Below are 288,358 nucleotides of genomic sequence, written 5' to 3'. Positions count from 1 at the left end.
AAGCTTGACATTACTTTCTAGGCTTTAGAACCTTTTCCTAGTTCTAAAGTAATACAGTTTTTCGTCGATATCTTTAAGACACTGCTAATGAAGATTTTGCTGTATCAACTTATAAAGAGAGTATGGTGGTATCCGTAACCCAGAAAGATCAGTAAAACTTTTACTTGGGGCCTTATACTACATCAGATATAATTTTTTTTTTTGCATTTATCGGTTATCTCCGAACAGACCCTGGTTGATCCACTAAGTTGTACGAGAGATCACATTTGCAACATCACTTTAGATTACATGGTTGAAATGGCGATCTGATATGAGAGATTTATCTGGGAACTTGTCTAAAAGACCTTTTTTTGTGCTGGTTTTTAAAAGGTTTTAAATTTTTAGCATAAAAATCTAAAGAAGAAAGTAGCTCTAGTCTACGCTAGGTTATGCGGTTGATTCTCACTCAGTTCTTTTTATTTGAATCAATTTAACCAGGACGGGATAGGATGTTGTTTACGCTAAACTGTGTAATGGCTACCTCCAACTTTTATACGACCACCTTAGACCTACATTGCTGAATCACATTTACTGATGACTACTATGCATCTGATCACCGAACTCCTTGGGACAACGTTGAGATGTACTTTTTTTTAAACATTATCTTCCCAGGCGAGCGACGAGGAGAATTCGGTAGTAGCGGTCAAGGCGCTAACCTGTACTATGACTCACCCCTACACACCAAACCAACTGAGCTAACAACCACTAAGCTAACCATAGCCACCAAGTCTTAAAATACCCCTTAAAAGCAAGAGATAGTCAATCCCATTGGATACTTTTCTTAACCTTATTCCCACAGATTCAATGGATCGTTGAGACAGGGATCTTCTAATGATCAAATCTAAAATGATATTCAATTTTGGTTCTTTAAAACCATTCAACTTGCATTGAAGACGATTGTCTCTTGTTTCCCTGTAAAAATAATAGCGAGTACCAACATTGATACAATCAAGGTTGTAATATTTGAGAAAAAAGGGAAATCCGCCAGGAAGTTTTTAAAACCACAATCGATTTGTAAGTGCTTTAAAGTACGTTTGTTGAGTTTTAACGCTAGACTTAAGACTTAGGAGGACCTTAGGATCTGAGGATCCAAAAGCTCAAAAATAGTCCAATAAGGCTCAGAATATAGCCTGGAAGTCTGCCAACCCCTCCCTAATTGAAATATTCCATTAAATTAAAGAGATAGCCCAAAATCGACTTTCTCGCCTGAACTTTAAATCTTGAAAAACGTTAAAATAACCGGAATTCTCATTATATTTCAACCATGATTGTAGCGCAACATTATTCTTGGTAAGTTTAAACTTAAGATTGTATTTCTTAAGGCTAAAAGAGATAGCAGATGTTTTAGATGATTCACATGCACGGTAAAAATATTGACATAACGAGACAAGCACAAAGGATCGCCGTAGGTCTTTTGAATCGAAAAAAGGTAACTGAAAATTTACAAAATTGGGTGAATAATGATATTATTGGTCATATCTATCCTACAGTGTATCCGGAGGATAGTAGAATAATAAATCCTCGAGTTCCTCAGTTTTCTATTAGAAAAATCCGTTGAAGCAACAGATCCTAAGGATTTTTTTGTACCAATCTGTTCCCCTTTTTTCCGGATACACTCTACTGTTTGTTTTTTACATTATTTTTGGCATATTTTTTGTAACAGTGATAAACACCTCAAGGAATCAAGATTAAGATCCAGATAGCGATGTTTAGAAATGACGAGTGTTAGAGATAGCGAGCACTTTTAGCCTAAATTTGCTTGCCAAAAATATAAAGTGCTTTAGGTGACCAGCATCAACTGCTCGGGATATGTATTTTTGGTAAGCTTGATGAAGTCAAATGTATGCTTACGATTATCATTTCACTATTTAAAGTTTTATTGATGGAAAATGCCTTAGATTTTCTGGTCTGTAAATTATTACATTTTCCCAATTTCATCTAATTCAAAATAAGCAGAAACGCATTTTCAACACATGACAATTTTAAAAGCGTTTCAACTTTGATTTACATGACTTGATGACAAGTGAGATATTTCAAATTGAGTCAATTTTATTTAAATCAAAAGTAGCCAGAAAAGTGGTCTGTAAAATACCAAAGGCACTTAACAACTGTTAAGTCAGACTTCTAAACTAAGAATGTATATAAAGCTATAAATATTATCAACAAAAATGCTTCAATTGATTGAAAAAATTAGTCTCAGACAACGTTTGAGGTGTCAAAACTAAAGAGAGATCTTAATTTTTATGAAAAATTCGCAATATTCTGGTCTGTAAAATACACATTTTTCATCCCACCATCTCGAAACTTAACTTGAATGTTCCTGGCCTTAAAAACTAACATCTGTGAAATTTTAATGAGGTTTACGTGGCCTTTTGCTGAGCTATAAAGAAAAACGTCAAAATTTTTTCTTGTATTTTGGGGCAGTTTTGACAGAATTTTTCAAAATAAATCAAAAAATAGTCGTCTAAAATCCATAATACTTTCCACAATGCTACAACTATACTGACTACGAGCAATGAAGGCATTAACATCTATTCATGGAAGAATTTGGCCCTGTGTGAAATTGAAAAGTTTTTTTTTTTAATTAGATTTTTTCACAAAACTTTGATATTCGGGTCTGTAAAATACACATTATTCGTGTTACCATCTTGTAATTTTTCACACACAATCTTTGATGCTTTATCTAAAACCCTGCAAAGTTTTAATAGGTTTTGATATGTAGTTCATGAGATATCTTGAAATGCAGTACCCTACCCCAGGCTCTAAAAACGATTGCCACGTACCCTCGAAACACCCCCTCTGAAAAGTTATTGCCCCCTGGTTAGCCTGAAAACCATCGCGATTCTCAAAATATAGATGTGTTTGAACCCAAAAACAGTTTCAAACCTTTTTCGCCGTCAAGGTGGTACCTCATGCCCCATATTGCCTGGACTATATAAAACGCCCTTTTTATGGAGCGCCATTTTAATTTTTAAGTTTTCGGCACGAGACAGAAAGTTGACTTAAAATTCTGTAGAGATGGGGCCATTTTCCTCGGATGTTAGTTTTCAGCAATCTTTAGAGCTTCAGCGTATCGCGTTAAGAAAACTCCACAACTGCTATCAGGTTACCTTGTAGAGACCTGAGAAGAGCAACAAAATTAAACAAAAATCCAGTGGGGATATGGTTTTGGAGTGCAATCTTTTAAAATTGAATTATGAGTGGGGATGAAATTCCATGGTACTTTTCCTCCAGGGTACGCCTGTTATCGTGACGAAATTCAGTCTACGCATGCGCTATCATTTCTCAACGATATTTTCGACAAGAAGACAAAATGGCGATCGGTCACGAAAATTTGGTTGTGGTATTTTTCAAACTTATGGACATATATTGATGATTGGGATTTAAAATTTCACACACTTCTTCTTTTAGTCCATATAAACAAACTTATTGCTTCGAAAGCTGAAAATTTCGGTTTTTAGCTCGCTTTTTTGCAAACATAACATAAGTAAAATAATTTTGATGTGAATATCTTTTATGTCAAAGTTTTTTCAATATGAGCCTTTTAAAAGTTATCCAAGCAATAAGTTTCTAACATTTTTTTGGAGGGACTTTCAGCTTCAGTTTTCTTGAGTTAAAAATGCTTTCTAAATATCTGACTTTTCTTGTATTGGTTGATAAAATGATGTTTATTTCGGTGTTTTTGAACTCAATACTGGAATACAACTGATGGTGATGTTAAAGGTTGTTAAGTAAAAAAATAATTTCTCAAAAATTTGCATAAAATTTAATAATTTAAGAACAATTCAATTCATTTATACACAACAACTAAAGAAAATCTAAACAGTAAAATTATGACTGATAAATACTTAACTTTGAACATAACCATAAAATCTGAAAATTCTATCAACATTGCTCTGTGAGAACTATTTTTCAACCCACTGAAGTACCCAAATAGGAAAAAATAGAATAATTAGAAGTTTTATAAGGTAAAAAGGGTAGAAATAAATATTATTTATTTTCAAAATATTTTTACTCCTCAGGTTTATGCTTCCGTTTTCTTGATTTAGGTTTTGGAACCGTTATTCTTACTTCTTGAGCGACACGAAGAAGATGTTGCTCAACCATTGTCTTCAATAGATTGGTTGCCGGCTTATGTGACCCTCAGATTGTTAAACTCTGGATGAATGCTTTCTGCACCCTGTTCACCAACATCCCCATGCCGATTCGCCATTTTTTGATGAATTTGAGGACATGACACTCCAGCAAATGAAGCTTTATTGTTATTGACTGCTTGAAATTTTCTCGATAATGGTCAAAAAACGTCTTCATTGATGAATCTGAGGAAAAGAACATAAACACTATCCTGGTGAGTTATGGCGTTTAACCTTTAATGTTTATTTTTATGATGAAGAATTTTGCTGAAACAATTTTGACGAGCAGCAAATTTGGCGAGAAGTCTTTTATAATCCAGTATTTTAGCTGCAAAGGGGTTTTTTTCCTAAAAAACCTAGGTAGACCAAAGATTAAATTTGATAAGATATACCTAATTTGTGAATCTTTTCATCGTCAAAGTAATCTGATGAATTCATCAGGCGGTGACAAACGCCATAGTTGTCCATCAGTTCTTTGTATCGTTTCCTGATGTCCCATGCCTGTCTATGTGCGTGAGTATCTACCAAACCAAATTCTTCATATACTAACATGGGGATACTGTTACATAACTTCTTGATGTTTACTTCCTAAAGAAATGGAGAAGAGAACTATTTTTAAGAATTTTTTTTACTTCTTACAAAAACATATATTTTCATGAAAAGTTTTGAATTTTGAATGAATTTGTCAGTTATTTTAAATTTTGGAGAAAAAAACTTACTTTCAACATCTTATGAACATCATTCCCAATGAAATATCTCCCATGATATGCTTGCCTTTGAACCCCAACAGACTGTAAAATCTCATCAAGTCTTTTGAAGCAAGGACCACACTTAGCATTGATAGTCGATTCTTCCTCTAACTGATTAATTTCTTCGAGCTGAATTATGAAATAGAAAAATAGGTAATTTTATATGACTAAAGGAATATATAAATAGTTTTTACTCTTTATGAGACTCTTTTTTGTGAACCTAATTTTGTAAAGGTTATTTTTGAAATGATAAGGTATATATTTGTCATTGAAATATCATTTTAGACATTCAAAAGACGCAGTACTTGATTCAAATGTTCAATTCTATTGTTATTATATACTTCTGATGTTTTGCTCATTCTCAGGATTTTTAGCAATATTGATTCGAATTGCTTCTTGGACAAGGCAGATCTTATTGTGGCAGTCTTGTGCAATGTATTCAAGATTTTGAATTTTCTTTAGGATTTCCACATTCCGCTGTACATCCTCACGATCAATGTCTGTTGTTTCATCCCTTGCTGCTAGTTCACCCAGTATCTCCATATCCAAGAGTCTGCATTCATCTTCAAGCATGTTGAAGATCTTCAGATATGTACCAAGGCTGATGTGTAATGCTGGGATAGCAACCTTAAAGTAAGGATTTTTATAATTTTTAAAATACTTGACTTTTGAGGTCAATTAACTGATTTGAAACATCAAACTTATTGAAAGTGTGAATGTTAATAAGCTGATAATTAATTAGACCTTATACCTAATCAAGTGGAATGTTGACAATAGGCTCGTGAATAACATTGTCAAAAAATTTTGCATTTCCGATGATGCCACCTGCAGCTTGGAATTCATTCAACTTGGTTTTTAAGGTTTCCAGTGTTCTTTCTGTAATTTTATCGGATTGCTCAGAAGGACACTTTTGAATCTCAGAATATGTTGCATTGCACAATAGGCAACAATGACGTCCTAAAATATGAAAGAATGAGATTTTTACTAATTTGAAGTTTAGTGTGAACTCATTTTTGTGTCTTTTGATTTTCAAAGAAATTTCAGCTGAAATATGACTGTCAATCATTTACTTTTACTTTAATTTAGAGTTTGCAATAATGTTTAATACTTCACTAAAGGTTTTTTGGGATTACATTAAAAATCTTTTTAGACTCAACATATTACATCAGAGACTAATGTTAAAGCAGTAGAGATACGAGAAGAATGTATAAAAAATGAAAATAGATCATTCAGGAAGTCACCTCCAATCCATTGTCTGGATCTCGTCAATCGTGTCTTTGTACCGATCCATGGATAGTTTGACATTATCACGATAATCTTTAGCTTCAAAAGTATTGAAGACTATTGTGTTTTTTCTACTATTTGGGCAATCTGTATTGCAGCATTGATTAGAGAATTTAAACGAACCACCACCATGGTCACCGCCTATCTTCACACGCAACTCGGCTTTTTTCGTTTGCTTCTCAACAAACAACGATGTACTGGAAATAATTATTCGAAATTCTCATTTATGCAGGGAATCCACTATGTTTTTTTTCAAATTTCCAATTTACAAATTCTGACCTTTTGTTTGTAGTTGATTTCTAGTTTACTGTATTTATATTTTTTTAAATAATTTTTTACCTCTTCAGAGAATCCAAATAGCCAAACAAGTGCCCTATGAGATCATCAATGTAAGCCCAAGGAGCATCTAATTATTCATATTTCCCTTTCAGTATGTTTCAAGTCTTCTTACAATGTTTCGGGAATTGAAAAGGGGCATTCAAACAAATGACAACAGCACCAGTCAGAGTATTCATGAATGCTCTTTGCTTACGCTCATATTCAAAATTCACATTACTCTCTCTCATCCACCTCAAATTCAAATAAAAACATAAATCCTTTAAATATGTATGAAATCAACTTGCTATAATTTACAATTTTTTTTTTAATCTCAAAAGTGTTCACCATTGGGGGTATACTTAGCTAGGCCCATTCTAAGGCTAGTGGGTGCTTTATGTAGATACTTTCAAAACTATTGTAATAATAACTTTTGATATCTTCTATGTATCATTTAAAACTGATAAAGTGAAAGCTAAATTCATAGAATAACCTTGCTAATTTCCTCAGTGTTGCCCATCGTCAGCCTTCATAGCCACGGCAGAAAAAAGCTGTTTAGCGACTTAGGACAACTCCGGAAAAAGACAGTTTTACGGAGTTGTACGTAGATTTTTTTGAACCACCCAGTTCATGAAAAAGATTGAGAAAAAATCGGCCGAATCATTTTTGTTTTGTTTCCTATTTTCCAGTATGGTTGAATAACCATTCGAATCATTTCATTTAGAAAAACTTGACAAACTCTATGAAAGGCAAACAAAAATCATGGACGCAATTGTTTTGCTGAAAAATCACGTCGATGAACGTTTTGGAGCTCTTCCACTCCAAGAGTAACTTTTTGAGATATCAATGGTCACAACTCAAGAAGAAATGGTTGATCTTGAGCAAAATCTTGCCGACCAAGAACACCTTGACAAATGTGTAAGAAATTATTGCTTTTACATTAAAGGGGCACAGGAAAATTTTTTCCGAAATGGATTTTATGCACTCAGGGATCACGAAGCAAAAGGTTTTTTTTAGAATTTACTTCTACTTTTTTCACAATCGTGTTTCAAAAAATCTCTTATACTATGCTCTGACTCTTTTTTCAAACAAACTTTTTTTGCAGCGATAGTGCTACCTGGATGTTTTTCCTTTTAACCTCAAATCAAGATTAGAAATTATTAGTTAACAATTTTCCACCGGGACGATATTTTGGCCAATTTTTCCAGTGGGAAGGAGTCCTAGTGGGTCTGTGAGAAGGGGGTGTATTTCATATATCTGAAAAGGAAAAATATATTAAAGTTTCAATTTTCAGTGGAGTGCCCCTTTAAACTTACATCTAAATCTTTGATACAGAATAATGTTCGTCTTTTTGTTTAATAAGCATGCTTGTAAGTATCCCTGGCTCTAGAGTTGGGTTTTAAAACAATGGATGAATTCTAAAGTAAATGCTGGACCTCACCAATAGACAGACACTTAATGAAACAATTATTTTATTAGAAATCTCGCATTTTAAGAATCGGTGGCGAAGACTTTGGTTCAGCAATCATCGAAATTATGGATAGGTAAAGACAATTTTTCTCTGCATTTTTCCATGGTCTTTCAGTAAGTCGCGAGTCTTAAAAATCCTTTACTGAATATGTAAACACTGTTTCAGTGTTCTTATAAATTAATTGATACCAACGTAAAAATAGAAGAGCCGAGGGCGAGCGAAGTATATCATTAATAACCCTATACTAACTGTTTATGAATGCAATACCATGTAATACTACACCTCTGCCTTAGGGCCAATATGAAGTTCTACTAAAATATTTGCCCTTGATTCAAGCAGAACGTCAAAAATTGCTTTTTAATTCAAATTTTCACCTCGTCATTTCAATATTTTATCTTTCATTTAGATACAAAACATGCAACATGGAAGGTGCTAATGGCAAATGACTTCTCGTGCAATACTCGATATTTTACTCGTTCCGAGATATTTACCGATATTTTTCTTCGCCTGAAGGCTCGGAAAAATATTACGGAAAAATCTCGGAACTCGTAAAATATTTCTCGTATTGCACTCGAAGTCATGCGATAACTAGTACGTATTTGTGGTCTTAATTGATTAAGCCTTCATAGCAAGAATGATAGCACACTATTATGCTGGCTTAATCAAATCTTTACTTTTTCTTTTGCAAGAGTGCTACTGCAAACATTTTCTGCTAAATTGTGAATATGAAATTGTAGATATGTATTTATTTTCCAGATTTCATTTGTAAATAGAGATTAATTTATACTTAAATAACAATACCACTGTTTGTACTTCTTTGACTAAGTTTCACTTTGTTTACTGGAATGTTCTTGCTATTATATCTGGGATAGCCAGCTGAATATTGTAAAGAGTTTTTCTAGAGGTGGGAAAACAGCTTATACTTTGTTAAGAACAAATCTGGCTAACTTTTCGAAACTCATTTTTCAATTAGCTGGAGTCCTGGTCTTTTTCCGCTAGATAGTGGCAGTGGAATCTCAGTCCGGAATATTATTATATAATAAAAAAATACCATTAAAAATGGTTCGACAAAACATTGCTTTTTTCCTTAATTATTTTCCTCGTTCTCAAATGAAGGTTTTTGAGTTATTCTTAAGAAAATATATGAACCGGATCTCAGTGGCATCTTCCCTCAGACAAGACAGATTTGATAATAGTGACGGTTTTAAAGACGTCTCCACACTCTTAAGACATCTTCCTACGAGTCTTAACAAAGACGCGGTCAAGCGAGATGTCTTCCAGATGCTCTAAAGACATCTTCATACGCGTCTTAGTTAAGATGCATTCAAAGCGGAAATTTGAGACCTAAAGAAGCCATCTTTCAGACATCCGCGTCTTGGACAAGACATTTTTAAAACGGCAGCATAACATCTTCGTGCCGGCTGGGTTAGGTTCGACCATATAAACTAATCCTGAACATTTTTGACTTGAGCTAGTTAGCGTTAGTTTTGCAATATCATCTTCAACTTCTTGGATTGAGCAGTTCTCCGATACTTTGAGCACTTTCTTCTTATCAAACTTTGATACCACTACATTTGTAATTTTATATACTTTTCCTGAAACAGAAGAAGAATACATAGTTGAATAAAAGCATGATTCAATCTCATATTTTATTTGTTCAAAATTCTTAAATACTTGAAATCTAAAGGAAGCAGAAAAGTTAATGCCAAAATAAGCTACCCAAATTTAAGTTTTACAATGACTAACTCACACTTTTATGTAAAAAGAAACTTCTGACCCTGCCATTTGCCAAAATTAATCCTTGCCGAAATTAAAAGGATTGCTACCTCACAAAGATAAGTTCCCTGATGGTCAATTTGAGTTGAGAGTAAATTTGGGTTTTGTAAATTTGTAAAGTAGTTAAGACTTGTTATTCGTACCTTCATCGATTTTTTCGAAGTGGTCAAAGAAAGTTATCTGTCGAGAGATATTTGATTTGTCTATGATCTTGCCTTCTCTAAGTCATATCTTTTGAGGAGAAGATGTGAACGACTCTTGTAAGTCTTAGATTCTACCAAGCACAGTTACTCTGGCCCAAATGGGACTCTCCTGTAAAACTACAATCAACGAAGTAACTTCTGGTTGAAATGTTTTGTTTTCAAAAGCAACCTTTTTTTGTTCAACGATTTATCATCTAGTACAATGACATCTTCATCACATTTTTCTGCATTCAGCATGCAACAGGATGTGCTATCTTCATTAAATTTCTGCATCAACGGTCTGCGATCGATATCATAACATTCTGCACGAATGGTACTGTTTTGACAGTTGAGCGATACTTCAATGTATTCAATTTCTTTCTTTTCAGCCTTTTGCTTCTGCTTTGATTTCGTTGGGGAGCCCTCAAAGTTCACATAACCTTCCAAATTCACAAGTTCTAAAAATAAAAAGACTTTTATTACCTGATTGACAGTTTATCAGAATCAATAATTAAAGAATGCTGAGCTTGTAAGTTGATTGCAGTTATCACCTATTATCAAAACAAATGGGCATTTGCTTCATCAGTTGGTTGCCATTTAACAATGATTTTCTAAAATTGTATAGTGCAAACCATTATTTAGGACATTTGGATGTGTAAATATGTTAAGTAATTATTAATATGTTTAAATACCTCTCTTTTTCTTTGCTGGAGATGCCATGATTGATGTCTAACAAAAAGATAAAATTTGAAAAAAAATAAGCAAGAAAAAAAGTTGCTATATTTCAGAAATATTACTAATATCATGCTAAAAATCTATTTTAATAGCGTCACGATCAGAATAGTATGGAGAATAAATTTGTGTCTTAATGCATGAAAAACAACCAGACAGTTCTTTTCTGACATAAAAATGGTCGAGACAATTTCCTAGCCTGGATATCCAAGCTCAAAATTTTAGAAAAAATAAGTTTTACCTCAGCCAGACAAAGTTCTAAAATTATAGAGCTTGGTTCACCTAGAAATCAGGTGAACCCCTGTTGACAGATTTTCCTGCATGAATCCCATGGCTGCAAATAAATATATGCACATAATGACATGCATAATTTCAAGATGGTACCCCAGCAGTGATAAATCGATTTAGAATGGCAGCCTTGACCATAAAATATATATGTGTTGGAAAGTCTGTTTGACAAAAAGTGCAAAGTGAATTTTGGAGAAAATCTTTTTCAAAATCCAACCCAAAACAGCAATGCAAAATTGGCAAACAGAAAAGAAGAATTGAAGCAAAATAAAGATATACCTATTTAGTTCTTTACACGATGCAATAAAGTCATTAAGAAGATTAAAACAAGAATATCTACTAAGCAAGTAATTGAAAAGAAAACAACCAGAACATCTAAAAATTCCCATGTTGTGATCTTCCCACTTCTTCCCTACCATTATTGTTATTTTCATTTGGATGCGTGGTCAAACACCAAAGGGAGATAATTAGATATATTCTATTGTTATTTGCTTCGAAGAAGAAAAGTCAGGGAGATTTGCAAAGCAGCGTATGCGCCTTGCTGATCGCCCGCGCGGTCCGCCTAAATATTTAGGCGAACACTTCAAGTCGGCTCGCATAATTTCTTATACGCGCGCCACCATTCAGATCTCTGATTCGCTTGGACCAACCAATCAGAATATCCGCATAATCATCCTCAGATGAGAATGCAGACGATCTAGGTAAACCAGACCGTAAACATAAGAAATATCAAAATCAAAAAGAAGTTTACGGGCTGGATATCCAGGCTAGACAATTTCCCAGCAAATGTGTCGGCTCTGAAACAATTCGTAAAACGTCAGAGAAACGGGTGGATACGATATGGAAATGGGGGGAATCACCCTGGAAACGGGGAGAAACGATTGGAAACGGGTAAACGACCAACAGTGAACAAAGCTTCTGTTGTATCATTAGTCTATGAACAGCGGGTTGGAACAGAAGTTCCTCATAAACGATCAGCCACCAACCCTGAACGAGATCGAACTTTATCTTAAAAAGCTTAAATCCAATAAAGCATCTAATGACATTGATGCTGAACCACCCAATTATGTTAGAAGTACTGCATCGCATTACCTCAAACCTTTGGCAAAACCTGGACGTACCCCACGCTTGGGGTAACTCTCGACTCCGTACTCTTTGGAAAGGTAAAGAATCCAAAAACGACACTAGAAAGTACCGTGGACTTAGCATCGGATCAACTGTTTGTAAGTTGGTCATCGATCTCATTCTTGGTCGCCTCCGCCCTTGGTACGAAGCCCAGCTTTCAGAGGAGCAAAATGGTTTTCGCCAAGATAGGGGTACCACCGATGGTATCTATACCGTAAAACGAGTTCAACAGACCACTCACCGTAAGAAGCAACCTCTTTTTCTCCTCTCTGTGGATCTCACCGCGGCTTTTGACCACATCCCCAGTAAATAGTTATTTGACTCTATCAAACTACGGTTCTCTGATAATCGTTGACCCCAAATCCTCAACATCCTTGAAAAGTTGTACTCAGACAAGTCTAACATTTAAAAAAGAGACATTTCCGACTACATCAGGCGTAGGTCAGTCAGGGTGGTCCTGAAAGTCCATTTCTGTTCAACCTCTTCATCGCCTCGTCATGCGCGTCTTCCTCGAAAAGTCAAATAATATCCAATTCTTTCAGCAAAAATACCGTATCAGCCGATGAAGTATTTCCAGGGATGATCGTTACATATTGAGAGAACAAGAAATCGATCTCAATGGTTCATCTCCCTACCATGGTGCGGTTATGCGGACGATTTAGTTTTGTTTCTAACCAGTCTGGACAGTTTACAGAATGCTACCAATATTCTGAACACTGTATTTAAAAACTTTGGTCTCACAATCAACTCATTCAAGACCGAATCGATGATAATCAACAACGATGAATTTATTGAAACAGTGTTGATTTCCAAGGAATTTTGAATGGGGAGAGGTTAAACATTTGGTTTTATGGGTTAAGTCAAGTGAGTAGTTAAAAATCACAGGGGAGTAGTTCCGTGACTCCGTTAATGTCAGAAATTTCGCGGTAGGTCACAAAAGCCTTTGTCACAAAAAAGGCATAAGACAATGTCCCAATTCTCACTTTAAAACAGTGGCCTTGGATACAGCAAACTATTTAATAGAAACTCTATTTGGGAAACGGCCTTCTTAAGATTCAAAACATAAAAATATAAAACGGCACTCCAAAGGCTAGGGGAAAAGTAGACGATGCTTTCGTCCGTTTTAAATGCATGGATAGTAAACGCGGGAAATATATATGCACGGAGTTTACAGCCGTAATTGGTGGTATACATGGAAAAAATAGAGGCGGTAGTTTGGGACAAACGCACGACTGTTAACACCGCCGTCACTATTTACTCCACCCCCAAAAGTTTTCCACCCAGGCGGTTATTTCCTTTACAGAGTGACCTAGGTCTAGACTATCAGCTCGGGAAATTGCATAGAATCGCAATGTTGCGAAATTCCGCAGCCCTATGGCCTATGAACCAAAACCGGCATCGCAGAGCCTGGGCCGGGTCACAGAATAATGTGCATTTTGAAGAACAACTTAAAAGGAAACTTTTCACCCCGGCATTTTGATTTCCTACCTAGCGATTTTTCACAATCATTCTTTGAAGAAACACTACTTTGTTCAAATATGCCAGATTTTGCTTCTATTTGCGAAAATTGGTCGTCATTGTTGGTGTTCATTATCACACACTTCCATTGGGAACGTTGCGAAAAAAATTCAGCGCACGCCGAGGGGAAGTGTGTTTTTTATGCAAAGTCTGATTACGTAATGATATGACCCCTGTGACGTAATCTTTTAACCATATTTTAAAAAAAAAATTGATTTTGACTCCCGTGATGTTATCTTTTTACCATATATGGTGGAAATCATTACGTAATCAAACTTACGCATAGGAAGAATTCTATACCACAATACGACAACATCAATAAATCAAATGACAAACACAGTTGAGAGTTAATGTAAATATTATTTTTGTAATGTAATAAATAACACCAGAGTAAACAGATTCAGAAGATTTATAATAACTAATGTAAAAAAAATAAAATACAAAAGCATTGTATTAATACAAAGCATTGTATTAGGAATCTCGAATCTTCTGCCGGTTTATAAACAAGATCTTAGATCAATTTTCAAAGAAGTTTGATTGTATAGAAAAAAATACTTGTTTATCAGATCTGTTGAATCGAATAATTAAAATTGCTCAAAGAAAAATTCAATCCATTCATACTTTTAACTTTAGAGTTTGGTATCAGGTTATAATGAAAATACCAAATAATAAAACTATTAAACTTTTGACAAGAATCGTTTAAAACAGAATTAATTTAAAACACAATTCGAGGAAATATAACAAAATCTAGTTCAATGCTTCAATTTATCATTTTTATGAAAGAAAATGCACTCATGAGAATAAATCTTGCTCGCTATTTATCTACGATGAAAATGAAAAAACAAATAAAATGAAGACGGACCTCTTTGGATGTTGGGAAGCTGGCTTAAAATACGACGAAGTAAAAATTAAAGGGAAAAATTCTCTTCAAAGTTTGACTCTCTGGACTCTGTCCCTCCCAGGTCACGTATCTTTTAACCAAATTTTGAAAAAGATTTTTAAATTGTTGCAAAAGTGATCAGAAAGGGCGTTATTAAAACTATACCATACCGGCGACCTGCGACGTCCGAAACGGCTTTGCAATTAGATCTCGCTTCACTCGCTTTACATTTGCCGTAGTTGTTGAGGATTAGGAAAACTTTGATGTCAAGATTAGAGGAGTGAAATTATAGAAATCACACGAGATTCGTCGAAAAAAGGCAGCCTGTGGGTACTTAGGCAAGAGAAGGATACGGGCATGAGCCGTTCTTAACCCTATTAGCCCCAGGGGGGGGGGGGGGGGTAGAATCTACCACGCTGGAGTTCTTTTGTTTATATCTCAGAGAAAGATTTTTTAAACGACTTGAAACTTTCTGACTTTTAATAAAATCTTATTAAGAGTACTTGTGCAAAATTTTAGGGTCATAGGTTGTCCAGATCAGGTTTTATGACTTTATTGTGAAACATGACATAAAACCCAGCTAAAATCGCTTAAAACTCAAATTTTTAAAGTGCTTCTAAACTATTTATTCAATCATTTTCAAATTTTTACACGTGATAGGCATTGATAATACAAATTTAAAAAATGAAAAGAAAATTTTTGAAAATGATGACGTCATCATTTATGACGTCATCAAATTCTGAAAATTTTACTCATCTTCAGCATAGATTTAAAAAAAACGCTTTATGGAAATTGTAAAACCGGCAATTATGTTAAAGAACAGTCTTTTACCTTTCAGAATCTTTAAATAGAATTGAAATATCTTTATTGGTTCGACTGTAATAGACATATTTGTAAACCATATATTTGGGTTTTTTTCCAACAGGTGGAAATTTTGTGATGACGTCATAAGTTTTTGAATGACGTCATTGAATTTATTTTTCTTCCTGGAAAATTGTATCATGATGGAGAACATCTGTACCAAATTTCATGGCCATAGCTCTTCTAGATCGAAAATAATCGAGGGTGGTAGATTCTACCCCCCCCCCCTGGGGATACAAAAGTCAAAAAAGCTTGGGGCTAATAGGGTTAAGGATGCCTTTTTAAAAATGGCAGTCCCTGTAAGGGTTGGAAAAATCAGGAAATCAACTTCAGTCCCATTAAGAGTCGGTAAATATAGGGGGAAAAATTCAACTCTTTACCCCCAGAAAGATAGAAATTTAATCAAATTAGTCCCAATAAGGGAAGTAAACTTCACAAAATTTCGCTTGTTTCTTCTTCTCTTAAGTCTCGCTAAGGGTCGGAGGGCCGAAAGTCAGGCAGCTAGGGACACGCAGCTAGAAAAGCGTGATAGCGAAATTTTATGTTGCTTTTTATAAACCTTCGTCATAATTTTTGAATTCAACAATGAATGACTTAGATTTACAGCAATATAATTATCGACATAGATGTTTATAAGTCCCTTTTTACGAAGAAAGATCTCTTGTTTATACCGCCTTTCGAATGTATTGTTAATGTTGCTGTTTAATTGTTCCAACAAACTTGTCTTTTGATTCTTATGTTTTAAATGTTTTAAATTTATTCTTTTCTATAACAGATTTTGTTTGAAAGATTTTCTTTTGTTTTGTTTTCGAACGAATTCGAATGTCTCAAATCAAATAAGGTCGTTAATTACATTCGAAAACATAATACAAAAGAATAGAGAGAAAAAAAGAAAAAAACATAAGAGACGGCCTCGGGCACGTCTGGGCAGAAATTATAATCTATCAATCAAAACAAACTTATCAAACAACTCAAAGTCTTTATAAAACGGCGCGAAATTAGCCGCGTTCCGGGGAAAGAATCCGCAAAATGGGAGGGGTCACAAAGTGAGTAATTTTTGAGATTTTCCTATGAAAATAAAGGTTTTGATTGTCTATGACAATTTCGGGACAACATACTAGTAAAATGGTGGTCGTAATATAGTGATATTGAGGATGAAAAATCAAATTTCACTTTAACTCCTTGCCTACAATCAGACAAAAAAGACTCGGGTGGGTGGATCACGGAACTCGAAGGTTAGAAAAAAATATAACAACTCAAGATAAAATTCGAACAAATATGTTTGAAATACCAGAATAACTGTCCGTGTTAGCCATTTATCATTTAGTCTATTCTAACTTGCAACCTTTATCAGTAAGTCTTTTCAATTCCTTAGTTGTCAGCGGTTTATGATATGGATAATTTTTTATTGTAATAAACTAACAATGTCAAAGAAGACTTGTGTTTCAAGCAATTTCTTTGCAAGAAGTTTCCATGTTTTATGGAAATCTTTAATTCCTTAGTAAAGTTTGAGCATTAGCAATCTTAAATCAACAATTTTCGAGAATTTCCAATTGAAATGGATTCATTTTAACTGTTTAAATAAAAATAATGTTCTCTGTTTTCTTGATTTAGAATTTTTGGGTAGGTTAAATTTAACTACTTAACAACTAACTTTTGACTAGCTGAAAAAATTCTAAAAATGCTTTGTATACCAAAATTTAAATACAACGAAAATGAATCGATTAAAAATTCCCATTCTATATTGCCCATAAATATCTGGGAAGATTTGTATTTATTTTAGCGCACCAGTACATTGTATGGTTAATGGATGCTGAGTTAAAATTGAAACTGACTGACATTTTAAAACGTTGGCCATAAAATAACTCCATGAAACCCCCCTGCACTCTGGAATGAATAAAAATCAAATCAATTCAGGGGGCATGCATTTACTATATGACACTATGACACTTACTACGAAGAAGGAACTTCAATGTTTTATGAATTAGCATTTCGTGTTTTTTATTATCATCTTTAGCTTTTTTCATATTTTTACACTTACACAGAAACCCAAAAGCGTTCTGGTCACATGTCAGAGGCAAACTTAAATCAAAAAGTGGAGTTTCCCCTCTTCTTGAAACGCCCGATGACAAGACATCCCTAAAGCACGAGGACCAAGAAAAGGCCAACATCCTGCAGAAACAATTTTGCAGTGTCTTTACTAAAGAACCGGAAGGTGATCTACCTGATTTTGACAACAGAACAGATAAAATACTTCAACCACTAAACATTACGAAGGAAATGATAACAGAACAAATCAGGAAGCTCAATGCGAATAAATCAATTGGTCCAGATGAGATTCATGCCTCAATGCTTATTGAACTTCGTGACCATATTGCAGAACCACTATCAATCATAATGAATAAAACTTTCGAGGAAGGAAACTTACCTAGTGACTGGAAACTAGCATATGTGACACCAATCTATAAAAACAAAGGAGCACACAACCTTGCTATTAACTATCGCCCCGTAAGTCTAACTTCAGTAGTCTGTAAGTTGATGGAAACAATGATACGAAAACATATCATGGAACACCTTATCAGCGAAGAGCTTCTATCGAACAAGCAATACGGTTTCATCAACAAAAGGTCAACAGTCACACAGCTTATTATCTCCTTTATAGATATGTGTTGCGAATCAACTGCAAAAAGTGAAGTGGTCGACTGCATATACTTCGACTTTGCCAAGGCATTTGACACGGTACCCCATCGAAGACTTATGATGAAACTAGAACGCTACGGGATAAACGAATTAATTCTGAACTGGATCAAATCTTTTCTATCGAACCGCAAGCAATTAGTGAGTGTTAATGGTGCAAAATCATCTTTAGATCCAGTGATAAGTGGCATTCCTCAAGGAAGCGTGCTCGGTCCTCTGCTTTTTGTTATTTATATTAATGACTTACCAGAACATGTTCTATCAAGCATTTTCTTGTTTGCAGACGACACGAAGATTATAAAGGAAATCAATTCCATTCTTGACTCCTTAATCGTACAACATGACATTGAAGCACTTGAAAGATGGTCCCATGAGTGGCTGTTGAAATTCCACCCCGACAAATGCCACGTTTTAACGATAGGTAAATTCGAGAACATAAAGCATGCACACCCGTATCAACTAAATGGAGAGCAACTTGAACATGTCTTCACAGAAAAAGATCTCGGTGTTTTGATAGACTCAGATCTTTCATTTGAAGAACATATCGCTAAGCAAGTAAACAAAGCTAATTCTATGTTGGGATTGCTCAAAAGAGGATTTCAAGACCCTAGTCCTCACGTATTCCAGACACTTTATACCACCTTTGTACGACCACATTTAGAGTATGCTCAATCAGTATGGCAACCAAGATTACGTCGATCTATCAACCTGATCGAGAGTGTCCAAAGACGTGCGACAAAACTAGTAAAACCAATCTCACGGTTACCATATGCAGAAAGACTAAGACGCTTGGCGCTACCATCCCTTGAGTTTCGAAGACTTTTCTGTGACATGGTCCAGGTGTATAAGCATATCCACATCTATGATAGTAAAACAACACCAAAAAAGTTTATCAAAAGGACGCGACCATGTAGAAAGCATATACACGAGCTTCAGATGAATTTCCCGGACGATGGAGTACGTGGTGCACAAAGCAAGTCCTTCTTTTATAGAACTATCTCAACATGGAACGCGCTTCCAAAATACGTGGCAGAAGCATCATCGATAAAATCGTTCAAGAATAATTTAAACAAAGCATGGGCAAACCATGAACTACGCTATTTATTGTAAATAAACAAAGACCAGTTCTAGAGGCCCACGGCGTGCCTGAACTTTGTATTAATAATAATAGTTTATTCTTTAGAAATAACATAGCTTTTACGAGAGTAAATTTTTGACGGGAAGGTAAGGCTGCTTTGTAGGTTACTCCAGTAACAGAAAATTTAAATTTGGGTGATGAATCAAATATTGCGCTTTTTGTGACCTTGATGAGAACTTTGCTTGGTATTACGTGATAGTATCATCGGCACGGAAAGGGTTTTTAACGAATGTTTAATTATGGACCTATACCTACATAAATCTAAGGCCCCCAGCGGTTTGCGTAAATGCGTGAATGGGCTTTTTTACTTCCGTAGATGCGTGAATTCGTGAATTTTCCCCGATTTTGAGTTATTTACCAGATTTTCCCCGAAATTTTTCCCGATTTCTAGAAAAATTGGAATTGCGTGAATTTGGGAAAAAAAGTTGCCTGAATGCGTGAATTGTTGTACAGCTAGGGGGCCTCATCTAATGATCTCCAAATTTTGGAGTCAGCTTGAAGTATTTAGTTTTAAACTTTGTGCCTACTGGAGAAACTTGCTGCAGGCAAACATTAGACACTTTTAGTACTATTTAAGCGTGTATTATTCAGGAAATCATTCAACATTATGTTCATATCTAGCGTTTGTATTATAATCATAACACATTGAAACAAGAATTTCAAGACCTTTCAATTATATACGATGATTGTCTTATTTGTCAAATACTTAGTTTTTATGGGGGAATGGAGATGGGCACTTAGATCCAGATTTAAAGTCGACCAAAAATCAGTAAAAATAACATTTTTTTATCATCAAGCTTCAAAATTCGTAATTTTATTTTTAAATCTCTACAGGAAACAAAACTCTATACATATGCCCCTCCCTTAGCATTTGAGCCAGCCTAAATACTTTTTGTCAACTTCTGTCTCACTTAAAGACTATAGAATATTATGAGAGAAAATTACCATTCTAATAGTTTTAAACTAAAATTAGGCACAAAAAATAACTTAGCCACCATTTTAGAATTTTTGACCAACTTGGTTTAAACTTCATGAAAATTTAACTCGTCAATTTAAGTTAAGTTAATTAACTCGTAAGATTAAGGTGCACCATAAATTGACGAGTTAATTAACTCGTCAATTTAAGGTGTACCATAAATTGACAAGTTTAATTAACTCGTAAGATTAAGGTGCACCATAAATTGACGAGGTAAATCAGAGGAATGTAAAGAGATGGAAAAACAGCTTTTCTGATTACTCAAAGTTCAACGATCACTTCTATTGAAAGTTCTATTGTAAAAACGTTGATTAGGTCATTAAATGAAAGTCCAGAAAAGACGGCTCGCCATACAAATCGGACGGTTTCCACATGATTTGACGATAAAAATGAAAATTTGTTTTTCCTTTTTTGCCGATTACTAGTTCAACTTTTAAGAATAAGAAGAAATATTTTTACCAATTTATAGCAAAAGAAATTCTTAACGCAATGATATTAAATTGGTTCTTGTAAAACTGTCAGAAGTCGAGTAAAATCAAGATGAAGTTATAATTTTCTCGCGCTCTAGCTTTCCATATAATGATGCGGTCATAATGCGGTTATATCAATAGAATCGCTAGGAAATTCTGAGCAAGAAGATATAGGTACCTTTTCGTATAGGAGAGGTGTACCCAAAATATAAGCCCTAAAAGTTTGCGCATAATCAGGCTTGAAACAAAAGAATTTTGTCTCAACACGCTAATTATGCAGATTTTTTATAGCGACAACAAAAGAAACCTATTTACTCGACATAAACTCCCTTAAGGGCAAGAGACCTGGTATATGACGAGCCGTTTTTCCATTGTTTTCAAGAAGCTGTTTTTCCATCTCTTTACATTCCTCTGGGTAAATTATCTACTAGTGACGTCATAATTTCCCATTGATGACGTCACATTTTTTTCTCGTGTTTTTTTAACTCGTGTTTTCCGAGCCTCAATTTCATCCATATAAAACAATAGCGCTCCGTTATGCAAACGTCATAATTATTACTTTTCAAATTTGTCCGACATTCAATCCCATAATCCCTTTCACTTTGATTTCAAAATCGTGAGATTTGTTACATTTTCTTTGTTATAAGTGTAATTAATGTGCACAAGAAATTAACGCAATGAACGATGGGATTGAAACTCGGGCAAATAAAGAAAGTGATGTCTATTTTTAGATTCACCACGGTGTGCTATTTCAAACATCAAAATTTAACCATGTGCTTTTATCGATCTTTCGCAGTTTGCGCCGTGTATAACGCAGACCAGAAAATATTTGAAACCATATTATACGTATAACAGGTATATTACATATTGTAATGTTTGTAATGTTATATGATGGTTACATATAATAAAACAAATCACTCTAAAACTATCTTCTCAGAGAACTCACCAGCTTCTGATTGGTGTAATTTTATATCCAGCCATATTGTTATCATCACATTCGGCATGCTGAATATTTTTGGTGTTTTTCTCTTGTAAGACATGATATTTTGTAATTCTGTCAATATTTTTGTCAAAAATTGTCATTAAGTCATTAAAATGACAATTGAATAATTAATTAGTTTCATCCTTCTAAAACCACTCTCTTAAGGACCTCACAAGCTTCTGATTGGTGTCGTTTTATATCCATTCACACTATCTACATCACATTCTGTATTATAAATATTTTTCGTTTTTTTGTCTGTTCTTGCATCATATTTTATGATTTTGTCATTATTTTTGTAAGTAAGTGTCACTATGTCAAAATAGGTTGTTATTCTATTCAATTGTCATTTTATAATATCTAAATAGCATGTATTACTTTTTTGCAATTTAATGCGCTATGTATATGTTATGATTTTTTTTTTCCGGTCTGCACTTTGTTGACCTGTGACCTGTGACATGCGACCTGTACAGGGGCGGATGAATACTGTACGAAAGTTATGAATTCATATGGTCAGATTTTCTTGAATAACATATTTCTTTACATTACACGTTTTCAAAATAATCATTTTTAGAGCGCTAGACTTGGAGAGAATCTCATAATTCTTTGTCCAACAATCTCTCAAGGAATTCCGTCTCTCATGCATCCAGAAACAGAGCGAGAGAGATACTGAGCGCTCAAAATTTGCACGCGCAGTGGGCACGCACAATCATGCGCAATGTTAGCGTTCTCTCTGCTTTCAAAGATTTCGCTCTGCGGATATTTACAGTTCTCAGCTCTTCGCCGTTGGTGCTTTCTCTGGAAACTGTTTGTTTTTTGTTTACAAAATACAGAAGGAGGATTTTGCAGTCGTGATTTCTTAATTGATTTGCATACTTTTCACGAATTGTAATCTTTTCATGCATGAGGAATTCGTGTACTGGCATAATGTTTACAAAAATTGCTAGGAAGGCAGGCTTGAGAATGTTTACATGAAATCAAAACAGTAGAGTATCAAATCGCAAATAAAAACATGGCTTCCTCAGGCTCGGCAGCAGACACATTGAAGAAAGCCACTGCAACAAAAAAGAAAAAACATCAAAGACTGATTCCAAGTGACATTGATGTCAGAACTGATTTGCATCGTTTAGAACTATTGCTAGAAGACAAAAACACTAGTTGTTCATCGATACTTCGCTTCGAAGGAAAGGTACATACACTATCCTTGATTTTTTTATTTTTTTACTTTCGGGATTGAGCTGGGAATTGAGACTAACCATAGTCGCCATCAAACAAAAAGTAAACACAATAAGCAATGTCTTTTTAGAAGTTCGTTGTAATTCTTGTACGAGCAAGACCTGTTTAATTGTTTGGTTTACTTTTTTGAGTTGAGCAAAGAATAAATTTTCTTTTTCAAAATTTAAGTCACATTCACATTAAGTCTGGAATTTTAAGTCTGGAATCCTGGCAGCTAGACCGCCCGCCCGCCCACAGAGTTTTCCAAATCATCTTTAACCTATTTGCACTGGAGTTTGCAAATTCTTTTGACTCTACCAATTTATTTTTTAATATATCGCTTTTTCAAAAAATGTTATGATAATTATTATGACAACAGACAAAAGTGGCTGTCTGCAGTTAGTATCGGTCAAAACACATAAGATTTTAAAACACTGAAAATGCCATAAAAGTAAAAACACTTCAGTAAATCTCATGAAATTTAGGACAAGAATTCAGTTTTACAAATAAAATAAGACTACATTAAAAAAATTCCCATAATTCCTTTAGTTAAAAATTCCTTCCAGGGTGGGCCGCGTCATGATTTCACGTTTTTCTCGTAATTGGGCTAAATTTCTCAAAAAATACTGCTTTTAATAACAGTTTCCTCATTTAAACCTAAATACTACTTTGGTTCCAAATTTCATGTCAATACCATCGCTTTCATTGAGGAGCTAATAATCATTTTCCAGTCTGTCTGGTTAGTTGACATGGATTTAAGGGTTGTCAGCGTCAACTGTTCCTCAATTCTTAAGTTTCTTAAATTTTTAAGCTTTGAACAGATCATTTCTGTATATTCTACTTCCGAAACTTACAATGCTAATTTTGCTTTTTTTATTGATTGACAGATAAAACTGACAGTACTTGACTTTGACACGACATGCCAGGACATGACTGCTGGCAGCATCTAACTAGGTAGTGTATTTTAAGTACCGTAAGATTCCCATATACCGATCCCTCTGCTCTAAATCTGAATGCTGATAATTTCTTGTAAATCTTTACAAATAATATATAATATATATTTTGAAATTCGAAGCATGAAGTAGAAATTTCAAAATATGAGCAATTACAAAATAATAATAAGAAAATAATTATCAACAAGCTTTCATCCAACAGCATTAGAGCATCTTACAGTATTTCATTCAGCTCTATTTTAAGCTTTTATTTTCTATAAATTTATAACAAAAGGAAATTGTTATTTGAAAGATTTTCCTATTTTTAACCATATATTTACTAATTTTATTTTCTCTTAATTCAGGACAACTGCTGATGGTAATTGTTTATACAACGCAATTTCACTGAGCTTGCATGGAGATGAAGCCTTGAATCTTGTTTTGCGTCTTCTCACAGCAATTGAGATATTCTTTAACTTTGAGGAATACTTGAAAACCTTTCGTTCCTTGGCAAACAATTTCAAAGAAAGATTTAAGACCGATATTGATTTCATTGCCATGATGCTACACTTTTCTGTTGTTAAGGATGCAGACATTGATACCGAATTGATCAATTTATTTGCTGCAGAGGCAATAGTTATCACCAAACCTGGTGTCTTGTCTTCCATGCAGTAATGTGATAGGATGTCAAATAAAAACTGTATACACTCCAAGAAATTAAAATTTATTTTCGCTCTATACACGTGTTGTTGGCACTCATCATCCTAACAAAAACACTATACAACTATTGTGGTCTAACACAAACCCTGAATATACAAAACCAAACCATTTTGTCTTTTGTACTACTGATATCAATTACTTAACCTCACTGACATCAATCAGCGCTCTTAGTCAGTCAATTAAGATTGATACCATGGAATGTCGTAAAAGGAGAAAGCAATCAACAATTAGCTTTTCTGTTCCGGAGTAAAAGCAAAAGATGCTTCCAGTATCATCCAGCCATTTGACCAACTCTGCCACCAAACCAGTTCAGTCCACTCTTTTGCCAACCAGCTCTTCTACCAAACCAGTTCATTCCACCCTTTCGTCAACCAACACTCCAACCAGCTATGCTACCAAACCAGTCTTTTGACAACCCACCCTCCAACCAGCTCTGCTACCAAACCAGTTCAGTCCACACTTTCAACAACCCACACTCCTACCAGCTCTGATTCCAAACTATTTCAGTCCACCCTTTTGACAACCCACACTCCGATCTGCTCTGCTACAACACCAGTTCAATCCACCCTTTTGATAACCCACACTCCTACCAGCTCTGCTACCAAAAAGCTACTTCAGGGGTAAGTCAGCCTGTCAAATCAGCAATTGAATGCCACCCTAATGTGGTCTTATTATTTCCAGAATAGATCACATGAGTGACAGTGAAAGGTTAGCATTCTTTAATGATGTGTGGAAACCACCTTCCAACTTTACTTTCCCCTTTCGCTCGGAATTTGGAAGACGATGGCGATTTAGTAACAATTATTTTGAACAATTATCTTGATCAATTATCCAACTCATCAAAGTATTTCAATTGGCTTGCATATTCCGCTCATCATGACGGTGTTTACTGTTTACCGTCTGTTCTATTTGGAAGAAAGGACCAAACAAAAATGAAATTACTGCTTACTGAGCCACTTACTCGGTGGAATGCTATGGCTGCAAAGTTCCGAGATCATCAATCAAAAAGCCCAGTGCATAAAACGGCTATCTCTGTTATGCAGAACCTCTTGAACTAACAGTCAAAGCAACAGCAACCGATCGAATTCATCCTTAATCAGCAAGTTTCTAAGCAAGTCGCCGAAAACAGCGAAAAGTTAATTCCAATCGTATAACAGCATTGTTATGTGCTCGGCAAAATATACCATTTAGAGGACACAGAGATGATGGAAAACATCTAGACGTTAAAACTAACAATCCTGGTAACTTTCAAGAACTTCTTAAGTTCAGAATTGACAGTGGGGATAAAGTTCTTGAATCACATTTTCAAACCTGGCTTAAAAATGCAACTTATCGCTCGAAAACTATACAAAACCAAATTATTGTGGCTGCAGGCAATGCAGTGATGGCAGACGAAGCGTCTGACACGAGCAACACAGAACAAATGGCACTCGTAATTCGCTTCATTGATAAACAAAGTGAAGTGAGGGAAGAGTTCATAGATTTTCTTGATTGCACTTCCACTAAAGCAGAGTATCTTGCTGATCGAATTACAGAAGCGTTGAAAGGACTAAATGTCGACATGAACAGCTTACGTGGTCAAGGATATGATGATGCTGGCAACATGTCTGGTGCGAAGTCTGGCTTGAGTGCAAGAATTAAATCGCTCTATCCATTAGCGTTATACTTCCATTGCGCCTCTCACAGGCTCAATCTCGCTGTGGCTGCGTCAACTAATATTCGTGGAGTCAGGAATATGATGGATTCGATCAGAAAGTGTAGTGAGGTATTTCATTTCTCACCTATCTTCTTTCCTTGTCCAAGTGAAGTTTTTTAGGTTCAAATGATGATGCTTTTCTCTTCCATGCTTTTTCATTTCCAAAATAGTACCCAGGACCCTAATTTTACATTTTAAAGATTTTTCTTCGAAGCCTGGAATCTAAGTCCTAGAATATCTTTCAATCAGGTAAAATTTCGTAAACCTATTATTAAAATATATCTCTTTTATCACCAGGAAAATCAATGGTATATTATTCATATTCTTTCCATTTGGTAGTTGATAAATAACATTTTCGTTTGAAATTCCGGAAACATATTTTGCAAACTGTTTTTTGTTTGATGAAAAATGTTGAAAATTCTCGATTGCGTAATGGAAATCAGAAAAATAGAACTTTAACAAAGAGGTTACGATTCCTGAAAATAATTGCGCCCGTCAAGGGCGCCTTAATGAGAAGTAGCTAGGCAAGATCTCACGATTCTTTTTTACGGAATTACAGACTCGATTATTCATATAAAAACTCGATTGTTCATGCTTTTAATTTCAAATTCTTTTGCTACGGATAATGTTAACTGAGACATGCGGGAATCTCGATGATGTTATCTGGTTAACTAAGGTAAGTCCACTGGTTAATTGAGGCAAGTCGAACTCCATTTCCACAATTTGACCACAAAATTCTTCCTTTTTGGAAAGTAGATTGGAAAGTAGATTTGGTACTGTCAAGTTGGTTCTAGATGAATCTTGTCAATCTAAGTGGTAAGAAATATTTAATGACTTGAAATAATGTAAATGATGATTGCACTGTTTTTTCAAGGCTTCATTTCATGAACAATAATTCTCATTAAGGGTTTCAGCTTGCCTTGAAAATTTCCTGACTTCTCATTTCATAGGGTTTGAGCTTGCTTTACTAAAAACTTTTTGCAACACTTGTCACAAAGTCGTTTATAAAAGCCTGCTTTTACATCTAACTTCTGCTTTCTCATTAAGGGTCTGAGGTTGCCTCATAAATTTGCAAAAAAAATCGGTTTAAAGTAATGAAAGGCAAGATATGAATTGCTCTGTTACCTCATCAGTGAAATTTCACTTCTTGAATTCTATAAGGCATTTTACTGATGCATATTCCTGTGCTGTTGACTCTTTTCTGGAAGTTTGGATTGCTTGTATTGGTAATTTACGAGGTGTTCATAACACAAAATGTAATGAATTTTTTGAGCGAATGTCATGGGTTAATAATCATTATAAAGCAATTAAACATGATTTTGAAATTGATAGTTAATCTTTTGACACAGCCACGAGAAATCTTATTCGTTTCCGTGAACATATTTGGACTTACTTGAGGAGGAAGTGTGTGTCATTAGCTCGAATGAATTGTGATGCTGTGCTCTCTGAAATTTTTAGATTGGTAGTTTTTGGATCATTTCCATCAAATATGAAAGATATTTTTATATCTACTTTCACATATCGAGGTGAATGTTCCAATTCTAACTGCTTAAAACCTGGTGTTGAAACATGTGAGGTATTTGTACATTTTATTTCTTCTAGAATGCTTAAAGGGGAACTCAACAAATTTTGGATTTTTTTGTTTCTATCCTGAAATGGTTTGTTCCAACGATGAATTTCAAAATTTCAAGGTTGCAACTCTCCTTTCACTCTAAAAATTTGTTTAATAAGCTTTTAAAAAGAGGCTCCCCTCTACTAAAATGAAATTGTTTATCAAATAAAAAAGACGCACTCTCAGCTGTTTTATGACGTAGCCGTATTCAGAAAGAGGAAGATGCTTATCTTCTCAGGCTAAAAATCAGTGAAGACAGGCCCTTCAGTAGAGGGTTTGTGACTAAATTTTTGTGTTTCTTGCTGGATTTTTTATTGTTATTCAGCTAAATCACCCACAATTTAAGTCATAACTGAATTTGTTCTGTTTTCTGAATGCAGTGACGTCATAATCAAAAGAAAAGTCGATCTTTTTTTAAAAGAAAGGGGGTGATATTTTGAACATATTTTTAACTGAAGTTAAGAGAGATTTTTCATGATTTTTATTTGAGAGATCGGACTTATATACTTTCTTTCTCATTTTTATACTTAATATTACCAAAAATCAGTAAAAAAATAAAAATGTCAAATCTGTTGAGTTCCCCTTTAATCAGTTACCTGATTGGGAAACTATTTTGGTTCATCAAAATGACATTCATTCCTCTCAATGTGAATTTTGCAATAAAGGCCAATGCATTGTTTCAGACACATAAATCACTCCACCCTCTTGCCTTTTTTATTGAATTTAGTGCTAATGAAATGTCCATTGAAAGGTTAAAGGAAGATTTATTATTTGGTGATAACATTTACAAATTACGCGCTATGGTGAAGAGTCGCAATGCACACTTTTCATCTGCTGTTTCTGGAAATAATAAATGGGAACTCATTGACGACTTAAATGATGAATTTTTTTCATTCACATCATTATATGATCTTTATAATCTTTTTCCTGAGGGCTGTTTTTTTGTTTACATTAAATCAACAGCATGTTTTGTCAATACTGAATGTTTCAATGCGTCGTTAAGAAATGACCATAACTATACTGAATGTTTCAACGTGTCGTTAAGAAATGACCATAACTATTGTTCTCATGAATTTCTAAATAGTAATGAAAATGGCCATGAACAAAATTTTCACAACAGCACTAAAAATGATATCAGAATTGCTAAATCTCCAGTCAAAAAAAATGTTAAGTACTCAGATAATTTTATAACAGGTTGTCATTCAAGAAAAATGAAAGTAGCATACAATGAAAATTTTAAGCAGCAACAAAAAAAGTGAAAACATTCAAACAGATTCTGTGTCTTCGATTAATGAAAAATTTCAAACAGGTTCTGGATCTTCATCTGCTACAAAACATTCACAAAATCCAATTGTAATAGACAGTTTAGTAAACCATATATTTGGGCTTTTTTATTTTGGGACAAGTGGAAATTTTGTGATGACGTTATCGGTTTTTGAATGACGTCATCAATATTCTTTTTCTTCCTGGAAATTTGTTTCATGATGGAGAACATCTGTACCAAATTTCATGACCATAGCTCTTCTAGATAAAAAATAATCGAGGGGGGTAGTACATTTGAGTAAATTTTCAAGAGGAAATCCCCTGGGAATCAACTCGACGTTGGGTTAAATGAAAGTTAAGGGTAGAAACATGGCTTCAGCTCAAAAGGTTCCATGGCAACTGGTACCTAGAAATAGTTTTAGGGAAGGGGTCACTAAAATTTATTCAAACTGAAATGGGACTTAAATCTAAATTCTAATGTTAATTATAGCCCTGCAATACAACTGTCAATCAGTTTTGAGAAAACTGATTGGATAATTGATGTCACGTGGCCGGTCAATATTCCCCCGTAGTGACCAGTGATGAAATTGACATCTTTAGAATGTTAATTTTTACGATGTAGAACAATAGAATACACTTGTTTATTACTTTTGTTACTTTATTTATTTTGCATGGCTATAAATGGATTATTAACCTCAGTAAGCCTGTCTCTCTGGAAAATATAGACCTCGGGCACACATGCCCTCGGTCAATATTTCCTCAGAGAGACTGGCTTTTCGGTTAATAATCCATAAAAATTAACCGCAGCAAGTAGAAATGGCAAAAGAATTTGCCTTCGGCGGTAGGCTTTTTCTTATGAGATCCCAGGGACGTGACTCTTCAAATGGCATCAAAAGTTATTTCAAGGGCACTTTTTCAATGAAATCACTCCATACTACTATTATGGACTGATAGATATTTCGATTATCTTTTAGATCTTGCGATCTTGTTGGCTACATTACATACATCAATTCCAAATATCAAATGGACAGCACGCACGATTCTTTGACTTCTACCTTGGGTTAGTTGATAAAGAGATTAGAATTGTTTCATACGATTCTGATATTCACTCCATCTTAAAATCATACCTGCACAAGGGCATCATATTATCAAAATTAAAACAGTCTGGAGAAGACTTCATTTACACTGACAGTTCGAGCTTCATGGAAAAAACACCTCCTTTTGTGTTTGTCTCTTCGTACCCTGTCAATCCAACATCTTTACACAATGCTGTTGAAAGTAAACCGCTTTATTCGAGAATAACACTTGAAGTTAAAGTGTCAAAACTTGATGGTGCAGGAGTCTCAAAAGATGGTTTGTCCTTTCGTTCGATTCAAATTCATGACAACTCGGTGAATGAGCCACGAACGCTGACACTGTGTGGTAAACTGATCAATGAGGTGATTGTTCGTACACGATGAGTTACATAACTCCAAGTTTAATGGTCAACACGTTTTCAAGACAACCGAAAGATCTATTCTTACCAAAATCAAGAAAGATAAGGATGTTGTTAAATCTCTTGGTCAGGGTGCTGCTGAGGAGCTCACATGTATCATTGTTTTTTCTTATAAGTGAAAATGCGTGGCCAAGTAGTGTTTGATGTTTTTGTGTAAAAGTATGATCATTTCTAATGGGTAAAAAGGCGTAACCAAGTAGTGTTTGGTGTTTTGGTCCAAATTATGAACATTTCTTATGAGTGAAAAGGCGTGACCAAGTAGTGTTTGGTGTTTTGGTGCAAACTATGAGCATTTTTAAAGATAAAAAAATGTGACCAAGTAGTGTTTGGTGTTTTTGGTCCAAGTTATTAACATTTCTAGTGAATGAAAAAACGTGACCAAGTAGTGTTCAGAGGCGGATCTGGGATTTTTCTGAGGGGGTTCAAAAATCTCTTTTCAAAAAAAAATTTTCGGAACAAACGTTTTGGGCGTAAATTTTGCACCCGCCCTGTTTGGGCGGTGTCACCTTTTTTCCATTCAACATGGGGGACGTTAATGAGCGCCTGCACGTCTGCAGTTCCCATCACCTATGAACTCCAAACATAGGCCTCAGCGGGGGACCATTCAAAAAGTACGTTCGTAAAGTACGCTCGAAAATGGTAAATTTTTGACTCCCCCTCCCCCTTCTACGCTTTTGTACGCTTTATGTGTACCCCCTTCAGCGTACGTACGCTTTTAGTACACCCCCCTAACCAAAGTCGAAACTTGTAACTCTTGTAACAGTAGAATATGTAGGTATCCAATCGTATTTAAAACAAAGTCTCAAGAAATTAAAAGAATCTATAAGATAAACAAAAATACCAAAGGAGAAATGAAAAATACCAATCGCAAAAACCATTTTTTGATGTGAAAATATTGCGCTTTTCTCTCAAAAAAAAACAGTTTAGGAAAAATTACGAGCGTATGTACTTCTCCTCAAGGACCCCCCTCCCCCTCGTTCGTTTTTGGGAGTACCCCCCTCTCGAGCGTACGTACTTTTTGAATGGTCCCATGCGTTGAAAGGAGAGCGGTAGGCCAATTTTTTTTTTACCCTGCTTGAACAGCCAGATGCTGAACGTGTAATAATCGTTTGTGGTGATATTCATATATACATTGGGAAATTCCCTAACTGCAATTGCGCACATCTAGTTTCTTCTTTTCAATCTTATCACACAAAACGTTCATAAAACGCAAATATAGTTAGTATTATATTTCTTATATTTCTTTGGTTTAACCTTTTATTTTGATAAAACAGACACCCAGAGCATGCTCAGAACTGCTTGTTTGGTGTATATTCTTTTATATATTCATTGTTCTTGCAGAAAATGTTTTTGAGAAAGCCATAGATAAAAGAGCAAATAAATGGTTTTGAAGAAAAGTTTGAAGAAAAAATAAGACAATTTATAATATTAAATACTTTACACACTTCAGTTTCATTTCGTGAATATTTAATAACCATTTTTTTATGGAATTTTTTTGTAGCAAATTAATTGGCTGACAATCAAGCAAAAACTTTTCATGTTGAGTATGTTTACATTATAAAACCAGAAATGGATAATATTTTGAAAACAGTGATCAAGTTAAAAAATAAAGGAGATTATTTATATAATACATATATACAAGGGAATACAATATTCTTAAGATGGAAAAATAAAAGATGTACTCCACAAAAAGTGGAGTACACCATGAGTACTGATATAATGTGTTTTATGTGCAAATAGACTCAAGAAATTCTAGCTCTCAAATTAGATGAATAATTTCATAAAAAAGTACTATTTACATTCAAAGTAAAAAGTTTGATGTTTTTAAGCATTATTAAAGGTACTAACAGTAATCATCAACAATCTGTAGGAAAGCACTTTTTCAACTTTCACAATTGTATGGAGTGTTGTTTATAATTCTTTTGGTAGAGATTGTTGTTATACACGTTTTTTTTTAATAAGGAACACGTTTATAAGGAACTCGAGGCTGAAAATGGTCCGAAAAATAAGGAATTGTTAAGGAACTGCTCAGGCTGAGAATAAGAAAAACAGTTTTAAGGAATCCAATTTTTGCGAATCCAAACTTAGCAGCTATGTAAATAAGGAACTCGATAAAGAACTTTGAGCCTGAAATTCTCTGTAAAAATAAGGAACTCCAGGCTCAGAGCAAAGTTAAGGTTCCTTATAAAAAAAAAACGTGTACATCATTTCAGAAAATTCTGCATTCAATCGTACTCTTTTATGCTTACTTGTAGGGGGTGGAAGATGCAGGCGCAGTACTCTCAGAGAAAATTCATAAAATGAGGGGGTCATTATTAACTGATTTTGGGGTGATTTTCCCAACAAACTCAAGGAAAATGAAGGTTTGGCACATTATCAGGAAAATTTGATAATTTAGAGGTCATTACAAACTGCTAATTGGGTTATTTTTTCCAAAAAATTGCAAAACGTCCACCTACAATTACTCTTAGGTGCCAAATAAACGGTCCCCCCCGCTTGTTAATTTTTCGAAAATTTTCCAACCCCCCCGGACCTTATTAGGACCCCCCCGTTTATTAATTTTAAAGAATATTTTCAGTTGGCTAAAAGAAGTCCCCTTATTTTGCTCCAAAAAGCCTGATTTTAGCCTATATTTACCTTATTTTTGGGTTTTCATAAGTACAAATTCCAACCCCCCCGGCAATTAGGTCCCCCCCGTTTATTGAAATTTCAAAAATTTTCCAACCCCCCCGTTTTATTCGAACCCCCCCCCCCCGTTTATTTGGCACCTAAGAGTAAGCACAAGAGGGTAATTTTTTCAGAGGTCACCAATGTCTCTTTTTGTATAAAAGTACACCATATTTTCATATGATCACGTAAAAGTAATCTTAGTTTTGTTTTGCAAGTATAAAGTGGTATGAACTCTCTCTTCTTATGACATGACGAAACCAAAAATATTTCCTTGCATCACATTATCTTGAAGCATGCATGAAGAACACCTTTCCAGAAATTTCATTCTTCAACAGAATTCAATCAAATTGCTAAAATGTTGTTCCCTAACCGAACCTTTCTTCCAGTCTCTGTTATAAAACAAATTTTGTTTTGTTTTTCTATACCGTAATAGTTTTCAAAAATAAAGCCAGCTAGCTTTTTCTCCATGTGAAATTCATCAATTTCCAATGATGGGAGAAGAATCTCTCGAAACGTAGCCAATCGCAAATCTCGTGATCCATGTGTAGCTAGGTAGATTTTCCCCGTGATATTCCAGATGCCCGATGGATGGGAGAAGAGCCAAACGTAAATTCGTGATTATATTCAAGACACGATAAACTTCCACCAAATATTCACAAATAAGTCCTTTCCCATAAATAAATTCCAAACTTCATTTATCAAGCAAAATTGATTTAAGTTTTGTTTTTGTTGGTATGAATGCTTTTCTTCTAAAGATAAACCAAAACAAAAATGTTTCCTCAGAATGAAAGTCTTTTTCTTTTGTCACTCTTCACACATCAAACAAAAGCAGATGAAAATTCCATCACACAGAGTCTTTGTCAAAATCATCATACATTGATTCTCAAATTTACTGATTAAATTGAACCAAAAATGTCCTCAAAAAGATAAGTAATTGCCTGATTATTACCACTTTTCAGGACTTCAATTCCTTTCTTGAAAACACTGCATTGAACGCTTGCAAATAAGTGAGGTCGTTTGCCGTACGAATGGCTACCCTTCAAATCATTTCAATATTTTGCCGGCGACGACATGCGACTGAAAGTTAATTTTGTAGGAGAATCTTTTACGCTCAAAACGGTCGGTCTCGTATTTTCGAGAAATTTCCTTGAACCACCTCAAATTTGCCATTTCACTGGATGCATTTTCTGAACCAGGTTCAAAATCAAAGATTTTCCTAGCACAGAACACAGCTAGATATTAATCCCGCAAAAAAAGTCATAACAAAGATTTTTTACAGCGCGGGAAACCTAGCTACGCCGTACACACATAACCTAAAGACTTTTTAGCGCGGAGAAAGCTAAGTTTGTCGCGCACACCACGGAAACGCACGCCACATGCATACAACCCCTGGTAAAATAATATCGAGATATGACCAAAAAGAAAAATCAGTTCCGATCAGAAAACTAGATTTCACTTGAAGAAAGGGTCTTTGTTTTTTTTATGTACCCCCTCAGATCCGCCGCTGGTGTTTATTCTTTTGGTGAAAACTATGAGCATTGTTAAGGATGTAATCAATTAGTGTTTGGTCCAAATTAGGAATATTTCTTCCGAGTAAAATTGCGTGACCAAGTAGTGTTTGGTGTTTGGATGCAAGTATGATCATTTCTAATGAGTAAAAAGGCGTGACTGAGTAGTGTTTGTTAGTTAAAAATATGAACATTCTTAATGGGTAAAAAATTGACAGAAAAATGTTTTTTGTGCAATTTGTAAAGTTTCTTGACTTAAAATATGTGAAATACCATATACCTAAAACTCTAGGGTTAAAAATAAGACTATTCAATCAATATGTTTTCAAATATCTACAAATGGAAAAAACGATGTCTAACAAAATGAAAATATCAAAAGTTCTAAGGTTCTTTACCTCACCTTTAAATCAAAATTGGAGAGCTTAAGATTTACTTTCAGAAAAAAATACGAAAAATGGCGTCTTGATTTTAAGATTTTTCATTGTTTCTCATCAAATGTATAAATGCTAAAATCAGCGCCAAAATATATTGGCAATTTAGGTATTTTAACGTTTTTCAGAATTTAAAGGTCGCGGGCGAAAATTGCAGTTTCAGTACGTCCACTTTTCTTCATTGAATTTTTCGATTTTGAAGGGGTTAAGTGGCTTCCAGGCTATATTCTCTGCCATATTGGAACATTTTTGAGCTTTTATAGATCCTGAAATCCTAAGGTGCTAAGCCTTAAGTGTAATGTTAAGACTCAAAGTTAAAGAAGTTAAAACTCTACTTCCGAGCTGTACTTTAAAGCAGTTAAAAATAAATTGCACCTTTAAAGTTTTGAGGGAATTCCCCTTTTGTGCCAAATATTTCGGCGTCGATTGTAGAAGCTTTTTAAAAAAGTGTCATTTTTTATGTCCCTTTCCACAATAAAAATATTTTGCCCTTAGTTCTGCACGGATTTAAGTCGTTTTGTAGCATTTAAGACGAAAAACTGTTTCAAGAAATGATGATACAATTTTGGCCAATTACCTTTAAATTTACTTCCCTTGTCTGTTTGAACCTTTTTAGGCATACCAAAGATGTTGGATATTGACTCGATGTGTGGTGCAATTTCTTTTGCCTCCTTTTTAATCAAAGGTCGAAGGACCAAAAATCGCGAAAATACATCCAACATTGCTAAAATAAATGAATATGTCTTACCATTTGACTTTGATTTGAAATTTGTGAAATCTCACTTCCATCGGCATTTCAGCCTGGACAGGTTGTAGTAGATCTTTATTTGAGAAAAAAGGATTTTTGGAAGAGTGTTCCCGATCGTTGTTGATCCAATTTTGAATACGATGCCTTGAGATTCCAGTATACAATTTGCCAATCCTTTTTTCTAACTTCAATGCATTTTCACCCTTATACTTCTTCTGAAAGAATGATATGATCGTCTCCACATCGGATATTCTAGGTACTATAAGTGATCTACCATCACTGCGAAATACTTAAAAATTAAGATAAATTTTAAACAAATATCATCCCTTAAACGCACAGTCACATTCTGAGTGGACTTTTTAAGAATTTTCAACTGAAATATTTTAACAAAACGGTATCAAAAAATAAAAATTGATTTTCGAGTATATTCAACAAATCACGTGACCATGTAGTGAGAAAAAGAAACTTTTCTAAAATTAAAGAAAAATTACGTGGACCGTGTAGTGGGAATATAAGTTTTTGCAAAATTTTTAAAATACTCTGACGCAATGCATCGTGACCAAGTAAGGATAAAATTTTTTGCCTGATCTGCGAAATCTAACTTTCAAGTCATGTGACAAAGTAAGGATAATTTTTTTTGACTGATCTGCGAAATCTAACTTTCAAGTCATGTGACCAATTTAGGATAAATTTTTTTGACTGATCTGCAAAATCTAACTTTCAAATCACGTGGACCTTGTAGTGGGAATATAAATTTTTGCGAGATTTTTAAAGAACTCTTACGCAATGCATCGTGTCCAAGTAAGGACAAAATCTTTTTGCCTGATCTGCAAAATCTAACTTTCAAGTCATGTGCTCAAGTGAGGATAAATTTTTTTAACTGATCTACAAAATCTAACTTTCAAGTCATGTGACCAAGTAAGGATAATTTTTTGATTGATCTGCAAAATCTAACTTTCAAGTCATGTGATCAAGTAAGGATGAATGTTTTTGACTGATCTGCAAAATCTAACTTTCAAGTCATGTGACGAAGTAAGGATAATTTTTTTGACTGATCTGCAAAATCTAACTTTCAAGTCATGTGACCAAGTAAGGAATAAGGAAGCAAGTAAGCTTGTAATATCGCGTGGGTAGAGGAAGGAGTGGCAAAATGGCTGCTGAGACAAGTTTTGAAGAAAACTTAAACAATGTCATTTGTAGATTAACTCATGTAAATATATGTGAGGAGGAATTTGACTGTGATAGTGAGAATGTTCTCTCATTAATCAAGGAGAGAAAGAACAAGAAACAGGGTTGTGATTACGAAGTACTCCAAAAGGAATGTCTTAAGAAATTCGAACTTAATGAAGTGCGTTTCAAATCATCAATTACAAAACTGATCAACCTTGGATGCATAAGATAATAAAAAAGATCGGGTAGCGTAATTTTCACTTTATTACAATCTGAAATACCGACGCCTAGTTTGCATGATAATCAAGATGAAATGTTTTCTGACTTTTTGGATTTCAAACTTTATGTTACAGAGACACTCTCTTCCTTGAATGAAAGGGTTGAAACAGAATTCCAGCTTAGAAATGAAGGAAAATGAAGGATGTTGTGATAAAATTGCTGCAACAAGAACTCAATAAGACGCAAGAAAGTTTGAAAATTGCTCTTGTACACAACACAGAACTTATCAAAAATCTATCAAAAAATCTAACATCGAACGAGGAAACTGTTATTGAAAATCACAAAAACGATGATGCTATATACAATGAAATTCTTGATGACATCCTTGATGACATCCCATTAGACACTACAGTTGATAGTATTCCCAATTCGCGTGATGAGTACTATACAATTCAAAACCAATAAACAAGGTTTAGAGAGAAAATGAGACATGATTTTGCTTCTAAAAAACCGAAAGAAAAATCTGTCAATAAGGGAAAGGGAAAGTCTGAGAAAGTAGTTGAGAAAGTAATTGAGAAAACTGTGGATAAAAGTAACAAGAGTTACAGAGGAGAAGAGGTGATTATTTGCGGAGACAGCATGTTGAACAATATTGTTGGAAATGGACTCTCCAACAAAAATGAGTTACAGTGAGGAATTTCCCAGGAGCAAACAGTGACGACATGATCCACCATATTCGAGCGCTGGTGAAAAGGAAACCTAAACGTATCATACTTCATGTGGGGACAAACGACCTGACAAGTGGATGCAATACGAAAGAGAACCTTGACACCATTCGTAATTTGATAAATGATCATAGTCCGTCGACTGAACTGATTATGTCACAAGTCTTGGTGAGAGAAGATAAACCAGGGATGAAGAGTATGGTAAAAGGTATAAACACTGTTATTGATAAGTTTTGTGAGGAAAGTAACCTCTATATGATCACCCATAAAAACATTATTCCTAAGATGCTCTCCAAGAGAAAATTGCATCTCAATGGGTCAGGAATATCTTGCTTTGCGCAAAATTTAAAATGTTTTATCTTGGAAAATTGTTGATACGATAAAGCTGACGGTGATGACCAGTTTGTTGTTGTTAATGATGTTGTTGATGAAGATTTGAATGAATTGAATGGTTTGAACACTGTAGTTAATCTTAAGCTCAAAAACTCTAACAATATTCTTCTTGCCTATTTGAATATAAACTCGATAAGATATAAGTTCTCTGGTCTAAAAGTTTTTGTTGGGAATACTTTTGATGTTCTCACCATCGCAGAAACCAAACTATATGAGTCTTTTCCGAGTGCAGATTTTAAGTTTGAGGGTTATCACTTTCCTCCCCTTCGTATCGATTGTAGCTCAAACAGTGACGGCTTGTTAACTTATGTAAAAAACGACATCCCTGTGCGTCAATTAAACAAGTTTGAAATAGACCCTGCCCTACATATCTTGCCCTTGGAATTAAGGCTCAGATCTAAAAAAATTTTAGTCATCAATATTTACAGACCAGATAGAATAAATGTTGATTTATTTTTTACTACTTTATCTGAAGTTATTCATTATTATGAACCAAATTATAACAACATCTATATCTCTGGAGATTTCTTGAACCTACTGATTTGAAACTAAAAAACTTCCTTGAATTTTATGAATTAGCGAATGTAATAAAATCTAAAACATGCTTTAAATCGGTCAATGGCAGATGCATTGATTTGATTTTGATAAATAATTCAAAGTCTATCAAAAAATCAGGAACAGTAGAGACGGGGTTGAGTGATTTCCACCATTTGATTTATGCTATGCTTAAGACTAAGTATGTAAAATTACCACCTAGAATTATAAAATATCGAGATGATAAAAATTTTAACGAAGATCAATTTCTTTACACGTGTATTTTCAACAATGCTTTGAGTAGATATGATGAATTTGAAAATATTTTTACAAATATTATAAATAGACATGCACCTTTGAAAACCAAGTATCTTAGAGCCAATAGCAAACCCCATGTGACCAAGAACCTCAGAAGAGCTATCATGATGAGATCACATCTCAAAACTTTGGCTGATAGATCTAAAAAACCTGAGGACCGGGATCGCTATCGGCGTCAGAGAAATTTGGTTGTCAATAGATATGCCCTCCAATGCATCGGAATGGGTCCTACCCACGATGGAGTAGGAATCACAGCGCAAGCAGACATTGCAACCCTGCAGATGCGAGCTGCCGAGCCATGGTGTATACCACGACACTCGAACTACACGGGGGAACGGATGTCCTCGCAGGTGTAGAACCTCCTGAGTGTCACGGCACACCACAATGTCTGAATTATCTACCCATACTCTTTTATCAGAGTTATGGTACCCAATTCCCCTCACATGGCATGGGTTGACCCGGGCGAAGGAGCATTCACTTGCCAAGTGAATCGTAGTGCCACGGTGGGTATCGAACTCGAGCCTCCTGGACAGAAGTCAAACACTATAACCACTACACCACTACGCCTTTGGTTGTCAAAATGAATAAAAAAGCAAAGAAGTCTTACTTCTACGATTAACTACTGCTGCTGCTGGAACTTGGTTTTGGTTAACTAGTGCTGCTGCTGGAACTAGGTTTTGGTTAACTACTGCCGCTGCTGGAACTAGGTTAATAACTTCTGCTGCTGGGACCTGGTTAATAATAACCTCTACCTGGTTAATATCTTCTGCTGCATCTTCATCCAAACTGCCATCCAGCGACTGCATAAGGTCATCATCATCTGATGCGTTTTACGTATCCTGGACTATTATGATGTGTTCGGCGGTCACCCCGCCATCCTCGTCATCACCTAAGCCCTGATAAAAGATAAACTTTACAGTTAAGCTATTTTGCAGAAAAGTCGATGAAAAACAATTTATTATATTGAATTGCAAACAACCAGATAACAAAGAATATTCTAGCCCTGAAGTACAACTGTCAATTATTTTTAAGAAACTGATTCGATAATTAATTTTGTGTCACCTGTCAAACAATGTAGTACAATAGAATACACACAAGTTAATCATCTATTCTCATCTTAATCAAAGCAAATTAAAATAAACTCTTACATAAGCAACTGTTGACGCCGGGAAAGGTGGGGAGGGAACTTTTATGTCATTCAATCCCAATTGATCCATTTCTGATTTCTTATAGTTTTGCTAGAAGAAAAAAGTAGAAAAATATAAGAAAGAAGAATTTCAATGTTTTTAATTGAAACAATTCTTGTAAAGACATGTCAAAAAACTTATCTTGAATATTTTATTAGTTCAGCTGAAAAATAAAGATCGTGATATTTAAAGAATGGTTGTAACTATACCATGGCTTGAAATTGGATAGTTAAGTTGCAAGCTTGAGGAACTGCCCCACCTCGCAGCCCTCTAGTCCATCACTCCTTTTTTAAATTGATGGTCCTGTATTACGGATTAAATGTGGATTAAATTATGGATTAAATTACACAATGGATTAAGGGATCAGATTACAAAATTTAGGTGATTTATGAAAGCTTGTTAGCTTGTGTTGTATTCAAAATAATGTAAATTTTGAAAAAAGCTTTCTCAGTTTATGTAAGTCTTCTTCGTCTCCTTTGAACAGATCATTTGCTTTTACAAGGATAAGATTGATATATTCACAGTTTTTGCCTTAATTTTCCTCTAGTGGCCCACTACCTTTATTTAGATGACTTTGCTTTGCAAAATATTGCCTTCTCTAAAAGAGTGGGTTTTTTAAGTGAATCTATAGGCAAATTTCATGGTGAATATGATTCGAATCCTTTGATATTCTTTGAACGTTTAAGGAGTAAATTTGATGTAAAATCAGTCAGTCAGCAATTTCATTATTTAGTCCTACAACACATTCTAAAAACCTCACACCGCCATTTAAGTATAATTCTATTAAAGGCTCGAGGAAATATTTTTTTTCAACAATATCGTTTTCACTTTCCTGTAAATTCGTAATAATCATAAAAATTAGGATTATTTTTGTCTTTGCTATCTAAATCAATATCGGCAACTTCTGCCTCCCACCATCTCTCATAAAGCACTTAAATTTTAACATCAACAAAATCTGAACAAACAACATCTACTAGAGTCAATTCATTGTTTAAAAAATCCTCATACAAATTTGAAGTACAAGTGTCAACTCCATCCAAATCACTTTCCTAATATTGAATCAGAAATTTAGGGTTTTTTATTGCCCGCCCTACTTGTTGGATGATAACTCCCTTGTGCCACCCCATCTCATCATTTCTTTCGGTATGGTGCATCACGAGTTTGCCAACTAGATCAGTGGGTATAGAAATTATTGGCGATTGAGATCCTTCATTGGGGATAGCAAATTTTCTTTTCTTTGAGGAGTTCTTTTTGACATTTGTCCCAGCTCTCTTTTTACTGTTTGTTTTTTGTGGAGTTGTTTTTTGAGGGAGAGTTTTCTTTTTTTTAGATTATTTACTTTTTTCCCCAGCTAAAAAAATTTCTTCCTTCTTTTTTTGAATTACTTCATCAGACAAAATAACTGGTTCTGAAAAATTTGAATCAGTGGCTGTAGGTACTTCAACACTTTGAATTTCTTTTTCTTCAATAATCTTAACAAGATTATTCTTCAATTCTTCAATAGTTCTGTTTACCCCCTGTGAAGTGAGAAAAAAAAAGAGATCTGTCACACTTCATTTGTAAGACCTTATTTCTAAAGTCAAGTTGCATTTTCAATGCCTCTCTTTTACTTTTATCTGTCTCGTATTTATTCAACTCTTCCTCGATAGTATTTTTATCAACCCACAATCCATTGTACCTTTCTTGAATTTGAATAGTCAATTGCTCTTTTAATTTAATATAGCCAAGTTTTGAGCTTTCCTTTCTTTTTCATCTGCTGCCTGTTTAGTTTTTTCTACCTTTTCGTTGTGAATTTGTTGTTTTTTCTCTAAGTAAAGTTTTCCGAGCTCTCTCCATAACAACTTCTAGGTTTGATTTGGACAAATTATCCCTCCAAGCTTGGGTTTTATTCAATTTAAACATAATAACCCCCTCATGAACAATATCCAATGCTTTTGGTTTGGCACGTTTAAGCCAATGAAGCATTGCAAATGTTCTTTCATTCAAGACATTTTTTGTGTGTACTGCCCTAGCTTCATGACGTGTTTGTTCTGAGGCCTTGTCATACTTTCCACCAACTAGGTGATCTTGTAACATTCTTAAAGAGACCACTACAAAACTTGCAAAAATCATTTCAAGCAATGGTTTAACCCTAGTTTCAGAAGTTAAACTATCACAAATTTCATCTTTGTGAAGATGTTTTGGAAAGAGGGAATCAGAACCAGACAAGAATGCAGAGGAGTCCACGCTCCACTCTTTAAATTTTTCAAACATAACCTGATAGTGAGGAGTGATATTAAGGGCTGTTTTAGCTTCTACCATTTGTCGCCAAAAAGGCCCAGTAACTTTCTTGTGCAGTAGACCTAGAACTTTACAGCCAATTTTGTAGGCCAGTACTTTCAAATGATGATGAACGGCAGTCAAGAGTTTATTCTCATCAAAAAAATCTTCACAAATTTTTTCAAGTAGAGGGTACAAGTGATAAACCCCAGCCCCATTTAAGAACAGTATGTTAAATTTGTTTCCTAAGAAAGGATACAGTGGTATTTCAGATATGTTGTGCTCACCTTTCAAAAATGTTGCAAACTGAACCATTCGACCAGATTTATCTGATCCTCGCTCTTGAACAGATTTACACACTGTTCTAATAAGTCTTGTTGTCCCCGACTCTCCATTTGAAAAGCCACTATGGGCAAGTGACCCAACTTTTTTTATCTTTGTCATACAACAGGCCCTCCCAAATTTTGATGGTTGCTTCACATTGATCAGCAAGGCCAACCAAAAAGTGAAGACCACAGAAAAACTCGTTTACATTCCTCAGTTTCTTTTTCTCTTCTTCTGAGAGTGTCCCATTCCTTGATGATTGAAGTTAAAATGCTATCTCTTTATTCAATAAAAACCCTGTTAAATTTTTTTTGAGAGTTGCAACGATCACTCATGAGATTTTTTATTGACCCAAAAACCTTACCACTGAAGGACTGTTTTGACACGTCTTCAACAATGAGTTGTAAAACTTTTAATTGCATTTCGGCGTCCCCGGTACTGGTTTCCCTAAATCCAGCATTAAGAGTTTTACCTGTTTCCGTTGTTATATCATACGTCAAATAGGAACGTCCTTTTTTGGACGTTCCATCGGAGTGTAGAGTATTCAACTCAGAAAAGGCTGCAGGGCTTTCACTATCAGAGACACTTTCCCCAGAGAGTTCGTGCATTTGATGCTGGTGCGCCAAGCAACGTGCCTCAAGGAGCATCCCCTTTGCAAAAGTTGACCCAGGAAGTACTGGGGCATTTCTTTTAGCAATATTTTTCAAGACTGTTCTTACAACCTCTTTCACATTCCGAGTACTCACACACATGCAAAGTAAATCTTCATAAACGGCCCTTATGTCGCTGTTGTAGCAACCATTTTTAAACACCCTGATTTCATCATTGTTCATAATACTTTCAAGCTCTTCTTCAACCTGAAGTTTTTCATTCTCAAGATATTTAATGTATTCTTTCAAGTCCTTAATTTCAGCTGAAAGATTTTTAGAATGGGTTTGAATGATGGGTCATCACTTGTTTCATCTAATTTGTTTTGAAATGTTTTTGCCTTGTTTTTCCAATCATAACCTTTCCTTCTATATTTGGTAGATTTTTTCAATGTTTTTTGAATTTTTTTATTGAGTTTTGCAAGTGCTTTTTCATGCTCTAAAGATTGCATTTCAAGGAAAGATTCAAGGGCACTAACATGGCCTTTTGTTTGAGAAAGCTTCTCTTCAAACTTTTCTTCGTCTTTCTTTTGACGATTAACACGTTTATTGACATTCCTGGTAGACAAATGACCGAGTTTGGACAATGCTTTACTTAAATCTAAAGAGGTTTTATCACTTTCTTTTTTTAAAATGTTCATTTCAGTTAGTAATTGTAATTTATCTCTACTCTCTTCTCGAAGAGCTTCGCAGATATTAAAAACTTTTAACTCTAATTCATCAATCTTATCCAACAAAGTGGACATGGTAATATCGAGCTCTCGATATTCGGTTGTCTCTTTGTTAATGTGTTGTTTTGAACTAGAATAGGGAAAAATAAAGGGTTCGTTCAAAAAATTTTCCAAATTTTTCAGTCTCAACGGCTCTTTTTTACTGAGCAGTGACTTGATCGTATTTCTAAACTTTTCAAGAGAATTAGAATGAAATTGAACTTCACCAGCTTCGGGAAATAGTTGGGAAACACATTGATGAAATTTGGCCCAAGTAAATCCATGAATCAGACAGAAAGATTTCAGCTCTAACAGCATGCCATTGGTAATTAGATTTTCATTTTGATTAACAAATCCCTCAAAAGAATTTTTCAAGCAGTTCAAATTATTTGGCGTTATCTTTTCAGAAGTCAACCCGAATCTACTACATAAGGGACCAATGCTGAAAGAATTTTTGCTATCAGTATCATAGACATCCTTCACATAGTTGTCAAAACAGTGAATGTTTTTTCTCATGAAGGTCTTCTTCTTGAGAATAAAGTTTGAAGGTTTTTTTGTTACGGAGGATGTTTCCCCAAAATTGAAACTAAATTTCCACCACAATCAAGGTCATAATATTTGAGAAAAAAGGGAAATACACCGGGAAGTTTTTGAACCACAAGCGATTTGTAAGTGCTCTAAAGTAGGTTGGAAGGGTAGAGTTTTAACTCTGAGTTTTAACATGAGACTTAAGACTTAAGACCTTAGGATCTTAGCATTCAAAAGTTCAAAAATAGTCCAATAAGGCTCAGAATATAGCCTGTCAGTCTGCCAACCCCTCCCGAATTGAAATATTCGATGAAATTAAAGAGATAGCCCAAAATCGACTTTCTCGCCGGAACTTTAAATCTTGAAAAACGTTAAAATAACCAAAATTATCAAAATATTATGACCTTGATTGCAGATAAAGAATTTTCATCAAGAAAGAAAAAGATTTCAGAAAGCATCCTAAAAGTCACCCTTCTGTCTTGGCTCCAAAAGTCAGGAAGCTCTTGATCATACAAAAAATTTTTGATATGCTCTTTACAGAAAGTTTTGTTTACATCTGAGGCCAGGGGGGGTCGGTAGTAAAATCTCAGACATAATGACGTTTACTATGGTGGTGGTGTGACGAAAAATCGAAAAAATTTTTAACTACCTAGGGTAGTTAAATACTAAAATGGGTGGTATTTATGTGTTAAATGTTAAAAAAATTTACTACCTGGGTAGTTAAAACTGGTAAAATAAGTAAATTTTAGCTATTTTTGTAATTCTTTTAATTTTTTGGATGACTTTTCTGAAAAAATCTCAAAATAACTTGAAAAAATTCTCGAGATTTTTTGTCAATCTAAAAAAAGACTTTAATTCTAAGGGCAAACCATTAATTTTTGTACAAAGTGAAAAATGTGTCACAGAAATAATCATTTTTTAGCTTTTTTTGTAAAAATCAGTCCGAAAAGCAACCAAAAAATAGGTGGTCTTTATGACAAATTGTCCCAAAAACTTTTACTAGCAGGGTAGTAAAATACCACTTCCAAGAGTATGGGTATGGTGGTATGTAAACATTCGTAAAAATCCTTTTACTACTCATATATGTCTGAGATTTTACTACCGACCCCCCCCCCTGCTGAGGCCGCCATTTTAGATAAATCTCAACCAATGAAACGTCAGAAAAACTTAATTACTTACGGTGGAAAAAAGTCTCTTACCAACCAGTACAAATCTTCGATTTACGAATCAGCAGCTGGAAATGCACGAAAAATAACTTTACAGTGAGAAAGAAGAAGCTTTCAGCTTTCTTCAGATAGCTTACACCATATGAAAAATTCTCGGATTCCCAGAAAAATAATGGATTTAATTCTTTAATTTTTCCTGGAAGGATGACAAGCTGCAACCCCAAACAATGTGTGGTATCGAAAGGAAGCCCTATTGTTCTTCTTTCCATTACAGAAAACCGTTTGTTACGGGACCGAACAGCTGATTCGTAATTTAGATAACAGTGACCAAGGGTAACCTTAAAATCGGGTGCCGTCGAGTTTTTTGTCAACAAACATGGTAGCCGACTCAACAAACAAATAGATGACTGGCGAACGAAAGCAGCTAAAGACTTTTATTTTTTGCATTAGAACGTGAAGTAAATTCTCTTGCTTGTGTTTGAAAAAAAAAGTAAGTAGGCGTCTTTTTTTATCCTTGATATATTGCTTTCTGAACTTTTTTTCTCTTTTTTTCTCCTTTTTTTCTCGCGTGCGAATTTTGTCGCGCTATTGTGTGTCCAAGAGTTTCATCATCGATGCACGAGTGCTGATATGTTTCGGCATACCACTGGACTGACTCCCTTTGCTGTTCGTTCAAACTATCCAAAAAGCATCTAAATCGGAGTCTCTCCAGTGCCTCGTAAGTAACTTTATAGGTATAAATAGCTCCATTGTAAAACTTTCCAGAGAGAACCCCTTTGACTGATGACGGGCCAATACCAATATCAGGAGCAATCAATACATCCTAAAGGCAAAAGAAAAATTATATAACATCATGCATTTAACACTACACATTTTTTATAAGAAACCAGGTTGTCTTTACTATCTCGTAAAGTAAAAGCTTTTTAGATCATCTAACTATGGCAAACGATTATCCTTGACCCAATAAGCATATGTCAAAAGTGGTCAACACAATTTTTTTTTAATTTGCATCAACTAAATCATCAATTAATTAAAAGTTTAATGGTTTCTCTAAAATGAACAAAAAAAATAAATCATACCCTGAATCCGGAATCTTCAAATCGTTTCCCAATCGTGCCACAGAACGCCATAATTGTGTGGAATGATCCCATTCGTACAATGATATTTTTAAATTCAGGCTCTTTCCATCTAATTTGTTGGACCTATCAATGTAAGTTAAAAGCTCATTAATCTATCACAATTCAATGCTGGAATTTTGGTTACTAAGAAGAACTAAAAATCAAGAAAATTTGAATCAAGTCACCTTTGCATCTATTGCTTCATCTCAAACCATTGTAATATATGGTGTATTGATTTCGTCTTTCATTTTCAAAGCCTTTTTCATAGTTGTGTAGATAGTAGAGTACTCTGTTGGTGAAGCATCAACGATTGGGAGATAATGGATTTTTGTAGGCTTTCGTGGTGGACAGAATTGTGAATTGTAGCCAGTCCATTCGTAGGGTGGAATAGTGCTTTCACCATAAAAATATTTCGTCAAGATGTAGAGAAAATCTTTGGCTTGTACATCACCAAAGTTCGTAATGGATGTAGAAGATAAGCCATCTTTTACTAAAGAAGAAAAATCTGGTGACTTTTTCTTAGTTAAGGAATATTCCTGGATGTCAACCTCAGGAGCTTACATTGATTTTCTGTAATAACGTTTCATTGGCAAGTCTGGTACAACTTCAGGAACTTCATAACGAGGATTTTGTAGAAGAATCATATTCATTATATGAGTCTGATCTTTTGTTTCTTCTCCAAAATCAGCGTTGTCGATAACGAGGGTGGGCATTTCACCTTTGATCACGTCCTTCGGGAGCTCTTGATCTTTTTTGAGTGTTTAATCAGCAAGTGCGGTATCCAGGCGTAACACAGAGGAATGTGAATTGCGTGGCCAAAGCCATGCAGCAAATTAATCAACTGGCTACCACCATCGATTTGACGTACTGCCACACCTGATAGATATCAAAGGATAAATGAAAATAAGAAAAATGACTTTTACAAGAAGAATTGCTTAAAAAGAAAACACTCAAAGTCAGAGAACAACCTTTGAAACCATTAATAAACAAAACTGCCTTCTTATTTGATGAGTTTTTTCACTCATAAAGACCTTCAGCGTATAGTATTAAAAAAATGCCCATAATTAAATGATTTGTTCCTATAATTATTATTACAGAAACAAGAATAAATTCCTACCTAGGGCTAAATGTTTTTCAGTTTGGACTTGTTTGCATTATATATAAGATCTTCAGCCATGGACATGATACGTGGCTCCTTGTCTTCATCGATATCAACGAATTGGTCAAACAAAGCTTCAGTACTCTCTCCCATTGCCCAAGCAAAGAAATTGAAAAGACGGTGTGGTATGGTGTTTTTGATCTTATCTTTGACAAAATGTTGTTGAGTAGGCGGCCATGGGTAGATAGAGGGTGGATAAGTTTTTCACAATATCCCTGAGATAGAGTGCTGCTAAGTACAATTCCCTGTCCTTTGTAAATTCATCAGTATATCCTGAAATCATATAAAATCAAACTGTTATAATTTGTTCTTTATTGTGGTCATTCTTTACGTGGCTTCAACAGGACAGTGTGGAAAAGAAAGTGCAGTTTCAGAGTCAAATCACTCAAATTTGAAGGTAGACAAGTGTAAAGCCTGGGATAACATACTAATTTTCTTAAATATTTTTAAGGACTAAAAATGACTCAAACCTTCAAATTCATCTTCAGTGAATTCTGTTTCAGTGAGTTCTGTTTCTGTATAAGCATCTTCTGAACTCTCTTCATGTTTTTGTTCATCAAACAAGTTTCTTGTATAGGCTTTGTAGCAGCTTTTATGGTACTTGGCCTCAAGACAGACCATATCATTTTGACCAATCTTGAACAACATAGCACTAAATAAAAACATGATTCAATTGGATATGGTTACATCCACAAAGTGTAACTGCAATACAGTAATGTAAAAACGGATTTATTAAAAAAAAAAGAAATACTAAATTTAATACATACTCATCATTTTTCTTCACTGCTGCTTATTTTATAGTGTCAATCAATGTTTCAGAACTTGTCAAGCCCACAGCTGTTCGTTTTCTGTTAATAGTCTGATAAAAAGAGAAGAGATGAGTTAAAAATCATATGCTAACATAGCTTATGATTACCAAAACTTTTTTCGTAATAATTATAGTTTTCTCTCTCCTAGTAATTTCCAATTAGCAAATAGAAGTCACACTGAGAACTATTTAACATCATCCTGTAAAACCCTCTGTTTAGCTGAAGAAGAGCACATTAAAAGACAAGTATATAGATAGGTTTGCCTTATAACGATTTCTATCTTTCTCTCTCCCATCTTATATAATGGGCTCCACATAATTGAAAAAGGGTAGCCAATAATATACCAACCACAGTAAATTTGTCTAAATTTGAAATGCTGAAATGGATAAATAAATTTTCCTGGAACTTACATTAGTTTTATATATGGTGACCTTATCACAAATAACACACACAGGAGGAAGAACATCTGAAGACGCAGCAGGAACTTCTGGACATGGTATAGATGATCGTAAGCGTTTTGATGGGCCATCGGTTTTAAGAATTTCCTATCATTGGGTAATGTAATGCAATTGTAATGTTATGATTTTTACCTTTACCATTGATAGAAACTTTCCTATTTCAACGCCATACATAATATATTATTATTATTTTTATTATTATTATTATACAGTATACAAGTTGACAGGCCCGAGGTGGGCCTCTACGAACCGGTTTGATTACAATTCTAATTTGTTAAATATCTAAGTTTGTGTCTTTTCCACGTTTCATTAAGGTTTTGTTTAAACAAGTGAATGGAGGTCGACTCGACGACAAATCGTGGCAATGCATTCCATGTAGGGATTGTTCTATAGTAGAATGACTTTGTTTGCGCTCCTCGAAGACCGCAGCAAAGTTTGGGACGAATTCGTGATCGTGAAATCTGGCTGGACGAGTTCTTTTAACTAGCTTGTCCCGAGTTGTTTTTGGATCATAAAAATGGATATGCTTATACATTTGGACCATATCGCAGAAAAGTCTTCTAAACTCAAGAGATGGAAGCTTGAGTCTTTGTAAACACTCCTCATAGTGGAGATTACGATACTACCGTCTTTGGACCCCTTCAATCATACAATGTGCAAAATGCCGAAGGACTCAGGTCACTAAAGCTTCTTTGGATGACTCCTAAGATAGAATTCGCTTTGTTGACTTGTCTAGAGATATGTTCCTCAAAAGATAATTCAGAGTCAATCAAGATGCCTAGGTCTTTTTCTTCAAAAACATGTTCAAGTTCGTTACCTCCAAGTTGGTATCTGTGTGCATGCTTAATATTAGCAAATTTACCTATAGTCAAGACATGGCATTTGTCAGGATGAAACTTTAGTAACCAATCTCGGGACCACTTTTCCAATTCACAGATATCTTTTTGAACAGCTAGAGAGTCTCTAATAGAATTGATTATTTTTACTATCTTCGTATCGTCGGCAAAGAGAAATGCATCGGAGACAATATTTTCTGGCAAATCGTTTATGTGGATAACAAATAGCAGAGGCCCAAGTACGCTTCCTTGAGGAATTCCACTTATGACATGGTCAGTAGTTGATTTAGCTGAGTTAACCTTGACTAGTTGCTTGCGGTCTGATAAAAACGCTATAATCCATTTTAACAGGTTTCCGCTGATCCCGTAACATTCTAGTTTCTTTATCAACCTCCTGTGAGGAACTGTATCAAACGCTTTTGCAAAATCAAAGTAGACACAGTCAACTACTTTTCCTTCTGACATTGATTCGCAGCAAAGGTCGATATAATATAGTAGTTGCGTAACTGTTGATCTTTTGGCAATGAAGCCATATTGCCTGTCTGAGAAATGATTCTCTTGAACAAGGTGATCCATCATTACTTTACGTAATACTGACTCCATCATTTGGCATATTATCGATGTCAGGCTGACAGGTCGGTAGTTTATTGCCAGATTGTGTGCACCCTTGTTTTTGTATATTGGTGTGACATGTGCCATCTTCCAGTCTTCGGGCAGAACGCTCTCTTCTAATGTCTTGTTCATAATGATCTTCAATGGTTTTGCTACAAAGTCAATCAGTTCTTTCATTGACGGATGTAGCTCATCAGGTCCGAACGATTTATTTGCATCTAGCTGTTTGATCTGTTTTATTACTGTTTCTTGGGAAACTTCAAGAATATTAATCATCGATTCTGTTTTCTTCTCAAAAGGAGGTAGTTTTCCCTCAGGTTCATGTGTAAATACACTGCAAAATTGCTTCTGCAGAATATTGGCTTTCTCCACATCTTCATGCTTTAACGATTTCTTGTCATCTTCGGACTCCAGTAGAGATGCCACGATGGTTGAGTGTGCCAGTATGACGATTCCTCGACCTTTTTTGTTATCAACATTAGTGGAGCTAACGACTTTATATTCTTTCATTTCGTATTCGTGCATTGTCCATACTTTACCATGTTTTGGTTTAATTTCACAAATTGTAATTAAGTGCGGCTTTTCATCGATTTGTATTCTGTTCAACTCTCGTTTCTTTACTTGCGTAAATTGATCTGCATTGGTGTATAGGATTCTTAATTCAGGAAATGTTCTTATGGTGGGTTTTCCTTCGTTGATATTCGGTGCTTGTTTGTTTTGATTTGTTTTTATTGTTGTTTTGTGATTCTCAGCTTCTTTACTTCGAAACCGTTTTTTGAATCTCCTCTTACTCGAAATTTTCTGAGATTGCTTTTCGGAGTTTTCTTTCTTTCTTTTATCTGTATTTTCTCCTTAGTGTGGGTGTCAGAAGACAATGACACTGATTCCTTTGTAGTTTTGAAGTCCTTTAAGACTTGTCAAGTTTCCAATAACACTCCACTTTTCTGTTCCGTCTTTGAGTGAGATTAACAAGGGACGCTTCTTATTTTCTTTTGATACTCCCAACCTTCTAACAAGCTGTATGTCAGCTCGTGCATGAGTATCCTTGAGGAAGTCCGATGCCCAAGCTTTGTCCTCTTCATCGTTCTTTTCTGGTAGACCATGAACAATAACATTTGGTGCACGCTTTCTTTTATCATCTTCTTCTGCACCCTTCTCACGCCATGCATCTTTAATGACTTCCTTCAGTGATTCTTGATTTTGGGTGACAAGATTGGTGACGTTGGAAGAGGTCACAGATGCGTATGTTTTCTCTGTAATTAATTTGCATTCTGATTTGATTGTTTGTTGGATCATCTCTTTAATGGATGGTTTTAGTGATTCGAGTTTTTCTTCGAATTTTTGTTCAACATACTCGATAGTATGGAAACCAGGATCTTTGTTAAGTTTTTCTTTTAAAGTTGTAAGCTCTTTCTCTTGAGATACCATTGTAACTCTGTCAACCTCGTTCTGTTTCAGAATCCCCTTACATGCTTCTAGCTCTCTTCTTAGGCTCTCAACCTCTTGTTCAAGTTTGAGGGATGATTGGCGTCGTCTAGCTGGGATGAGGGTGCGGAGTGCTGGTTTAACTTCGACGCAGTTTTGGCAAGTGTAACGGTAGTGGGTACTTTTGGACTTATCAATAAATTGTTGAATTTGGTATGCTGGAAGCATTGTACATCTATAGTGAACGCTTCGCTTGCATTTAACACAAGTCAGCCGTTCTTTATCTTGATCAATAGAGCAAATATCAATAGTGCATTGTTGTGGTGTACAGACCAGAAGCAGATCAGCTCCGTCGTCTGGCTTGGATGACATTGTGGCACAGCTCCATATCGGGAAAAACCCGAAATATTAGTGAATTTTAATGAAAATTTGTTGATTTTCGTCGAGATTCTGCAGGAATATTTAGAGTTCCACAAAAGCGTCTGTCTCCAAAAAAAAATTGACGTCAAATAAATTCACCATATATGTTATGATAATATAAAAAAATTCACTCCATTAAGAATTAGTGAATAAGAATTAGTGAATAAGAATCAAAACCTAAAATAAAGGGTGTGGTGGTAAGCCTTCACTAAAGAGAGGTCCACCACACCCAAGAAGAACAAAAATCACATTCACAATGACGATGGAGTGTTGATCGTGTTGGAGTGGTTTGCCATCGGAGATCAATTGTCAGCATTGGACCGATCCTTTCCACAACTGATGATGGTGGACCTTGAAGCTCCGGATGTGGACGTGTCGCGAACGGCCACATTGACACACACACGAAAAGCGTTAAAAAGGAACATTGTGCAAATTCTATCTCAAAACGCTCTTGGTCTCAAATCGGATGATCGTATCAACGAGATTACTCTAATGCTACATAAAAGGAACATTTTTATTTGTTGTATACAAGAAACTTGGAGAACAGGACCAGAGAATCTTGACGGTAATTATGGATATAAACTTTTGTTATCTGGCAAAGAAATTCAAACAAACAATAGAGGTTCGCTAGGAGTCGGTATTATCCTCAGCCCAAATGCTCATAATGCCTGGAAAGCGGCAGGATGTGAGATTCATCGCTTTAGTGCTCGAATAATAGCAGTGCGTTTAACGATGGTCGACATTGATAATAGAGACATAGGACTGTTCGTAGTCTCTGCTTATGCACCAGTCGGAGTTGCTCCTGAAACCGAATGGGATAATTTCTTTAACGATCTAGATGCATGTATCTCAAAAAAGCTTCCAAATGATATTCTTATAATTGGAAGTGACACAAATTCGAGCATTGGTTGTCTCAACAAAACTATTGACTATTATAATAACTCTTGTGTGGGACAATTTGGGTTATCGTATGCTAACGATGCCGGACATCGTTTCGCCTCCCACTTATCATTAAACGAACTACTTGCAGTGACGACTTGTTTTCGAAAGAATAATTTACGCAACATGGATCCACCCTAGATCTAAATTCAAAACACCAAATCGATCATTTTATCGTAAAAAAGGAACATTTCAAATATGTGATGGACGCTGGAGTCTCTCAAAACGTGATCGACTCAGACCATTCAGCCATAGTATGTAAACTTAGAATGATTTCACGCCTCAAAAAGAAAACTTCTCTACGAGATCGCCTGATACGTCTTGATTATAGTGGACTGAAAAGTGATGTAAACAGTCAAAATTTCTGTGCTTCCGTTATGGAGAATTACAATATTCAACCCCCTTCAAACAGTCCATATACACGTTTATCCGACTCTGTCAAAGCGACATCTAGTACGCTTCCACAAAAGAAAAAGCCTTCACCAGGTTGGTTCACTGCAGCAGAGGATAGTTTAATTCCATTAATTGAAAGAAGAAACATTGCAATGTTGAAACATTTGTCAAGACCGCTTCGTTCTACCGCCGAGAAGCTGAAACAGGCTAGGAAAGCCCTAAAGCGTACAGTAGGGAAAGCTAAAAATGAATGGATTTTTTCGAAATGTAGTGAACTGAATAACGCCTCAAACACAGGGACTAAAGTGTTTTGGGAAAATATCAAACAACTCAGTGCTGGTCTGTGTAAAACAAAAGCTAGTGCTGTACCATCAATGAAAAAACCGGATGGTTCCATTTGTAAAACTCCGGAAGAAAACGCGCTCGTTTTTCAAGATCACTTCAAAGCTTTGTATGGTCGTCAACCTATCTATGATGACTCAGTTCTCTCCTTACTTCAACCCAAAGAAGCCGTTACCGGTCTTGATAACTTCCCCACTGATGAGGAGATAGTAAAGGCTACTTGTAAGCTAAAGGAGAAAGCTCCAGGTGATTCCGGAATTCCGCCACAAGTGTGGAAATCGATCATTCAAAATGAATCTACTTACGAAATTTTCAAATCCGTGATTTTAGACTTTTGGGAGAATGAAAAACCACCCCTAGAATGGGAGAAAGGATTGCTAAAGGTTCTTCCAAAGAAAGGAGACCTTAGTATGCCCGGGAACTATCGTGGCATTATGCTACTTGAAACGTGTTATAAAATTGTAGCTATAATATTGCATGACAGGCTCCGCCCTGTTGCCGAATCCCTAGACAACGAAGCGCAATGTGGTTTTCGATCAGGGAGAGGATGTGCGGATGGAGTTTTTACCGTCAAAATGGCTATAAAGAAGAGAAAAGAGCACGGCCTTGAATCTTGGGTCCTATTTTTGGATCTAGTTAAGGCATTCGATCGTGTCCCTCGTGAACTGTTGTGGCAGGTCTTAGAAATTTTTGGCATACCTGCTAAATTGATTCGCCTTTTAAAATCGCTACATGCTCGTGTCGAGGTGAAATTTGTTATTAATGATGTCACAAAGTCAATTGAAAGTATTATTGGAGTCAAACAGGGGGATATTTTGGGTCCTCTGTTGTTCATATTTTATCTTGCAGCCGTAATGATATCATGGCGTAATGCGTATGATAGACCGGTCTGTATTTTCCATACGAAGTTCGATGATGTATTAACTGGTCGTAGATACAACACAAAGAGAAATATCGAGGAATTCTCTTTACCAGATTCGGAATATGCTGATGACACAGCTGTTTTATTCACATCGCGTGAATCGACTGAAACGTACGTACCCCTCCTCTTCAATCATTTTAATAGATACGGTCTCGAAATACATGCTGGCACCGACGAAAAACCCTCCAAATCAGAAATCCTTTTCGTTGCAGCACCAAAACGCATCTATACAAATCCTTCTACATACGATGGCTGCAATCTGTCAAAATTGTTCTACCAGGTGGCGCACATTTACCAATAGTGGATCGCTTTTGTTACCTGGGCTCTTTTCTGACGAGAGATTGTAATGATAATGTTGATGTTGATGGCCCGAATCAATTCGGCAAGTCGGGCATTCGGTAAATTGAGAGAAATTGTTTATTTTCGTCAACCAGTATTTCATACAAAGCTAAGAAATTTGTATACGAATGCATTATCTTGGCTATTCTCTTACACGGTGCTGAACACTGGTGTTTAACCGAAAATCTTTTCCGAAAATTACGTTTATTCCATGCTAGATGTGTACGTGCAATGTGTCGTGTGAACCGGCTCCACACCCGTGTGTATAGAATCAGAACGTCTGATCTGTTAAATCGTTTTATCTCTGAAATCCGTTGATTCGTACGTGAATCGCCGTCAACTTCGTTGGCTGGGTCATGTCGCTCGTATGGAACAACAGCGACTACCCAGAAAAATGCTAACTTCGTGGGTGCCATCGAAACGCCCTCGTGGAGCACCAAACTTCACATATGGAAGAGGAATTTATAAGTGCTTGAAAAAGGTTGGTTTGTCAAAAAATGACTGGTATCAAAAAGCTTTGAATCGTCTGGATTGGCGTAAAATTATTAATTCCAAGTAGCATATTTTTTGATAGTTTTATCTAGTTACTTATTTGCATAATTTTTCCTTTTTTCGCTTTTTATTTTATCTACCTAGCGCTGTGATCTCTATCTTAGGATAGGGCCTATTCCCTGTGCTAAGGGAAGGTTTATCTCTCTCTCTAATCTTAACTTATATTTAAAAAAAAAGGAAAAATCACTGAAGTGAAGTTTTTATTCTATCAATTGTGATACTGCTTTCGAGGATCAAAGCTGAAAACAAACAAATTACAATGGCATTGTAAAAAAAACATGAAATGTGTGTAACTACAATAGACATAAAGAGATACACAGATATCCACAGGTATGATTTATACCAATTATTTTAAGCGTCTTTCTCTTTCCTCGTCCTCTTCTTCCTTTGATTCTTTCTCAACTGCTCGATCCAGTTTTCCTTGGTCGGTAAAACGCTGGTAGCATTCTCGCTCGAGTGTTATAAAAACAACAAAACCAAAGCCATATAAAGTACACCAGACAGCAACAATAATTTTCTGTCGTTCGGTCGCTAAAAGATTTTCACTTTCGCTTTCAAATGAAAACAAAAAAATCTAATTTGCCGAACACCTTTCCCCTACTGTTATATTTGATCAATATCGTTCGGTAAAATCTTAAGCCTAATTTTGTGTCTACAATCGCGTCCGAAATTAATCAAGATGGCGTCGAAGCTGTGAAAAGAGATAATGTTTTATTTCGTAAATTGCTCGAAAACTGCGGGGTTACACGTTTGGTAACATTCAAATTCCGAATCAGCACCCTCGAATTGACTAAGAAACATATCAAAAAGTTGGTCACGGATATTTTGAAAAAAAGTGAAACGTTTTTGGTTCATTGGCCACGGCCTAGACGGAAATGAAGACTTCAAACAAAAAACACACAAATTTATATCAATACGTGTGAACTTCTTTAACCAAATAGCGGCCCTTAACCGTCCTTAGAGGCCATTAGCGGCCCTTAGCTTTGTTTTTCAATTTAGTTACATTTTCAAGTACATTTGGAACAAAGAAATACTTTTTCCGAAATGAAAAAGGGCAAAACAAAAAAAAGATAAAAGGGAAGGCGCTCAAAATAAAGAAAGGACCTAAGAAGCCATCAAATGTTGTAAAATAAAATAAAATGATTGCTTCCCCAGTTAGAGGAGAGGGAAAGCTTCCAAAAGGGCATCTCGCAGGCTTTGTTTTCTTGTAAGCTCCTGATTTGTCACAAGCTCCTGATCTGTGACGTTTCGAATGTTCGATGCAACTTTTAGAATGCGAGAGAGAGAAAAAGTGAAAATCACGTGAAAAGAAAGAGAACACACTCAGTAGGAGTGTATTTCATTACTATTTTTGGTAAAAGTTCACGTGATAACACGAAGGAAAACACATAGAGGGAGCTCAATGTAAACAAACATTTAGTAAAAGTCTGCACTCTGCTTCGTTCGTTGTGGGTCATGCTGGGCTTGACTAACCTCATTCTAAAAAGTTAGGCCGCTTGAAATTTCACTTCGCCCGCTATGAGACCGGTCTTTTACCCGCTTTAGTCGATCAGACTTTTGTGTACTTCAAATCGCCTGGGGAGTCAAATTTGTTGAAACAAAAATACCCTTCAGTAAATTTATGGGGAAATGAGTATTTCTCGCGACTGGCTTGGTATTTTTTCTGATTTTTAGTTTGTCTGACTATAATTGTTGCCTTTTTTTCTATTATACAATAGCCTTTAGGTAGGTCCATTCAGCATGTAGCTTGTTTTAATTTTTGTTTTAATTTCCTTTTCTTTCACGTTCTAGTGTCTTTCTAGCCTGGATATCCAAGCTCAAAATTTTAGAAAAAATAAGTTTTACCCTAGCCAGATAAAGTTCTAAAATTATAGAGCGAACCCCTGTTGACAGATTTTCCTTTGGTGGAAAGTCTGTTAGACAGAAATTGCAAAGTGAATTTTCGAAAAAAAGAAATTTCAAAATCCAACCCAAAACAGCAATACAAAATTGGCAAACAGAAAAAGAAGAATTGAAGCAAAATAAAGATATACCTGTAGTTCTTTACACGATACAACCAAGTCATTAAGAAGATTAAAACAAGAATATCTAAGCAAGTAATTGAAAAGAAGACAACCAGAAAATTCCCATGTTTTGATCTTCCCACTTCTTCCCTACCATTATTATTATCAAACACTCGAGGGAGATAATTAGGTATTCTATTGTTATTTGCTTCGAAAAAGAAAAATCAGGGAGATTTGCAAAGCAGCATACGCGCGTTGCTGATCGCCTGCGCATTCCATCCAAATACTTAGGGGCGAACACTTCAAGTCGGCTCGCATAATTTCTTATACGCGCGCCACCATTCAGATCTCTGATTCGCTTGGACCAACCAATCAGAATATCCGCATAATCATCCTCAGATGAGAATGCAGACGATTTAGGTAAACCAGACTGTAAACATAAGAAATATCAAAATCAAAAAAAAGTTTCCGGGATGGATATCCAGGCTAGCTTTTCTGATGCTCAAGATATCTGGCTTCTAACTTTTTCTCACCAATCGCGTTGATCCTTTTTTGGTTGATGAAATCCGAGGTTGAAGGATTCATTGAAAACCTTTCTGTAACAAATGTTCTTCTACTAAATTCCCATTGTCTTTCGTAAATAGCTCATACATTCTGCGAATATTAAGGTTACTTGCAAGGTATTGGCGTTTCGATGATTCACGGCTATAGTGACTTTCCATGACAGGAAAGCTCTTGATGTGCAATTTTATCTTACTGATCATTTCAGGATTATAAATGATGTTATTCTGAGTCTTACCAAGCATATCTTCAGTTACTAAGGTGCCTTCTGATCGCTTTTTAATTGCCGTACGACAAACCTTCCTACTTCCTACATTTTTTGGCAAACTTTTTTGTCTCCAAGAAAAAAGGAAAGTGTTTGGGCTCGTTTCTTCGACTCGCCTCCTTTACTAAGTCTGTTTCGCTCTGGTTTGGTAGATTCTACAAAGTTTGAAATAAATTGTCTTTGCTTTTCGCTGTCTTGTAAATCCCAATAGTAATTGAATAGATTTCTTCTCTCGAGTTCTTTGATTCGACTATCATATTCAAGTCTGCAGCTGCCAAGGTTCCCTTTGAAGGATCTCGAAGAAGATCTTTCACGACCACGGTAACTTTTGTAAGAACTTTAGCTTAACTGCCCACTATCTTTTGCTCTCTTTTTGCGTCTCTGCTGCCAGTCACTTTCATTTCTTTTCCTTTAATATTTTTAATAGTCTTTTCTCTATATATTTGTTACGCAGTTTACATTAGGATATCAACCAAAATTATCATATTTGTTAATTATCATCAGTATTAGGCTTTTAAAAATAACAGAGATTAATACAGATTTAGGATTTTTTGTTACAAATATAGTGTTCGTTTTTTTCAAGAACTGTTAATGTCAGGTAAATCAACGTCAGATGTATTCATTTAACTTGGTAATAAAAATTAACACGTGATCATTGCGACATCTCAAAGCTGTCTGGAAAAAAGACTGGTGAGACTAGTACAAAGCTACTAGTACTACATAAATGATTAAACAAAATACACATACCATATATCTATCAGTATAGATAAAGAAAAAACAGGCGTAAAGTTGAATTTAAAAGAAACTAGCAAACAAAAGCAAAGCATCAATAAAAACTAATAAAAAAGAAAGAAATATACATAAAGTGTTATAAAAAGGAGACGGAATGTCAAAATCACAATTTATCTAAATACCTTTTATAGTGGTCATGAAGTATGAAGAACGACATAGTTAGTGACAATTATTGGGGTCACTAAATTATACTCATATAATGTGTGTCCAGAAAAAAAGCAGAACAGAATTTGTATAAATAAAAATCATTAATCTCAATGAGTTAAGAATATAATTACTTTCGGTTACTTAATAGCCAAGGGGTTTGGAATAAGCAGCGGGCTTGGAAAAAATCTCATAACTTAATAATTGAAATCAAATCATCCACAGCTATTCCAGTTAGATGATGTCTAGAAAAAGAAGCAGATTACTTTTAATAGGATAAATTTTCGCGGGGACTAGATTTTGCAGTTGAGATCATTCGCAAAATTTTGAGATTATGCAGGAAATTAATTTCACTGATGACAGAAACTATTGAAATCTGGACACTTATCGTCAACTGCTCTAAATTGGAACAATTGGTCGAAACATGGGACTGTTGCATATCTGGTCTGGATTTTCACTTACTGTAAAATCGAAAGAAAAATCGTGTAATTTTTAATACGCCGTTCGTTAACTCAAATCAAATGACTTTGGAGGTTTGGTGAGATGGTGGCCGAATTGCCGTCCCATGTTTTGTCAGATAGTCCCAAGTTAGAGCAGTTGACGGTAAAGGTTGATGGAATTCTAATTTTTCTAGTTTGTATTTCTTGTTATCTTATTTTTGAATGGTCCCGGAAAAGTGCCAATATTCTTATTCCAGGAATCAGATTCTTTCCCAAACTGACGGTACCATATAACTGTATTTGAATGTTTTACATATATTTAAGATTGCCACCTCTACCAAACTGATTAAAATGCTTTTGCAGGGTTTGGAGGAGATTCAAACACATTACCTCTTGAGTTACTTTGTTTGGATATGTTGCAGGAGTCGCATCTCAATTTGAACCTTTTCTCAGCCAAAGAAAAATGTGCAAATCTTAAGGACATTCAATCCCTACAAACCATTCGAAATGGCGGGGTTTTTGAGACATTTTCGCGAGTTGGTGCGAGTAACGATTACGTAAATAAAGCAAATAGATATGCTAGCTCGGAAAGCGGGAAAATAAAAACAATGTTGTGGCGCAACTGGGAAAAGAACAATGTCGGCCTTTTTAAACTTAAAAGATTTTTGTTCCAAGGTGAACTATGAGGATATTTCTGCAGAGGAACCATTGCCTACAGCCCCAATTTGTAAAGGATTACCAAAAGAAATTGAACAAGCAGAAAAGACAAAAGGAGAAGAAATTAAAGGATAAAGAAGACAAAAAGAAATAGAAAGTGGAACTGAAGAAGAAAGAGAAAGAAAGAAAACGTACAGAGCAAGAGAACCAAAAGAAGATGAATGCCAAGAAGACAACAAATAAAGGGAAAGCCTCAAATTTTTACGATAGTAAAAAGCAACATTAGAATAACAAGGAGATGACAACCATATAGAGATATTATAGAGATTTGTATCTGTTATCAAGTATAAAGTGATCATTTATTTGTATTCAGGATATTTATCCCCTGCTTTTTTTCTTTTTTTAGTGCGTTTAGTGCTAAAGAGATCCTCGAAAGTAGTGATAGCGATCCAGGGAGCGATTTAGTAGACTCTTCTCAAGGTTTGTTGAGTGATAATGGGCTCGAAGATTATACACTGCTGCCCACTGAAACTCAACCACAACCACACTCTCACTCATCCGCAACCGCACTCCAAATCCAAACAACATCGACATCCGAAACACAAAAGGTTGAAAATTTTGAGCACTCGACCGTTAAAACGTTCCATTGGGCTGGCAAAAGGGAACTTAATCTGCAACTTTTCAATATATACAGAGCACACCAGGATAAATTATATAACGCAGCCTATTCAGGAACAAAGGTATGGAGATACATCGCCAATGACATGAAGGAGCACATTCCAACTAGTGACCCAGCACTTACACCCCTTCAATGCAAGACCCGTTGGGCAACAATGGAGCATACCTATAAAATGTAATACAATTTTTAATCGCATTATCTGTTAGAACATTAACATATTCAATTTATTATAATTCAGCTGAAAATGATCTATTTCGTCCTGTTCAAACCAAATTAACGGAGAAGTGCTCTAATGATTTAGAATTATTACTTTCTCTCTTGAACTCTGTTTTATTTTAATCGTCAGGATCGACACGAATGAAATTCAAATAATACGACGAAATGGACGAAATAAAAAGGCCCGTTTGTGTTGCTTCTTCTTCAAACATTTCATCGTTAACATTCAACAAAGAATGAGAAGAAGGAACATCCAATACGCAAGTTGAAGATAGTGAAAGTGAAGATCAAGCCGTACCCACAGAGCCGGCTAGTAATCAGCAAAACGGAAATTCACAGTATCAGTTCAGGCACTAACTAACTGGCTAGATAATTGGAAGGAAGAAAGAGAACGAAGGAAAAAGAAAGAGAACGTAAGGCAGACAAGAGAATCGATCGATTAGAGCGGATAGTAGATGAGAGGAATCAAATTTTTAAAGATATGTTGGAGGAATTGAAAAAAAAGGGACTGAGGAGATACGTCAATGAAAGTTAATGTTAAATTATTTTGTATATATGCATTTGAATAACTCAAAATCGTATTGAAGATAATAATTTTGTAAATTATTGAAATTCAAACTTAATTTTATAGTATGTCTCAATTTACGAGAAAAATTCAATTAATGTAAAATTTTATCATATTTTCAATTTGAAATTTTTTAATGTAAAAAAAAATCTAGATACCTCAAAGGAAGAAATTTTGGCGGAAAGACATTTTAAAGGATAAATTGGGCCATTCCATTTTGTGTCCGTACATAGGGGTGGACGAACTTTTCCAGGGGGTATTTTGATTGAAATTTCCAGGATGTATTTGGAAAATTTCCAGGGGTTCCAGTAAAATTGAGACTATTTTCCAGGGGGTTAGACACGTAAGCATCGTCTTCCAGATATCTGATTTTCCAGGGGTTAAGTCGAAGTAACAAAAATTTCCAGAGACTTTTGCCTTTAGAAAATTTCCAGGGTATAGAAAATCTTTTCGGAAAATTTCCAGGGTATAGAAAAGCTTTGAAATATTTCCAGGGTATAGAACAACTTTCTGAAAATTGAAACCAAAGAGACTAGTTCCCATCCCTGACAGTAACATTTGCAGTCGTAATCTGTGAGAGTGAATGTTGATATTGTTCATGAAAAGTCTCCGGAATTTCTTTCTCGCATTTTTTCTTCTCTGCATAAACATGAGAAGCAACATCAACTTATTCCTCATTGTTGCTTCTTTGCTAGTCAATGATCAAAATGACGATAATATTTTGAAAGGATACGCGGTAACACCCCTAGAATCCAGACCTCTGCAATGGGATGAAACTATTGTAAAAAGTTCAACAATTGCCAATTATCAGGCTTTTTCGAGTCGAGAAAATTACGTCATAAATCTTCTTTTTTTAAAGGAAGAAGGCGTCAAAGGAAAATATCCCAAATTTTTGTTTTTCTATCTTTGTTTACTTTGTGAGTGGCTCATATTGATTTTTAATCTATTGTCTGAAAAATCTACTAAAACAGTTCAGCTCAAAACACTTTCGGCATACTTTGCAATATAAAATGAACAATAATTTAGAAGATTTTAATTTTCAAAGAGAGTTTTGCTGTGAAAGGTGACTAAGTGAAGTGATGCAAAATTTTAACTTTTACCCCGGAATGCCGGGATATCCTGGCTATTCGTATTATCCAGCAGCACCACAATTTCAACAAAGATTCCAACCACCTCCTGAAATACAGCACGCACGTCAAGAGATTGAAACTGAGGTTGAGAAACCGCCAATCAAGCCAAAAACCAAACGAGAGCATTGGAGCGCTGCGCAGACAAATGCTCTTGTATCCCAATGGCAAGAGAATTATGACGTTCTGAATTCTAAAGACGCAAATAAAGGATGGGCGCAGATCCTTAAAAAGGTGAATTTGCACGGAAAAGTGAGATCATTGGACCAGATCAAACGAAAATTTGCTAAAATTCAGGAAAAGTACATTAAATGTAAAGATGCAAATAGTAAGAAGACCGGTGAGGCTCTTAACACATGTCCATACTATGATGAGCTTGACAAACTTTTACATCAAAAGAAAAAAGTTAAGCTTCCTGAACTAACTGAAGTCGGTGCCGTAGGAATTTCTGGAGACATGACGATTGAAAATGAGGTTTTTGATGAAGAAAACGCGTGCGAAAAACCAATAGAAAACCTGGCTGAACCTGACAACCCAGCTGAACCCGTTGACAACCTAGCTGAACCCGTTGACAACCCAGCTGAACCCTTTGTTGACGAACCGAACGACCCTATTGTGGAAGAGCCCGGTCGTAAGAGAAAATACCAGAAAGATTATTTAGAATCCTCTTTTCAGTATTATGAGGAACTGAAAGAAGAAGTCCGGCAGAAAAAGCGTGCAAAATCAACAAATGAGAAAGGAAAGAAAATATCATTTCACGAAGAGTTGATCGAAATTCAAAAGCAGCAAATGCAAATTTTCAAAGAAAGTGAGAAACAGTTCCAAACCTTCCAAACGACCCTCTTTGAGAAACAGATTGCCGCTGACGCACTTGACAAAGAAAAAGAGCGAAATTTTTATCTCGAGTTTGCAAAGATTATGGCTGGAAACCAACAAGGCGAATTCAGTAAATCGGCTAGTAAATAACAGATAAACTCGTCATGTAAACACGGACTTCAAAACGGACATGCTTCAAAACGGACACAGACATACAGCTATTTTTGTTTTGTTAACATTTTTTCAAACCTTTTGCTATCAAGAAGTTATCTTACGCTAATGAATATCACATGTAAATTTCTTTTTGTTATCCCCTAGGCATTCCGAGGCTCTTTAAGAGATACCTAGTTGAAATATTTCGGCAAAACTTTCGGTATAAGTTCTCTATTTTGATGATATATCTAAAAAATCTTGTAATCTTGTCAGAGAGATGAAACGAAAAACTCCTTTCTTCCAATATACGATTTACTTTCGGCGATTGAAAATTCAGAAAATACATTTTAGGACGTACAGTTAAATATGAGTAGCCATTGGATAACCTGGGGGCACTGAAAAAATGGAAATGAGGAAAGTAATATTAATGAGGGAAATGGTTCATACTTTCCTACAGAAAGAAAAAATATCGTCAAAGTTTAAGATTTTTGACCCTTTGATCCAATCTCAAAAAATGAATCTTTCCTTTTTATGTATTGGCGTACAAATTCATTAATTATGCATATCGAAAGAGATTTTTTTTCTTCGTGTTTACTTATTTTGGTATCCTTTTAATTTCAATCCCATTGTTCAAAAAATAAGGTAGAATTACGAATTTTCTAGTGTGACCGCAACCTTTAACATCATTACACGTTTTTTATAAGAGTCAAAATTTTAAATTCAAATCAATAAAGAGATGTCAAACTCACTTGAAAACAAATTTTCATCTCCTCTTTTTTCTAAGAATTGTGTACAAATTCTTCTTTTGTTTATTTCATTTCTTTGATCTTACCGACGCCACTTTTACCAAATAGTTTAATGTTTTTCTTTTGTGTGCACAAATTCGCATGTAATGTAAACAAATCGATTTATAAAGGACTATTTATTTGCGAATAAAAGACATGCTCGTGAGAAAGAGGATTTCTCAAATTCCTTATTGTTTCTTTTAATGACTTAAATGGGGAAGTTATTTTTCGTTGTGACCGCACTCAACAAGAAAGCTTTATATGAGAAGTAACAAGGGAATTACCCCCATTTCAAATTTGAAACTTTAAGGTAGGGGGAGCCCAAAAAATAGAGTAAGTTTTCAAAAAAATGAAAAATTGATATTACAGGCTATTTTACGCAAAATTTACCGTAGAATTCGAATCTGAAAACCAAATTCAAAAAGAAAATCTATTTCTCAAGCTATTTAACCTTTTATACACATTGGTATAATAAATTTTTCATAAAAAATCCAAATTTGTGAGCTTTTTTTAGATTATATGGCACTTTTTCTTCTAAATGTGGAGTGGGCGTTAGCGGAAAATATCTAATTTGGACACGCGCATTCTAAATGAACTATATGACATATTTTGGAAGAACATCGGCCATTTTAATGTTTTGATAAAGTTTGGAGAAAGGAGAGGATAGACATCACAACCACTACACTATGGGAAAATTGAAATCAAGGACTGCAAGAAAGTATAAACCCAAACGAAAGTTTTATGGTAATAGATACACACTCAGTAGAGCTTTTGCAGATACAAATGAGGACACTTTTTGCTCAAGCCAAGAAGAATCTAGAAGTGTTGTGACTAGCTCTTCTGCAACTTTTCCTGTTACTGTTGAAGAACCTGGACCGTCCGCGCCGTCACAATCAACTTTGCCTTCTTCAACAACACCAACTGATACAACTACTGACTCTATCAACCCACCATTGGTATCAGCTTCTTCCAGTAAGATTAATCCTTTGCTGGAGGAAGATACAGCACCCAATAACAGTACTGATGATGATGGTCTTTCTGGCTTTCGGCTGATGGACACATCCATCTTGAATGATATTATCCGTAAACTTCCTTGCCCAGATTGTTTTGTGAATGATTTGAAACTTATTGAACAGAAATCTAAGAATGGGTTTGCATCTGAGTTTACATTGAAATGCTCAGCTTCCAATAAATGCGGTAAAGCATTTGAAGTAAATCGTAGAATTGTTTATAGCATGCGTCAAGTCGGAGTTGGTTATGCCGTCCTATCAAAATTCTCAAGCTACATGAACATGCCATCATCAATGTGTAAAACCACTTATAATAAAGTAAATTATGTGTTAAAAACTGCAGCTGAGACTGTGAAACCAATTTACAATGATCTCAGCCAACCCTCGCTTCTCTCAAAATTTCTCCACGGGAAGACACAAAATGCAAACGAGAGCTTTCACGGTATGATCTGGAACCGAATACCGAAAACGTGTTTTGTTGGGAGAAATGTTTTTGAATTGGGTGTTTATGATGCAATTTGTCATTTTAATGTAGGCACTAAAGCTGCCATAGAAATCTTTAAATAATTGAATATTGTACCCGGTTACTACACCATGAAAGGTTGTGATTGCGGGGCAACTTTCATGATGGCGGCATGCTCCATAGCAACCATTTTGGGCAAAAATTTTTAGTTCAAGGCATAGGGTTATCTTTTGTCTAAATACCATTAAAATTTCATAAGGAATAGATGAGAATTTGTACTAGAAATCTCATGGTTATGAGGGAAATTCGGGATAAATTTCCCGAGGTCAATTTTGAAATTTTTTGAAATTCCCGAGTGCAAAGAGGGAAATTTAAAACATTTCGAAATTTGACCGAGGGTAATTTATCCAGAATTTCACGAAAACAAGCATGGGATTCCTGGTTAATCTCATGGTTTGGATTGAAATTCTAACAATTCTGAAAGACATCAATTTAACACTGGAAATCAATCTGAAAATTTAGAAAGAGGTCTCAGAAAAATCATAGAAACGCGAATCGAGTTTTAATTGGATAGTATTCCATTTACTTAAGCCTTTGAAGTTAGTAAGAAAGTCAAAAATCGTGATGATATTCCAAACAAAGAAAATTTCACTTTTGCGGGAAATTACAAAAGCTAGGAGGGAAATTACAAGTTCGCGGGAAATTACAAATTAACGTAAGCAAAAACGTCAATCAAATTTCAATCAACCATGAGATTAAGTGAGAAATTTGATAAACAAGAACTCGTATGATTTTGACTTAATGCCGTTAATGGTTGCTAGGCGGTTGCTAGGGTAACTAAGTAGCCATGTTGTAAGGTCAAAAAGTTTTATTTTTTATTTAGAGTTGATATATGTGAAAATAATCAATCTAGTACAAAGATAATTTTTCTCCTAAGGTAAATGGGCTCCCCCTACCTTAAAGGACATTTAAAAAAAATTAAATTGACCCAATTTTGGGTTTTGAGCCAAATTCTGAGTCAAATTTAAAATTAAAAAAAAAATTATTTGCCGCATTATATGAGTACATATGTATGTTAAGTTTAGCACTGAATAGCATTTTTGAAGTCAATTGATTAATACTGTCTACACTCTTTTTTTTTATATGAACCAGTAACTTTGAGTTGAGGCTCAAACTGTTCTCATTTTTTTGAATTTTCAGCCTCAAATTGTTCTTATTCTGTTCGTACTTTTTGGTGGGAAAAAAGTTTTTGAGCAAGAAACTTTCTAGTCCATGGGTAGGGTCCTATAAGATATATTAGCTTAGTCACAAAGATATTCGGTTAAAACATATGCTGGAACGTTTAAAATTCAATGTCGGTCAAAAGGTCCATAGACTTTTAGAAATAATTTTTTTTCTTCAAAGTTGATGTAAATAAGGTCATCTCTTGCTACCATATGTAAACAAACCACTTTCAAAAGCAACGCGCAGGGTTAAAGGGGAAGTTATACTGTGTTACCGGTGATTTTCTAAAATTATTTTTGCAAAAGTCTACAACCTTTTGACTGAGGTTGTATGTATAAAATTTCGCTCGCGAAAGTTTGTTCACCTAAAGTAAATTAAATTGGTCTCTCCCAAAGGTAACGAAAATATTTTGGTATGTGGATTTTAGTTAAGTTGAAAATCAAAATAAAAGAATATTCGTTGGGCTAATAATATCTGGTAATGAAAAAATTATATTGGTAAAGAATAATTCGTGAAGACAGATTAACTGTACGTAGAAAAGAAACGATCCTTAAAACCATCAAAATTATATCTGGGCACAAACTAAAAACAGTCACAGTTTCATAAGGTTTCCAGGGGGGTTAAGCAAAATGATGACATTTCCAGGGGGGTTAAGCAAAATGATGACATTTCCAGGGGGGTTAAGCAAAATGATGAAATTTCCAAGGGGGTTAGGCAAAATGATGACATTTCCAGGGGGGTTAAGCAAAATGATGACATTTCCAGGGGGGTTAAGCAAAATGATGAAATTTCCAAGGGGGGTAGGCAAAATGATGAAATTTCCAGGGGTTAAGCGAAACGATGAAATTTCCAGGGGGTGGAGTAAGCGAAACGATGAAATTTCCAGGGGGGTTAAGCAAAATGATAAAATTTCCAGAGGGTTAAACGATGTCATAAGGCTTCCAGGTGTGTTAAACATAATGACGAAATTTCCAGGGGGCTAAACGATAATATGAATATTTCCAGGGGGTTGATACCAAATTTTACTTCGTCCACCCTACCAGCAGAACCATGAAAAAAATATTTTCCAGGGGGTGGTGGGAAAACTTTTTCCAGGGGCTTTTTCAAATTTTACCATTTTTCCAGGGGGTATAGACACATTTTCAGAGAAAAAAAATTCATCCTAAAAAGGTTCGTCCACACCCCTGTATGGTTTTTTTTGCAATGGCCCATTTTTCATCAAATGCCAAATTAAATTCCCACAAAATTAAATTCCTGCCAAAATTTCTTCCTTTAAGGTAACTAGAGAACGAGGTCAATTCAAAACTATAAATGATTTAACTAAAATTGGTTTTGACAAAAAATTATGTGATCGGTTATGAAAGTCTAAGTATAACTCCTCAGCGATTTCATCACGAAACTTTTTAACATCTACATATTTGGGCCTAATAGCTCTCAGAACATCTCGATCTCCTTCATGTAGTTCATTACCATTACTGTTAAACCCTTCATCTACCTCAAAGTCCTCATTCAGGTCAACTTCGTTTTCATCAATACAAAAATTATGAAGAGCTGTAATCGAGTGGATGAATTGTGTTATCTTAGCAATGTCGTCAAACTCTACCATTTTTAATCATTGAAATTTCCCTTTCATCAAACCAAAAGCACGCTCAATGACACTTCTTGCAGACGATAAACAATAGTTATAAAACCTTTCAGAGGGTGATAGTGCAACGTACTCTCTAAAAGGTGTCGAAAGGTACTGGCCAGCACGATGGAATGGAAACCTTTTTGATTAATGAATTTTTTTATTGATTTTGTTGATCTTGTGCATTGTTTTGGACCAGACCTGTGTCTTGGTCCCTCTATTTTGCTTCTGGTTTATTTTGTCCATCTTCTAAACCTAATTACACCACTTTTTCTATTACTTACTTCTTCTTACTATGTCTAATATTACAAAAAGAGGACCAACATCACCTCTTGAAGATGTAAGCGAGAGTATTGAAAATCTAAGAACTGACTTTACTACTCAGAAAAAACAAAAAGTGCACTTTGGTATCTCAAGAATTAAAAAACCACGTTCCACAGTGATCTTTCATTGGAACTTTTGTAAAATCGGGATTATTTTGGCTAATATCCCTTGTATCTCCTTAAGTAGTGCTCATAAAGAGATTAAATTTGGTATATAAGGTCTTCTTATAGTAATGTAAAAGTAGGAAAAACAGTTTTTTGATACATCAAACTGTTCACCAGTTATGGAGCACTTTCGTTTTCGAGAGATCCCTCTATCCCGTCCTCATCCCGGTTGAGATCCCTCTAAATCGGAATCAAGATAATTTTGGATAGGAAAATGCTAGAGACTTGAAATTTTCACATAATATACTTATATTTGTCCTCTAAAGGATAAAAGAAAAATAAAGCATTTCTTTTCAGTTAATTTCCTAAAATTTTGCTAAAACGAGGAAATTTGAATCCGATTAATCCAATCAGAGATCGCAGTGTTCGAATTCACAATCATCTTCTACTTCTGAAAAAAGTTCTTCTTCTAAAAACACCAAAGAAAAATCTTCTGCTATCTCTTCTGATGAAAATGTTGTTTTGGAATCTGGCTTTAAAACAAACAGACCTTCTTCTTCAGAACGTCTAATCCACTTATTCTTCAAGGACCACCTAAGAAGAAAAAGATCAAAGTCATTCTCCACGAACACACTTTTGAAATTAATTTTTGGAATTAAACTCCCACATCAACAATTTTTCTTTCCTTTCTGCTAATGAAGCTCACACAAAATCCGCTACTCTTATTTGTGAAATAGACATTAACGAATAAATAGAATTCCTTTTGGACAGAGACAACTGGAGCGAAAAAAATTAACTTTCACTCCAGTTTACTTCACTTTCTATTGACAAAAAATCAAATCTTCTGGATAGTTATTGCATAAATAAACTAGCAAAAGAACCAGAATCAGCATCCAACTTGTTTTTGACCACTTGGAATACTATGAAAATAAAGTCTACAATCTTAGAAGAAAAGGCAATCTTGTGTTTTTGAAGTGTTAAAAGGTGATATAGAAGATGACTTTCCTCTTACCATAAAAGTAAACACTTTGTTAGAAAGTATGATCCTATTGAAAACTACATTATCCAATGTAAAAAATGTTTGAAATTTGGCCATGTTCAATCCGTCTGTAAGACCAAGAATCCTCTGTGAAGTTGGTGTGGTAAAGAAAATTGTAGAATAAAATGTAATCAAAAATGTCGTGTGAACTGTGGAAAAAACCATTCGTCTTTTTGTAGAGGATGTAGTGTATATAAAGGTATAGTTGAAAAGGCTACTGTCACACGTAGTGACAGACTAAAGTCTTCCAAGATTTCTGCCATCAATAACTCTGTAAAAGAAGTAAAAAACTCATTAGGTCAACTTGAAAAAACATATGCACAAGTTGCGAACTTTAGTCAACAGACTAGTGTAAAAGCCTGTACTCAAGGAATGGACTCAATAAAATCACAAGTCACTGAAATTTCTACTCTGCTAGGAACAATCTCTGATAACACCAAAACCCTTTTTACAAATGTCAGCATTTTGGAGAAAACCGTTAGCGAAATGAATAGGCCTAATGCAGAAAAAAGACACTTTATGAAAAACTTTTTTCACATTTTAATATTTTCTTTACATTAAATTTTTGGTTTGATTATTAACAATTTTCTTTTCTATTTATATTTATAATAATACACCTATACATATCACTCAGAAATAATTTGTTTTTCTAGTTTATTTTTCATTCACACAATAAAATATTTATATATCTTTTTAATCAAAATACAGACAGGTCCCACTAGGATTCCATTATGTCAACTTTACTTCAAATAAAAACCTTCACTTTTATTACAATCACTATAGCCACAACAAATACTTTTTAATTAAAACAAACAGATCCATGTCAGTTAAAGAACGATCCATTTTCTTAGATTCTTTAAACAGTTGGGAGTGTACGGTGGCCCAGAAAGCTTAATAATAATAATATCTTTCTTTAATGTTGGGGTACCGTAATTACAAATCAAGTAAATTTATAACTAATAAAATCCAACAATATCAAAATCGACGAGATCCTTAGGGCCAATTACCTACAGATGTTACATGAGCATTTAGAGCCTTTCCAACGTTTTATCTCTGTTTTAAATTTGGCTAGAGTTTGAATGTCATGTAATTTCAACTTCTTAGGTAATTGGTTCCACAATAAAGATGCTCTAAAGGATAAACCGTAAATACCGAAGGTATAGCGAGTAGCTTCAGGGAGAGTTAAGAGTTTTGTGGATCTTAGTTTGTATACCACAGTTTTTATTTGAAAAATTTCTGCCATGAAGCTTGGACTCAAACCTTTGATTGATTTGAAAATTTCCACCATCAAATATTGTAAATTTTGAATGTGGATTTTTACAGTATTTGTACGGTTTAATAAAAACTCCATAGTCTAAAGAAAAGTTTGAATGTACCACACGTAAAGCCCGTTTGTGCACTCTGTTTATTTCATCGTTGGATGCTCTTGAGGAAAACATCCAAATGAGGGGGCAATATTTAAGATGACAAAGGATGTATGAGTTACAGCGTGTGAGGGCTTTTTCGGGATTCAAATATTTCCTTATCCTCTGAAGAGCTGTAGTATTCCTACTTACAGTAGAACATATTTTGTCTACATGTTGGTTAAAATTCAGTTTCTCATCAAAAATAATTCCTAGTAGCAAAACTGAATTTTTTGCTTTTATAGTAACATTCTTATACTTGATTGAAATATTAGAGTTATCAATATTTTTTCCTAATAGCATCATTTGGAATTTTCCTGGGTTTGCAACAAGATAGTTGGATTCGAACCAAGATATTAAAATAGTTAAATCGTTTTGCAATTTTTTCAAGACGATATTTTCAGTGGTTCCACAACTATCGATAGTGTTGTCATCAGCAAAATTGCAAATGTCGCATTGCTCTACAAATTTAATTATATCATTACACGGCGGGCCAGAATTGGACATAAAATGTTTAATTAAAGGCGAAACCGCCCGTGGAGCATTGTGAGTATTTATTATTAATTCTAAAATGGTAGACATTGCGCGTCTTAAATACTGAGATGGCGCATTGTTTTTTTTCCCATAGAAATTTGCCCGTTTTTCCGAAACTTCCGATTTTCCCGATAAATTTTGTTGTTTTACAAACCGATTAGTTAACCGAAATGCGCAATTTGCCAAGATTCACCTCTACAAAATTCTATCAAGGGACCCAGAAATTGTAACGTTGAGGCATTGAAAGGATAAAGTAAATATTGTTTAGAATAAAATAGTGAATTCAAGGATTTGTTATGAAATCTCCCCTAGTTTTTTATGAATACATGACCGTTTTAAAAATGCATAAACCAAAAGAAAGGCTTAAGAGATTGAGAACTATTTATTTTTGATATGCTTGCTTTTTCATGACTAGGGTCGAACCTACTCTGAGCATTTGTAAATCTTTATGATTTACCATGAAGGTAAGTATATGTACTCTGGCATTTATGGCTCAGAGGCCAGGGCATGATCAAGCAAGATTAAAAAAAGTAGTCAAAGAGCCAGGAGGGCAAAAAAGATAATAACACAATTTGAGGCACCTTTCTTGTGAGATGCCAAAATTGAAAATGTTTCTGAGTATGTACACATCATAAGATCTAAATATAAAGTAAAAAGTTCTAAAAAAATACCTAAGTAAATGTTATGTCTTAAAATTGACAAATCTAAGGTCACAGGGTAGCTACAAAATCTATTCTCACAACACTCTGCACACTGCCATACAGTACGGTTGGACAGGATACGACCTAACCTGTTTTTATGTAAACATTGAAAACACTGTATGGTGCCATCCATATAGTATGTACGCAGCTGCGTACGCTTTTGCTAGACCCCCTCTCCCCCCTTCACTGCGCAGTGAAGGGGGGAGAGGGGGTCTAGCAAAAGCGTGCGTCTATTGTTTTTAAATGACGTGTTTTCTATTGTTCTATGCGTACAAGGGGGAGGGGGTATCAAATATTAGGAAAATTGTTGCGTACGTACTATATGGACGACCCCTATACAATTTACCAGTCTGGACATTGAAAATCCCACGGTACTATTCCAGCCTCCAGTAAAAAATCTTGTGTTAAAGATGTTACAAGAAAATTGTTTTCCCGAATATCATAGAAAATTGAATCAAAATAAATCCAGAAAGAAAACCAGATTGCTCACAACGCAAGCATTCCTTCGGCCAATCACTCTCACGAAACGCGGAACGACTGGACAGGTGTTTTCAGTAAATTTCAATACCAAATTGATAAGGCTTTTCACTTTATCGGTACGTAGTGCGAAAACAAGAAATTTTTTAAGAACGACCATCAAAAATTAAATTGAAGAATTGAAAAATCATGTATAAACGATAAACTCTAAATATTAATCAAAATTACTTGTCTTAAATAATATGAAGTGTTGTTAAAACTCAAATATAATGTCCGGGATGGGAAATTGTATACGGTGCTTTCAATGTTTACACACCAGCATATAATATGGTGGTGATTTACTTAAAAGAAAACCAGATTGCTTACAATGCAAGCATTCATTTGGCCAATCACTCACACACAAAGCGCGGACAACTGGACGGGCGTTTTCACTGGTTTTCAAAATCTTAATAAGATAAACTATCTTGTGTTTAAAAGACGTTACGAGAAAATTGTTTTGTTGCTGAATATCATAGAAAAATGAATCAAAATAAATCCAAAAGGAAAACCAGATTGCTCACAACGCAAGCATTCCTTCGGCCAATCACTCTCACGAAACGCGGACGACTGGACAGGTGTTTTCAGTAATTTTCAATACCAAATTGATTAAGCTTTTCACTTTATCGGTACGTAGTGCGAAAACAAGAATTCTTTTAAGAACGACCATCAAAAATTAAATTGAAGAATTGAAAAATCATGCGTAAACGATAAACTCTAAATAAAATATTAATCAAAAATCAAAATTATATCCTACTTGTCTTTAAAAATATGAAGTGTTGTTAAAACTCAAATATAATATCTAAATAACCCTTATATAGTCTATGATAAAAACAAAATTTTGTTAAAAATTATGGTTAAGTATCTAATATACTCTAGAAATTTCTTAACTACATAATATATATTATGCTTACTAACAACATCTGACTCCTTCCGAGAAAAGAAATTTTTGTAAATGTTTTTAAATGTAGACGAAAAGCTGACTTGCATAAATTTATTCTTGCAAGAAAAGAACTCCTTACAGTAGTTAATTCTTCTGCGTATTAAAATTCATGTTGATGTTTAAATTTCTGGAAAAGACCTCACTTTTGTAAAATTTTGTAAAAAAAACTTTTATAAGTTTCCGGTTTCCACATTAAGATTCCTCAGCCAGTTTACAACGGAAAACGGCTAAGTCTGATGATGAAATAAAAAGAAAAAAGTGAACCAGGCTGACCGTTCATAAATTCACACTTTTAACTAATTTCATACTGATTTGCCAGCTTGGTGACTTTTATTTTTTAGCCAGTGAGGCCAGGGAAAATAAGTGGAAAGATTCCGAAACGGGGGCCAGGCATCTTAACACGGAAACCGGAAACTTATTAGATTTCACGGTATGTCATGAAAATTTTCTGAAAATATGAACAAAAAAACAAAATAGCTTCAGTAAAAACCCCCTTTTAAATATATTCATAGGGGTGCGAGAAATGTTTCAAATCCAACTTTAAAATCAAAAAAATGAATAAAACTATCAAAATTAAAAGACTTTCTTAAAAGTGAAAAGCCTTTTAGTAAATTTACGACAAAAGAAAAAAAAATTTCCTGGAAATATCAAAGAAAACTTTTGTAAAACAAAATTTTAGCCTACAGTAAAAACCACACTTTAAATATATATTTCATAACTTTGTGGTGAATAAATTCCTCTCAATCCTCAATGTAAATAGAAAATTTAATGAAATATAAACAATATCAAGAATGGGCAATCAGAAATTTGATAACTTGCTCAAAGAATTTAGTACACGGTATTTTTGAAATTTGAACAGAAAAGGTTTTCTGAATTAGCAATTTGCAAAAATTTGTAACCAGCTAAAATTTTCCGATAAAAGTAAACCGCTTCTTTATGTAGGATCTGAAAAGCACAACTGCAGAAAACAAGAATGACTAGTTTTTTTAAATAGTTCAACAGTTATAACAAAATATTTCCTTTTTCAATATAAACAATATAATAAAAACACTGTTGAGCATGATGGAAAGCATTATCAAATTAAACCTTCAATTTGTATTTTATCTCAAGGAAAATCTAAAAGGCCTTTATTAGATTTTCTCAATAACTGGAAGCTCTAAATAAATCTAATTAAATAATAATAAATATCAAAACACAGCCTAGAATTTTTCATCTTCGACCTCTTTCTGAATTTTCCTCATCAAACTACTGTCACACAAAAAGCACTTCTCATTTTTCAAATTGAAACCACAAATTTTACAATTTACACCATCCACAATTTCTGGAAGATATGTCTTATGCTTTTTTAAGTAATTAACTGTGTCAAACCCATTTTTTCGCAAATAAATTAGCTGAATGAATTCATGCCGGAAGATCATAGGCCATCGGTCTTGAAACGTTGTGTTCCGTGAATATCGATTAATGGATTGGTGCTTCTGCTCCCGGCCTTCCATTGTGTTAACACCTAGACCTAAATTATATTCCGTAAGAGTTTGTTGGGCATGATAAGGTGCTGCATTGCAGATCGTCCAAAAGCTAGGTGTGACCTTGTTTTCTGTTAAACAACAAGACTTAAACAAGATTTTACAACTATTTTCCATAATTTTCAATTGTTCTTGATCAAAATTATTAACACGAGCAGTATTTGAAATGACAATACGAAGATGAACAAACTGAAAATGGATGCGGTGTAGGGTGAGTTTTGTAGCCTCAGATGATACATTTCTTAAGATAAACTCAATAAGGCATGGAAAGTTTTTCAAAAATGCTGCGCTTTCTTTTCCTCTGAACCGATATCCGAACTGACTATCAAGCTTTCCCTTGGTATCATTAAACCATTCAGATACCTTTTTTGAAAGAAAATTACATCCTAATTTTTCCTTCACAAACATTAAAAATTTTCTGAAAAGCGTATTTTCAGGAACATCTTTGAAGGTGGTAAATTTGTATAAATTTTGTTTATCTGTTGATATGGCGATCAATTTTAAAAACATTTCTTTCAAAATATTATTCTTCAAATGAAGTGGTTCAGACTTTGCAAGATTTATGTACTCTCCGACTAAAGGAATTTCACACTGACGACTGCGTAAAGTTTTAGAAATATAGCTTGTTAAGTTGCTTCGCTGAGTCTCCTTTTTGGTGTTACCTTTAGTAAGTTCCTGTTCTTTCTTTTGAGCCTTTTTGGCATCCTTGATACGTTTTTCATAGGGAAAGGGGTTCCAATCTGTTCCCATCTTTTTAGAAAAATCATTTGAATTGCCTTTATTGACATCTGCAAAAGTGGAAAAGTAGTAAGAGTTATTGTTCAATTCACCGCCAAGAAAGCAGAGCATTTTCATATCGTTTGGCAGTTCTGAAAGTTTGAATTCAATCTTGTAATCTTTTTCATTGACATTCATAGAATGCACTTTACTTTCAAGGTATTTAACATCTTTTATCAGATCATATATGTATCGTCTGACAACAGTGGCTGTTTCGGAAACATTGGCACCAAAAAGTAAATAATTTTCCGCACTACTGGCAATTCGGTGGGCAACATTTAAAAACGATAATAAAATAGAAGTTCCAGTGCCGGGTGCACCATCCCCACCAAGTGCCATTGCAAACAAAATAGAATCTGGGTCCTTTTTCAAAATTTTAGGAAACTGGAGCATTTTATCTTTTCGACCTTCATTAACAATCAAATAAAACTCCGCAAGACGAAAAACATATTCTTTGAGAGGTCTACATACACCGTCAGCTGGGTCCTCATCCACGACTCCGTAGCCATATTTTTGCTGAACGTTTTCAACAAGACCAATGTCGATTTCCCTGATAAATTTTGACAATCGATCATAAGGTACAAAATTTGGTACGGCTTTGCTTCGGTTACATTTTCGGGCTTTTTTGTACTTAGCCTTGCCCATAACGCTATGGCTGTAGTACACATTTAGCGATCTCAATAAGTTTTCTCTTGAATTATAATATTGCCCTCTCCAATGACCCAATGCTTGTTGTTCAACTTCTGCAACAAGACTTGGTTTAGATGCCATGATATGTTTAGCAAGGTCTTTTGATTTCACCCTACTTGTTAGGGTATCCATCATACCGGTAACTAGAGGATGAATATTTTGGTTTACACCATGAATAGCAGAACACGCCTGGAATGTTTCAGCTCTACGTACTGTTAATGAGGAACGTGGCAGTTCTTTAGATGATGGTTTACGTCGCCTGTTTATTTTCACTCGTTTGGAAATTGAAAATGCAGTGTTAAAATGTGATTGAAGGGGTCGAAGTCTCTTTAATTTAACCTCTGCAAAATTGATACTTCCTGCCAATTTAGCAATGGTTTCGTCTTTGTGAGACAGCCTTCGCCTTAATTTTTTTATGCTTACTTGCTTATCACTAACACTTTCCTTTAAACCCTTTATTGACACATGCAAACCATCACTTTGCCTTTGTAAATCTGCTTTCAACCTTTCCTGCTCTTCTATCTTCAGTTTCATCTCCTCTAGATTTCGCGCATTCTTAGTAAACTGTCCTAGGTAACTATGCTTTGCTGCCAAGGCTTTAGATTTTCCTTTTGGAGGCATTTTATAAAAAGAAAGTCAAATATATAAAAACACTAGTAGCTTGTAACATTTCCATAAACGTTTTTTGTTTGAAAATGACATTTTACTGTCATAACATTGGTGGAACACTTAAAAGATATAGTTATGGGTTTTTCTTCAGTTGCCAAGACTTGACCACGACTTTTGCACGGAAAGATTTTCGATAAATGGTCTTTCACCTCCCGTTCAGACAATCCAGTTAATTTTCCAACATGGAAACGAAAATGTCCAAAATGGGAAAAAGTTATCATGCGCAAGGTTGGCTTCCCTTTCTTGTTTTTCTCTGTCTTTGTTTTGATACCGACTTGTGATCTAAAATCACGAATACAACGGAAGAGTTGGTAAAAAGTATCCGAATGAATGTCACGAATAACAACAGCTGTGAAGGGGTCGGAGTACTTTCTCTTTAAAGTTAATTTCCTTTTGATGCTCTTCAGAACTTCTGTAATGTGCCACTTGATCAAATCAAAAGATTTTTGCTTGTGATCAGATAATACACTATATGTGTCCAATGGCTTGAAATTCATTTCATAACTTTAATATATACTTTCTGAAATAGAATTTGACAAGTTCATTAAAGCAAGAGGGGCCAAACAAACATATTCTAATATAATTGAACACAACCGAACATAATCGATATTTTTTCAAAGAGACCACCCTGTTGAATAATTATGTAGTCCAGCAGAAAAACAATGATAAAACCATGCATAATTATTACAATAAACGTTATATTTTAAGAAATTTGTTAGTATTCGATTAAAGTTCGACAACTGAACTCAATCGAACATTAATCGTCCAACAAAAGTTCCTCGTACACTTTTGCACGCCGGTTTGTGTAATTTACGATGCGCGATCCAACGATTCACGATGCGCGATGCGCACCGTGGTAAACAAAAGCAAGAAAAGATTATACCATTGTTTTAGAATTATGTTAGATAATTTAAGTTTTATGATAATTATTGGAAATAATTAGCATATATTATGCGTGGATCGTGCATCGTGCATCGTGAATCGTTGGATCGCGCATCGTAAATTACGCAAACCGTTTGCACGTTTTATGTGAACGCCCCTTTCGGCGTACGTACGGTTTCAAGATACCCCCTTCAAAACTAGTAACTTTTTTAAACCATAGAATATGTATCTACCCAATCCAATTTAAAACAAAGGCTCCAGAAATATAATATAATACTATGCTATTTTTGTTTACGATACAGTTGCACGTAAACATTCAAATAAAAATTTGTTCGAATCAGAAAGAGATCAACCCCCTCCCCTCTCCCCCGTACATTTTTGTACCCTTTAAGGGGGAACCCCCTCCCTCTTTAGCGTACGTACTCTTTGAATGGTCCCCTGCCCTGCCTTTGGTCTGTACGTTTTAGGCAACAAGCCAAGAAAATCCATTTTTTTTGCTGACCGACTGACTCACTTTTGCAGACTGATCAAACGACTCATTTTTAAAGCATGAAACGACGCAAACACAAGTTATTTAGTGGTGTGGCTTATAAATACATATAGCCACAAAATCACAAATCAAATCTGAAATGTTTTTAATGTTGTGCATGCAATATCAGCATATTATAATATATAATGTTTTGCCAAAACAAATAGAAAACAGTGCAGAAAAAGCAAAATTTACCAATTTTCATTTCTGTTTTTCTCAGTGAAAAAAAGATTAATCAAAAACAAAAAAAAAAAAAACCAACAACAACAGAAAGTAACATAAAACTTCTCAAGAATAATAATCATGAATCTCTAACAGGACCTTAGGCAAAAAATAAGACTGGTATACAAGATTTACATGATGACGTATAGACAAAAAAGCCATATATGACATAAAAAACAACCAAAGTTAACTAAGGCTCACATGTATAGGAGACCCCAATCCATTCTTTTTGCTAAAGAAAGGTGTAGCTTTCAGAATATTGCTTTTAGTTTTCTGATCAGTATCCATTAGCAACAGAAACTAAAGTAGATATGACTACTAATTAAAGTACTCATGTTAATCAAAAACGCCCGGCAACAAAAATGTCCCGCCCGCTTTTATCGGAGCGCAGTAACTTAAGCAAAGGAGCGCCCGCCCTGGCCCGCCGTGAAAAAGTGATACCCTTAGAGAGACTTTATTACAATTTTTTCTCTGGAAATCAAAAAATTTCCTAAAAATCTTGAATTTTCCGACCCTTAGAGAGACTAATTTAAAACTTTCTGATTTTTCTCCTTAAAGAGACTTTGAAAGGTGAAAAAACCGACCCTTACCGTCCGCACATACCCATCATCCATTTTTGCCTAAGTACCCCCCCCCGGCCTATCGTCACTTGAAGGACTGCCAAATGCCTGAGCTAAGAGTGCTACATTTTCACCTCTTTTCAGCTGGAAATACAGTGCCGTTCCCATTAAATATTGTAATCATTCTAGGCAATTTTGGGACAGTTATTTTTGCATTTTTATTTCCAGCTGGAAATGAAGAGCCGTTCCCATAAAATATCTATATTGCTCTAACATTTTTCCTTTTTTATCTCCAGCTGGAAATAGAGAGCCGTTCCCATAAAATATCTATATTGCTCTGACGTTTGCTACATTTATTTTCCTTTTTGATCTCCAGCTGGAAATAAAGAGCCGTTCCTATACATTTGTATATCTCCTCCTGGCAAATGTGAACGGCTATTTTAAGGAAAAGGTCGAAACTTTTTTTTTGAGAGCTGTTCCCGTGCAATTTGTTCCATTTTTCTGGCATATTTTTCTTTTCCAGCTGGAAATTTGGAGCCGTTCCGGACAACCCGATTATGTTCATTTTATAGAAATTTTCTCCTGGCTGGCAAAAAGGAACGGCTTTTTCGTGTTTTGCCTCGGTGGCTGCTTCTGATCAGTGGAGGCTAAAATGCATAGCCCTCAGATGAATTACCTGATGCAAGTTACCCAACTTCACAGTACGATGGGTACTTCAAGGGTTTTGGGCTAAGCAAATATTATGTGAAAATATCTTCAGATAGAAAAAGAGAAAAAATAACAAACTTCTTTCTTGCTTATTGTTGACTCGAACGACTCTTACTACTCAAACAGAAAAACTTCCTATTATGCAGACCAAATTGCATAATAGTGCAGGAAAATGATCTACAAAATATGTAAGCCCCCCTTCTTAAACGACCCCCCCCCTCCTCCTTGCTATCGGCCCTTTTTAATGAAAATTTCTGATCTCACCCCCCTTCTTCACTTGTTTGGAAGGTGTCATCCCGAACTATGAATGGTGTTACCAACCTTCAATTAAAATTTTTGAAGACGAAAATGATCAAATACTGAAAGAGATTCTTATACCACAAACAAGATTAATTATACGAAAAGAATTGTTGTAAATATCATGAAAACTTAGAGAATATCTTAAAATGATAAATACCTGTAGTGATGGCTTTTTCTGAGCAACGTTTCAATAAATAAGCTGGAGCACCTTTTTCTTTGTGATGACTTTAGAAGGAAGAGGCCCAACCTTTTGTCGTCAAAGCATCAACCTAAACAAAAATAAAAAAAGAAGGCTGGCTCAGTCAGTAAGATTTTTGAGCACCAGGAAAATTTAAAAAGCCCAGAAACCCAACCCTGAAAAGATTTTGCAGTGAGAAATTGTTGTTTAATGAACTAAAAATTAAAGAAAATACTTTAGCGCACCTTGTATCTGCCGTTATTCTCTTTGATAGTTAGACAAACTACCTCCTGATGGTGATCTCGTCGCAGGGTGTAAATCTGAAAATAAAAGTAAACAAAAAGAATTTCAAGAACCTTAATACTTTACTTACTAAAAAAGGTTTTGTTACTTAATGCCAACAAAAACCATCTTTGCAAGTATTCCCAAGACCAATTAAAAATGTCTTTGTTTTTGAGTTTGCTTTTTTATTAAAACAATGAGATGAGAAATATTGATTTTACAAATTTTTATATCCTTAATCTTTATAGGGAGAACCACTGCACAGCTAGCTGTTACGAGTATGTTGCAATCAGGAATTCGCATAAAAGTAGAAAAAAATTCGTCGAACGGAGTGTACACATATCGGCTAGTTCGAAACACGGGTCACGGGGCACGGGTCCGGGGCACGGGGCATATGAAATTTGTCAAAGTTCATATGGAATTTTCATTTACCTGTAATAATAGCCATCAATATTTACTTTCTGATAAAAAATTATCAGTTTTGTTGAATAAAAAGATGATTTTCTATACTAACACAAATCTTCGAAGACAAACCATTTTCCCGCCATTTTTGCAAATAAAACGTGGACTCGCGGCTGCAATTTTACTGACTGGCTCGCATAAATAAATCAGTCGGGTTCAAACAAAGTAACTTTTGTATAGAGAAATCAACTTCACAAATCCAGCCTGATCCGACTGTAGGTTAGTAGTTGCACGAAGGAAGTTGACAAGTAAGTGTATCTTTTGAAAGTGTGTGTTTTGATTTCTTCAATACTGGAAATGGAATTCAAAGAACCTCACTAGACTTTCCCAAATCGTACACAAGTTAAATATAGGTAACTGCTTTGTTTTGAATATGTTCTTTACTTTGTGTGGAGTGGAACAAAATAAAACTACTACACTTGACACTCACAATTTTACATTCATTTATATATAACTGTTTGTTTTTCACAACTTTGTAAAGGGAAACTAGCCTTGGCTGGGAGACTTATATTGAAAGAATAGAGAATGTTTTAGAGCTTCTCTAATAGGGAATTAATGGGCTGTTCCATCTTTTTAGTCCATTACCTCCTAGTGGCTTGGCAGGCAGTGGAGGCTTCGTGCAAAATGTTTGGAAAAAGTTGGAAAAATTTAAATAGAAGGAACCAAAAAATCTTTTGAAAAATCACAGAATTCTGATATTTTGCCTCAAAATTTGGTGAAAATTATGAAATTCCAATACCTTTGGCTTACTCTTCTCAATTCTCAACTTCAGAATTTCTTTCCGTATTAACATCTGTGTGTATATGTCTGTCAACCCTCCTGTCCCCGTGTATCCCAGGCTTTATTTACGTTACTTTATGGACGCCAGAGAATACCCAGGGTGTTGGCTGATCCCCTGAGAGGGGCAACTTCTAAAAACGACGTTTTTTTTTAATTACGTAATCTTACGCGTTCAAAAACCAGCCAATGCCAGGGTATTATCTAGTGCTATCAGTAAGCATCAAAAAGCTGATAATACGCAGGGAACGAGGTTGTATGTCTGTATGTCTGTCTGAAAACTTAGGGCATTCTGGAGACTTCAAAAATGATCCAATTTGACTGAAATTTTGCACATTTGATTGATCCTTGGGTGAATATCTGGGGGTATTTTTGTTATTTTTTCAAAATTTTGATTTTTAGGGGGCATGGTCATGAGTTTTAGCCCAAAAACAAGGCTAAAAACTTAGGACAGGCTGGAAACTTAAAAAATGGTCCAATTTGACTGAAGTTTTGCACACTTGATCCTTGGTGAATTCCTGGGGGTGTAAAATATGGATAAACCAAAAAATTTCTCCATCATTATCTTGATCAGAAAATAGACGAAAAAGATAATTAGGACCGGGGGAGGAGGTTGTAATTTTCCATCTAGCAACATCCCCTCATAGCAGCCATTTGTTGATGATGATTATTAGGAGTTGTTGATTATTTTAAATGAGTTGTACAAAGATTGTATTTCAGCATGAAAATAAAATGTCAAATAGTGAAGATCATGAAATGGTAAAAGTTGAGGTCATCATAATCAATGATTCGTCTGGAGAAGATGAAGATTTTGTTATTCAAAAACAGCAACCAGTCAAGGAAGAAGAACTCACTATCACTTCAGTTCAAGGCAGCCAAACTTTGATAAAGATCTTAACTCTGACCAAGAAGAGTCATATGATGAAAGTTCTGAAAATGATGGATACGAAAGTCCAATTGATGATGAATTAATATATTACAAAAACAATCATTTAATTCCGGTCCTTAGACATGGAAAATGCAAATTTACACCTCAAGCTTTAATTGATCTTTTATTGAAAAAGAAATCACGGAGAATCGCTGTAAAAAAGCCTGTTGGGGTCCAGGACAATATGGTCTTCCTGATTGACACCAAAAAATTGAAAAACGCAAAGGATTGGGCTGCTGATGACAACGGCTCCTGGATAAACAATAGTACCAATGGCACTATTGTTTCTCTTGACGAAAACATGGAAATTGTCACCTCAAGAAGAATGCCTAGAACGAAAAAAGATCGTAAATTACAAGAATCTGAATTGCTCATATGCAAAGTATATTACAAAAATAAATCTTCTGATGACTTCCATCGAGATGCGACTGTGATTCAAACACACGATGAAAAACAACTTGGCCTCTTACTTTTGGAGTATTGGTAAGATATTTTTTGTTGTTGCCATTGTGTTTTTCCACTTTGTCAATGCATACTTTTTTGTGTGAAATCACATATGAGGTATTTATAAATTTGAGGCCCAATTCTCAATTTCTGATAATAATGTCTGTTTTCTAATTTTAATGGCAACCCCCCTCAGGAAATTTGGAAACTTCTTAATTTTTCGATTTTTCCCAACTTACCCAGACCTTATTTTTGAAAAAACGAGATTAAAAACTTTGGGGCAGGCTGGAGACTTTCTAAAATTGTCTGATTTGGCTGAAATTTTGCACACTTGATCCATTACTTTTACCTTATTTTGAACAATCTTAATTAATTTTAGGGTTTATTATGAATAAATGTAAATGAATATAACAGATTTTGTTTAAACTCTTTAAACTTGCTTAATTTAGTTCCTGTCAAGTGTTCAATTTGTTTTTTATATTTCTCAATCTAATCTATCAGGTATGAAAACGAAGTGCATCCCTTTGTAATAAAGGCGCATGGCTTAGCAAAAAAAGACAAAAGAGCTTTCATTCCAACAGCTGCCTCAACCCAACAGACGATACAAAAAGCAGTTGATGGCACTGTTCGTGGTCCATCAAGGATCTATGATGATGTATTCGAAATGGTTGGTGGAATGGATGATTTTGAATCCAGAAGTGAACTCCCCCGAAACACCCAACAAATTAAGCGTGCACGCAACTTGGTAAGAGATGTAGCACTATAAAAAAATTTCCTTTCAAATAATTTTTCCTTTAATTTGTGAAAGTGAATGTCACCATTTCACGCTTTTTGACCTTGTGAAACTTCCTGCTCGTAAAACTGTGTACGCCTAAATTAGATTTAACTTGCTAGATCACTTTTAGCTTGACTTGATTTTTAGCCAGTTTGTCACAAAGTATACAAAGGGAGAATGCATACCTTGGACACCCAATATGGACCCCCTTTGAAAATAGTCCATACAGGTCTATATTAGGGGTCCAAGCTATGTATTCTCCCATAAACAAAGAATTTTTTAATTTTGAAATCTGCTAATTCCTTGAATCTTTTTGACAGTTGTGTTCAAAAACGTAATTTCAGAACACATTTACAATGTTATTGTTATAGATTCGACAGCCAAAGGAAAACGATGAAATACAAGAGCTGATAACGTTTGCAGCAGCAAATCCCAAACTCGTTCATAATGTTCAATTTAATCCGCATATCAAATTTGTGGTTTGCTCTGGGGCCACCCTTGGTCACATTAAAGAGATGTGTACTGTCCCAGGTGATCTTTTAAGTGTTCTTCAGATTGATAAAACTTTCAACGTTGGAAAGTTTTACGTTACACCAACATGTTACCAATATGGTAAAGTGATTAGAAGAAAAGATCACAAAACACCATGGATACCTGGTCCTGCATTGTTTCATACCAAAGATGATCAATCAGTGCATCGTTACCTTGCCCAAACAATCATCCAAATAAACCCGGAAGTCAAGAAAATTCTTTTTATATATTATAATGGATCGGGAAAAGGCTATACAGAGAGGCCTCATGACAGAGCTACCTTACGCTAACTTTCTTTACTGTCGCAAGCACGTGGAAGATGATATCAACTTAAAAATGACAGATTTGAGGCTTGATGGTATGGCCAAAAAAATTATTCTGCAGGACATCTTTGGAAATGATCAAACAAAAGTAAGGTCTATTTTAAAACTATTATGTCCATTTAACGGGTCCATGTCTGTCCAAGTTTCTCTTTTCTAGCGCGCTTTGCTATTGGTAATGTCAGCTATAGTTTTCTCACTTCCCAAGAAAGATACATTTACCTGTCTTCCTATACCATACAAATTTAGGCTCATTATTTTGCTATGTTACCTTTTAGGTTAAAGGTCTTGTCGATTCTGAAGATCGTGATGATTTCTACCCCCGAATCCCGAAAGCCTATCATAAATGGTCAGAGCTCACAAGTAGTGATGAATTTGGTGATTACTTTCAAACATATATCATGCACGATATTGCTGACGGAATGTTGGCTGGTGTTCGTAGGACTGCTGGTCTAGGTGAAAACTTTCTATACACAAATGCGATCGAGTCAACCCACAGCAAATACAAGAGCAGAATCTGGCAGAATAAGATGGACCATCAAACGTCAGGAAAGCCCTCATCGTTGTCCTCTTGGACCGAGGCAGCTCGGGAATACATCGACATGACTGCAGAACATTTTCGCAACTTGGAACGTGTAATCATCAACCAAGGTAATACTTTTTTTCATTATTTGTTATTGAATGTTATATGTATTTAGAAACCCTATGTCAATGATAACAGAGCAGAACTGAGCAGGATGCCCATTAATTTTTGAAATAATCATACCAAAGCATTCATATTCACTTGCACCGAATTAATTCAAACAATTTTTAAACATTTTGGGATTTGAATTTAAGATAGATGTGGTTAATTTTATATGCGCCTTCGTCTTCTATATTTGCAAGGAATTGTTTTTGAATGCATGCATGCACTTCATTTTCAGGACCTTATCAACTTACTCCTGCATTCTCAAAGCGGCTCATCGATTACCCCACTTGGGATCAAATGACAAAAAAAGAAAAAGATTCCAAAAAGGCTCAGTTTTGTGGAAAATTCCCTGATTACAGCCCAAACAGCTCTAAAAGAGGTAACTGTACGATAGTTTTCCTTTGGCTTTAATTTTTGCATTCAGAGTAGGCTTTGCATTTTGTTATATATTTTGCCTGTTTTATCCAACTTCGAACATTTTGAGATAGTAAATCATCTTTAGCGTAGAGGCCATGAAACCCTAAGAATGAAATCAAAATTTTAGTCAAATGATAATCATGTAATCTGCTTATTTAAATTTGGCATTTTTGTTTATCTCATTTTGTTCATACACGTTTTAGCTCAACCGATATCAGACACGTCTATCACACGCAATTCTAAAAGTCAACCCAAAAACAAGGAAACGTCAAATGGTGGTAAATATTCTCCAATTATTATTTCGCAGTTTCAATTTAACTATATGTTTTGTCGAAACAAAAGAAGTGGGTTTCAGTTTCTAATCTCAGGGGTCTGAGATCTTTAAACAATTTCAGGGGTCTATCTGTTTCTTCTCTTATTTTCCTAAGGAAGTTTGCCAAGAATTTAAGAGGGGTCTTGTTTGATAAGGGGTTTCCATAGGGATCTTTAAAAATTTCTTTATTTTTTACTACATCTTGAGCCCTTTGAGATTTTAGGTTTTGGTTGAGTTTTCTGAAGAATCTATCAGAAATTTGATATACAAATGATTTAATCAACTTACTCATTTCTTTAGATTCTTGTCAACCTTCGACGTCAGGGTTGCAAAGATATCAGATATGGTCATCAGATGAAGATGAAACCACACTTCTGGATGAAACTCCACTTCGAAATAATGAAATCGTACTTGATGAAACCACACGTTCATTTCCACACGACGCAACTCTCAGCTTATTTCCGCACGAGTTTCCAGAGTTTGATGTCTCTGGTCTTCCCGGCCATCTCTCCATCGATTGGAATGGTGCAAAATACTACCTTGATAATTTTTTCACTTCTGTCGAGAAATCAAGCCTCCTTCAAAACTCCTTCTTCTTAAAGTCAAGAAGCATAGCAGATAACGTCCATCGGGTGTCAGTCCAACAAAATCGGAATATAATTTGTGATTGTGCACGATACAAGACTACACAAGGTATGACTACTATCCTTCCAAATTCATAGTTTCTTCTCCCCCTTTCGGCTGTGAGTTTTTTATAAGGAATTATATTTTCTCCATTTTCTGGTAGGGGTGAAGGGGCTAAAAAGTTTTTTACTAACCCTGGAGGAAACTGCACCCAGGTGCCTAATCAACAGCACTCCCCGTTCCTTAATTTTTCGATTTTTGAAGCTCACCCTCCACTCTATCAACCAACTCTGTATTTTATAAAAAACCACCCATTTCAATTTGTTATTAACACTAGCGTGTTTATGATTTACTCCACAGTTCGCTGTACAATGAATTGATTTTCGGGTATGTGTTGTATAAAATTTAATTTACTCTCTAGGAATCTGTGCACATTCCATTACCATCGCGTACCATTTGGGTATTCTTGAGCACCATCTAACCAAATGGATCCCTACTTTTGAGAATGTTTTGCAACAAGTCCAACCGGAGAATGCAGGAAAGAAGAAAAATCAAAAGCCAAGGAAACGCAAAAAAGCTATAGAAAGAAGTACCGAAGGTTACGAGGACAAGCGACCAGCCAGGCAAGTTATTGAAGACAACAACAAATTCCACTTGGTATACATTAACCAAACGCGTTCAACGACATGTCAGGGTTGTGTCACAAAAAGTATCGTGAAACCGAGCGCGGCAAATTACCCCGTCCACCAAATGACATGATTTTGGGCATTAAAATACATCGTGTGTACCAAATCAAAGGCACTAGTCAATTGAGAGTGTCTAAAGGTAAAGAAAATTGTTATTTTCACTTAAGAAAAAAATGCATCGAACAGGAATTCCCGGATAAAGTGCTTACACTGCAGAACGTTGTGATAGATTCAAAAGTCTCGCCACCAAAACTTGCTCACAAACTCAAGTTGAGAGAGGAGTTTGATTTGATTATAGAATAGTTTATTTTATATGTTTTATGAAGTTATTCTACGCTACACCATGTAGCCTTAAAACCTTTTTTAAACATCCTTAATCTTTATACTTCTTCAATGTTTGCAGCTTCCTAAGCTACCAGTGTTTTTCCCGTCCAAATCACCATTAATTTTATTATTTCTTGGGTTCCTAACATATTCAGTTTTTTTCGAATATTCTTGCCCGCAAGATAACTCTTTCGTTATTTTTTTCTTTAGTTTACTTTTTCGATTTATATTACTAAAGTAGGCTTTGCTGCAAGAGGCAATTGTTTTTATTGTATATATGTACTGGTACATAAAGAGTATCTAGTTAATTTTTCGAAAATTTTCCAGAATTTTATTCCAACCCCCCGCTTAAATTTTTGGGAAATTTTTTGAAAGCTCCTTTTTTGTCCTAATTCAGCTGTATTAGCTCCTTTTCAAAAAATTTCCACCCAGGACATTTTTATTCCAACCCCCCCCCCCCCCGCTTATTAAGTTTTGAGATTTTTTCAACCCCCCCGCTTATTCCAACCCCCCGGCTATTAGGTACCCGAGAGTACATAAAAGAGTATCTAGTTTTTAAAAGAGTATCTAGTTTTTATCTAAAAAAGATAATTTTTCCCTATCTTTTGTTATTTTTTTAGCTCACTTTTTGATTGACATTACTTTTTAAGTAGGCTTTGCTGCAAGAGGCAGGCAATTGTTTTTATTGTTTATATGGTACATAAAAGAGTATATCTAGTTTTTGATTAATAATTATTATATTATTAAAAAGGACAACTTATTTATTATAACCCATTACATTGTTTAAAGGGTAGTCGCCAAACATCCTCGATTGTGGCTTGTTTCTAAAAAATAAATAGAAGAGCTGTTCAGTTTTATGCAAAAATTTTGAAAAATTAGATCAATTTCATTAGTATAGGAAAAAGTCTGGCAGGCGAGAGCCTTGAGCGTTCATCGGTGGCCCTTAAATTTTCAATCTGGCGACACTTAAACATTTTTTCTTATCACATGATGTTATATCGTAACCTATTTCGCATAAAAAAGAAAAACATTTTCATCATTTTATTATTTATTTTTAACATGTTGTATTTTTTTAGAAAAAAGATTATTTGATAGGTTATAACTACCTTTTCTATTTTGTTATGCTTGAAAGAAAAATATTTTAACATACGATTGATGTCGTTTTTCCGTTTGATAGTTGTGTGGCTGAGTTTAAACTTTACAGGTATGCTTTTCATTTGTGAATACGCTTTACCGAGCTTAGATGAGCTCGTCCATTTTATTTAAAGTAACTAATTTAGAATAAATTTAAAATAAGCTTGTGTCGTACCCTTACGAAAGGACTTAATTAATTTAAGGTATTTTGGCTTTAATCGAAAGTTATTGCTTTGATTCTTATTAGGCCGGTGCTTGCAAGAAAAATAAATATGTACATCTTCTTCGCCATCCATTGTTTACTTTGTAAGAACTAATTACCGTAAAATTTTTTTCAGCATCTGGAAGGTTTACATTACATTACGGAATTTATCGAGACCGCGTCAAGAATTTTGCAGCGGGAAGTCTGGTAACCCAGTCCTCGTTTTCGGGGATTGACGGGTCCAACCGAAATATTTTTAGTGGGGTGCAGCACATCATAGGCTGACTATCATGCCTTTCCGGTGGGAAATTGGCCCGCTCTCCTTTAGAGTTTTAGCGTGGGCGGCCGCCAATCCGCCATCGGAATATCAGATAAGTAGTAGAGGAAAGGAGAATTTCGGGCGGCCATTGGATGAAAGCCGCGCGCATTTGGTTAGTCGTCGGTCTTTGAAATTGATATATCTTCGTTCGTTTTAATTTTTTCTGGTCTGCAGTTTACATGCCCCGCACCCCGTGCCCCGTAACCCGTGCCCCGTGCCCCGTGCCCCGTGACCCGGACCCGTGACCCGTGACCCGTGTTTCGAACTAGCCGGTACACATATCCTAACACTTAGGTTAAAACATAAAAGAAGTCAGTCTTACATCAGCTTGTGTTTGCTTTGTTTGAGTCGTTATGTTTGTCTTGTATTTTGGCATCATGTCTTCGACTGTTTTTGGCCTTTTGTCAAACGGTGTGGAGCAGTGCTTACACATTTTGCATCCAGGTGGGGAGCCTTTTTGACAGGACTTACATTTCTAAAAAATAAAATATAATTAATGAAATGTATGAATGTAATCAAAAGTACTCATAAAATAAATTCTGAACTACCGGCCCGGAACGCCACAAAAAAGTTTCTCTCTTTAAAAGTAATTTTCTCGAAATCTAAAAATTTTAAAAGAACCATTCCTATTTTATTGGAAAGAAGAAAGATAAACTTAAATTTTGAAGGGTCATTTATTGAATTCGATTCATTAGATCAAAAGTTATGCTCAATTGAATAAAAAAGTTACTTTCGGAAAGTGCTCAAAATTAAACAGAAGCATAATTACATGATATAATATCAGTATTTTCGGTTCAGTCATTAAAAATGATAATTAGCTGTCTAAATGAAGGTTGAATTTCAATGAAAGGAAGAAAATTCGTCGAAAAAGGCCAAAAAATCTAGTAGAATTCATAAAAATACATCAAATATGGGTTTCGAGGTAGATCCAGCCTTACATAGACTTTATCCAGTCTAGAACCAAAAATCTCAGGAAAATTTCGGTAAAACTATACTTAATTAATTTTGATGAGGATTTTAAACCTTTTCGACCCTTCAGTTTCAAAATTTATCTGTTTGGTTAATGAAAAATGCTCTTAATCATGTAAAAGCTATTGCGATTGCCAAATTTAGAGTAAAAATCTTCCCTACTCTTCGTTTACCTTCAGAACAGGACCACTGCTTAATTTTTTGCTCTTCCCGTCTTCTTTTTTTCTTTGTCTTTGCCAGGTGAAGTCTCGTGTGCCTCATTATCATCTAAAATTGAGAATAAAAATTTCAGATAATTAAGTCCATTAGTTTAAAGTTGATTTCTACTACTTTCCTGTATTATGTTATTCTACCTGTTTTTATTCTTCGGTGCTTTGGTCATATTCTTTTACATTAAAACTACTTACATAAGATTCATCTAATAGAACTCACCTATATTTTAATTTCAAATTACAACAATGTGATAAGATATACAGTCAGTCACATAGCGCCGTTGGTTTGTTCAATCAGTCGTAAGTAAATTTAGTCATAGTCAACCAATGTTATGTAAAGAGTTTGAGTGTGAAAGGATTATCACATTATAGTCTATCCGTTGTTGTCAGAGTAAAATCAAGCATCACATTAAGTGCTCCATTATTGTCTGTTGTGTTCTAAAATATCATAAATAATCATAAGAATCACGAAATTTAATTCAAAAGTATTAATTTTACAAGTGCTGATAAAGAAGAACTGTTTAAGAAATAGTTACCAAACGTTTGTCCATTTCTAAGTGATTCTGCCATTATTACTTTACTTTTCACGAGCCCCCTCGGGTAGATATGTTTTATTATGATAATTAATATGATATGATAATTAACTAAAAATAAAAGTGAGCGGTTAACACCTCAAAATACACGCTTTTTTTATAAGAATGGTCTTAACTTATTGGCGAAAGTCATTCTAGAACATTCTTACGGTATTCTTAAGTTAGGATCCAAATTCAACCTAGATTTAACATGTAGTACATACCTGAAGCGAACATTGGCATTTTTGTGAAAGTATCGAGCCTTACTGGGGTGGGGGATGGTTGGCAATTTACAGTTAAAATACTCTAAAAGTGATATTCCAAGGTTCAGTTTCCGAACTCCACGATGGTGATATTCTTAGCATATTCTTAATTTTTTGGCCAATTTCATCATAAATATTCTTAATAAGAATCTTATAGAGTATATTTTTATAAAGGAAAAAAGCGTGTAGACTTCAGATCTTTTCTCATGAAGGATGGTCATCTTTTTTGTCAAGGAATCTTTTTTGTCAAGGACTCTTCTTAATGGGGTCTCAAAGGTATTTTTAATAGGTGGGATACCTCTTAAGTAGTCTTTTCCCTTACAAAGTAGTAACAATATTTATCAGCATCTAACAGAATCTTGAATTTTTTCAAAGTCAGTCTTATAATTTGATTTTTAATAAAATATTAAAGCCGATTAGCACTAGCAGGGAAGCTAGTAAATCCTCGCAAAAAAGATTGCATGATGTTTAGGGATCATAAAAATCCCATTCATTTAAATGAGCTCGAATGCATCCAGAAAATCTTTTAATGTCAAGATTGAAATTAGTGATCTATTCTAATTAAAAGATTTTGTCAGTCCTGGCAGATAAGAAAAGATAACTCACAGAAATCAATCGCCTGGTAATTTGTACCTGTTCTGGAAGTTGTTTTTTTTACCTCGAAGGTGGAAAAAGGAACTGTTCTGAAGTCAAAATTTATTCTCTCAAAAACGAGGAACTGTTCTTCTAAATAATTATAAAAAAGTCCTGCCACCGACCAAATAAGAACATTTGCAAATTTAGGGTCAGTGGCTGCTTCTGGGAACTGACTAGGTAAATGAAGCCTTTTTATCATTTTAGCCAAAAATAGAGATTATTATATGGAGGACGGCCTGTAATGATAAAAAAATCGATGAATGTTTTCGTCAAATCGAAGCATTTTTTTTTCTTAATTTTAGCATTAACATAGCTACTGTTTAAGATGTTAATTGTTTAGAGTCCTCCACTGTTAAAAGAAGATATTTCTTATAATAAAGCAAAATTTAGAAAACTGTTAAAAGTCAAATGTTATTCTAAATATAGGAAATAAGAATTTTTTTATAAGGAACACGTTTATAAGGAATTCGAGGCTGAAAATGGTCCAAAAAATAAGGAATTGTTAAGGAACTGCTCAGGCTGAGAATAAGAAAACAAGTTTTAAGGAATCCAACTTTTGCGAATCAATAGCAGCTATGTAAATAAGGACCTTGATAAGGAACTTTGAGGCTGAAATTCTCTGTAAAAATGAGGAACTCCAGGCTCAGAGCAAAGTTAAGGTTCCTTATAAAAAAAAACGTGTATTCATTTTCTTGAAGTGGTAATGAATCCATCATATTTCATAAAAAGACTTCCCCCAGCCAATACTATAAATAGTGTTGAAATTAAGAAAGTTTTCAAACAAACTTTTATTCACCTATTTTGATCAAATCTTTTAATCAATATAATTCTAAGGTGGCGAAAAAGTAGTGAAAAAAACTTTGGGGGTGGGGTGTGTATTTCTCACTCTTCAAGCAAGTACAGGATACTATTTGGGTACTTTTACACAGAATTTTGATGTTTTATCTTTTATCCAAAACAATTCTGGGAGAATTTGATATAAGGTTATTTTTTCAGAGGAACACAATGCGAAAAGAGAAATTTAGCATTTGACCCAAATTTCCCAACTTTCCAAACAAGTTTCACCAAATTTTCCAGGACTTTTGACAAGAAGTTCTTTACACTTTTCTGGTCATTTCCCATGTATATCAGTTTCAAAAGTGAAAGAATCTCTCATTTCATAGTAAAAATTTTAAGTGGCTTTGGGTCAACCTGGATAGCTTTGATTTGTAAAATCGATACTTTATTTCAAAATATTTGTATACATCATAAAAGGTTCATTAAAAAGTAATCTTCATTTACTGTAATTAGAGTTTGCTTCTACTTTAGCTATTTGCACAAATTAAATGCCAATAAGAGGCAATCATTGCTATTCAAAAAATTAATAGGCTTTGCATATACACAAGCCAAGCAAAACATACCAACCACTTTGTCACTGGACTCAACCCCATCAAATCATCAGGGAGCAAAGCTCAGTAAGAAGTAGACTCTAGTGTACAGTAAAGTTTGCATTTAGAAAAATCTATTTTCTGCCAGACATACAGGTCTTTTCAGCAAGGTTTCAAACCACGCTGCTGCATTGGCAATGAATTCTGACTTGAAAAATGTGGGTACAGTTCCCTGGAAAGGGTCTTATTATTTTTACAATAACATTTGTTATCTCACAAGAGTTGCATTTTTACTTTCAAAATTAATTTGATCTAGTACAAAAAGTACAGGAAAACACAGACATTATTTTTTCTTTGAGAAATGTGGTGGAGCAAGTTTACTATGCCTGCCACAATAGGCTTTTTTATATTTAAATGTCTCAACCAGACACTACTAATCGAAAAATTCAATTATGGAAGTAATCCGAAAGCAGCCATCGAGGCCAAATGATGGAAAAGCCGTTCCGGAGACCCCCCTCAGCTGGAAATGGCCTAGGTAATTCATAATAAGCGAATGTAATTAAAAATATAAAAATTCAATAACCTTGGGAGTCTTTTACTATTGAGTAGCGAAAAAATGGACATTAAAATGGGTGAAAAATCTTTTTAGTCTGATTTTTTTTCTTACTCACTTTAGTCAGTAGTTTCAATTCTACGTGATTCTATGGTGAAAAAAAACATTTATTAAGTTTCAAAATCTCAAATTTTTTTTAAAATGTCCCATACAAAAAGCAAATTTGGCGAAAAATCCTGAATTACCCCAAAACGTTAACGTTTGTCTTTTAAAGCCATTTATCCCATATGCATAAACATATTAAAAAGTACTACTTATTTCTTTACACCACTTCACATAAAGTCATACAGTACAGAGGCACATTAAATATAATTGTTACGTACAGGAAACCAAACCTCAACCACGCAGTAAATTCTGCCCCAAAACTTATTCCTACCACTTATGAATGTAAATTATGAATAAAATTTTACTTCAACTTATGCCAGATTAGGTAATCAAAATAAAAAATGACACATATATATGGTTGTATAATGTTGCTGTAATAATAGCTTCAAAATTTAGATTTTCCCAAAATCGTCCCTTAGGTACTTAACGCAGAATGTCCTGTACGTAATGCAAAATGTCCCGTACGTAAATGCAAAATGTCCCGTACGTAACGCGATATCTCCTGAACCGCTTACAAAAACGTTCTGTTCTTCATAAACGACACCCTCTAGGAACAAAAAAACATTAGTTTAAAACCATCTTAGTAACCCCTGTGGTTCAAACCATGTTTTTATCCATTTTTTCGCTACTTTACATAATATTTGATGACTTTTTATTGACACTGTTTGATTATGTTTGATTACACATTGAGATTATTATTGATTTCCATTTATTTTTTGACAACCATTCAATAACAGAATAACAGTTTCATTATCATTATATTATTGATATCACTTTTTTATATTGATAACAAATCGACAACCAATATTCAGTTACCTTTGATTATATTTTTATTTCCTTCTTCTCTTATAAAAACCGCCTCTCAAATAAATGCTAGGGACGTCTGAACGATACCGTGAGTGGCCCTAAATCGGACAGCCCTGCCTAAATGCCGATGGGATCTTTCAAAGATACAAACTAAAATAAAAACAAATCTTTCAATGTGACGCAATGAAGGTACCAAAGTGGTAAGTAAACTGAGAGATTTGATACACTGAACCAATTGAACCAAATAACAATAATTGCTTGTTATACAAATCATAATTTTTTGTTACAAAATTGTTGACGTTTTGAACAAGAGCAACAGATTCAGAATAATAGAGGTAATGATTTTTCCAATTCACACCTTTTTGATAACATTAATTGACATCTTATTAGATGTTTTGTTTCGAGAGTTCGTGCAATAGTTTTTATTGTTCAACTTGGAGAGGGAATGTTAAACATAGAATTTCTTTCATAGCCGTTATTTGGGAGTTTGGTTTAGGCAGGGAATGTTGGATTTAGGACCACTCACGGTAGTAGGTCAAATTGAAAAGAGTTTTTGTACAATGAGGTAGCCCTTTCGATTTACTTTTTACTTCAAAACGTATATGATTGGATAAAAAGTCATCAGTCTCTTATTCTAGCATCAAAAAAGTCTATCGAAAGAAAGTTCTAAGTTATTAAACGGAAGTAATAACAATCAAATATGATTGACAATTTTGAAGAATTATATATATAAGACAGCGGTATGAATCAATAGTAGTCAGACACAATCTGAAAACAATTGAATGGGAGTCAAACCTTTTCCTAAATCACGATGTCATGTATGTTGCCAGGATGCATGGTTGATGGTCTCTTAAGCTGAAAAACCGGATAAGGAACGGTCCAGAAAGTGTATGTATGTTTCTTCATAAATTCACATTCAACTTTACAATACTGTACCCCATTTTCCAAGAATTATCAAGATCACAAGTCAAGGGCAGCGAAGTAAAGTACACACTAAAAACGAAGTAATACACATTTTAGGATAACCATTATAATCGATGAAAATAAACTTTTTCGGTATATAATAAAATACATAGTGCGTTTGTGTTGATATTTTAAGGCTGCTAATTGCAATGTTCTTATTTGGTGTAGGGATAAAAGTCAATCCTTTGTTTAATATGGAAAGTTCTCTTATTGATAGGTCTTTGATGTTAGAAAGATTGATGACAATGTTATTTCCAAAACGGGTCATTAGTTTCTTTATTTTGGTCTTAGGTAGGTTATTTGAAATTCCTATGGTGGGTGTGTATGTATTCTAGACTGATTTTGTATTGATGTTGAGATATATGGGTAAGCTTGTTCATAATATATTTTACTAGTATCAGGAAGATTGTATAAACTATTTTCAATTGTTTTATAATCTAGTCATTGTCTTTGTTTTTTGCAACCATTAAACCCGTTGTGATAACAATTGTGGTTGCTTTGTTGTTGTGGGCGTTTTGGTGTGCGTTGTTGGTATTGGTGGGTGGTATGGTGGTGTTGTTGGTTTGGGTACTGGTGGTTGGTGTGTTGAACCTGTTGGCGTGGGTGTTTTGGGGTAGTTTGTTTTCCTTGGTGGCTTTGTTGGTTTTTGGTTGATCTTTGTTGATTGATGATCTCTGTGTTCAGTTGTTTAATCTTGTCATCTGGCAAGACTTTTTTAAGTTCATTTATCTCATTTTGGGTTTTTAAGAGTTCTTCTCGGTGAAAGGTTTTACAAACGTTGATAAGAGCCCACGATGCCTCATTCTCCTTCTCTTTCCATAAATCTAGGAGATGGTTGGGTAAGGGCAGGTTCGATTTAACTTTGACCATGAGTCCGTTAGGGATGATATTTGTCTCTTCGGATTCTTTGAAAAGCTTCAACTGTTGGCCATGTTTTATCTTCTTGTTGTTTAGGTCGATATAGTTTTGTATGTTGGCCTCTTCGTTAAAACTGATTTGATTAATTAACATATCAATCTCGTCTATTTCGATTCTATTATCTATTTGGTTTGGTTGACTGGTTCGGGTAGGTTGCATGGGTTCGGGTAGGTTGCATTGGTTGGTTCGGTTGGTTTGGTTGGATCGGTCGAATGAGTTAGTTTGGTTGAGTTGGTTTAGTTGGATTGGTTGTTTGGTTTGGTTTTGATGGTTTTTTTTGGGTTGGTCCGGCTGTTTTGGTTCCTTTTGTTTGGTCGATTGATTTGGTTGGATTGGTTGTTTGGGCTGGTTTGGTTGTTTGGGTTGGTTTGATTGGCTTGTCTTTTTACCACCCAATGCACACGAAAAAAAGCATAATATATTCTCAAGCTATTAGATACAGAATGATTATCAGTGATAAAAATATCCTAAAAAGGCACCTGAATATAAATAATAAATAATAAAGCTTTACAGGTTTGCAGGCCACCGTGAAGACACATGGGCCTCTATAAACCGCTCGTACTTTTTACGATGATCTTTTTGAAATAGAGTTTTTTTCGCAGGCTCCCCCGGACTTTCCATTTTGTGTTGTCTTCCTTGATTTTAGCATTCATTTTTTCGGCTTCCTTACACCATTCTTTAATTATCTGTCTCTCATTTTTGGTCAAATCCTCTGTCACTCGGTAAGAAAAGCTTTTTTTCTTTTGTTATTGCTTGCAACACTGTGTTCTTGTCCTCTTCGTTCGTAAATGTGACTTTAATTGGTCGGTATCTCGCTTTATCTTCTCTTTCTTTCGTAAATTTCCCGATCCGCTGCGTCTCGGTAATCTTTATATTCCTCAGATGGAACCGCTTACCAATAATTTTGTCATGGATAAATTCTTCGTCCTCGACTTTTCTTTCTTCTTCAGTTTCATCTGAATGACCTTAAAAAACTTTTCAAAAACGAGGATACTCTCTAAATGTAATAAACACCGAAATTAACAAAGTTAAACAAATCACACAAAAAGAAATGCTCTGTGGAAATTATAAAAAAGCAAAATACCAAATAAATAAAACGAAAAAAACACAAACAAAAACTTTACCATTTATAGCCCCATACTCGGAACATTTCAAGTCAATAGATAAAGTCCTAACAAAACATTGGGAAAAGTGATCCACTACTTCGAGACACTTTTCCTAATAAACCATTTGTATCATATACATGAGGTACCATAGTTTGTTCATTAAATAAGTATACACAAGAAACAGCTCACGATTTACTTTGTCCCCTTTGTAAGGGACTTGTCCCCTTAGATGTCATATATTCATTTCTGTAATTAAATATTATATATTATATAAATGTCAAAGGAAATTTAAAAAAAAGATAGAAATTAGATATCTACCCTTCCAGTAGAAAAACAAGTAGGTCAACGAAAATAGTTTTTCAAACCTCCTAGGTCAAAGGAGTCTTACCCTAGGTCACTGAAAAAAAGAAATTTTCGTGACCTAGGTTTATAGCTATGGCATTCAAGCCATTTCGTAATTCCCATTATTTTCTAATATAATGAAAATATGCACAAAATATCTAATCTATTCAAAAATGTTCGAACATTTTCAGTAAACATAAAACAAAAGCAATTTTGGTCGCGACCTAGACCAAAATTCTAACAAAATTTGAAGATTACCCTACACAGAGCATTGCACTTTGCTCGAATATGTTTAATAATTGAAAAAAAAGGATTCGTTTTAATTTAATGCGCGCACAGAGATTTCAAATTTTTCGTTCAAACAAAGATCACATTTCAGGCTACTTCTATTGAACGGTTTGCACTTTTATACATTTCGCCACGTAACTTTAGGGTTCGTCTGGTTACGAGAATGCTGCCAAAATTCGTTCGAGAGCTCGGTTTCATTTAGCTATTCGGCGTGGTTGAACGATTTCTTGTGGTTAACATATCGCTTTTTGAATGTTGTTTCTGCTAGATCGTTGTAAGATTTTGGTGGTAAATTCTCGTCGTCTGTTGTCATTATTATTAAATATACATTTTTATCCCTATTTCTAAAAATGATAAAGTGTATTGGTCAAAAACAAAACCCAAATCCTCTGTGTCTTTTACACAGAATTCTTTGAAAACTGCTATGAAACATCTGATAAAAAATTGTTTATTCAATGCAGGTGATATTGTTATGTGTCAGGTGATCGCGATTCCCATGTGAATCGATCCGGCGCAATTTAGGGCTAATATTTTCCTCTACCAATACGAACAAAGGTATATGAGCAGGGTCATTAAGGAAAATTAGGTTAAGGCTCGCCATTTTCATTCAACTAAAAGATTCATTGATGATTTGTGTGCTCTATCAATGATGGTAACTTGTTTCAGTCTGTGTACAGTAGCATCCAACTAGCGATTTATAAGAATATCTGCTGTATTTTGCCAGTGTAAAATATAATTTTTGCATAATTAGCATATTTCGCATAATTATCTTTTATCTTTTCTTTCTTTGTATATTTTTATTATTTCTAGATCACGTGATTATCTCGTGGTCTTCCTTGTATTTAAACTTGTGAGCTCACGTTTTTGAATAGTTACTTATCATAATTATCTAAAGTGAACGGAAGAAGCATGTAAACTAATAAATCAAGATTCGACTATTATTGCTAAAGACCGACCAGCTAAAATACAACCCTCTGAAACCTAGGGACATCAGGTTTTTACACGGCGCACCGATTTGCTGATACAGAACCCATCTAAAGATCATTGGAACGGAAGAAGATCAAACTGGAAAAAACGTCAGGAGTTGAGGTATCGCGTTTCCTTCATCAGTTTTGATATTAATCTTTGAGTCTTAGCGGTATTGAAGGCCATAGGCTAAGGAAAGGTTATTGCTTTTGTTTTTATTGAGTCTTTCTTTTCAAATCTTTTACATTTTCTTCTTTGCGTGTTTTTTCGCTGTGATGGTCTTGGCTTAATAGTCGTTCTTTTAAATTAGTCGAAGGATTTTTAAAAGTATTTCTCATATAAAATTTCAACGTCTGTGGTACGGGAGAGTTCTTTTTGAATGATAGTGTTATTGCTGAAATTTGGTTTCTTCATGCATTTTTTGTGATTTACGGGATTTTTAAAGTTTTTATTTGTTGCCCTCGTGCACAAGTTAGTGTTGACATAGGAATTGTCATAGCGTGCTTTTTTTTGATGAATTGGTTCGGCAGCTGTCTTTTGAGTGAGAGAGATTTTGGTGAGTAATTTTTTTAATTGCTAAAAGCTTTGTGTGCTTATTTTATGAATTGAATTTTTCAGCCGTCTTTATTTGAGTGCTACATTTTGGTGTGAAAATTTTCCTTTTTCGGTAGCTTTGATTATAATTGATATCAAGCACAACTGTCCACTTGTTGTTTATTGTTTTTACGATTTTCATTCGTGTGTGAAATTTTTGCCGGTTGTTTTTGAGCCGGGTGGACATTTTGAGAAAATTTAATCACGTGATATTTTTGAGTCTTTTTGCATACTTTTAACTTTTGACACGTGTTTTACGAATTTGGTGATTTTTTGACAAAGTTTTGTTGCGTCTTTCTCTGATTGAGTAAAAGTTTGACGTTTTGATATTTGGGAGAATTTATAAGTTATTATGGCTGCTGCTCTTGCGAGAAAGAAAGCAAGGAGAGAGGCTTTCAGGACTAGTCTCAAAGAGATTATTGAAGAAGCGAATAAAGAGCTAGTAAATGAAGATTTGGGGCAAGCTAAAATGGTGAGTTTGAAACAGAGAATGGAGACTTCTATAGAAGAATTAAGTACCTTAGATGGCGAGATTGCCAACAGTTTAGACGCTGAGGAAGTTCAGCGGGATGTTCTTGACAGTATAGAAGCAGTCAAGCCGACGTACGAAATATTGGCTAACCTTCAGTTTCGACTTGAGAAACTTCACCTTGACACCATGAAAGTTTCTAATTCTGTACCTGAAAGAGCCAATAGTTCTGCTTCGTCAGTGACAAAGTCTTGTAGGTTGCCAAAGTTAGAATTGCCGACTTTCAAAGGAGATGTTTTGAAGTGGAGAGGCTTCATTGAACAGTTTAGCAAGACTGTAGATGATGACGAAAGTTTAAGTGATATTAACAAGTTTATTTATTTGAAGAGGTATTTGGGGGGGTCAAGCGTCGAATTTCGTTTCTGGTTTGTCCTTAACAGCTGCTAATTACAAGGAAGCACTGTCACTTTTGGAAGGTAGGTATGGGAATCACCAAGTTTTAATTTCAGCTTACATGGAGTCTCTTTTGAAATTAAGAAAGGTTGACAGTATGTTAGAGACAGAAAGTTTAAGGAAATTAGCTAGTGATGTGGAGAATTGTGTCAGAAATTTGAGGTCTATGAAAGTAGAAACTTCCACATATGATAGTCATTTGATTCCGATTTTGAAGGAGCGACTTCCAGATGAGTTAGTTTTCCACATTTCTAGACGTTTTGATGATGAAGTTTGGACTTTAGACAAGTTCATTGAGTATATGAACAAGGAGATCAGAACTAGTGAGAATTGTTCCTCATTCTTAGGTGGATCTTCATCGTCTCCTTCGTCCAAAGGTAAGTCTACCACATGGAATCTTTTCGGTGGTATGAGTGAGGATGTAGCTGATAAGTGTGTTTTCTGTAGTAAAGATCATGCATCTCACAAGTGTAGAAAGGTGACTAATGTCAAGTCCAGGACTGACATGTTGAGGAGAGATAGGAGATGTTTTCTCTGTTTGAAGAAAGGTCATCAGAAGCGAGAGTGTAGAGTAAAGTATATTTGCAGGAACTGCAATGGGAAGCATAACATTGCAATTTGTTTTGGAAATGGAGACAGGAACGAGAGAAATCGAGAAAGAGATAGAGATAGAAATCGTGGAGAAAGAGATCAAGAGAATAGAGTCAGAAATGGTGATCGAGGTGGAGAAGACAGAGAGAGAGATCAGGACGACGGAGAGTCACTAGAAGAAATTCAGCAAGGTCTTGTTATGTCAGCCAGAGCAGAACGCGAGTCTATTTTGTTGCAGACAGCTACAGTTTATATTCAGGATAAGTGTAAGAGACAGGGGAGTTCTTCTAAGATTTTGTTTGACAGTGGCAGTCAAAGGAGTTTCGTGACTCAAGCGTTGAGAGATAAGTTACAGTTGAAGTCTGAAAGAAAAGAGAAAGTAGTCATCAAGACTTTTGGTGAGGGAGACAACAACAAAAAAGTTTCCAAGTTTTTGGATGTTGTCACGATCAAGGTTAAACACAAAGGCCGCAACTCTTTCACAGCTGTTGAAGCACTTTTCGTCCCGAGGATTTGTGGCTCGATATCCAAGGTCTTTGATCGTTCGAAATACGATCATTTGAGGGATTCAGAGTTGGCGGATACCTTTAATGCGGTTTCAATCGATTACCCAGTTGGTGTTCTTGTCGGTATTGATTTTTACCATGACTTTTTCTCCGGTAAGACCAAAACAGGTAAGTCAGGTCCAGTTGCGTCGGAGACGGTCGTTGGTTGGGTTTTGAGTAGAAAGGTTAAGGCAAAGGTCAAAAGTGAAGAGGATAGTTATTGTTTTTTGAACTTTAGGTGTTCTGTTGAAAGTGACTCGGATCGACAGTTGAAGGAGTCTTTGGATCGTTTCTGGGAAGTTGAGAACATTGGTAGGAAAGATTGTGTGATACACCAGTTTGAGCAAGATATTGTCAATACTGGAGAGAGGTACCAAGTGAAGTTACCTTTTAAGCCGGATCATGATACTATTCCAGACAATTTTAAGATGAAAACTGGCTTCTTTATTTTTTTAATAATTGGAATAAAAAAGAGCTCTAAATGAAGACATTATATTGCAAAATAACTCTTTTGGCACAAATCGAATGTTTTTTGTTTACATTTCGGATCTTTGAGTTCACGAACATGAGAGAGAAGTTGTTTAATTGGAATCTTTTTTTGAAGTGGTTTTAACTTCAGTTCTTTGCAAAAGAATATACTCAGAGTATCTCTTCATGTTTTTATGTTCAAATTCAGTATTACTTTTACGGCATTCGATCTATGTAGAGTGGCTATAGTTTGTTTTCTTGGCATAACTTTTGTAATTAAAATGTTTGTATTTTTCTTTGGCGGACTACATGGAAAAATAGGGTAATTGGAAAATAATTTTCTGTTAGACAATGTTGAATATGTCTCGTTACTTTTCAGCTTTTAGTTTGGCTCAAAAACATTAAAAAAACAGCCAAACATGCTTAGAAAGTGACCCTCAATAGACCCCATCCCTTTGGTTACAATTGTTATACTTTGGCGGCCATTTTATTTCAAAATTATACTTCATCGTAGAGGTCTCCGTACGGAAAAACCTTTATCAAACAGACAATGCGCACAGAGTGAACTACGCTACGATAATCGTGAGATACACTCTGGTACAGCGTACGGTATCTGAAGACAGACGGTAATCTGGTTGAAACGACTTTCTTGGTTTGGAAATAATGATCTCTGAAGTATCTTTCACAATGATATCATTGTTGTTAATGTCAGATTGCAGATTTGTAATCTTTACATGTGGTTTGGATTCACAGACATCACTCATAAGCTTGTGCTTCTTCGGGGAGTAACATACTGCTTTGAGTGATGCCACTGGACTTTGCAAGATGCAGTTAAAATATTCCTTGTTCTTGGTTCCAAAGGAGGCTCCCCTCCAGGTTTTTCCTCTGCTGAATTTTAATTGCTTTGCCAGTTTTTTAAAAAATTTTTAGCTTCTCTCAACCTAGGCTTTTAGGGGCGATTCAGAACTAGGGTGAGGAGGCTTTTCCTTTACCACCCCTTAACTTTTGATATAGTGGATCTTTTTCGATGAAACTTGGCACACAATATCCTTGTCACATAAGGTAACTTTTATGTGGCATAAGTGGTGTGAATAAGCGAATAATGACGTAAGCAGGATTCTTGGAAGTAATTTTTTTGTTATTGTTAAAAGTTATTGTTGTTGTACACTTTTTTAATAGGTAACGCTAATAAACACACTTGGGAAAAAAATTAAGTATAATGCTAAGCACAGCTCTAAGCCAGACGGGAAAACCGTCCTGTATTTCTATAATCTGATGTATACAGGGCGGGTTTCTGCCTCAAAAGATTTACAGTGGGAAATTCGAATTTAGCGCTGTCTTCACTTACTGAAATAAATAACAAATTTCGGAACTTTCGCTTTCTCTAAGAAAGTGTCACCAGTAAAAGAATAACAAAATTTGATTGGCTATGTTTTCAACCGTTATTAGGATAATAATTTTGATTTTAATTTTATGATCTTAAAATCAGACAAATTCATTATGTCATGCCGACACAGTCTAGAGTGAGTGTGAAGGAAGGCTAAGAGAGCATCGCAGATGCGTCCTATGTGATGTGACTAAAATAACGTTAAACTGTATGTTTAGACGCCAAATGTGACGTATGTTTTATGTATTATCCTCACGATACTTAACTACAATAGAAAATGAATATAAAAATCATGCACGAGGCTTTACAACGATTAAAGTTCGAGGCGTTTGAGAACTGGCTCGAGGAGAACAAAGCAACCGTCAGGCTGACTGAGGTGTTTGAGTCAAGCGATTTTCACATGTTTTTGGAAAAGCAGAATGAAAAGTTGTTTCAGATATTCGAAGCTTCGATCAATCACGGTGATCTAGGACCAATGGCACAATTTTGGCAAAGCTTTATCGGTATGAGTCAAACTTTATTAACTTACATAAAGTCAATGCGCACGGTTCATTGGAATCTTCATCTATCATCATCAGAAAGTATGCTGAAGTGGTTTCATGCATATGATCACATCAACTATGCTCGCCATTTCACATATTGTTGGTCAAGTCAACAAAACCTCTCAAAAACACACCCGGAAATATTGAAGGAGTTCATGGAAGGAAATTTCGTGTGCAAACGTACTGCAGGCTCTTTCAATATGCTACCACCTGACCAAGTTATTGAGCAAACAATAAACAAGGATCAGAAAGGACCTGGTGGCATCATTAGTTTCAGTACTTCAGGGAATACAGTCCAACGATGGATCTTAACATGCCATATCGCCAAAGAGATTTCAGCTGACTTGAAGGAGAGTCTTGATATTGAAATTGCCACCTCAAAACCGAAAGATTTAAACAAAACGATGCAATCTCGTGACAATGAAGACATCATCAAGTGCATCGATATGATTTCTGCACGCAACAATCCTTTTGTAAAAAGCAAAAAGCTGATCGGTCTCTCGTCCGGCGTGGTAGCCTCAGACGATATTACAAACATTCTTCTCACTGTAGCAGATGTTGGTGAAAAACAGCTGAAAAGATTCGTTGCGGAAAGAATTCAATCGTCCAAAATCAAATTACACGACCTAATAAAACGAAACAACCTGAAGACCTTCAGCTCAATTTTCAAAACACGCAGCATAAAGTCAACGACCAAATCATCACTATCAAAGCAGACGGAAATACATTTTCCCGTTCAGTCGTCGTACATAGTAGCATATCCATCGACCTGAGAATGGTGCTCAATTTCGAGCTCTGCTCTGTCCCTCTCTCACTGTCCGAACCGAACGGAACTCTTGTCAAGAACAACAAGGCCAACTTATTTAATTCATTGATTGCTGATATCCCCACTGTTTCGTCTGTTCCTTCAGAGTATTCTGTGATATTCGATGGAATGGTCTTGCTGCAAAAGCTACCGAAAACTCTGAAGACATTTGGGCAAGTTTCTGACTATCTTCTGAAGAAAGTTTTATCCGGAACAGCTAAACAAGTATACTTTGTGACGGACCAGTATCTTCAAAATTCGATCAAATCAATGGAACTAACCAAGCGATCTTCAATCGGCACAATCCGCGTGACAGCTCAACGGCGAGATCAAAAGAAGCCCAAACAATTCAAGCAGTATTTACGGAGTGCAGAAAGCAAGATAAAGCTGATCAAGTTTCTGGTCAACGATTGGACGTCTAACAAACTTGCTATCATACTCCTTAAAAAAAAGCTTTTTGTCACGATTGAAGACCGTGCTTATTCAATCAACCTAACCAGCACCAATAAAATTGAAAGGAAAGCAGTCCCGGAGCTATCTAGTCAACACGAAGAAGCGGACACAAAAATGTTTTTGTGTGCTGGACATGCAGCTAGATGTGGGTTTCAAAACATCAAAATCGTTACTGTCGATTCAGATGTTGCTGTGCTGTCAATATACTACCAGAATTTGCTCCAATCGTCTCTATACTTGGAAATCGGAACATCAACGAAAACGAAATTGTTTGATCTGAAGAGGAACAGTATAGACAAAAATCTCCGAGAGATTCTACCAGCTCTTCATGAAATCAATAGATGTGATTCAACAAGTGTATTCAGCGGATTCGGAAAGGTACAACTACTTTATTATGCTATGAAATTTTTTAACAAAGAGCATGGAGCTTGAAGGCTATCTTTTTCAACTTAGAATTTAAATTTGAGGATTCCTTTCCGTATGCGATTCTTATCAAATTGACGGAAGCTTTTCTTATGTTATACTGTGGCATTCTTTGGCATTTTGAGAAATAAGGGTTTCATCTGTTTTGACCTTTTTTATATAATATATATTTTACATAAAGATTAAGAAACGTTGTATTTCTTTTCAATACTTAAAGTTTCTTGCTTACGCATTCAACAGTTGTTTAGAAATCAACTATATTTTATATATTTTAATATATTAGGATAATATTTTTGTATTGTTTTTTATTGATGAAACAAAAAGGAGGGTATTATATATAGTCACAGCCAGCAGGTCCCCAGGTCACAGATATTTTTTGAGAGACAGTTTATCTGAAGAAAATGTAGACACCTGTTAGGAAGGAGACAGGAATAGTTAATATAAAAGCTGTTGTTAGAAATGAGAATATTCAGTCAGTTTTGTAAAAGCCAGTGTGTGATGTGAAATGGCAGCTTACAATTTTGGAAATCAAATGATGGATCATCATGGAAAATGAAAGTGCTACACCAAGAAAGTTGTATGATATTGGTGAAAAGATTAATGGATGCAGACTATGTGGAGATGGAAAGCGGCAATTGCAACAAGTTTTATCAAAAAGTGGAAAATCAAAGCAACTATCTTCCAAGATTTTGTTGTTACTACAATCTGTCGAACATGTGAGTCCTTCTTAGAAAAAGTTCAGACATTTAAGGGAAAATGCCAACAAACACAGGAAAAGTTTACAAAGTCAAAACGATGCTTCAGAGACTCTCCATCATCTTCAAAGCAAACAAAGAAAAAATTAAAATTTGATGATCCTCCTGCTGCTAAAGAATCAAAAAGTGTTGACGAAAATCTGGTACCATTGGGCTTTTTCCTTGCTGCTCTTCAAAAACACGATAATTCCTCATCTGATCAAACATCCGAATTTATATTCAACTATTGTCCGAGCATCTTGCAACGCATCAAGGAGAAGATTGTATCCTCGATAAATCAGAAAGTGGGAACACTTTGCAAAAAAAACAGTGAGTCTGTTTTATTCAAGAAATCGTATGAAGATCTCACTCAATTGGACTTTGGAGCCATTTATAATGAAATGAAGACACATTTTCCATTTTTAACCACCATATTGCAAGTGATGGCTTCCAGTAAATCTGTGGATTTGAAAACATTGACACCAAAACTGTCCTTGATTTACAGCATAGTAATGAGCTCACGTTGGAATCAATTGACATACCTGAAACGCATCATGACTGTTCTTGTCATAGAAGGTGGATGTAGTAAGAAGGTAATTTCATTTTATTTTACCTGTTTTATAGTTTAATATTAATAATAACCAGTGCCCTCTACTGCTCCATTGACAACTAACAGTTTGTTGATGCTTGAATAACAAGTCAGTAAAATTAGCATTTCTCGTTACATCCAAAATAACTTAGGAGTCACAATTATTGGCCTGAAATTGAAGGTCTTCTATGGAGTTAATGATGACCATCTCAACATGGAAATTTTCACAGTTTGAGAAGAATTAAAACTTTCAGACCAAAACATTTTTTGACCTTGAGATCTGAAGCAGTAGATTTTGATCTAGATTCATCACCTCTAAATTAAACTGTCATATTTTTTTGTTGGGGAAAGCTATCTACTCTACTTTCTACAGCGCGTTTATATAAAAAGGAAATAGAAAATGATAGAAAATAAATCCTTGCAAATTAGCTTCACTTACTTGTACAGGGATGTAATTTGATATTTGATTCAATGATTTAAGAAAATTATCAAAATTAGCAAGTTTTGTATATAATATTGCAGAATATTGTAATTTACTCAACCTCTTTTTTCGCTTTTGATTGAAACGCGCTGTCAACCTAATTGTTGAGGCTTTTTTGTTTACCATTTTCTATTTCCTTTTTTATGTCTAGTTTTTCAGTCTTTATGAAAAGTGTGACTTAGAAAACTCTCAAATCATACTTATTTATCTTAGTTTCAAGGCCGCCTTGAGAAACTTGGTATATGCTTATCTTACTTAAGCCGCGACAAAATCTTTAAGCTTTTGGGGGACCACTTCATGGACCGTTGTGTGGCAGCACTTCTCAAAGAGGCCACTCTACGTGGTACTGGTGACAACTGGGACATGAAGATTCTCTTATCTCACATGAGGAAAAATGCTCAAATAAAGTTTACAACTGTTTGCATCAAATTTGATCGAAAGTCGTGTCTCCTTAACATCACCCAATGAGCCTATTGGTAAAATTGAGGATTTGGATATCAAGAAGTTATTGGTTAACAAGGACGAATATGACAGATACAATGAAACCAGTCAGATCCTGGTTCTTCGCATTCTCATTGAATTTCTTCCCAAGTTTTCAGTCTTCAAAAGTATATGCGATGAACACATCTCACACAAGTATTCAGAAGAAATGAGCAAAAAAGTCTATGATTTGCTTCACTTTCCCAAATTGATGGTGATGAAAGGAAGTACCAAGATTGTGTTAAAATCTTACGTACTTATGAGAAGTGGATTTGGGAGCTAAACCAAAAAGCTGGTCTCGTCGATGAAATTCCAGATATTGACACTCAAGAGCAGCTACATTCCAACAAAGCTGGCTCTGGTCAACCACATGCGCAAGTGGTCTTTTCAAAGGACGACCCAATGAAAGACCACAAGATTATTTTCTCTGGAGACCAACTTACAAGAGTGCGTTTTTCTGGGGCAAAAGATCTGCTGAAAGGTAGTCATACCCCAACCGACAGACTGGAACATTGCTCACCATTTAAACCTGTCATGTGGCATACCAAAGCGTCCCTCCTGCAATATTCATACAACCACCTTTATGACGCAGCATCAGTAAACGAATCTGGTACCTTGAAATATTTCAGGAAAAGCTCAACCGAAAAAACGTAACAGCAGCAAAGGTTGTGATAGACGAAGGATCTAAGAATTGTTTCATAAGGGTGGGAAAGTGTTACTTGGTTGTTGCAGCTCTGGAATTCTTTGGCATGAGACACCAATGACACTCCTGCTGATTTTCCTGAAAACCTTGACAAGGGCAACAGATGAAGAAACGAGCATATCTACTCCCCAAATTGGATGAGTTGTAAAAACCTTTGTTTACAGAGAAATTATGACAACGACCATGCAGATGATTTTGTTCAAAACTATGGGCTGATGACGATTTTTCTCACATACTTATCCTTCAGATGAAAGACTCTGTCAAGAAGGCAATGGTGATATGAATTTAATCAACCAAAAATGCTTCTTGTGTATTCCAGGCGTTCAATTCAAAATCGAAATATGCAATGGAGATGTTCACATCATCGCACAAATAGAGTGTACTCTAACACACGTTTGTCTGAAGAATTCAAATGGGGATTCACAGTGAATTGGCTAAGAAGGCAATGGTGATATGAATTTAATAACCAAAAAATGCTTCTTGTTGTATTCCAGGCGTTCAATTCAAAATCAAAATATGCAATGGAGATGTTCACATCAATCGCACAAATAGAGTGTACTCTAACACCCACGTTTGTCTGAAGAATTCAAATGGGGATTCACAGTTAATTGGCGTGGTGGAAAAGGAAATAACATTGAAGATGATCTCGCCCAAGAGATCTGCAATGGTTTGAGTAAAAAGATCGTCAAACGCATGGGAGCAAATAAGTCAATACACACGATTCAGAAAATTTCAAAAGCTACCAATGGTATCAGGGAAATGAAAGAGCATTATGATATTTCTATTGGCCTGAAACACGGTTCCTCATCGCACACAGTCAGAGATTCACTTGACGATGAAAAAGAAATCTTATCAGATTTAATCAAATTAACACCTTTTACCTATCGTAAACGACACTTCAACAGTTTTCCTGACATGAAAAGGATGCCTCATAAGTATTTGAACGTTTTACAGTTTCATTCATGGTTAGAAAGAAATAAACTGAATTGGTCGCATGCATATGATTCAGTAGATTTTGAGGAGTAAGTGTTTGTACTGATATTTTTGTTTCTCTGATGTTTGTAGCTAAGAATTGGTTTTTTGAAAATCTTATTGAGGTTTTTTTGATATTATCACTTCACTGTGTGTCCTTTTTTTCAATGTCAAAAGTTTTAAAAATTATTTTTGGACTACAGTTTTAACTGCATAGAAACTTTAATTCTTACTTGATTCAAATCTCTTCAATTTAATTTAGTTCAATTTAATTAAGTTCAATTTGTGTCCTTCATTGAGGGTTCAAACAGTGGTAGTAGTATATTTTATTGTATACATTGTGTTTTATCTGCTAAGTTGTACAATATGGTATATAATGTATTGTATAGTCCATTATTTTCATTATTACTCGTCAAAATGATATAAAAACAGTACAGATTTTATTGTTTTCCATATAGTGAAATTAGTCTGAAGTTCGATATTCAATCATTGCTCTTTATCCATTTTCCATTTCATTTTATTCACTTCAATTTCTTTTAGTTTGCAAATCTATTATCTCTTCATGTATGAATTTTTAACAAATTTGTATATGGATTGGTCAATAGAAATAAAAACTCTTTGGAATTGAAGATGGTAATAAACTAGCTACATAGTGTCAGCCTCCATCTTATGCTGGGGGAGCTAGAGATTTTTAAAAAGTTCCAAAAAGGGAGGAGCTGAATATTTTTGCCATTTTTGGCTGTTTGGAAGGATTTACCCCTCCCCAGCTAATTTTTTTGGATTTTTTTCTGGGGGGCTGTGACCTCTGAGGAGACAATGATATGTTCAATATTTCTGGAACAAACCTTCAATTTGAAAACATACACCTTATAACTATTTTCTTGTTGATCTTGGTGTAAAATGTTTAGATACTAAACCCCGTGTTAGGTATTTGCTTTGTGCAGGCAAACGTTGGTTTTTGCTGATTTAAATAGATTTACATGTTTAGTATTCAATGCCAGGGTTCATATCAAAATTTAGAATATTCAAATGCTTATTTTTTGTGCACTAACCAAGGGTATTTTCTTTTCAAGGTAAGTTACTTTTCCTTACAAAAATCCAGCTTTGGTCTGAAAATTTGAGTTTCAATGCACCAGTGGTATTAAATGTCGCCCAACATGGTTGGGCGACGAAGGAAATTTTTGCCCTCTCTAAACGTCCTAAGTAGGTGTTTTCATGCATCTTAATAGCCTAAAAATTTTAACTTGATTATGAAAAGACAACCTTTATTTTGAAATGTTTTGGAGGAGTTTGATGTGTATGTTCCATTGGTGTTAATCCTTACTTTTTTGATAAAAGCAATACTTTTATTCTGAACTAATAAATAAACTAAACTCATTTTCATACCGTGAAAGAAGATAAATTTGAAATTTTCGAAAACCTTCGAAAATTACTTGTTAGACTCATTGCAATAGATCGAGTTGATTTTCCTTCGAGTTTTTGTACCGTCATTTCTCTACTTTGATTATTTACCTTTCACATTATTTTCTTCACAAAATTGATTTTGAAAACTCAATTTGAAATTGAGTTTTTGCCACCAAATAACGGTGGTAAAAAAGTGCTTGAAAAATACCCTGAGACTACAGAGCTAAGATTATGGTAACTTATAAAATATTATATTACATAATTTCTAAAAGAAAAGGCTAAACCCTCCCTCCCCTCCCCTCCCCTCCACTGCAACTAGGGATGGTAGGATTGTAAAATGTAGAGTAGAATTGGTTGGATCTAACTTCTTGATTTCCATTGCTGAGGAAGTAAAGGGATTGATTAATAAAAGAATTGAACTTTCTCAAATTCTCCAAGTAGGAACATGTTCAACCAGACCCAGACCGAAGTTTGCATTTAAAAAATGATGAAACATTTACTATAAAATTAACTGAAGAGAGATATGGGTGTGAAACCATCCACGCAAGGCTGACCCAAGCATGTCTTCCAAAAAGCTCTCTGGTACCTTTAGTTAAAAATAAGCGAAATGTTTCACCGTGAATAAGAAATATTTCTATAACCACAAAAAAGCAGTCTGCAAATCAAAAAATTCCACTAGAATTATGTAATCAAACTTCATGACTTTTAACTTTTATAAATTAATGGGCCAATTCTGGTGGTGAAAACAGTTGCCTCTCATCTATGAAAGTAACAAAGAAAAAACAAAAGCATTTAGTACATAAAACACAATAATACGTATAGTAGGAAAAAATTAAATTCAGCAGTTACGTCATACTGAAACAAATTCAAGATCCAAATTTCTAAATTAAAGTTTTTACTAGCAAGTTTTCAAATGAAGAAAAATCTCGCAACTTTTGCAAGAAGAATTAAAGCTTCTACTGCATAGTCTACTGCAAAATTAATCGCAAACTGTTAAAAAACATTTTGTTAACTGTTGAAAGAATTCTATGTAATCCAAACTGTTAAAAAAATTTTGTCTAGACCTGTTGACTATAAAGGTTTTCTGACTTGTGATTTTAATATCAAAACATTTTGCTGCTGTTTCTGAAATTGAACAAAAATAGTCTCTCAATTCTGATAGACCGAATTTTTTTGTCATTTTTAGTCATTTTTAGCCTAAAGCTCAAAAAACTGATCAATAAAATGAGTTTTATAACATTCCTGAAATACTTTAAAAGTTCCAAAGTAAGAAAAGTTCGATTTCGACTAAAAAAAAAATCTCATATGATCGCAAAGTCTTTTTACACCAATATTATATACTAGAACAATCCATTTTCAAGGATTACAAAACTGTTTTTTAATCAAGAGATCAAAGTTTAGGTGCATATTCTTCCACTAGATTGTATATTTTAAATCTGCATTGTTTATCAGAAATGTGCAAATCCAAAAGGTCGTTAGGTTCACTGACGTTATCAATGTGTGCAATAACTTTGTCTGCATCAACTGTGATTTCGTCTTCGCCAAAGTCAGTACGATCAATTTTATCTAGCCATTCCTTAATCAAACTATTTACTTTTTTTTTGCTTGAACTCCTCTACCTGTGCAGAGTCGATCGATTTACGTTTTACCAAGGTTAGTTCAAAATTTGAGTCATTTTCAGGATGACAAAAGCAACAGCACCTGCTTTGGTTTGAAATATTTTCTGAAAAATAGTTCATAAGTCTAGTACGAAGACAACCCTTTTCAGTACAATAGGCCCTCATGTCATCATTTAAATGAGTATTGGCAGCGATGTCAGACTTGTTAAAGAAAAGGGTTGCCCATGAGTTGCCCTTCGAACGTCCTGCCCTACCAAATTCTTGAACATATGACTCAATTGATGAAGGTGGACCGATATGGATGACATGGACAATGTCACGAGCATCTACACCCATCCCTAACGCAGTCGTGGCAAACAAGACCCTGATTCGTGAAGAATTAGACTTTATCTCTTCCAAAATCCCCTCCTTCATAAGCCCTGTAGATGGAGAATGGAACTGATTGAACAAACGGCTTTCAGGTGATATGACTCCACCTACATATTGTTTCTCACCAATTACTTTTTCAAAATGGGAATATGCTTTTCCACAAAATTGAAGTTGCATGTAGATAACGGTGATTGGGTATTGTTCTTGTTTTTTCAAGAGCTCCTTAGCAATTGGGTCTAAGATTGCCACAAGTCCTTGAAATCCCTCCTTTGTTGGTCTCCTTGTTTTCAATGAAAGGTAAATGTTGCTTCTGTTTGGATTTTCATAGACCGTTTTTAAGTTAGGACTCATGCAAAGATCATTGCTGAGCTTTTTGACATTGGATTTTGTGCAAGTTGCTGTCACAGCCACAAATGGTATGTCAGGAATCAATGTCTTTATGACAGCTAATTCTGAAAATTCTGTTCTGAAATCTCTGCCCCTGATTTGTGTAAGAAGTTGATGGAACGTAATACAGAGACTGAGTGTTATCATGTTTTTTTTAAAACAATTATTTCATTACTATTATTATGTAAATAATGACATCTTATACAAAACGCTTCAACACTTCACAAAAAAACCTTTTCAAGCTCTACTCTTAGGTGCCAAATAAACGCCCCCCACCCCGCTTGTTAATTTTTCAATTTTTTCCAACCCCCCGGACCTTATTAGGACCCCCCAATTTATTAATTCTTGAAAAAATTCCCAGCTACAAAAATGAAAATTCTTTGTTTTACTCTAAAAAGCCTAAATTTATTTTAGTCTATTTTGACCCTTTTTAGGGTTTTTAAAGGTCCATTTTCCAACCCCCCCTCGGTAATTAGGTTCCCCCTGTTTATTTAATTTGAAAAATTTTTCCAACCCCCCTATTTATTCGAAACCCCCCCCCCCCGTTTATTTGGCACCTAAGAGTAAGTAAAAACTATACTTTGTAAAACCTATTCAAAGTTGTAGTCCTATTCTATTTATTGCCTTATATTATAAAAGAATTTCCCACCCGTAATTTGGTCTAATCTCGACATCCGTCTTCTAATCTCGACACCCTTCTTTAGAGATAGGAATAATTTAAAAGTCGGAATTGGTGATTGAAAAAAGATTTATCCTCCCTTACCACTAAGCAAATAAAATAGCTTTGACCTTTCTTAATTTTTCAGCTCTAGTAAAGGGTGTCAAATTTAGAGGAGGGATGTCGACATTAGACCAAGTTACGGTATAGACTTACCACATTTCCACAATGTGTGCCTCATCTATACAACAGGCAACTATTCTTTCTTGGTATGACTTTGACTTGAGAAGTTCTCTACCTTTTTGACTTAACAAAGGCTCAGGATGAGCAAAAAGGATTGAGAATGAGGGTTCAGTAAATTCAATGGATAGTTTGATGACTTGATTTTCACCTTCAACTGGAAACAGCTTAGGGGCATTGTCAACACCGAAGTTTGTATGAAGATTGTTTGGCAAAGCAGCAGCTTTGACTCCTTTCTCATTGAGGAAAGCTAATTGATCTTTGACAATTGATGACAAGGGGGTGATAACCAACACAATATTTTTTTTTCCAGGAGTCTTTTCAGATAGCACAAATGGCAACATTTGGAATATCAGGGATTTGCCATACCCTGTTGGCAAAACAGCAAATACATTGAAACCATTCAAAATGTACTCCAAACACTGCACTTGTTTTGGTTTAAAGCATACATTATGAAATAAAGGAAAATCTTCCAGTGCCCTACCAATATGTTTAAAAATTGCAATATGATCAGCTTTGCTATTCATAATTGTTTCTTATAGATTAATATGATATACGGTTTCAACTAAATAGAAATTATTATTCATAATTTTTGTCCTTTACAGCTTTATATATATTAAAATCAAGTAGCCCTTTTGTTTTTCCCGTTTTCTGACCAGCTCTGCCCAACTAGCAAGCCCTCAAATCAAGCAAAAATGGTTTAGCCTCCCTCCCCTAAGCTCAGGGGGTGCATAGACCTTTTTTCAAAGAGGACGTCCTGTTGAATAATTATGTAGTCCAGCCATAAAAACAATGATAGAGCCATGCATAATTACTGTATCATGCATATTGTAATAATTATGCATGGTTTTATCATTGTTTTTCTGCTGGACTACATAATTATTCAACAGGGTGGCCTCTTTGAAGAAAGGTCTATTCTATGTGAAAGGTTTGATAACAACCGGTACCCAATGAGGTGATGAGCCAAGCCTGCTCGAATGTGAGTTATGTGATTGGAGAGAAAAAAAGATGGGGAGATTTTCCAGTCTGGAAATAAGGGCAATGTTACGCCGGAGCTGCGCCAACATAACTGGACAAAGTTGAAGGCAGCAGATCTCAAATCTCAAATCTGCGCCGGAGCGAGATATCCGGTGCATAAGCCGCAATTTCCAGACTGGGAGATTTTATGGCACCGATTTTATCAAATTGGTCTGAACTGAATAACACTAAAACAAAAGCTTCAAAGAATTGCATCCACCTCTGTCTGAGCTAGATCTGAAAATAATCTGATCTGGCTGTAAAGGCAATGCTATAAAAGACAGAAAGAAAGGAAAGTTTCATCATAGTTTCGTACATACAGTCTAGGATTGTCAGTTCTGAGTCCTGATTTCCAGAAGTTGTAACCAGTTATTCTTAGATTTTTGCAAAAAAGACCTTTTTTTTAATATACATACCTTCCATTCCAATAGAAGAAACACATTATCTTTATCCAACACATAAACTCCCAAAATTATACCCTGTGTTTGTTGATATTTTGAAGGGTTTTTTAAAGTATGGCTAAAAGATCTTTCACTGATTTTTCCAACCACTTTCACGCTCATTCGAAAATAGTTGAAATTCAACTATTTTTCAACTGAGTGTTCCAGGGGTCTACGTATTTTTCCTCTGTACGGTCCTCGGCTCTCTTGCGTCGTAAATACGTGGCCCCTGGGTCGAGGGTGGAAATATCCTTTTGATGTGGCACTAGCATTGGTAAAGATCTGAAAATACAATCGTTCGTTTTATTTCTACTTTAAGACTTCCACCAACGAGAGACGCATCGTATCAACACATCAAACGAGCTAACTACCAAACCCGAGAGTGGAAATTGGCAATGGATCGGTTTTATCAATGGTAATCCCCTGTTGGGCATGGTACGTTCATATTTATTGCAAATTTTTGACCAAATTTATCAAATAAGCTAAAGGTAGTAAATTGAACTTAAAGATGTCGGTAGGGTTATGATTAACAAGGGTTGTTTTAGCCTATTTGAAATTTCTTCTTGTTTAAAGAGATGCATTTTAAATCTTTAGGATGGATGGATACAGGAGGCTTACTTAACTTCAACTGGATGGAAAACAAGCCCGCTCCTGACGCAGTTCTCGAGTTTGCATCTTGCAAGTGCAAGAAAACTAAATGCTGTAACAAGCAATGTAAATGTAAATCGCTTGGACTCCCTTTCACCGATTTATGTGAATGTGTGAACTGTGAGAACGAACCAATAGCCTCTGAAGAGCAGAATAACGACGACGAAGTCGTCGGTGATGACAAGGGAATGGACGATGACGTAATCGATTTTGACGCTATAGATGTATTGGATGAAGGCGATGAACAATTCTTTTTATAACTTTTTATAGCTTTTTTATTCCTTTTTTACTCAGAAAATGTGCCTTATTTGTTAAACTTTTCTTCTTTGTTGCTATTCATTGCTAAATCTTTAACTTCCATCCAAATACATTCAATGAAATGTTAGCGAGTATTTTATTGAAGATGTGCATCATAACCAGAGAAGTTTACTATGTTAATATTGGTTTTGAATGTAATATATCATTGTTTATTGTTTATAACAATATTGACATGCTAGTTTTAATCGTTAGGAATATTACTTCAGTCGTTGTAAGTTTTGTACTTTCTCATTAATTAATCTAATTCATGTTACAATTTTCCCTAGGATAAAGTAAAATTATTTAACATTGAAGCTCGTTTAGTTGGCTCAGTGTTCTGCAAGAGTGTCTTGGTTTTGATTCTGTGATACTTTACGTATTGCGTATCTTAATTTACTCTATTTGTGCGTAATTTGTTTCAATTTTATGCTTGAACATCTAAATCATCTTTGACGTTAAAATTATTCATATTTCTGGTCTGGTCCTTTTTTGACGTCAGTTTTATCATTTTGTTATGTTTTTGATTAAACATGGTTGTCTTTGAAATTGAATATCTTGAGTTTCACTTAAGCTTTTGAAACAAAATTTTCAACAGCGATTACTTATATACTAAGGATTTTCAATGTAAAAATACGTCAAAAAATTAAGTATAAAACATGTTTTTTTGAAAACGTTAGACATCGGTAGGAGTGGAACAAAAGGTGAAACTTTTGCATGATCACCAAGAAATGAAAAATACTGGAAGGGATACAGCAATGTTTTTGCTATTGAAAGTTAGCCCTACTTACCACAACAGATTGGCAAAGTTTCATTTGAATTCAATAAACCGTTTAAAACTTAGATATAACTGAGTAAACACAATTGACGTCAAAAAATATCGCCATTTTGGCATTCTGGTCCGTAAAATAAACATCTACAAGAAAATTTCGGAGGGCAAACAAGTAAATTCGGAAACTTCAGACATGCTACATGATGATATATATGTTTGCACGTGCCTCTACGACTGTCATAGTTGACCTCCCCCAGCTCCCAGACTAATATAATCTTTGCCTTGAAAGTATAGTTTATAATTTGATGGGAAAATTTTGTAATTTGACTGGAATTGTTTAAGTACCTCGTTGACCAATGACTTAAAGGGGCAATCCGCCACCACTTTGAACGGTTTGTTTTAGTTTTCATTTGTCTTGATAGCCCAAGATTAAATTTTGGCACTCGCTTAGCAAGGCGCGATATCGAGTCAAAAATCTCAGAATCAAAACATTGCAAATGGCAGACAAAATTCAGCTAGAGTGTCTTCAAGAAAGACTCCATTTCTTTTGGAAATTACATTCATTACCTTTCGATATGGGATTGGATATTTATGTGAATCGAATCAGCAATATATATTAGACTTTTTTACCAAGTTTGAGAGTATATTTCGATGGGATTGTCAAGATATTGCTGGATATACATTATAGAGTCAAATTTGATGTAATGAGCTAGAATGATGCAAAGTTGGAAATCTCAATTTTTGTGGCTCTTATCTTTATTTCCTTTTATGAATCGATGTATCTCTTATTAATGATTGGAAAAATGGTATTAACATTCTATTGAGATGTGAAACTGGTTCAAGTTGAAGAATTGATGAGAAAAATGGGCAGTACGAGAAATGTTTCCTTTGGAATACAAACTCTTATATAGAAAATACCTCTGGAACAAGTTATATGGGATTTGTTTACCGAGTGACCACAAAACAAAGTCTTTAATGCTTGGTTCTTACATTCATGAGGTCAGAGGTTTTGTGGATTTTCTGAACTTTTGAAAAGACACTTTTGAATATGTGATTGTTTTCCCTCTGACTAGAGATACTGTGAACGTGTATTTGATAAACATATTGCATCTTGGCTTGGAGTATGTTTCAATGGATTGTTGTAGTGTTGTTATCTTTTATCTTTTAGTGGTCAAATGTAGATAGGTTATTTCAATTTCATTTTTTATCCATTAATTCGTGTTTATTTCATAGAATTTCAGTAGTGTTTATGTGATAGGTTGTCCAAGAAAGCATTGTTTCGAGGTTTCCATGTTTTGTCAAAACGTGTCAAAGCCTGTCAAAGACATTCATAGACATTTTATAAGTAATTTCTTTCCTTGAACTTTATATAATTTAAAAGAAAATACAGGAGCCTTTGTTTTTGGTGCTATTATTACAAAGCTTTGAGAAACCTTTTTTGAACTAAAAATTCTAAATTTATGATCTAAAATTTTCATAGATTTTCTTGTGACATTTCAGACACTTGTATGTTTCAATAAAAAAATAACATCTTTATATATCTACTTATAACATCTTGGTTGGACAACCGTTAAAAAGTGCTCAATACTTCGTAGAGCGAATCATAAATTTTATTTTCGAAAATTCACAAGGTTAAAAATACATTACTTAAAGTTTCATGCTTATTGCAATCATCAGATGTGTAAAAACATTTAAAAAAACTGTCTTATGTACAGATTTGAAGTGTGGAAAAATCGTAAAAAAATCGTAAAAATTATTGAAAGCAATTACGACAAATTAGGCGATAAAAATGATTAAAAGCAATTAAGACAAATTAGGTGATAAAAAACTAAAACTTTAAAAAGATTTAAGTGTCCGCTGGAATGGTTTTTATGTTTTTCAACAAATGTTTATTAACGTGCCTACACGTGGAAATCAATTCGGATCTTTTATTTAAGAGTTTTTGTTTAGAATTGATGATGTGGAACTTTTCAGTTAAGCACAAATTACACGTTTTACCTCTGTTTGCAAATGGTCGAGTATAATCGATTATTTCCCATGATAATATGGGTTGAATGTCTTGTTTTTGGAGACTCAAGATGTGTTTCGCTAATTCAGTCGAATTTGCCTTATCTTCATGTCTGACTGTGAAATTTTGTTGGTTCCAACGTGTTTTAAAGCTGTTTTCGGTAAGCCCAATGTACTTAGCTTTTTCCTCGCTTTCGGATGAAGTAATGGTACATTGATAAATAACTTGTTCTTGTAAGCAGTTACCTTTCAACGGGCAGGAATCTTTGTTGCGACAATTCCACGTTTTGCTCTCTCTATATATCTACTTATAAAAAATTATCCTGTGCTCTTTGTTTTTCAACCCATTTCTTTTTTACCTATAAATAAAATAATAATTGCTACTGCCAAGGGAGATTCAGATAATTTGAGATAACTAGGAGTAATTATAAAAATCTTATATGAAGCCTTCAGCTGAAACAAAATGATAGCTCTTTTCTGAAAAAGGAAGATAATTTTTTGTGCCTTCTATCAGTTCTCATAAGTTTTTTTTGATTTTTCCCATCAAAAGTCACGTGATATTCTTATCTCGATCACACCGCCTCGTTTGGAAATTCCCCTATGCACCCTAAAAGTAATCGAGTTTTAGAAAAACAATAACAAACCGTGTTATGTGGTGGCTGATTGCCCCTTTAAGATTAGCATTCAGTTCGAGAGTGCCTTTTTCAACCGGGACTGCAACGTCGGAATCTAAAATCCAAAATTTACTAACAGGTACTAAAGACAATTTATTTAATCACTAACTACGTACTTTTTGTGAAACTTTTTTAGTTTTTATTGAATATTTATACAGGATTACGCAAACAGTTACAAGTATCTGATATTACCTTTGGTCCTGTTATAAATCTAAAATAATAAATAAATTATAAGTTAAATAAAAGGCATGCTGGCATAGTTTACGAACGTATTGAATTTGGCTATGAAAAAGCACTTGAAAATTAATTATTTGAATGAGGAGTTAAATTCGCTATGAAAGTAGAAATTACGATGTTAGATCTCGTTTTGATTGAGAGGTGTACGTACTTTCCAATGTTGGAAAGGCATGAGTAAATGATAGTAAGGAAAAACACGAGGCATAACACAGTATGAAAAAATAACTGAGGCAAACATAAAATAGAACTAATAGAGAATATATTAAACTAAATATGAAAGGTTATACCCGCAGAAAAACCACGCTGTGATCGATAGATACTTCAAAAGGTTATCTTAAAATTAATGTAAACAAGACTAAGAGTATACATGTATGTGAAGTCTATTAATACAGTATGTCGAGACTGAGAATATTAATACTGAAAAGTGTGACGCAATGTGTAAACTCTGAAAAGGAGAAAGTACCCAAAAACAGTGAAATTATCATATTCAAAATGTTAAAAAAAAAAAAAAATAAGACGGAAACAAATATTAGATAAAATATCCTAAACGCCTCTCTTTACTATCTCTGGTAAAAGATCATTACGTAGTGTTGTGGTGTTGTAAACAAATTGATACAGAATATTAGGGATATAGTTCAATGTAGCAACGATCTAGCCTCACTAGATCCAAAAATAAATTATCCAGAAAAGAGATAGTGTAGTGGCAAGTTAAAGGCTAAGCAGAGGCACTATACTTAAATAAAATTGAAAGTATGAGACTTTATTTTATTTTTAAAAATATTAAAGTCATTTACGGTTCTCAATTCCACTGGTAGCGTATTGTACAACCTTCCTCCCATAAAGAAGAATCCACGTCGGGCAACTTCTAAACGAATTTTGGGCAGACGAATAAAAGCATTTTGGTTTCGTGTATTGACACCGTGGTTATTTTGTTCGAAATGATTAGCCAGCAACACACTTGCTTTACCCAGCATACATTTCTTCACAAGGCAACATGCTTGACGCTTCATGACATTCGATGTCGGCTCGATAATCTGGCGATCTATTTGCCGTTTGTTAATGATCCTTCTAGCCCTGCGATCGATACTGTCAAGGCGGTCGATGCTAGATCTGTTGAGGTTTAGGTTGGTGGATGACCCGTAAAGGATGATAGTTTGTACCATAGCACGAAATATTTGGTAGGCTGCGAATGAAGTTACGTTCGATCGAATTAAAGTCAGTAGCTTTAAACGTGAAGTTGATATCTTAATTGTTTTTTCAAAATGTTCGAATAGTCGAAGCTCTGGGTCGATCAAAATTCCCAGATATTTGTAGCTGGTAGCGTTTGTTAATGGGTGTTTCACCGTAGAGTAAATTCAGTTTGGGAGAATCGTTGCAATTTCTTAGCAGTGGAAAAAACATCCCCTCAGTCTTTCCTTTTTTTTCAGGTTAATGATAAGTTCGTTCTCGGTCATGAAGCGTTGGACGTTGTTGAGTTCGGCGTCGTTAGGATGTCGTTGACTTTTTGGAGCTTTTCGCCGCAGTGTAGATGACTGTGTCGTCTGCAAACATGATCGTTTTGCAATTCTCAAGACAGTCAGGAAAGTCATTGAAAAATATAAGAAATAAAAGTGGGCCAAGAATGCTTCCCTGGGGGACGCCACAGGTGACCGGTTGCGGTTGGGACATGGCTTTATCATACGAAACAAATTGTTGGCGATTGAAAGGTAGTCTTGAACCAGTTCAGCTCAGTCGTCCTGATCCCGTAGGCCGGTAGTTTTTTCAGTAGCGAAACGTGGCTGATTGTGTCGAACGCCTTGGATAAATCGAGGAACAGGGCTACCGGTTGCGGTTGGGACATGGCTTTATCATACGAAACAAATTGTTGGCGATTGAAAAGGTAGTCTTGAAACCAGTTCAGCTCAGTCGTCCTGATCCCGTAGGCCGGTAGTTTTTTCAGTAGCGAACCGTGGCTAATTGTGTCGAACGCCTTGGATAAATCGAGGAACAGGGCGCCAGCAACATTTCCTTTGTCTACTTGCTTTCGAATATGAATATGTCGATGAAGAGGTTAGCAGCCATTTCCGTGGAGGAGTGCTTTCTATAACCGAATTGGAAATCAGTGAGTAGATTATTCTCTTCCAGGTATTCAGTAAGCTGCATCTGGACAATTTTCTCTGCTATTTTCGAAATGACTGGTAGTATCGAGATTGGACGATAATTTTCGACAGACGATATTTTTCCGGATTTGAATAAGGGTGTCACTTTGGCTTCCTTCCACTCGGTCGGAAATGCGTCAACGACAGAAAAAGTCTGACAAATTTACCGACTCACCGACTCAATTCTACTCAATTTTCGAGAGTCGGTCGGGCGACGCGAAACAAATATATTTGTGATTACCGCCTAACAACACTCATTAAAAAATTACGTTTGTGTCTTTTTACCGTTCTTTGCCAGTCAATAAATACCTTTAGCCAAATTAGTAACATTTTTCTTACTTTTACCAGGATTTCTAATTAGGAAGAAATATTTAAACGTTTAATATCTCTGAAACGAGCTACATTCGCAAATTCCAAGTATGACCAAGGCGCTGTCGACATTCGACTTTTGAAGGGGGGAGGGGATCGACCATGTGCCGTTAAGGGAAGGTCGAAAATCTCTTTAGGGGTCAACTCACCACATATCAATTCTTTTCACCAGAAAATATCGATTTTTGAGACGTTTATTCCATACAAATGTTACTTTCCATATTTTTTTTCCTCCTTTTTATCAACTAAGATCTGCTAAAGTCGCATACCTAAAGTATTCACTTCGCTATTTTTTAGAATAATTTTAACCAAAACAAACGACCCGATGTTTATGTCTCGTGTTCCTTTTGTTTAGACGGTCCGCGCGGCCCTTGAATTTCGCAGACGGTCGGTCTTTTTTCTTTGAAATGCCGCTATTCTTTTGAGTATGATTACGGAGATAATTAATTCGCCCAACTTTCGGAAAAAAGTTTAGAAAATATCTCTGTTATTTTTAAAATGTAAACTGAGCGAAGCCGTAGCGATATTAAGGATGGCTGACGAAACAACGATGAAAGTGAAGGAGAAAATTTAGAGTTTCATCGATTTTTGACAATTTTTTAACTTTAGAGAATTTGATGGCCGTTAACGTAGAGGGGGGGAGGGGGTCAGAACCATAACGGCCAAATGCCGTTAAAAAATTTGAAAGTCGAATGTCGACGGCCCNCCAATAGATTCGGTATACCAAATATGATAACTGTGCAAAAAATTGAAAAATTTCATTCGCGGATGGTGGAATTATTAACGCCCCAAAAAAATAATTCCAAATTAGGAATTAAACGACAAAAACGAACTGCCGTTTTTTAAAGTGAGTTTCCCGCGTTTTATAAATAAGATGTCAATTTTATACTGGGAGAAGTGACGTTTTTCTAGGAATTATAGCTCGGTCCCCCGAGCAGGTCAAGAGCTCAATCTTTCTTTCCCACCTAAATGAAATGGTAAGAATCTTATGAAATACTTTTTAACGTGCGATTTTTTCTATTTTTGGACAAAATCTAGGTATTTGCTTCATATTCCTAATTAGGAATTTTTTTCTTCCTAATTAGGAATACTAGTAAAAGTAAGAAAAATATTCATAATTTGGCTAAAGGTATTTACTGTTTGCCTAGAAGATATAGCAAACACAGTAAGTATAAGCACACTGTGCCTTTGATTGGCTGTAAAAAAATTCTGCATCGGCAGAATTTTCTCAAACTTTCAACAATGATAAAACAAACTTGTTAAATCAAAATTATTAACCAGACAGTACCGTGAAGTCGGTTAACTTGCATCAGTGGAGGCTAACATGCATAGCCCTCAAATGACTGACCAATCAAAGCAGCAAAATTTCAAAACAAATGAACTACGCAGCTTCGCTCGCAGCTCTACTCTACCATTTTTGTTTTGATTTAACTTTGTATTTTACGGACCAGACAGGTCATTCATTTGAGGGCTATGCATGTCAGCCTCCACTGATGGTTTTGATTTGTCAGAGAAAACGAAAGTGGTTTTCGCGCATGAATCGCATGTTTTAATTGGCCGAAATAAACTTGGTTTCAGATTATTTTGACGCGCTGCTACTGGAAACATATTTGATAAAATTGAAGGCTGGAAGGTACTCAATATAATCGAAGGTACTCAATATAATCGAAGGTACTCGATTTAATCGAAGGTATTCAATATGATCGAAGGTAATCGAAAAGTAATCGAAAAGTACTTGGAAATGATTGAACAAATCGAAAATGGTAGAAGAAAATGCCATAATCTGGAGTCGAGTGAGTATTCGTTCACCAATAAAATCAATAGGTGAATTATTATTGATCATTATTGATTACTTCAATCACAATTAAACGTTCGATTAATACCGTCTGGTATTAAAACCAGCTCATTTTTTATCTTTTTGTCTTAGCAACTCCAGAAGATTTTTCAAATTTTTAAATTTTTTTCTTCAAAACCTATCCTATCTTGTAGAGCTTTGAAAAGAAGGCAATCTATACTTTCCCAACCTCAACCTCAAACCCAACCTCAACCCTGACCCTTAAAAAAGGCCAACCCTCAACCCTTAAAAGGCCGACCCTCAACCATTGAAAAAAAGCTGACCCTTGACCGAACTATACAATAAAAGGCCGACCCTGAGTGAAAAAATGATTTAGCAACTTTTATAAAAAATTTTTTGGATGAATATTCCATAAACTGATCATTAGAAGACTCAAAGAATACTTTAAGAATAGTCGTCAGTGGGCAGTCTATGCTTAAACTCCTATATCAAGATTACGGGATTTGGAGTGCAGGCCGATTTTACTTTCATTTTCAGTGGTTTCAATTTCAATTTCAAGCCAGCATCTTAGCAACTGGGTGCTCGCCCATAGTTACAGGGGTTTGTGCAAAAAACCAAACATAGAAAGTTTTCCAAATCCCATATTCAATTGAATCAGGATAAAATGAAACTTTTCCATGTTTCACCAGCACCAATTCTGCACAAATGAAAATATTTAAAGTTCTACTTTTATTCAATGATTTTCTACGGCACTTTGTTGACAATCTAACTCTTGCATCAAATTCCTGCTTTCTTCATTAAATTGAAGATGATAAAAAACCCAAGCCTTAGGATCACAGATTGAAACCAATATATGAAGGGTGGGATTTTACAGCCGCCCATTGTGCAAGGCACTGAGAGGCCACAGGTGCCAAAAAGAAGAGCTGTGTGAAATCCTACAATCTCATTGGTAGAAATTTGATAAATGCTGAAAGTAGGAAAGAAGAATTTTGTGCAGTCTTGAGACAAAAAGCTCATTTTCTTTCAAAAAAGCAGTACATAATACGTCGTAGTTTTAACTTGTGTGTTTGAAATTACATTTTTCATACATAATTGAGTGAGAAAATTAGCACTACATTTCGATAAAACCCCCTTCCAAAAAGGGATTTGACATTTGAATCGAAGAAGCCCCTACAGTGACTTTCTAACGAAAATAATTCTGACGTCAATTATTCAAAATATATTGTGACGTTGCTGCAAATTATAATTCAAGAATGCGTGTCACTTTCTCTTTTTCTATTTGAAGTATGAAATCATCCACTAAACAATGTACTTCCGTAGGTGATGAAAAACTAATTCAAATTCAAATGTACCATCTTTATCATTTTATGGGCTTTTTATGCGCAAGCTGAACCGGCGTTTGCAACGATAGGAACCGTCTGGTATAATCTATTTGCTTTTTAGTTTTGCCATCTAGTAAGGTCCAAGTAGCTAGTCTGCATTTTTTGTGATTGAATACTGAATGCGATTCAGATATTCCAAGAAGATCAATATCAGATCGTTTCATTTCAAAAAGAAGGTTTGTCAACTTGATAGGAGTCTAATTTACACTCATCATTCAGTCCTTGCATTCCATTTGAGAAATGGTAAGACAGGAACTTTCTCGAGGTAGACTGTTGTCATCATTTTATATTCACTAGATCGGTTTGTGAGGACTGCTAAAGGATCTGATCTATCCTTGTTAGTTCTAAGTATTCCTTCGCCGGTATCATATTTTGTCTGAGCTCCACGTGATTAGTTTGAGGAATTGGACTTGGTATTGCTAAAGGATCCAATCATCTGCTAAATTGAAGTAGGACTGTTTTTTCTCATTGGAACTAAACATTCCATCTTGTATTTTCAGCCACGTTCAACAAATTTCCCAACGGTTGGATTTGCAAATACAACAAGCAAATAATTGGAAAGAATGGTTTGATCTTGAGAATCTACAGCTTAGGCAGAGGTATGTAAAATGCTTCCTATATTATTTTAAGGTTCAAATTGAGAAAAGTAATATATACTCTAGGGGCTGAGTTAGGTCCTGATGCGCATCGGCGTATAGTCATTTTTTCTTTTGATCATGAAAGTATAGTCCTTGAAGAGTCAGAAAACGTGTGTGGCGTTATTTGGATCAGACACAAATTTCCATAATGGCGGATTTTAGATTTTCAACCCTTTTTAGCTCTCTTGCTTGAAAAAACTTTTTAAACTTTAAACATAGACATATTATATACCAATCGATCACAAATTTTATGCTGATTAAGAAATATGTCAGAACTATGGTCTGAAAATTTCGTTAACTGGAGATATGAAGCACTTTCGATTTTGATTTTTTGAAATGACTACTTTTAGTTCCAAATTTGCGTGGCTGTAACATTTGATTGGGCTACTTGATTTACATGAAATTTCCGGAGGGTCTTGCCTACCATTCAAATAATAAAATTCAGGGAAAATTTATTTTTCTACATGAATTTTGAAATCCATAATGGCGGATTCAAAACTTTCTTTCGTCACATGGGCTCTTAGGCTCTGCTAGCTTAAGAAAAATATTTTTTGAGCTTTAAACCCTGCATATTATATACCAATCGATCAGAAGTTTTATGCTGATTAAGAAAAAGGTCAGAACCATGGTCTGAAAATTTTGCTATCTTGAGCTATGAAGTACTTTCGTTTTCAAAACTTAGAAAACGTAAGTACTTCGTATCTCTTGATAAAGAAATTTTTAGACCATTGTCTAAAGAGGGCTTAAAAGGGTTGAAAATCTAAAATCCGCCATTATGGAAATTTGTGCCTGATCCAAATGACGCCACACATGTTTTCTGACTCTTCAAGGACTATACTTTCATGATCAAAAGAAAAAATGACTATACGCCGATGTGCATACGAGACCTAACTCAGCCCCTAGAGTAAATAAATCTGTGCTTCTGAGATCTATATTTTTGGTGAAAGAAATAGTTAATTAAAAACGAAATAAATTTAAATAGACCTTGTTGATTATCAAAGAACAACTCAATAATTTTCTTATCCATTAGATCCTTCATTTGAAATACTCCATTCCAATTAAAGGGGTAATATCTGATGATTTGAGATGTTTGGCATTTTGTATTCCTTCTATTGTCCTGAGCAAATAATTAAATTATCAAGTTTGGAAATTGGTTATGCAAAAATACTTCAATGTTTTATTCAGGACCAAAGAAGGTTTCTGCAGGCCAAATATCTCAAACCGTTAACTATCCCTTTCATTTTTCTTTTAGGGTACGAGATGTTTGTGAACACATTTTACTATCAGGGGAATGTGATATTGCTAGAAAAACTGAAGAATATTTATGGAGGAAAGCATTCTACGACATCATTCACAAACTCAAAATGGATAAAAAGGTTTCATTTCAATTTTTTTCCTGAAAGTCTGTTAGCACGAGTAACTGTTTGAGCTCAATGTTTTATTTTCTCATGTATTTCCAGCTTCACTTGAGCTGTATTCTGAGAATGGGCTGTTTTCCATCCATCCTTAAACTTAAATGTAAACACCAGATCCGATCAAAGGATTTGCTTGAAAATGTAAGGATACACCCTGGTAAAAAACAAAACTTCCACACAAAAAAAAGAATTGAGAAGTTTATTGGGCTATCTAAAATTAGTACTTTACCCCTTGAAAATTAACTAAACAGAAAATAAATTACAATTGACCATTGCTCTAAAAAAACTTCCTTGAAGCTGCTTGAAGATCTGAAAAGTTCACTTTCCGAAAAATGAATCCTTAGTAATGCAACATTTATTAACACATGTAATGAATGTTATATCCATTTTCAGGGATTGGCAACAGACAGCATGCTTCTTTCAGTTTACACCTCTCACCTTCAAGGTGCGCTCGGCTTCTACCACAATCTCTTAGTACGTCTTCGTAACAGATATTGCATTGCGTTACAAGGTGTGATTGATTGGATTGGAATACCACCAGATTCAGGTAAAAAAGAAACCGTCATTTTTCTAATAGCTATCCTTGAACTCCCCAACAGTACTGTCTGAATGAAAGAAACATTTATTAACAAGCTGTTTATGTATAACGATATTTTTAACATTAAACCTTAAAGTAATTCAAAGTAATTTCTCAGTATGCGGCAGAAGGAAGAAGGGAAAAGAAGGAAAAAGGGGGACATTTTCATACAAATTCTGTCCTGATTCGCAAGACACAAATTTTTAAACTGTGCAAGGTTAAACTTCCTTAAGATTTTTAATATTCCTTTTTCATTTCATTTCTAGATATCCATCAAAAGGTCACCAAAGATCAAATGGAATGGGCCTTCAAAGCTTGCCAGCGGTGTCTCATTTATCTCGGTGATATTGGTAAGTATTTGTAACATTTCTTCTTGTGGGAGTGAATAATCAATTGTAAATAGCGCATTGGGGTATGCACTTTTTTATCTATAACCATACTGCTTTGGGATTTAAAAGGGAAGACCCATAGAATCTTAAACATGAATGCCCAGCTTTAGTTCCAAAATTATTCCATGCTTGGATAAGAAAAGTAATGTCCTTCTGGATATTTTGTAGAACTTTGAACTTAGAAAAGATTTGAACTTTTCCTTCTGACCTTTAGATGGAAATCTGTCCATTTTTTATATGTGCACAATTTCCATTTTTCTAACAAAATGATTATGGTCAAATGACTCTTCAGATTTTTAACGATTTATATAAAACCTGGTTGCAACCATCATAATGATCTAAAAGAAATTTTGTTTTAGCGCGTTACCAGTTGGATGTTTCCTCTGAACCAAATCCTCGACACGCTGAACGCTACTATCATCTCGCTATTCTATTGAACCCTGCAGTTGGGATGCCACATAATCAGATTGGAACTTTGAAACAAAGTCAATCAGAGTTGTGTGAGTCATGTTACCACTATATGAGATGGTAAGGGAATGATTTTGTCAACATTTTTCCATTTTCATTTGCCTTATGATTTATTGATTTATAGATTTCAGTACTTGTGTTTTTAAGAAAGATAATATTGTCATAGATAGAGGTTAAGATTGCCTATACAGGAATCCTTTTATAAATCAACTGCTTCAATAAACAAGAGATTCCGGCAAGTTTTTTTCTATATTTATTGCATGTCTAGAAAACTAATTTGTTATGGAATGCAGGAAAAAGTATTGGGTCCAAGTGTCAAAACTTTGGATCAAACCAGATCAAACCAATAGAAAAGACTAACCTAGGCTGCAGTAATCGCTGTTTAATAAGTCAGTTTAAACCTCGATATGGATGGCCAGCCTGGTCTGCTCCTTATTTATTAACTTATTTATCTAACTTTCAAGTATTGTAAATTTCTAGTCTAGCATAATAATGCAGGCAAATAAAATATCTTTGAATTGAATTGAATTGGAATGTTGGTATATAAGCTGAGAGTTACCATCAAACTGATTTTTTCTTTCTCCTATCAGCTTGATGGCTCCATCACCTTTTGAAGGTGCTGAAGAAAATGTGAAAAGAGTGTTGGAGAAACACAATGTGGTGATGACTGAACTGCAAGCAACATGCCTTAAAAATAACACACTGTAAGTATCATTCATTGTGGAATCTGTCGGAGTCCGAAATGAAATCATTTCAGATCAGATTTTCCATTAGAACGAATGGAAACCCTATTATTTATATGATATTTTTTGCATGATATGTTCAATTATAAGCCTTTGGAGTTAAGAAGAACTCATGTGTGATTCTCCTGTCTGGAAATTTTTACCAATACTCACAGCACGCAGAAATGCCTATTGCTAAGGAGTTTATAAAGGCATTGATATTCATTTACCTACTACATTCTGTAATCTATTATTAAAAGAACCCAAGGTCATTTTTATTTGAATTATTTTTTATAGAATCGACACAAAGACACAATTCACTGCTGCGTTTTTATCTCTACAAGAAGTCTTGTTTGGTTTAAGGAAGTAAGATTAATTTTTGCTATTTCTGTATATTTTCAATTGAGGCATTTTAAATAAAGCCTAGAAGCTTGCATATTAAAGTGTGGTAGTCATCACTCTTGAATCCGATCTTGTAGGTCTGAGATCAATTCCCACTGCAGTACTTTTACGGTTAACTTGGCAAATGAACAATGGACAATGAACTCAACTCACTGGCTCCACACCTTCTCTTTGAAGTTAAACCATACCATGTTAGGGGAATGGGGTACAAAATCTGATACAAGAATGTGTGCAATATGCCAGACATTGTGGTGTGTGGTGGTACTGACGCTCCCAACAAGTTGTGTCTGGATACCGCTATGAATTTATTTTTTTGAAAAAAGTTGAATTTCTACTTTGTAAGGAGTAGGACCCATTACCCAATGGGAAAGGCCAATATCAGGATCTTATCCTATTTAAGAATATTCAATACAATTTAAAAGGTTGATTTTTCTGAGAGGCTATTATTCATTAGACTTAGAACTGAAAAAAGGGAAATGTCAAAAATACCTGGGACTGCGCAGCTACTCTTTTTCCCTTTATCAGAGCAAAATTCTATCTTTCTTTTAGAATAACAAACGAGGAGCTAGGGCAGTGGTGCCAGTCTGTCATTTCATTATTTTCATTGATTCTGAATGAGAAACTTCAAATATCACATTCACCAACGCCGCCCATCACCAATGGCGTTGGCGGTGGACATCAATACCGCCAGCACCAAGAACATGAGAGTTTGCACGTCGTCCAGGAAGATTCCATTTCTTCAGGAATGCTTTTGAAAATGATGGGTATGACAATACTGGATATTGTCAAGCTCAAAAAGAAAGGTAAAGAAAACAAGTTTTCCCATCAAATGTTATTTTTTTACTACCACAAAGATAAAAATTTCAATGAGAAACGAATCACTAGATTTTTTTTTCTCTGAAAATTAGTAAGCCATTAAATGAAAGCCAATTTTAAGGTAAATTTAACAACGCTTTTAGCACAATGTCTTTTTCATTGTATCAACACAAAGGGTTTTTGTCATAAATAGCATATGTATTCGACTATCATTTAATATTTTAGGATCAGATATTGGTTCTGCTGCAGTGGCCTTTGCCAGTACCTTACTGTCTGAGTTACTCAGTTTCATCAGCAACTACATGAAGCAGGCCTATCCAGCATTAGATTCAGAAAAAGGGAAAGACCAATTCTCCAAGATGCGCAATAGAATCATCATGAGTCAACGTAAGAGAAGAAGACGTAGAAAGTTCAGCTCGCAAAGTTCTGATCATTCCAACAGTGATGATGAACATCTCATCTTTAAACAGGATGAAGATTTATCTGACCTCAGTGAAGGTAGGTCCTGGTTTTACACTGTTAAGACACTGTTTACACTGTTTCCAATTCAGAAAGATACCTGTTTTAGTGAAGTATTGTTCATATTGGTTTCGGAACGTTTCGGAGCAAGAAAACGGAGCAGTTCCGTTCCGATGAAAAAAATTGGGGCGAAACCCTTTCGATCTGTTTTGCTTTGTAACGTCTTCTTTTTTGACGTTTCGAATTTTGACGCTCACACTTGTTTCGGAACCGTTTCGGAACGGAACCGTAACGTATGAACATGGTCTATATCTTCAACCCATTTATCAAATTTTCTCTCCACTTTATGTTCGAACAGGTGAACTGGACCAGGACTTCTCAGACACTTTGAGCGAGGATAGTGATTCAGTGATCGAAGAAACATCAGATGCCGAAAACGACCTGGAAGTAGAGCGTATTGTTCTTGAGAGAGGCGCGCGGCCGCCTATCAATGGCAAGATATCTAAAAGCGAAAGAGAGAACCTATCAAGTTTATCAAAAGCCGGTCTTTTGTTGAATAAGCAGTTGAAAAAAGAGAATAACAAAATGCACTTGAATTCACTTTCCAACGGCATTGTACACGATTTCACACTTGAGCATGTGGACTTCATAAACCAAGCAGCCTGCTTGTTAGAAGACTTTGAGAAGATAAATAATGAAGCATTTTTACCTGTTGTCAAAGTTTTATTTGATTGGCTTCGTATTAACCCTGACATCTTGAAAACCAGTGGCAAGGTAGGTGTCATATAGAATTTTCAAGAACCTACTATTATGAAAACATTCGATTTTGATGAAGAGGCGATTTTTTTTTCTAATCGAATTCTATCTTCCATAACGGCGGATTTTGTGTAACTCAGCAAACACTGAAAATATCTACCTATACCTTTATCATTTCAAGTCCGGAACTAATTGATTTAATTTCACCTATATCTTTTTTCGACACTCTCAGGCTGCACCTGTCCTTTGGCAGAGAATAGCAGACGTTTTGAATATTTTGCCATCACAAAAAGTTGTACATACTACAGGTTTACTACACTTACTACCTACGTTTTTTTTAATAAGCAAGTGTCTACCCTCTATAGATAAACTCGATACTTACTACTCCAGTAGCGTAGATAAGAGGGGTGCAAAATCTTTGTAGAAAAGCGGATTTTTAGGACACGACAATTATCTTTTTATATTATATATAGATAATTACAGTGCCTTCCTCCGCAAATTTTGCGCCTCTCTTGTCTACGCTACTGTACTCCATGGGTTTTCCTTCATCTCTATCATTGAGTCTGGGTACTTTAAGTATTAGCCCTGTTTCTGGATCTTTCGATCTTTGCTCTGATTTATAACATATCACCTATCGAGATAAAGTACTTTTGTAAAAGACGTAACATGCCTTTAATGTTCGGTTATTGAAAAATTGATCTTTTTTGTAATTCGTGTCTTTTATACCTTCGGCTATCAAAGAATACCTCCTTGGACGTTTCCTGAGATTGTTATAATCTTGGAAAATCTATAATGCCCTTTTAAAAGCGCTTCTCAACTTTTTTCGTCTCAGTCATGTACTTCAGTCAGCGCAGACGCCTTCCACTCTGGCTCCGTGGTGACCTTGAAGACGGCGTTGAGAAGCCACAGAAGCGTGCTCTACCTGAAGACATCACATTCTATGGTGCCCCTGGTTTTGAAGATCTTCACAAAAGTCTAGACATCAAATGGTTCCGTGGTCTCACCAACTCTGAGCTGTACCAATTCGCTTTGAGGGTCACCTACTTGAGAAACTTCGGGCATTTCATCAGTAACAATACTGACGTGCCTTGTTTCTCTTGGGATGAGAAGACAGACAGGTTTATGGTGGATACAGAACAGTTGCCACAACCTCCTGCGGTCACTACTAACCACCAACATATGAACGGACATGCTGATCACACACATTCGAATGGCAACTCCATAACCACCACTCCTGCGGCACCACCACATCCTCGTAAAACCTTGGAACAGAGAAACGAAATGATGAAAGCACTTGCTAAACAAAAACTCAAGGTTTAAATTTATCTCCTGAAATATTTTACACATTTTCCAATGATTTTTAGAGGATATCTGTTGTTAACGATTCTAAGATTTGGGAAGAATCTTGATTTTGATGAGACATGATTTTCTTTGTGCTTCATTCAGTTGAAATGTCAATTTTCGGTACTGTCTCCAACGATACTCTTTTTTTTTTCAGAAAAAGTCAATACAGCTCCTTTCTACAATGCTTTTTAAATGTGTTTTACCTCCTAAATGGAATAATTTTCTCAAACTTAAAGCTGGACATTAAAGTACTGACGAAATTTGTAAACAAACCGTATGCAGTGGGATACAAAATCAAAACAAATGTCACATGTCATAATAAAAAATCAAAGCAAATATCGCTGATTTTGATTGTTTCGATTGTTTTACAAGTTTGTTTTGGACACATGATTTTAATTGTTCTCTTTAATGACACGTGGTTCGCGCAATGTTTACATTTGTTGACTTTTATGTCCCTTTAAGTGAATTCGCAAGCCTTTTGTGACTAATTTAAGAAAAGAACCTTCTTTGTATTTTGTTCATAAAGAGACTCTTTTACTTTACCAGACGATTAAAACACTCCTGTGTCACAGAACCGGTGGAACCCCCTCCCCAACTGGAAAATTTGGCCAAAATTGCGTCCCCTGTGGACAAAAATACTCACAATTTCAGTTCCATGGAGGCTATGAAACAGGCGTGTATTCATGAACTATTCTCTCTATATTTTTCAGCACGAAGTGAGTGAGATGCAGATGAAATTGAAAACCGAAGAACATTCAGTGTATCTCGTTCTCGACACTCCAGCTCTATGTCGTCATCTCTCCTTACTCAGAACGTTGGTCAAAAGCTCCAATTTCGTTGTCATTGTCCCTATTCAAGGTTTGTGTTATTGCTAGTGTCTTGTGATGTTCGAAGTCATACCTTCCTCAGCGTATGATTCATACATGCACCACTGCAATGACTTCACGAAATTATGCAACTTTTCTGTTTCTTGTTCCACCCAATACGTCACTTTTTCTATTGTTTAAGTAACGTATTGGGTGGAAAACTTCTCAGAAACTCTCCAGTGGTGCATATGAATAAATATTCATGATAAGCACCAATGTAATGTCTTCCACAGACCCAACAGCTGATTGGTGGAATAGGAATTTTATTATCAGGGTTCTTGTTCTCGGTGGGTCCATGATTCTTGAGTTGTATTTGCTAGTTTATAGTACTGAGTTATGTGTTGTGATGTCAATCTGTGAGTTATCTCAAATAAAAACTCATCACCTTAAATTAGCACGAGTTGATAACTCGTGAAACTATTCTGAGGAATAACAGCACGAGTTATTAACTTGCAAACTTATTCTGAAGAACAATTCTACGAGTTGATAACTCATGATTTGATTTCTCAAGATAATTTCTCAAGAGTTATCTCATTAAAACAACTCTCTGAATGACGTCACAACGCATAACTCATGGATATAACTCACAAATATAACTCACGAGTTACGGATCCCTTGTTCTCAGCTTGTGTTCGTTCTCTTCATGGGCCATTCCATTTTATATCCATACAGGGGGTGGACGAACATTTCCAGATAGTAATCCAAGAAAAAATTCCAGGGTGTGTTTTTTTTCCAAGGGGGTAAAAAGTTATTGTAAAATTTCCATGGGGTGAAAGACTGATTTCACTTTAAGGTATGAAAAGTATTTTTGCAAGGGTATTTTGGCTCCAGAGGTATTCACACCTTTTCAATATTTTTTTTTTGACTTTGACTTGAAGAGGTTCGCCCACCCCCCTGTATGGTTTTTTAATGGAACAGCCCATTCTCTTATATATTTTTCAGTGATCGCAGCATTGGATGAATTGAAGAAATACAACCCTGGTGCTCGTGATGCTATCAAATTCCTCGAAGATGAAATCAAACATGGAAATCGGTATGTTACAGGATGCCAAACTTTTCATTAGTTCTTTCGGCCCTCTAATGAGCTTTTTTGCAAAACTATTTCTTGCAAATTGCTTGAATTTCAGCACCTTCAAACAGGGCTAAGTTATAGCTTGAGAGTTGGACGAGAAATTTAAACTGTTATTTGAAGTGCTCTGTTTGGTTTATGGTAGGCCAGGGTAACGATATTTGAATTGAAGTCTGATTTGCTCTGAAAAAATGCTGGATTTGAAGAAAAAAACATTGTAGGTTTCGAGTGTTAAGTGGCATATGGCCTAGATGAGTAATAGTAGAATTTGTTCCTTACCCCTAAGTTTGTTGTCTCAGCCAACTCAAACTTCCTTTAGAAGAAAACCTCGCGTGCATTTCCTTCAAGGCAAGTTTGTGTAGAGCGATTGATTCTTTTCACATTGAGCCCCACAAAATTGAAGTTACTGCACGCTTGCTAGGCCTGTAGACTCAACCAACAGTAAAGTGAACGTTTTTGTGGGGCTCAATCTTTCTAAGTCGTTGTATTGATGTTAGTACAGTTGAGTCTCTTAAACTCGAACCTTTATAACTAGAATGTCTATAACTCGAATTAAAGTTTTATGGTCCCTTCAATTAATATAGCCTTATAAACCTTTACCCAATAAATTGAAATTTCCTCAACTTAATATAAATTCGTGCGTGTTTGAGTTATGAAGACTTGTACTACAAAATATACCACGGAGCAATTTTCTGTGACCTTTACCAAGCCCCATTCTAAGGCTTTTTCATATACACGTTCGTTTTTCAGTTGGTTGAAGACACAGAAAGAGCATGAGACGATTACAGACGCACTCAACAGCAAGAAGAAAAAGAACAGAGATGTCGAAGAATGGTAAAGACATTCATAATTTTACCTCCTAGATTTTTGCGGGCTTTTCCAAATCGCTTCTGTCACTCCGCCGTCCTCGAAAGTGCAAATACATAAACTCGCTAGACCAATGGTTATACTTTTGTTATCGACGCCTAGTTTCCGGGCTAATCTTTCACTGACATTAGGGACAACCTGCTAGCAATGATCAGGGTTCATGTTTAGGTAATTTAGCTGATAAACAATTTCCTATTGATTTTTCGAATCTAATTTTTATCCTTAAAAGCTAAAATAAATATGATCTCTCCAGGGTTTCATGAAGCTTATATATTCATGTTATACCCATGCATGATACAATCTCATCTCTAAAAGCTAAAACAAATATTATCTCAACGGGGATCCTAGTACCTTCCCACCAAACCAAATTTTTCATTTCATTAACGGCTTTCGTCTAACAGGCTACGGGGTTTCAGGAAGCCTATTCATGTTATGCCTATGTATGAAACAATTCAATCTCTAAAGTTTTTTTTCGCACACCCTTATTCCTTTTAGGAGATTCATTCAAGTGGTCAAATGTTGTATCTACTTCGCGGAGAAACATCAAGAGAACTCGTCCCCAACCCCCATCGATCACACCTCATCTAACATGGTTACCTTGCTGACGTCAGATAGTTCAATAATGACGTCGCCGCCAGGGAATTCTACAAAAATGGCCAACCTCGGTACCAGGGTGTCACAGTACGCGTTGGACATCTGCAAGACAAAGGGCATCAGGGTGGAACCAGTGGTCGACTTCTATAAGAGGTGAGATTCTGTTTTTCATTTTTTACAAGTTGACCCAAAAAAATTATTATTTTCACTAAGGGGGCACTGAAGAACATCAGGACTAATTATTTTATCTTTTTGCACCCTGTAATTTTATGGCTTACTCGAGAAATTAAAATATTTTTCATAATTTTTCGTGTATTAATCTATCGCCTGTTCCTCATAACGACCTCCGGTTTGTTCATCTTTATTTGTTGGTAAAAATCAGAAACTTTGAAAGTGTTGAAAGTTTAACTTGATGCCCATTTGCTTGTAGACAACTGACTCCATAATTAATGACCGTAGTGCAAAGATAGAGCATCCTACCCTTCTGGTAGACAGCTATTGAAAGAGGAGCGTGATCGAACAGTACAGTAGAGCGCTGTTCACTTCATGAGAGTTTCTTTTTGCTGTGGCTTTCAATATTATCGAATAATGGAACGCATCGAATAGACCTTGATCGGAATTTTTGATTTTTCTAAAAAAGCGATGCATTGTGGGATTGTTTCAAGTGTATTACAATATAATTCCCTCGAGGAATTCCTAAGAGATTTCTATTGTAACACACTCGAAACAATCCCACAATGCACAAAATCAAAAACTCCGATAAGGTCTATTAGCGAGCGTCAACTGTATCACAACTCCGACAAAATAGATACAGCGATCACCATACTCCAAATCGGAAAAGTTTTGAGAGCTTGTAGTTCTTTAATAGTACTGTAGATTAAAGTTAATGTTATCCTACTTACAAATCTCTTCATCAAACATAAATAACATGAAAAGAGTAAGGCTGCTAATCTATCTGTTTGTTAGTAAATGCACGGGGTAGTCGCTTTGTCTCCTCGTCTTACTTAAATCTGGTTGAATGGGCTTTAATGTTTAATATCCATTATCCATCCATAATAGCTGGACAATTTCAATGGTGATTTTTTTATTTGAATTGGATCACGTGCAGGTGATCTAGAAACAAATATGTTCCTTATTGTCAACTGAAACATTATTACGAGAGTCTTAGGTCCGACTCGTGACGTTTTGAACTTAAATCTTCATAGTTTATGATTTGTCGGGTGACGGGTGACGTTAGATGTATCTGTGAAAGTGAATGCAAAGGCTGGTATGTGACGTAATTCAAACCCTGACAAGCTCAGTCCAGTCTCTTTTTCTCACCTTTCCGCGCCAACTTTCCGCGCCAGACTTGATTGTTTTTTAGACCCACTTTGGAGGTTCCATGAATTAACCATGTTCGTCCGTTGGCTCCGTTTTCTGAATTTTTGTCTGGAAATGTCCCGAAATAAGCGGTTTTTATTTTCTCGAGATTTAATCGTCAGTTTTTTCCTGATTTGTTGTTTATTTCTAATTTAATGTTTTCTGTTGTTTAGCGAGGTAGGTTCAATAGACATATAACTTGTTGATAATGCATTGAAGCTAAAATGTAAATGGTGTAATTTTCAGGGAAGTTGGGATCATCTTAGTTGGTTGTTAAATATAGTAGATATGTGTTTTCGAATATAGAGTTTAGGCAGGAAATGAAACATAATTAACAATCTCTTTATGAACTGCTCGTTTAATTTGCTAATGACCTCATTTAACAAAACCTGGCAGCTCTTTTTATTCTGTAATTGCTGACGTCAGCAAGTGGATTTTTTCCAGATAAATGTTTTAAATTCTAATGTTGTTTTCCTGTTGTTAACGGCTTAAAGAATTCTACACGTTTTTGGACCTACCCCGGTGGGGTGGAGGTCCTATAAATTAACCTGTGTTCGTTAGTTAGTTAGTTAGTTAGTTAGTTAGTTAGTTAGTTAGTTAGTTAGTTAGTTAGTTAGTTAGTTAGTTACCAACTTTTCTCGAGATTGGCTCATTCAATTTTTCTGATTTTTTGCACAAAGGTGCATTACTATAAACCCTCGAATGTGACGGAGCCCGATTTTCGAAAAAAAAATTTTTCCGGCCGGTAGAACCGGAAATGTCCCGAAAAAAGCGGTTTTTTGAGATTTTCTCGAGATTTTATCATTAGTTTTTTGCGATTTTTTGCACATAGATGCACATTAGTACTGCCGAAAAGGTGTCGAAAACCGTTTGCCGAAAAACAATTTTTTCCGGTCTGTAGAACCGGAAATGTGCCGGAAATCGTCGTTTTTTCACATTTCCGTCACATTTTTTCAACTTATTTAATTGTTTCTTTACAGAAAAATGTTCTTTATGATGATGCCCAAAACTTAGCATCGTTTGATTTCCAAAAAAATCATCCTTTGAATCCGGAACTCCTTAAAAATCGCCGGAACAGAACACAAAAAACCGGCGTAAAAAAAACGGTTTTCCTTCATTTTTTCAACTTATACTCGACAGATTTTCATGATTTTTTGCACAATGATGTAAAATGGCAATGCCCAAAATGTGACAGAGCCCAATTTTCGAAAAAGAAATTTTTCCGGCCGCTAGAACCGGAAATGTCCCGAAAAAAGCGGTTTTTTTTTTGAGATTTTCTCAGTTTTAATTTTCTCTGAATGATTGATTAAAGTGTCGATATTATTTTTCTTTCACCGTTAAACATCGATGCGTTTCTTAATTGCTTTCTCCGTTCCAATAGATATATAAATCGAAATTTAAAATTATACATTACTTCCATTAAATTCTAATTATTCGTTTTATAAATAGGTAGGTCCATTAAAGTATTACTTGTTATATAAGAAGAAACTATTAGAATAAAGCTTCGATGGCTAAAATGTTAAGAACAAGTTAAGAACATTTTCAGGTTTTGTGGACTCAAAAACACCCGATTTCTTAGGAAAATGGTCAAAATAAGAAATGTTTTTAAGAACATTTTTAGGCTTAAAACTGAAAAAGTTAGGAATATCTGAAGGCTTCAAAAAATTTGAATGTTCTTACAAAAAAAAGTGTATTTTGTATCCCTCCATTTACATGACACTGGTCATATCTCTCCATTAAGCAGAGAATCCTGTAAATTGTTGACAGCCTTGTACACTTGATGAATATCAGAACCAGTAAATTTTCGTTGAGACGCGGCTTACATTTTTTAAATCCAAATTTTTAGCCTTAAATTCCTTAAATTGTTCTAATTTATAAATTGAGGTATTTATAGTCTTTATACCCCAAATTAAAATACTTTTCCCCTTCTTGGATTGTTCTTATTTTGGGTGAGCCTTGTTGTTCTCATAAAATGTTTAATATAAAAAAGTGTATTCATCTTTGTCTATCCTCTTCCATCCGTCGTCACTCCTTAGAAGTTTTTGCGACATTCTTTCGATTTTAAGTATGTGTTCGTTTTATAAACTACTGCACTAGTTTAAATCTTTATTTCTTTCAAACTGACAAATGAACCAATTCAGCAAAATACAAACATGATCACTATCACCAACAAAACAGTTGTTATGAGACAAAATAGAAAGTGTTTTTAAGTACAGTTGACTCTCTCTAATTCGATCTTGAAGGGGTCAAAAATGTTCTTCGAATTACAGAAAGTATTTTATACTAATTTCTAGCTGAGGGGACCAATATTTTAGTTCGAATTACAGAGAGATTTGAATAATAAAGCTTCGAATTAGAGAGAGTTGCAATGCTGGACAAAAGGTTGGTAGACTTCTGCAATATTTGCAAAATACTTCAATATTGATCAAAAACAAGTTCCCAAGAGGCTTTGGGTGCTTTCCAAACCCATTCAAAGCTGTTCAAAGTCTTTGAAAGTCACCCACTGCAGTCAAACCACAAGGGCTTGATTAACTGGCTTACACCAGTATCAAAACGCTGATTTTTTGCTTGTGTTTCCCTCAAAAGCAATTCAAAAGCAATGCAACGACTTCAAAAGTGTTTTTCTTAACTTCCATCCCCTTTCAGACACATAGAAGAGTCATTTTGCTCTATTTCTCATCATTTTTCACTGAAATTTCATTTGTCTACAACCTTTTGTCCGGCATTGTGACTGTATTAACAAAACTTCCAATGATCGAACCCAGCTGGCACACAACGTCGTTTTAACGTTTATTTAACGTTCACAACGTCCATATAACGTTAGATGAACGTCGAGACAACGTTGTGTGCCAGCCGGGAATGGATGAGAAATGAAAAATGAAATTAATTAAAACACAGACCGATCGTTTCGCTTACCAGTCTCACGGAGTGGTTTCATCTGTTATGTTTTTGTAATCATCATACCACTGCGGTAATCCTCTCCCAATTTGTTATAAGAACTCTCCTCATCTTAAGATCTCATCCTTTTCTATACTCCTTCCCTTTCTGTTTACTGTTTTGAAGTGTATGGGGGCATCAAAACATCAAAATTCTTGTTTAACATCAAACAGATGTGTTTTATGCATGATTGATAGAAGAACTAAAGCCTTGTTTTCCACGATTTTAAAATTCACGGCTGTCATGTTCTTACAAAAGATGTTATAAAACAGATTATATGGAAGTCGACATTCAATTAAAAAAGCACAATCGATTAACAAAAAAACACATAAATCACTTCAACTCACTTAATTGCCATGTGATCCCTTCTTGCTAATAACCTCTTCTCCTTTGAATTATCATACCAGGATCAATTCACTCTTTCAATGACCATATTTGGTCATATTGAGACATTTGCTCCATTTTCATTGGTTGTCAGGAGTTTATGCTTGCTGCCTCAAGAAACCCTCTCTTTCTTTCATCCCACCCTCACTTTCAGACTTTGTATTTATCTTGGATATTATTTTATTGGCCATCTTTAATTCTGATTACGTATTTGCTCGTCAACTTTTTTAGTTTTTCTTGTTGTTTAAAGTAAAAGGTCTGTCAGAAGGGTGGTTGATTTGTCACAGTTCACCAAGACGTTGTTTTACTTCAGACTTTTATTAATACATCCCATTCTTACAGACCTACTGGGACCCCTTCCCACTGGAAAAATTGGCTAAAATATCGTCCCCAGTGGAAAATTCTCCTCCAATTTTAGTACCCATTGAAAATAAACGAATAAACGAATCCTCACTGCAAAATGTTTTGCAATTTTTCCCATTCCCACTGAATTTTGTGACTTGAAAACAAAAAGAATTTAAATCCATAGCCATAAAATATGTGGGAATATAAATCCCCATCGAGTTTTAGTCCGTTATTTTTATCCTCACTGGCTGAAAAAATCCTACCGGGTCTTTGAGAAGGGGGAGTTATTAATGATAACTTTGTTTTGATGCCTTAGTTTTTTATAAGGATACATAACTTTGTCTTGAATTACTATTATAGAGCGTCGATCTTGTAGAAAGTGCCTAAAGAGAGTCTTAAGTTGACTGTGATCAGTTTGGTTTCAATTTGTCCTAGGTCAAAGATATATAAAATAACTTCTTGATCACCGAAGGAAGGTCCTATGCATCAATGCTGCTGTGGCGTCAGTGGCTTCTTAATGGAGATTAGAATCTCTTGAGCCGGTGTATTGATTAAATTCTCCCTTCACGCGACTCATTATATTTTATATTGCACAAAATTTGATTTAAAGGCATTTTATGAATGACTCGTCCCTCTTTTAATGGATTAAAATGCGCTGTTTGTTATAAGAACAATTTAAGAACAATTTGTACGAACGCAATGCTTAATTATGGCCAAGCCTAATAACAATTACAAAAACTACTTAATTAAATTCGGAAATAACATGGAATATGTTGATTAAATTTCTTCTTAGAATAGCGTCAAAAATATTATTTAAAAAAGTCTGAAAAGTTACGAGCTAATAGAAGCTGAGGCTTAGTGTAGGTAAGTCTAATGGTTCTTATAAAAGATAGTTCTAAGTTGGAGTAGACAATTTTTTTTTCTATTTACTGCCTGAAATGAGGATATTACCTCAATAAATTCTTGCTTAATTTGTTTGTAGTTTGAACAGGAACTAAGGAGGTTTATCAGATTAATGGCACCTTCGGATAAACACGTTATTTTTTCATAAGAACAAACTATATAAGAACATAAGGCTTCGATTGGCAAAATCTTAAGAACAAGTTAAGAACATTTTTTGGCTTTGCTGACTCAATTTCTAAGGAAAATGGACTAAAATACTTACAAAATGGTGAAATGTTAAGAACATTTTTAGGCTTAATAAAACTCAAAAAGTTAAGAACATCCGAGGGCTTCAAAAAAAATTTTGGATGTTCTTATAAAGAAAAAGGTGTAGTTGATCATCGTTTCTTTAATGTACCTGAAACTTGTCAAAATCACCATTATTTTATCTCGTGATATTATGATTTCATAATGTCGTTTTGTTAAACGTAAGAAACTAAGACGATATTCGTTTTGTTCAGGGGGCTAAATTAAATTATGTCGTTCTAAAATGTTAGTTTATTGCGGTGCAAATTTAATTGGATGATTAATAAGTACCAGAGACATCTTGTCTTCCCACTTTTTTGATTGTTTTTCCTTTCGCCACCTATTAAAATTGGTAAAGCATCAATTAGAATTACGAAGAAGATTTAACAAAGGATTTAGCAGTCAAATGTTTTACATTGATATACCTTATCGGGGAAAACTTCGTCGGGGAAAAATTCGTCACTTGCTGGTAGTTGGTAAACGCATTGGGGAAAATTTTCGTCGGAGAAAATATTCGTCACTTGTCCAAAATTTCGTCACTTTTCCCCGACGAAGTTTTCCCCGATAAGGTAATTAAATTCATCAAATAACAATTATAATCGTTGAGATTTATAGCACACATTGTCTGTTTTTGGTCTTCATGATCAATTACCTGTGGTCCCACTAACCAGTAGTAACACCCAGTTTAGATATAAATTGGAAAGCAATCCAACACCAACGAAACAACTTCCTCGGCGAATCGAGATATTGTTTTACACTGCTTTTGTTAGTATTAGAACATACTCGGGCGCTAGTTTCAACGATCCACTGGACTTTCCTTTCCATTCGACTTCCTTTTTACAATGATCCACTCAACTTCATATTTCCAACGATCTTCACGTCCTCCTCTTTCTAACGATCCATTCGACTTTCTCCTTCCAACGATCCAGTGAACGTCACCAATCTACTCGACTTCTCATTTCCAACGATCAACTTGTTTTCCTTTTTTCAACGAACCTCACGTCCTCCTCTTTCCAACGATCCACTCGACTTCTCCTTTCCAACGATCCACTCAATTTTATCTTTCTAACGATCCACTAGACTTCCTTTTTCCAAAGACCCATTCGACTTCATGTTTCTAACGACCCGCTTGACTACATCTTTTCAACAATCTACTTAAATTCACCTTTCAAACAATCCACTCGACTCCTTCTTTCCAACGACTCGACTTTCTCTTACCACGGTTCATCCGACTTCATGTGTCCAAAAAGGAAAGTAACATATACTTAAATTCACCTTCCAAACAATCCACTTGACTCCTTCTTTCCAACGAGTCAACTTTCTCTTACCACGGTTCATCCGACTTCATCTTTCCAAATTTAAGGAAATTAACATTTCGTTTTCTTATGTAATACACACAATAAAAATTCGGCATCAAGTGAAATAAAAGCCGTGTTTCTATATTCGGCCATTTCGGTGGTCATTCTCTAATGAGGGTACGAAAAAAAATAATAACCTCTTAATGATGTTTAGTTAATGGTACTAACTTAAGGGTAATTTGTAATTACTCCCTAAAAGAAATTGTTAACATTCTTTGATTTCGTCTTCGCATTGCATGAAATTATTCAGATCTTTTTGGGTGGGGGTTTGCTTATTGAGCTCTGAAATAAACCGGAATATACATGATTTTCAATTTTAATTAATAAATGAAACTGCTCTCAAAAGTTTTGGTTGGAAGGGGGATTGCTTTGTCTCAAAATTGTAGTTAAGGTGTTTAGCTACGGAATAATTTAAATGAGTAACTAGCTGTATTGTGTAAGGGGTTGCGAAGTGATCCAGACTTCATCTCCTTTCGCAAGTGGCTAACAAAACAGACGATCTCTAAAAAGAGACATGGTTTTAATTCCTAACGCCCAACACTACTGCTGTTACCATTCGAACCAAATTTCTTCCACTCAAAACAAACATTCAAAACCGAAGATCCACTGTTTAAATAATTCGATCAACTTCAGATTTTTGGTCCGTGTTTCGGCTTCCGTTAACTTTTCACCACTGCAAGAAGGGTCTACCATTTTTAAAACGGCATTCACAGTCCTATCTACGAGACCGAAAAAATTTCCGTGGATTTACGCTAAACCATACATAATCATATCACAAAATCGTCATTTTGGATATGTAATTTATATAGCAAATTTTCGCCGTGTAGAAGGTACGTGCGCGTAATGTAGCCATACTGCTTCACTCCTAAATTCGCTTTCGTAAAGATTCCTTTTAAAAAATCCTTTAATTAAAAGAACTGTCCACTTTTATCTGATGAACTTGGAATGATGTCGTTTCCTTTGATTCTTTAACAATTGAGATCTAGAAATCTAGGGAAAATATCCGTAATTTTCTAGACCTAGACCTAGATCCTCTACCCCGTTTTTGTGGTTGTGATTTATTTTTGAGTTCAGCCCATACCCATTTGTTCGAGTTCTCCCTTCCGACAAAATAAGATAAACGCAATATATAAACATCAGTCTTCTGAAGAAAGAAAAAGAAACCCCACCACAGTCTCAAAAAGCTTATCTTTAAAAAAAATTTACAGCAGTTTATCTTTTTTTTCAATACAATATTTTTATCTCTTTATTTTTAGGGGTTCTTTTCACCCTAGTTTTCTTCCTTTATCTTTAATTATAACATGCTTTTTTCCTTTTCAATCCAAAACATATGTTTTTATAGGATTCTCTGTTTTACAACTACACTTCTTTCACACCCAAATTTGGGCATTTCAATCCTGAAAAAATTCCTCCTCAAGCCTGTAATTCTTCCTTTTCTTTAATATTCCTCTCCTCTTCCTATCGTACAAACGCTAAAAACTTTTGTTCTGGCAAGGAAAGAAAAGAAAAATGAAGAATAGTTTTTGTGTTATAAAAGCTTAAGATTCTATACTGTGATATCAAAAAACCACAATAAGACTAAGACGAATTATCCAAAACTTTTTTTCGCTCGCTATAAGAAATTCAAGGTTTAATTTTCTTTCACAAATTGTGAAATCAGATCCCAAAAAAATTGATATCTCTTCGGACGTCCGATTTCTTCAACCAGGGGGAAGGGACTTTTTTTATGGAAAAGCCCAATCTCACATACTCTCACATAGGTATTCGTTTTACTTTATTAATGGTATTGATAAGGTTTTCGTTAAATTATTTTCGCTCCGATTCGTCTACTCTTTTTTATAAGAACTGGTAAATTTTCTCAATTTCTATAAAATTGTTTTTATAAAATGAATCCACATATCCACAGACTCGAGATTTCCATCTTTCTTGAATTCTAGAAAAAAGTGCCTTTTACGTTGTCAAAGCAGAATTTGTTAAAAAATTTCTCAAATCTATAAAAACAAACAATATAAGAATATGAGGCTTCGATGGCCAAAAAGCTAAGAACAAGTTAAGAACATTTTAAAGCTTTGTGGTCTCAAAAACGCCCTTTTTCTTAGGAAAATGGCCAAAAATACTCGCAAAATGGTCAAAATAAGAACATGTTAAGAACATTTTTAGACTTAAAATTCAAAAAGTTAAGAACAGCCGAAGGCTTCAAAAATTTTGGATGTTCTTATAAAAAAAAACGTGTAGGTCACAAATATATATAATTTACCAATTACTTTCTTTACTGTTTCAATTAGTACTTCGCTATCGAAAATCAATCCATCTTTTTATATTCCTTGTTTGTTTTTCATTTCTGATTTCCCTTCAGGGCAAACATTTGTATTTTAAGGAACGCTCGTTTGCATAGGTGACTCATAAAGGAACTTTTTTCTTATCGAGAAAACATTAAGTTTGTTGTTTGTGTTGCCGGTTTTCCCCAAAATCAGTTAAATTTGTAGAAAATGCCTTTTTTGGATCTTCAGGTTTTTTCAATGATTGATTGATTGATTGATTGATTGATTGATTGATTGATTGATTGATTGATTGATTGATTGATTGATTGATTGATTGATTGATTGATTGATTGATTGATTGATTGATTGATTGATTGATTGATTGATTGATTGATTGATTCATTGATTCATTGATTGATTGATTGATTTCGGGTCTTTTCTCGAATCTGATTGATACGAGTGAAGATGGGAATAATGTGATTAACTTAAATCGCAGGCAGAATTGACATTTTGATATCATTCGATCCTGGTAGCCTCGGACTCGATCATCTTGTTGGGTTAGGTTTATTGGGGTACATAAGTTTTAACAGGATTCATGAAACTTTTGGAAAAAATTCGAAATGACTCGGTATTTTACGTGGATAAGCTATTAATAATCTAAGACTTTGAGAAAGTCTTTCGAATGTTTTCACTTTGCCAAATGTTAGCTGGCTCGGCTAACTATGAACTGGATGGAACATTGTAAGAAGCGAGGATTTGAAGCGCGAACTCCTTCCAGCTGACACACAACGTTATTTCAACGTTAATCTAATGTTCACAACATCCATATAACGTTAGATGAACGTTGAAACAACGTTGTGTGCCAGCTGGGCTGCCTGGTTTCGTCCCTCAAACAAGAAAAACGCTATGAAACCACACGTGGTTGCATGTAAAATCATCGCACTCCTTTCTATCAAACAATATTTCCACATTTTTGTAATGTGTTAAAAGGTTGTCTTATTATGACCTTATCATTGACCAATCAATAACCGCTATCTCCTTTTATTGTTTGTTGTCGTTAAGCATGTGATAGTGATAACATTTGAACTGATTGTGATCAGTGTCCTTTTGTCGACCACACTGACTGGCAACACACCATAGTCTAAGTATATATAGAATTGTCGAACCAACCACAGTTAAATAATAAGAACAGCACTTTTAAGCGTTCTTTTTTTAAGAACATCCAACATTTTTGAAGCTTTCAGATGTATCCAACATTTTTGAAGCTTTCAGATGTTCTTAACTTTTTGAGTTTTAAGCCTAAGAATGTTCTTTAAGGTTTAGATTTTAAATAAGAGTGATATCGTTTGCTTACTCGTCATTTTTAATTTACAAGCTTTTTCGCATTGGATTGACACGGATGTGAAGCAAGATTGGTCGGAAAGAGGAAAAGAAAAACATTTTTTGCTTACTGTCCCGATATGAAATATGTGTCTGATATGAAACGGGAACACTTATGTAAAAACAAAACCTTTAATATGTTCTTCTATTTCACAGTTTTTACTGTGTAATTTCTGAAGAATCGGGTTTTTCAGAGTTCGCAAAGCCTTAAAATGTTCTTAACTTGTTCTCAATATTTTGGTCATCGAAGCCCTATGTTCTTATATAGTTTGTTTCTATAAAAACATGTAATAGATCACAGAACAACACTGGTTTAAGACATCGTCATACATCTTTGCCTAGCCTGTTATGTTTTTGTAATTTACTCATATTTTTCACCTTTGAGGTAGTAGTACCTTCTGATCTGATATGTTCTTACAACGTTAAGCTTGCAAGGTTTTGCGTGTTTTTTAACTTTGCGTGTGACCTCAGTTAAACGAGAAGGTGAAAATTTTCTGTTTTTCTTTCTTTATAACTTATTCGTCCGTTGTTTTCTAATAAATCATTTACACAAACACGTGAGTTAGGTTTGAAGATCACTATCTTGAGGAATTAACTTCCCCTCTTTTTTGAAACCTGATGACTTGTTATTTTTTGTTTTTTTTATGGTTAACGTGGCACCTCGTTTGTCGTGTCACGCTCCTGAGACGTACCGTGTTGCTTTCAAATCGGTGCGGGATCTTCATATGAAAAATCCTCGAGTATTTGAGAGTCCTATTTCTTAATCGTCTTTCTTTACCGTTTGAAATTATCTTTCCAACGATTGTCAATCCAATCTCAGGTTATGTTAACCACATGCTAGCTTTCCTTACTTTATTGCTGTCGTTGTCATAGTGACCCTTCACCACAACCACTCCTGACAGTGCCATCTCATCATATTACACGCAGTATTGTTTTGTTACTAATTACTCGAGTCTCTTCTCCATGAGCCTTTACTCGACATTGTCAGGATCACACTTTATGAGTCTTGTCATAATTTGTCCTTCAATATACAAGTTTTTACAACGGTATAGCAACCATCAGATCGTATGCAAATACGAGTTTATTGGTCTATCGAACTTAGATTTTGACTAAGTTCTTTCACTCCTGAAGTAAAAAAAGCTTTAGTGACGTCAGCCATTGAATGAAAGTCCAGATCTATGAGTACTGTTTCTCAATCTTACGATTAGTTGTGTTTCTTTGGTCTATAAGGAGAACAATGGCTCATCTCTGCACAAATCAAAAACTATCATGTATGAATTTCCGTCCTTTGAGCAGTACTCTAGCATACTAGACGACTAATAACAGATAAAGCGGGGCAAATTGTAGTTTTATACAGACTGATATTATCACGTTACAATTATCGTATTATCGTATAACAGTCATATTACTGTATTACACGGATTATAAACAACTCCTGACTACTCAAATTACAGTTTTATACAAACTTATATTATCCCGTTACAATTATCGTATTATCGTATAACAGTCATATTACTGTATTACACGGATTATAAACGACTCATGTTTACTCAAAATATAGTTTTATACAAACTGATATTATCCTGTTACGATTATCGTATTATCGTATAACAGTCATATTACTGTATTACACGGGTCATAAACGACTCCTATCTACTCAAGCAGTGACATTTCTCGATAGACTTTTACACTTTTCTCTAGTTGACTGATCCACTGACTGACTGACATATTTTGTTGTGGTTTTTGTGGTCTTTCAACATTCAATAAAATACAGGAAACTGAACTTCTCTTTCTCGTGGTTTTCTCTCTTCTTTTGATTGTTGAAAATATGTGAAAAAAAAACGTTCGTGTCATATGCGCTTAAGTGCTTACACTCTTACAATTTACGGACCTCGTGTCGTCTTTTTAACGGAAACACCAATCGGGGTTTAAGACGCCTGCGAAATAGGGCTGGGCTTAATCTGTTCGATTCGAAGAAGTTCCTTGTTCTGTTTTGGATGCTACCAGCCACTAACAGATTCGTTTTGCATATAGATACCTTATCGGCCCTTACTGGCGTTATTTTTGGGCTCGTGGCGTAATAAGGGCCGGTGTGAAAAGGACCAAAATTTTGACCTAAAAGCGGCGTTGATTTTTTAACATTTTTCCTCAATTTAAATGATTTTAGGCATGCTTAAAGGACGAAAATCGATGATTTCCAATGGAATTTTCGACAGTTTAATACTGAAAGATGAAATTTTATTGTAAATTTTAGTTAATACTTACTGTTTTGAAGCCTGAATAGTGATTTTTACAAGCTATTTACGGCCCTAATTGGCGTATGCCTAAAATTAGGCTGTGGCGGAATAAGGACCGGCGTAAAAGGGGCCGGCGTTAAAATAGGGCCGGCGTAAAAAGGGCCGATAAGGTATATCCTTTACTACCGGCGGCTTTTTGTTCCGTTTAGTTCGTAGGTAACTGAGTTGGTTAGATGTGACCCCCATAAAACAATTAAAAGAACGTCAGCTAAGACCATGTTCACACGTGACGGTTTCGTATCGCTCCGGTATGGTTTCCGTTACGGATCGAGAGTGCTCATATTGGTTTCGGAACGTTTCGGAGCAAGAAAACGGAGCAGTTCCGTTCCGATAAAAATAGTGGAGCGAAACCGTTTCGATCTGCTTTGTATTTGTAACGTCTTCTTTTTTGACTTTTCCAATTTTGACGTTCACACTTGTTTCGGAACCATTTCGGAACGGAACCGTAACGTCTGAACATGGTCTAAGTGTCACCCCCTCTCGATCGGTATCCACTTTCTAAACTTTAAATGTTCTCTGCAAAAAAAAATTATAAAAAGACCATATAGTTCATTTCAATATCGGTCATCTTGTTCCACGATTGAATAGCGGTCACTCATTTTAAAGTAGCGTGTTATTTTGTTCTCTTACATCTCATTCACGAATATGACATCCAACCAAAATTTGTCATTGTGAAACTATTTTATACAATCTCATTAAAATCATCGTTTTGTGTGGGAAGCTATTTCCTTTCTTCACCGTTATTTTGCTCCCTATCTCGTCTTTATTTTATCTTTTAGTGGTTTGTTTTCAATTTCGATAAGCAAAATAACTTTTTTATCTCATTTTAACTTCTTGTGGTTTTAGCGTTTATAGATTATGATTCCCTTCTGTGAGAATTTAATTTTCATTTAGCTTTGTCTAGCAGTGCTTATGACTTGCTACTAGCTAACGGGTCTGTCCGAACTCTAAGTCTTTAGGAATATTTTACACGTTTTTTATAAGAATATCCAAAAATTTTGAAGCCTTCGGATGTTCTTAACTTTTTGAGTTTTAAGCCTAAAAACGTTTTTAAGATGTTCTTATTTTCGCCACTTTTTGAACATTTTTGTCCATTTTCCTAAGAAATCGGGTGTTTTAAAGTCTACAAAGCCTTATAATGTTGTTAACTTGTTCTTAAAGTTTTGGCCACCGAAGCCTTATGTTCTATATTTTGTACTTATAAGAAAACGTGTACTTTCTTGTTGTGAACTTGTTGTGAAACCCCAATTGAATTAAACGAGAGCCTAAACAATGTCTAATTACGCTGACATTATCCACGTGAGCGAACAAAGAGTGCACACTTAAAGCGAACGGACTCTAAAAAGCTTCAATTGTCAAAAAAATGTACAGATTTGAGGTTATTCCAATGATTTTCAAGCCGAAGGCTAGAGGCGAACCTTTCCCAAGAAAGATTGAAGCCGTAAAATTTGTGCCGCTTTTCGTTTGACAGATTGGATCCTAGGCTGCTGGCATCCACTAACGGATTCGTGCTCCTTATAGTATCTAGGGTTTTGTAGAGGTCTGTGACTCAGACTAATTGGATCCTAGTACTTTCTTTGTTTCGCGTTTTACGTATTTTTTCAAATTCTGGTGGGAGTAAATGATACTTCCAAACCACGAGGGACGCGCAACTTATGCAGGAAATGAGTGGCTCCGAATCCTACATATCCGAATGCTTTATACCGTATTGGGTTATTCGAATCATTTTAAAAGTCAAATTCCCAAGCTATCCAATTTCACTGATATTATATGATATAGTCTAGGCTGCACGCATCCCCTCTGATATGATTTGATATATCAAAATAAATTCCGAGGATGTGCGCAGCCTAATGATACATAGTCGAACTTGCTACAGTATAACGAAATTATATTTTTCTAACAAGTATTTTTTATTTTATTTCTTTTAAAGGTGGACGACGAGAAATGGGCCACCGTGAGAAACCGGGAGAGGAGATAAGCGAAGAAAGCTTGAAGTATCATACATTTGAAGAAATCTCTTGTACGAGATGTTGTTGACAACTATTGTTGAAAGAAAATGGAATGTTGTAAAAAAAAAGATTGTGCTAAATTTGTTGAACACACAATTAATGATGAGAAGAATTAAAAAAAAATTGAAGAAGAAGAAGAAAGAATAAAGAAGGAGAAGTGAATAAGAAGAATTTTAAAATTAACGGAAATTTGGAAAATATTCAACAAAAAAAAAGAAATGCAAAAAAAAATCTGTTGAGGAGCTGTAGTAGTATTGGTGTATGTTGTACGCATGCGCTCATTGCCGACCAACCAATAGCATTGCATTAAAAAATATCTTATTACCATCCCTCAAATGGACAATCAGGTACTGGATTCTCTTCTGTTTGACAGCATGGTTTATCCTTATCAGGGATAGGATTGTGTGTTTCAAGACTGAATGAGAAAAAGGAGCAAGAATTACTCTTCATCTTGAACCTCATTCCAGTACTATTTTCCATCTACCACAACCTTTTTGGAATCGTTTGTCCTTTACACTATCAAAACCGTTTATTGTTATTTTTGACGCCCTTCCTTTAAAATGCGCCTCTGGGGCGTTGATTTCATACGGGTGTTTCAGTGGTGATTTTATCGAATCGAATTAGGATCGAGTTAATCGTATCGTCTCGTGTTCGTTTATTGGATCAATCTCGTCGTTCGTGGAGCAATCGAAGTTTTCTGTGATGTCAACATTGGGCACCTTAAAATGACTTTTTGTTCCAGGGAGATTTGATGTCGACTTTATTATCTCACGTTGCTCTATGTGAGTGAATTTTTCCCAACTTAGGGAATTTTTCCCAACTTAGGGAATTTTTCTGTCACATTATCTTAATTTAAAAACATGGACTTGTCGCTTTTAAAATACAGGATTTCTTTTTTTATTCAGTTTACGTCGTGGGAATTTATAAATCCCTATGTGGAAATTTATGTGGGTTTTTCGGAAATTCACACAGGGAAAATAATTTCCGCTAAGTGAATCTTCGATTTCCCTACCTTCGTAAAATTTCACCTTTTGGGGTTTTGTTTATAACCAAAAATTATTACCTTGTTATGGAAAAATAAATTTAGTCGGCAACTATTTTTTTTCTTTATTATATTTTTTTCTTAGGGAATATACTAACAACTTTTCCTGCTTTTGAAATTATAATTTGAGAAATGACCTTTTGACAAAAACATTAACGCCAAGCCAGAAGATTTCGTGAATTCAGTGAATTTTAAATACTTTAACCCATTAAGTGCCAATGACACCATATGAGATCGCTCGAGATTTTCGGTCCTGTACCGGTAGGTCTGGGTCTAAGGCGCCGCAACCCCTGCCGCCCTGTTTTTTGACCCCGCCCGAATAAAAACTAGAGATTGGCCTTTTTTCTTTGTAGGGGCAAGGGCATGCATTTGAAATAATAAAATAGTTGAATATTTGAAAATCTGAAAAGTTGCAGAGTAATGTCATTTTGATGGGTTAGAACATTCAAGGACTCATTAAGACCTTAAAAACCAAGGTTGTAAACAAAGTTGACATAAATTTGGAAATATAAAGGGCTTTACAATTTGATCATATTGACACTCTTACATTAATACTGGAGCACGTGAAAACCCTTTATTTCCTACTATGTTATTTTTGATGTTTTAATTTTTTTAGGGTTTAAAGATTTCATTGATTATGTTGTTGTTGTTTTTATGTTTAATCCAAACAAATTATGATTTTTAACAACGGGTTAGTTATTTTTGTGTAAACAAATGTAAACTAGTGGAATAGGACTTGAATGGTCAGTTCTGAAATCCTTATGGTGAATTTGCAGGTCGCCATTCACTTAACACCAAATATTTGAAGCCGTCAAAATATAATACACGTTTTTGTTTTTTTATAAGAACATACTATATTAGAGCATAAGGCTTTGATGACCTAAATTTAAGAACATTTTAAGGCTTTGAGGACTCTCAAAGACCTAATTACTTATAGAGTTGCACAAAAAAACTCACAAAAACAAATGTCACAAAATGTTTTAAGAATACTTTAGGCTTGTTGAAACTCAAAAGTTTAAGAAAATCCAAAAAGCTTTTCGAAAAGTTTTGACGTACTCATAAAAAACTGCGTGTAACCCATTAACCTAGCAGTCCTCTCAACCTTGTTTTTAATGTTTCTTAATGGAAACATCTGCACAGCAAAATTACCCTGGAAGTATCCAAAAGCCTTCGACATAATATAATTTCAATTGGGTATTTTCTTGCATCAGCCCCACAAACCCTGCATTTTCTAATTTTCAGAAAAACAGTTATTATAAAATCAAAATTGATCCTGCTTCTTCACTATTAAGGATTAAGAGTTCGACCATTCTCTCTGTAAGATCTTTTCAAATGAGTTTAGGGTTGTCAAAAGGTTGTAATTAATTCTCTCACTTTAATTTGTTATGTAGTAAGAAAGACTTATCAATGTTTTAAAAAACAACAACCTTCCTCGATAATTTTGTTCTGATAGACTTGTAGTATAGCTTCAAGTCTTAAATTGTATCCCGAATTAAATCACAACATGACTGATCTTAGGGTTAGGGAAGCCATTTCGTGTAAAATTAGTAAAAACAATTTCGACAGATTTTTAGTTCGTTAGGGACCGACCTTGAAGTTGGACCTGGTTATAAGACTACAGGAAATAAGGCCCCAAGTTTTCAGCCCTTTGAAGTAGGTCTAGAACGGCCAAAAATGATACAGCAAAAGTGAAAAACTTCAGTGCTGTAAATTTTTATCCAAGACAGATACGAAAAATCTGAATAAGCAAGGTTCAAATATTCTTAAAGATTCAATTTCATGATTTTCAAATCAGTAGGAAAAATCTTGATTTTTTTCATTTTCATTTTCAAGATAGGTGTCATAATTTCTAGGAATTTCCGGGTAATTTCTACATATGTACCCTGGGGGGATACTTTGGCAAGATGGGTGCTGGGTATGTGCGAGCCACAAAGGTCGCTTTTTACACCCTCGAAAGTCCCTCAAAGACTCAAAGGGGTACAAGAATCATTAAAAAGAAATTGAGTCTCTTGAAGGTTTCCAAAATCACGAAAACCTAAAAATCGACTACCTCAAATAAAATATTCTCTTTATGGGTGACAAAATCGTTTGCTCTCTCTAAGGATCGATTTTCGAACTTTGGCTCCGGATACACTTTTTTATAAGAACACTGCTGAGCCTCGAATTACTAAATATCAAGCAATTATAAGGGGCAAAGTAGTAAGAAATAGACAAAAGTCAATTAATTAAAGTGAGGGAAAGAATTTTTCGGCGCCCAAATTGGTTTTAAATGTGTTTGGAAAGTTTCACTTCAAAATTGTATAAGCAAGGAGGAGAAATCTCCTACTATTTTCTACTTTTTATTGCATTACGTCACTATGAGACGCGTTCATTCGAAATGTAGTCGGCCTTGCTCGGCGGGTCGTGGGTATTTTTCTTTGACAACTTTCAATAAAAAACACCAACTTATAAAAGGATCAAAGCATTATTCTTAGATCTTTTTATTCTAAATAAACTAATAAAAAATTCTTCTATAGCCCTACTATGAAAATTGACATATAGAAAGTATTTTGTTTAATATCGGCTTTGTTAATAAACATTTTTATTAAAATCTCTTTTCCAACGTGTGGTTCTCGGAATCTCATTGGCTTATTAAAATTTTCGATTTTTTTTTCACGTGGGGTAGAAAATATTTTCGCTTATACGATTTACGGATTGGTTCTAAAATAGTAATCTCCATAAACAATGACCATATTTGGTCAAAAACAAATATGAATTAGTTGAAAGTTCTACACGAACCGCGTGCCGACATTGAAAGTGGTTTGTGAATATAACTTTGCTTCATAATAGGTTTGATTCGAAAGGGAAGGCTGTGTGTGTGTTGTGTGTGTCGAAAGTTGTGAGAAGTAAAAATACTGTATAGTCCAAATATACAGCTTCTGTTTATGCTATAATTTTGTGATTTTCTTGAGTGAGAAGGTTTGTCAGTCTGTATTTATTTTGCTAAAATTTCAAAATGGTAAAGGGAGGAATCTCAAAAACATGGGATTTTTGCTTGTTGATGAACGTTTGGTTTAGAATTTTTAATCTGTAAATATGGACGACTCCTTCTTTCTTGGAGGAATTAAAACATTTTATACTTATTTGATGGCTTTGCACCCTTTCTTCCTAGTACGTTAGCAAAGTATCATTTCACTTTATCTTTTTGACATGAAGAAACATCAGGGGAAAGTTGGGATGCTCAAGTTCAGAACTTAACTTAAAAGCTTTTATTTTCTTACAGGGTTATATCTGGTGTTGTTTTTATTTTTTAGGATTTAAAAATATTTAATATAAAAATTATTTGATGTACCAGAACGGCCACACTATGTATCCTCAAGGAAGACATGCTGTAAGAAGCTTTAATTTTGCCAACATGCCAAAATATCTATTTTTTTAAGGTTGTTGACAACAGAAAAATCAAACTCTAGGATATTGTATCTAACAGAGAAAAATTACTCCTTGACTTAGGAAGCGCCTTAAGTTTTTTGAGATTTGTTTTATTTTTTCCATCGTCAGTTGTGCTTGTCGTCTTTAAAGCTTTCATGGATTTAGGACCTTTCACAGTAATCTACACATAAGGCTCACAAGGCTTCGATGGCCAAAATGTTAAGGACAACTTAAGAATACTTTAAGGCTTCACGGACTCTAAAATGGATAAAAATACTCACAAAATGGTGAAAATAAGAACATTTTTGAAAGCTTCAAAAAAAATTTCTACTTTGAATTTAACACTGATTAAAATGTAAGATTTGAGTATCTTATGGCAATTCTGAATATTTTGATATCCAATTTCCACAAAGTACGAAGCTCTAAGCTGCACTCTCAACCATACCAAATTTTAGCTCTCATCCGCACCATCGCACAACGCGCCAAAATTTGCCCATCAAGTAAAAATAGTGAAAAACAGCCCAAGTCATGCACCATGTTTAAAATCTTGACTTGATCAAATTGTTCAAAAAAATTGACAGAATCACGAATTGAAACTTCTTAGCTTAAGCAAGCAGAGAAAAAAGCCTGATTCAGTCTACTTTTCACTATTTTTGTACGATGAACAAATTTGGGCAATTTTCGTTATCCTGCCAAAAATCTTAATTAGGATGAAGTAGAGTTACCTCTCAAACTATTTTTTGAATTGAATTTTTATAGAACTTCGGAAAATGGAACATGGGAGACGAAAGACAAAAGGTGAGGATCTAATACATCTCCTAATTAATGGTGATGTCATGTTATATAACTAAAAAACACTAGCCCAACTCAAGCAATATTTATAATTTTGTTATTCTCGCTGTTTTAATGGGCCCCCAGCTGTCTGCGTGATTGCGTGAATGGGTTTTTCACTTGGGTGAATGCGTGAAAATTGAAAAAAAAATGCGTGAATTGGAAAAAAGTTGCGTGAACGTGAAAATTCATTTTTTGAATGTGTGAATGCATGAATTTGGGAAAATTTTTTCTTAATTGCGTGAATTGAAGGTCCACTGAGGGGCCTCTTTACTCCAAACGTGGAGTTTGCTTGATTTATGCTGGAAGTTTCGTGGAAGCGTGATTGCGTGAATTAAAGGTCCGCTAGCGGGGCCACTAATAACATTTTTTTGGAGCTATGATTATTATATTCAAGTCACAAAACGGTGTTGCATTATTTGTTCATTGATTATATACCTAAATATTTCAGAAAAATTTATGTTTGTTATGATGGTCTAAAGCGTGTTTCATTTCAGTCATATTATATTTGAGCTTTTGTTCTGTTTTTCAGACTCCAAGTCAACCCAGTGGTCAACCATATCCAAAATTCTCAGTTACAGAAGCTTGCGATCGCATAAAAGAAGAAGTCAGCTATCTTCAAGCCCAAACACACAGGTATATTCAAATCTTAAAATTATCATTATTTTTTGCAGCAAATGACACGATATGAAAATTTCTAGGTTTCAATTGATTTACAATATTGTTTTCAAATATGATTTTCATTAAGTTCAAAAATATTTAAGGAGCAAATTCTGTAAAAATTAAACATTTTTCTGTAAAAATTAAACATTTTTCTTTTTTCACTTGATCATTTTTCATAGGCTCTTCTATACGTAATGTATTTTAATTTCACATTGCCTTGTGGAAAAGAAAAGGCTTTTGAACTAGAGTTTTTTATGAGTTATTAGTATAGAAAGTTTACTTTAGTAGTTCTCTTTGTGTTGTGATGCTTTTCTCTTGGTGGTTGATAAGTTGTAAACCTAATATTGACATTGCTTCTCTTTTCAGAAGCTTTCAAAAAATCCTGTTTAAATTTATATGACAGGTAAATAGTGGCATAGGAATTGTGAAAACAAAGTTTGCTCATGCTAAATCAATATTGAAGTTAGGTTATAGAAAGTTGTAATTCCCTTTTCTCTTCCTGTCTGAGAAAGACTTCATTGCCTTCTTCTTTTCTCTTGAAAGTTTTTTAACTAAACAACAGTTGTGAATTTAAAATGTTTCCCTCTTTTTCCCATAATAATTACTTCATCAGATTCTTTAGAATATTCTCCATTCTCAATTCATGGACTAAAAAAACTTTATTTGCAATGCCACCATCATTAATTACAATATTTTCAAAACTTTACATTTTGTAGAGTATTGAGTTTATGATATAAGTTACATATCAAGTTGAGAAATATTAGAGAAATAATTTTAAATATTTGCACAATGTTAATATTATATTTTGTGCTTTTTTTGTAGCTTAAAGTTGGAAATTGAGAAGCTTGCATCAGACAAGACTGACATGCAGCGAGCCTATGTAATGGTTGGTAACAACCCAATTCCATTTGTTTGTTTTCTTATTTTTGTTTGTGCCTCATTATGTTAAGAATAAAAAAGGAAAGTAAAAAAACAAAGTGATTAAATTAAGGCTATTGCTGATTATAATATGATAAATGGTAATAAACTTGACATGACATTTTAATGTGAAAAGGAACTGAAGTGTAATAGAGGTTTCTCAGCCTTGTGTGACTTTTTTGTGATCATCCTATCATCAACAAATTAGCTATATTTTCATCCCTTTGATGATCTATCCCTTGCCAATCGACACGTGTTTTTTTGTAATCTCTTTCACTGAATTGTTAACACAGGAATGCTGGCATCCCCTTTAAATTACTTTTTCTCATCCATGATCCAATCACTTATGTCACATATTTCATTTCGTGTATTATTGCATTATTGAAACGAGTAGGGATTTGAAAGATTTGTATTGTCTCAAGCAATATTTGAAAACAATTTAGAAAAAAAAGGCTGACAACAAAATTGGCTTTGATAGTCATTCGAGATCTCTTTGACAAGAAACATCTCTTTTTTGTCACACTTTTATTACTTCAAACTCTCTTCCCACCCTCTCTTGAGAAGTGATGCCATTGTATAAACAAAGCAATATAATCAAGAAAAACAAGATTAATATTTACCCAATGACACCAAGTATCTTACACTTTATTAAAAAGTTCATCAAATGCACCATTATTTACATTATGATGCTGCACAAAGTAATTAAAATCAACTAAAAAACTCCCCCAAAGCTTAGTATGAGACAATAATATATATTTGACCTCAATCAATGAATGTTTATTTGGAAATTAGAAAAATCAACACGTTTAGGGCTGAATTTAACTATTTTTTGCTATGCAATAGCTTAGCATTTTAAGACCTTAACACCCACCCTAAAGTTCACAAATGTAAAAAGATTTCATGCATGCTCCTTGATTTCTGGATAGTTTTATTTAGAATCAATTTCAACAATTCTTTTTTCTAGTACTATGAAATGTCATATGGCCTCAATGTTGAGATGCATAAACAGGTATTACAACTTTCTTTCTCTGGATACAAATTGCCTTTTTTTATTCGTGGACACAAATTGCTGGAAATAAAAAGGTTTTAACCCTAACCCTAACCCTAACCCTAACCCTAACCCTAACCCTAATTCTACGTGATTTGTTGATTTGTTTATTGCTAAGTTGTAATGTATGATTTTTAAGTTGTGCTGGAATTTTGCAATGGTACACGATCTTGTCTGTGTCTGCATGTGTCAATGTGTCCTGTGCATGAAACAATATCAGATATCAAGCTATTGGTTTTGATTTGTGGCTTCTGTGTGTCTTTATATTTAGTAACATACACACACATTTCATAAAAATAGCTAAAGTTTAATGATTTTAAAGCTTTGGTGTTTTCTCAGTAGATCAAGTTTTTTTTCCATTTTTAATACTTTTCTGAGTTTTATGACTTATTTCAGCTTTGAAAGGTTATATTTATGATTTGTGTATTTTCTCTCTTGTGTTTGAATATGTTTTGCATAATATTTTATGGTTGGAGGATGGGAAAGTAGGTCAATGAATTTTCGACAAAAACCACAAGAGTAATGTCTATATGAGTATTGAATCTCGGGTTAACCAAATCAGCCTTTATGTCATCATACTATACAAACTATTATAATGCCCCATTCATTATAACACAAGTGACCGTAGTACAGTGGTAGAGCATCCGGCTACGGTTCGCAAGGTTGTGGGTTCAACCCTCAGCCGGGTCATACCAAAGATTCCCAAAATGGTACTTGATGCCTCTCTGCTTGATGCTCAGCAACTAAGAGAAGGATCAAGGGTAAGTGGAGAAATCCAGGGAGAAAGAGTGGCGCCCTCCCCTACCTTCAGGCAGATAGCTATCGAAAAAGGAGCCTTCGGGTCGCCTCACCACCATTCATCATGACAATTTTTGTATTATTCAATTATTTTTCTTCTTTTTTCTTTATGATTTTCAGACTGAAATTGCCAAACGGTTGAATGCAATTTGTAATCAATTACTGCCCTTCCTTTCACAAGAGGTAAGCTTATATTTATCTCTTAGATTGTTCGACCATACTCCTTTCAGAAATAGGTGCTGTTCTAAGGTCTCTGTTTTTTTGGAGTCAATGTGGTGGTGTTCTTTGCTTGGCCCGAAATGAAGATGCCTTCATAACCAATGATGTTGTTCTGTCTAACAAGATTTGTTTGGTTTGGATTGAACTATGAATAATAAGTTTGAGTATACCAGAGAACTCTTCAAAAAGGGTTCCACCTCTTTTTCACAATTTATCAATATATTGATAGATTGTAATATTGAAGTTTTTGAAATATTAACAAGTTGTCGTCCATTGTTTCGAACCATGAATCGAATATCATAAAGATCTTTTTGCTGATTTATGAAACCTTCAAAACAAGCTATTTTCCGTTTAACAGAAAACTTTCTTTTTCGATATTCAACTGTTGAAAAAACCACAATGATAAATCGAATTCACGATTCAATGAAACAAAATCCAAACAATAAAAACCCACGTAAAGTGAATAGAATATTGATTATGTAGCAGCATTTTGTGGTCTAAAGTGTGTAAAAAATGTTAAATAATACCTCTTTGACCTCAAACCTAGCCTATATCTCATTCAAGTTGGGAATTTCATATTAAAATGTTTTGAGTAAGACGACTCATAAATATTTCGCTATAACAGACATTTCTTTTAATCTCCTTCTTCTAGTTATTGTAATGGAGGCTTAAAAAATTCCAATTTAATTTATCTCTAATCATTAAATGTCACAATAAGACTTGCCAAATCAAAAAAATATAAATTCCACGCCTTAAAAATGCAAGTTTCGTGAAAAAAATCCAGTTTGTTTTGACTGAAAACACAGCAAATTATCTTTCTTTAAAAAAAAAAACATGTTGAACTTTGCAAAGTAAAAGGGCAATCTTTCGCCTAGCACCCTCTGTTCAAAAAGGAGTGAAAACAAAACTTTGACGTTTCATTTCAAGCCCTCAATGACCATAATTGGATATGTTGAAGAGACAGTTATTCGCTTAAATAACCTAATGTTTTGACACGTTTGAAAGGATATAAAAGCCTCCTATTTCAACTTTAAAATATAATACTCATCTTACAAGCCCTAATATCATTCTCTGTTATAACATAATACTCGTGTTACTTCTAAATAATATTCAAAATTGCATAATAGGGTTTGTTTATTACTTCGAGTTTAGTCCCCCCTCTTGATGTTTTTGTTATTGTTTCTTTCCTTGATTGCTATGCTTTGTAAGAGAATTTTTCAATGGCGTGATTTTTAATTTTTAACGAAGCATTCAATAGATAACTTTCTCAATTATTTCATCCCTCTAACACCCTAACACTCTAATAGCCAGGATTTCCCCCTTTTGGGGTCCTTTTAAGGATACGAAAACCTTAAGTGAAAAAAATCTCTAAGAAAGACTCTAAAACAAGCAGTTTCTTGGGTTGCCTTCAGTCAATAAAGGACACACTGGCATCATACACATTTTTTGTATAAAAACAAAGTACTGTGTACATAAATTATATGAGCACGCTTCAAGGCAAATAAACTTTATGAACATTTTATTAAGGCTTTGCAGACTTTGTTTGGCAATTGTACAAAAATACTTTCAGCAAAGGCTTCAAACATTTTGTTCTTATAAAAAATCTTATTCTTATTCTTATATATCATCTCATCAATCCACATGTTTTGTTGGTTACCTAAATCCAATTACAAGATTCTTCTGTTCTGTTACAATATCTTTTTCTCTTATCGAAGAAACATATTTTTCATAACACGTCTTTTTATAAGAACATCCAAAAATTTTAAAGTCTTCGGATATTCCTAACTTTTTTAGTTCTAATCCTAAAAATGTTCAAAACATGTTCATATTTTTCATAACACGTTTTTTTATAAGAACATCCAAAAATTTTAAAGTCTTCGGATATTCCTAACTTTTTTAGTTCTAATCCTAAAAATGTTCAAAACATGTTCTTATTTTTTTCCATTTTGTGAGTATTTTTATCCATTCTCCTAAGAAATTGGGTGTTTTAGATTCCCCAAAGCCTTAAAAAGAACATTTGTTCTTAGCATTTTGCCCATTGAAGCCTTATGTTCTTACAAAGTTTGTTCTTATAAAAACGTGCAGTTCTAATAGAAATCTGTTGATGAGGATGACGATTTATTGTTTTGATTTTAGGAAGATTATAAATTGATAAGGATATGATGAGATTATCTTCAAAAACGTCAGGTTAAAAGATTCAAAACCACACTTTGAAATTAATCAAATTCATTTTGCAGACCCTTCATCAATTATTTCATTTTGGCAATTAACATTGAGCATTGACATTAAGAATCAACATTTGTGTAATTTTGAGTCGGAAAACCTCGAACAAACTTTACAAAATCCAAACAAAATTTTTACTCCACTCTTGTCAGAGCACTCAGTCGATAAAACACCCGGTAATAAGAATAGAGTCAGTCGATGAGGATTGATGTTTTCAAGAACTACTTTAGTGCTTCTTTTAAAATTGTATATAACATATAGAAGCTTTTTGGTGATTTCCGCCAATATATCCGCAAATCGAACGTTCGCTTCCATAATGGCGGCATTAACGTGATTTAACAACACATGAAAAACATATTGGCTTTAGGGCTAGAATAAAATCTCTAACCTTTTCCAGGCAAGAAAAAGTAAAGCCACTTATTTCCCATCCAGGACGCGCCTAGAACGCGTCGCATTCATGACGACGGATTGTATCTAGCGGTTCCTTTGTTTTGGAGGACTGCATTTTTTTAAGTCTAACGATGGATTTTACTTTCAATCTGTCGTTTGTGTAAAAACCACGCGCGGGCTTCCTGGATGGGAAATTAAGTAGCTTATTTCCCATCCAAAAGTTTCTACCCTAGCCCCTTTGAGGCTTTTAAGCAATCAGTTTATATTGGCCTTATTCCAATGGAAGATAGTGAATTTCACTTTTATAAAAGCTAATACGATTTTTGTAAACATTAGAAAGGACGTCCATGTAAACTGACACCAAATTTCATTATCTATCACCGATAGCATTCTCTCTTTACGTCATCAAGGGGTTTCGAGAGGGCTACCACGAGCCTCGCTTGACTGTAGGAACTGCAGCGCAGACTTTTTCAAATAGGGGGAACCTTTCTTAACCAATTTAAAAGATCTCTTAATAAACAATCAACATTTATCAAATGTAATTTCAAGACATTACAATTCGAGGCTAAATATTGTCGCAACCACCGAAATATCCAAATATTAGTTTTTCAACTTCTCTCGTATTGACTAATTATTTGAAATCTAATTTCTATGGTAATTTTCTGAAATTCAAAAATCGTATTTGTTTTTCTCAATCTCTCTTTCGTTTAGTTGTTTATTTTCGCTTTATTTATTTTCTGGTGAAAGTTCCAAAACTAATGTTTGTTTTTGTCCTGATTGAATTTGGAAGATGATCTCCATGGAGTTTTTATTACCTTACCTTAGCTGCAATAATTTTAAGGGTGGGAAAGGGTGGTGGGGCGTTATTTCACCCTTCTAATGATATCATGTTATAAACTCATGGTCTGGAACTTGGAAGTTTTAGGATGCCTGGTCTTTATCTATCGCTTGTTCGTAAACAGAGGAGGCTTTAAATAATTTCAAAGGCACCGAGGGTTAATGAGGCATTGTTAGAAGAAGGGGCCAGAAAGTTTGCAAAGTTACAGATGTTCGAGTAATAAAGATTTTACTGTATTTGAAGACTCCACTGTATTTCATTTTTTAATAATTTCACTTTTTTTTATCCACAGCACCAACAACAAGTCATGCAAGCAATCGATCGTGCGAAACAAGTAACCATGTCTGAACTTAACGCTATCATCGGTGTAAGTTTTTGTTAGTTCAAAATTTGTTGAAAATCTTTCGTTTTATTTGAAAATAGACATCCCTGTTTCCGCCAATATCCTCTGGGTATCTGGGTATTTGGTTACATATTTCTTCGTCAAGTTAGTCATAAAGTTCAGACTATATTTTCGACGTTTTGATAGCGACTTGCGACGATGAGACTTTTGAATGCGAGAAAATCTTCAGTTCTCTCAGTCAAGAAAGGAAATCCAAAAGGCTTTCATATGTTTTAGTGTTAATAAGCTCGCCAGTCGTTTTATTTCATCAAATTTAAAATTTTCTTTTTCCTTATGTTTAGCAACAACTTCACTCACAAGGATTACCGCATACTCATCCGCCCGGTGTCAGTCTTCCACACCCTTCCGGTCTTCCACCGCCCCATCTCCCACCCAGCTCATCATCTGGTCTTTTAGCTCTATCAAACGCTCTTTCGTCTGCTCAACATCTACCAGTTAAGGATGAAAAAGATCGAGACAGAGAGCGGGAGCGAGAGGGTCTACGCGAATCCCCGCTTCCACCGCGCGGTCCGACTTCTCTGTACGCGCGTAACACAACGGACAGCCATTCCTCCCACGGTAGCGACGACGGACGTGGTGCGTCAGAAGATTACCATAACCGTAAAATGTTGGGTTATGAGAAACGCGATCTGAGCAATTCACAACCCAACTTACCGGGACTGAAACCCTCAAATAGTGGTAGCAACCCAGGTATGTTATTGTTTGAAGCCATTTCAAATTTAAACTTTAAAACAATCAATATATTTTGGTGTTATTACAATCTTCAATTCTTGTATTTCTTATATTACCTTGTATTTTCATAAGCTTGAAGATGGTGAACTATATCGCTTGAAAAAAAAAGACAAGAGTCATATATGGAAAGTGAGAGGTAGTCCTAGGACTAAACTCTATTTAAAGAAATTTACGACGGTAACAACATGATTGTAAGAAGAGTGGGTTAGAGGCCCAGTAGCTGTAAAACTCCATAATAGAATTGACAAACGAATGGAATGATAAGATCCATAAATTGTAAAGATGTAAGATTGTTTCATAGAGGTCAATAGACCTGAGAAATACACTTCTATAAATTGATTGTTTTTAAAATTTAAACCCAGGTTCGCGTTTCGCCAAATTTCTTCAGTCTCTTTTTGCTTACCTATTTCTATACTTTTCATACGGATGGCAAGAGCTCCGAAATCATCGAGCTCTATAATCGCATCGCTAACCAACTCTAGTAAGCCATAGTCTGAATCACATACCTAAATAGAAACTTTTTCTTTGATAGACGATAAGCAGAAGCTTAAGTAAGCTAAATCTAGTAAAATATTTCTTTTTGTATTTCTTTTCTTTCCCTATAAAGGGTTTAAATGTTTATCGCCTGAAATCATTTTCCCATTTCGATTCTTTACCCTTTTGATAGGTAGCAACAGCAGCGCAACAAACCCTCCTTCGGTTGCCGGTGGAACGGCAAATGCGACGGCACCGAAAAAGAAGAAAGAAGATAAAGAGGAGAGTGACCATGAGAAAAGCGATGGAGAACTTGTCGTAGATGATACCAACGAGGTTTGTTCCCTTATCCCTTCTAATAAATCATAACATTGGATTTTACTTTCAAGGGTAAAGAATCTGTGGTAGCGGTAGTTTCAAGGCAAACGATATAAGAAATAAACATCAAGTACGAGTTGCGCGTTCTCAGTAACGAACGCAATAAAACAAAACGTCTTCTCGAGTTATTCTTCTTCATGTATTTTGTGATTCTTCGTCGCAAATTGAATATGGTTTTAATTTTGATATTACCTTTTTAAGGATCGTTCATCTCCCGCCAACGCCGCCCGTAAACGCCTTGCCAACGGTGAAGCTTCTCCGCCCCGAAGTAGTTCCGTTGACAAGAAGATCAAAAAAGAACCAAGCGGCCGTGACAGTGTCGATCGCACGCAACACGAACGCGAACGTGAATCACGTGAGGCTCGTGACCGTGAACCAAGGGACGCGCGTGAAAGGGAAAGAGCGGAACTTGAGCGTGAACGCGGTAAATCTCCTGTACCGTATATCGGAAAACACAAAGTAAGATTTTCAGTTATTTTGAAAAAAATCATGATATTCATGACGTAATGTTTTATACGGAAACACCCAAAAAAGGCCGGGTCTTTGTCAATCATTTTGAAGTTAAACAATAAAACTAGTAGAAAACGCCTGGGCTATTTTGGGTACTTCCGTATGAAAAATTACGCCATGAGTATCATGAATAGCTCTCATTCTCTTAAAAAGAACACGCTAAAAAAGGCTTTATTTTTTACCAGTGTGTAATGATTTTCTGTTACAGTAGACCAATTCTGATCCTCAATGAAGCTTCGAATAATCAAGATTCTACTGTACATTAATTTGTGCGAATCTTTGAATTATGCGCTCCCTAATTACTGTTACCACTTATCTTTGTTTATACAGTGGACATTCTCTAATTCGACGTTCTACTATTCGATAAGCTCCCGTTTTCGATCAAATTGAAAGTCACCGTCAAATTTCCTTAAGAAACTCACATAAACTACGCTCTACTATTCGACATTCTATTATTCGATAAGCTCCCGTTTTCGATGAAAATTTAAAGTCCCTTGGACGTTTTTCGCTCTCTTATTCGATTTTTAGCGTGTAAAAAGGCCTTTAGGACGGAGTTCGAAATTCAAATTTTCGTTTTTTTGCGTTTGAATTATAATTTCGAAATTCGATTCCTCAAAACTTTTCAAAACAGGCAAATATCGAAAGTTTTCTTCCGAAGAAGTTAGGGTTTCAGCAAGAACTTAGACATTTGTCCTGATTCGCGTTCAAACCAATCGAGTCTCGCTTATATTTTTCTTTCTCAGCTCTATAATTCGATATTTACCTCGTGTTTATCGGATAAGGGAGACTTCCTACTATTCCATACGCTCCCGTATTCGATGAAAATCCGATCCCCTTGAAAATCGAATTAGAGAGCGTCAACTGTATTTAGTCATCAAATCGCAATGATACCATCACGTAGAGTAGCTCCATGTCATTTTGTTGCTAAAATTTGTGAATTTAATTTCATTTTTAGCCTCTAGATTCGAAAGCATCCAGCAGCCCAGGTCACCAATCACCCGTTGCTAAAGTTTCACCCATTCGCAATGGTCCAGGATCATCATATCTGCCTTTCATGCCGCCCCATAGCTCATCAGCCGCCAGCGAAGGGCGTGATAGTAAGTTTCTCTTTTTTCATCCTCATTCGGAGTACGGGCAAGATGTCTCTAATTCGAATATCAGTATTCAAACTCCAAGGAAAGGAGTATTGTCCACCCTACCTTCGGGTAGAAGCTAAAGATTGAATCGATCGGATCGACCTCTACTGCGGTCGGAAACTTGCTTTCTTTCTGTAATTTGAAAATCATATTTGATCGGGTTTTTTAGTCTCTGAATCCATTCATTAGTTAAGACGAATTCGAATTTTTGACTTTTGGCTTCCGCATTATTTACACCAACCTTTTAGATAATTAACAACTCTTATTTTAAAATCTTTCTCTTCTATTCTCAGGTTTACATTACAACTCAAGACCAGGCATGGTAAGCATATGTCATAAAACTCTTCAACTGATACTCAATAAAAGTCTTTAGGGATCGATATATTTGAAATTATTGATTTTGGACAGATTCATGCATTGCTCGTTTGGTTGTCGTGAGCACTGTCTGAAATATATGCATTCAAGTCATAATAATAGCTCGAAGGTCCGACTGTTCACCCCCTCTATTGATTTTTCCTTTGTACATAAGGGCATATAGTTTACCTCAACATGAAGATCCTTTTAGATCATTAAAGATACCGAATTTTCCGGTAAAAAAATTAGGTTCATTGTCGTCCCGTATTGTTTCTAAGATCTCTAGACTTTCTTACAGATTGAGATTCATCCTCTCTCTTCTGGAATTTTATAGAGCAGTCTCTAGGCACAAAAAACCTCTGTGGTTCTCTCAAATAAAATTGTCCGACGAGAATTGTTGACGAGAGTTAACTATAACATATTTTCCATTTTTAGCCTGTATTCGAAGGAACACGCGGAATGCTGCCTAGTTTCGGTATCCCAAGCGGTAAACCGGCCTACTCTTTTCACATGTCCGGTGACGGCCAACTACAACCGGTCCCTTTCCCGCCAGACGCACTTCTCGGCCCGTCTATCCCTCGACACGCTCGACAACTTAGTACGTTAAACCATGGAGAAGTGGTATGTGCAGTGACAGTGAGCAACCCTACTAGACATGTTTACACGGGCGGTAAAGGTTGTGTGAAAGTGTGGGACATCAATCAAGCGCTCAACCAATCAACAATCACCAAACCGGTATCTACCCTCGAATGCTTAGTAAGTAAAAAATGTTTCTTTTTCGTATTGTCAACTAAGCCTGTATTCACAAGGCTAGGGCACACGGTTTTTGGCAATATAGCGTTTTCGGTGCTTTAAAGATTTTTTATATTTACTGATTTTAAGTTTGCGCCTTTGCGCCGAATATTGGTGACTGAATCAAACTAGCTTAGATTTCTAGGCTATTGTTGACTGTACTCATTGTCAATAACTTTTCATTCTCAATTTAATATTTGTATTTCTTTAAAAAACATTACAGACAGCTTCACACCTTACAGACTATTACCAAATATGAATTAAAAAACTTATTTCATTCTCATTATAGATAGCATTCCGTATTCTTAAAAAGGCCAATATTGTGAACCTTTTATACGTTTACAGGACTGGTAGCCTCTATTTAGCAAAGTGTTTCATTAATCTCTTATACGGCTAAGGTCGGTGAGCCAAAGTTTCATTTTATCATGAATAGTTTTTAAACTTTCAATAGTCCGATATATTATCATGAAGTAAGCTGTACTAACTCCCAAACCTAATCTCTCAACTTTATTCTCTTCAATTTAGCGAGACATATACATCCGTTCTTGCAAACTTCTACCGGACGGCCGCACGCTGATCGTAGGCGGAGAAGCAAGCGTTGTTACGATATGGGATCTAGCAGCGTCTACGCCTCGCATCAAAGCCGAACTCAACTCGAACGCACCAGCCTGTTACGCTTTAGCCATTAGCCCGGATTCCAAAGTATGTTTCAGTTGTTGTAGTGATGGAAACATTGCAGTGTTGGATCTCCACAATCAAACAATCGTCCAACAGTTCCAAGGACATACGGACGGCGCCAGTTGCATCGATATTTCACCGGACGGGACCAAGCTATGGACGGGTAAGATTCAATCCTAATGATCAATCATTAAACCTTGCTCGCCTTACTTTCCAAGATCCTGCTCAACTTTTTTATCAATCAGAGCGCTGATTAGCTAATACGGTACACAGAATATAAGCAATCAATTTTGTTTTCAGTTACCATACGCTTTGTCTTCAGTTACTACGCCTTATCGAGTATATGTTACAGTTGACGCTCTTTAATTCGATACGATCCATTATTCGATAAAGATTGAAAGTCAAATCAAATTCTCCTAAACGACGCTCTACTATTCGATGCGCTCCTCCCTCATTGGAAGAAAATCCGATTCCAATTGAAAATCCGATTCCAGTTGAAAATCCGATTCTAATTGAAAATCCGATTCCAGTTGAAAATCCGATTCTAATTGAAAATCCGATTCCAATTAGAAATCCAACTCCAGTTGAAAATCGAATTAGAGAGCGTCAGCATACTCTTACGAGTGACCAGGCAGATTATTAAAATACCTCTTTCAAAATAATTTAATTTAATTATTTTCTTCCATTTCCAGGTGGGCTTGATAACACAGTTCGATCTTGGGATCTCCGTCAAGGTGTACAATTACAACAACACAACTTTCAATCACAAATCTTTTCACTCGGTTACTGTCCCACTGGTGATTGGCTGGCTGTCGGGTGAGTGACCCAGAATTTAAATTTTAGAAGGCGAAAATCAGATTCTACCTAAATATATTTTTTTTACATAAGTGTTTCCGTTTCATATCAGGCACATATTTCATATCAGGACAGTGTCTGCCTATTGTTATATTATGCTGATATAAACAAAAAGATTTCTTCCTTTCCTCTTTCTGACCAATCTTGCTCCACATCCGTGTAAATTCAATGCGAAAAAGCTTGTAAGTTAAAATTGATGAGTAAGCAAATGATATCAGTCTTAAAAACAAAATCTTTAACCCCGCAGTTGATTCTTAACCCACTGTCACCTTTCTTTCACGTAGAATGGAAAGCAGTCACGTTGAAGTACTTCACGTCAACAAACCAGACAAATATCAACTTCACCTTCACGATAGTTGTGTACTTTCTCTCAAATACGCCACCAGTGGTAAATGGTTTATCAGTACTGGAAAGGATAATTTATTGAACGCCTGGCGAACACCGTATGGAGCTAGTATCTTCCAGGTAAGCTTTTTAGATAATATATACTCAGCAATGGTTATTACTGAGGTTAAGCATACCAGGATAATCACGACAACGGACGAAAAATTTAATAGGCTAGTGAAAATACGAAATTTGTTTGGTTGAAACTCACTAGCCTGTTAAACTTTCGTTCGTCGTCGTTATTTTACCGATTTACTTAACCTCAGTATTGTTGCAGCTTTGTCAACTTAAAAACAGTAAGATGATTAAAGGTCACTAGCCTCTTGAGATTGTAACCTTGATTCGTAAGATTCAAATTGATTAAATGTTTTTATTCAAAGGAAGGCGCCTGATTTATTCACGTTGACTCGATTATTAGGTAACAAATGGTGTCCATCGTTGTGTAGCTTTTTTCAAAAATATTGAGAATTGAATGAATTAAAATACAATTATTTATAAACAGTGTTTTATGCTGGCGCAATTTTCAGGCAATTTCATTTCAATTAAGATAACGTCAGTGTGAAACGCCGTGTAGTAATTGCAAGTTAGTTGTTCATTTCTTCATTTCTTGATATTTCGCTCGAATTTTCTTGAGTACAGTTGACGCTCTCTTATTCGACGTTCTACTATTCGATACGCTCCGTTATTCGATGAAATTTAAAGTCCCCGTCAACAAGAAACTCTCATAAACGACATTCTACTATTCGATGCGCTCCCTATTCCCCTTGAAAATCGAATTAGAGAGCATCAACTGTACTTTGCGGTTCTATTTATCTCACTGTTATTCAATTACGTAATCTTTCGTCTCTTTTTCCTTCTTACAGTCTAAAGAATCGTCTTCAGTGCTAAGTTGTGATATTTCAGTGGACGATAAATACATTGTCACTGGATCTGGTGATAAAAAAGCAACACTTTATGAAGTCATTTATTGATGAGGTGGTGGTAGAGGGCGGAAGAGAAAAATGAGAAGAAGTTGGTCATACTTCGAAACTACCCCTTAACCCGTGTTGTGGAAGGGTGTTATTGGAGCTTGTTGTTTTGGTCTTTCCCAATTGCCGAAGTACGAAAGAAGTTGGAGTTTAACAGAAAGAAGATTCGAACTTTGGAGTTTCTTGTTATTAAACCTGAAATGGATTTTCGCATGTTACTGTTGAATATCCGGAAAGATAGCATAATGTTTACATATCCGAAGTATGAAAAATAATAATGACGGAATGCTGTGTGCGGTTGGGATTTTTAAATTGACCGTGATAGACGGAATGAACAGAGACAATGACACATGTTACACGAATACTGTTTTTTAGAAGAGTTGTTTTGATTGGGTGAAACTGGAGTACGTAGTTAAAAATCATTCAATCAGAGACTGAAAAACGTTTTTTATTGACCAATAGTTGGTCGCCATCATTTTTTTTCATCAGTTTGTTCGATTCGATATTTTTGTTGTTTTTTCACCATCATCATCTATCTTTGTGAATATTTTTTAACACTTTGCTATCTAATTCTTAAAAGCAATTTAATGCTTTGTAGTTTCTTGTTTGGGCTGGTCGCAAACTCAAGGCAAACTTTTCGAGACTGAGCTCTTGGCCCCATACAAGCAAATTTATATAAAATACTTCATGAAATAAATCTGATTAAAGCACCAAAATAAGCGACAGGCGTTTTTATAAATGAACTGGTGATGTAAGGTTTCCGCGATTTGTTGACAGTTGACTCTCTAATTCGATTTTTCAAGGGACAAAATCTTTTTCGAACTATAAAAATTTAAGAGTTACGGGAAGAATTTTATACCACTTTCCAGCTGAAGCGACAAAAGTTTGAGAGAGTAAACTGTATCTACCTGTCTATCCTATATAGATATTTAGTGACAGATAGAGGTATGGGTCCGAGAATGTTAGTAACTTCTTTTTCCTTGCTACACCTTTTATAACATTTTTCGACAAAACTTTAATGGACTAGAAGTGTCTTTTTACGGTATCGGATTTAAGATAAAAACGAATTAAGATTTGATAACTCGAATTTCTCAAGAACTCGATGAATATTTCTTGTCCCTGGTCGCTGACCCTAAAAAAGCTTAAGCTATAGTACTTATGACCTTGATGTTGCGAGTTGATATGTATTATGCATACATCTTATTCCGGAGACAATGCACAAACAAGTTGCTATATTATGCCCCTATTCTTGATATGCGTAAGTCATTTTTCTAGCGGAAACACCCGAAAAAAATCCGGGATTTGACCTCTCTCTGTTACTAAAAATAGAAACACGGAGGCCGAAAACCGGCTTTTTTCGAGTGCTTCCGTTAAAAAAATATGACGTCATCTTGATGCATATCAAGAATCGAACAATTTTGGTTTGATCTTTTGCATGTTGTCTTCACAGTCTAGAGTTTTGACTTATTTTTTGAATATGCGCATGCGCATGATAACATAGGTTTGTAAATATTAAGTTAGTTTTTTTCATTATTTTCTCCAGTTATTAGAAATTCTTGTTCTTTTTTTTGTTAGGAGACTGGGAACTAGAGATCTGTTACATCACACCACACGCACGCGGTGAATGATGGTTTTAATAAACATGACATGACATAACGAAAATTTGACGTCGTTTCTTTCTTCGTTGTCCTAGAACCATCAGAAAAAAACCGCAATCGAATCGAAAAGGTTTGGACACTTTGTGAAGCAAATTATGATGAAGTCAATTTTCAGTACAAAGCCCGTCAAAATAAATTTTTAAAAGGTTTTCAAATTTCGACATAAATTATCTGAAAGGATTTTAAAGATTTTGTTCATTAAATGCCCCCCCCCCCCCCGTCAAAAAAAAAGAAAAAAAAATTCTCTGATAACGTCATCAGTTACCCAGTAAGTTTTCAAACCAAATTCTAAGATAATTTTTAATGATGATGGCGAGATACTTAAAGCTTTGCTGACCTACTTAGCTAAAATCCTGCTAAAATGTGCTGAATCAGTAAAAGCTATACTAGATTTTAAAACCTAGCCTTTGAATATTCACCAAGTCCAAATTTGTAAATATTCTCTTATATGCACCTAGCCCAAAGATACGCGTTCGATTACTTCGATGAAGATAAAAGAATCATAAGTGTCAAGGGCTCTGACCATAGTGAATTTTTCATAATTGTCGTGTATAAATTGTGTTTTTCTGACTGATGTAACCAACAAAACTATGGCATGTTATACTTTTTCTGTTAGGCCAACTATTCCTGAATCTGAAAATTCAAAAAGCGCATTGAAAAAATTTGATGAAGAAGAAAATGAAGACATTTACGAAGACAACTATTTTAATTTTTAGGACCTTAGTTTCGGCGAAGAAAAAACATTTTGAAAAGATTTTTGCACTAGATGGTGTATCTTTAACCAAACTACCTATAGATTTTTGGAAAATTTTTGTAAAAGCTTATTTGTCTCAAAATATTAAAAATAGTGCTTTTTGACCAATTTTTCATCCCAATTTTTCATAGAAAAACAGCCATAACTTTTGATGCATTAATTTAGAAAATGTTTCCGAAAAAATTAAAACAGCTCAATTCTTTGAGGACAGTTTGAAAAAAATTTCGAAACTAAAACGTTAATTACCCATTAAAACTTAGCACGTTTTATAAAAGAAGGTGATGCAATATATTATTAACGTCTTTTTAAAGTTCATAACGTCATTTTTTCAATTAAATCCTTAATAACTCTTAAGGGATTTGATTAAAAAGCAATTTATAATGGCAATTCTTTGTTAAAAGTGTTAAAGAACCTAAAACAATATTTTTATGTTCAAATACTGAAATCAATTTTTCGACTATGATCAGAGCCAATGAAGTATAAGCCCGAAGGGCTAGAAGTCAATCTCTTTGGTAGGATTTGAAGCCAACAAATCCTACCAAAGTTGAGCGGCCTTGAGCGGCTCGCCTGGTTTTTACACAAATGACAGATTGAAACTAAAATTTACCGCTAAATTTCGAAAAAAATATCAATCGTAAACAAAGGAATTGCTAGATTCAATCTGTCGTCAAAAATACGGCGCATTTTTTAAGGCTTCACTTTCTCTTGCTTGAGAAAGGTTAGAGATTGAACTCTAGCCCTTCGGGCTTTAAACTCAATGGTCAGAGCCCTTAAGGAAAGGAATTTTTTGGCGGATTTAAGTTCCCGCCAAAATTTATTTTTGTTTAAGTTTTCTCATATTTTGTTGGATTTTTCACTATTTAGGCCTAAACGGGTGTATTTTCAACATTTTCACCCTGATTTTGAACCTTGAAACTCATAAACCACCAAAATTAATTTCATTGCCGATCCGCCAAAATTTCTTCGCTACAGGGTTTATTATTGCAATCCGGTTCTAAGTACTTTATTTGAGCAAATTTTAGGTCATTATATTGCGAGAAAATATAGATTAACACGTTCCCAAACTGCAGTAAAAACTGATGACAAAACACATGCTACACTAATCATCATTTTCAATTTTTTCGAAGAAATCTATAATTTTTTAGGTTTTCAAGTTAGGAGGGTCTATTTTCAAAATCTTCAAGGTCCCATAGTCATCCGACTAAAACAAATTTTAAAAAGTCCTTTTTTCACCAAAAATTGAGTCCTCAAAGTTGTAATAGTTCTCCTCTGATAGTATTAGTTTTTCGAATTTTGGATCCAGGAATTGTTGGCATTTTGTACATATCAAATGTAGAAAATTAACCAGGGTCAGAGTCCTTAAGATTGGCAATGGGACAAAATAGGAAAAACAACATAAATTTTCGTAATCTTTATAGTCGATTTTCTTTTTCCGTTGAAAAAACTTACGATAGAATATTTACATAGAAAATCTTCTTAATAATGCTATAAACGTGTTCATAGTCAAAAATGTGAACCGCGTTTGTATAAAATCTATATACAAAGTACTTTTTTCGATAAAGGTCAAAATGCTTCATTTTTTACCAAATAAAATTTTATGAATAAGATACGGTAAGAGAAAAATTAATTGAGATATAATTAGGTAAAAATTAAAATCGAATTTAACGAGGAAAGAATGATTGGTTACGTGTAATTATAGGGGAAGTTAACTTTATCGTCAAGATATACATTATTTTAATTACAGCACAAAGGATAGGTCTAACTACTAGTGGAGTGAAATGTAATTCCCCTAGATATTTGCAACGTTCTCATCGAGTTATAGCAATCGAATGTGTGAAAAAATGTCGGAACAAAATGAAATTGAAATAAAAAACTAATCAAAATAAATGATTTTCTAATCATATATAAAAACCATGCACCAAAACGAAAATTATCACTAACTTTAATCGATTAGGTAGTCAATCAACGATATCATTTTACAGCAATGTCCTAATGATTCTTCTTGTAAAATCTTTCTTTCCAAGTTTAGAAAGCGTTTCTTGGAGTTGGATCTCATCCAACACAATAACAAATTGTAAAGGCTTCTCACATTTATCGATAGAGAATGTCCGGTTGTTTAACTTTTTGGGCGCTTGAACATCAAAACGTGTGGTTCTGTAAGATTAAAGAAAGGAATAAATGGCTTCTTTCATTATGATAAACACTAATTCTTCTAATCGTAAAAGCTAACCAAGAGAAGAGGATCCCCTCATACTAAACACATACTAAACACAAACACAAACTCACCAATGAAGTTTAACAAATTTCCTTTCCCAGACAAAAACAAAATAAGACCTAAGACATGCTCCACATTAAAAAAAAAAACGGATTGATTTTAGTGCTTTCTTTGTTTTTGAGGTCAGGTACATATGGTGAATTTCTCCAAATCGGTCTAACTTAAAGGGAAGAAACTTTTGCAATTTGGGAAAACTTTGGGACAAATTTGGAAAAAAGTTAATGTTTGCAAAAAACCACATTCTTACCAGGTTTGTGAGCCATGTAATGTATCCATCCTGGTGATTGCTGGATTCCCAAAGCTCTCCATTCTTCCTCTGTCATGTAACGATCTTTTGGTAGTTTCTTAATCAGCTCTTTTGGAATGATCACATGTCTAAACAAAAAATAAAACAATCATTTCAAGATAGATAGATGGATAGATAGTCAATATTGTACGTGAATAGCCAAGAAAATAAGACTTTAAGACAGTCTTCCGATTTTTCTTTATAAAGTTAATGGCCAGCCGGCTTGGCTATTTGTGAACTGAAAGAAACATTTGAAGGAGCAAGGATTCAAACCAGGAACTCCTGGTTACAGGTGCTGGGGAATCTCCATCACTCCCTTGAGCAATATGAATTTACCCCCAACTTTATTCGTGAATAACCTTCGTGAAAGACCTTTTTGCTTTTTTATCTGCCATCTTGGATATATTATACAGAAATCGTTCATAACACAATATTTCTCTTTAGAAGATGCATTGTTACATAACTGTTGCATAATATTTTGAATTTTTTCCTACTAAATCAACAAGACACAGGTATGAATGGCAAAAACCAAAAAGATAAATATAGATGTTGAGAAGAATTCATGATATTCATGATGTAATCTTTGCGCCTAAACAATAGATGTGACGTAACAACACCACATCAGTGTCTCCGTCTTGTGTTTTCCATCTCTTTTCGATTGTTAACCAAGTGAGTTTATCTACGGCACTTTTCCTGTGATAGAGACAACTAGTTTCAAATTTGTCTTTAAGAAAACGATAAATCAGCATGTCCTCGAATTTGTTTAGATATTATCTCAATTATTTTTCAAATATAAACTGTTGCAGCGATAATCAAGATTGCTGACGAAACAGCGATGAAGGCTGATGAAGGCAATTTTAAGGCATCAGCGTTTTAGGGTGTGGATGGTTGGGTTTGCTTTTAAAACGTCAATTTCTAACCTAAAATCGATTTGTGAGTGACCCCTAAGGTAAACCGAGATAAAGACAAATAATTAGCTTTGTGGTTTCATTTGAGGGTCATTTTTATGCACTCTTTTAAACAGAGTACAGTCTAGGCTATCTTTCACTTTACCGATATTAGGCGCGCAGCAGTGTGTGCTATAATATTTTGGTTTCAAATTCAAGTAAAGGTCTTAGCAACAGGACACGGTAGAATAATCCAAACATAGAATTAAAAAAAAACAATCATCATATAGAGCACTAAAAATACCCCCTTTCTATGTTTAGTTTGCTCTACCTTGGATTATAACTGAAATATCATCAGCCTGGGCAGTTATCTTTGCCTGCTTCAATTCTTGAATTGACCTTAATTGTTTGCTTTCAGTCCCTGTAGTGTGACCCCTATATTTCTATTTTATTTCGCACAAGTTTTCAATTGAGATATCACGTGAATCAAATCCTGTCTTATTGGACTAAAGAAAGCAAAATTGCGCAATCTGATTGGATGAAAAAATTTCCATGTGAACTGGCAGGAAAAATAATTCTCATTCTAAAACAAGATGGTGGGGAGAAAAGTACGTCTTTTTGTTTGGACGAAAGGTTGTAAATTCTGGTTGATTTTGAGTTTTTATCTTATCTTCTCTCATTTACTTTAATTAGTAGAGGCTTCTTCAATGTTTGGGGAAGGTAAGTCTCTTAAAGTTATTTGTTTTAAAAAAAGCTTTTTTCATTGGCCAGCGCTGCCTTTTCCTTTAAAATGTTGCGACTTCATTAAGTCTTTTTAACTTTTGTTTTCGATTAACAATATCGATGCAAGTAAGAACAATCTCAGTGTTGGTGCAAATAGACAAAAATTCAACAATGACGGGTGGGAAGGCGAGACCAATGCAATGACAGACATGATTGGGAAAATTGCATTTTGAAAAATTTTGGCCGATAAGAGAAAGGAGGGGAGAGGGTCTGAAGCTTATCGACCCAATGGTCGATAAAAAATTAGTTCTTTTATCCTGAAATTTTGAAATATGAGCAAAAGAGAGTCAAATTTAATATTTGCTTCCTATCTACTGTCAACTGCTCTAACTTGGGACTATCTGACAAAACATGGGACGGCAATTCGGCCACCATTTCACCAAGCCTCCAACGTCATTTGATTTGAGTTAAAGAACGGCGTATTTAAAAATACACAATTTCTCTTTCGATTTTACAGTAAGTGAAAATACAGACCAGATATGCAAAAGTCCCATGTTTCGACCAATCGTCCAAGCAGTTGACGGTAGATTATATAGCGTCAGAACCCATAAATTTTCATGAAAATATTTTGCGATGACAGTACACCCATGGAAAATCGGGGAGACTGGTTGATAAAAAACGTACGAAAGAAAACCTGACAGAAGGTTTTCAACAAGGTTTATTCAGATAAAGCTATAAGAGGTTCATTATCCAGCCCTGGCAATTCAGCTTTTTTTGCCTCGTCTTTATCAAATTTGCCGAGGCAAAACAGCATTTTGCCGTGGCATTTTTTTGTTTATTGAATTTTGACTTGAGAAACTCCTATACAGCCTATGTCATCCAAAGTACTAGACGTCTCCTATATGATCAGAAAACAAAGAACTTAAACGATTTGGCACTTTTAAAGTTTCTTTGATTTTATTAACATTAGTCAAAAAATTTACTGCGGCAAAATTTTGCCGCGGCAACAAGGAATAATCAAATTTACGACAGCTTTTACCGCGGCATTTGCCTCGTGCCGGGGTCAATTGCCAGGACTGTTATCTGTCTGCCTGTGGATTTTAAATTCTTAAGCAAAAGCAAAAGTTGTCGAAAAGGAAAGAGTAAACGCAAGACAGAATGTTTGGTTGTGTTGATCAGTCAGGTATGTTTTTACAGTATAGACCTAACTCTTCACACAAAAATTACGGGAAACGCATGTTTGGACTTTGTACCCTATGCTGCACTTAAGCCAAAGTCCTGCAAAGGCGGGACAAAAAGTTTTTTGAAGTTTGCAAAAAAACGCCACATAGAAGATCTTTCAAATTCAGTATGTGAATAGAGCAGTAAAAAATACAACTTTTCTATTTTTAATCAAATTGGTTAATCCTCAATTCTATTTTTCCTTTTTTTTGGCAAAAGTTCTAGGAATGAAAATAAAGGGATAATGATAATTGAATACTATCCATTGATATGACCTGCAGCACTATTGTAAAGCTGGAATCGCTTCGCGTACTCTTCGCTTGAGAAAATGATTGACAGATTGAAGTTTTTCACCCGCGCGGGCGTTCTGCAAGTGTTCTCGGTTCAATCTTCGGACCGCGCTAAAAATAGTAGACTGAGCTGTGATAGATCATTTCGATGGAAATTGTTGGAATGTTTACAAGGCTCTTGACAGAAAATCGTTTGTTAATGACATGTCATCCAAAGTACTAGACGTCTCCTATATGATCAGAAAACAAAGAACTTAAACGATTTGGCACTTTTAAAGTTTCTTTGATTTTATTAACATTAGTCAAAAAATTTACTGCGGCAAAATTTTGCCGTGATCGTGATAAACCCAAACAAGGAAGATACAGTGGTGGTGTTGCCTTCTATCTGAGGGATGACATCTCTCCATTGTTCAAACCCCTACTCGAATTCTCAAATGGTGTAAATGAAGGACTTCTACTTTACTCTGAAGATCTTAACATTATCATTGGAATTCTATACAGACAGCCAACAAACCCAAATCACAAATCAGATGCACCAGAATTCGCAGAGCTTATATCATCAATAGTATCAAAGATTGAAACTCTCTATGGTTGCTGTCCTGATCTTTACATTTGCGGTGATTTTAACATTCCACATACACTCTCAAACCAACAATGTGTACCTACAGTGAACTGTGACAGATCACTCTTAAAAATTTTAGATGAATTCGCACTACAGTTCAACCTTTCTCAAATTGTGAATAAATCCACACACACCAACGGAAATATTTTAGACTTTCTTTTAACAAACAATACAGACATGATCTTTAACTACCAAACAACACCAACCATATACTCCGATCACTACAACATTGAGGTTGTTACACATTTATCTTTTAACAAAACTAGAATTACTGATACAGAAAAAATTTTTAACAATGACTTCGGCAAATTCAACTTTTACAATAACAAAATAGACTGGGAAATCGTCAATAAAACTTTGGATGATATTGATTGGGAAAATATTTTAAAAACTTATGATTCTAACCCTGATGAACAATACAATGTATTCCTTGAGAAATGCATTGATGTTATCACCAAAAGCAACATTCCTTTACGAAAACCGATAAAGAAAACAATTATTCCACGCGATCGTCGAATTCTTATGCGAAAAAGAAAGAAACTGAAGAAAAGACAGCTCAACAAGAACACAAAGTCAAGATTGATTGATATCGAACTAAAATTACAAAGCAGCTATGCCAACGAAAGGTACAACCAAGAGCTAGATGCAATCTCCAAAATCAAAGTGAACCCCAAATTCTTCTACTCTTACGCAAAAAGATTTTCTAAAACCAAACCTAAAGTGGGACCATTATTAGATCCCATCACAAATAAGCTAACAGACAATAACCTTCAGATGGCCAATATACTTCAAGATCAATATAAATCTGTATTCACACCACCAAAATCACAATATGAAAATCCTGATCTCAATCCTTCGCAAGTTACGGAGAAACTTGATTATTTTGACCTCACAGAGGACGACTTTATTAGAGAGATACAAACCCTCTCTTCAAACTCAGCTGCTGGCCCAGATGGCTTTCCAGCTATATTTCTACTCAAAAACAAATCACAGCTTGCAAAACCACTCAGACTGATATGGCAGAACATTCTTGACAAAGGATTCACTCCGAAGATACTGAAAACAAGTTACATCACCCCTATTTTCAAAAAAGGAAATCAAGGATTGGCTGAAAACTATCGCCCTGTCGCTCTTACATCACACGTCACTAAAGTTTTTGAAAAGATTGTAAGAAAAAATTTGCAAGATCATCTGGAAAGAAACAACCTCTACAACAGCAACCAACATGGATTTAGGTCAGGAAGATCCTGCTTAAGCCAACTGCTTGCTCACACTGAACGTCTAATCCACTATATTGAAAATGGCTACAATGTAGATGTCATCTATCTTGATTTCAGTAAAGCATTTGACCGTGTTGATCACTCGATACTGCTACAGAAACTTGAAAGAAATGGCATTTGTGGAAAACTTCTATCCTGGATAAAGTCATTTCTTACAGGGAGAACACAGAGAGTCTCTGTCAACACAACGCTATCCAAAAATGCAGATATCATATCCGGGGTGCCTCAGGGTTCTGTGCTAGGTCCCCTTCTGTTTCTTGTAATGATACAGGATATTGATGAAGATATATACAACGCTGTCCTGTCTTCATTTGCGGATGACACCAGGCTGATGAAAGCACTGACCAGTCAAAATGATGTCCAACTTCTCCAAAACGATCTCAACTCAGTATACAAATGGTCAGAGATCAATAATATGCAACTGAATGGACTCAAATTCGAACATATGCAATATGGAAAAAATGAAGAGCTGAAACCCTATTCAGTTTATTATTCTGATACTCGAGATCAAATTGAAACAAAAAGCCAAGTCAAAGACCTTGGAGTTACTCTAGATGTAGATATGAGCTACAATCAACACATCAAAAACCAAATCAACAAGGTGAAATCTATCAGCTCTTGGATATTTCGTACTTTCAAGACAAGGGACAAAGATGTCATGTTAACCCTTTGGAAGTCACTTGCCATTCCACACCTTGACTACTGCTCTCAACTATGGTCTCCATCAAAGAGATGTCTCATTCAAGAACTAGAGCTGCTACAAAAATCATTCCTGAACGGTATCCCCTCGTTGAGCCACTTAAACTATTGGGAAAAATTGAACCAACTGAAAATCTACAGTCTTGAAAGAAGAAGAGACAGGTACAGAATCATTTACATGTGGTGCATACTAGAAGACATTGCCCCCAATTTCAACTACAATGACGAGGCAGGCGGCGTGCATTCTTACACAAATCAGAGACTGGGTAGAAAATGCAATTTGAAAGCTATAAATGTCAAACATAAAAATATCTGGAGAGGTTGTCTCTCACAAGAAGGACCAAGGCTCTTCAATGCTCTGCCAAAATCCCTTAGAAACCTCACAAACTGTACCAAACAAACTTTTAAACAGCATCTTGACCAATTCCTCAGTACACTGCCAGACGAACCGCTGCTTCCTAATTATTTCAACTTCAGGAGAGCTGACTCTAACAGTACAACAGTAATGGTCAATCATCGGATTCAACGAATTGGATGAGTACCATAAAGTACATAATCAATAACGAAGTATCACGAAGTAAGTACAGTGCGGTTATTAATTTTGTTAATCTGACAAATTGATGTTTGAAAGTCAGTTACATCAAAATGCCTCGAAAATGATAATATGAAAATTGCGTAATCAGAGAATGTATGTCTCGCTCATTATAAAAAGGCCGACACAAACTTTCAATAATTGGATTGTAACATCGAGTTAAGTCTCTTTTGTTAAGTCACCAGGGGGTAAATAAAACAGACCTTGATACATTTATCGTTCGTTTCAACTTGACGATTCGTTTAAAACTCAGCCTCCTAAATATTTGGGGTAGGTAAAATATGTACAAAGAAATTCATACTTTTCCAACCCGGCGAATCTTTAAAAAAAGAAGCGAACAATAAAATATAATTACCCTTTCCAAATAAACCTCTTCGGTGACGAGCGTAGTCTACTCTGACATAATTCATGATATTCATAACGTAATCTTTTATACGGAAGCACCCGAGATAACCCGGAAATAGTGGCAAAATAACAAAAGACTAGTTTGCCAATAGTTCCGGATTATTTTGTGTGCTTCCGTATAAAAGATTACATCATGAATATCATGAATTGTAAAATTTATGTGATGGGAGTTTGACATAGTAATGTAATGTTGTTTGGGGAATAATGAAGTTCTCTGGAATTTCGATTGCGTTTATTCAGGTTGATTTTTTATGACTTCTAATGGTACTTTTTCTAACGAGTTTGATTACTCTGTTCTCACACTTATGTCTTTTTTTTTCGCGTCCTTTTCCGTGATTACTAATATTTATATTTTTAAAGACAGAGGTAAGAAGGCATATTGATGTAACTGTAAGTGCACTTTATAGTTTTGATTCCCATTGAAGAATCATATTCTGGTTTTCATGTTACTAGATGCTGTTCTAGAGCTTTAGGTCTACACTGTTTTATTCAATCCGAACTAATGTTAAAAAAGACCAAGGAAGCCCTGACTGCAGTGGAACTAAAACATTATGTTTTTACCAGTCTTAAAAACCTTTTGATCAGATGGCCAATGGAGCATTGTCTTTTCTGAGCAAAACTTATATTAAAAATGTCCTAAAAAAGGGTTGGGTAGAAAAAACAAACATAGTCTATACACTATAGAGTCTATAGGCAAAACAATGAGAAATTACTTTACCTGTACTCATTTTCATCGTCCGAATATCTTTCTGAATAGTAGATGTTCTTGAAAGTCGTCATTGTGTTAAAATGCGAGTAAAAAAGGTTAAAAACAAGTTAATAAAATGATAAAATAGGTTTGGTTTTTTGAAATCCAAAAAGCAGAAAAAGTTGTGGCTGGAGAAGTTCGAATGTTTTGATTTTGACTTGCTGCGCAAATTTTGCCTTTACGCGCCGTGCCCTCTGATTGGCTAATGCACTTCCTTCTGATTGGCCACGAAGAATGATTACGTCATTTTAGAACATTCTCGGAACATTTTTCCGGGAATTTTTTCACGATTAAAAATCCTAAAAATATTTGGTTTTTTGTGTGAATTTATGACAAAACTGGAGCTAGGAAATCTGTGGAAATGTATATTTTCCAATGATATTCATGCATAAAAGAGAAATGACTTAAATGAATCTAAATTGTTATTCTATGTTCTATTTTTGCAAACCGAGTCTTCGAAAAAGTGTAGCAAGGGCTTTCGGAAATAAGCACCCTATCTACACGTCGTTAAAATTTATATACCACATCCGGTTCGCTGTCAGTGATAAAAATCGAAATTTTCTTTTTTTTCAAGACAACATTCCATCATCATCATCGTCAATCTTTGAACTCGAAAAAGTAATTTATATTTTAATCAAAGATGACGAGTAAGTATTTATTTGAGATGTATTTTATTTATGCTCAATGATCCAGCTCAAACACCTCAAACACGTTCATTTTTGCTGATCTTTGCTTTCTGTTGATTTTGTTTTCATATGTTTGTTTGAAAAGTTTCAAAATTTCCATGCAGCAAATTACCCAAAAAAGTGTATTAACATAGCTAAATTTGAAAAGAATTGTAGTTTAAGACACATAATCTTAGTGCATTGCTACATCAAGCTTTGTGGTGTTTTTCAATAAATATGACAAGTAAGCAAACAGTTCCTTTTTTCTTTCTTGTAAACTGAGGTTTATAGAGATATTCGTTAAAGTTACGAAAAAAGCAGGTGGATAAACTTTTAGGTTTAGAGACGTTTGTTAACTTAAAGTAACGTAAAAAGCGAGTAAATAAGCTGAGGTTTAGAGATGATTTTCGACAAAAAAGCAAGTGGATAAACTGAGGTTTAGAGATATTTGTTATAGTGACATTAAAGTTACAAGAAAAGAGTCTGTAAGAGGCAGGGGTGTAAAAGTCTTGTCCCCCACACAGTGTGGCCAGGTGAAGCAGTCAGGCACATCCTGGCAAATGAACGGGGTGAGCATTTGCATGGGGTATTCGTCACCCAGTGTAAATGAGATAGGACGTCTCAGGCTAAAAGCGTGAAAATGAATAAAAATGAACTTCAAACTGAAAAAGGGAAAAAAGGAAGAAAACTGGGAACTTTATTTTTTCATTAAAAGTTTCTTCAATCTTCGAAGACAAAATTGACCCATGGAAAAAAAATTTCATCTATGCAGTTCTTTGAAATGAAGCAAAATATTTCCAACCCGGTTCAATTAAACTGGGTATTCGGCGCTATTACGTCACTTTCGTTTTCGACCCCATTCATTTGCCAATGGTCGCAAGTGAAAAATACCGTTCATTTGCCAGGATGTGCCTGACTGTGAAGGCTTCTTTGTAAAAGCGAAAGACATGTATCTATTTTTCGGATCCGGCATCATGTGGAAATAGTGTCAGGACCTGCAGGCGACCTGGTAGGGTTGGGTATGGGTGTGGTTTGGGTGTGGTTACGTATCAGATTGGCTAGGAATTTGGTTATTATCAGTTAGGGTTAGGGTTGGAGCTCGAAACAAGCACTCTTTTGTGATTTTCTCTAAATATAGTCTGGTCTGCAGTTTGTACAATATAAATAGCCGTCAGAAACACTCTCTCGGCATGAATCCGTGGCGCAGTGGATAAGGCATTGGGTTTCAAATTAGCCTGGGTATCCAGACTCAACATTTCAGAAAAAAACACTCTTACCTCAACATACAAAGTTTCTAAAATTTTAGAGTCTGGTGCAACTAAAAAAGTCTGATGCAGTTTTGAATGACACAGTCTGTGAGTGAACCCTTGTTGACAGAATCTCAAAACTTTGGAAACCCAGGCAGACACACATAATTACTTACCATAAAACCTCCTTTACAAACTCTATAAACTTTCAAAACTACTTTAAACTACATCCAAACGTCAGCCACATTCATAAAGGCTCCTTTCCATCAGCCATTTTGTTTAGAAATGAACCTGTGTTTTCATTTTCATTTGTTTATCTTTTTTTGCAATGTCAGCTTTTTCCATTAATTATGCGCGCGCATCGAAAAATATCGAAAACCCCGCGAAAATTCTGCTCAGTGACTGGGCGCGTACTGACCAATTAGAGACACTCACATATGCAGGGACAGATATCCCTGCAGACGAGTTACTTCGACCAGACCGTAAACCCAGAGACAAGATTATAAAAAACTAGACGGTGAAATAGTTTACGGTCTGGACATCCAGGCTAGTTTCAAATCATCGGAACTTTGCATTTAGTGGGTTCGAATCCCACCGGTGGCGATCTGTCGGTAAGTCATTCAGTTAGAAAACATAGAAAATAACTTACATAGAACCAGAAAGTCAGAAAAACTACGAACAAGAGACTGGAAAGTACAAAATAAGTCCAGATCAGTCTTTCGTCTTTACGAAGAAGCCACGACCGTGTGGCCAGTCAGCTTCAACGGTTTTTGAAGGATAAGTACAAATTTTTCCAAGACTAATCCACTAAACGCTAAAGAAAAAAACTAACTGATGTCATTTATCTATGACATAAACAAAAGTCAAAATCAAAAAATTGAGAAAAAAAATCCAATGTCTAAACGAAAGTTCAACGTGACAAAGCTCATCGTGAACCAAATGACAATGTACAAAAAAATTGTGGCTGGATGGAGACAAAAGGAATTTTCACAGTTTCATCATTTTCGGCCGGTGAACTGGAAACAAAAATATTTTTAGGGTCAACCTTAAAATATCTTCTTCTTTTCCTTGATAAATATTCTTTAGACAAGTACTTTAATCGTAGAAATTTTAGCGAGACTAATTTTAGCGTTTTAGCGAGTTTTCCCTATTTTCGCTAAAATTAATCTCGCTAAAACACGCCGGATTGACAGATCGCTAAAATTTATCCGCGCTAAATTTTTCAAAAACGCAATTCGCTAAAATAAATCGCTGTAAGAAAATGTAGGCTTAAAAACACACACTTATCTCGAACCTCCGTTATATCTCAAACTTTCACCAAAATACATCTCAAAAAGTTATTTGGAAATGGCGATTCGCTAAAATTAATCCACGCGAAATTTTCTCAGACAAGTATTCGCTAAAATTTATCCAAGCGAAATTTCTTGAAATTGTGATTCGCTAAAATAAATCCAGAAAAAATCAAGATTTTCCTGACTCGCTAATATACGCTAAAATTACTCTCGCTAAAATTTCTACGATTAAAGTAATCAATATCAGCCTAGACTAATGTTAATTCTTCTTTCAGAAAAAAGACTATAATTTGTTTACCTTTATCCTTGCAGCTTCCCAACATCCAAGCTCTCAAACATCACAAGCCAAATGAAATTACTTTCGATTTCCCGTAGAAATTAGGCAATGAAAAATCTGGGGGTCAATAAATGAAGACTTTCTTTTCTGCACAAGTTATCTTTCCTTATAACGAATTATTACTTTTCAATATAATTGTTAAATATAATTTTTGATTACAAAAATATTTTACATTGTATTTTAAGTTTGAAAAAGTCGATTCTACTTAGTTCTTTGTTTTCATGTCTAACCCCCGTCTCAAAAGAAGTCCCAGAATCCCGAGATTTTGGCAGTCGGGCGTTCAAGACAAAGGCGTTTTTATTTTCCGCCCACTTACCAAATTTTCTTTAGGCATTTAAAATATCAAAGTTAAAAGTAATAGTATAAAACCTTATTTTCTACCATATAGTCCTTCTCCCAAAACGAAAAAACGAAATAAACTAGAGAAATAAAGAAATTACGAGTGTTATCAAGCCACCCAAAATGAACTTTCATTCGTCGTGCATCATTGGATTCTTTACGTCACGATCTATTGTCAACCATTGTCCAATCCCGTAAGCGATTGAAATGCTGTCAGTAATAATCTGAGAAATAGAACAATAACATTATGACATCACACAAATAAATACGCGGTCTTAACTTTTTTCCCTCGTAAGTTTGGGGGAAAACGAAAGTACTCTATATTTTACGTATGGGGAAGTGTTAGAAAGATTTACAAAATAGAAAAGTTTTGTTTTGGGGTAAAGAATCAGTATTGTGAATTTAAGCGAGTTTCTATTTTGCAATTTTTCTACAGAGCCAAATAAAGATTTTTTCTATTGTTCTTGCTCGATTGCTTCTAAGGATAAGTTCCGTAGTTTTATGAGGTTATCGAGACAAAATGTGACAAATATGTGAAGAAACGAAATTTAACATTAGTCTAGGCTGAATATACCGTCAACTGCTCTAACTTGCGATGATTGGTCGAAGCATGGGACTGGTTGATATCTGGCCTGTATTTTCACTTACTGTTAAAAATCTCGTTGACAACAAATTTGTTTTGATAACTCCACCAAGTTTATCAATCATACTTCTTCGTTCCTCTTAGAGTGCACAGACACGCGTGTGTTCTACTACAGATTTTTTTCATATTTTGATTTAAAAGCCTACTCAGTGCGAAAGAGAAATCATGTATTTTTTAATACGCTGTTCATTAACTCAAATCAAATGACTTTGGAGGTTCGGTGAAATGGTGGCCGAATCGCCTCCCCATGTTTTGTCAGATAGTCTCAAGTTAGAGCAGTTGACAGTATGAAATATATAAGATTTTAGTGATCTGATTCCTTGAAAAATAAAAGATCTTCCACAAAATTTGGCTATAATGGGGCAAAAAAAAAATAAAATTAATGAAAAATGATTAATTGAAAATAAGCATCTGCAAATGTTATTTCCTTTTTAAGGTAGTTACACAAAATAAAGGCAAAACTTACCTCAAAAGGGAAGGCTGTTGGTTCATGTCTTCATTTGGGGGAAAGCATCCAAGAAATTACCTAAATACATGTGCCAACTGCTGCCATCCCATATCAACTAAGCTTAAAACTAAGAACTTGAATTCTTACCATCTTCCATTCCATGAGCACGAGCAAGCTGGAGAGTTTTTACGAAACCAATCAAACAGCGCTCAATGTTTTAGCCCAAAAATCACACCTATACATCCCTTCTCATAACGTTATGAAGTGTCATAATTATAAACCTCTTTAATTGAAGAAAAATGTTTTCATCCCTAAAAATTTCTTTTGACATGATACAGAGAATTCCCAAAAGTCATTTTGCATGAAATAATTGCTTTCTCAAGATTTTTAAGCCAAACCAAAGACAAACACAGACCAAATCCCTTGATTAAGAAAAAAAAATAGGCGGGCAAGTCAAGGCAGGAATTATAATCTCTGTCAATCAAAACAAAAGTGATCTTTTAAAAGAACAAAACATTGCTTGCGAAAACGAAAGTAACACACGGTCAAACAAACAAACAAAGTGACATACAGACTCTGACTATTACTGACTATTAATATATAGACAATCAGAAATGAAAAATTGTCGTTTTGATTGACAGGCAAATACTTACAAGTAGATTCGTTTGTGATTAGGCGTCATAAGTGTAGTGAAAACTTTTTGAACGCCTGACTAGAAAATCTGGCTAGGAAGATATGTATTCAGATTTTATCATGATGTTATCTTAATGTCAGCCTCCATTTCTTTTCTTCTTTTTTTTCTGTTCACTAATGATGATTTAATAAAATCTATTTTCTCTTTTTTCATTTAGGAGGTAATCAGAGAGAACTTGCTCGTGCCAAAAATGCCAAAAAACTAGAAAAAGCAAAGAAGGCTGAAGGGAATAGCGATTTTCAAAAACGAAAAGAATCGTAAGTACCTTTGAACTTCTTATTGATTAATTTTTAGCTGAAAAAGAACCTTTTACCCTATTATATACCCTATACCCTAATTCTAGGTTTTTAGGGGCGGTTCGGAATTAGAAAGGGGGCTTTTCCTTTACCACTCCCTCAATTTTTTATCTAATTGTTTTTTTTGAATGAAAATTGGTACACAAGATCCTTGTAATACATATAAGGTAACTTCTGGTAATAATCTTTTGACAACGTCACTCAATATACCTAAAGTTCCCTGAGTTTTTAAAAAGTTTATAAAATAAGTTCATAAACGCCCAATTTAGGACGTTGTGCGGACCTGCCTGAATGATAGAAAGGTGCCCAGTAGTAAAACTTCAAATTAATTCGCTAGAGGACAGAATCAAGTAAAGCAGGGCCAATTTTGGAGGTTCTTGAATCACTCGTGACAAAAAAATGGTCAAAAAACGGTCAAGATCTTAAAAAAGTGGATTTTTATCAAATTTTTGCATTTTTGTGAACTTTTTATCTAAATTTTCATAACTCTAACTAATAATCAGCCCAAAGTATTATTTTCTTTTTTACGGCCAGATTTGAACATTCCCGGCTTTAAAATTCTATTCTACAATATACCAAACATTCCATTCTACTAATAAACCCTGCTTTTTTGAATTGCACCTTTTATGAAAAAGTATAAACCCAGGTATGAAATCTTTCGTTCGTGATAGTTTATACTAACAGTTCTTACAGAGACCTATTAAATTCAAGGTCATGGTGCAAGTCTTTATTTGCCTAATTAGCGGCCATTCATATAGTAGTTACGCAGTGAAGGGGGAGAGAAATGGGTTGAGCAAAAGCATAGTCTATTGTTTGAATCACGTCATTTCTACAGAAGCAGCCACCGAGGCAAAACACGAAAAAGCCGTTCCTTTTTGCCAGCCAGGAGAAAATTTCTATAAAATGAACATAATCGGGTTGTCCGGAACGGCTCCAAATTTCCAGCTGGAAAAGAAAAATATGCCAGGAAAATGGAACAAATTGCACGGGAACAGCTCTCAAAAAAAAAGTTTCGACCTTTTCCTTAAAATAGCCGTTCACATTTGCCAGGAGGAGATATACAAATGTATAGGAACGGCTCTTTATTTCCAGCTGGAGATCAAAAAGGAAAATAAAGGTAGCAAACGTCAGAGCAATATAGATATTTTATGGGAACGGCTCTCTATTTCCAGCTGGAGATAAAAAAGGAAAAATGTTAGAGCAATATAGATATTTTATGGGAACGGCTCTCTATTTCCAGCTGGAAATAAAAAATGCAAAAATAACTGTCCCAAAATTGCCTAGAATGATTACAATATTTAATGGGAACGGCACTGTATTTCCAGCTGAAAAGAGGTGAAAATGTAGCACTCTTAGCTCAGGCATTTGGCAGTCCTTCAAGTGACGATAGGCCGGGGGGGGGGTACTTAGGCAAAAATGGATGATGGGTAATGTGCGGACGGTAAGGGTCGGTTTTTTCACCTTTCAAAGTCTCTTTAAGGGGAAAAATCAGAAAGTTTTAAATTAGTCTCTCTAAGGGTCGGAAAATTCAAGATTTTTAGGAAATTTTTGGATTTCCAGAGAAAAAATTGTAATAAAGTCTCTCTAAGGGTATCACTTTTTTCAAAAATCTAAATAAAAAAATTCAAAAAGTCTCTCTACTCTAAGGGTCACCTTTTCAGCAAAAATCAGTCTCTCTAAGGGTCGGTTTTTCGGAGGTCCCGTCCGCACATACCCCTCATTCACCAACCCTATTACCCTACCCCCCCCCCCCCCCCCCCCGGGACGATAGTTGCAGAGTATAACGCCATGAGAATCTATCACAGGCGTATACTTATTCAAAGGTCAAAAATCAAGTAGAAAGTTCGCTAAAGGCCCTTCTGCGGAGTAAAAGTCTATTTAAATTCTCCAAATCCGAATGTTCTGGATATTGGGAATTTTGAAGGCACTATTCGAACATTTTGATAGTATAGCAAAAGAGCCCACCGGGTGCACTTGATCAAAACAGGACGGGTATGTGCGAGCCATAAGGATACCTTTTTCACGCCTCAAAAGTCTCTCGAATGGGGTGTAGATTTATAAGTTAGTCTCTGAAGGAGAAGTTCCAAAATCACGAAAATCGAGAGTTTCCCTCAGAAAGGGTCAAAATTCCCAGAAATTTCGAACAAAACTTGGTGAAAATCAACCAAAATTTGGAGAAAATCTACCAAAATTTAGGAAGTCTTTCCAAGGGTTCCCAAAAAAAGAAAATTTTACCTCTCTAAGGGTTTATTTTCGGTTGGACTAATAATTAAGGTTTATCTTTTCCATGTATTGGGTTCTTCCAGAAAAACATTGTACATGAGGGTTGGAGGATATGACAATTTTTAGTGATTTATCCCCCGAACAGGGTAACTTTTAGCCCCCCCCCCGGACAATAGGTTTACCCCCCCCGGACAAGCATCTGCTGACCCCCGGACACCCCAAATTACCCCCGGACAGAGCAAATTTACCCCCGGACAAGGCAAATCTTGATGATTTTTTGCTACCCCCGGACAAAATATTCTCCACCCCCCCCCATGTACAATTTTTTTTCTGGGAGAGCCCATTTTTACAAAATAATCATAGAATTATATTGATCTAATAAGAGTACAATAAATTGAAAAATATCTAGTATCTAAAAATCTAAATTATCTAAAAATAATCATAGAATTATATTGATCTAATAAGAGTACAATAAATTGAAAAATATCTAGGCGTCGAGAGTTTATGATGCATTACTTCCTTCATGAAATAGTCTGCGTTGAATTGTCAATTGTCAATCAGTCTTTAATAACCAAGTTAAAGTTTCAGTGAAAGCAGAATACATGTTTTTTTTATAAGCATTGCACTTATAAGCATATCTAGGCTCAGATATAGGGAAAAATTTAGCATATGGCAAGTATTGCTTGAGCCTACAAAATATTTTTTTCCTGATTTTGGCTTTTTTGGCTGGAATTTCAAGGATTTTCAGCATTTCCTAAATTTATGCTTTAGATTTAAGCATCCCCTCAAGCATTTTTCAGCCTTATCAAGCTTTCGACCTAAGCATCTCTGAGCCTGTTTTCGGATTTTTGTATGCTTCTAAAAAAAATCATGTAATATATAACCATTACAAGTTGGATTGTCTCTTTCGATCGTTTACCATAATTTGTTCTCCGTCAATCAATCGAAATAGCACGATACTCTTTCTCCGATGGCAGTCTTTTGTATGATCACGTTGTTATCATTTCAAATTTCGTTCAAGAACTTCAACGTATGGCAGCATAAATGTCCAGCATCCAGTTAACAGCTAAAATGGAAAGGGAATTGCTTCAATCATAAGCCATGATCTGCATGGTTAGAAGCAGGCGTCATGATGGATAGTTTTAATTTTCTACCAAGAAGGCCACATAGGATATCAATGGAATCGATCGTATCGGATGATATGGTATGATGCGATAGAAAGGAAATAACAAAAGCTCTCCAATACTGTATGCTTTCCTTAATGGCACCCTTAACACAAGTTAACTACTACAAAACTTTCGTTGTTTTCTGGTATCTCAAAACACATTTCTTTTATTTTCTCAACCATTAATTCAAGTTTGAAAAAAAAAACAATTTAATTTTAATTTTTTTCCATCATCCGGTCTAAAGGTTCCTTTCCAATGTCTGTAAACCAAAAAATTACCTTCCAAACCAGAAAATCGAAACATCTTTTGCCCCTCCCTCTGAGACGTTTAGCCCATTATTCTTAAATTTTGCCAAAAATATGCATACTTTTTAGAAAGTGATTCAGCCCTTTGTAAGTTAACCAATAATGCACGATTTTTCAACTGCTAAGTAATAAATTTGCTGCAAATGGTATGAGCTTTGTCAGAACTTTTTTCCCATGCTCTCCTTCTTTCTCCTTTTCAGAATCTCCCTGAAATGAAACATTTGCCACCTCCTTTTGAGACCCCCAGCAGAATGTAATATTCCATTAAACCCAAGAAACAATAATTTTACCATTTCTTCAATTTGGACATCTTTTGAATGCTGATTATCCATCAAAATAAATCACTTGATCACTAGAGTGAAAAAAAAATTAATCAGATTAAAAATATTTGATTCAAACTTTTTCTTCAATTTGAAAATATTGTATCAACAAAACGTAGATAAAAATGCTATAGTAGCTCATTCAAAGGAACACAAATTTAACAAATCACAATTATTAAAAGTAGGCAAGACAATCAAATTAAAACCAAACTAGTAAGCAGAAGCAGTTACAATAAGTCATATTTTTCACTTTCTCATTTACCATAAGTGCAAGAAGAATTTTCAACTAATATTCCAGGTCCTCTCACATATTGAAAGCACGGCTCCTCTGAAATGTTGTCTAAGTAAGAAATTAAATAAGCTAAATAGAGGAAATTCAATTTCAAAGTATGAAAATCTGACAAGTTGGATAACAGTGATAGGAATAGTGCCTCATATTTGGTTATCAATTATTCGAATAGTTTTCTTTTAGCAAATGATTTCTTTTTAAAACTCAATTATTAATTTCAGTCCATCTTAAATTTGGCATGACAAATAATGCAGCAAAAGCAGTTATTTTGGTAATTTGTTAAAACTAATAATAGAACGTGTAGATTGAGAACATTTCCAAGACCTCATGAGTAAACAAAAAAATCAAAACAAAAACAACAAGAACTTGAATCATCTTTCCAGAATAATAATACTAGATTTCCTGTCTGTCTGAAGGTTTGAATTTTTGGGAAAAGGTTCAGATTTACATCTCCTCAAAAACACCCATAAAAACTTCCTTAAATTTTTTGTTCAGTCCCCTGAAGCCTTGAATGACAAGCTTATTGTTAAAAAGGTTAGACAATATCATTATCAAGGGGAAATAATTCAATAGCACTGGTTGAGAAATACTATTTTCAAGTATTATCATGAGAACAGATATTTATGGGAATCCCCCCTGTTAAGTGGTAACCCCCTTTAGGAAATTGAAAATAAAAGACTCCCCTTTAAGTCTTTGGAAGTCAATAGGCTTCTGCTCGTCGTTTAACGAAAAAGTTTCTTATAAAGGCTGCTTAATAGTCAGCAAATCCTCTTTCCCACTAAATGTTGCCATTCTCTGAAATCCACGAGACATTTTGATTTAAACATTTTCAAACCAAGATGACGCCCTTAGCGAGAGGAAGGATTTTTGTGTTTCCAAGCTTGCTTTGGCTTTTGGAGGATTTTATTTTAGTGTTTAGAGTTTTTTAAAGATAAATTTATGTTCTGTTGTATCTATGGTATGTATAAAGAAAAACTTGGGTCGCAGTTGTTTGAATTAACGATTCACACACACCTAAAATTCTTGAGGAGTGCGATCAAACAGAGGCCATAAATTTGGATTTTACTACTAAAGTTATTCATAGCACTCCTCATCACATGCCTAAAGTACTTTTTAGGAGTGCAATTTTGGAATGATTCTGGAATTTTGAAATGACAGCCTGAGAAACTGTAAACCTACTGGTTAAAACAAAAACTACCCCAGGTTTCACCCAAAAAAACCGAACATCTTTGAAGTTACAGACAGACAGACATGCAGATGAAGAGAAAAGCAAAGACAAACATTCTCAAATTATTTCTCATCATAAGTTATCTAACTTCATGTCTTTGGTATATAAATAAACTGTAGCTTGGTAATGATTTGGTTACAATCTTTTTTGCTTATTTATGCCTTAGCATAAATCACCTCAAAGGGAAAGTATTGTAGTTCGCAAACGCCTTGGAAGAAGGAGCGCGTCGCTCCATATCAATCCCGAGAGACAATTTTGTTTTTGAAAAACTCACAAGATACAGGCAAGTCGCAAACAACTCTGGAATCCCTAATTTCTAATAAAAATGGAAAAAATATTCCTGACTAAATTTAAAAATATATAAATTGTTAAGAAAATTTGAAAAAATATAAGGAAAAAATAAGCTAGTTCGAGGAGCGCGTCGTCACCATGTATCTCGTCTCCCAGCCCAAATTTTTTAGGATATGAAATTAGATTTTTCAAATCACAAGTAAACTAAGACTGACTCCACTAAGCTGACCAGATCTAACAAAATAATATTTCATTAAACGCTGACTAACTGTATTGGTTATGAACACACTGTGATGCTTTGTCATGGTTTTTCTTATGATCGTTTTGCTTATTAATGCCATTTAGCATGAATCATCTCAAAGGGAAAGTATTGTAGTTCGCAAACGCCTTGGAAGAAGGAGCGCGTCGCTCCATATCAATCCCGAGAGACAATTTTGTTTTTGAAAAACTCACAAGATACAGGCAAGTCGCAAACAACTCTGGAATCCCTAATTTCTAATAAAAATGGAAAAAAATATTCCTGACTAAATTTAAAAATATATAAATTGTTAAGAAAATTTGAAAAAATATAAGGAAAAAATAAGCTAGTTCGAGGGGCGCGTCGTCACCATGTATCTTGTCTCCCAACCCAAATTTTTTAGGATATGAAATTAGATTTTTCAAATCACAAGTAAACCAAGACTGACTCCACTAAGCTGACCAGATCTAACAAAATAATATTTCATTAAACGCTGACTAACTGTATTGGTTATGAGCTCACTGTGATGCTTTGTCGTGGTTTTTCTTATGATCGTTTTGCTTATTAATGCCATTTAGCATGAATCATCTGAAAGGGAAAGTATTGTAGTTCGCAAACGCCTTGGAAGAAGGAGCGCGTCGCTTCATATCAATCCCGAGAGACAATTTTGTTTTTGAAAAACTCACAAGATACAGGCAAGTCGCAAACAACTCTGGAATCCCTAATTTCTAATAAAAATGGAAAAAAATATTCCTGACTAAATTTAAAAATATATATATTGTTAAGAAAATTTGAAAAAATATAAGGAAAAAATAAGCTAGTTCGAGGGGCGCGTCGTCACCATGTATCTCGTCTCCCAGTCCAAATTTTTTAGGATATGAAATTAGATTTTTCAAATCACAAGTAAACCAAGACTGACTCCACTAAGCTGACCAGATCGAACAAAATAATATTTCATTAAACGCTGACTAACTGTATTGGTTATGAACTCACTGTGATGCTTTGTCGTGGTTTTTCTTATGATCGTTTTGCTTATTAATGCCATTTAGCATGAATCATCTCAAAGGGAAAGTATTGTAGTTCGCAAACGCCTTGGAAGAAGGAGCGCGTCGCTCCATATCAATCCCGAGAGACAATTTTGTTTTTGAAAAAATCACAAGATACAGGCAAGTCGCAAACAACTCTGGAATCTATGAAAATATGAAAAAATAAATAGAAAAAATAAGCTAGTTCGAGGGGCGCGTCGTCACCATGTATCTTGTCTCCCAACCCAAATTTTTTAGATATGAAATATATCGATCATTGAGTGTACAATAAACCAAGTCACAAAGCACTATGCACTCATACTACAAAATATTAGTTTTTGTATCTCAATTTTCTTGACTTTGTCTGCCTGATCATAAAAATATCTGACAAATGAAAATGTAAGTGGAAGTTTAGGTATATGTCCATGAATTAAAGGCAAGTGTTGATAATAAATAGAAACAACAAATGAAGTCAAACATTTTCATAAACTTTAATCAATTTCTTATGTTATTTTCTTATTCTTTGTGTATTATTTAAAGAGTTAAACCATTCAAATGAGACAGAAATCCAGACAGTAGGATATATAAACATAATCATCTTATGTTTAGCAAGAATATTCCTTTGGCTAGTAAAACTTTGACGCAAAGCCAAATTTTGAGGATGAATCTCTCCCTGTCACCTGTATGTAGGACACATGGCTGTTCATGTTTCAAAAGTATTTACCTATATAGCTATAAGCAAAAAGCTTGTACCCATGTCTTTTTTTAACTATTAAAACATAATAATTTAAGTTAAGTTGTTTATAGGAGATCTCCTTCTCTACAAAATCTAGGGAGCCACATGCTATATCCATAACATGTGTATCAAATCAAATCAGAAAGGAAATCATTTTGCTAATTGAAAGATAACCATCTTATAATCATTGGCACACTTCAACCGAGCTAACCACATAATTTTGTCACATATCCAAACAAAGAAAGAAAAAAGTAAGGCCATTGTGTTGTTGCGTACAAAATTGTAAATTTTCAAAAACATCCCCAGATATTCACACAAGGAACAAGTGAGCAAAATTTAAGCCAAATCTGACCATTTTTGAAGTCTCCAGTCTGTCCAAATGTTTTATTGAGGTTACATACTGACTGACTAACAGACATACATTCTCAGATTCTAGCTCAATTGAAGTTGAGAACCAGTGGAAAAACAGATTGGATATCATGATCAAGTAAAAAGTAAGCAAAACATACCCAATATATTCAATTTGATCCGTATCAGATTCTTCTTCATCACTTGAACTATCCGATTCTGTTTCAGTATCTGTGTATGTATCAATATCCTTGTCATATTCATTATCAGTCACTTATTTGTCCACCATCAAGGATGCTACATTTAGTGCAGATTTTTCTTCATCACTTGATTCTGATTCCCTCTATCTGTCTGAATAAATTTCCTTGACACGTTCATTGCCATTTCTGTAAAAACCCACTCATTTTTCCTTCATCATGTATTGACAAGTTTAATGCTGGCAATGTTCTTTCACTCTCAGTCAATGTTTTTTCACTATCAGCAGTTCTAAAAAATGTTTAAAAATGTCAGTCTTAAAATTAAGGCAATGATTGATTTTACTACTAGGGACATTTTAAATTTTGATTTCACAGCTTCAAAGATTTTCAAATTAAAAAAAAATTTGAATGTGAGAATACAAGCATAAACTCTTGCAATTTGTTAAGAATTCTTAATATAATAAAGAGGCATTCACCTTTACGAAAAAGCCTTTTAAAAGTATTTGGGCCAGAATTCATACTTTTTAATGAAAATAGCTAGAAAATTTTTTTAATTCATTTAGCTCTGAGAAGTGACGTTGTTTACAGCAGTTCCATTAAAATGTGTAGTAATAGAATTTCAGTTTAAAAAGGTTATACTCACAGATGACTGTGCTCAATGCTGTAGAGTACATTTGATCATCAAACATTCCTATGAAAAATTAGTCATTCATTCTTTCATTTTATCCGCATTATATTTACATTGAGGGTTACATTGAGGGTTACATTGAGTGATCTGAAAGCAAAAATTTGAAATAGCTTTTAAAAAAGCTACTCTTGAACATAAGTTCCTTTCAAAAAGCCATCAAACATACAATCAGACAAAAATGTGAACTCAAGTTTTGTTTACATAAAAATGCACCAACAATGAGTGTTGTGATGATATATAAAAGCAGGACCTATAATTTGCTTCAATTTAAAAAAAGAATCGATATAGATCTAGCTGGGGCTGGGTTTAAATAATTGTTGGTTTGCCATCACCTGACCCTAGATTGTGGGGGTGGGTTGGTCGGTCAGAATTTTTATTTTATTTTGGCAATTTATGAAATTTTCGTCCATGGAAGGGTTATCAGTTTGTTTACATTTAGGTAATTTTGAATAAAAAACAGAAGTGCTAGCAGGGAATTTACGATTCTTATGCTTGAGACAAACAAGATACAAATTTTCTATTTTTTATTTTTTATATTTATTCAAAACAAACCTTCAATGAAATTCTTGGTATCATTCTTATCAAACAAGTTCATCCATCAAACTAGAAGTTCAGTAAACATTACAATCCTTTCAATCAAAAAAGAAGCCAAATTATATACAATTTTACACAACATACCGTGAAAAAGGGTAACTTGCATCAGTGGAGGCTAACATGCATAGCCCTCAAATGAAAGGCCCGGCTGGTCATTAAAATACAAAAATAAATCGAAACAAAAATGGTAGTAGAGTAGAGCTGCGAGCGGAGCTGCGTATGTGTATTTTAATGACCAGCCAGCAGTGCTGCAAATAACGGCCGGTGACCGGTAAATACCGGTCATTTTGTAGTTTCTACCGGTCATTCTGAAGCTCATTTTTTCATTTTGTCCGGTTAAAATTTTAGATTAGAGGCTTCTTAATAGCGCTTCTAATTAAAAGAGGAGCAGTTTTTAAATCAAAATAGGTGTTTAGCCAATCTAAAGGTCATTACAGACTACAAAGTTTTCTAAGATGGTTCCGCCAGACCCCCTGCTCGTTACACTCGAAAAATTACCGACCAACTGAAATTTCCCTATTTGCAGCACTGAGCCAGGTCATTCATTTGAGGGCTATGCATGTTAGCCTCCACTGATGCAAGTTACCCTTCTCACGATATGAAGCGCATGCAAACTTTCTCTTCACTTTCTCATATCCATCATTAAAATTTTACAACTTTATTACGCTTCAAGTCACGTGATAAAAATAATTTGCGCACTTAGTCTGGTTTCCCCTTCCTTATTTATCAAAAACACACGCTCTAGGCGCTAAGAGACTGCACGCCGTGACGGCCAGTATGGCGGTCACATTAGATTCAAAAGGAAACTGGGTTCTTTTTATTATTTTCAGTTCTCGGTAAAAAGGTCTACTAAAAAATTCTTTGCGTGTAAAATGTTGTTTTGATTTGGGTCCCGTCGACTACTCTAACTTGGGACGATTGGTCGAAACATGGGACTGTTGCATATCTGGTCTGTATTTTCACTTACTGTAAAATTGAAAGTGAAATCATGTATTTTTAAATACGCCGTTCCTTAACTCAAATCAAATGACTTTGGAGGTTCGGTGAAATGGTGGCCGAATTGCCGTTTTAAATTTTTAGATTTCAAGAGAAGGAAATTTTTTATCTTTCTTCAACAAGATTACTTTAATATAATGCAAATTATGCATGTAAGTTTTATATCAATACTTTCTTTTTGCATATGTTTCGCATACTTTCTATCTAAGGGAATTTCACCACGGCCAGACAATCTGAATCGAACGGAATTGACGATGGAACCAGTCGAACCAAATCGAGAACGCAATCGACCGATTGACAGTGAGGCTGGAACTGCGATTTTTGAGGATTACGATTTTACCAGCTTTTTAGCGATTTTTGCCTCGCTAACCCAAATCTCGCAACCTCTTTACCTTAAAGGATGATCGAAATTAGAGTTTTTCAGCGTTCCGAAAAAAACGCAAAGCAGAAATTTTTTCATCTTCACAGGATCGATTGTCAACAACAAAATACATCTTTTGGTCTTTGGGTTTGTTTCTGACGTTTTTCCTTCAAAGAATATCTATCACTTTCCTTTTCCCCTTGAGCGCGCGAGAAAAAATGATTAGCTCGCATTCTCGCGCGGGCGAATAAAGATGAGGCGGCAATCTTGCACTGAGGGTGCTACTTAGTTTCCGCCCTTTTTGCGCCCACGATAGAATGGTCCAAATACGGGGGTATTTCCAAATGATAAACGATGTCGTTCTGTAAGTGTTTATTTTCTGATAGATACAAATAGTATATTGAATATTATCAACTTATTTATTTAAATATTTTTGAGCCCAAATTTAAATATCTGGTTAAATAAAAAGCAAATGACAGCAGTTCTGTTTTTCTTCAAACCCCCGGGAAAAGTTTTTTTGCCGACTTAGCTATTTTACAAATTTTGGAAAAGAACTCCCATAGGAATTCCGATTCATAACCGGATTGGTTCATTTCGGAACGGCTTCAAGAAAGTCATAATGGCAGATAATTTTTAAAGTTTCTCTGAGTAAATGTGTGTAATTTATCGATGTTGATGGCTTGTTGATTCTTTAAAGAAAAAAGATAACAGGTATAGTTTTTTCTAATCCTGGAATATCGAGGTTCCAGCTACACTGATTGAAATTCGATTGTCGAACGTTAATCCAAACTCCCTAAAATCTGATAAATATAATCGATCACGAATAGATAGTTGATCGATTAACTATTTGATTGATGATTAATCAATTTTTGATCGATATGTAATCGATCAAAAGCTGTGATCGATAGCTGATCGATTTTTAATCAATACTTAATTTAATCGAAGTATAATCGATCTATAATCGATAAACAATCGATGACAAAATTGACAGTTACATCAATATGCCTTCTTACCTGTCTTTAAAAATATAAATAAAAGTAATCACGGAAAAGGACGCGAAAAAAAAGACATAAGTGTGAGAACAGAGTAATCAAACTCGTTAGAAAAAGTACCATTAGAAGTCATAAAAAATAGACCTGAATAAATGCAATCGAAATCCCAGAGAACTTCATAATTCCCCAAACAACATTATATTACTATGTCAAACTCCCATTACATAAATTTTACAATTACGTCAGAGTAGACTACGCTCGTCACCGAAGAGGTTTATTTATTGGAAAGGGTAATTACATTTTATTGTACGCTTCTTTTTTAAAGATTGGCCGGGTTGGAAAAGTATGAATTTCTTTGTACATATTTTACCTACCCCAAATATTTAGGAGGCTGAGTTTTAAACAAATGGTCAAGTTGAAACGAACGATAAATGTATCAAGGTCTGTTTTATTTACCCCCTGGTGACTTAACAAAAGAGACTTAACTCGATGTTACAATCCAATTATTGAAAGTTTGTCTCGGCCTTTTTATAATGAGCGAGACATACGTTCTCTGATTCCGCAATTTTCATATTGATATTTTCGAGGTATTTTGATGTAACTGATTGATCGATAAATAATCGAGCTTTGAAAAAATCTTGAGTATCGATTACCTATCGATTCTATCGGTTAATCGATATCTAATCCATCGATTACTTATCAATTATTTATCGATTAACTCAAGATTATCGATTATATCGATTAACTACGCCTGGTTTTTATACCTTAATTGAAGTAAAAATTGCTACTGCAATTTAGGGATTTATAAGAATCACTCACTCTGTATCTTGCTGAAGAAGAGCATTGCCATCATCATGTTCAGGTTCTAGACCACCAGTGACATCAACAGTCTGTTGTTCGTCATCACTTTCAATAACATCAGCAACAATTATTTCTTCATCTGTTTCACTTTGTTGGCTGTTTGAGGAATCAGTTTCTGGTTCACTTTCACTCTCACCAGCAGTCAGATGTGTTACCAGAAAATGTGCAAATGCACTGTGTGTTTTCTGTGTATATCCAAGCTCTTTTTTCTTTTGCATCCAAATTTTAAAGGTAGTTTGATTGAGACTTATAACAGGCATGATTCTATACTTCTAAAATTTCAAAATACAGAGATGTTATTGCATTTTGTAATCCATATTGGCAGTTGGTAACCATTTGCTAGACACTTTAAATTTCACCCTTAAAAATTATATCTAACTGTATCTCCATCATCACTGAAAAATACACCTAAAAACTTTATACACGTATAGTTGAATGATGTCAACAACTAATTCAGTTAATATTAACACTGCTAAAGGATAAATAGATCCCTTTACAATACGAGAATCAGTGAAAAATTTCAAAAAACATTTCTGTTTCGCCATTACAGTACTCTCCAAGATCGAGTTTTGAGCAAGACTAGTAACCGATCTTTTTTTCTCGCCTTGTAAACGGTGAACTCGCGATTGAGTTTTTTAATATTTTGTCGGAAAAAAGTAAACGGGTATATTTTGCTAGAAAATTCAACTGTATTATAAATTAATCGTTCCTGGTTTCTGGAAAAGTACCCTACTGCAGTGGAACGGGTCAATTTTTAATAAATCAGCTGAATCAAAACATCAAAATGAGCCGTTCCCCTCCAGTAGGGTGCTTTTCCAGGAAACATCTTGATCCGAGCTGGTTTTAAAGCTCTGAAAAAACCTACCGGAACGCCTCCAAATTTCCAGCTGGCTAACTCAAGGAACGGCTCAGAAAAAAAGAAAAAGAAGCTAGAAATCGTCCCGGGAATGGCTCCAGATTTCCAGCTAGTTGGTTAAAGGAACAGCTTTAAAATTCTACCAGCTGTGAACAAGTTCCGTAAAATCAGCCTGGAACACGTGTGAATTTCCAGCTGGAGAATTGTTAGAGAACTTTCAAAATTTTTCCAGGGAACGGCTATACATTTCCAGGAGCAAACTTTTTGAAATTTTCCCGGAACGCCTAGGCCATTTCCAGCTGAGGGGGGTCTCCGGAACGGCTTTTCCATCATTTGGCCTCGATGGCTGCTTTCGTTTCTATTCTTCTTTGTGTAAGGGAGAGGGGTGTCAGAAATTTCTACGTATATACTAGGGGTCATGTGTTACAGTATACCCATAAAATGTTTTTTTCGGTCAAACTATTTGCGTGTCTCAGACAATCAAACCTTTCTTCGACGTTTTCTCGTGACTTTTTTATATGAATCTGCTAATAAGAAATTTGTGTATTGATATGTGTGATTGTTATATTCTTTCAGTGATGCGGACAAGATGAGAGAGAAACAGAAGAAAGCGGAAGAACGGAAACAAATGGAAGCATCCGGAATAACACCTCCAGAGGAAGAAGCAAAAGGCAAGAAGAAGGACGGCAAGAAGAAGTGAAAACATCTCAACCATAATCTTTCATGTGAACGTCTCTTAAGAGTAATCACAACCATTATAAAATATAAAAATAACAACAATGGGAATTTCCTTCAGAAGAAATTTGCTTTCATCTGAAAAATATTTGATACACACTTTTTTGTACATAACAAAATTTTATAAATAGATAAATGAATAACTGTCTGAAAGATCGAAACAGCCGGATGGTTCTTGCCAGAACCGGTAAAATCCATTATTAGGCTCGGTTATTAAGCAGATATTCAATAGGTAAAAGTTGGTTAATAAATCCAATACCCAACGAAAACATATTGAATATATGTTTTATTATATACCTAAGGCAAAAACAAGACATTAATTATGTTAATAGTCGAACGTTTCACTTAAAACACTCCCATAATCGAACGTTCAAATGTTATTTTATTTTTAATGATTTTCTTAAATACTTTGAATCATAAAATTTGTTCATGAAATTGACAATAGATTTATTTTAATGAATTTCTTTGATACAACAAGAGCGACAAAAAAAATCAAACTTTGAAAGCAAAATTTGAAAAAAAAATTCTACCGTGGTATAATAGCCATGGTATATCAGGAATTATTCAATGGCTGTTTTTGCCTACAAGTATATAATAAATTTACTTATTCAACACTTAAAGCCTCAAATTGTTCTTATCTTGCTCTTATTGGGCCATTCCATTAAATTTCCATGGGCGGAAGAACCTTTTCAAGTAAAAAAATAATTTTTGAAAATGTGTGGATTTACAAAAAGACCCTTGGAAAATTTCTTTTCATACCTTAAAGTGATAAAGTGATGGTGGACGAACTGAAATCAGTCCGGACCGGAAAAATGAAAAACACTCTTTTACACCCCTAGAATTTCTGCTCGAATTATCCCCTGGAAATGTTCGTCCACCCCCTGTATGGATATAAAATGGAATGACCCATTGTCATCAAAAAAAAATTTGTGTGAAATTTAGCTAGGAGACTTGGCTGGTGGTGGGAGCTTTAGAGCTTTTTAAAAAGGTTTTTGCCACGGTATGTACTCTCAGGTGCCTAATAAACGTGCTGCCACGCTTATTAATTTTTCGAAAATTTTCCAACCCCCACGGACCTTATTAGGATCACTACGTTTATTAAAATTCAGAAATTTCTTATCAAGTATTTCGTGACAAAACATGACTTATTGTTGTGTTATACTCAAAATATGGTTTCTTCTTGCTTCCAATAATTAGGGGTATTTTCGAAAAATTATTAAATTTCCGACCCCCCTCGGTTATTAAAATTCAAAAAAAAAAAATCAAACCCCCACGTTTATTTGCACCTTAGGGTTACCCATTTGAAAAATTATTTTGAGTCCGTCGACTGTCTCGTTTCGAATTTATTACCAAGATGATTAAACCCCTTGAGCATTCGAGCGTATTCTTTTCTTATAAACTCCTCTCGGAATCTATTACTAAATAGCAGTATTTTGAAAACGAGGTAGGTAAGCGTTGCTTGGAGCTAATTTTTTATTGTTTCGGTCGTCTTTGAGGTTCTATCAAGTCCCAACGAGTTTAAAACGTCAAAAACAGCCAATATTGAATAAGATTTAATAAAATATTTCTCGAAGAAAATTATGTCCAAAATATTGCTCGATTAGTCTGGTAGAAAAATAGCTAAAGATCCATAAATACCCAAGGATTGCATGTAACTAAAATCAGGCACACTAGGCTCCTTTCCAAGTCCTGTAATCGTTGCCAATATATTATGACACATTCCCGGTGGTCAAATTTAGACACCGAACAATGTTGCTGGGAAAGAAATAAACGATTGTTGTAAAAGATTCGCAAGTGTGTAACCGGGAATTCGAAATTACATAGATGTTTCAAAGTCACATTTCGCGGTATCTCATTCCGAACTCCAAATTTCGAAAAACGAAGAAATACAAATAGCTTAATTCTCAATAGATTTCGACCATGATTGTAGTACCCCCAATCAGTGTACTTTTGCGGCCAAATCAAATTCTCAACTTCGCTTCTCTGCTTCTCAAAATCTCAGACACTCTCCTTCGTAGATGCTTTGGCAATTTTTGATTTTGCACAATTACTTTCATTTTTAGACATTTTTGGGCATGATTTTTCTTTGAATCATAGCCGTTTTGATACAATTTTGTTAGTTTTAAGCCCTATTAACATATTTCTGGCTCTGAGTTTAAAATTTGAGCTCTGAGAAGGATATATAAATGAAGCTAAGGTAAGAAGCCCCGGGGGGGGGGTACTAGGGTTGGTGAATGAGGGGTATGTGGTATGTGCGGCCGGGACCTCCGAAAACCGACCCTTAGAGAGACCAAATTTTAGTGAAAAGTGACCCTTAGAGAGACTTTTTCGAAAATTTTTTTCTGATTTTCAAAAATTTCCTACCCTTAGTGTTAGTGAGACTTTTTTGTAATTTTTTCTCTCAAAATAAATTTTTTTTTCTAAAAATCGTGATTTTTCCCACCCTTAGAGAGACTACTTTGAAATTTCCTGATTTTTGTAACCCTTTAGAGAGACTTTGAAAGGTGAAAGACCCGACCCTTACCATCCGTTCAATACCCGGCACCTATTTTTGCCTAAGTACCCCCCCCCCCCCGGTAAGAAGCAGAGATACAGATCTGGGAAGCAGAGTTTCAAGTCTTTGAGGCAGTGAGATTCATATTTGAGAAGCAGAGTTTTAGATCTGGGAATGTGAGAAGCAAATCTCAAAAGCTGAGATGCAGGGGTGAAACTCTAAAAAGCCATTTGGCCGTAAAGGTACACTGATCCTGGAGGTTGGTCACTTGGCAAGTGAATGTACCTTAGTCCGGGTCAAGTTATACCATGTGGGGGAATAGGGTACCATGGGGAGAGTATGAGGAGATATGCTGGACATTGAATGTGGTTTGGTGGTACAGTACTCGTATGTTCAGTACCTACAAGAACAGAACGGGTACCTGCAAGAACGGAACGGGTTTCCTCGTACTGTGCGAGTATCATCATCGATACAGACAGCACGGCTCTGTGTGTCCAGTATAAAGGGCCCGGTCGGATGATATCAGAGGGTCCGTTTCTCTCTCTTTTTTCTCATCATGGTCAAAATTTATTGAGAATTTAACTTATTTCCTCGTTTTTCGAAATTTGGAGTTCGGCCGAGAACCGGAAGTTGGGTTGCGACCGCTGAAGGAAAAAAAATACGCATCGCTGTCAGTAGTGGTAGGGGTAGACTTTCAGGGGGGGGGCTCATACCTCGATTTAGGGACGGTTTTTGTATTTCTATATCACATTCCTGAAATCACGACAACCTTCTTATTTTTTACCTTTAGTAAATTTACCTTGTAGGGGGGGGGGCGTACGGGATATCGGTACATCGTTATTGGCCTTTTTTTAGATCAGTAAATCGGTATTAGAGGAAAAGAATGATCGGTACTCGGTATTTTAAGATCATCTCGGTATCGGTAAAAGACCCTTTTTATGTCAGTTTTTCGGTATTTTTGGTCAACTATCGGTATCAAAGATTATGAGCCATTGCGCCCCAAGACCAATTTTGGTGAGATAAATTTTAAAATCTTGCATTTTTGTTTGCTCGCTTCGCTCGCAATAGAGTTTTTTCACAAGCTACCAATACACTCTTCTCGAGATGCATAAAAGCATTGCAGACCTCGTTTTCAAATAATCTTGCCTAAGTAACTCAACATTATTTCACATGTAATTATCTTTTTGTGAGTGTGCGTGCTTTTGTTTTAAAACTGATAAACTTCCTTCCTTGGGAATGCATTTACGTCTACGTAAATTTGATGTTGAATAATTATTCTACTTGCGAACGAGGCCTGAAATGCTTTTCATACATCTCGAGAAGAGTGTATTTGTCGAACAAAATATTTAAAACAAAAAATCTAAATTTTTTGCTTGCTTCGCTCGCACTAGCTTCTTCGAAATCTTATTGATAAGTATCAAATTCAAGAGTTTATGTTATTTGGTTGACTTTCAAAAATTTTCTATTTGGCCAAAGCCTCCTTTTATATTCGAATATATGAACGATATGTTCTAAGCGCTGATCTACTAAATAATCGCTCCCTCATACGTAAATTAGTACAAATTAAGGAACACTCAGTGGCGCCAATTTGAAAAATCATTGCTGCAATTTTGATAAGGCAAGAGGCTCAGCCAGAGGTCTGTCGTGAATACAGTTGACGCTCTCTAAATTGACGTTCTACTCTTTGATAAGCTCCCATTTTCGATCCATTGGCGTTGTGACAGGGGACCACGCCTCCCCAAGTTGAGCTTTTTTGAACGCCCAAATCTTAAAATTACCCTAAATTCGCTTTAAATTGCGCCCCACGACCAGAAATAACTTTAAAAATCATGAATTTTTTTTCGCTCGCTTCCCTCGCAGCAGTTTCTTTCAATTTTTTTGATCTACAATCAGTGCCATAACATATTGGCAATTTTGTTATTTATTATAGTTCGAGCGAGAATGTCAATTTCGGGCGTTCAACTTCATTTCATCGAATATTTCGATTTGGGAGGGATTTATTGGCTTCCAGGCTATATTTCAAGCCTTATCAGACAATTTTTGAACTTTTTGATCCTCAGATCCTAAGCTCCTAAGTCTTAAGTCTAGCATTAAAACTCAGAGTTAAAACTCTTCTAACCTACTTTAAAGCACTTACAAATCGTTTGTGTTTCGTGGGGAATTTCCCTTTCGTGCCAAGTTTTATGTCACCGATTGTAGAGATAGTATCAAATTTATATCTTTATCCGTTACTTTCTACTATTCGACATTCTATCACTCGATAAGCTCCCATTTTCGATGAAAGTTTTAGGTCCCTTGATGGTTTTCTTATTCAATTTCTAGCATCTTACTAAAGTTTTGGTCAAATTTAAGCTCTATTCTGGGAAAATTTTTCGATCGCTTCGCTCGCGTCAAACAGAGTCAACCTTTTTGCACTGACTATAGAGAAGCATGACCAATTAAAGTTCTTCAAGGATTGTATGTGGAATAATTGATATTTTAGATAAGATTTGTCATATATTATAAACCTGATTTTAAAGTTTTTATGATTTCATAATTTAACATGGTTGTTCCTTTTCTTCTCAAAAATTTTGTGCTCGCTTCTCTCCCATTTCAATATCATTGTATTACTGTACTAGCAGCGGCGTAGCCACCAGGGGGCAGAGTGGGTGGTCGCCCCCCCCCTAAAAAAAAAAAATTGACCAAAAAGGTCAAAGTTTTTCCAACAGAATGTGAAGGGGTTTGTAGTTTTTGTGACCTTTTTCTGGCTACCTTTGACCTTTTTAAGGCCTCATTTAAGCTGTTTGACATTTCTTAGACCAAAATTTTCGCTGGCGGCGCCAAGATTACAAAGGAAGCTCTCTGCGACATGAAATTTTATGCTTTCTGCACTTTTTGTGACCTTATTCTCGCTAACTTTGAGCTTGCTTAGAGCAAAAATTTACGCCTGCGGCGCATAAGTTACGAAAAAATTTTTCTGAAATTTTCGCCTGAAAAGGTCAAAATTTTTCCAATCTCGTCCCCCGATACGAAAACTCGTGGCTACGCCTCTGCTAGGCTTTACTCAATCCATCTCGATGAAAAATTTCGCAAATTTCTATTACTCGCTTCGCTCGCATTTCCTAAATGTTTCTAAAATGACCTAAATTTTAAGTTTAAGTTTCGGTATACCACTGCGACCAAAAGGGGCGCCAGAATGAGCCTACAAGGGGGTAGTCTGGAGATCCATACTCTCTATTCAAACTTACACCACATAAGCAAAAGTCCCATCAGAAGCTACTCATTGAGAGTATGGTATTTTTGACCCAGTTTGAATTTGTTTACATTTGCTTTGAATTTCGTGCCAAAAAAGCCGTTGATAAGGTTGGCCAATCAGGTTCACGCACTTCCAATCAAAACAATAATATCACGTGATTTAAACAATTGTTTGACAGCCAATAGAATTCTGCGACCAGATTTGGCATCTACAAAAATACCCGGCTACTCTGTTATTTCTATGTTTTTATTCGTTTTAACTAAATGTTATACTCCAAAATCACACGAACAGAGTAGACGGGTCTCCCAGCTAACAAGGGGGCACCGTAAGCCAAAATTCTACTTTTGCTTCCCTAGCCTGTACCTACCCACCACGCTACAGTTTGGTAGTTGTTATAGAGACTTTGGGTGATGAAAAACCCGACCTTTATCGTCCACACATACCAAGCAGCCATTTTTGCCTAAGTATCCCCTCCAGGGGGGACGAGTCCCGGGGGGGGTACTAGGATTGATGGGTGTCGGGTATGTGCGTGCCAGACCTCTGGACCCTTACCCTTAGAGAGACTGAATTTTGGTGAAAAGGTGACCCTTAGAGAGACTCAGTGTAGAAAAACCCAACCCTTAGAGAGACTTTTTCACAAAACATTTCTATAATGGGCCAAAGAAATTCGATTTTTAAAAGAATTTCTCCAATTTTCGAAAAATTTCTCTAATTTTTGAAAAATTTTCTCACTTTTTTTAAAAATGTTCTCACTTTTTTGACTTTTCACTTTTCTTTGACCCGAGTTTGTGAAAAAACCGACCCTTAGAGAGACTGATTTTGACTTTTGTTGTTTTGGTAACCCTTAGAGAGACTTTGGGAGGGTGAAAAACCCTACCCTTAAGGCACGCACATACCCAGCACCCATTTTTGCCTAAGTACCCCCCCCCCGGGGGACGAGTACCTGAAAAATGGGGAAAAATTGATCGGTATCGGTATTTGAGCGAAAAATTTATCGGTATATCGGTAATTGAGAGAAAAAGTGATCGGTATATCGGTATTACGAAGTCCCGTACGCCCCCCACTTGTAGCTCGTAATTTTGAGTAATTTCCTTCCAAGGGCCGGAGAGAACGTGTTCGAATTCGAAGGACGTCTTCTCGTCGTGGCGGAGACGTCCTATAAAGCTGCCCCGCTGACATTCTTATCAAAATGGTAGCCCGAGTAGTGATGTCCATAAAGTTAGGTAAGTTTGCTCAACTAGTCGCGCGGCTGAGGTCGAAAAACGTTTCATTTCGTGATACATCTTTTAGATTCCAAAAAAAACAACGGAAACTCGCGAATTAGTATGTGTAGATTACAAATCAAAAAAGTTTCCACAATATTATCGTGCAAGTAACGAGTAATTGGCGATTTTTTGCGTTTCCAGGCAAAATTGTAAGGCCTGGAAATTCATGATTTTTGGGGGGGGTCTTCAAATTAAAAAAAAACCTATACCACATGATAGAGCTCTTCAAACTGAGCAAAAAAGTGTATTATACCAAAGTCCCAACTTCTCTAGATCAAAATTTATTGGCCTATTTGTGGTCAAAAACTGATGGAAAACAGGGAATTTCCCCACAATCTGCATTAATTTATGCAAAATTAAACACCTTTTTGACCACAAATAGGCCCATAACTTTTGATCTAGAGAAGTTGGGACTTTGGTGTAATACACTTTTTTGCTCAGTTTGAAGAGCTCTATCATGTGATATAGGTTTTTTTTTAATTTGAAGACCCCCCAAAAATCATGAATTTCCAGGCCTTGCAATTTTGCAAACATGTTCGGGCCTCTTGAGTAATACTTTTTAAAAATGGCCCGCACGGGCCCGCGCAGTTTCGGACCATGTTCGGGCCAGATTTTCGAAAACTTGCTACGTTACGATCGCGCGTGTAATTTCAGGACCCAATATTTATATTTTTAAATTTGTTATTTTAGCAAACAAATTTAAAAATCTTCATCTTTATTCAAATATATATTGTTCAAATATAAAAGTTAATCATCTATCTTCCAAAGTTAAGAAAATTATTAAAAAGAATGATTTGAATCTTACATAATATGGTCTTCTTTTTATTTTTTATCCCGTTCCCTTTTCTCGGGGTTGGTCTAAAAAGCAGGGTAGCCAATTGGGGTAGCCAATTGGGCTAGGTTGTGGGGTACCTAAATATTTTACAGACCAGAATAGAAATACCGAAAATGAATGCATAGAACCACATTTTAATGACCAGGGAGCACGAATCTGATTGATACTTAGATTGATCATGTATGATTACAAAGATAAACAAAGATATAAATTACCACGTGTTAATGCACGAGGAGTAAGAAATAGAGCTTCATTATAAAAGCTATTTCAAAAGACTTTTTGTATCTATTATAAGCTGCCATATTAAAAAATTTTGAAAGGAATTAATTGTTTGAAACATCTAAACATGATATAAATCGTTGTTACTAAAAGTGGTAACGGTAGGTAACGATAGGTAACGACAAGTAACGGTAAGTAACGGTAAGTAACGACAGGTAACGATGAAGTAACGGTCGGTAACGATGAAGTAACGCAAGTAACGAGGGGTAACGAAAAAGTAACGAAGTAACGATGGGGAAAAAGCTGAAAATGGTGGCCCTGAGGTGTCGAACTATCAAAATTTGTAAATTTATGTGCCAGAGCTAATGGTTCCGGTGAATTCGGGAGAACCTAACGACTTTGGTTAATCTATTCAAGAATTTTGGAAATCTGATGATTGTACAGCAGGATCTGATCGTTCTGGTGAATATGACTGTGGAGATGATAAATCCAATCGTTTTTATTGTAAATTGGCGTTTGTGAATAAACTGAAAATTTTGACGGCTTTGGTGAATCAATGGTGCTGGTCAATATAACGATGGAATCAATGGTGCTGGTCAATGCAATGATGGAATCAATGGTGCTGGTCAATGCAATGATGAAATCAATGGTGTTGGTCAACACAATGCTGGAATCAATGATGCTGGTCAATGCAATGATGGAATCAATGGTGCTGGTCAATGCAATGATGGAATCAATGGTGCTGGTCAATGTAATGATGGAATCAATGGTGCTGGTCAATGCAATGATGGAATCAATGGTTCTGGTGAATTCAATGGTGGAATCGATGTTGGTGTACTGGTGGATGCAATGCTGCACTCACCAATGGTTCTGTTGTGCAAGCTAGGGATTGTGCATTTTTTGTAAGCATCATCTTTAAAAGAATTGCATCGATAGTTTTCTATTCAAGGGGTATTGACTTTCGGCGATGGGTTCTTTCAAAGCAAGTTAGTGATTATGCAAAATGTGCGCATTTTTATTTTTCTTATAAGCATCATCTTTATAAGAATACAATCCATAACTTTTAATTCAAGGGGTATTGACTTTCGGCGATGGGTTCTTTCAAAGCAAGTTAGTGATTGTGCAAAATGTGAGCATTTTTATTTTTCTTATAAGCATCATCTTTATAAGAATACAATCCATAACTTTTTATTCAAGGGGTATTGACTTTCGGCGATGGGTTCTTTCAAAGCACGTTAGTGATTGTGCAAAATATGAGCATTTTTATTTTTCTTATAAGCATCATCTTTATAAGAATACAATCCATAACTTTTAAGTCAAGGGGTATTGACTTTTGGCGATGGGTTCTTTCAAAGCAAGTTAGTGATTGTGCAAAATGTGAGCATTTTTATTTTTCTTATAAGCATCATCTTTATAAGAATACAATCCATAACTTTTTATTCAAGGGGTATTGACTTTCGGCGATGGGTTCTTTCAAAGCAAGTTAGTGATTGTGCAAAATATGAGCATTTTTATTTTTCTTATAAGCATCATCTTTATAAGAATACAATCCATAACTTTTAATTCAAGGGGTATTGACTTTCGGCGATGGGTTCTTTCAAAGCAAGTTAGTGATTGTGCAAAATGTGAGCATTTTTATTTTTCTTATAAGCATCATCTTTATAAGAATACAATCCGTAACTTTTAATTCAAGGGGTATTGACTTTCGGCGATGGGTTCTTTCAAAGCAAGTTAGGGATCGTGCAAAATGTGAGCATATTTATTTTTCTTATAAGCATAATCTTTATAAGAATACAATCCATAACTTTTAATTCAAGGGGTATTGACTTTCGGCGATGGGTTCTTTCAAAGCAAGTTAGGGATTGTGCAAAATGTGAGCATATTTATTTTTCTTATAAGCAGCATCTTTATAAGCATCATCTTTATAAGAATACAATCCATAACTTTTAATTCAAGGGGTATTGACTTTGAAGATTGTTTCATTAAAAGCAAGTTAGGGATTGTGCAAAATATGAGCATATTTATTTTTTTTATAAGCATCCTCTTCATAAAATTACAATCCATAACTTTTGAATGTTTTGAATTTTGGTGATTGGTTCATTTAAAGAAAGTCAACGATTTCACATAAGAAGAGCATTTTAATTTTAGTTTTATTCGGTTTCGTTTTTTTACGAATTGAAATATTTAATCAGCTTATGATTAAGCTCTTAGCAATTTGATTGCCATTCACTGATTGCTTGTTTCTTAATTGATTCTTGTGCAATTGACATTGTAGCAAAATTTTAGCATTCCATTCTGCAAATCAATTTAACAAAACAATATTACATTGAGGATAAGATGCGTTGTAAAATGAAAAGTACTTCTTCTCTTAATGTTCATAAATTCATTGAAAGTCAACCAAAACATGCCAGTATTTACCTTTTCCTTCGAGTTAAAAAAATGTGTTTTTATTAAAAACGTCAGATTTCAAAAAACGGCTCTTTTAACTTTTAAGAAAATAAGTGAATAAACTAAGGAAATTAAGGACATTTTAAGATTTTAAAAACATTCGAGCCTGAAAATCACGCCGTGAAATCACGAAAATTTACTGGTTCTTATAAAAAAGCGATGATGATTCAAGAAAAACGCGTCGGTATTTTGGTTTTCGCGACCCCCGTGAGACAATCATGATTCATGGGAAAAAGCATGAAGAAAAAATAATACAGCTTGGCTAGGTCAAAAGAAGAAGTCTACCCTTAGTGTTATGTAACTTTCTTGATAATATACACGATTGTAGAGCTCCACCTGCAGTATGATACAAAATATGCTTACAAGTTGTAAAAAATCCTGTTTAATCCTGTTTGGAAAGATTAAAGATCACATGTTTATGTAAAATGTTTTCCCAAGAAACGTACTTCCACACCTTTTAAACACGAGGTAGCAGCTGTATCTTTTTATTTTACATCGTATTGAGTATCAAAGAAAGAGATTTGTGTAAATTTGTAAATATACTCTAAATAAAGCAAAATTTCCCAAACGGAAGAGAGAGTTGATGTCACTAGATCGTCACTCAGTTCTCACGTTCTTTATTTTCATATTCTTTAGTATTATATCTAGGATAGTAATGGCTATTGATGAGAAAAGATCTCTGCTATATTCTAAAATCAGACATTCAATTTCCTACTTCCTTATAAACAATTTATATGTTAGCAAAAGACCGAAAAAAACTACGTTAAGGGAACTATTTTTCACGGGAACTAATTTTTGCGGTTTTGCCCATTTTTGGACAAATTTCTTTCATTTTTCTAGGGATTATTCAAATCTTTGATAAAGTTTGGCAAAATTTGAATTTCGCGGGCTCTACTTTTCGCGGTTTTGCTGAAAAACCATGAAAAAACGAAAATTAGTTTCCGCAAAAATTAGTTCCCTTAAGGTAAACTAAATACTTTAATCGGATTAGTTTTGCTATATTTAAACTCCGGTGACAGAATATTTTCGACATGCTGCACATATCCGTGACTTACTCACCGAAAGTCAATACCCCCTTGAATCAAAAGTTATTGATCATTTTCTTATAAAGATGATGCTTATAAGAAAAATAAACATGCTCACATTTTGCACAATCCCTAACTTGCTTTGAATGAACCAATCGCCGAAAGTCAATACCCCTTGAATTAAAAGATATGTATTGTATTCTTATAAAGATGATGCTTATAAGAAAAATAAATATGCTTACATTTTGCACAATCCTCAACTTGCTTTGAAAGAACCCATTGCCGAAAGTCAATAACCCTTGAATCGAAAATTATCGATGGATTTTTTATAAAGATGATGCTTACAAAAAATGCACAATCCCTAACTTGCATTCACCTGCACAAGAGTACCATTGGTGAGTGCAGCATTGCATCCATCATTGCATTGACCAGCACCATTGATTCTATCATTGCATTGACCAGCATCATTGATTCCAGCATTGTATTGAACAGCACCATTGATTCCATCATTGCATTGACCAGCACCATTGATTCCATCATTGCATTGACCAGCACCATTGATTCCATCATTGCATTGACCAGCACCATTGATTCCATCATTGCATTGGCCAGCACCATTGATTCCATCATTGCATTAACCAGCACCATTGATTCCATCATTGCATTGACCAGCACCATTGATTCCATCATTGCATTGACCAGCATCATTGATTCCAGCATTGTATTGAACAGCACCATTGATTCCATCATTGCATTGACCAGCACCATTGATTCCATCATTGCATTGACCAGCACCATTGATTCCATCATTGCATTGACCAGCACCATTGATTCCATCATTGCATTGGCCAGCACCATTGATTCCATCATTGCATTAACCAGCACCATTGATTCTATCATTGCATTGACCAGCATTATTGATTCCAGCATTGTATTGAACAGCACCATTGATTCCATCATTGCATTGACCAGCACCATTGATTCCATCATTGCATTGACCAGCAACATTGATTCCATCATTGTGTCGACCAACACCATTGATTCAAACATTGCATTGACCAGCACCATTGATTCCATCATTGCATTGACCAGCATCATTGATTCCATCATTGCATTGACCAGCATCATTGATTCAATCATTGCATTGACCAGCATCATTGATTCAAGCATTGTGTCGACCAACACCATTGATTCCATCATTGCATTGACCAGCACCATTGATTCCATCATTGTGTCGACCAACACCATTGATTCAAACATTGCATTGACCAGCACCATTGATTCCATCATTGCATTGACCAGCACCATCGATTCCATCATTGCATTGACCAGCATCATTGATTCAAGCATTGTGGCGACCAATACCATTGATTCCATCATTGCCTTGACAAACACCATTGATTCCATCATTGCATTGACAAGCACCATTGATTCCATCATTGTATTGACCAGCACCATTGATTCCATCATTGCATTAACCAGCACCATTTATTCCATCATTGCATTGACCAGCACCATTGATTCCATCATTGCATTGACCAGCGCCATCGATTCCATCATTGCATTGACCAGCATCATTGATTCAAGCATTGTGTCGACCAACACCATTGATTCCATCATTGCATTGACAAGCACCATTGATTCCATCATTGTATTGACCAACACCATTGATTCCATCATTGCATTGACAAACACCATTGATTCCATCATTGCATTGACAAGCACCATTGATTCCATCATTGCATTGACCAGCACCATTGATTCCATCATTGCATTGACCAGCACCATTGATTCCATCATTGCATTGACCAGCACCATTGTTTCCAGTATTGTATTAACCAGCACCATTGATTCCATCATTGCATTGACCAGCACCATTGATTCCATCATTGCATTGACCAGCACCATTGATTCATCATCGCATTGACCAGCACCATTGATTCCATCATTGCATTAACCAGTACCATTGATTCCATCATTGCATTAACCAGCACCATTGATTCCATCATTGCATTGACCAGCAACATTGATTCCATCATTGTGTCGACCAACACCATTGATTCAAACATTGCATTGACCAGCACCATTGATTCCATCATTGCATTGACCAGCACCATTGATTCCATCATTGCATTGACAAGCACCATTGATTCTATCATTGCATTGACCAGTACCATTGATTCCATCATTGCATTGACCAGCACTATTGATTCCAGTTTTGTATTGACCAGCACCATTGATTCCATCATTGCATTGACCAGCACCATTGATTCCATCATTGCATTGACCAGCACCATTGATTCCATCATTGCATTGACTAGCACCATTGATTCACCAAAGCCGTCAAATCTTTCAGTTTATTCACAAACACCAATTTACAATTTACAAAAACGATTGGATTTATCATCTCCAGAGTCATATTCACCAGAACGATCAGATCCTGCTGTACAATCATCAGATTTCCAAAATTCTTGAATAGATTAACCAGAGTCGTTAGGTTCTCCCAAAATCACCGGAACCATTAGCAGAAGCATTAGCAGAAATTTACAAATTTTGATAGTTCGACACCTCAGGGCCACCATTTTCTGCTTACCCCTCGTTACTTGCGTTACTTCATCGTTACCGACCGTTACTTCATCGTTACCTGTCGTTACTTACCGTTACTTGTCGTTACCTATCGTTACCTACCGTTACCACTTTTAGTAACAACGGATATAAATTAAACAATAGATTCAATAACAAAGGATTGTTAAGATATGACAAGATTAGAGATCATATGGCCCAAAGGCGATTTCAAAGCTATTATCATCGAATTACAGCTTCACGGAAATAACAATTAAAAACATAAATAAAATCTAAATCTAAAATATTAAAAACTGTTTTGTATATATTTTTTATTCGGGTCTGTAAATTTTCAAACGAAGCCAAGCAGGAAGACAAAATGGCGCCAGGTCTCTTGAGAAGTAACAAAGTTTAGTACCTTTGGAAAAAAGGCTATTGCGGCTGAAGTTCGAAAGGAATCTTAAATTTTATTACATGGAATCATTAACAAGATGTTGTATAGTTATTTCCACATGAAAACAGGTTTCAGATTTCAAAAGTTTAGGCAAAAAGAGGTACCCCATAACCTAGCCCAATTGGCTACCCCATTGGCTACCCTGCTTTTTAGACCAACCCCTTTTCTCGTGGTCTTCTCCTATTCGAAGCAGAATTTTTCTGGATCGTCTTTTGTACTGTTTTACAACTTTGTGAATCAAACTGGTATTTGGAACTTTGAATTTGTCTAATGAAAATATTTAACAATGGATGATGATAAACCAGGAAAGGTAAATAAAATTAAATTCTACTACGGACAGAAATGATATCAATGATCACTACCAATCTGAATGTACGAAATATTCAGCAACCATCTCAAACTGTACATCAGAAATACCCACACCAATTTCACCCCCGTCTTCAGGACTATCCACTCAACCAAAGCAATTTTCACCACAACAAACAAGGGATACCATAATGAATACTTTTTCTTTTATGAATATTCAGGGTTTATGTCCCCAGACCACTCAATCATCAGTTCCTCTACTAGAATCAATTCTTCATTCTGAGAACCACATTTTTATGGGCCTAACCGAGACATGGCTATCATCTTCGCACAAGAAAGCAGAGCTTGAAATTGAGGGATACGAGCTTTTTCGTAAGGATAGAAATCACATCAAATCCAAATATGGAAGACATAGCGGAGGTGTCGCATTTTATCTTTGAAGCGACGTATCTCCAATGTTTGAGCCAATACTTGAATTTTCAAATGGTGTCAATGAAGCTCTACTACTTCATTCAAAAAACCTTAACCTTATTCTTGGTGTCATTTATAGACAGCCAACAAATATTCTGCACAAATCAACGGCTCCGGAATTCTTGGACCTTATCTCAGCAATGCAGGACATCATCGAATCAATCGAAGGAAATACCCCCGATATATATCTATGTGGTGATTTCAATATACCCCACACCATAAAAAATGACTCTTACATACCATCAATTAGTTGCAACAAACAACTTCTAGATGTTTTAAACAATTTTACTTCAATTTTAAACTTGAACCAGATGATCCATAAGCCTACTCATTCTAATGGCAATATATTAGACTTCTTACTGACTAATAACTCTGATTCAATCTTCAACTACCTATGCACACCAACTGCTCTCTCAGATCACTTCATCATTGATGTTACAAGCCATCTGAACTTTTCTATGACTGAAAACAACTATAGTAATAACAATAATAAAAATTTAATCAGTGCTTTTGATAGTTTTAACTTCTATTATGATCAAATTAATTGGGCTATCATCAATAAAAATTTCAAAGACACTGACTGGCACAAAATTTTGAACCCACTTGATTCAGACCCTGACGCCCAATATGATGCTTTTATCAAACAATGCATATTCATTATATCTTCAAATAATGTACCTCCAAAAATATTTTCATCCAAGAAGAAACAATTTTACTTCAATTTTAAACTTGAACCAGATGATCCATAAGCCTACTCATTCTAATGGCAATATATTAGACTTCTTACTGACTAATAACTCTGCCCAATATGACAGGCGGATTTTAATGCGAAAAAGAAAGAAACTGAGAAAAAGATTTCAAAATCTTAAAACTACAGAAAAACTTGTTGAAATTGAAGTGCTACTTCAAAAATCCTTTGCTCAAGAGAGGAAACAGAAAGAAGCTCAAGCAACCTCTAAAATCAAATCCAATCCAAAATTCTTTTACTCGTACGCTAATCGCTTCTCAAAATCTAAACCAAAAGTTGGACCCTTAATCGATCCAGACACTAACAAATTGACTAATGATCCCCTGTTGATGGCCAATATCCTACAAAACCAATACAAGTCTGTCTTCACCCAACCTCTTCAAAACTACGACCTTCATCCGCTTGAGTCCCAAATACCAACACTCGAAGATATCAATCTGACTATCGAGGAATTTGTCAAAGAAATCGGTACACTGTCACCAACTTAAGCACCTGGACCTGATGGTTTTCCAGCTATTCTTCTGCTAAAAACTAAAGATAACATTGCTCTACCACTTTCAATCATCTGGAGAAACATACTTAACAAAGGAATCACTCCAAAACTTTTAAAAACTGGACATATATCACCAGTTTACAAGAAAGGGAATCAGGGACTTGCTGAAAACTATAGACCCGTTGCCCTCACATCCCACGTTTCAAAAGTCTTTGAAAAGATTGTACGAGCCAAGATACAGAATCATCTAGAAGAAAACAATCTGTATAATAATAATCAACATGGCTTTAGGAAAGGCCGCTCATGTCTTAGTCAATTGCTTCAACACACCGAAAGACTGATCCATTACCTAGAGAATGGAAACAACATTGACGTTATCTATTTAGACTTCAGTAAAGCTTTTGATAGAGTAGACCATACCATTTTGTTACACAAGCTTCAGAAAAATGGCATAAACGGTAAACTCCTTGAAAATCAGATCCTTTTTGACTCATCGAACACAGAGAGTTTCAGTAAACTCAACCTTGTCCTCAGAAACAGATGTTATTTCAGGTGTGCCGCAAGGATCTGTGCTGGGACCGCTATTGTTCCTGATCATGATTCAAGATATCGATAACAACATCCTTCATTCTATTTTGGCATCGTTTGCTGACGACACTCGTTTGATGAAAGAAATATCCAAACTGGAGGATGTTTATCATCTACAAAATGATCTAGACACTGTCTATAAGTGGACAGAAGACAACAACATGCAGCTGAATGGTCTTAAATTTGAGCACCTTGCCTACGGGAAAAACAACGCTCTGAAGCAAAGTTCTCGCTATTTTACTGACACAGCAACGTTGATCGAAAATAAAGACAAAGTTAAAGACCTTGGAGTCACCCTAGACACTCAGTTGACTTATGAGAAACATATCCAAGAACAAATCAAAAAAGTGAAAAATATAAGTGCATGGATATACCGCACATTCAAATCAAGGGAAATTGAAACCATGTTAACTTTATGGAACGCACTAGCCATCCCTCATTTGGACTACTGCTCTCAACTCTGGTCTCCCTGGAAGCGTGGTCTTGTCCAGCAACTGGAAGAAGTTCAGAAATCATTTTTACATGGAATTCCATCCCTCAGACATCTCAATTATTGGGAAAAACTCAAATCATTAAAACTGTATAGCCTTGAAAGACGGAGAGAGAGGTATCAAATAATTTATACCTGGAACGTCATTGAAGGCAACGTCCCGAATTTTGATTATGACGAAAGTAAAGGAGGCATTTCCTGCCATATAAATCAGAGATTGGGGAGAATTTGCAATCTAAAAGCTGTCAATATCAAACACAAAAATATCTGGAGGGGAAGTCTTTCCCAAGAAGGCCCTCGATTATTCAACACCCTTCCCAGACCAATAAGAGATTTGACAAACTGCCCCAAAGAAGTATTCAAAAAACACTTAGACACCTTCCTCACAACTGTTCCGGACGAACCTCTGCTTGCCCACTATTTTAACCTTAGGCAAGCTGACTCCAACAGTCTCAAGGAAATGTCGAAGCATCAGACTCAACAAGTTGGATGAGCTGTTCAAGCAAAAGCCAAAAAGAGGTACAAAAAAAAAAAAAAAAAAAAAATCATTCAATAATACTTTTTTGTGGCCCGAGCATGGTCCGAACAGGCCCGAACAAATAATTATGTAGTCCAGCCATAAAAACAATGATAGAGCCATGCATAATTACTGTATCATGCATATTGTAATAATTATGCATGGTTTTATCATTGTTTTTCTTCTGGACTACATAATTATTCAACAGGGTGGCCTCTTTGAAAAAATGTCTATCCATTTTGTGCATCTCTAACGCCAATAAATCATCACCCGATACAGGATCAACAGTCGAACAACAATCAAACCAATCGAATATTACCCAGAATTTTGACGTTCGATTGAGATTCGATTGCGTTCTTCAATTGAATTTCAATCAGTCGATTGCGTTTTTTAAGTGAAGTACTAGCCGTATTGTATAAGGGTTGCAAAGCACAAAGCAATCCAGACTCCACCTCAATTCGCAATTTGCCATCAAAATAAGAGACACTCTGATAAAACCCCAAAATAGAGACAGGGTTACGTAAGCCTTATAATTCCCCAAACCGCCGCCCCGCGCAACGCACTTTCTTTCCTTCTAGTTCTTCTAATGTAAATGGTGCCTTAGAAAAATCGAATGATATTTATATCAAATGTTTTCCAGTCAGAAATGAAAACATTCTAAATTTTGAATGAGATCTCTCTTTTTTGTTATTGTGGTTTGTTTTTGAACAACTTTTCAAACTTTATTTAGTATCAGGTGGGTTTGAAAGTTGTAGTAATCTTTAGCTTTAGTTTTCACTTTTCACTTTTCACTGTAGCTTTTTGACTCATGATGGTTTAATCTAATCTTTCATGTTCATAAATAATAATGGTACTCTGAAATGAGAAGAAGAAAAATAAAAAATTGACTCTGTAGTTTCCCCAGATGTCTGTTTTTTGTGATGGCTGTGCTTGAGATTTTCCAAACAACACAGCTTTGGGAACCATTTTTAAATCAAATGTACGCGCCAAAAATTTACCTTTGACTGCCTTTTGAAACATATTACTTATTTCGGTATCCGGTAAATTAGCAATTCCCAAACTCCTAACTAGTAACTCCCCAACTCACAAATAGCAACTCCCCAACTCACGACTATAATCCTTCCCTAACTCGATTCTAGATAAATCTGTTTATTAAAATGAAAAATCATGGTGCATTTTTATCAAAAAGCAATAGCAAAGTTCCCTTTATTGTCTCGTCTTTGGCCTGACTTGTTTACAGTGTTTTCTTAATTTATTTTACAGTTTAATAGAAAATAAAAATAATGAGCTTAATTGCACGATCATTTTCCTCATCAAAGAGTCTTCTCTTTAGGTAAGTAAAGACTTTTCATCCCTTTTTGTGGAGTATTTCTTACAGCTTCAGTAAGTAAGTCTCCAAGCACAGTAAGAGCCAACCCAAAGGCTCTTCTTTCAATATCTATCTGCCCAAAGGTAGGGGAGAAAGCAACTTGATCCTTCTCTTTAATAACTCAGCACCAAAGAGAGAGGCCTCAAGAACCATTTTATGCTAAGTACAAAATTTATGGTATGACCCGGCCAGGGATTGAACCAACAACCATGCTGGAGAAGCCAAGATGCATTTAGTCAATACCCAATATGAAATATTTTTTTGATAGAAATGCCAGAAAAATTTTTTAGATTGAGTTTTTATCCTTGCTTTTCCCTATTTTTCATATAAAAACCTTCACAGAAGGTGTGGTTTAATTTTCATAGACTGATTTTTTTTGTGGACTTTTGATAAAAATCAGTGTATTATACATTAGTTTATTTGTACATTAGTTTCTTTGCTGATTAGCTTATTCATTTGAGCATTTTTGTCCATTTGTCTTTTTGACAGTCCAATCAGCATCCAGATTATTACTACTAGGACTAGCTCTTGGAAAAGTAATAACCATATACTTTTGCAATTTTTCAATCTTAGAAATATCACTGGGACTACACGAGTTGCTTGTGTTCATACTCTGTCAAACAACAAAAAAGATGAATCTTTAGATGCCAAAAATGTCACAAGGTTTTTATTGTTTCTTTATATATCATGTGGTCTTTGACATTTTTTCACTAAGTCCAAGATAGGAGAGCTTGGAAACCTTCAGCAAAGGATTTGGTCGCCAGGAGTAATTTGGCTCTCAGAAAAGAGTCGGAACCAAATATTTTGGCTAGAGATGGGAAACAATTTATTTCGTTCAATAGAGTTTCAGTATGTTGAAGCCTGTGTTGAACGGTGAAAAAGAATACAGCTATTATAATTTAAATTTTCCCGACATGTCTCGGACTTGTTCTGTTCGTAAGGAAATTTAAGTATATTTAAGCATAAAATTTTTGACTCACCAATTTATTAATTTTGTTGAATCTATAATCTCTTGTTTTCTCTCATTAGCCTGGTACCGTACAGAGAACAGAGTACAGTTGCTCCTGCCCAGCAACAAGGGGGCCTCGTCAGTAATGCTGCAGGTAATATTTTGTCAGTATCAGTACACAATCATAGCCTTATCTCAGACCTGCTATAAAAACAGATCCCCTTCGAAGAAAAAATAAAACTGTCTGTTATTCAATGTATCTAAAAATCATTTTTAATCTTTGTTGCTTTTTACAATGAGGCTTCAGTATACGTTTTAGTACATTTGAATTAAAGCTGGTAAAAGATGTCATTGCACCATTACTTCAACATTATTTTTTTAGAGTTTGCTGTTGCAAAAGTCGATGATTTAGTCAACTGGGCAAGAAGGGTAATGCATAGAATTTTATTCATAAAGAATTATGCTATGTATAAACAGCTTTTAACACCTGGAAAAATCAAATCAAATCTCAGTGACAAGTGACAAGATTTCTACGTTTTGCCCTGCTATCCCTATGATGCTATCTATAATGCTAACTATCTATTCCTCCAAATGAATTATATTAAAAAAATAAAACTTTTGTTTAAGCATTTAGTTTCTAACAATAGTTTTCAATCTTTGACAGGGTTCACTTGGTGTGGAGAGTTTGTTTGGTTACCTAATGTGCTTAAGGGCAAAAACGCCTTTCGTTTTATAATTTTTCTTCAAAATCTGAAATTATTAAAATTATTTTTACAATTTAGTCATCTATCTGGCCCATGACTTTTGGACTTGCATGCTGTGCTGTCGAAATGATGCAGTTTGCTGCTCCCAGGTATCTCCTTGGATCCTCCATTTGAATGTTGTGTCTCAAAAGAGATAACTTAAAGGTTTTATTTTTACATAAGTATTTCTGTTTCAAATCAGACACATATTTCATCTCAGGACAGTGTCTGCCTTTTGTTATTTTATGCTGATATAAGCAAATAAACGCTTTTCTTTTCCTCTTTCTGACCAATCTTGCTCCACATCCGTGCCAATCCAATGTGAAAAAGCTTGTAAATTAAAATTGATGAGTAAGCAAACGATATCACTCTTATTTAAAAACAAAACCTTTAACTTGTTCTCTCTGTAGCTTAATCCTTTTCAGGTCCTAGGCAGAAAAGTAGGTATGCTGTTAGATTTTAGTTTGAGAAATAAACCAAGGCCAATACCTATCAACCCTTAACAGTTTTTGAGGGGACTGGTAATCAATTTACAAGGAACGTTTTCTCTCAGCATATACCGGGTGCGCCACAAAAAAGTTTCTCTCTTTGAAACTAATTTTCTCGAAAGCTAAAAATTTTAAAAGAACCATTCCTCTTTCATTGGAAAGAAGAAAGATAAACTTAAATTCTGATGGGTCATTTATCAAATTCGATTCATTAGATCAAAAGTTATGCTCAATTGAATAAAAAAGTTACTTTTGGAAAGTGCTCAAAAACGTTAAAAATCGACCTATCAAATTAAACAGAAGCATAATTACATGATACATCAGTATTTTCGCTTCAGTCATTAAAAATCATAATCAGCTGTCTAAATGACCTTTTGTTATATAAAGGAAGATTGAATTTCAATGAAAAGAAGAAAATTCGTCGAAAAAGCCCAAAAATCTGGTAAAATTCATAAAAATACATCAAATATGGGTTTCGAGGTAGATCCAGTCTTACATAGTCTTTATCCAGTCAAGCACCATAAACCTGAGGAAAATTTCGGTAAAAGTAAATTAAATTGATTTTGATGAAGATTTTAAACCCTTTTGACCCTTCAGTTTCCAAATTTATGTGTTTAGTTACTGAAAAACGCTCTTAATCATGTAAAGGCTAATGCGATTGCCAGATTTAAAATAACAATTTGATAGGTCGATTTTTAACGTTTTCGAGCACTTTCTGAAAATAACTTTTTTATTCAATTGAGCATAACTTTTGATCTAATGAATCGAATTTAATAAATGACCCATCAAAATTTAAGTTTATCTTTCTTCTTTCCAATGGAAAAGAAATGGTTCTTTTAAAATTTTTAGATTTCGAGAAAATTAGTTTCAAAGAGAGAAACTTTTTTGTGGCGCACCCGGTAGCTTTTTTAGACTGTCTCTAAGACTGACCAATTGTATTCCCTCCAAAACTATAGGAGAGACATTTCCCTTGAATGGGCTTTTCCAGAATTATAGGGGGTGGAGGATATATAACATTTTTTGGTAATTTATCCCCCGGACATTGTGACTTTCGATCCCCCGGACAGCAGATCTAACCCCTCGGACAGCAGGTCTAACCCCTCAAAAGCATCAGTCGACCCCCTAGATATTAAAAGATACCCTCAAACAGAGCAAGTTTACCCTCAGGACAAGGCAAATTTTGGAGATTTTCACTACCCCCCCCCCCCCGGGCACTATATCCTCCACCTCCCATGTACGAACATTTTCTGGAAGAGCCCAATTTCTGCAGTGAAGCGCAAACTATTTTTAGTATTTGAAAAGGTTAACTAAACGTCACCTCCATGCAGCAATAGCGTTCTACATTTTTTACAAGAGCACCAGTGTTTTCATTTGTTGTCAATGTTTTCAAAACCCTTGGCTGAAAGCCTTTTCGTTACTAGTCTCCTCAAATGCTTAGCTTAAAGTAAAATCAAGTAGGCAAACATAAAACATAACTTCTCCACACTCAGTGATGACATTTTATCTCACCTAAGCATGCTTTTACTGTCAAAAGTATTTGGAAATTTTAAGCAACTTTATATAAGAAACTTTATTCCTCAATCTCAAAAAACCTTGGCAATTCCAGCCTTGAGCTCATAATCCCACCCCGACACGCCAGTGTCAGCCAGAACTTCATCCTCTACAATCAAACTAGTTGTCAAGGAAAGGGTCAACCAAAATTGATTGACTCGTTTCGGAGGCCACCAATGTTCAAATATTTTTGTAAGAAAATTAGTCTTTAACCCTATAGAGTTTACAAATTATACCAAACATCATTTTCACCACAAAGGGCACACAGCAGATCATAGTCAAAAATAGTGTGACATTTCTATTTTCGAAAAAAATCTTTTTTTTTCGAAAAATACAATAATTACCTCATCGGCGTAAAGGAAACATTGAAATTCAGATATGTTGTTTCCATGAGGTTACTATTGCGTTTTCTGTTTTTAAATGTTTGAAAAATGTTGGAAAATTGAGGTTACCAACATTTCTACACCCCTTCCTTTTATTCATGATAGTTTTCTTAGGGATTGTTGTAGAAACTTAGAATTTTGTAACACAACTCTCAAAACCTCAATCAACAACATATCAAAAAATGTGGGCGAAATATTCAGCAGAATGTTGGATATTTGAGGTTACTTTTTAAACAAATTTGCCAGCTATTCATTCATAAAACCAACTTTATCTGTGAAAAATTAATCAAATTTGTTAGCTTTTTGAATAAATATAAGCCCAAAATGTGTTATGCATTATTATTCAATAGTTAGAATCATTATCTTGTTGGAATTTTGAGGTTACCTTGTGAAAAATCAAATAAACCTTTGCATTATCATCATACACCTATTAGAATTTTGTTATGATTGCATATGGGAACAATATAGTACCTTTCCTAATTATTGATCAAAATATAACATAACGATTATAAGACAAAATGTTGCCAAATCGAGGTTACTCTGGGTTACTCTAAAATAGTTGGGTGCTAGAAACATGATGTAAAACCAAAAAAAAGAAGAAACATTCCCTGTGCACCCCTGTTTGTCTTATACTCCTCCTAACCACACATCTTAAGTGCTTAAAAAACAGTAACCTCAAAAACCCTACAACAATACAAAAATCAGGTCTATATACTTCATTTAGAATCTCGATGTTCAATGTTTCAATGATATAAAAAGGTTTACTTTCTTCGCCAAATGTAAATAGTAAAGTCTTTTACTTTCAATTGGAAGTGCAGTAACCTCATAACACCTACATTTTTCAAAGTCTCAGACTATTCCTTTGAGAAGAGACAGCTTTGCCAATAACTAGCAAAGGATATGACACTAATCTAGATACTATTGTTTTACGTCATGAACATCATAGCAAGATGGAGTTCATCTTGCTACAACATACAACATAAATAGCGTCAAAGTAACCTCAAAAACTCAACATAATTGACTTATAACTTTATCTTTTCATGTGAGGAAAGATGTTAACAGGTCACATTATTTTATTTCCAGTCAAAATGATAGAAAATAATATCTCACCTGACTTAACAAGTCATTCACCTGACTTTACAAGTCATCTCATTTTGGTAACCTCATTTTCACAACATTCCTAGGAAGGTAACCTCATTGAACAAACAAAAAATGAAAATTTGACCTTTTGGCTATCTAGATATGAAATTTTATCATAATCTGCCCTGTAATAGTAAAGATATTGAGTTTAGAAAAGGTAACCTCGATTTTGGAACCTCAAAAATCCAACATTGAGTTTTTGACTATAGCCTTAGTTTGGAGCAACCTCAAAATTCCGTGTTTTCTTTAAAAGATTGTTTGGCCTTAGCGGGTGGCTCTTAAATCAATCACCTAAGGGTAACCTCAAAAACCCAACCTACACAGCCACAAATGGATACTAGTTCGAAATGTCACATTTACCCCTTTTATTTTTGACTACGATCAGCAGCACACAGTAACAATAAAGAGCAAACCCGCGTTACATTTCATTAATCATATTCTTATCATCATTATAGGTATGATATGGACAGATTTGGTGTTGTCTTCCGTGCCAGTCCTGTAAGTTTCAATTTTCAAGGATTTTAAAAATAATTCAAATGTAATAGGGTTGTTTCACTTTACTGTCAGACCTTTTTTGTAATATTTCCTTTGGAAATGCTGACCTCCTTTATTCAGGCACGGTTGAAGTTTTTTGAATCCATTTTTTAAATGTAACCAATTTCACAAAGGAATTTATTGTTTATTGTTAATTTATTGTTTTGTTTTGGTAAATCATGATGTTTTTGGGATGTGCAACTGCCAATATTTTTTTAATAAGTTTTCTTTTTGTAGCGTCAAGCGGATGTGATGATCGTGGCTGGAACTCTAACCAATAAAATGGCACCTGCTTTGAGAAGAGTAAGTTCAATAAGAAGTTTTTACTTTTTACACTCTAGTTGTTTTCAAACGTAGGGTTAATAGGGTCTTTTAATTTATTTAAAAGATGTCTAATTTTTACAAATTTTAGTAAATTATTTTAAAATTTTGGAATTGTTAATATACAACGATATCACTACCAAGGACTTACCATGCTGTACCAAATAGGATTGATAGCGAATTACTAAACTGAGAGCTGAAGTGAGATTCAAACTCACGACTTTTGCACGACTAGTCCACCTCACTTCTATTCGGACAAGTTTTGCAAAAATATCGAAAAATCTTGGCTAAATTCAAGTGTGAAAACAAATCACAGGGTTTCAGCTCCCTCAGATTTCTAAAGGGAACCTAGACCCATTCGTGCTGAGATATTTAGCAGTTAGTGGGGAGCTGAAATTTAGCAATTTGACGGGGTTACCAATTTGTTGGAGGTACTTAGCTAATCTGGGGGGAGGGGTGTTTTTCCAGTACTTTTCAAATTGAATTCGGTTGCCAATTCTTCATTCCAGTTGTCAATTTTCAACCTTGTTCAAATCCATCTATCTTTATTTTATAATATCTTGTGTCTTATTTTGATTTGTGACTGCCATCTTTATAGCACAGCAACATCTCTTTACAATGTCTACAATGTTTACAAGCCACCCCCCCCCAAATTAATAAGATTTTTTGGAATGACAAGAGAAGAAAAATTGTCAATTCAATAAAATTATTTTGCTAATCAGGGCGCCTACCAAACTAAAGCAGATTTTCAGGTTAATGGGGGTACCTAACTGGATGTTATCATGCATTTGGGGTACCTGAGAAGTAGGCTTGAACCATGCATTATGTTTTTCTTTATGTAGGTATACGATCAAATGCCGGAACCAAGATGGGTCATCTCCATGGGAAGGTATGCGTTTTTATTTTACTTAGTGTCGTGAATTTTTGGATTTATCTTTTAATTTAACCTTTTAACTTATGTTTATCTTTTTTCAATACTTTCAATCTCTTTAAGCAAAGATTTTCACGTCATTTTCACGTTTTGAGGTCAACACTTTCATTTTCACGTTTTGAGGTCAACACTTTCATTTTCACGTCAACACTTTCATTTTCACGTCGTTTTCACGTTTTAACGTCAATACTTTCAATCTCTTTAAGCAAAGATTTTCACGTCATTTTCACTTTTTGACGTCAATACTTTCAATCTCTTTAAGCAAGTATATTCACGTCATTTTCACGTTTTGACGTCAATACGTTCAATCTCTTTACTCTTAGGTGCCAAATAAACGGGGGGGTTCGAATAAAGGGGGGGGGGGGTGGAAAAAATTTTTAAATTAAATAAACGGGGGGACCTAATTACTGGGGGGTTGGAAAATGGACCTTTAAAAACCCTAACAAGGGTCCAAATTGACTAAATTTAGGCTTTTTAGAGTAAAACGAGGAATTTTCCTTTTTGTAGCTGGGAATTTTTTCAATCATTTTCACTTTTTGACATCAAAACTTCCTATTTCTTTTAAGCAAGGATTTTCTTTTGGTACTTGGTTCTTCGTTGATGTATGGAACACACTGTCACCACAATTTACTGACATAATTAAGAACGGATTTAAGATCGCAGATTGGCGTGGAAGGCGCCATGAAATTCAAAATTTGAAATAATAATGTTGCCCAACTCTCATTATAAGCGAGGATTTGAAAATGTTAATTTTTTGTTCATCTTCTGCCGTCTCTTATATTGAAAAAAAGACAACAAGTTAAAATTAGATTTAATTTCACTATTCCATACTGAGATCACTCTCGTCTATCTTGAACATTAGACTCAGTAGCGTGGTGGATCGACTAAAATTAGTGCAAACTGGGGAGACAACTTTCCAAAGTTTGGATTTTGCTGCCTCCTATTAAAGTAAAATATGTTTTTAAAAATTATGCGAGTTAAGCTAGCACGAAAGTATTGGGGTATTTTTTCTATTTTTGGCTTTTGAAATTTGTAATCAGCAACGCCTTTTTGCTCCCCCCGCCCAAAAACAAAGAATCGGTCGCTTGGGGGCACTGTACCTTGCCACCTGCAACAGGTTTTGGCAACCTCTTTAATACTTCATAAGTCTATTTCTTTACTCTGCCAGTCTTCTTTTCTTAAATAGTCCACAAAGAGCGCTATGTTTCTCCAATCACCATTTTCTCCCACCACTAGTTGAGTTTGAATGCAGTAGCACCCTAATCGGGTGACGAATAGAATTTTTTAAGCACTCTAAAAGACTGTTTTGTGTACATTTTCATTCCTTAAAAACCTCTCCAATACGATACGAAAGTTATGATATTAGCGCTCATCATCATATCCAGGGTTAGATTATATTAAGGGAAAATTTCTTGTCAGTTTTCACTGGTTTTCACTGCTAGCTTCTGCTTTTGCCAATTCTTACAAAAGTGATTTTAACAAACTGAATTTAAATAAGTTTAAGTAAGAGATTTTCTTTCACCGTAGGGTAAAAAAATTGTCTGGCACCCAGATGGTGAATTTTTCATCCGACACGGTAAAGCTCTGAAGGTCGGGAAAACTTTCAACATCTGGAAAGTTTAGATTACGGAATTTTGCAAGACCGCGTCAAGGATTTTGCAGCGAGAAGTCTGGTAACCCAGCCCTCGTTTTCGGGGATTGGCAGGTCCAACCGAGATATTTTTAGCTTTACTCGTAAGGGTAGTTGAACCCGACTAGGGATGCGGCCCACTCTGATTCCTCTCCGATGGTATATTGGCCCGCTCCTTTAGAGCTTTGGCGTGGGTGGCCGCCAATCCGCCATCGGAATATCAGATAAGTAAAAAGGTGGCGAGGAAAAATTAAAGCGTATTATATTGCTCATTAATAAGACTTGACAACTTTCCCACAGTTTGATGACATCCTTTTTTAAGTGAAAAACGCCTCTTCTCTGTTCTCTGTACGTCGGAAACGAATTCGTGTAGGCCGTATTTACTTCCTGGAAATGTCACTCGAATATTCTCACATGTAATTTATGAGCTACCTACTTACCTGTTTACTCAATAAGTTATGTTGATTCATGTTGAAAAGAGAATTGTGTTTCCTTTTCCGGAAAATAATTTCAGATGAGATTAATTTTTTATAAGATACTTAAATAATTGGTCATTTGAAGTAATAGAAATGACGCGTTCTTTTAGAAAAAGTATACAAAATTGTTTTATTTACTGGTTAACGACCAACCAAATCAAATAAGAGCTTGTAAAAACTCCATCTCGTTGCAATAAATTTATTGCTTTTTGCATTTTTTGATATACAAAACTCTAAAAATTGCATTGAAAATGAAAATCATATGTTTGGCGAATATCTTTCCTAAAGGCAAATAGAATTCAGAAAATCTAAAATCTTGAGAGAAATTTTTGTAGAAAATGGGGCTTCGAACTGTTGAAAGAACGGTTAATAATTAATCGAATGATGTTGTCTTAAGGTTAATCTCAGGACTAAATCTTAACGCAATACTTTTGGGTAGGGAAATTAAATTTAATGAGGACTTTTTTTAAGAATCGAAAATTAAAGTTCGCGTAGTCTACACAATAGACAGCTCCAGGCTTTTAGGTCTTGGTCTATAGGCACGGGAATTGCTTATTGATAGATTTAAACATAATAGACAACTTTCACAAAAGATGTTTATCAATAGAGATTTCAAAAAAAAAGAATTTTTAAACACAGCTGATTGACTTCGAAACTCTCTATTGTTTCATTAAAACCTCAGTGTGCATGCGATTTATCCGGAGAATTTCAATATTCAAAACAAGAGCAGTGCTCATAGCCCGAAAAGTAGGAGTTTTACGCTCGAAACGAAGGGAGTTAAACAATGGTTTTGGTACCATTAGAAAGATATTTTTCTTCGGGGGAGGGGGCACTTATGCAAAATTGGGTATCGGGACGTGCCGTTGTAGGCTGCACACATCCCCTCTGATAAGTTTTGATATATCAAAACTAATTTGGGGATGCATGCAGCCTAGTGCCGTTGATCAGGGCCCATTTTTTAGGCTCTGAAGATATCTGACAGGGTCCCAAATTTACCAAAAATATTCACATCTAACAGGGTCCATTTTTCAAACTCCAGCGGCACGTCCCCGTCGGCCGTCAAGGTCGGTGCCCCTGGTGGGTATGGCCTTTCTAAAGACCCTGTTTATTTCTTTAAAATGAAGTGATTATGAGTCATGGCCTTAAGTTTGGGACTTGATATTTGGCAAATTTAGAACGTTTGTACTCGTCATTCGGGTTTGAAGGGTTAATTTTGAATTGTGATCGAATTTTCTTGTCATGTGTAATGTCTCGTGTGAAGCTTTAACCAGCTTAAAAAGGGGTCGAGTCTTCCATCAACGGTTAATTTGATATTTCTAAAAATGATTTGCCAAAACACGAAGATTCCCTTTTGATTGCAAAAAAAACAGTGATACTTCCCAGCTGGCACACAAGGTTTTTTCGACGTTTATCTAGCGTTCACAACGTCCATATAATGTTAGATGAACGTTGAAACAACGGTTACAATGAATGATCATCTTTGCTAATGCTAGGATCAAAAGCCCCTAAGTTTAAAGATAGCATTATACTCCCCATTTCGTGACCTTTAAGGGGGTTTTTCTTCTATTTTGTTTTTTTAGAAGTTTTTCAGCCTCCAATTGTTTTTATAGAAAGTGGTTTAAAAAAAAAAGTACCTACGAAAATAAAATTCATTGCCGTATTTAGTAAAAGAGGAACTAAAGTTTCTGGATTGAAAAAAAACTATGAAAAAATGATTATATAAAATGTACACGTTTTTTTATTAGGACATCCAAAAAATTCTGAAGCTTGTTCGAATGTTCTTAACTTTTTGAGTTTTAAGCCTAAAATGTTCTTAGAAGGTTCTTATTTTCACCATTTTGTGAGTATTTTTGTGCAATTTCCTAAGAAATTGGGTGTTTTCGAGCCCATGAAGCCTTAAAATGTTTTTAACTTGTTCGTAACATTTTGGTCATCGAAGCCTTATGTTCTTATATAGTTTGTTCTTATGAAAAATGCGTGTAGGACGCATGACAAAGTAAGGACACCTGCAACATTTATTTCAATGCATTGCAATGCAATTCCTGCAATTCGCTGCGTGGGTGGTTTTAAGATATCACGGAAATAAGAGCTCGTTATGCTGCGGAATATCTTGGATTGAGTATTTTTTTATAGATTTATTTTTTCTTAGTTTTCTTAGCCTGGATATCCAGACTAAACTTTTTTTATATTTTCGTTGTTTCTATGGTGCAGCGCCTGGCCTTCCTTAAGCGATTTGCATTCCAATATTAGAAGGCAACAGCGCATGCGTACTTTTGTTAATTCAAATATCGCGCGCGACGCTAAAATCTTACAACCATGGGTTTACAAGCATATAGATCTAAGAGGTTAGCAACAATACTACGATTGAAAAGGTGTGCGCGACGCTAAAATCTTACAACCTTGGGTTTACAAGCATAAAAGTAGACCAAGCTGTAAATAGCAGAAACATCAAAATAAAAAAAATAATTTACAGCTTAGATATTCAAGCTATTCTTTACCAGGTACAATGAAGTATAAACCCGAAGGGCTGCAATCGAAATATATTGAGATTTTAGTGTACTTTAACGTTTTTCAGAATTTAAAGTTCGGGCGAGAATTGCTATTTTAGCACTTCCACTTTCTTCCATTGAATATTTCGATTTTAGAGAGGTTCGGTGGCTTCTACGCTATATTCCAAGCCTCATTCGAGCAAATTTGAGCTTTTAAATCCTGAGATTCTAAGGTCCTAAGTCTTAACTTAAGTCTCATGTTAAAACTCAGAGTTAAAACTCTACTTTCCAACTGTAGCTTAAGGCGCTTAAAGATCAATTGTGGTGTTCAAATTTACACCGGGAACTCCCTTTTGCCTCAAATATTTAGTGAACGATTGTAGAAGCGAATCTTTATTTAACCTTTCTCATGTAAGAAAAAGTGAAGCCCTAAAATATGTGCCGTATTTAGAATGACGGATTGAATTTAGTCGTTTCTTTCTCTTCGATTGGTATATCAGGGGCCGCGGCTCCACTTTGAAAGTGATGGGGCCATGATAAACTGACGAAGGAGGCACCGCCATGGTTGGCGCCGACGGGCCAAGTTTTTTGAATTTTAACCCTTTTAGATCGCCTAAAACAGATCTGCTTTAAGGTTATTAAACAAAATTTGGCTTGATTCGTAAATTTTCTTTTTACTTTGAAAAAATGTGGTCGGACCAAGGCCCGGTTGGCCCCCGGGTGCCGCGGCCCCTGTATATTTTTTGGAATCTAGTGGAAAATTTTACTTTCAATCCGGAATTTGTATAAAAACCACACGGGCCGCTCAAGGCCGCGCAACTTTGGTAGGATTTAAGTGGCTTCAAATTTTACTAAGGATATTCGCCTCTAACCCTTCGGGTTTATACTTCATTGACTAGGTATGACGGAGCCTGGGGACTAACGGAACTTTTTGACCCAATCTTAACACAATACAAAACTACCTTTACCTTAGTCTTTTATCAGGAGCAAAAAATCACTTATTGTTTTGACAAAAACCTTCTAATATTTGTTTGGGAGTGGTTTCGATAAACTTCCATAGATTAATAAGAATTGTGGTCGATTTGGCACGTCATACAGGAGAGAGTTGATCTATTTTTTTTTTTTTTGCGTGTTTTCTTTAAATAACAACACGTCACTATTTTTAGCCGGGATTTTTTTTTCTCCTCACACAATTTTTTTCTAAATAAAAACCCAGTCTGTTTCTATGTATAGCACTGTGTAGGTGTGTGTGATTTAAAATGGATTAAGAAATGAAACGTGATACCTCTTGACTTGACTTGAATGACTCGTTTTGTTTCAGATTAGTCTCTCTATCAGTTTTAATAACTGTACCATTAGATTTTGTATTTGATACTGTCATCTAGAAACAGGGACAAATTTTTTTGGGATTGGGTCATGCAATACAGTGCTCTAGCTACGCGGGAAGGGGAGCTTAGCCCCCATAAATTTTTCAAGGATAAGTTTTTCCTTATGTTATCATATAGAGACTCTTTTTGTGCAGTTTTTTAGTCAATTGTTGCTTTTTGAGTGCCTTTAAGGCATTCTAGAGGTACCAAACTCGCTAAAGCTAAACCATGCTTGCCCCTCGTGGTGTCACTAAACTTTAGCCCCCTCCTAATATCAAAATGCTTCCCACGACACTGTATTATCAATGTTTTTTCATTATCAAGTATTTAAGCGGGGTTGTCGATCTTAGACCAACCTATGCTAGTTTCCGTCTTTTGATTTCTGTTGGTTCTGCAGAGGCCGCCATTTGTTCTTATTTTCCATCTGGAAGAATTTTTCAAGTTTTAGAACGGATCCCCTAGGGGTTAGCAAATTTTTAGAATTGGTGCTTTTATCCCCATCCCAAAAGGTTGTCAGTTTGCTCAAAAAAGCGTGTACTATATGTTAGTTTAAAACTTCGAGCGTCACGTAGGATTTCTACGAACAACAGTGCCCATTGTCAATTTCTTTGTCGTCATAGATTGTGTAATTCAATAACATGCTAAAGTTTGTTTCATTTCACTTTTTTTTATGACTTGTGTGTTCAGATTTTGTCACATCATCATTTTAATGACCGATATATGTTATCTAAGAAAAGTTTTTCTTGGATAATCAGTTACAGTTTTAAAAAGCTGCTGTTTTTTTAGGTGGTTAAAATTTTATTAAAAGTCATTCAAACGCATTCAACATTAATCTAATGTTTAAGTCTAACTGCAGTAATGGTAGTAATGGTATCACCTTAACACTAGGTTCCATTCATTTTACCGACTAAATGAGAATAGATAATAATGATAATATTTCACGAACTAAAATATTCATAATTCGGGTAGATTTGATCCCAAAAATATTCTTTCTGTTTTCGTTCCAGTTCTTTGTGAACCTCAAATCTAAAATCGAGGTTGAAACTTCCCTGATTAAAGTCGACTTTACTAAACGTTAAAAGATAATAGTATTATGTCTGTAAATTACCAAAAAATGACAATTTCACAAGTACGCAACAAGCTCAAGTTATGGTAACACCAGGTCTTCTTCTCTATACATTTAATTCATCGATGTCCCATATTACTACAGTTGACGCTCTCTAATTCGACGTTCTACTATTCGATAGGCTCCCTTATTCGATGAAATTTAAAGTCCCCGTCAACAAGAAACTCTCATAAACGACGCTCCCTTACTCGATAAACTCCCTTATTCGATGAAAATCCTATTCCCCTCGAAGATCGAATTAGAGAGCGTCAACTGTATATGAATTTTTAAACAATTAAGTGCCATCACTTCACTAACTTCAATTTTTCAAATATTCTTCTGATTTCAAACACCCGTACATGCTTCGACTACGACTAAGAAAAAAGGCCAATCTCTCGTTTTTATTTGCGCTGGGTCAAAAGCACGACTTCATGGTTTTCTACGCTAGGTCTAGGTCTTCCTGTATAAGGCTGAACATTTGTTGCCAGTGATACTTAATTGGTTAAGTAAGAAGATAAGGTGTTAGTTGAGCTTGCACAGTACTTCTTTTACGTATGTTTAAGTGAAACTTTTGCCTTTTCACCACATAGTTAGTTTACTCACTCCAATAATACACATGGTCAATAAACTTTTGTGTGGTTTTCTCTTCAACCTTTTAAGTTTTATCTGTATAACTCAAACACGCACGGGAACACAATTTGTTTGAGTTAAGGAGATTTCAGGTAATGGAGATTGGTTTATAAGGCATTGTTAACTGAAGGGGACGAGTAGACTTGTTCAAGTTATGGAGGCATTCGAGTTATGCAGTAAGCTTTATAAGGCATTGTTAACTGAAGGGGACGAGTAGACTTGTTCAAGTTGAAAAGCCTCCACTGTGCTTGATACAAACCACCAAAAATTTCTCATTTGAAGGTACGAAAACACAGAAAAGAAAAGTAAAATTCATGACCTTCTCACCGTCAAAAGGCAACTCACTCCCTGCTTAAAAGAGATAAATTCTAGATATCCAATTTTAGTTTCGGTCGGAAGGTAGTATGAACATAAAGATTGAGAATTTGTCTTACTCTACGACAAAGATCTGCAAAGTCTTGACTGTGATTTAGGTAATACTCTACCTGCTTGAAATCGTTAAGCCGTGCGCTCATCAACTTTTAAAAGGTCTTAAAGGCTATTTAAATGCGGTTTTAAAATTACTATTTAAAGCTTCAAACTTTTCTATATTCAGAAGCAGATTAATTTTCGATGGAGGGCTGTTTGGGTGTATATTATTCCAATATTTTGCTTATTCTTTGGAGAAAAATTCTCTTATTTAGTACGGTTAACAACGCGTACTTAGGCTGCGCACTTCCCCGAAATTATCATAGTTTCTACCCCCTCTACATTTAGGGGGGGGGGTCTTGGATTTTGATGAACCAAAAGCAAGGGGGGTGTTAAAAGTTTGACTTTTCTAAGGGGGGGTTGCCAGTCAAGGGGGGGGGTCTTCTTACCTAAGGGGGATAATCCTTGAATTATGACTCTTGTACAATTGTTTCATTTATACTTATTTTCTAAGGGGGTGTGAAGTTTTAAATGAATTTCCTAAGGGGGGGGGGTTAGCACTTAAGGGGGGGGGGTCCTCTTACCTAAGGGGGTCTTGACCCCTCTAGAAACTATGATTATTTGATATAGGGGATGAGTATCGTGTATAAAATTCCCGTCCGAGAGTTACCCCAATTTTGAGATAGTATGTGTTAACTTTCTTTAAGGATTGTATTAATCTCTAGCCATTCAAATTTAAATTTGGGGTAACTCTCGGACAGGAATTTTATACACGATGCGCATCCCCTATATCAAAACATATGAGAGGGGATGTGTGTAGTCTAACGCGTACTTTGAACGTTATTTTCTAACCTTTCACACGAGTGAGTCCAATGTAATTACCTTATTAAATTTTGGCTTGGTGACTATATTAGGGCCGACTAAAAATTAGGGCCGACTAAAATTTGGGCCGACTAAAATTTGGGCCGACTAAAAATTAAAAAACGGCCAAAACTTAATTATTAGTCTATATTAAATTTTGGTCGATAAGGTAGTAATTAAATGTAATTACCTATCGTTGCGCGCTAATTAAAAGAATCACGCTAGCTTACAATACATAAGAATTATCAAAGCCTAAGATATAAGGAGTACAGTGGTGTCTCCATTACTCGAACCTTTATAACTCGAATGTCTCTTTTTAACTCGAACAAATTTTATGGTCTGAACTGAAGCATAACACCTTTTAAACCAAACAGATTTGCGAAGCCTTAAAAAGTTCTTAACTTGTTCTTAACATTTGGGCCATCAGAGCCTTATGTTCTTATATAGTTTCTTTTATAAAAAAAACGTGTATTGAGATTTGAGATTTACTTTTTATGCAATTCAGTCGTTTGTTTATGATTTGGAAGCTGATCTGTGCTTTGTTGGTGAGCTCTGCACGTTTATATGTTAAATAGGAAGAAGAGGATCTCATCTGTATCCTATATGTGATTATAACATGAAGTCTAATCCTTTGGTAGCTTCCTTAACTTGAAAGATTGAGATAATGGAAGGATCTTGATGACAGATGTATAATACACCTTTGTCTATAAGAACGTCAAACATGTTTGAAGCCTTTAAAGGTTTTCAATTTTTTAAGTTTTAAGACTAAAAATTTTCTTGTTTTTAGCATTTTGTGTGTTATTTGGTCTAAATTCCTAAGAAATTGCATGTTTTAAATTCTTCTAGAGCCTTATAAAATGTTCTTAGAATGTTCTTAAATTTTTGACTTTGAAGTCTATGTTCTTATATACTTGCACAAAATGATGAAGAGTAGTTTTTTCCCTATAAGGAGTTTGGTTGAATTAGGAACTGTTCTCCTCCATGAATTTCCAGCATCCTCTGTACTTGCCACTGGATTTCTGTTGGATTAGTTCTTATGTATAGTAGTAAGTTTTTCTGATTTTGACAATTTTTCTTTTTATATTCTAGCTGTGTTTATTTTTGTTGTGGAAAATGTTGGATTAGCATGAATGGCTTGAATGTTGTTTTTATGTGGTCAGGACCAATGAGTGCTGAAAATGTAAATCATATCCAACCTTTTATTGGCACATAACTGTTTGATTAAAACTACTGTGTACTTTTCAACTTTCGAGTCTGATTTCTTGTAATTTAATTTTTGTCTTGTGTTTCTGGAAATCTGAAGAAAACATCTAAATAGAATTCTAGAAAGACAGTATTTAAGGCCATTTTATGGGCGTGAAAGTGAGCGTGAAAACATGCTAATACAGTAGGCTCTCCATAGCTAAAAATCGAGATCTGAAACAATTCTAGTTATTATGGTCATAGATTTTAACATTCCCCTATTTGTTCTCATAAGCTTAGGGTTGTACCCGAGTGGAAAAGAGGAACTTGGGCGAATAATACCGGATATTCTATATCGGTAAAAGTGCAATATTTACACCTAAAAAATATCCCTAAGGGAAACAAAAACCTCTCTCTCTGAAAGGGTCCCAAAATCAGGAAAACGTAAATTTTGTACGATATGTTGGATGTTTTAATCGATATTGGAAATCGCTTAAGATGAAAAGGTGAAAACGAATCTCTCGGAGGGTCAACTTTCAGATCGGATCGGATCGGATCGGATCTGTAACTTCACAAACACAGTAACCCTCTGAACTAGGGTTTGGCACGAAATCAGGTGTGAGACTAACCAAGACTAATGGTAAGAGAAATAGTAAACCAATAGTAAGCCGATGACATCATAACGACTTTTGCAATATCACCTATCATTACTTGGAATCAAAGTTATTTTGAAATCCGTAAACAGGGGAACGCCTCCAAAGCAAACATTACTTTATTATTTCATGATGCTATCCGTGCTCTCAAAGAATATTTGCTTCTTTCTACGGAAATCATTAAGTTGAGCGTGCGGATAACCGGCCATTTTTACCGCTGATTATCTGCGCGAATGACATTCTTTCCAGGAAAGCACGTTTCAATCACATTTTAATCTACCAAATTCTATTGTGTTTGTATCGTGAAGTTGACGCTCTCTAATTCGGTTTTCAAGACACAAAGGGGATTGTATTTTAATCGAATAAGGGAACGTATGGAATAGTCAAGCGTCGTTTATGAGAGTTTCTTGTTGACGGTGACTTTCAATATCATCAAATAATGGTGATTTCGTTTCTATCAATTGTATCCATCTATCTATGATCGGTCTTTGTAATGACGGCCGTAATCCAACACCGGTCTCTTTCATGGCGGCCGTTATTCCGCTGTTGCTTGATTTTTAGCTTACGCCAATTTAGGGTGTGAATTACGCCAACGCCTTTACCAGTGATATAAGCTCTTCCGCGTCAGTCCATCGCTAAGTTTAAATGAGGATTTTTACCCCTTGGAAAATGAAATGAATTAGATGAAGATTCGCGAAATTCTGACTTTAAAGGGCCAATTTCACGCAGTTGGCATGCTACCAGGTGTTTGTGCTTTTCATGCACCACTGCAATTTTTCTGTTTTTGTTTCACCCAATACGTCACTTTTTCTATTGTTTAAGTCACGTATTTGGTGGAAAATTTTAAAAGTTCCCAGAAGACTCTGCAGTAGTGCATATCATGAATTGCTGATATTATCACGGACCCAACAGCTGATTAGATGGCTTGAAGTGACGTAAAATCAGTCAATACCAATCAGCTGTTTGGTCCGTAGAAGACATTGCAATGGTGCATATCATGAATACCAATAGGGCCAAGCTTTTTCCTGTAAACGATCGGTGATTTCGCTAACTTTTTACTATCTTTAAATTTCACGTCGATGCAAAGAACTCTCCAAATTGTGAAAATTCCTCGTTGGTTTTTTTTCAATGAAGTAAAAGCCCGAAGGACTAGAAGTGAATCTTCTACGTAGGATTTGGAGCCGGTAAATCCTACCTAACTTGAGTGGCCTTGAGCGCCCCGCGTGGTTTTAATATAAATACCAGATTGAAAGTAAAATTTGCTGCTAGATTCCAAAAATATACCAATCGAAAACAAAGCCACTAAATTCAATCCGTCGTCAAAAATAACGGCGTATATCCTAAGGCTTTTTCTTGTCTGAGAAAGGTTAAAGATTCGCTTCTAGCCCTTCGGGATTTTTCTTCATTGTTTTTTTTTTGTTGGTTTTTTGCGTATTATTACTCTATTATTAAAAGACAGGCTGATTCATTTAACCGTTTAATGACCTATTACCGTATTTTAATTAGTGATACTCATTAAACAGCATTATTAATTGATGGATACTACTCATTATTATTGTGGTTAATCTACAAGAGATTCTTGTTTATGACGTCTTTGAGCCTGGTTTTTTCCCTAAAATTTGACCTTTTTTAAAAGGACAAAATCGTTATGAATTTTCTTCCGGACACTCACAGCGCAGAGAAAAACTTATCCGAATTTGTGTAAATTTGGGTGAAAAAATCGACCCTTACGGTGTTTTTGAGGAGGTTTTGAGGCAACAAAATTGGTCTGATTTTTACAAAATTTTGTCTAAAAATTCGTTTCTTACATTTTTCTGTGCATAGGGTGCACTTTCCCTCATTTTGACCTTTACAGTGCACCATGAAATGGAAAGCTAGACTAGTAAACTAGTCGTTGAAAACAGACCCATATACAAAAAATCAAGCTCCAGATAAAAAGAATCAAAGTGGTGAAGTTGCGTTTCTTTTCTGAATTTCAATAACGACTAGAAGCTACTTCCCTCAAAAAACGTTGTTTAATTTTACAACTTTTTTAGTTTTTTGAGAATCCATCCAACTTTTTTGACTAAATGATATTTCATAGTAACATTGAACATGGGAACATATAAATAAATGAGCATTTCTAAAAATGCAATAAACAGAAAGAAAAATAAATGCAATTCCGCACGGGTCAGACATACAGAAATCCGTATGTCTCTCCTTACGATTTTAGGTGAAGAAAAAAAGGCGTTCGAAGTAGCTTCTAGTCGGTTATTTTCCTTTTCTCTAACGCGCGCTGAATATTTAATTAGTGTTTACATTATTTGATTGACAGTTTTATTATAAGGTTATAAGTAATAACCGACTAGTTTACTAGTCTAATGGAAAACCTGTAAATGCACACTTTAGGGTCGCACCTACGGCCGGTCGCTTACCTTCAGTATTTTTGTGTGAAAAAATATGCATCTTATTAACCTTTCAGCGAAAACAAGGTCACGGATTTCTGCTGAAGTGGCTAATAAAAGAGATCTCTGTCAAACATTTTTTGAAGTGTGCGTTGTCACAAAACTCTCCCCTCTGCTTAATCGCGTTATACGCACTGTTTTAACGTCATCTGTCAGTGGTCTGCAAACAAATATTGAGTCGCCCCTTCTGGGAGGCCTTCTTTGTGCCATTGATTTTAAAATGTGAAGATTAACTTTAAGATCAATTCTTTGAATTATGGAGTGGCTAAAATTCCTTTGATTATATGAAGCACCTTTGTACGCATACAGTATTATACAATCTATGACAAGGCTGGACAAGGTTAACTCTCGGCCTCTTTTTCTGTATTCGCTATCTGCCTCTGCATAGCTATCAACTTTCCCCCCGCACCAAAATGAAGAAGACAAAATCATTTCTGCCTGGGGGGGCAGTGGGTTTACCAACTGACGGTATGTGCGGCGAAAAAATTGGCTTTTAGAATCGCACCCTTACAGTGCAGAAAAAAATCGGTGAAATTCATACCCTTACAGTGCATTTTTTCAAATTTTAAACTCTTTTAGAGCAAAAAAAATCAACATTTTCGAGCAAAAATTTGCAATTTTTCCCAGATTTGCTGAAATTTCCACCCTTACAGTGCATTTATCAAAAGTCCACCCTTACAGTGCATTTCTGATATTTTGAAAAACATACCCTTAACCGCCGCACATACCCGTCGGTCAATTTGCCTGACTGCCCCCCCCGGGCATTTCTGTTTAGTCCGAGGGATCAAGGGATTATACATATCCTTTTAAGATAGCAGTAGGAGAAAATCCTGGTTGTGACCGTTTTCCACTAGGCTTCTGCTCATCATTTAGCAAAAAAGTTTCTTATATAGGAAGTATATCTATACATAGAGGTCTGCGATTCAGACTAGTTTTCCACACATCAAGCTTTTGCTGCCTATGTTAAAGTAGTAGTTTGTATTTTAAGCATATGAAAATATGCATCCTTACTTAGTAAAGTCTGTATAACTTCTTTAGAATCTCTTAATCCTTCCTTCCGGCAACAAAATCTGCTTAAATTACTTTTAAGATCAAAAAGTTTTTGTGAAATTTCAGAATCCATTTAGAGGATTTGAAGTCTGAAGCTGTGAACCGGGAATCAAAGAATTTGCTCTGAGGCCATATTTCACCTTTTAATCAAAGCAATTTTTAGATCGAATCCGAAACACAAATCTAAAATTGACTAGGCACTACCATGATTGCATTTGATTAAGAATGTTCTAAGTTTATTCATCAGATGCATATATTTGATCTTATGATGTGCTTATTATAGTTCTCCCCTCACTCCACTGTCAACAAAAACACGCTGCTATTGTCAATAGACTCATTAACGCGCATTTCCGTTGTCAATAACAACCACAACATTCCAATCCCACAATTTTTTTCTCGACCGCCAATCATGTAGTGAAGTTCCTTTCATCAAGTGCTATGTAGTCTAACTTATGTCATTGGTTACCATAGCAACTTGATAAGTACACTACTGTGAGGCCTTACGTATTAGATTGGAGCCTTTTTAATAGTATTGTATGTCAACTCCCCAAAGAATTCAGGTACAGTCTACACTTATTGTTTTATCAAAAGTATCCGCCAAAAGTTCTTTCTACAGTTGACTATTCGGTACCATTATTCGATATATTGAAAATCACCGTCAACAAGAAACTCTCATAAGCGGCGCTCTACTATTCAATACGCTCCCTACTTATTCGATGAAAATTAATCTCGAATTAGAGAGAAAGTTAACTTATAGTTAAGTTGGAGAAGGTGTTTTAGGGGAATAAGTGAAGTTCGTTTACTTCGTAAAAATTATTCATTTGTATAATCTATATAATGACCCTGGAAGTTTTCCACATCTCCTCATTACAAGCTGCTCAAACATTTTCATTCTAGTTTGCGAGTCAAACTTGTAAAAACTCCAGCAACTGAAGCTACACGTTTTTTTATAAGAGCAATGAGGCATGGACAAAAACACTAACAAAATAGTGAAAATAAGAACACGTTAAGAATATTTTTAGGCTTGAAACTCAAAAAGTTATCAACATCCGAAGGCTTCAAAAATTTTGGTTGTTCTTATTATAAAAACGTTTAATGAGGATTATGGTTTCGAAATACTTTTGATACTTTATTTCCTTATGTTGGAATACCCACGTTCCACTGTTTCGCTTATGGCCTCCTCCTATTCGTGAAACCTTGAATAATCTGGAATAATATATGTTTTATTATGGTTCTCAAATACAGTTAAGCTAAAATTGAATAAAAAATTCTTTCTACAGTATCCATCTATCTGTGTCTGCCCGTGTACATAAAAAATCTAAAAATAACACTCTAAACGCTCAATCTGCAATCACAATCTGACTTAATTCTCCTGAAATTTGAGGTGTTTTAGTCTGATACTCAATTCAATATGGTGTAAACACTAAGTGTGTTATTTACGATTTCACATCTGTGTGAAAAACGAACCGAATCCCACCCTGGGAAATCATTTTTCACACAAGTGTGATTTAACGATTTTTTCCTGTGACTTGGCCCGGTGGAACAACCGTAAAAGTGGAGAGGCTGAAGGCTCAAATGAAATGAAATTCGCTTGGAATTTGAGAAAAGAAATCTCATTCGCTCAAAAGTAGGGAAGCTGAAGTCTCCCAGTCTTTCCGCTTCCGCCGGACCTAAAAAAGAACAGCCTATTTTAAAGAGCCTATTTTATTATTCGTGGCAGAGGGAGTGAAGAAGGGAACGGGCTCATGGACCTTATATTTTGGTGCAATTGTATTTTTTAAGCCTCGTTAATTGCATGCTTAGCAGTGTTGAAGTGAAGTGCTTAGAAAATTAATAGATGTTCTTGTCGTGTGCAACACACTCTCGGGTACTTAATAAGCGTCCCCCGGCTAATTAATTTTTCGAAAATCTTCCACCCAGGACATTCTTATTCCACCCCCCCCCCCGCTTTTTGATTTTGGGGGAAATGTTTTTGAAAACTCCCTCTTTTTGCCCTAATTCTGCTGTATAAGCCTCCTTTTCAAAGATTTTCCATGCAGGACATTTTTATCCCCCCCCGCTTGTCAAGTTTTGAGATGAGATTTTTCCAAACCCCTCGCTAATAGGTACCCGAGAGTACGTTTTGTTATATTTTCATTACAGTAATCTACTTGCAATTTTGCTTAGCTTTTTCTGCCTGGTCTGCTCACTCGCGCCTTTCACGATCTACATCAGAAATTATTAATCACAAAATGATGGTATATTAAAACAGGTCTTCCTTTTCCAATGTGAAAAGATAGAATGGCGTGAATACCTTGCGAATTAAGCTAGCTTTTCTAGGTCTTGTTATAATAATGGCGTACATTAGTATACGCAAGAGTTAGGTTAAACAGTAGTTCTTTTAGTCTGAATCGCAGACCTCTACAAAACCCCAGGGAGCGCAAATTCGTTAGTGGATGCAAGCATCCTATATGTTTTTTGTAAAGTCTTTTTGAACGATAAAGAATGTTCTGGAAAAAATGCGCAAAAAAATATTTCATAGAAACATTTCTTTGATTAACATCAGGGAAGGGAGAGGGAGGTATCGTGCTGCGCTTTGTTTATGCTTTCTTGCGATCATTTGTATTCAACTCGGTGAGTGAAAAAAAAGAATTTTTGATTAATTTTGATCGGATAGATAACTCTAAAAAACTCTTTGGGCTTTGGTCTACTTTTCAAATTGTGCGCTGCTATCCGATTTTCCTTACCTTTGAAAACATTGAATGTACATTACACACCCGGCATAGTGTAAAACGTGATGCTTAGGCTAAACGATGCTATCGTCCGTTAAATCAGCAATAGTCTGTAAAGGCTGGAAAATATGTATACGTTACGTAGATATACGCGGATTTTACAGCCGTAGTGGCCTCCTGGAGAAAAAAGTCAGCTGTAGAGTTTCTGTCTCTGTCTTTTTAGCGAGAAATTCCTGTTTCTAAAAAATTTCTTCTTTTTCCAGTTGCGCAAACGGAGGTGGATATTACCATTACTCGTATGCTGTCGTCCGCGGATGTGATCGTGTTGTTCCGGTCGATATCTACGTTCCCGGATGTCCACCAACTGCGGAAGCCCTCTTATATGGCGTTCTACAATTACAAAAGAAAATTCGACGAACTCGAAATATTCGTATGTGGTATAGAAAGTAAAAGGTAATGATCAATAAATTTAGACTCAAATTATTTGCTAATATCATGTAGTGTTGGTCCGACCCACGGCATGTGCCGCCCTTAAGGGTAGGTTTTTCGAGGTCCTCGAAATGCACTTTAAGGGTGTACTTTTGATGGAGAACACTAGACTCAAGGGTATGTTTGGGACTGCTGAATTGCAAGCCTGACAGTAAAAATCTGATGTATCTTTATAGTTTTGACTCGAACCCATTTTAATTTGTTTTGCGCATTGTGTCGACATATCAGGCTCATTTTCAGATGGCTTCAGAAAAATTAGGTATGAAGTAACTACACTGTAAAGGTCGGAAACGTTTAGTAAAATGCACTGTAAGGGTCCGATTTTGAAAGCCATTTTTATGGTGGCAATCGAGTGCCCCCCCTCCCCTAGTACTCTCGTATCGATGACTATATTAAAAAAAGAGAAGATTTTGAAGAAGAAAGCAGCACACGCTGAATTTTTCTCCGTGTTAAAAGGATTAGATTTTAGTATTAGTGTAAATTTTCCCTCACTCAAACAATGGAAATATGTGACAGAATTATCTGACTATCTATCCTCTTCATGAATTATTGAACTCCTTCAGAATGATTTTTCCTGGATCCAGTCAGGATCAACATGAATGAATATCCACGTCCCATGCAGATTCACCACTGAGAAAGGAAATCTTCTTTTCGTGGCGTAAAGTGATACGAAAAAATAGCCTTTTTTCTCTCGAGCTTTAAAGGGAATAAATTATCAGGCGGGCATTGTTTCTTACTCTCATAGAATCCGTTCTCGGTACATTAACACTATGTGCGAACATACCAGACATTTACGAAAATTTCAAAATTCATTGCCGTAATGCTTTTTTCACATGTACGTAAAATCTTACTTTAGACCTTACGAAAAATTGTTCGTAAGGCTGTCTTTTGGGAATTTCTCCAACATTACGTAGAGTTTTTGTTGATTAAGAGGGTCGTACGTGACTTTTCCTTCCGTTCAAAACTTTTTGAACGTAAGCAAACTCTACATAAGGCCTTAAAACAATACGTAAGCTTAGGGAAATTCCCACCCTTCAAGGTCTTAAGTAAAATTTTACGTACATGTGAAAAAAGCTTAAAACGTTAGATTACTGTCTGGTGCAGAATAATTTAGACTTTTAAAGTACCCCATTTCTATCCTCTTTGCGCAACTCTGCTTTGTTTTTAGTGACTGTTTATGGCCCGAACTTTTAACGAGTTGCTTTTAGGCAAGGTTACATAATTCGGCCATTAGATGAATTCCTTTTTTTTTGGTTTGGGAGAATTTTTATGTCACATGGAATTATTTTATGAGGATTTAACTCTTTAACAATATTAGAGTAACCTAACCGTTATTGCGCTTGTATCGCTTTTCGGCAATCCCTTAGAGCTCATAAAATGCTTTTGAAGATGATGAACGTCATAGGCCACTGAAAGTTATATCTACTAGGGTTTTCTCGTTCATGTAATAAATTTCTTTCTTTTTTTCACTTTTCAGGTTGTTCCTTTCACAGGTTGAATGTGTATAAAATTTGAGAGGAAGTTTGTATTTTTAATTTCTACCAATTATAACTTTGGTGTGTTATTTTTACGCTGAAAAATAAACTGTATTATAACTTTATCTAAAAACCAATTTACTGTAACCCTTCATCTTTTGATTTTTTGTTTGGTCACTCACTCCCTGCTGTAAAAAGATGGAAAGATTACTGTTTTAGTGGATTATGAGAAGTTTTGTTGTTGCCAGTTTCCATTATATAGTCCAGGTAGATTTTAGTAACTTTGAATTTTTAATAAAATATTTCTTCATTCAATCTTAAATTAATCTCTCTGTGAAGCACAAAAAAGACTGGTTCACAATTCTTCAATATAAATCATTGCAAGCCTACGTTTAAAAGCAATTTGTTTTTTGGTAATGTAAATTATTTTATCTCATATTTCTTTTTTATTACAACTTTGATTTATTCGTGCTAAAAAACGAATCGCTATCTCTTCCTACTCCGTTTTGTAATAGGGAAATAAAATAGACTAAAAGCTGATAAATTGTCTGTGTCTCCCACTAAAATCTCCTGTTTAGTTTGAGAAGCTTGAAAAGAATTTTTTAGTTTGTAATATATCATGACTGTTGTCCAATTTAACCACTGTTACTTTACTATCTGATAACCATGAATTTTATAACTGCACACTATAATTCCGAAAACATGTGTTTTATGATCCGCCATATTTGTTTACGTCTTGAATTCGATTGTTTTAGTTAGAACCCAGGCTCTCATTAATAAGCCGCTGACCATTACGTAATCGATCTCGACATGGTTAAGAGAAGTTCGGGTTTTAATCAATACATTTTTCCAAATAAAACATTGTGTTAAAATAAATTCTTTTAATTTTTGTATCAAAACGAAGGAATTTTAGTTTTTGAGACCATATTTTTGATTTTTAGCAGACAACCTTTCTTTGAAAAAGAAATATTCGTATTTATATCTCTGATCATTATCATTTTCTCCCAACTTTTTCTTTTCAGAAAGACATGAAAATAATCTAGAAATAAAACAGTGAGTGCCAGAAATAGCTTCAAAACAACTTGCGAATTGAGAGCAACTTTGGGCGTACATGACTGGTTAGTATTTTTAGAAAGTTTATTCTTTCTCTCTTTTATTACCGAATCGCCGTGAACTGCTATTTTTACATTTTAATCAATGTACTAATGTATTAAAATAACTTTTGTTTATAATGGCGAAACATACATATTAAGGTATGCTGCAGAAAATTGTCAGCTACCTGATATGCAGTTGTAATTTTTTTCTGTTGTTTACAGCAAAATGATTATTTTTTGCAAACAGTATGTTTCTGAGAATAAAATATATAAAGTGTGTCACTTACTTAATAAAGAATATTGAATTCTAGGTTAACAAAGAAGAGGTTGATTTGGATTTCTGTTCCGAGAATTCACCAAAATTTTCTTTAATATTTTCTCACTTTTCAAGAGAAGAAGCTTTTTTACACTCGCGAAACAAAATAATAAGTTAAGAATCTGTTTTAAATATATTTAGTAGCTACAGTACAAAAATAAAAATAGAAGTTGGAGGACAAAACACGAATAGATCTCTCTTTCTTATCAGTTCAAATTTTTGCAGTACTAAACTTTATGAGAGATATATTTTGGCAGCATATGCAATTTATGCAAAGAAAAAGTTCTCGAAAAAAATGCAACTAATACTGATGAATAATTTAGTACATCTGCATCTTCGGTTTTGTCTTGCTTATCAATCACCCTCGAAATTTTTCAATTGACACGAGAAAGAAGAGAAGGTGAAATCTTCAGAAAAGAAAAATACACTAGGTCCAAAGTATGTTTCGCCATTATTGCAATTATATTCGTTTCCTATATATCTGTCTACGGAGGTATTTTTACTGCCTTTCTACACAAAAAAAAACCACATACCAACGTTGCATACCAATAAAAACTAGTGTATCATTTGAATGAAATTTTCCTATTCGTGCTTCAGCTCACTTTCTGTACAATGCTTAATGAGGCATTAATTCAGTTAAAACATGTAAATAAAAATCAAACAACGCTAATTTGATTTTTTCCGCAAAAAATCTGATGGTTTATGGTTGTCAATTTTCAAACATTGTTGAACAAATTATACTGTCTGTTTTGTTTAAAAATTTTTTCCAAATGTTATAAGCCTCACTTTGCATAAAGAATCACGCAAACTATAAGACCAGCTTTTGAGAGAGAGAGAGCTCGTACAACTTTCACAAATTAGTGTGTTTGGGGTCAGGGTACCCGATCTTTGACTTATATATTGATCGGGTATGCAAAGCTTTTGTTACTTTTCTTTACTTATTATGAAAGTATTACAATGTTCTAATAAGCTTCTCTTTGAGAAAAAAATTCTTTCAAAACTTGTTCATTATAGCGTGCACCGTTTATTATAAAAGTTCAACTTCGGCTTTATAGTTTCTTCCTATTAAATTGAGGTGAAAGTTATAACACAAAAATGCGTGTCTTTTTTATAGAAGAGAGAGCTATTTTGTCATATCTATCTTTTTTTGTTGAATGTAGTGATTTTTAAATAGAGCTTTCAAGGCTTTTTGTGGAAGGGAGATTTTTAAAACATTTTTTGATGTTTTTACAATCAATAGTTTTGTTTACACTGACAACTCAAACTCCTTTGCTCTCATAACTGTTATCTTTCCTTGAAAATAATAAAATAAAGAAAAGGCCTTGCTTTCTATTCATTCCTTACTATGGCTACCCTCTATTTTTCTTTTGTTATTATAACGTATACCATTTATTTTCATTTCTGTAGTGCGCCTCTTTATCGAGGACTAGTGACGTCAAACTGGCTTCTGTGGCGAGCTTCGAACACACGCCAACGGCTCCGCGAGTCCCAAACACGTTGAATTTGCCAAAAACACAACAGAAAAAGAACGGTTTAGGAGGCCATCCAACTAAAATGGGTCGAAAGAAAATCCAAATCTCTCGAATCAACGATGAAAGGAACCGTCAGGTATAATAAAACCTTTTAAATTTTTTGTTGTAATTTTTTCTTCTCCCTCTCCTGATGACCTCCTACCCATCAAAGTGAAATGTATTTATTTATTTTTGCAATCAAAATAGTGAAATTCTATTTGAAGGGCCACAGTGAGACTAAAAGTGGCCTTGACTAGAGGATGTGTTATTGCTTTTGTAAACATTTAGAAATATTTTAAATGTTGAACTCTGAAAAGTCAATGAGTAAATGATTTTCAAGGTCAATATTGAAAATATAGATTAAACAAAAATTTGTGTCTTTCATATTCAAAGGAGGATGCTTTTTACTGACCATATCCCTGAAATCACTTATTTGTTTTACCAATTATCAATTTTTGACAGAGGATATTTTACACCAAAATTTTTGTGGTCATATATTTATATGTCTGTAACAAGATACTTCTTATGCTACTCAATGAAAAAGGGTGACTCAAGCCTATTCATTTTCTCCTATGATTGGTTACAACTTGTAATAAATGGGTTTTAATATATAATTATTAGGCCACAGGATAAGAGATCTAGAATTTTTTGCTTCTATTCACAAACATCAATAAGATTTGATTATTTGAATCACTGTTTCATGTAAAGTTATAGCATCTCAATCAGTATTGTTTTTTTCTCAAAATTCATGAATAAAACAATGTATCGTATTCATAAGTGAAAATAATCAATTTCAGCATGAAATCTGATCAAGAAACTATCTGATACAAAAGTTCACTGTGTTATATTGCCTTTGATTGCCTTCAACTGCTTTCAATATAAAAATTGCGCAAAAAAAGTTGTAAGAGAATTTTTTACAGGAAGTTGTTAACATTAATTTCTTCTTGAAAAAGAAATAGCATTCCTTTTACTTCCCTTGTCAACATCCTTCCCTTAAAAGTTACATCATTGATCATTTTCATTTTGGTGTTGCTCATTTTTCTTACAAAAGGGAAATTCAAGGCTTTACATATTATGAACTGTATCATTTCATTAAGTATCATCATATTTCAAAATCATTGACCTCGATATTGATACTGAAAATTTTTATACATAATGTTTTAAACCCATGCAGTGATAATGCACCGTTGTTGTGTCTACTACCTATTGCAATTTGTCTACCGTCCTTTTTCTGCAGTCACCATTGTTGAGTGATAAATCTCATCTATTAATTCATAAGATTCAATGTCACGTAGATCTGTTTTATAGTGATTAAAAAGGGCTGATAATGGGGATGAATTCATTTTAGTTTTATGAGAGAAATCTACATTAATTACAAATTTTAATGATAAATTTTAGCAGAATGCATTGTCATTTGGCATAAATTGATTGAGCGAAAAAGAAATCAATTGATTTACAACTTGTTTTTGTCATTTATTTGTAAAAGGATGTCATTTAGGAGAAAGCTTTTTTTAATTCCCTATAATTGCCCTCAATTATTGCTAGGATGCAAAAGTCAAAAGGTTCAAACTGTCATATACTTGACTTGTATAATCAGTGACGTTATTCTGTCAAAACAAAAAAAACATTTTTTCAAAACTCTTAAAAAACTTAAAGTTTAACATTTTTATACTTTCCTTAGATATTTTTCTGTCTCTACTTCTAAAAGAACATTTTAACAAAAAAGTAGAATGGAGTAATTACACAATCATTTCAAATTAATTGAAACATAATTACACTTTAATGTTGTACCATTAGTGGATAATTTCATCCCTTTCATATTTATATTAAACATCTAATTATTGTTTCATATTTTATAAATATTGTTCTTCTTCATTAACCCTATTATGCAATCTTTTACCACACAGAGAATTATTTCAGAGACACAAAGAAATTATGAAATTCCATATGAAAATTACAAGAATGGAAAGTTGAAATTATGTTTTGGCTTGCCTCACTGATAACTTGTGCCAAAAGCCTGATACGTCCCAATATTGTCTACATTCTCTCTACTTTTATGACACATGTTTCTTAATAAGAACAAACTATATCAGAACATAGGGCTCAAGATATTAAGAACAAGTTAAGAAAATGTTTTGGCTTTAAGGAATTTCTTAGTAAATGCATAAGAATACTCATAAAATGGTGAAAATAAAAAACATTTTACAGTAAGAACATTTTTAGGCTTATGACTCAAAAAATTATAATATAATATAAAAGTAAAATCAAACGCAATTACTTTTACTTTCTCCTTAATTGATATTAGTAGGGATGGAGGTTATGTTTAATTTCTGCTAGGAACTGAAAGTTACAAATTTTTAAATCTATTCAACTTGATTTTGCCAAACCTTCAATTTTCTCCTTAAATTCTGTCAAACAGCATAGTGCGGAAAGGGGTCTGACCCCCCTTCTTAAATGATCCCCCCTTCTCGGCATCCCCCCAACCTTTAAAAATGCCTATCCCCCAAGGGTTTCGGGCTAAATTTTTTATGGTAAAAAGGGAAGGGAAACAGTAAAGAAAAATTAAGTCTGGCAAATATAATACCACTTTTTAGTGAAAATAAAGAACTTCCTTTCATGCAGACCAAATTTCATAACAGTGCTGGAAAATAATCTACAATATATGTAAGCCCCCCTTAAACGATCCCCCCCTCCTTGCTATCCCCCCCCCCCCTTTTTAGTGAAAATTTCTGACCCCCCCCCCCTTCTTCACTTTTTTGGAAGGTGTCATCCCCCCGGGTTCGAACTATGAACAGTCTAAACAAGCACAACAATACCACGGTAAGTGTAAACCACAGGTTGCAGGTTTCAGGTCACAGGTTACAGGTTACAGGTCACAGGTCAGTGTTGGTCAGCTTTAATTACTGTAAAACACAAAAAAAATGTTTGAAAAACAGTTGTTAATGTCAAAAATATAATTCCAAAGGTATTTTATTGATCTAGAACTATTTTAAAGCTAAATATCTACCCACGTGCTGACCATGTGATTTCGCGTTTTATTCCGTGTATAACACGGACCTGTAATAGTTGTATTATATATTACATCTATATCACACATGTAAAAAAAATAACTTTTCAATGTTATACGCATGTTACGTATGTTATATACAAAGAATAAAGAAATATTCGAATATCGATCTCAACCTTTGCTTAACATAACATAACAGGAAAATAGCTATTTCACAATCACTATGTCATATCTCATTTTATCTCCTGCATCACCTTGGGTATGATAACAAGAATTGATGAAAATAGCGTCAATGGGATTATATTTTATAAATGTTTCAATATTTTTATCCCCTGCTTTGTATTTTTGATAAAATGACCACACCTTTTTCATCTCTCTAAAACAGCTCTCTTGGAGTATTTATTGTTTTCAAAACCTGTCAATCTATATCCACTTGCAGCGTCAGCATCCTATTATGCATGAAGAATATTTTATTGTTAATTGGCGTACAAAAGCTCATACTTTCAGATAACATAATTATTTACATAATTTAAGTGTCATTTGTTGTCAATATTTGGGGATGATGATTTGTCGTTTAAGTCTTCTAAATAACATTATTAACATATTTTGATATTAGATTTCCATTAGTTATAATATTTTCAGGAACTTATGTTATGAGTTGTATGTTATGAATTGTATGTTACGAGTGCGTTACAGTTTTCCGGTCTGTGTTTTGTTAACCTGTAACCTGTGACCTGTAACCTGTAACCTGTGACCTGTAACCTGCAACCTGTAACCTGCGGTTTACACTTACCGACAATACCAGCACCAAAAATCCCTTTGAAATTCCCAATTTCCATCAACAATTCAGGAATAGAATATTTTTCCAAATTCTGAAACTCCGATAATATTTTGTTTTTCTGGACTGAAATAGACCTATTTTCTGTCTTAGACATAGGACCTAATTTCCGAAATTACGTCCAAATATTCATAAAATTTTGCCACTCCGCCCCAAAAATTGCATGATTCTGCTCCTCGGACAACCATGAAACTATTCAAAACCGTATATGTATAACAGTTGCGAAGCCCTCAAAAGTACCCTACTAATGTTAACAAATGATGACTAATGTAAAAATGTCTCTAAAACGCAATGGATCAAAACGCGTATCCAAACACTTTCATACAAATGCTTAAAAAAGTTGGTATTGTGAAGTATGATTATGAAAGATCTACATAATGTTAGAAATAAGGTTTTTCTAAGTTTATCATTTCTTCAATTTCAGGTCACCTTCACTAAAAGGAAATTTGGTCTGATGAAGAAGGCTTATGAACTAAGCATCCTGTGTGATTGTGAAATTGCCTTGATTATCTTCAACTCCAGTAACAAGTTATTCCAATATGCAAGCACAGACATGGATAAGATTTTGCTGAAATATACAGAATACAATGAACCACACGAAAGTAGAACAAATGCAGATATTCACGAGGTATCTTACTCTCTTCATAATTATAAAGTTTGTCAGCAGCTTTCTACAACACTAGCTTAGATACTGCCTTTGACTGAACCAAACCTAAAGTAGCCCAACAACATCAATGATAGCAGGGACCTAGATCTAGCTGGAGCCTTAATTCATTCTTAAAATACAAGAGGAGATTGGATGAGAGTGTCCTGAAACCAAATGCCTAAAAAATGATAGATGGTGTGACATCAGCTGAATCAGAGGGCTGTGAAGTAAGTAAGTTCGCAGTCAAGGGCAATCTGAAGGCTCCCTTTTTTCTAGCTGTCTTCCCTGAGGGGCACCATTCCTTTCCCTGGATTTCTGCACTTGCCCTTGATCAATTGCTGAGCATCAAGCAGAAAGGCATCAAGTACCATTTTGGGAATATTTGTTATGACCAGACAGGGGGTTGAACCTACAACCTTGTGCATCATAGCTGGATGCTCTACCTCTATACTACTGCTAGAGAGCTGAGGAGAACTGTTTATGCTTTAAATTAAAATGATGTTGAACCTTTGTATTTAGAATTAGCACTTTCAAATTCTCTCTATTTTTGTAGACAATTTCAAGAAAAGAAAACAAGAATTGTGGATCTCCAGATGATGACTCTGTAAGGGAAATTTATCTTGACCCACCCCTGCTTCTCCACACAATTCACATAGATCTGTAAATAAAAGCAGTGGAACTATCATGTCATGGGAACTATTTTCTATTTCTCAATTTCTTAGTGTGATTGCAACAAACAAAGAAATTTTTTATTGACCTATCATTTATCAATAATTATCTTTGATTGTTTGCTCCCCTCTCTGGCTTTTTCTTTCTTCTTCCCTATTGAGATACCATATGCTTCCTTTTGGATTGTCATGGTTTCTCAAATTTGAAGAAAGACCCTCCTTCTTTTTATATTGCAAACTGATACCTGCAACTTATAATAAATAATGTCTATACTAATGCAAAAAAAATTACTTAATTTGAAAGCTTTCTTTAATATTGATTTTGTGCTGCTCTTTCTCTCTCCCTCTCTTCATAAGGCCATGTTAGACGCAACATTTTCTGCCAACATTTTAGAAAATTTTCTTAAGATAGGTAAAATTTTACCATATGTGAGCTTTTAAAAATTTTATTTTTTTTTCTCACACTTTACCTTTTAGTTTGTCCTTACTCCAAGAACTGAAATGAAATACCAAAAGATTAACGAAGAATTTGAAATTATGATGAAAAAGTCCTCAAATGGGGTAAGAAGTTTTTTATGAATTACCCAAAGTAAAGTAGAAGTAAGATTTCAGTTTGAAACTGATATCGAGAATTTTCAGCACATCTCAGATTTGATTAGCCATTAAACACACCGAAAAACTTTCTCCAATTTCTTCAGACTTGACAACTTTTAAAAACTCAAGCTTTGTACCTTATTTGACTAGGAAAAATCTTTTGTGTAAAAAGAGGACATAGAAGGTAGAAATGATGATTCTTATATCCAGGAAAATACCTGAAGACCTGGAAATGTGTTCGGTCACAAATTGAGATTATACTAGCCAAATAAATAGTAGGTCTACTTAAGTTATTAACACGCTTTACAACACGTCTATTGTTGTCTATTTTCTTAGGTAACTTCAAGTTACCCACAGATGGGATCCTTACCACACAATATGCCCTCTCCCCATGACGATACTGGAAAAGATATGAGATCAACAACTCCTTTACAAAGAGATGGTAGATTGTCTGCTAGCCCACACCCTCATGCACGTAAGTTGATGGTTTTACGTTAAAATAAACAAAATGAATAAAAACCACGTTGACCCAGCCAAAAATATACTGGTTTTTAAGCAAGTTGTTTATTTGTTCTTTAAAAGACATACTTCCCAGTTACAAGTTTCATATAAATTTTTTTAGCGCTTCATCATGGATTAACATCACCGCCACCACAAAACTTATCTTTACCAAGTCGCAGTCCACACCCAATGAACCCACCACCTCTAGGAAACACGAATAACAATATCAGTCGAAGTGGAACACCAAACATGAAACAAGGAGGAATGCAAAATTCACGAGCTCAACAAAATCACACACCGAATCAACAACTGATGCATGGAAACATGGGAAACTCTGAGTCAATGCCAAACAATATGCCTAGTCAGACCTTTGGAGGTGGAGGAGGAGGTGGCTCAATGCAACCGCCAAGCTTGCCATCAAATTTCCCAACGAGTTATTCAAGTTATGATGTAGATACTGGTCAAATGTCTTATGGAGTTACCTCAATGAACAACAGCATACATTCTAGTCAAGCAATATCCCACAATCCAACACTGCAAAGGTATTTGCTTTCTTTATAGTTTAAAACAATTTTTGCTACGAATTTAATCATTTGGAACCAATACCTGTGTCCCATCCCATGCAAGTAAATATTGCATTTAGTACTCGCACGGTCAGTTTTAACATTCTCTTTTTCTAACATTTTTACCTTCAGGTCACACAGTTTGAACAACAACAAACCAAACATGAACATCAAAGTTGAGCCACCAGACCACATGAGGGGGCCGTCCCCTTCTATTCACAACTTTCAATCTCCTAATCCATTTCATCATACTGCGCCACCATCGCACCATAAAGACTTTAGTGACCAGAATAATATGATGTCACTTGGTGGTGGTGGGCCTATGTCTAAGAGACAGCGTATAGAAGGCCATAATGATGGATGGCAGTAGCCCAGTTTAGACACTGTGTCAATGATAACGCAACATAATGCGGGTAAACCCACCATGCTAGCCTGACAGATAGGCTATAATCACCATAATTGGGTGTAGTAGCGCCATAATGAGTTAAATTATGCTTTTCACACCTCGTTCAGAAAGATTGGATGGTTTCTTTTTTGAGTAATAGTTGGTTGGTGTTTATTTTTGCTGCTGGAACGAAAGTGTATTATTTTCCCTTGTTCCTGTATAAACTTTCTTAAGAAGGCATTCAGTTAGTCTTTTTCATCATTTATAAACTCAACCTTGTTCATATACTAAAGACAGTTAATTGACTCATTTAAGGAAAAAAAAACTAAAATTTTCTTTCAATTTTTTAAAAATACTTTTCATTTCTTTTTCCAATATATTTTTTTGTTGTTTTGTTCACTCGTATAATTATGTAAATAGTTTTTCTTAAAAAAGCCAAAATTTAAGACAATGACAGTTTTTATTATTGAAATAAGGCGCTTTTTTAATATTTGCAAGAAATTTTATTACGGATTACTAGTCAACTTTATCCAAATTATTTTTGGGGGTATTTCAACAAGTTAGGTGTAACATAATCTTCCAAACTTTTTGTTTCTGACAGTGACGAGCTACTCTCATGTACCTAATACTTCAATCGTAGAAATTTTAGCGAGACTAATTTTAGCGTATATTAGCGAGTCAGTAAAATCTTGATTTTTTTTGGATTTATTTTAGCGAATCACGATTTCGATTCGGCGTGTTTTAGCGAGATTTATTTTAGCGAAAATAGGGAAAACTCGCTAAAACGCTAAAATTAGTCTCGCTAAAATTTCTACGATTACAGTAGCCGTCTCCCTCCCGCTAATTAATCTTTCGAAAATTTTCCACCCAGGACATTTTTATTGGAACCCCCTCCCCCCGCTTATTAAGTTTTGAGGTTTTTTCCAACTTCCCCTCCCCCGGCTATTAGGTACCCGAGAGTAACCCAATTCATGCAATCTTTAACTCACTCCTCGGGCGAATGTCTTACTCCAAAAAATCTCACTTAAATTAAACAAAAAATGCTTGGTTACGTCAATTTCGCATTCCCTGAGTTTAGCAGCTTGAGAAGATTTGTTTATTTTATAATTTTTTCGTATATGGTTCAGAGATTTGCTGCAGTTTGTTTTCTACTTTCAATGTATTTTTCTTAGCATGATGTAGTTTTGTTTAGTCTTATTTTCAATTGCTTCATCTGATCTGAGTGCTTGAAATATGGATTGAAGTCTTGCCTTTCATGAAAATCAGATCTTTCCTAGTTTAAGCCCACCTTATATTTTATAAATTTTTTCTTTTGAATGGTAGTAGAATTTGTTTTGAAAATGGAGTATGAAAGCTTGTATTCATGTAAATAGAACACACCCTCTCTCTGAAACATACGGTTTGGAAAAAGACAAAAAGAAGAAATGACAAAATATGACACTTTCTTTTTCATTTTCATTTTTTTTCAGGATTTTGTGTCTAAATAACTATACAAACCTATCCGGACCATCAATCTTGAAAAAAAGGCGTAACTCGAAAGAGTTTTTGTAATTTCAAATGTGTAGGAAAACATCATGCACCTTTATAAATATGTATTTTCCAAAAAAAAATCAAAATGTTAAAAACATAACTTAAAGTTTCACGCACTTGCGTTCATCCATCAGGTGATTCGAAAGAGCTTTTCAAAACAAAAAACATTTCTGCCAGTTCTGGTACCAATGCTGTCTGGTTCTGACTTGTTTCTTTCTGAGGTCTTGGTCTTTGGGGCTAAGATTTCCATAATTCTAATCAGTACAATAGGAGGTGGGGTCAATGAAGTATAAGCCTGAAGGGCTAGAATCGAATCTCCTTCGTAGGATTTGAAGCCAACAAAAATTTACCGCTTAATTTCGAAAAAGATATCACTCGAAAACAAAGGAATTGCTAGATTCAATCCGTCATCGAAAATGTGGCGTATATTTTAAGGCTTCACTTTTACTTGCCTGAGAAAGGTTAGAGATTCGATTCTAGCCCTTCGGGCTTATACTTCATTGAGGTGGGGTCACGAGGATTACCGGCACCTAAATGCTATCAGGTTTTTTTATAAGAACATCCAAAATGTTTGAAGCCTCTGGATGTTCTTAACTTTTTGAAGCCTTAAATTGTTCTTAGCTTATTCTTAGTATTTTGGCCATCGAAGCCATATGTTCTTATTGTATGGTTTGTTCTTATAAAAAAAACGTGTATTAGGTTTTATTTACCGACAAGACCGATAAAAATGTCCTTCGGGAGATTTTTCTCCAAAGTTTTGGCAATTGTAACTCTTTGAGAGAAAAGATTTGGAAGAGAAATCTGAAACTTCAACTAATAATAGTCTACCGCTGACCCAAATAAATTATCCCTTAAAATTTAATCGAAACTTTGGTCTGTCCAAAAATTTAGGACAGTATTTACACACACTTATAGTTTTTGTGGCCTCTCCCATATCCGGATTAGCTAGGAAAATACTGAAAGTAATCTGTGTGCTGTGTGTTAATCAATAACCTTCAAATAGGTCTCGATTGCTTTCACGCATGCGCTTTTTAAAGGGAATAGTCCCGCAATATGGCAATGGTGATCTTCTAAATCTTGGTGATCTTATCTGATATTCCGATGGCGGATTGACGGTCGCCCACGCTAAAGCTCTAAAGGAGCTGGCCAATTTTCCGACCTTCAGAGCTTTAGCGTGTCGGATGATAATCTGAGTGCCAGATAATCGGTGATGAGTGTGATTAATTACGTGCGTCCTGTGCCCTCGTGCCCTCGTGGGTTGTGCCTTCGTGCCTCGTGCGTCCCGTGCCCTCGTGGTTCGTGCCTCGTGCGTCCCGTGCCCTCGTGCCTTCGTGCCCTCGTGGGTCCCGAAAAAAATTACGTGGGTAGTTCGTGGGTCCCAATAAAAAATTACGTGGGTCCAAAAAAAAAATACGTGGGTCCCGAAAAAAATACGTGGGTAGTTCGTGGGTCCCAAAAAAAATTACGTGGGTAGTTTGTGGGTCCCGAAAAAACTACGTGGGTAGTTCGTGGGTCCAAAATAAATCTCGTGGGTAGTTCGTGGGTCCGAAAGAAAATCTCGTGGGTACAGTTCGTGGGTCCGAAAAACATATACTTGGCATCCCAGAATTATTATAGAAAATTTGGTTAAGTTGAGGTGCGAAAAGTCGATGGTTCGATGCCACGAAGGGGGAGGCTTTGTATAAATTTGTCGAAAGCTTTTTACAAAATCTAGTAAACACAAACGATTAGGCTCGCTATGGTCAGAGCCCTTAAATTTTTTTCAGGACCCGCGTAATTTTTTCAGGACCCACGTAATTTTTTTCAGGACCCACATAATTATTTTCGGGACCCACGTAATTTTTTTCAGGACCCACGAACTACCCACGAAGGCACGAGGGCACGTGACGCACGAGGCACGAAGGCACGACCCACGAGGGCACGAGGGCACTGGACGCACGTAATTAATCACACTCATCGGTGATCGTGTATATTGCGCCTCCGCAGGAATTATTTTCCCGCCAATTCTCCCTTGCCGTTGTTATATTTGACCAATGAAGTAAAGATTTAGTCCCGCTCGAAAGTTTTTGACCGCTAGTGAATGTTAAATGAAACGAAATAAATTGGATATGGGTGTATGAAATTACGCGCCAAGCACAAAGATGTCAGCCAAAAAAACACGACAATCCAGGCAAGAAAGGAATTTTTGACAAAGAAACAAAGCATGGTAATGTATAGTCCTTCCTTGACGGTGTCGGGTAGAATGTAGGTAGAGTCTCAGAATTGAAGTCTAACCTCCGTTCAATAAGTTTTCACTTATACAAACGCCTGATTGCAAACAACTATTGTTGTCTATTGGGGCGGGTCAAGCTGAACATTTCATTTACAAGATTTTCTCTAGCAAGCTCTAAAAGCAAGGAGGGTATAAATAGGTAATAGATATGACTAGAATAAAGTAGAAGCATAGTTATAAGACAAATCTCTTATAACTATGGTAGAAGGTTGTTCCTTTAGTTAGGGTCCTGCACTTAAACTCCAACAACCGAAAATTGCAAGGAAAATGTTTTGTGCAGGAAGATTGGGCCGATGTAAGTTACATGTGAGTTTACCGTCGTCAACTTACCAGAAAATAGATGCGGCATGATTTCATTATTTATTATTCATTATTTTCCCAACAGCACCTTATCCACCATTTCTGCTAACCATTCTCTCTCAAAATAAAAAATTTTGCTTCGCTTAAACCCTACGCATGTTTTGCGAACGAAAAATAAAGATCGATTGCTACAGTGGCGCTAGATTTGGCAAAAAACTAAAATGGCCGCCAGGGCGGTTAGGCAGATAGATGGGCGTGACGCCCGCTGTAGTTGTAGGATTGAGGGCGGTCACATTTTCTGTAAAAAATCTTCTTTGCTTACCCGTGTTTACTCTGGGAAAAAGGTCATGCGTAGAGGGAATCCTGCGTAGAGACGATTTTAACAACGATGGAGGTTGTAGTTGTAAGGAAATATAGAAATAATGAAATTTTGAGCAGTTTATCGAAATAATGAAATTTTCATGCGGGTGCTTTTTAGAGATGCGGGCGGCCGACGGTAAACTCACATGTGACTTTCATCGGCCTTGTCCAATAATTTAATTTTGACTGGTCAACCCGATTTATAACAAAGAACATGTGAATAAAGAAAGAAAGAGTTTTTCAAGATAAAATTTCTTTTTTTGATCTAATTATTTAACGTTTCGAGCGTTTCAAGCGCTTCAAACATGGTTCCAGCTAGGTCCAAGAAAAATTTTTTTTTTCATCCAATTTAACGTTTCGAGCGTTTCAAGCGTTTCAAGCGTTTCAAGTGTTCCAACTACCGTCAACTGCTCCAACTTGGGACAAGTGTACGCAACATGGGACTTGTTGATATCTGGCCTGTATTTTCACTTGCTGTTAAATCTCTTTGACAACAAATTTGTTTTGATAGCTTCACCAAGTTTATCAATCATACTTTCTGTCATAACATGTCACGATAACTTTCACTGATAGTGAGCCCTTTTTAACTTTTGTTTTCATTTTAAATGACTGGACGCTGAATGGAGAAGAGAACGCCCGCCGCCTAACCGCCTATCGCCCGATGAGATTAACAAATAGCGAGTGTGTAACTTGCCGTGCGAGTGAGGTAAAACGCTCACATTCGCGTGTGTTTTCCACTACGGATTTTTCATATTTCGAGTTTAAAAGCGCACTCGTGTAAAGAGAATCGTGTTTTTAATACGCAGTTCATTTGAACTCAAATCAAAGGATTTGGGGTTCGGGGTGAAAGGTGGTGGAATGGCCGTCCCATGTTGGGTAAGATAGTCCCAAGTTAGAGCAGTTGACGGTAGCTAGCTAGTTTTGTGGTTTTTCGACGATTGAAAACAAATAAAAAGGTGAAACATCATCATATTTTCATAATGTGCAAATAGCTAGTTAACCTTAAAGATAATCAGTCAAATGTGCCGAATTCTCCTAGCTTAGGTATGGTTCTCTTTTCTATTTCTATTTCTATTCAATAATTCAGAGGGTACATACGTACAATTTCCTGAATGTAAAATAAAATGGTAATAAAATCAAATCTATCTAAATATAATAAAATCTAGAATTTAATAAAAAGGCAACCACTTTGGATTAAGAGGTAATTGAATATTGCAGAAAAAAGAACTTAGATTACTGAGGAATTTATTGGTTACCAAAAAGAGCTACATGGCTGTATTGACATTGAAAACAAACTAAAAGGCTAAAAATGTGAACGATAAAAATATGTGAAGGATAAAAACAATTCTGAGTAAAAGCATTTTATTAACTAATATTATAAAACATAAGATAAATTGAAATAAATTAGATTGCAAGGTTGAATTGAGGAGAAAAACTACAGAAGAAGTTATATGACCTCACGCATCACTGAAAGAATTTTGAAAACTTGATAAGACAAGACAAGATTAATTAACACTGAGATTTGAAGCAAACTTAAGAAAATAATCTATTTGAGGAAGGCCACTAATTTATCATTAAGTATATCTAACGACTCAGCATTAACCAGACCAGCTGAAAGCATATTCCATTCTTTGATTGTGTATGAGTAGAAGGAGTAGGTATACCGTTGAATTGCACCTTGGATTGGCTGAAATCGAAGATCATTGCATCTCTGAGGTTTAATGGTATTAGGAGGCATGAACTTGATTCCATGGTGAAACTGGTAGAGAGATGTTAAGCGCTTGACTGTACGCCTCTGCTCCAATGTTTGCAGGTCAAGGTTCTTAATCATACTAGTTGGAGAGGCTTCTCGTTGCCATTGATTAGAAATCCATCTAGCTGATTTTCGTTGTACAGACTCTATGTGTCGATTGAGTTTTAGATTTCCTACTGGGTACCATACTATTGATGCATATTCGATTATGGGTCGTACAAAGGTTTTGTAGCATTGGAGTTTAACTTCCTTGTCACACATTCGAAGATTTCGCTGCAAAAAATGTCGACAGTTATGAGCCTTTGCAGACGTTGTTGTGATATTTTGTTGAATGTTAATTTGCTATCCAAGATCACCCTAGATATTTAGCTGATTTTACCAATTCGAGATTGTAACCATGGATGAATATGTTTCTTCTTCAGTTTTTTTTGTTTATTTGTAAATCGCAGGACTTTACATTTGTCAGCATTAAACTCCATGGACCAGTCCTTTTCCCATTGGGTAAGGTGGTTCAAGTCATTTTGCAGATCTCTGGCATCTTTGATTGATTTGATGGATTTGTAAAGTAGAGCGTCATCAGCAAAAAGACTTATCTCCGAGGATGTGACTGCTAATGATATGTCATTTATATATACTAAAAACAGCAGGGGTCCCAGTACCGATCCTTGTGGGACTCCGGATGTTACTTTTCCCTCTGGTGATTCTACGCCTCTAACAAGTACTTTTTGGGTTCGGTTACTGAGAAAATCCTCTATCCAAGTCAACAAGTTGTTTTTGATTCCATAGAAGCTTATCTTTAAAAGTAACTTGCGGTGACAAACTTTGTCGAAGGCTTTACTGAAGTCCAAAAGTATAGCATCAGTTTGATCTTTTTCATTCAATGTCTTGACTAGATCATTAACAGTTTTTACTAATTGTGTCTCACAGGATCGTTTCTTTCTAAATCCATGTTGTCGGTCAGTGAGGATGTTTTACTGCTCTAAATGGTTGATTATGTGACTGAAAATTATGTGTTCGAGTGTTTTACATAGTACAGATGTTAGGCTCACAGGGCGGTAGCTTTCAGGGTTTGATCTGCTTTTGTTGTTGCCTTTATATAGCGGAGTAATGGTTGCTTTGCGCCAGTCATCTGGAATTTTTGATTGCTTCAGCGAAGCTTGAAAGATGAGAGTAAGGGGTTTACTTATTATATCAGCACACTCCTTCAAAATTCTGGTGGAAATTTGATCTGGTCCATTAGCTTTTCTGGGGTTGAGCTCTGAAAGTAATTTTTGAACACCATTTTGTGTTATTTCTAATTCACTGATGGGTGGACAGGTATTTCCTTTTATATCTGGTGTTCGGCCGTCATCTTCTGAAAAAACACTCAGAAATTGATTATTGAGGATTTTTGCAATTTGAGTGTCATCAGTAAAAGTATTTCCATTTGAGAGCAAAGAAGTGATTCCGATATTATCCTGTTTTTTCGATTTGATGTAACTGTAGAATTTTTTTGGATTTGATTTGTGTTCTGATTTGGTGCCTTAGTTTGGTTTAGCCACCAGAACAAAATAAAGAGATTATGTGACTATTTTCGAACAAAAAAAGCAGTCAGAGTGGACATACTTCCGGGTTGATTCCATTTTGTCTGGATTTGGCCTGTTTTGTTGTCGGACTAGAAAGTGTTGGGTGATGTGCGCTTGGGGCACAGAAGATATTCTGGTAGGATTGGTATTGATTGCTGTGGAGCCATGGGTATGTAGGTTCTGACAGATGTCTGTTGACTCGTTGATAGCTGGTTAATCATAAGAGAAAACTTTGAGTCCATTACAGCTCCATTATCTCTTCTTTCAGAAGGTAGAATGACTCTAAAAAAGTTGGATCCTTGTTGATCCTTGTTCAGATTTAGGCATTTCTTTTTTTGTTCCTCTGACATGCTTTTAAGGTTACAGTCCTCTTGTTAACAGTAGCCTTTAGTAATTGAGATTGAGCGCATTTTAGGGTGGAAGTTTTGACATTGTTTTCCTTTATTGCATCCTCTTGGGACACGAGTTCTATTGTGATAACAGTTTCTTGCACATCATTGGGTGATTAAAAGAGCAATTCTTTCCTTTCAGATGTTTGCAATTCTCTTTTTTGTAGAAACGACTCTTTGGTGTGATGCTTGGATGTCAATACCTTGGGGTGTAGGAATTTGAGGTTGATTGTCTTTTGAGTGATTTGGAGGTGCTTTTTTCTTTAGATTATTATCAGGAGGATCCTGCTCAAGATTTGATCTGATTAAATCTTCATTGAGAAGATTAATTTGTTTAAATTTCCAAAATCAGGGTAAATCATTTCTATCTGTACATTTACAGTCAATGATCTGTAATGTTATCTGAATTGGTTTTGGGTTGATTCTGGTTGGGTAGAGTGTATTGGGTCTTATTTTGGTAAACGTTTTCTTTTTTGTCATAGTCATCTTGTGGGATTTTGGTTAGTTGCATGGTTGACAAACATAGTGAAGCCCAGGTAGTTTGAGAGGGTTGAATGCTTTTCTAAAAGAAGTTGAGTCAAATTCCATTCGTGTTGCACCAAGTATTTGGTGGTAGCATTTTTGATGGATATCTTGACCACAGAAGACACATGATGAAAGGAGTTGTGTGTCCTCCATATTGAAGCAATATTTCCTATTGCATAAATTACAATCATCAGGAAGGAGATTAGAGATTAGAGCATTATTGTTAGCTGGTTTTACATAATGTTATTAAGATTTTTGATTTTAAGGTAGGCTAGAGTAGATTCCAAAAGAGCTTTGTTGCACTTTCAAAAATTATTTTCAAGCGGTCCATTATTCATACCATTTTTTATTGGAAAGTGCTATGAACTTTAAATTTTGACCAGATAATTCAAATTCAAATTCAAACTTTAAATGTTTTGATCTGGTAACCTGCTATATTGGTATTTTATAGATCAGAACCTATTAATGTGTTGTAAATTCAATAATGAAAAATGGGCTTATTTTCAAATGATATCTCTCAATTTGAATGTGCTTTGAACTTGAAAATTTTATTGTTTTGATCTAGTTTTCTGACTTATTTAGTTTAGTATTCAATAACAAAATCAACCTATTTTAAACGTTATAACTTGATGGGAAAGTTTTAGTCTGCACTTTCATACTATTGTTGTCATCTTTCTGTATTTCTTATTACATCAGTCTTCAAGAAGACTCATTCAGCATGTAGCTTGTCTTTCTTATGTTTTTAGAATTCAAATATAAACATCAAAATAATGCTTGGGGAGGATGATCACAACGACCTTGATAATGAACCAATAAATGCAGAAGATTTATTTGGAGATGATTTAGGACTGGATGGGAATGAAAATGAACCGGCTGCAGATACCGGGGATCCTGATGGCGCACCTGCTGCAGGAAGTGAAGACCCTTCAACAGGAGCTGCAAAACCAGCAACAAAAAAGCGTGTAATCAATAGGTTACCAAATTTGAATGATCAATGGCTGATTGATTCAAAACGTGAAAACATACGCCGAGTTAATGGTTATTTTGAAAAAATAAAATTCAAAAAAGGAAAAGGTCAAGAGCGTGAAAATTTAAAAATGATTTTACAACGTTATGAGTATTTTGGTCAAAATTGTTATCCTAAGTTATGTTTTAAAGATTTTGTTGAAAAAGTTGAATTTGTGAGTGGAAAGTCCAGAATCAAGCATGTTCTACAAGATATACGACTTGACCGGAATATGAATCCAGGGGGCTCAGATGATGATGATGATAATGGAGAGGAGCAAGCAATGAACATTGAAGATCCTGTTCCAAATACAATGCCAATGAATGATGACCACCAGTCAACAACATCTCCAGCACGAGAGTCAAGTCCTCCAAACTCTCCTCCCCCTCCACCTCCTAAACCAATGACAGATGAAATGAGAGAAATGATACGCAAAAAGAGGGAAGAAGCTTTAGCAAAACGTAAACAAAAAATGGATGAATCGATGAATAAATCGATCACTAATGAAAATGATGAGGAAAGTACTGACAATGAACAACTTATTGAACAAAGCCAAACAAATGAAAACAGCAAAAGTGAAAATAGAAAAAATGAAGTCGACGCAAACTCCACTCTGAAAGAAAATGAAGAAAACCTAGTAAATGAGGAGAAAAACCTTGAATCCAATGGATCTAGTGAGACAAAGGAGCAAGAAAACAAAAAAAATGAAAATGAGAATGAAACTGACTTTGAAATTGATTTAGAAAAAGCTTCAACACAAGAAAGTGTAATTACAAAAACAATGAACAAGAAGAGATGAACAAAATCGCTGAAGAAAGTAAAATGGATATTGATTGATTGATGCATTTTTGATGCCATTATTGAAGTTTTATTGTTTTTATTTTTATTAACTAACAAAAAGAAAAATTTCTTCAGTTTTTAATGTTTTAGCTAAAAGAGGTCTAAATATTTGTAGCTTCAAATGGACTACAGTTGCTGTTGGTGGTGGTCCATTTTTAAAATTGGCAAAATACTGTTAGTACACCCAAAAACAGGTGGTATGCTTGGCGATTAACAGCAAATTTTGTGTACTAACTGTCAAGAATCAAGCTTTTTTGGCTAAAAAAATTTTGATTTTGAGGAAAAAGTTTTAATTTTTTTCTTTCAAAATTCTGAAAAATTTTTCAATCTTAGGCGAGGCCAATTTAATTTGTTGTTCTACGGGCCCGACCGACTCTATTTTTGCTAAAATCAAAAAAATAATAAAATATCGAATTTCTACTATACTATATTTTACACACTAGTTATTTGTAAGAATTAAACTTGAATAAAGCTGAAAATTAATTCAAGAAATTGAAAAATCATAAAAAAGCATTCCATACACTAAAATTTTATTATGATCTTCATCGAAGATAAAAAATAAAGTGAATTTTTGATCCAGATACTTTTTGGAAAATTTTCTCGGTACCTTTACCAACCCTGATAAATGAAAAAAATTTTATTTTGCCGACCAACCGACCGACCCATATTTTTCTAACGATCTGTCCGTAGAACAACAAATTTAATTGGACTCGCCTTAATGAAAATAATTTCCAAATTTGAAAATAAAAAGACTTTCACATTTTAAACTATTTTTTTCTAGAATATGTTTAATTTGTATATGTAATTACATGATAATGAGTGCAATTTTCGAATTGTATGAGTTATCATGTGATTACGAGCTAATCGCACAATCGGTTTCACTGCTTTTTCTCGTCAAGAAAGTAAATTACACTGAAAGTTTTATATTTTTCTCTTCTCTTTATGTTTTTCTTTTATTGTTGCTCATAGATTTTCTTTCTCACAAAATTAATTTCGAATGCAATTAAACCGTTCGATAATAAAAATGTAAGAAAAAACATTAAAATCAATTTTGTAAACATTGGCCTGCCATTGAAGAGTGTGATTAACGATTACTTGCTCTCTACACGATGCAATTAACGATTAATTGCTCTCTTTGAAGGGGTGCCAAATGAGAAAAAATAACTCATCGTGCGATTACTAACATAATTTCAACATCAAAGATGTGGGACTTTCTCAAAACAGGAAAATTTGAAAAAGTGCATTGGCTAAAATGCGATTTTGGTGTGGTGTATTGAAATTTTGTCCTCAAAATCAGTTAGTACAATGTCTACTAAGTGAAAAGGGGTAGTGGTCCTTTTCAAAATTATCAAAAATCAGTTAGTACTCATAGTGTTGTGGAGTAACTGCTTGACCCCCCCCTGGAAAAACTCTGATTAAGTGTTCAGAAATATGTGATATTTGAAATTTCTAAAAGAAGTTTTCTTTTTTTTATTTGGAAATTTTCTGTTCTCAATTGAGGTCTTTATATGAAGGTTTTGAAATTTGTCTCACTGAATAGAATATTTAAAGTTAAAGCAGTCATTGTCTTTAAAAAACAAAACCTTCCTTTTTGATATTTTATAATAACTTACTTAAGAATACATTCTTATTCAGAACTGGGTTACAAAACTATCCCTCCAAAGTCCCCTCTCCCGTCATAAAAACGCCTCTTAAATGCTTTGTGTACCTTAAGGGAAGAAAATTTTTGCAGGAAATAATTTTTGTGGAATTTAATTTCGTGGTTTTTCAACGAATCTGCGAAATTAAATTCCAGGAAACACAAATATTCTCAGAATTAAAAAAGTCACCCCTAAAATTGGTCTTTTTAGCGCAAAAAATGCAATATCTTATACAAAAAAAATCTCTCAACTGCAAAATTAAATCCTGCGAAAATGTCTTCCCGCAAAAATTCCTTCCCATAAGGTAAACTATATTTTTCTCCGCAACAACTCTACCTGCAAATCAATTTATTATCTGATATTCCGATGGCGAATTCGCGGCCGCCCACGCTAAAGCTCTAAAGGGAGCGGGCCAAAAATTTTCCCGACCTACAGAGCTTTAGCGTGTCGGATGAAAATTTCACCATCTGGGTACCAGATAAATCAATTTAGTAAATCTAAAAAGTACCCAGACTCAAATTTACATTTTATATCTGTTATTGTCATTTTAGAAAAGAATAACTAGAAAATAAAAGAAAGTGTTTGATATTTTGGTGAAAGAACCACTTGCTTGAAGTAACTTTTGGATTTGTTTATGAAGTTTTCAGTATGGCCATTCCTGCTTGTAATAGGGTAATGTATTTTATTTTTTTCCTGTACACGTTTTCTTTTCAAGTAAGAACATCCAAAAGTTTTGGAAGCCTTCAGTTGTTCGTAATGTTTTAGTCTAAGTCTAATAATGTTCTTAACATGTTCTTATTTACACCCTATGTTGAGTAATTTTGTCCTTTTTCTTAAGAAATCGGGTGTTTTAGAGTTTTAAAGCCTTAAAATGTTCTCTGCTTGTTCTTTAATATTTTGGCCATCAAAGACTTGTGTTCTATCTAGTTTGTTGGACCTACCCCGGTGGAGGTCCTATAAATTAACCTGTGTTCGTTTGTCCGTTCGTCTGTTACCAACTTTTCTCAGGATTGAATCATAGGAATCTTTTGATTTTTGGTACAAAGGTGCAAAATGGTGGTGGCCAAAATGTGACGGAGTCCGATTTTCGAAAAAAAATTTTTGGGCAAATTTGGGCCAAAAAACGGCTAAAAACGGGTTTGAAAAATTGGATCATTAGTCTTTTCTGATTTTTTTGCGTAAAAGTAGGGTAACATCATAGGTAAAAGATGGCTCAAGTAGATTTTTGCATAAAAAATTTCTTGGCTCAAAAAACGCATGTTTATCTATAAGAATCACTATTAATAAGCATACATCAATGTTCTTAGCCATATTATTATTTTTATTAGTTTTTTTTAGATAAAAATGTCACGGTGGAGGGCAATGGTTTGAGTTTTCTAGAAACACTTATAATTTTTTTGGCTGAAAAACGAATCTTTATCTATAAGAATCACTATTTATAAGCATAGATCAATGTTCTTAGCCAAATTATTATTTTTATTATTATTTTTGTAAAAGAAGAAAATGTCACCGTAGAGCGCGATGGTTTGAGTTTTCTGGAAACCTTATAGGAGCATGGCTATGTGACTGACTATTATTTATTAAGCTGTGCATTTTTTTGATAGTGGATTGTTTTTATAAAGAAAAACGTTTAATAGCTTTTTTATTTCTTTTTCTAAAATCTTTTTCAATAGTATTGATAGTTTCTTCCAATAGTTATTCTTTCGTTTTTCTTTATTTATTTGTATTTTGACCAGTTATGTCTTATATGTTTCATTGTTTCAATGTTCATTGATTAGTTTGATAACCAGGTAGGTCCATAAAATTATCACTTGTTATTATAAAAAGAACGTATAGAACAAATTATCTGTGATGAAAAAAGAATAACCAGAAGCGTCATGTTTTTATTTAAAAACAGTATATTCGACCTTCACTACAAGAGGTCCATCATCAGATTGGAAAAATCTATCAACAAGAAAAAAATTTTAAAACATTTTAAGAACAAATCTATAATTGGCTAATAAAATTACAGTAAAGACAGTTTTGAAAAAAAACAAAACGAAAAGCTAAAAACAGTTAAAAATAAATACCTAGAGACCATTATGTATGAGCTGTAAAATCGTAACAATGGCATAATATGGGACTAAAGGTGCAAATGACTGATTAATAAAAAGACTACGTCGTGAAAAGTTGTATTGTTTTAAATAGCTTTTGTATATTTAATGTATTGTTTTTTTGCTAATAGCCAAAAACTTGTAACTTGAATATCTCGATTTTGGAAAATGGTTAGGCAAAAAGATCTGAAGGTTTAGCTCAGGGACATAGAAGGAATCTGTAGGGTAAATCTGATTATTTTATTCTGGTTATAGAATTCTTAATTTACGATCTTCTTAGATTCAAATTTCAAACGCGTAAAATTTGACCAAAATAGCCACCCAGCATTTATTTTAGGTATCCCCAAAACAATAGCGTCGTTATTATCATCATAAAACTCCAGATTAACGTTTTTAACTTGCCAACGTTCATAATCATGGCCATTAAAATTGCGGTTGAATTTTAGGTGTTTAGTATCAATTTTCGGGTGGAGTAGAAAAAGATCAACACCATCATTTGTATACAGTTCCTTAGTTAAACCTTCAGTGTTGAACTCGTCACTACAGTCTTTATAAGCGCTATATTTTCTTTTCGACACAAAATGCAAAACTTTATGATGTTTATCAAACTTTTTTCTAATGAACAAGAATTCGGTTGCGACATACAACTTTTTATTCTCCATTAACAATGAAATCCTTTCGTACCACTTCTCGTATGATTCGTACAGCTTTGGACCATGTGAAATCCCTTGGATGAAATAATTGGCACCCCATACCATACGATCAATGTCGGTTAATGCTTTCACAGGAGTATCCAGCCGGGCACTTTCTTTTTTGACTGCCTGCTCATTAACAGTTTTCATTTCAGCTCTCATTTTCTGTATGGTTTCTTCATTTTCTTTCATTACTTTCTCCATCTCGGCTATTTTTACCTCCTTTTGTAACATTTTAATTTTGTGTTCGTTTTCCAAATCTTTCATTTTCATTTTCCATTCATTTTCTTGTTCTTTCTTGTACAGAACCATTTCGTGCTCTTTGGCTACTAATTGTTTCTCCTTTTCAACTAACTTATTTTGGAGCTCGTCTTTCTGTTTTTGCAGTTGTTGATCAGCTTGAGCTTGACTTGATTGAGAATCATAAGAATTCTTTAATTTGAACATCTCAAATTGATGAGATAAAGTTTGATTTTCTTTTTCTAACTGCATGGTTTTCATTTGTGATTCCATCATCTCTATCTTTGATTCATAGGTCAGTTTTTGAATTTCTTTTTGATGTTCTTTTTTCAGTTTCACAATCTCTCCACTATCCATTTCCACCATTGGATTTCTACCGACAGCACTGTGAGCTAAATTTCTTTCATCTCCAGGATTCATTTTTTCTTAAACAGCATCAACAAACATAAAGAGACACAGACACAAACAAGAACGAATAAAAAACTCAATGCTTCAAAAATGCAACAAGTAGTTGATTTATTTAAATCATCTCAAATGCCCGAACTGTTTTTAAAAATAACATCAAATTATGCTCCCCCCTCTGTCTTTCTATTGATTTAGTTTCATATGTCATTCTTGCTCAAACAAAACAAATTTTAGATGTAATGACAACTTCAGTTGGATATAAACTTGCGGCTTATATTTCATAACGCTGGCCTCCACTTGCACGCGCTGCAATCGCACCTTTTGGCTTTTCAATCCTTTTTGCTCAGGGGGCGGGGTCAACATTTATAATACCAACCCATAGCCCAAAAAACTGACTTTTGACCTTTTGAGCTAAGTTAACACTACCACCCCAAAATTGGTATCGATACCAACTTGAAAATCATAATTTTCAGAAAAAGGGGGGACCCACCCCCTTATTTTGGTATCGATACCAGCTTGAAAATCATAATTTTCAGAAAAAGGGGGGATCAAAAATAAAACTTGAAAATATCGAAAAAGTCCAAAATAAACAAACTTCAAAGTCATTTATTCTTATTACTCATTTACAGTCATTATACTCAAAAGCTAAAACAAATCCAATTGAAACCTGTTTAGACTGATATGTACCCCGGGGTATTTTCTAGCTATAAGAGCAAAAATTAGGAAAGTTTTGCTGTCATTTTGATATGGATACCAACTTTCTGAATCATATTATTTAAAAAAAGGGGTACCCATCCCCTATTTTAGTATCAATACCAACTGAGGATAACTCTTTTTTTCTAAAAAATGGGGACCCACCCCCATCAATACCAACTTGATTTTTCAGACTTTTAAAGAAAAAAAAGACACCACCACCCGGCTATGGGTCAGGTATCTGGATGTTGACCCCCCCTGTTTTGCTTGATAAAAAAATTACGACATAAAAATGTAGCACGCGCTCGAAAAAAAAGTTGAGCACATTTCAACTTATAGGTTTCAAGCCTAAAAAAATTCTTAAAACGTTCTTAATTTCGCCATTTTGTGGGTATTTTTGTCCATTTTTAAAGAAAATCGCTAGTTCAAACTTTAAAGGCTTATATCTCCGGATCTAGAAGGAGTGAGAAGCTCGTTTATGGTCCGTTGGATAGCTTAGAGTCTCCTCTTTCTTTAAGGCGTCTTCGGCGCCACCCGATTTAGGAAGGGCGGGGTGGGCGGCGGCTAAGGGGGTGGGTAGGTAAGGGAAATTAAAGCAGCCAGGCCCCACTGCGCGGACCTGACTGAATGATAGAAAGGCGCCGAGTGGTAAAACATCAAACTAATTCGCTGGAGGACAGAATCAAGTTAAGCAGGGCCAAATTTGGAGGTTGTTGGATCACTCGTTGACCAAAAATGGTCAAAAGACGGTCAAAATCTTAAAAAAGTGGATTTTTGTCAAATTTTTGTATTTTTTTTTTACTTTTTAGCTTAAAATCTCGCTGAAAAGACTCACTTTTGATTTTTTTTTTGCTTGACCATGAAGCACAATCCGATTTCTACGAGTTAGACCAAAAATGATGATTTCTAACTCAAACTGGGTATTTTAGGGAGGGCTTCGCCCTCCCATATAGCCCATGTCTGATATATACGATATTGGTACTTAAAGGGTTAAAAAGGGCTCCTTTTCGTTATTTTTTGATGGTATTTGTAGTCAATCAGTGATAAACTTTAGATATAGATTTTTCGATTGAATAATTTTTTTTGAAAAGTTTTTCACATTAATGATGTTCTAAGATCTAAGAATCACTCGTGTGAAAATGATAATCATAGCACAATTATTGAAGAAGTTGATTTTCTTCTTCTTCATTTTCAATCTTCATTTTCCGATCTTTTTTGAGTTTTTTCTTTATGATAATATTCCACTCCTGTTTGTCGTTTCAACAAGCACAAAACCCGAATTCTATCAACAGTTATAGCCTTTTTTTGTCTCCCCTGCAAATTATATTGAGACAGACTTTAGTTTTAGTTTTAAAACAATTACCGTCAATTCAAATCGAGCATATATCAATTTCACATCACTCAGATAAGGATAAAGCTATTGTTCATTTCTGCCGAAAAACTGTCAAAGTTAATGAGCTATATTTCTCGTTCGTTAGTTCTCGGTTTGAGTAAACCTTATCGGAGAAAAATTCGAGTGCCTAATAATTATTTTTCTAGCTGCATGATTTTCAACGTTTTCTCGTTCTCAGATTCCAGTTGTTGAATCTTAAATTCCATTTGGAGTTTCTCAATTTCTTTTTGATGTTCTTTCTTGAGCTTTGTAATTTGCTGATCGTCAGCAACTTTGTGCACATTCCTCCCACTAGCACTAACACTTTTTTTGCGATATCGCCTTCCTAAAGAAAAGTCGGATCTTTCTAAATACAGTATAAAAAGTAGGACACAAAATATTCGAGACAAGAATCAAGCCATAATGAATGATTCAATAAGATTTCTTTCTTTTGGAAAAAATTTTCCATACTGTACTTAAAAATCTAAAGATAATAAAATCTTCGTATAAAGTGCACCCACTATTAAGAAGTGGTATTTAAAAAAAATGAAAGAAAAATAAAATTGCTAGTTTTAGTAATAAAATGTAGTAAGAACTCTCAGGTCTTCCTTTTTATACAACCATTTTGGTATTTTAGTACCAAATGACACCAAAACACCCCTGTCTCACAGCCCCGAGGGAACCTCTTCCCAGAGTGGGAATAAAGATTTCTATCGAAATACCAATGGGGATAGAAGTTCTATTGTTCTCAGGTTCTCAAATCCAGTGGGAATGGTTTTGGAGTGCAATTTTTTTCTTTTTTGAATTTTAAATGGGGATGAAATGAAAGTTAATTTCCGAGTGAAGCTGGGGTTCCATGTACAAACACGTCACTAAAAAGGGTCATGAATTGGCTGGCACAGAACGTCATGATAACGTCGATCTGACATCCCTAACGTCCATTAAGCGTTAAATGTACGTTAAAACAACGTTTTGTGCCAGCTGGTACTGATCCCACCTGATTAAATAAATTCTGCTCTCAAAAATGAACTTACAAATGATAAAACAATCAAAGCCTAGACTCTCTGATTAAAATGTTTTATTCGTTACAATCTTTGGTATATTTGATTCACTTTAAAATTCCAAAAACAATTGCGGATTGTTTATCACCAAAATAAAAATCTGTTGAAACATTATAAACATGCCAAAATTCATAAGAAGCGTTCTGACTCATTCGTCCAAACTTTAAACATTTTCCAAAATCCTTTGTATGGAGAAGAAAGAAAGTTGCAGTTTTCCATGCAATTTTCAAATCTTCAACCAGAAATTCCGCCAAATGTTCTTTGTAACTGTTGTCTTTTCTGTTCACGAAACACAGAACACCATAGCCCTGGTTGAATTCCTTTCTCATGAACAAATATTTATCCTTCTTGAACACTTTTTTATTTCCCATCATCCCGGAAATCGCTTTGTACCAGTCACCATAAGAAGGGTACAAAAGTGAAGATTTGTTTCCTTCGTGAAAATATTCTGCTCCCCAAACCAAACGATCGATCGTCGTCATATTTTCCTCAACTTTATCCGCAGCTTGGTTTTGCTTTTGAATGACCCTTTTCAAATTTTCAATTTCTCTATTCAAATGTTGGACAGTTGCTTCTTTCTCTGTTATTTCTTTCTCCCTCTCGTTCAATTTTGTCTCCGTTAGTAAGATTTTAATTTTGTGTTCATTTTCTAAATCTTTCATTTTCATTTTCCATTCATTTTCCAAGTCTTTTATTTTCATTTTCCATTCATTTTCTTGTTCTTTCTTGTACAGAACCATTTCGTGCTCTTTGGCTAGCAATTGTTTCTCCTTTTCAACCAAGTTATTTTGCAGCTCGATGTTTTGTTTTTGGAGTTGTTGATCGGCTTGAACTTGACTTGATTGAGATTCACGAGAATTCTTTAATTTGAACATCTCAAATTGATGAGATAAAGTTTGATTTTCTTTTTCTAGCTGCATGGTTTTCATTTGTGATTCCATCAATTCTATCTTTGATTCATAGGTCAGTTTTTGAATTTCTTTTTGATGTTCTTCTTTGAGTTTCACAATCTCTCCACTATCCATTTCCACCATCGGATTTCTACCGACAGCACTGTGAGCTAAATTTCTTTTATCTTCAGGATTCATTTTTTCTTAAACAGCATCAACAAACACCGTACATACAGAGACTCAGACACAAACAAGGACGAATAAAAACTCAAGGCTTCAAAAACGCAAGTAGTTGTCTCAAATCACCCAAACTGTTTTTAAAATAACATCAAATTATGCTCCCCCCTCTGTCTTTCTATTGATTTAGTTTCATATGTCATTCTTGCTCAAACAAAACAAATTTTAGATGTCATGACAACTTCAGTTGACCGCTGCGCGGACCTGACTGAATGATAGAAAGGCGCCTAGTGGTAAAACTTCAAACTAATTTGCTGGAGGACAGAATCAAGTTAATCAGGGCCAAATTTGGAGGTTCTTGGATCACTCGTTGACCAAAAATGGTCAAAAGACGGTCAAAATCTTAAAAAAGTGGATTTTTGTCAAATTTTTGTGTTTTTTTTGACTTTTTAGCTTAAAATCTCGCTGAAAAGACTCACTTTTGATTTGTTTTTTTGCTTGGCCATGAAGCCCAATCCGATTTCTACAAGTTAGACCAAAAATGATGATTTCTAACTCAAACTGGGTATTACAAGAGGGCTTCGTCCTCCTACATAGACCATGTCTGATATATACGACATTGGCACTTAAAGGGTTAAAAAAGGGCTCTTTTTCGTTATTTGTTTGATGGTATTTGTAGTCAATCAGTGATTGATCTTTCGATTGAATAATAAATCAATATTCAAAAGTTTTTCACATTAATGATGTTCTAAGATCTAAGAATCACTCGTGTGAAAATGATAATCATAGCACAATTATTGAAGAAGTTGATTTTCTTCTTCTTCATTTTCAATCTTTATTTTCCGATCTTTTTTGAGTTTTTTCTTTATGATAATATTCCACTCCTGTTTGTCGTTTCAACAAACACAACACCACTATATAATCAGGGGGGGGGTCGGTAGTAAAATCTCAGACATAATGACGTTTACTACGGTGGTGGTGTGACGAAAAATCGAAAAAAACTTTTACTACCCAGGGTAGTTAAATACTAAAATGGGTGGTATCTATGTGTTAAATGTTGAAAAAATTTTACTACCTGGGTAGTTAAACTGGTAAAATTAGCAAATTTTAGCTCTATTATTGTAATTCTCTCAATTTTTTGGATGACTTTTCCGAAAAAATATCTGAAGATTTTTATAATTTGAAAAAATTTTCTGTTGGAAAGTTGTTTGCTGCAAACAAAAAATCCTCGAAATTTTTTGTCAATATGAAAAAGACTTTCATTCTAAGGGCAAAACATTAATTTTTGCACTAAGTGACAAATGTGTCACAAAAATAATCATTTTTAGCTTTTTTTGCAAATCAGTCCTAAAAGCAACCAAAAAGTAGGTGGTCTCCATGACAAATTGTCCCAAAAACTTTTACTACCAGGGTAGTAAAATACCTCTTCCAAGAGTCTGGGTGGTGGTATGTAAAAATTCATAAAAATCCTTTTACTACTCATATATGTCTGAGATTTTACTACCGACCCCCCCCCCCCCGATATAATTCAAATTCTATCAACAGTTATAGCCATTTTTGTCTCCCCTGCAAATTATATTGAGACAGACTTTAGTTTTAGTTTTTAAACAATTACCCTCAATTCAAATCGAGCACATATCATTTTCACATCACTCAGATAAGGATAAAGCTATTGTTCATTTCTGCCGAAAAATTGTCAAAGTTAATGAGCTATATTTCTCGTTCGTTAGTTCTCGGTTTGAGTAAACCTTATCGGAGAATAATTCGATTGCCTAATAATTCTTTTTCTAGCTGCATGGTTTTCAACGTTTTCTCGTTCTCAGATTCCAGTTGTTGAATCTTAAATTCCATTTTGAGTTTCTCAATCTCTTTTTGATGTTCTTTTTTGAGCTTTGTAATTTGCTGATCGTCAGCAACTTTGTGCACATTCCTCCCACTAGCACTAACACTTTTTTTGCGATCTCGCCTTCCTAAAGAAAAGTCGGATCTTCTCAATACAGTAAAAGGTAGGACACAAAATATTCGAGACAAGAAACAAGCCATAATGAATGATTCAATAAAATTTCTTTCTTTTGTAAAATTTTTTTCCATAATGTATTTAAATCTAAAGATACTAAAATTTTCGTATAAAGTGCACCCACTATTATAAGAAGTGGTATTTAAAAAAAAAACTTAAAGAAAAATGAAATTGCTAGTTTTGGTAATAAAATGTAGTAAGATTTCTCGTGTCTTCCTTTTTATACAACCATTTTGGTATTTTAGTACCAAATGACACCAAAACACCCCTGTCTCACAGCCCCAAGGGAGCCTCTTTCCAGAGTGGGAATGAAGATTTCTATCGAAATGCCAATGGGGATAGAAGTTCTTTTGTCCTCAGGTTCACAAAACTGTGGGAAAGGTTTTGTAGTGCAATTGCTTTCTTTTCGAGTGAAGCTGGGGTTCCGTATACAAACACGTCACTAAAAAGGGTCATGACTTGGCTGGCACAGAATGTCACAATAACGTCCATCTGACATCCCTAACGTCCATTAAACGTTAAATGTACGTTAAAAGAACGTTTTGTGCCAGCTGGTACTGATCCGACCTGATTAAATTCTGCTCTCAAAAATGAACTTACAAAATTGTAAAACAATCAAAGCCTAGACTCTCTGATTAAAATGTTTTATTCGTTACAATCTTTGGTATATTTGATTCACTTTAAAATTCCGAAAACAATTGCAGATTGTTTAGCACCGAAATAAGAACCTGAAACATTAACAACGCGCCAATATTCAAAAGAAACTTCCTGACTCATTCGTCCAAACTTTAAATGTTTTCCAAAATCCTTTGTATGAAGAAGAAAGAAAGTTGCAGTTTCCCATACAATTTTCGAATCTTCAACCATAAAATCCTTCAACTGTTCTTCGTAACTGTTGTCTTTTCTGTTCGCGAAATACAGATAGTCATAGGCCTTATTGAATTCCCTTCTCATGAACAAATATTTATCCTTCTTGAACACTTTTTTATTTCCCATCATCGCGGAAATCGCTTTGTACCAGTCACCATAAGAAGGGTACAAAAGTGAAGATTTATTTCCTTCGTGAAAATATTCTGCTCCCCAAATCAAACGATCGATCGTCGTCATATTTTCCTCAACTTTTTCCGCAGCTTGGTTTTCGTTTGGAATAAGCCTTTTCAAATTTTCAATTTCTCGGTTTAAATGTTGGACAGTTGCTTCTTTCTCTGTCATTTCTTTCTCCATCTCGTTCAATTTTGTCTCCGTTTGTAAGATTTTGATTTTGTGTTCATTTTCTAAATCTTTCATTTTCATTTTCCATTCATTTTCTAAATCTTTCATTTTCATTTTCCATTCATTTTCCAAATCTTTTATTTTCATTTTCCATTCATTTTCTTGTTCTTTCTTGTACAGAACCATTTCGTGCTCTTTGGCTACCAATTGTTTCTCCTTTTCAACTAACTTATTTTGGAGTTGTTGATCAGCTTGAGCTTGACTTGATTGAGAATAATAAGAATTCTTTAATTTGAAAATCTCAAATTGATGAGATAAAGTTTGATTTTCTTTTTCTAACTGCATGATTTTCAAAGTTTTCTCGTTCTCAGATTCCAGTTGTTGAATCTTAAATTCCATTTTGAGTTTCTCAATCTCTTTTTGATGTTCTTTTTTCAGTTTCACAATCTCTCCACTATCCATTTCTACCATTGCATTTCTACCGACAGCACTGTGCGCTAAATTTTTTTCATCTCCAGGATTCATTTTTTCTTAAACAGCATCAACAAACATACAGAGACTCAGACATAAACAAGGACAAATAAAAAACTCAATGCTTCAAAAATCATCTCAAATTGCCCGAACTGTTTTTAAATAACATCAAATTATGCTCCCCTCTCTGTCTTTCTATTGATTTAGTTTCATATGTCATTCTTGTTCAAACAAAACTAATTTTAGATGCCATGACAACTTCATTTTTTTGAGAGGGGGGGATGTATTTGTACAATTTATTTAACCATTTTGTTTCCCAATACAATGTTTTACTGTGGCTCTGAGGCTACTCTTAGGTTCCAAATAAACGCCCCCCCCCTGCTTGC

The 288,358-nt window shown here is 35.1% G+C and overlaps 13 protein-coding genes and 1 long non-coding RNA gene across 18 annotated transcripts; 9 read left to right on the top strand and 5 right to left on the bottom strand.

The window, feature by feature from the left end:
* Nucleotides 1–53,054: 53,054 nt before the first annotated feature.
* LOC136820351 (NADH-quinone oxidoreductase subunit B-like) lies at nucleotides 53,055–254,493 on the top strand. The gene is made up of 11 exons (XM_067076538.1): nucleotides 53,055–53,074; nucleotides 228,231–228,300; nucleotides 228,910–228,999; nucleotides 229,366–229,439; nucleotides 229,668–229,714; nucleotides 230,068–230,138; nucleotides 234,046–234,088; nucleotides 234,362–234,427; nucleotides 235,288–235,334; nucleotides 252,646–252,834; nucleotides 254,347–254,493. The coding sequence occupies exons 2-10, from the start codon at nucleotides 228,251–228,253 to the stop codon at nucleotides 252,830–252,832; spliced, it is 675 nt and encodes a 224-aa protein (XP_066932639.1). The 5' UTR covers nucleotides 53,055–53,074; nucleotides 228,231–228,250; the 3' UTR covers nucleotides 252,833–252,834; nucleotides 254,347–254,493.
* Nucleotides 53,263–54,000, top strand: LOC136820373 (craniofacial development protein 2-like). Its single transcript, XM_067076560.1, has one exon. The coding sequence runs from the start codon at nucleotides 53,263–53,265 to the stop codon at nucleotides 53,998–54,000; it is 738 nt and encodes a 245-aa protein (XP_066932661.1).
* Nucleotides 66,268–67,364, top strand: LOC136820340 (uncharacterized). Its single transcript, XM_067076531.1, has one exon. The coding sequence runs from the start codon at nucleotides 66,297–66,299 to the stop codon at nucleotides 67,185–67,187; it is 891 nt and encodes a 296-aa protein (XP_066932632.1). The 5' UTR covers nucleotides 66,268–66,296; the 3' UTR covers nucleotides 67,188–67,364.
* Nucleotides 98,708–100,140, bottom strand: LOC136820372 (uncharacterized protein DDB_G0290301-like). Its single transcript, XM_067076559.1, has 2 exons — nucleotides 100,081–100,140; nucleotides 98,708–99,613 (listed from the first exon to the last, which is right to left on the bottom strand). The coding sequence occupies exons 1-2, from the start codon at nucleotides 100,138–100,140 to the stop codon at nucleotides 98,708–98,710; spliced, it is 966 nt and encodes a 321-aa protein (XP_066932660.1).
* On the top strand, nucleotides 102,833–105,623 carry LOC136820371 (uncharacterized). The gene is made up of 3 exons (XM_067076558.1): nucleotides 102,833–103,338; nucleotides 103,658–104,908; nucleotides 105,521–105,623. Exons 1-3 carry the CDS (start codon nucleotides 102,833–102,835, stop codon nucleotides 105,621–105,623), a joined length of 1,860 nt encoding a protein of 619 aa, XP_066932659.1.
* LOC136820370 (uncharacterized) lies at nucleotides 114,699–117,779 on the bottom strand. The gene is made up of 3 exons (XM_067076556.1): nucleotides 117,229–117,779; nucleotides 115,751–116,448; nucleotides 114,699–114,739 (listed from the first exon to the last, which is right to left on the bottom strand). Exons 1-3 carry the CDS (start codon nucleotides 117,777–117,779, stop codon nucleotides 114,699–114,701), a joined length of 1,290 nt encoding a protein of 429 aa, XP_066932657.1.
* On the top strand, nucleotides 124,963–156,167 carry LOC136820369 (nonsense-mediated mRNA decay factor SMG5-like). The gene is made up of 18 exons (XM_067076555.1): nucleotides 124,963–125,093; nucleotides 129,526–129,624; nucleotides 130,916–131,039; nucleotides 131,472–131,625; nucleotides 131,922–132,005; nucleotides 132,404–132,572; nucleotides 133,103–133,216; nucleotides 133,532–133,600; nucleotides 134,186–134,439; nucleotides 134,678–134,950; nucleotides 135,270–135,685; nucleotides 135,900–135,975; nucleotides 136,500–136,981; nucleotides 137,722–137,869; nucleotides 138,820–138,910; nucleotides 139,697–139,780; nucleotides 140,309–140,560; nucleotides 155,847–156,167. The coding sequence occupies exons 1-18, from the start codon at nucleotides 124,963–124,965 to the stop codon at nucleotides 155,872–155,874; spliced, it is 3,048 nt and encodes a 1,015-aa protein (XP_066932656.1). The 3' UTR covers nucleotides 155,875–156,167.
* On the top strand, nucleotides 160,261–176,344 carry LOC136820356 (transducin-like enhancer protein 4). Of its 2 annotated transcripts, none has more exons than XM_067076542.1 (17): nucleotides 160,261–160,337; nucleotides 161,135–161,173; nucleotides 161,739–161,842; nucleotides 162,692–162,749; nucleotides 163,752–163,796; nucleotides 164,754–164,816; nucleotides 168,596–168,670; nucleotides 168,988–169,396; nucleotides 170,106–170,248; nucleotides 170,492–170,749; nucleotides 171,756–171,897; nucleotides 172,230–172,258; nucleotides 172,726–173,046; nucleotides 173,608–173,923; nucleotides 174,453–174,576; nucleotides 174,900–175,080; nucleotides 175,863–176,344. In XM_067076542.1, the coding sequence occupies exons 1-17, from the start codon at nucleotides 160,293–160,295 to the stop codon at nucleotides 175,968–175,970; spliced, it is 2,460 nt and encodes an 819-aa protein (XP_066932643.1). In that variant the 5' UTR covers nucleotides 160,261–160,292; the 3' UTR covers nucleotides 175,971–176,344. The 2 variants fall into 2 exon arrangements, with proteins under 2 accessions (XP_066932643.1, XP_066932642.1); XM_067076541.1 differs by having other exon boundaries at nucleotides 162,692–162,755.
* On the bottom strand, nucleotides 179,780–188,559 carry LOC136820347 (cyclin-dependent kinases regulatory subunit-like). Its single transcript, XM_067076535.1, has 3 exons — nucleotides 188,378–188,559; nucleotides 180,902–181,029; nucleotides 179,780–180,533 (listed from the first exon to the last, which is right to left on the bottom strand). Exons 1-3 carry the CDS (start codon nucleotides 188,437–188,439, stop codon nucleotides 180,496–180,498), a joined length of 228 nt encoding a protein of 75 aa, XP_066932636.1. The 5' UTR covers nucleotides 188,440–188,559; the 3' UTR covers nucleotides 179,780–180,495.
* LOC136820345 (small EDRK-rich factor 1-like) lies at nucleotides 188,982–209,014 on the top strand. Of its 2 annotated transcripts, none has more exons than XM_067076533.1 (3): nucleotides 188,982–189,054; nucleotides 194,230–194,329; nucleotides 208,659–209,014. In XM_067076533.1, the coding sequence occupies exons 1-3, from the start codon at nucleotides 189,048–189,050 to the stop codon at nucleotides 208,780–208,782; spliced, it is 231 nt and encodes a 76-aa protein (XP_066932634.1). In that variant the 5' UTR covers nucleotides 188,982–189,047; the 3' UTR covers nucleotides 208,783–209,014. The 2 variants fall into 2 exon arrangements, with proteins under 2 accessions (XP_066932634.1, XP_066932635.1); XM_067076534.1 differs by lacking the exon at nucleotides 188,982–189,054 and adding an exon at nucleotides 189,213–189,316.
* On the bottom strand, nucleotides 197,575–203,396 carry LOC136820348 (uncharacterized). Of its 3 annotated transcripts, XR_010848565.1 has the most exons (5): nucleotides 203,378–203,396; nucleotides 202,699–203,023; nucleotides 198,645–198,722; nucleotides 198,353–198,414; nucleotides 197,575–197,657 (listed from the first exon to the last, which is right to left on the bottom strand). It is a non-coding gene; the product is annotated as an uncharacterized lncRNA (long non-coding RNA). The 3 variants fall into 3 exon arrangements; XR_010848566.1 differs by lacking the exon at nucleotides 198,645–198,722; XR_010848564.1 differs by lacking the exons at nucleotides 202,699–203,023; nucleotides 203,378–203,396 and having other exon boundaries at nucleotides 198,645–198,905.
* LOC136820353 (uncharacterized) lies at nucleotides 203,452–208,433 on the bottom strand. The gene is made up of 2 exons (XM_067076540.1): nucleotides 207,185–208,433; nucleotides 203,452–203,509 (listed from the first exon to the last, which is right to left on the bottom strand). The coding sequence occupies exons 1-2, from the start codon at nucleotides 207,484–207,486 to the stop codon at nucleotides 203,452–203,454; spliced, it is 360 nt and encodes a 119-aa protein (XP_066932641.1). The 5' UTR covers nucleotides 207,487–208,433.
* An 881-nt stretch (nucleotides 254,494–255,374) lies between the features above and the next one.
* On the top strand, nucleotides 255,375–264,988 carry LOC136820350 (myocyte-specific enhancer factor 2C-like). Its single transcript, XM_067076537.1, has 8 exons — nucleotides 255,375–255,464; nucleotides 257,164–257,364; nucleotides 261,537–261,740; nucleotides 262,312–262,362; nucleotides 262,904–262,987; nucleotides 263,357–263,495; nucleotides 263,643–264,063; nucleotides 264,217–264,988. Exons 2-8 carry the CDS (start codon nucleotides 257,311–257,313, stop codon nucleotides 264,452–264,454), a joined length of 1,191 nt encoding a protein of 396 aa, XP_066932638.1. The 5' UTR covers nucleotides 255,375–255,464; nucleotides 257,164–257,310; the 3' UTR covers nucleotides 264,455–264,988.
* An 8,945-nt stretch (nucleotides 264,989–273,933) lies between these two features.
* On the top strand, nucleotides 273,934–274,968 carry LOC136820368 (TIMELESS-interacting protein-like). The gene has a single exon (XM_067076554.1). The coding sequence runs from the start codon at nucleotides 273,934–273,936 to the stop codon at nucleotides 274,966–274,968; it is 1,035 nt and encodes a 344-aa protein (XP_066932655.1).
* Nucleotides 274,969–288,358: the final 13,390 nt, after the last annotated feature.

Source organism: Clytia hemisphaerica, unplaced genomic scaffold, assembly GCF_902728285.1.
Source record: "Clytia hemisphaerica strain Z4C2 unplaced genomic scaffold, Clytia hemisphaerica genome assembly, whole genome shotgun sequence".
NCBI lineage: Eukaryota > Metazoa > Cnidaria > Hydrozoa > Leptothecata > Clytiidae > Clytia > Clytia hemisphaerica.
The sequence above is the reverse complement of the archived record's forward strand: the minus strand, read 5'-3'. Positions and strand labels throughout refer to the sequence as shown.

What these genes read in the sequence shown, in the direction of transcription:
- LOC136820368 (XM_067076554.1), top strand. Translation starts at nt 273,934, where the DNA reads ATGCTTGGGGAGGATGATCACAACGACCTTGATAATGAACCAATAAAT.
- LOC136820345 (XM_067076533.1), top strand. An exon ending in TTTCAAAAACGAAAAGAATC is followed by an intron (nt 194,330 to 208,658) that starts GTAAGTACCTTT and finishes ATATTCTTTCAG; the next exon opens with TGATGCGGACAAGATGAGAG.
- LOC136820372 (XM_067076559.1), bottom strand. Translation starts at nt 100,140, where the DNA reads ATGAAACTGAAGAAGAAAGAAAAGTCGAGGACGAAGAATTTATCCATG. An exon ending in TATCCATGACAAAATTATTG is followed by an intron (nt 99,614 to 100,080) that starts GTAAGCGGTTCC and finishes TGTATCTAATAG; the next exon opens with CTTGAGAATATATTATGCTT.
- LOC136820350 (XM_067076537.1), top strand. Translation starts at nt 257,311, where the DNA reads ATGGGTCGAAAGAAAATCCAAATCTCTCGAATCAACGATGAAAGGAAC. An exon ending in TGAAAAAGTCCTCAAATGGG is followed by an intron (nt 262,988 to 263,356) that starts GTAAGAAGTTTT and finishes CTATTTTCTTAG; the next exon opens with GTAACTTCAAGTTACCCACA. An exon ending in TAGCCCACACCCTCATGCAC is followed by an intron (nt 263,496 to 263,642) that starts GTAAGTTGATGG and finishes AAATTTTTTTAG; the next exon opens with CGCTTCATCATGGATTAACA.
- LOC136820340 (XM_067076531.1), top strand. Translation starts at nt 66,297, where the DNA reads ATGGGAAAATTGAAATCAAGGACTGCAAGAAAGTATAAACCCAAACGA.
- LOC136820373 (XM_067076560.1), top strand. Translation starts at nt 53,263, where the DNA reads ATGGTGGACCTTGAAGCTCCGGATGTGGACGTGTCGCGAACGGCCACA.
- LOC136820347 (XM_067076535.1), bottom strand. Translation starts at nt 188,439, where the DNA reads ATGACGACTTTCAAGAACATCTACTATTCAGAAAGATATTCGGACGAT. An exon ending in GACGATGAAAATGAGTACAG is followed by an intron (nt 181,030 to 188,377) that starts GTAAAGTAATTT and finishes TTTTTTGTTTAG; the next exon opens with ACATGTGATCATTCCAAAAG. An exon ending in TTACATGGCTCACAAACCTG is followed by an intron (nt 180,534 to 180,901) that starts GTAAGAATGTGG and finishes TTAATCTTACAG; the next exon opens with AACCACACGTTTTGATGTTC.
- LOC136820356 (XM_067076541.1), top strand. Translation starts at nt 160,293, where the DNA reads ATGTACCAGAACGGCCACACTATGTATCCTCAAGGAAGACATGCT. An exon ending in CGTATATCGGAAAACACAAA is followed by an intron (nt 170,750 to 171,755) that starts GTAAGATTTTCA and finishes TTTCATTTTTAG; the next exon opens with CCTCTAGATTCGAAAGCATC. An exon ending in TATCTACCCTCGAATGCTTA is followed by an intron (nt 173,047 to 173,607) that starts GTAAGTAAAAAA and finishes TCTTCAATTTAG; the next exon opens with CGAGACATATACATCCGTTC.
- LOC136820353 (XM_067076540.1), bottom strand. Translation starts at nt 207,486, where the DNA reads ATGCCTGTTATAAGTCTCAATCAAACTACCTTTAAAATTTGGATGCAA. An exon ending in CTTCTTCAGCAAGATACAGA is followed by an intron (nt 203,510 to 207,184) that starts GTGAGTGATTCT and finishes TTTTGCTTTCAG; the next exon opens with ATCACTCAATGTAACCCTCA.
- LOC136820369 (XM_067076555.1), top strand. Translation starts at nt 124,963, where the DNA reads ATGCTTCCCTGGGGGACGCCACAGGTGACCGGTTGCGGTTGGGACATG. An exon ending in GTCTTGTTTGGTTTAAGGAA is followed by an intron (nt 133,601 to 134,185) that starts GTAAGATTAATT and finishes TCTTTCTTTTAG; the next exon opens with AATAACAAACGAGGAGCTAG. An exon ending in TTTATCTGACCTCAGTGAAG is followed by an intron (nt 134,951 to 135,269) that starts GTAGGTCCTGGT and finishes ATGTTCGAACAG; the next exon opens with GTGAACTGGACCAGGACTTC.
- LOC136820370 (XM_067076556.1), bottom strand. Translation starts at nt 117,779, where the DNA reads ATGAATAGCAAAGCTGATCATATTGCAATTTTTAAACATATTGGTAGG. An exon ending in GCACACATTGTGGAAATGTG is followed by an intron (nt 116,449 to 117,228) that starts GTAAGTCTATAC and finishes TACACAAATCAG; the next exon opens with GGGCAGAGATTTCAGAACAG. An exon ending in TGATGACATGAGGGCCTATT is followed by an intron (nt 114,740 to 115,750) that starts GTACTGAAAAGG and finishes TTACTTTCATAG; the next exon opens with ATGAGAGGCAACTGTTTTCA.
- LOC136820351 (XM_067076538.1), top strand. Translation starts at nt 228,251, where the DNA reads ATGAGCTTAATTGCACGATCATTTTCCTCATCAAAGAGTCTTCTCTTT. An exon ending in GATGCCAAAAATGTCACAAG is followed by an intron (nt 229,000 to 229,365) that starts GTTTTTATTGTT and finishes TTCTCTCATTAG; the next exon opens with CCTGGTACCGTACAGAGAAC. An exon ending in TGGGTCATCTCCATGGGAAG is followed by an intron (nt 235,335 to 252,645) that starts GTATGCGTTTTT and finishes TTCTTTTTCCAG; the next exon opens with TTGCGCAAACGGAGGTGGAT.
- LOC136820371 (XM_067076558.1), top strand. Translation starts at nt 102,833, where the DNA reads ATGGCTGCTGCTCTTGCGAGAAAGAAAGCAAGGAGAGAGGCTTTCAGG. An exon ending in AAGTTTATTTATTTGAAGAG is followed by an intron (nt 103,339 to 103,657) that starts GTATTTGGGGGG and finishes CCACATTTCTAG; the next exon opens with ACGTTTTGATGATGAAGTTT. An exon ending in ATTGTCAATACTGGAGAGAG is followed by an intron (nt 104,909 to 105,520) that starts GTACCAAGTGAA and finishes ACTTCATCGTAG; the next exon opens with AGGTCTCCGTACGGAAAAAC.